The sequence below is a fragment of the Theropithecus gelada genome, chromosome X (genome assembly GCF_003255815.1).
Source record: "Theropithecus gelada isolate Dixy chromosome X, Tgel_1.0, whole genome shotgun sequence".
Classification (NCBI taxonomy): domain Eukaryota; kingdom Metazoa; phylum Chordata; class Mammalia; order Primates; family Cercopithecidae; genus Theropithecus; species Theropithecus gelada.
The window spans coordinates 89359803-89612468 of NC_037689.1; the positions used below are offsets into that span (position 1 = coordinate 89359803).

A 252666-nucleotide genomic window follows, 5' to 3' on the forward strand; every position below is an offset into this window, starting at 1 on the left:
TGGTTTAGTCTTGAGAGTAAGTACATGTCCAGAAATTTATCCATTTCTCCTAGATTTTCTTTGTAGCAATTTGCATAGTTTATTTGCATAGAGGTTTTTTATAGTATTCTCTGATGATAGTTTGTATTTCTGTGGGATTAGAGGTCATATCCTCTTTATCATTTTTTTATTGTGTCTATTTCATTCTTCTCCCTTTTCTTCTTCATTAGTCTAGCTGGTGGTCTACCTATTTTGTTAGTCTTTTCAAAAAACCAGCTCCTAAATTCATTCATTTTTCAAAGGGTTTTTTTGTGTCTCTGTCTCCTTCAGTTCAGCTCCGATCTTAGTTATTTCGTGTCTTCTGCTAGCTTTTGAATTTGTTTGCACTTGCTTCTCTAGCGCTTTTTTTTAGATTTTTAAAAATAACTTTAAGGTATGAGATACATGTGCAGAACATGCAGGTTTGTTACATAGGTATACACGTGCCATGGTGGTGTGCTACACCCATCAACCCATCATCTACATTACGTATCTCTCCTAATGCTATCCTTCCCCTTACGCCCAACACCCCAACAGGCCCCAATGGGTGATGTTCCCTTCTCTGTGTCCATGTGTTCTCATTGTTCAACTCCCACTTATGAGTGAGAATGTGTGGTGTTTGGTTTTCTGTTGCTGTTTTAGTCTGCTGAGAATGATGGTTTCCAGCTTCATCCATGTCCATTCAAAGGGCAGGAACTCATCTTGTTTACAGTTGCATAGTATTGCATGGTGTATATATGCCACATTTTCTTTATACTGTCTATCATTGATGGGTATTTGGGTTGGTTCCAAGTCTTTGCTATTGTAAATAGTGCTGCAATAAACATACATGTGCATGTGTCTTTATGGTAGAATACTTTACAATCCTTTGGGTATATACCCAGTAATGGGATTGTTGGTCAAATGGTATTTCTGGTTCTATATTTTTGAGGAATCGCACACTGTCTTTCACAATGGTTGAACCAATTTACACTCCCAACAACAGTGCAACAGTGTTCCAATTTCTCCAAATCCTCTCTAGCATCTGCTGTTTCCTGACTTTTTAATGATTGCCATTCTAACTGGCATGAGATGGTATCTCACTGCAGTTTTGATTTGCATTTCTCTAATGACCAGTGTTGATGAGCTTTTCTTCATATGTTTCTTGGCCACATAAATGTCTTGAGAATTGTCTGTTCACATCCTTCGCCTGCTTTTTTGATAAAGTCTGTTTTTTTCTTCTAAATTTGTTTAAGTTCCTTGTAGATTCTGGATATTAGCTCTTTGTCAGATGGATAGATTGCAAATATATTCTCTCATTCTGTAGGTGGCCTGTTCAATCTGATAATAGTTTATTTTGCTGTGCAGAAGCTCTTTAGTTTAATTAGATCCCATTTGTCAATTTTGGCTTTTGTTGTCATTGCTTTTGGTGTTTTAGTCATGAAGTCTTTGCCCACACGTATGTCCTGAATGGTATTGTCTAGGTTTTCCTCTAGAGTTTTTATGGTTTTACACCTTACATTTAGGTCTTTAATCCATCTTGAGTTAATCTTCGTATAAGGTGTAAGGAAGGCATACAGTTTCAGTTTGCTGCATATGGCAAGCCAGTTTTTCCAACACTGTTTATTAAATAGGGAATACTTTCCCCATTGCTTGTATTTGTCAAGTTTGTCAAAGATCAGATGGTTGTAGATGTATGGCATTATTTCTGAGGCCTCTGTTCTGTTTCCTTGGTCTATGTATCTGCTTTGGTACCAGTATCATGCTGTTTTGGTTACTGTAGCCTTGTAGTATAGTTTGAAGTCAGGTAGCATGATATCCCTAAGCTTTGTTGTTTTTCTTAGGATTGTCTTGGGTATACAGGCTATTTTTTGGTTCCATATGAAACTTAGTTTTTTCTGTGAAGAAAGTCAATGGTAGTTTGATGGCGATAGCATTGAATCTGTAGGGCAGTATGGCCATTTTCACAATATTGATTCGTCCTATCCATGAGCATGGAATGTTTTTCCATTTGTTTGTGTCCTCTCTCATTTCCTTGAGAAGTGGTTTGTAGTTCTCCTTGAAGAGGCCCTTTATATTCCTTTTAAGTTGTATTCCTAGGTATTTTATTCAGTTTGTCGCAGTTGTGATTGGCATTCACTCACGGTTTGGCTGTTTGTCTATTATTGGTGTATAGGAATGCTGGTGATGTTTGCACATTGATTTTGTATCCTGAGACTTTGCTGTAGTTGCTTATCAGCCTAAGGAGTTTTTGGGCTGAGATGATGGGGTTTTCTAAAAATACAATCATGTCATCTGCAAACAGAGACAATTTGACTTCTTCTCTTCCTATTTGAATACCTTTTCTTTCTTTCACTCGCCTGATTGCCCTGGCCAGAACTTCCAATACTGTGCTGAATAGGAGTTGTGAGAGAGGGCATACTTCTCTTTTGTCTATTTTCAAAGGGAATGCTTCCAGATTTTGCCCATTCAGTATGATATTGGCTGTGTGTTTGTCATAAATAGCTCTTATTATTTTGAGATATGTACCATCAATAACTAGTTTCTGGAGAGCTTTTAACATAAAGAGGTACTCAACTTTATCGAAGGCCTTTTCTGCATCTATTGAGATAATCATGAAGTTTTTCTCATTGGTTCTGTTTATGTGATGGATTATGTTTACTGATTTGTGTATGTTGAACCATCCTTGTGTCCCAGCAATAAAGCCGACTCGAATGTGGTGGATAAGCTTTTCAATGTGCTGCTGGATTTGGTTTGCCTGTATTTTATTGAGGATTTTTGCATCAATGTTGATCAGGGATATTGGCCTGAAATTTTCCTTTTTTGTTGTTTCTTTGCCAGATTTTGGTATCAGGATGATGCTGGCCTCATACAATGAGTTATGGAGGAGTCCCTCCTTTTCTATTGTTTGGAGTAGTTTCAGAAGAAATGGTACCATTTCCTCTTTGTGTCCCTGGTAGAATTTGACTGTCTCATCCTGGCCTTTTTTTGTTGGTAGGCTATTAGCTCCTGCCTCAATTTCAGAACTTGTTATTGGTCTATTTGGGGATTTGACATCTTCCTGCTTTAGTCTTGGGAGGGTGCATGTGTTCAGGAATTTATCCATTTCTTTTAGATTTTCTAGTTTGTGTGCATAAAGGTGTTTATAGTATTCTCTAATGTTAGTTGGTGTTTCTGTGGGATCAGTGGTGTTATCCCCTCCATCATTTTGTATTGTGTCAGGGACCCTCTTGAGAAAGCAGTCTGTCCCTTAGCAGAGCTTGAGTGCTGTGTTGGGAGATCCACTGCTCTCTTCAGAGCTGGCAGGCAGGAACGTTTAAGTTTGCAGAAGTTGCACCCCTAACTGCCCCTTCACCCAGGTGTTCTGTTCTAGGGAGTTATTAGTTTTATCTAAAAAAGTGGGCAAAGGATATGAACAGACATTTCTCAAAAGAGGACATTCATACAGCCAACAGACACATGAAAAAATGCTCATCATCACTTGACATCAGAGAAATGCAAATCAAAACCACAATGAGATACCATCTCACACCAATTAGAATGGCAATCATTAAAAAGTCAGGAAACGACAGGTGTTGGAGAGGATGTGGAGAAATAGGAACACTTTTACACTGTTGGTGGGACTGTATACTAGTTCAATCATTGTGGAAAACAGTGTGTCGATTCCTCAAGGGTCTGGAGCTAGAAATACCATTTGACCCAGCCATCCCATTACTGGGTATATACCCAAAGGATTACAAATCATGCTGCCATAAAGACACATGCACACGTATGTTTATTGTGGCACTATTCACAATAACAAAGACTTGGAATCAACCCAAATGTCCATCAGTGACAGACTGGATTAAGAAAATGTGGCACATATACACCATGGAATACTATGCAGCCATAAAAAAGGATGAGTTTGTGTCCTTTGTAGGGACATGGATGCCACTGGAAACCATCATTCTCAGCAAACTATCAGAAGAACAGAAAACCAAACACTGCATGTTCTCACTCATAGGTGGGAACTGAACAATGAGATCACTTGGACACAGGAAGGGGAACATCACACACTGGGGCCTCTTGTGGGGAGGGCGGAAGGGGGAGGGTTAGCATTAGGAGATATACCTAATATAAATGATTAGTTAATGGGTGCATCACACCAACATGGCACATGTATACATATGTAACAAACCTGCATGTTGTGCACATGTACCCTAGAACTTAAAGTGTATATATATCTATATGTTAAAAAAAAAAACCGAATGTTCTGTATATGTATCCCAGAACTTAAAATAGAATTTTAAGAAAAACTGAAATGTTCAGTCTTTTTTCAGCAAATGTGAAGGTCCAGAAGGAGTGGGTTCATTTGATGTAGGTGCTGAAAAAATATTTATTTCTAGCACTAAATGAGTAATGTTCATATCGCTTCATTATGAAATCTCCTTGAAGATTCCTGCCACCTTTAAGTTCAGTAGCCACAGTGCAAAAAAGAAGTAATAATAACATATAGTAGAACTGTAGCAATAGGAAAAGGGAAAGGAGATACGACAAAGTGAAAATTCAAAAGAGTTCTCAACTAATTAGAGGTAGTAGAGTAAAATAAAAATAAAACATGACACTGGGGTTTCAAATGAAGAAAGAATATGTTCATAGATATTTAAGTTGTTATGGTAATAGTTTTTAATAAAGTCAGATACTTAACGAACTCAATCAGTTTACTGGCTTTCTATTGATTTTTACTTGGACAATGTGTGGTAAATTGTTAAGTGATTTTATTAGTAAGACATAAACATTACTATAAGTAGCATTATATAAGGGTAGTTACTGGAGATTCCCATAATACTTTACTTTTTATTTATTATTATTATTATTATTATTATTATTATTATTATTATTATTTGAGACGGAATCTCACTCTGTGGCCCAGGCTGCAGTGCACTGGTGCGATCTTGGCTCACTGCAAGCTCCACCTCCTGGGTTCAGCCATTCTCCTGCCTCAGCCTCCCGAGTAGCTCTGACTACAGGTGCCCACCACCATGCATGGCTAATTTTTTTTTTTGTATTTTTAGTAGAGACGGGGTTTCACATGGCCAGGATGGTCTCGATCTGACCTCGTGATCCACCCGTCTTGGCCTCCCAAAGTATTGGGTTTACAGGCGTGAGCCACCACACCCGGCCCATAATACTTTACTTTTAAAAGTGCTTTTATCCTAAAGGAATGTTAAATAACTATCTGCTATGTAATTTTAACCTAATAACAACCTCAAGAGCTAGAAAACTGTTATTCACATTTTTATATAACTGACAAAGAAACCTGGGCACAGAAAAATCAAAAAACTCAACAGCACACATTCTTTAGAGGCAGAGACCAGGTGAGGATGCAGCCCAGCTGGTGCTCAGAAAAGCAGTTGCTTTCTCACAGGACTGGAGATTACATGGGCTTGGTAAAGCACAGGTAGATGTCTCATAGGTAACACTTGATGCATCTTTCCTCCAAGCTTAAGGCTCCTGAGGTTTTAGATACATTGGGGGCCTGAGACAGGGATGGATAGGGTGGGAAATGAGAGCAATGGGGCCAGATAGTCTCTCCTTCACAAGTCCTAACCAAAAAAACACAGAGAAACACACTTTAAACCCAAACAACTAAAACTTCTATTAACCAGTTAACACTAGCATGGATTTGTGGGAACATAAAAGGAGACAAAAAAAAAAAAAAGAGAGATAGAGGAGACATGAAGAAGAAGAAAAAGAGCACTGACACGTCCAGGTATCAGGAAGATGGTGGAATAAAATTTTCCAGTGCTTATCCCCACACAGTAACATCAATGTGAATAACTATCCACACACTAAAACATCTTCACAAGAACTAAAGAAACCAGATGAGACATTACAACATCTGGGTGTAGCACAGAAATAAGAAAAGATGCAATAAAAAGACAGTAAAGACAGTTATGCATTATCTATGTCACCCCTCCCCAAACCCCAAGCAGCATAGTGCACAGGGAGAGATACCCTCTGCTTGGGAGAAGAAGAGGGAAATGAGCACTAGACTTTGCCTTGGACCTCAGCACTGGGTCTGCCCTAACAAAGCCCAGTGCTGTGCAGGCTAGACTACTCAGACTCCAGACGGGTACCCATATACTGAGCTTCCAAGCCCAACCTGGTCTCCAGATGAATGCCAACACTAGGCTTGCCTCCAGAGACTTAGGGTCTAGGCATGCTCCAGGACCAGACTGGCCCCAGCAGCTGTGGGCTCTGGACCACCAGCAGTACTAAGCTGATCTCACAGCCGCCCCAGGCTTCAGGCCAGCCCCCATGAACCCAGCCTCCAGGCTGGCTCTGAAAATAGTCTCCAGGCCCACTGAGCATTATGCCATCCCTCACAGTCACAGGCTCCAGGCCTGTCCAAGATTTCAGATCAGCCCAGAGCCAGGTCAGCCCAGAGCCAGGTCAGCCCATATAGCCTCACACTTCAGGCCCACCTTAGCACCAGATTGGCACTCCTGGTCTCAGGAACTAGGCTGGCACCTGTGGATATAAGTCCCTGGACTGCCCAATGCCAGGCCAGTCCCTGTGGCCCTATCCTCCAGGCTGGCCCCTGTAGCCCCATGCTTCAGCAGACTTAGGGTCCAGGCTCGTCCCATTAGACCCCAGTGCTTGATCAGCCTCCAGAGACCCAGGTTCCAGGCCAACCTACATGGCTTCATTACCAAGGCCTTGAAAACCTAGTCTCCAGGTAAGTACCCAGCCTGCAAGCTCCCCCTCAGGAAACTCAGGCTCCAGGCCAGTCCCCATAGTCACATGCTCAAGGCCAGCCCATGAACCCAGGCTCCAGATCAGCCCCCGCAGACCCAGGCTCCATGCTTTCCCCAGCGCCAGGCAAGCTCCAGGCTCCAGGACAATCTCCATGGCCCCAGACTCCAGTAGACCTTGGGTTCAGGGATACTCCAGTAGATCCAGGGTCTAGGATTATCCCTGATGACTCAGGCTCTAGGCCGATTTCCATAGACACAAAACTCAGCACCGCCTCCATGGACTCAGGCTTTAGACCCACCCTAGAACTAGGCCAACAAACATGGACTCAAGCTCCAGGCCTGTCCCAGTGGACCCAGGTGCCAGGTCAATCCCAAGACCTACCTGATTTTTGTAGACTCTTGCTCAAGGACCACCAAAGAACCAGGTCAGCCCCTATAGACCCAGGCTTCAGGCTGGCTCCTAAGGACACAGGCTCCAGGCCCACCCTCATAGACCCAAGCTCTGAGCCCAACCTCTCACACCCAATCAACAGGTACATGCTAATGGATCCAGGCTCAAGATCCAATTCCACATACTCAGGCACTGGGCCCATCCAACTTCTGACCAAGGTACCAGATCAGCCTTCCTGAGGACTCCAGCAGCAAGCCTGCCAGCAGACTATGCCAGACAGCCTGCCTAGAATCTCTAGATGAGCTGACTGGTGAAGGGCTTTCCCAAAGTCAGTATGTAAAAACTGGAATAAAATGCCACTTCTTCAAATGTGCAGATCATATCAAGCATCTTTCCAACCACAATAGTATAAAACTCAAATTCCATAACAGGAGGAATTTTGGAAAGTTCACAAATACATAAAAAGTAAACAACATGTGAAAGGAGGAATCGTGGCAGATGGCAGACAGACTAGATTTCAGCTTCAACTTGGATGGACAGAGTGGCATGTGGAAGCTTGCATCATGTACTTTTGTTCCAGAACAATTGCAAGAATAAATCAGAAAACCTGAGAGGACCCACAGACCCCTGCTGAAAGAAGCAAATTGTTCCTGCAGGACCTAGGAGACATCCCAAATACTGTACTTGTATCTGTGGCTGGCAGACTCACAGATGGTTCACATCACAGGACTCTGTGAAGAAAATCCCCAGTACCAGTCTGGAGCCTGGTAGACTTGCTGGGTAGCTAGATCCAGGGGAGAGAATAATAATCCCTACAGCTTGGCTCCCAGGAAGCCACATCAATACAAAAAGGGGGAGAGTACTTCATAAAGGGAACACCCCATGAGACAAAAGAATCTGAACAACAGCCTTCGGCCCTAGACCTTCCCTCTGACAGAGACTACCTAAATGAGAAGAAACCAGAAAACCATCTCAGGTAATATGACAAAACGAGGTTCTTTAACACCCGCAAAAATCACACTAGCTCATCAGCAATGGCCCCAAACCAAGAAGAAATCCCAGATTTACCTGAAAAAGAATTCAGAAGGTTAGTTATTAAGTGAATTAGGGAGGCATCAGACAAAGGTGAAGCCCAATGTAAGAAATTCCAAGTGAAGGGAGAAATATTCAAGAAAACAGCATAAATAAAACAACAATCAAAACGTCAGGAAACAATGGACACACATAGAAATGCAAAATGTTCTGGAAAGTCTCAGCAATAGAATTATACATGTAAAATAAAGCACTTCAGAGCTTGAAGACAAGGTCTTTGAATTAACCAAATCCAACAAAGACAAAGAAAAAAGAATAAGAAAATATGAACAAAGACACCAAAAATCCTAGTATTATGTTAAACAACCAAACCTAAAAATAATTGATATTCCTGAAGAAGAAGAGAAACCTAAAAGTTTGGAAAACATATTTGGGGGAATAATCGAGGAAAACTTCCCTGGACTTGCTAGAGACCTAGACATCAAAATACAGGAAGCACAAAGAACACCTGGGAAATTCATCAGAGAAGATAATCACCTAGGCAGTGTCATCAGGTTATTGAAAGTTAAGACAAAGGAAAGAATCCTAAGAGCTATGAGACAAAAGCATGAGGTAACCTATAAAGGAAAAAATATCTGATTAACATCAGATTTCTCAGCAGAAACCTTACAAGCTAAGAGGCATTGGGACCCTCTCTTCAGCCTCCTCAAGTAAAACAATTATCAGCCAAGGATTTTGCATCCAGTGAAACTAAGCTTCATAAATGAAGGAAAGATACAGTCTTTTTCAGACAAACAAATGCTAAGAGAATTCAACACTACCAAACCAGCACTACAAGAACTGCCAAAAGGAGCTCTAAATATTGAAGTCAATCCTGGAAACACATGAAAACAGAACCTCTTTAAAGCATAAATCTCACAGGACCTATAAAACAGAAACACAAGTTAAAAAACAAAAACAAAAAACAAAAAAAAGAAGGTATAGAGGCAACAAATAGCATGATGAATAAAATGATACTTCACATCTCAATACTAACATGCAATGTAAATGGCCTCAATGCTCAAATTAAAAGATACAGAATTGCAGAATGGATAAGGAGTCACCAACCAATTATATGCTGCCTACAAGAGACTCATCTAACACATACCGACTCACATAAACTTAAGGTAAAGGGGTGGAAAAAGACATGATGCAAATGGACACCAAAAGTGAGCAGGAGTAGCTATTCTTATATCAGACACAACAAACTTTAAAGCAACAGCAGTTTAAAAAAAAAAAGAAGAGGGACATTATATAATGATAAAAGGCCTTGTCCAACAGGAAAATACCACAATCCTAATCCTAACTACATATGCACCTAACACTGGAGTTCCCACATTTATAAAATGATTAATAGTAGATGAAAGAAATTAGATAGACAGCAACATAATAATAGTGAGGGACATCAATACTCCACTGACAGCACTAGAGAGGTCATCAAGACAGAAAGTCAACAAAGAAATAATGGATTTAAACTATACCCTGGAACAAATGGATTTTACTGACAAATACAGAACATTCTATCCAACAACTGCAGAATATACATTCTATTTAATAGTGCATGGAACTTTTTCCAAGATAGACCAAATGATAGGCCACAAAACAAACCTCATAGCTTTAAGAAAATCAAAATTATATCAAGCACTCTGTCAGACCACAGTGGAATAAAACTGGAAGCCCCAAAAGGAACCTCCAAAACCATACAAATACATGGAAATTAAATAACCTGCTCTTGAATGATCATTGGGTCAAAAATGAAATCAAGATGGAAATTTTAAAAAATTATTCAACTGAATGACCGTAGTGACACAACCAATCAAAACCTCTGGGGCACAGCAAAGGCAGTGCTAAGAGAAAAGTTCATAGCCCAGAACACCTACATCCAAAAGTCTGAAAGAGCACAAACAGACAATCTAAGATCACACATCAAGGAACTAGAGAAACAAGAACACACCAAACCCAAAACCAGCAGAAGAAAGGAAATAACCAAGATCAGAGCAGAAGTAAATAAAATTGAAACCATAAAAACAATACAAAAGATAAATAAAACAAAAAGCTGGCTCTTTGAAAAGATAAATAACATTGGTAGATCATGAGCAAGATTAACCAAGAAAAGAAGACAGAAAATTGAAATAAGCTCAATAAGCAATGAAACAGGAGATATTACACGTGACACCACAGAAATACAAAAGATCATTCAAGGTTACTATGAACACCGTCATGTAGATAAACTAGAAAACCTAGAAGAGATGGATAAATTCTTTGAAAGATACAACTGTCCTAGCTTAAATCAGGAAGAATCAGATACCTTGAACAGACCAATAAAAAACAGTGAGATTGAAATTGCAATTAAAACATAACCAACAAAAAAATTCCAAGACCAGACTGATTCACAGCAGAATTCTACCAGACATTCAAAGAAACATTGGTACCAATCCTACTGACACTATTCCACAAAATAAAGAGGGAACCTTACCCAAATCATTCCATTAAGCCTGTATCACCCTAATATGAAAATCAGAAAAGGACATAATCCCAAAAAGAACTAAAGACCAATATGCCAAATGAACATAGATGCTAAAATCCTTAACAAAAATACTAGCTAACGAAATCCAAAAACATATAAAACAGATAAGTCAAGGCCAGGTGCAGTGGCTCACGCCTATAATCCCAGCACTTTGGGAGGCCAAGACACGCAGATTACTCATAGTCAGGAGTTCCAGACCAGTCTGGACAACATGGCAAAACCCAATCACTACTAAAAATTAAAAAAAAAAAAAAAAAAAAAAAAAAATTAGCTGGGCATGGTGGTGCTCGCCTCTAGTCCCAGCTATTCAGGAGGGTGAGGCAGAAGAATCACTGGAACCTGGGAGGTGGAAGTTGCAGTGAGCCGGGATCACACTGGTGCACTCCAACCTGGGTGACATATATATATAAAAAAAAAGATAATTCACCATGATCAAGTGGGTTTCATACCAGAGATGAAGGGACGGTTTAACATACACAAGTCAATAAATGTGATACACCACATAAACAATATTAAAAAAATCACTTGATCATCTCAATAGAGGCAGAAAAAGCATTTGACAAAATCCAGCATCCCTTTATGATTAAAACTCTCAATAATATCGGCAAGCAAGGAACATATCTCAATATAATAAAAGCCATCTATGACATATCCACAGTCAACATCATACTGAATGGGGAAAAATTGAAAGCATTCCCTTTGAGAACTGGAACAAAATAAGGATACCCACTGTCACCACTTATCTTCAACATAGTACTGGACGTTTTAGCCAGAGAAATCAGACAAGAGAAAGAAACAAAGAACATCCGAATTAGTAGAATTAGTAAAGAGGAAGTCAAACTGTAACTGTTGGCTGATGATATGATCATTTACCTAGAAAACCCTAAAGACTACTCCAGAAAGCTTCTAGAACTGATAAAATAATTCAGCAAAGTTTCTGCATACAAAATTCATGTACACAAATCAGTAGCTCTGTTGTATATCAACAGTGACCAAGTGGAGAATCAAATAAAAAACTCAACCCCCTTTACAACAGCTGCAAAAAACAAACAAACAAACAAACAAACAAACAAAACTTAGGAAGATACCTAACCAAGAACGTGAAAGAGCTCTATAAGGAAAACTACAAAACACTGTTGAAAGAAATTACAGATGACACAAACAAATAGAAACACATTCTATGCTCATGGATAGGTAGAATCAATATTGTGAAAATATCCATACTGCCAAAAGCAATCTACAAATTCAACACAATTCCCATCAAAATACCATCATTATTCTTCACATAATTAGAAAAAAAAAATTCTAAAATTCTTTTGGAACAAAAAAAGAGCCCATCTAGCCAAAGCAAGATTAAGTAAAAAAGAACAAATCTGGAGGCATCACATTACCTGATTTCAAACTATACTATAAGACCATAGTCACCAAAACAGCATGGTACTGGTATAAAAATAGGCACATAGACCAATGAAACAGAAGCATAGAACCCAGAAATAAAGCCAAATAGTTACAGCCAACAGATCTTTGACAAAGTGAACAAAAACCTAAAGTAGGGAAGAAACACCCTTTTCAAGAAATGTTGCTGGGATAATTGGCTAACCACATTTAAGAGAATAAAACTGGATCTTCATCTCTCACCTCATACATAAATCAACTCAAGATGGATTAAGGACTTAAATCTAAGACCTGAAACTAAAAATTCTGGAAGATAGCATTGGAAAAACCCTTCAAGACATTGGTTTAGGCAAGAATTTCATGACCAAGAACCCAAAAGCAAATGTAATAAAAACAAAGAAAAATTGCCAGGAATTAGTTAAAGAACTTTTGCACAGCAAAAGGAACAGTCAGCAGAGTAAACAGACAACCCATGGAGTGGGAAAAGGTTTTTAATAACCCATATATCTGACAAAGAAATGATATCCAGAATCTACCATGAACTCAAATTAACAAGAAAAACAAACAATCCCATCAAAAAGTGGGCTAAGGACATGAATATAAAATTCTCAGAAGAAGATATACAAATAGCCACCAAGCATATAAAAAATGCTCAACATCACTAATGATCATGGAAATTCAAATCAAAACCAGCATGTTATACCACCTTACTCCTGCAAGAATGGCTATAATAAAAAAATAGTAGATTTTGGCATGGATGTGGTGAACAGGGAATACTTCACTGCTGGTGGGAATATAAACTAGTACAATCACTATGGAAAATTGTGGAGATTCCTTTAAAAACTAAAAGTAGGACTACTACTTGATTCAGCAATCCCAGTTCTGGGTATCTGCCCAGAGGAAAAGAAATCATTATACAATAAAAGTTGGTTGCAAACGCATGTTTACAGCAGCACAATTCACAATTGCAAAAACAAGAATCCAACCCAAATGCCTATCAATCAAGTGGATAAAGAAACTGTGGTGTATATATACAGTGGACTACTACGTGACCATGAAAATGAATGAATTAATGGCATTCACAAAGACCTGGATGAGATTGGGGACTATTATTCTAAGTGAAGTAACTCAGGAATGGAAAACCAAACATCGTATGTTCTCATTCATATGTGGGAGTTAAGCTGTGAGGATGTAATGGCATAAGAATGACACAATGGATTTTGGGGACGTAGGGGAAAATGGTAGGAAGGGGGATAAGAGACTACAAATAGGGTGCAATGTATACTCTTCTGGTGATGGGTGCACCAAAATCTCACAAATCATCACTAAAGAACTTACTCATGAAACGAAACACCACTTGTTCCCCAATAACCTATGGAAATAAAAAATTAAAATAATAATAATAATAATAATAAAATAGAAAAAAAGCCAAAAAGGGCATATGTAGCTATTGAATGGAAATAAATAGAACCCTTATTATAATAACACTATTAATGAGGGTAAATTAAGGAGCCCGTGTATGTGTAGTATGTCTTCAAAAATGCTATTGTGATTTATATTAATAAATTATCAATTAAATAAAAAATAAAAAAGTAAACAACATGCTCCTGAACAAAAATGCATCAAAGAAGAAATGAAAACGGAAATCTTTTAAAATCTTGAGACAAATGAAAATTGACATGCAACATACCAACCTTACAAAATTCAGCAAAAACAGTTCTAAGAAAAAAGCTTTTAGTAATTAATGCCTACATTAAAAGGAAGAAAGATCTTAAATAAACAACATAACTTTACACCTCAAGGAGCTAGAAGATAATAAAGATTAGAAAAGAAATAAATGAAAAAGAGACTAGAAAACAGTAAAAGAAAAAAAATCAATGTATGTAAGAGTTGGGTTTTTGAAAACATAAAACAGAATCAACAACCTTTAGTTAAACTAACAGATAATCAAAGAGAATCCTCAAAATCAGAAATAGAAGAGAAGACATTACAAACAATATGATAAAACTGTAAAGGATCATAAGTGACCACTAAGAACAACTATGTATCAAAAAATTAGACAACCTAGAAACATAGCTAAATTCCTAGACACATACAACCTAACAGACTGAATAAGGAAGAAACATAAAATCTGAACAGATCAATAACAAGTAAGGAGATTAAATCACTAATAAAATTTATCCAATCAAAGGAAAGCCCAAGAACTGATGCCTTTACTGCTAAATTCTACCAGATGTTTAGAGAGAAACTAGTATTAATCCTTCTCAAACTCTTCCAAAAAATTGAAGACATAATACCACAGCCAGTGGACACTACAGTGGACACAACAGGAAAATAATAGAAAAGAAAATTAAGGTCAAAATCTCTGATGAACATAGATATAAAAAGTCCTCAACAGAATACTAGCAAGATGAATTCAGCAGCCCATTAGAAGGTTTATTAATCAAGATCAAGTGTGATTTATCACAGAACTGCAAGGATAGTTCAATACACACAAATTTATAAATGTGATATACCACACTGACAGGCAAAAAGACAAAAACCAGTTGATCATCTAAATAGATGCAGAAAAAGCATTCAACAAAATTCAACATCCCTTCGTAATAAAAACTTTCATCAATTTAGGTATAGAAGGGAGGTACCACAAAACAATAAAGGCCATATATGAAAAACCTACAGCTAATATCATACTCTACTCAACAGTAAAAAGATGAAAGCTTTTCTTCTAAGATCAAAAACAAGACAAGAATGCCTACTGTCAACACTTTTATTCAACATAGCACTGGAAGTTCTTGTCAGAGCAATTAAGCAAGAAAAATAAATAAAACACATCCAAATTGGAAAGAAAGAAGCTAAACTGTCCCTGTTTACAGACAACATGGTCTTATATAGAGAGAAACCTAAAAATTCCAACAAAAAATACTTTTAGAACTAATATTTCAGTATATTTACAGGATACAAAATCCATGTTCAAAAATTAATTGCATTCCTATATAGTAACAACAAACTATTGGGAAAAATAAATCTAGAAAACATTTCAATTTAAAATAGTTACACAAAAAGTAAAATGCTTAGGAATAAATGTAACCAAGAAGGTCAAATACCTCTACACTGATAACTATAAAACACTGATAACAAACTGAAAATGATACAAATGAATAAATGAAAAGCTATCCTGTGTTCATAGATTGAAATCATTAATATTGTTAAAATGTCCATACTACTCAAAGCAATCTATATATTCAATGTAATCCCTATCAAAATTCCAATGACATTTTTTCACAGAAATATTAAAAGGAATCCTAAAACCCATAATGGACCACAAAAGGTACCAAACACCCAAACGAATCTTAAGCAAAAATCACAAAGCTGGAGGCATCACACTACCTGACCTCAAAGTAAACCTCAAAGCTATAGCAACCAAAACAGCATGCTACTGGCATTAAAACAGACATATAGGCCAACACAGAAAAATAATCTAGAAATAAATCCAAACACTTATAGTCAAATAATTTCCCATAAAGTTACCAGGAATGCATAATGGAAAAAGGAAAGTCTCCTCCATAAATGGTGTGGGAAAAATTGCATATCCATATGCAGAAGGATAAAACTACACTCTTATTTCACACAATATGAAGAAATCAACTCAAATGGATTAAAGATTTAATGATAAGACAGAAGACTCTAAAAGTAATGGAAGATAACATAGAAGACTAGTTTCTTGACATTGGTGTTGGCAATGATTGCTTCAATATGATACCAAAAGCACAGTCAACAGAAACAAAGCAGACAAATGAAACTATGTCAAACTAAAAAGCTTCTGCACAGCCAAGTAAACAATCAACACAGTGAAAAGACAACCTATGAAACGGGATAAAACATTTGTAAACCATACCCCTGATGAGAGGATAATATCCACAATATATAAGAAACTCAAACTACTCAATGGTAAAAAAACAGACAAACAATCTAATTTAAAAATGGGCAAAGCATCTCAGTAGACATTTCTCAAAGGAAGACATTCAGATGGCCAACAGGTACATGAAGAGGTGCTCTACATCACTAATCGTCAGGGAAAGGCAAATTAAAACCATAATGAGATATCATCTCACACCTATTATCAAAAAGATTAAAGATATTAAGTGGTAGAAAGTATGTAGAAAAAAAGGAAACCTTTGTGCACTGTTGGAGGGAAATAAATTAATGCAGCCATCATGAAAAACTGTATGGAGGTTCCTCGAAAAATTAAAAATAAAATGACCACATAATTTAGCAATCCTACTGGGTATATGTGCAAAAAATAGAAATAAATAAAATCAGTATCTCAAAGAGGTTCTACACTCCCATGTTCATGCAGTACTATTCAACATAGTCAAAATATGAAATAAACATAAGTGTTCATCAATGGATGAATGGAATAAGAAAATGTGGTATATATACACAATAAAATTGTATTCAGCCTTTTAAAAGTAGAAAATCCTGTCATTTGTGGCAATATGAATGAACCTGGAGGACACAATGTTAAATAAAATAAGCCAGGCAAAAAAGACGAATTCCACACAATCTCACAGGTAGAATCTAAAAAAGTTGAAATCATAAAATCAGAGAGTAAAATGGTGGTTGGAAAGGGTTAGGGGTGGAGGAGAAAGGGAGTGAGGAGATGTAGTGAAAGGATATCAAATTCCAGTTAGATAGAAATATGTTCAAGAGATCTATTATACAATTTGGTGACTAGAGTTAGCAGCAATGTGTTGTATTATTAAAAACTGCTGAGAGTAGATTTTACATGTTCTCACAACAAAAAAATGATATGCGAGGTAAAGCATATGTCAATTACCTTGATTAAGCTATTCAAAAATGTATATACACTTCAAAACATTATGCTTTATAAAATAAATATGTACAATATTTGTTAAAATAAAATTTAAAACAAAAATGTTAAAAATTTAAAACATAGATGAAATAATAATAATCTTCTTTTTTTCAAAAAGAAAAAAAAGAACTCTGAAAAGAGGATGCCAAACACAAAATACATTTAAAATTAATCCAGTCCTGTGGACCAAAGAAGCTCTAAGTCACCTTCTCAGTAAATTCATTATCTTTCACAATCCTTTTTCAGCATGTTCTATTGAAGTAAAAAATATTTAGCATTTTCCCAAGAATGTGATCTAGGGATAATCCAAAGTATGCTTGGAACCAATATATAAAACTCCCCTAAGAATTATGTGACTATGGATCAGATACAGTGGCTCATGCCTGTAGTACCAGGACTTTGGGAGGCAGAGGCGGGAGGATCGCCTGAGGTCAGGAGTTCAAGACCAGCATGGCCAACATGGTGAAACCCCGTCTCTACTAAAAATACAAAAACTAGCTGGGCATGGTGGTGCATGCCTGTAATCCCAGCTACTCAGGGGGCTGAGGCAGAAGAATCACTTGAACCCACTAGGTGAAGGTTGCAGTGAGTCGAGATCATGCCACTGCTCTACAGCCTGGATGATAGAGCGAAACTCTGTCTCAAAAAGAAAAAAAAAAAAATGTGACTATGGTCAATAAATATTAAGTAGAAACAATAAATCTTACTGTTTTGAACTTTCAGATATTTAAAATTATTTCACATATTTTTTCTTAAATTAAAAACTAACTCCAAAATATTTAAATGTGAGAATCCACTTTTAATTTAAAAAATAAATATGACACTGAAAAATGACACAAATCTAGTTCAAACAAATTTTTACATTTGGAAATAAAAAGATAATTCAGATCTTGACCCACTGTTTTTATAATTTTTACTCATGTGATATAAAATTAAGTTATCTATAGTTTACTTATGAGTGGCTTAAATTGCATTAAACAGAGAGTTATATTTTATTCTAGATTACTTGTTTCTATATTCTCAGCCTCAAAAATAGAATTTCATCATAACAAACTATTCAAAACCATATCAAGGTCAGAGATAGCAAATATAAGCATCAGAAAGTGTTATCTCAAACAAGTAACACTGCAATTTTATTAATTTTTTTCTTTACTCATAATCCAAACTGTTTTCACAAAGCTTAAATATTGCTTTGACACACAAGTGAATATTGGCATCCCTAAATTTAAAATCAAAATAAATTATTTGTGTCTTTGTTAAACAGATATGCTAAGATTTTAAATTGAAAAATCTTATGTAAAAACTGATTAGCTTTTTTAACATTATAAAAGCTTCTAAAATACTTTCAATTTATATTAGTAGAAGGTATAATTAAATAAAAGTTTGCTAAATTTGAAATAGTCTTAGTGGAAATAATCTAAATGGTAAATAACATAAAGTTGTTTTATTAAATTATATTTCCTTAAAGTGAGTTTTTTAAGTAGTATTTTTTCCAGATGAATTTATAAAATATCAGCTGTGAGGCTATAAATACAATCACATGCACTTTAGATTGTTTAATACAGAACTTTAGAGAAATAATGAATCTTTAAATCACATGGTCCACTTTCTGCTTCCAGGAAGATGAAATAGACATTCTTTTTCCTATTTCTCCTGCTAAGTACAAACAAAACTCTTGAACACTATATATAAAACAAAAATAAGAAGACTGAAAGGTGAAGAAAAGAAGGCAGCCTAGCTAGGGACTTCACGAGTTGAGGGATAACACAGCAATGAGTTCCTCTGGGTTCTCATTTTGTCTCATATCTCAAACTTGAAAATGAAGAAGCCAGCATTCCAGAAATGCCACTGGGACAGACAATAAAAGTCTCAATAAAAGCCTGCTCTCTCTAGCCAAAGGACCATAAAAAGGGCAGTCTAGCAGAACAAAATCTTTTAGCAAAACACCAAAGAAAAAAATGTGAGATTACCCCAAACCATGCAAGCAAAAATTGAATGGGGAGCCTAGATAGCCACTCTTGCAAGGCTATAACAAGTAGCCTTAACAATCCCACCAACATAGTGTCTCAGAAGGCCAAGTAGGAAGCCAAGACTTTCATCTTATCAGCCAGTAATAAAACTCTCACACCAAACACACACAGTGTCAGTAAAGGCCATATGGGGATACAAAACTCTCATCCCTACCCAGGAGTCATGAATGGCCCTCCCCATTGGTCCTCTGTCAACAGAGGCTCAATGAGAAACCTGGACTATTACCTCCATCTACAAGTAATGAGGCATTTCTCCCATTAGCTGTTGTAGTATCAGTGAAAGCCAGTTTAAAAAACAGAACACTTAACCAAGGTCCAAAGTCTCATCACATAAAGCAAATATTCTGAGGTTTCAATTGAAAATCATTCGTCATATTAAGACCAGAAAGGTCTCAACCAGAATTTTAAAAGACAATTAATAGATGACAACACTCAGAAAATAGAGAAATTCCAATAATCTGACAAATGTTTGAAAGCTGATATAATAGAACAATAAAATATATATAATAGTAAACAACTATGAAAACACTTGAAACAAATGAAAATAGACAACTTCAGCAAAGAAACAGAAGATATAATGAAGAACCAAATGGAGATTTTAGAACTGAAAAATAGCTGAAATAAGAAGGCCAATGGATATGCTCAACAGAATGAAGAGGATGATGAAATAAAAAAAATCAGTAAACTGGAAGGGAGAAAAAAATACTCAAAAAAAAAAAAAAAGAAAAGAAAACAAACAAATACAGCGTCAGAGACATGTGTGGCTAAAAAAAAAATATATTTAACCAATATTGTATCGTTGAAGTCCCAAAAGGAGAGAAGAAAAAGGCTGGGACTGAAAAAGTAGTATAAGAAATAACTGGCTGTAAACATCCCAAATTTAGCCAGTGTTACAAAATTACAGATTCAAGAAGGTGAAGAAAACCCAGAAAAAAGATGTTCAAATATATCCATTATTATATATATTATAATTAAACATGTAAAACTTAAGACAAAAAATCCTGAAAGCAACCAAAGAAAAAGAACACCTTATTTAAGCTAAGTCCAAAAGAATGGATGAAGAAGTCCTCTAAACAGAAAAGAAATTAAAAAAAAATAAAATTTGGACTTTCAGGAAAAAAAATTTTTAAAAACCTAGTAACAAAAAATATGAGTAAATAGATTTCTCTATTGAGTTTTCCAGATTATGTTTGAGAGTTTAAGCAAAAATTACAACACTGTCTGATGTGCTTCTAAATTTACATAGAGGGAAGAAAACTATAAATGTGGGAAAGTTAATTAACATAAAAGTTGGTAGGCTTTATACACTTCACTAGGAAAAAATGATAACACTGGTAGACTGTTTTTACATATGTGTGTGTATATATACTTCAGTATATATATATATATTGTCAGGCCTCTGAGCCCAAGCTAAGCCATCATATACCTACCCTGTGACCTGCGCATATACATCCAGATGGCCTGAAGCAAGTGAAGAATCACAAAAGAAGTAAAAATGGCTGGTTCCTGCCTTAACTGATGACAATACCTTGTGAAATTTCTTCTCCTGGCTCAGAAGCTCCCCCACTGAGCACCTTGTGATCCCCGCTCCTGCTTGCCAGAGGACAACCTCTTGACTGTAATTTTCCATTACCTACCCAAATCCTATAAAACTGCCCCACCCCTAACTCCCTTTACTGACTCTTTTTTCGGACTCAGCCTGCCTGCACCCAGGTAAAATAAACAGTCTTGTTGCTCACACAAAGCCTGTTTGGTGGTCTCTTCACATGGACACCCGTGACATTTGGTGCCAAAGACTCGGGACAGGAGGACTCCTTCGGGAGACTGGTCCCCTGTCCTCACCCTCACTCCGTGAGGAGATCCACCTACGACCTCGGGTCCTCAAACCAACCAGCCCAAGGAACATCTCATGAATTTCAAATTGGGTAAGCAGTCTTTTCACTCTCTTCTCCAGCCTCTCTTGCTACCCTTCAATCTCCCTGTCCTTCCAATTCCAGTTCTTTTTCCTCTCTAGTAGAAACAAAGGAGACACATTCTATCTGTGGACCCAAAACTCCGGCACCGGTCATGGACTCGGGAAGACAGTCTTCTGTTGGTGTTTAATCACTGCAGGGACGCATGACTGATTATTCACCCAGACTCCATTGGTGTCTGATCACCACAGGGATGTCTGCCTTGGTCATTCACCCATGTTCCCGTGGTGGCAAGTCAATTGCATGGATGCCTGTTTTGGCTGCTAACCCACATTGCAGCTCAGGGCTGCTCACCACCCCCCTTCTCTGTGTCTCTACCCTCTTTTTTCTCGGGGCTTGCCTCCTTCACTATGGGCAACCTTCCACCCTCCATTCCCCCTTCTTTTCCCTTAGTCTGTGTTCTCAAAAACTTAAGACCTCTTCAACTCTCACCTGGCCTAAAACTTAAGCGTCTTATTTTCTTCTGCAACACCACTTGGCCCCAATATAAACTCGATAATGATTCTAAATAGCCAGAAAATGGCACTTTTGATTTCTCCATTTTACAAGACCTGGATGATTTCTGTTGGAAAAAAAAAAATGGGCAAATGGGTCTGAGGTGCCTGACGTACAAGCATTCTTTTACACACTGGTCCCTCCCTCGTCTCTGCTTCCAATGCGACTCATCCCAAATCTTTCTTCCTTCTCTCTAGTCTATTCCTTCAGTCTCCACCCCAAGATCTGAGTCCTTTGAATCCTCCTTTTCTACAGACTCATCTGACCTCTCCCCTCCTCCCCAGGCTACTCCTCACTAGGCCAAGCCAGGTCCCAATTCTTCCTCAGCCTCTGCTCCCCCACCCTATAATCCTTTTATCACCTCCCCTCCTCACACCCAATCCGGATTACAGTTTCTTTCCGCGACTAGCCCTCCCCGACCTGCCCAACAATTTCCTCTTAAAGACGTGGCTAGAGCTGAAGGCATAGCCAAGGTTAATATTCCTTTTTCTTTATCCCACCTCCCCCAAATCAGATAGCATTTAGGTTCTTCTTCATCAAATATAAAAACTCAACCCAGTTCATGGCCCGTTTGACAACAACCCTTAGACGCTTTACTGACCTAGACCCAGAAGGGCCAGAAGGCTGTCTTATTCTCAATATGCATTTTATTATCCAGTCGGCTCCCGACATTAGAAAAAGCTCCAAAAATTAAATCCTGGCCCTCAAGCCCCACAACAGGACTTAATTAGCCTCACCTTCAAGGTGTACAATAATAGAGTAGAGGCAGCCAAGTAGCAACGTATTTCTGAGTTGCAATTCCTTGCCTCCACTGTGAGACATACCCCAGCCACATCTCCAGCACACAAGAACTTCCAAATGCCTGAACCACAGTGGCCAGGAGTTCCTCCAGGACTGCCTCCCCCAGGATCTTACTTCAAGTGCCAGAAATCTGGCCACTGGACCAAGGAATGCCTGCAGCCTGGAATTCCTCTTAAGTGATGTCCCATCTGTGTGGGACCCCACTGGAAATTGGACTGTCCAATTCACCCAGCAGCCACTCCCAGAGCCCCTGGAACTCTGGCCCAAGTCTCTCTGACTGGCTCCTTCCCAGATCTTCTCAGCTTATCGGCTAAAGACTGACGCTGCCCAAATACCTCGGAAGCCTCCTAGACCATCACAGACAACTTTGGGTAACTCTTACAGTGGAGGGTAAGTCCGTTCCCTTCTTAATCCATACGGAGGCTATCCACTCTACATTACCTTCTTTTCAAGGGCCTGTTTCCCTTGTCTCCATAACTGTTGTGGGTATTGACAGCCAGGCTTCTAAACCTCCCCAACTTTGATGCCAACTTGGACAACATTCTTTTATGCACTCCTTTTTAGCTATCCCCACCTGTCCAGTTCTCTTATTAGGCTGAGACATTTTAGCTAAATTATCTGCTTCCCTAAGTATTCCTAGGCTACAGCCACACCTCATTGCTACCCTTTTCCCCAGTTCAAAGCCTCCTTTGCATCCTCCCCTTGTATCTCTCCACCTTAATCCACAAGTATGAGACACCTCTACTCCCTCCTTAGGGCTGATCATGTACCCCTTACCATCCCATTAAAACCTAATCACCTTTACTCCACTCAACGCCAGTATCCCATCCCACAACAGGCTTTAAGGGGATTAAAGCCTGTTATACTCACCTGCTGCAGCATGGGCTTCTAAAACCTATAAACTCTCCTTATAATTCTCCCATTTTACCTGTTCAAAAACCGGGTAAGTCTTATAGGTTAGTTCAGGATCTGCACCTTATCAACCAAATTGTTTTGCCTATCCCCCCTGTGGTGCCCAACCCGTACACTCTTTTGTCCTCAATACCTTCCTCCACAACTCACTATTCCATTCTTGATCTTAAAGATGCATTTTTCACTATTCCCTTACACCCCTCATCCCAGCCTCTCTTTGCTTTTACCTGGAGTGACCCTGACAACCATCAGTCCCAGCAGCTTACCTGGGCTGTACTGCCGCAAGACTTCAGGGACAGCCCTCATTACTTCAGCCAAGCTCTTTCTCATGATTTACTTTCTTTCCACCCCTCCGCTTCTCACCTTATTCAATATACTGATGACTCCTACTTTGTAGCCCCTCCTTTGAATCTTCTCAACAAGACATCCTCCTGCTCCTTCAACATTTATTCTCCAAGGAATATCAGCTATCCCCCTCCAAAGCTCAAATTTCTCCTCCATCCATTACCTACCTTGGTATAATTCTTCATGAAAACACATGTGCTCTCCCTGCTGATTGTGTCCGGCTAATCTCCCAAACCCCAACCCCTTCTACAAAACAACTCCTTTCCTTCCTAGGCATGGTTAGGTACTTCTGCCTTTGGATACCTTGTTTTACCATCCTGACTAAATCATTACATAAACTCACAAAAGCAAACCTAGCTGATCCCATAGATCCTAAATCCTTTTGCCACCCCTCTTTCCATTCCTTAAAAATGGCCCTAGAAGCTGCTCCCACATTAACTCTCTCTAACTCATCCCAACCCATTTCACTACACACAGCCAAAGTACGAGGCTGTGAAGTCAAAATTCTTACATAAGACCTGGGACTGCGCCCTGTAGCCTTTCTGTCCAAACAACGTAACCTTACTATTTTGGGCTGGCCCCCATCCCCATGACTGTATCTCTCTGATCTACCTGGCATTCACTCCATTTCCCCATATTTCCTTCTTTCCTGTTCCTCACCCTGATCACACTTGGTTTATTCATGGCAGTTCCACCACACCTAATTGCCCCTCACCAGCAAAGGCAGGCAATGCTATAGTGTCTTCCACATCTATCATTGAAGTACCGCTCTGCCCCATTCCACTACCTCTCAGCAAGCCGAACTCATTGCCTTAACTCGAGTCCACACTCTTACAAGAGGATTACACGTCAATATTTATACTGACTCTAAATATGCCTTCCATATCCTGCACCACCATGCTGTTATATGGGCTGAAAGAGGTTTCCTCACTATGCAAGGGTCCTCCATCATTAACGTCTCTTTAATAAAAACTCCTTAAGGCTGCTTTACTTCCAAAGGAAGCTGGAGTCATTCACTGCAAGGGCCATCAAAAGGCATCAGATCCCATCACTCAGGACAACAATTATGCTGATAAGGTAGCTAAAAAAGCAGCTAGAATTCCAACTTCTATCCCTTATGGCAGTTTTTCTCCTTCTAATCAGTCACTCCCACCTACTCCCCTGCTGAAACTTCCACTTAACAATCTCCTCCCACACAAGGCAAATGGTTTCTGGACCAAGGAAAATATCTCCTTCCAGCCTCACAGGCCCATTCTATTCTGTCGTCATTTCATAACCTCTTCCATGTAGGTTACAAGCCACTAGCCTGCCTCTTAGAATCTCTCATTTCCTTTCCATTGTGGAAATCTATCCTCAAGGAAATCACTTCTCTGTATTCCATCTGCTATTCTACTACTCCTCAGGGATTGTTCAGGCCCCCTCCCTTCCATACATATCAAGCTCGGGGATTTGTCCCTGCCCAGGACTGGCAAATTGACTTTACTCACATGTCCCGAGTCAGGACACTAAAATACCTCTTGGTCTAGGTAGACACTTTCACTGGATGGGTAGAGGCCTTTCCCACAGGGTCTGAAAAGGCCATCGCAGTCATTTCTTCCCTTCTGTCAGACATAATTCCTAGGTTTGGCCTTCCTACCTCTATATAGTTCAACAATTGACTGACCTTTAATAGTCAAATCAACCAAGCAGTTTTTCAGGCTCTTGGTATTCGGTAAAACCTTCATACCCCTTACTGTCTTCAATCTTCACGAAAGGTAAAACTGACTAATGGTCTTTTAAAAACACACCTCACCAAGCTCAGCCTCCAACTTAGTAAAAGAGGACTCTGTCAAGGATAGAGCCTAAAAACTCGCCAACCAAGCAAATAATCACACTAAACCCCCTTGGACACTCTCTAATTAAATGTCCTGGGTCCTCTTAATACCTTTAATACCTGGGTCCTTTAATACCTGTTTCTCTCATTATCTTATTCAGACGTTCTGTCTTCTGTTTAGTTTCTCAATTCATACAAAACCGTATCCAGGCCATCAGCAATAATTCTATATGACAAATGTTCCTTCTAATGACCTCACAATATCACCCCTTACCACAAAATCTTCCTTCAGCTTAATCTCTCCCACTCTAGGTTCCCACACCACCCATAATCCTGCTCGAAGTAGCTCTGAGAAACATTGCCCATTATCTCTCCATACCACCCCCCCAAATTTTCGTGGCCCCAACACTTCAACACTATTTTATGTTATTTTTCTTATTAATATAAGAAGACAGGAATGTCAGGCCTCTGAGCCCAAGCTAAGCCATCATATCCCCTGTGACCTGCACATATACATCCAGATGGCCTGAAGCAAGTGAAGAATCACAAAAGAAGTAAAAATGGCTGGTTCCTGCCTTAACCGATGACACTACTTTGCAAAATTTCTTCTGGCTCAGAAGCTCCCCCATTGAGCACCTTGTGACCCCCCGCCCCTGCCTGTCAGAGAACAATCCCTTTGACTGTAATTTTCCATTACCTACCCAAATGCTATAAAACTGCCCCACCCCTAACTCCCTTCACTGACTCTTTTTTTGGACTCAGCCCGCATGCACCCAGGTGAAATAAACAGTCTTGTTGCTCACACAAAGCATGTTTGGTGGTCTCTTCACACAGACCCACGTGACATATATATTCTAGTGTATATATATAAATACACACATAACAGAACCATCAAAATTGATATACAAAGGGATACACTCAAAAAACACTATAGATATATCAAAAGGAAACTCTAAAAAATGTTCAAGTACCCCACAAGAAGGCAAGAAAGGGTGAGCAAAAAAAAAGAAACAAAGAATACTCTGAAGCAAACAATAAAAGGGCAGGCTTATAAGCCCTAACATGTCAATAATTACATTAAATGGAAATAAAATAAATACACCAAGTAAAAGAGAGATTAATAGAGTAGATTAAAAAACATGACCTAACAATATGCCACCTGCAAGACAATCACTTCAAACATAATAAACAAGTTGAATGTGAAAGACAGAAAAAGATACAACATGAAAACCTTAACCAATGGAAATCAGGAGTGCCTATATTGATATTAGCTGAAGTAGATAACAGAGTAAAGAAAATACGAGAGGCAAAGAAGAAAATTATGTTATTATAAAAGGTCAATTCACTAATAAGACTCAGCAACCATAATTGTCAATGCACCAAATAATATAGCTTTAGAATGTGTGAAGTGAACACTGACAGAATTGAAAAGAAAAATAGACAAATCTTACAATTTTAGTTGGAGAATTCAACACCCCTCTCTTAACAAGTGATAGAACAATTATAAAATAAACAAGGATATAGGAGAATGCAAGAGCACTACAAACCAACAGGAATTAATCAATATTTATTTAGAGTAATCCACTCCAAAACAGAATACACATTCTTTCAATGTACCAACAAAATATATGTCAATATAGAACATATCTGCAACAAAAACTAACTTCAAAATATTTAAAAGAATTGAAATCATACCAAGTGTGTTTTCTAACCACAATGGAATCAATCTAGAAATTGATAACAGAAAGATAATACAAAAATCTACAAACACATTGACATTAAAAAACAGTCTTCATATTCCATAGGTCAAGAAGAAAATCTCAGAAGAAATAAAATACATTGAACTGAGTAAAAAAAAATATAACATCAAAATTCCTAAGATACTACCCCATTCTCTATGATGTGATTATTACACATTGCATGCCTGTATCAAAACATCTCTGGACTTGGATTAAGATGTCAGATAGATGGCAGAACTAGCTTGCAGCTCCTACTCAGATAGACAAAGCAGCATGTAGAGACTGACATTGTGAACTTTCATCCAAGAACTACCACAGAAGCATACCAGGAAAGCCAAGAAACCACAGACCCTTTGAAGGAACTAGGTAACTGCTACAGGCTCTCTAAAATGCCAGAAAAACTGTGAGTCTCCTTGCTTTTTCAACAAGGAGGCTCGTGGTCTGGGGCAAGTTCTCAGTCTTGGTAAACTGGCTACCTGGAAATAGACTGTGCCATTGGTGGGGAAAACAATGAAAGTGCGACTGGCCTTTGGGAATGCAGACTGTGTGGGAGCAGGGTGAGGCCTGTGACTGCCAGCCTTCCCCCACTTCCTGACAACTGTATGACTCAGCAGAGGCAGCCATAATCTCCCTGGGAATATAACTTCAGTGGACTGGGAACCATATCCCCATCCCCCACAGCAGCCACAGAAAGCCAACCCCAAGAAGAGGCTGAGCTGAGACATACCTATCCCTGCCACAACCTGGTGGTCTTTCTCTACCTACCCTGGTAGCCAAGGACAAAGATCATAATCTCTTAGGAGCTCTGTAGCCCTACCCACCACCTGAAAAACCTGAATACTTAAACCAGGTGTCCCTAGGGCAAGTTTGCATCCTCCCTATAAGACTGGCAACTCCTGGCTGGAGGCCAACCAACACAAAACCAATGCACTAAGCAAAAAACCAAGAACCATCACAGAGTCCTCTTTACTCTCCTGCTACCTCCACTAGAGAAGGTGCTGGTATCCACAGCTGCAAGACCTGAAGATGAATCATGTCACAGCATTCTTTGCAGACATTTCCCAGTACTAGCCTGGAGTTCGGCAGCTTTGCTGCATGACTAGACCCAGAAGAGCAAAAGCAATCACTAGAATTTGGTTTTAAGGAAGCCCCTGTCCTAGGGGAAGGGGGAGAACACCACACCAAGGGAGCACCCTGTGGGACAAAAGAATCTGAACAGCAGCCCTTAATTCCAAATCTTCCCTCTGACATAGTCTACCCAAATGAGAAGGGACCAAAAAATCCATTCTAATACGACATATCAAGGTTCTTTAACAGCCCCAAAAGATCATACCAGCTCACCAGCAATGGATCCAAAACAAGATTAAATCTCTGAATTGCCAGAAAAAGAATTCAGAAGGTCAAATATTAAGCTAATCAAGAAGGCACCATAAAAAGATGAAGTCCAACATAAACAAAAGCATTATACAAAATATAAAAGGAAAATTCTTCAGCGAAATAGATAGCATAAATAAAAAACAATCACAATCTTGATTTCTGGAAATCAAGGACACACTTTGATTAAATGAAAAATATGTTGGAAAGTCTCAGCAATAGAATTGAACAAGCAGAAGAAAGAGCTTCAGAGCTTGAAGACAAGGCTTTTGAACTAACCTAATCCATCAAACACAAAGAAAAAAAGAGTAAAAAAAAAAAATTCAACGAAATCTCCAGGAAGTTTTGGACTATGTTAAACGTTCAAATCTAAAAATAATTGGGGTTCCCAAGAAAGAAGAGAAATCAAAAAGTTTGGAAAAAAACTATTTGAGGGAATAATCAAGAAAAACTTCCACAGTCTTGCTAGAGATCTAGACATCCAAATACAAGAAGCTCAAAGAACATCTGGGAAATTCATCACAAAAAGATCATTGCCTAGGCACACAGGCGTCAGGTTATCTAAAGTTAAGATGAAGTAAGAATCTCAAGAGCTATGAGACAAAAGCGTCAGGTAATCTATTAAAGAGAACCTATCAGATTAGTAGCAGATTTCTCAGCAGAAATCATACAAACTAGAAGGGATTTGGGGCCTATCTTTAGCCTACTGGAACAAAACAATTATCAGCCAAGAATTTTGTATCCAGAAAAACTAAACCTCATAAATGAAGGAAAGATACAGTACTTTCCAGACACACAAATGCTGAGGCAACATGCCACTACGAAGCCTCCACTAAATAAAAACCACTAAAAGGAACTCTAGATCTTGAAATAAATCCTCAAAATATACCAAAACAGAACCTCCTTAAAAGTTCTGAATTTAAAAAAAAAGAAAAAAAAAAACAAAAAACAAAAAACAAGGTATTCAGGCAACAAATAGCACAATTAATAGAATAGTACGTCATATCTCAATACTAACTTTGAATGTAAACGGCCTGAATATTCCACTTAAAAGATACAGAATAGCGGAATAGATAAAAATTCACCAAGCAAGTTTCTGCTATTTTCAGAAAACTCCCCTAACACGTAAGAATTCACACAAACTTAAGATAAAGGGGTGAAAAAAGATATTCCATGCAAATGGACACCAAAAATGAGCAGGATTACCTATTCTTATATTAGACAAAATAAACTTTAAAGCAACAGCAGTTTACTAAGACAAAGAAGGAAATTATATAATGATAAAAAGGTCTCACCCAACAGGAAGATTCTAAATATATATGCACTTAACACTGGAGCTCCCAAATTCATAAAACAATTACTACTATAACTAAGAAATGAGACAGATGGCAACACAATAATAATGGGGGACTTTAATAATCCATTTACAGCACTAGACAGGTCATCAAGACAGAAAATCAACAAAAAATAATGGATTTAAACTATACCCTACAACAAATGGACTTCACAGGCAATTATACATTCTATTCATCAGCACTTGGAACATTCTCCAAGATATAACATATGATAGTCCATAAACAAGTCTCAGTACATTAAAAAAATCAAAATTGTATCAAGAACTCTCTCAGACGACAGTGGAATAAAATTGCAAATCAACTCCAAAAGGAACTTCCAAAACCATGCAAATACAGCAAATACATGGAAATGAAATAACCTGCTTCTGAACAATCATTGGGTTAACAATGAAATCAAGAAGAAAATTTTAAAATTCTTTGAACTGAATGATAATAGTGACACAACTTATGAAAACCTCTGGGTTACAGCAAAAGTGGTCCTACGAGGAAAGTTCATAGCGTTAAATGCCTACATCAAAAAACTCTGAAAGACCACAAATAAACAATCTAAGATCACACCTCAAAAAATTGGAGAGAAAAGAAAAATCCAAACCCAAAGCCAGCAGAAGAAAAGAAAGAATGAAGATGAGAGCAGAAATATATGAAATTAAAATGAAAAAATTACAAACGATAAATGAAACAAAAAGCTGGTTCTTTGATAAGAAAAATTGACAGACCATTAGTGAGATTAACCAAGAAAAGAAGAGAGAAGATCCAAATAAGGTCAATAAGAAATGAAATGGGAGATATTAAAACTGATACCACAGAAATATAAAACATTACTGAAGGCTACTATGAACACTTTTACACGCATATATTAGAAAATCTAGAGGATATGGATAAATTCCTGAAAATATACAACCATCCTAGATTAAACTAAGAAGATACAGAATCTCTAAACAGGCCAATAACAAGCAGCAAGATTGAAATGGTAATTTAAAAACTGCCAATAAAAAAAAAGTCCAGGACCAGAAAAATTCATAGCTGAATTCTATGAGATATTCAAAGAAGAACTGATAACAATCCTATTGACACTATTCCAAAACACAGAGAAAGAGGGAATCCTCCCTAAATCATTCTAGGAAGCCAGTATCACCCTAATGCCAAAACCAGGAAATAACATAGAAAAAGAAAATTACAGACCAATATCCCTGACAAACATAGATGCAGAATCCTCAACAAAATACCAGCAAACTGAATCCAACAGCAGATCAAAAAGATAATATAACATAATCAAGTGGGTTTTATACCAGGGATGCAGGGATGGTTTAACATATGTAAGTCAATAAATGTGATACACCCAATAAACAGAATCAAAAACAGAAATCACATAATCATCTCAATAGACAGAAAGAAAACATTAAAAAATTCCAGCAAACCTTTACAATGAAAACTTCCAGGAAAACTGGCATAGAATGGACATACCTTAATGTAATAAAAACCATCTATGACAAACCTACAGCCAACATTATAATGAACAGGAAAAGATGAAAGCATACCCACTGAGAACTGGAACAAGACATGATTCCTACTTTTACCATTTCTATCCTTCTATTCAACACACTATTGGAAGTCTAGCCAGAGAAATCAGACAAGAGAAAGAAATAAAGGGCATCCAAATCAGTAAAGAGGAAGTCAAACTGTCACTGCTTGCTGATGATATAATCATATACTTAGAAAACCCTAAAAACTCATCCAAAAAGCTCCTAGCACTAATGAATGAATTCAGTGAAGATTCAGTATAAAAAATTAATTTACACAAATGAGTAGCTCTGCTATACAACAACAGCGAACAAACTGAACATTAAATCTATAATTCAAGCCCTTTCACAAAAGTTGCAAAACAAACAAACAAACAAGCAAACAAAACTAGGAATATACCTAACTAAGAACATGAAAGACCTCCACGAGGAAACTATATTACACTGCTGAAAGAAATCATAGATGACAAAAACAAATGGAAATACATCCTATGCTCATGGATGGGTAGAATCAATAATGTGAAAATGACCATATTGCCAAAAGCATTCTACAAATTCAATGCAATTCGAATCAAAATACCACCATCATTCTTCACAGAACTAGAAAAAACCATCCTATTCCAATCAGTAGCAAAAGAAGGAATCCTACCTAACTCATTTTATGAGGCCAGCATCATCCTGATACCAAAGCCTGGCAGAGACACAACAAAAAAAGAGAATTTTAGACCAATATCCCTGATGAACATCAATGCAAAAATCATCAATAAAAGACTGGAAAACCAAATCCGGCAGCACATCAAAAAGCTTATCCACCATGATCAAGTGGGCTTCATCCCTGGGATGCAAGACTGGTTCAACACACGCAAATCAATAAATGTAATCCATCATATAAACAGAACCAAAGACAAAAACCACATGATTATCTCAATAGATGCAGAAAAAGCCTTTGACAAAATTCAACAGCCTTCATGCTAAAAACTCTCAATAAACTAGGTATTGATGGGACGCATCTCAAAATAATAAGAGCTATGTATGACAAACTCACAGCCAATATCATACTGAATGGGCAAAAACTGGAAGCATTCTCTCTGAAAACTGGCACAAGACAGGGATGTCTTCTCTCACCACTCCTATTCAACATAGTGTTGGAAGTTCTGGCCAGGGCAATCAGGCAGGAGAAAGAAATAAAGGGTATTCAATTAGGAAAAGAGGAAGTCAAATTGTCCCTGTTTTCAGATGACATGACTGTATATATAGAAAACCCCATCGCTTCAACCCAAAATCTCCTTAAGCTGATAAGCAACTTCAGCAAAGTCTCAGGGTACAAAATCAATGTGCAAAAATCACAACCATTCCTATACACCAATAACAGACAAACAGAGAGCCAAATCATGAGTGAACTCCCATTCACAATTGCTTCAAAGAGAATAAAATACCTAGAAATCCAACTTACAAGGGATGTGAGGGACTTCTTCAAGGAGAACTACAAACCACTGCTCAACAAAATAAAAGAGGACACAAACAAATAGAAGAACATTCCATGCTCATGGATAGGAAGAATCAAGGTAATTTATAGATTCAATGCCATTCCCATCAAGCTAACAATGACTTTCTTCACAGAATTGGAAAGAAATACTTTAAAGTTCATATGGAACTAAAAGAGAGCCCGCATTGCCAAGACAATCCTAAGCCAAAAGATCAAAGATGGAAGCAAATTTAAAAGAAAAAAATCAAACAACCCCATCAAAAAGTGGGCAAAGAATGTGAACAGACATTTCTCAATAGAGGACATTTATGCAGCCAACAGACATATGAAAAAATGCTCATCATCACTGGTCATCAAAGAAATGCAAATCAAAACCACAATGAGATACCATCTCACGCCAGTTAGAATGGTGATCATTAAAAAGTCAGGAAACAACAGATACTGTAGAGGACGTGGAAAAACAGGAACACTTTTACACTGTTGGGGGGACTGTAAACTAGTTCAACCATTGTGGAAGACAGTGTGGCAATTCATCTAGGATCTAGAACTAGAAATACCATTTGACCCAGCCATCCCATTACTGGGTATATACCCAAAGGATTATAAATCATGCTGGTATAAAGACACATGCACATGTATATTTATTGTGGCACTATTCACAATAGCAAAGACTTGGAACCAACCCACATGTCCATCAATGATAGACTGGATTAAGAAAATGTGGCACATATACACCATGGAATACTATGCAGCCATAAAAAAGGATGAGTTCATGTCCTTTGTAGGGACATGGATGAAGCTGGAAACCATCATTCTGAGCAAACTGTCACCAGAACAGAAATCCAAACACTGCATGTTCTCACTCATAGGTTGGAATTGAATAATGAGAACACCTGGACACAGGCAGGGGAACATCACACACCAGGGTCGTGGGGTGGGGGGAGGGGGAGGGAGAGCATTAGGAGATATACCTAATGTAAATGACAAGTTAATGGGTGCAGCACACCAACATGGCACATGCATACCTATGTAACAAACCTGCACAGTGTACACATGTACCCTAGAACTTGAAGTATAATTTAAAAGAAAGAAAAAAGCATTCTAAAATTCAAATGGAACCAAAAAAGAGACTGCATAGCCAAAGCAAGACTTAGCAAAAAGAACAAATCTGAAGGCAACACATTATCTGACTTCAAACTATACTATAAGGCCATAGTCACCAAAACAGCATGGTACTGGTATAAAAATAGGCACATAGACCAATAGAACAGAACAGAGAACCCATAAATAAACCCAAATACTTACATCCACCTGATCTTAGACAAAGAAAACAAAAACATAAAGAAAGGACACCCTATTCAACAAATGTTGCTGGGATAATTGGCACAGTATATGTTGAAGAATCAAACTGGATCTCATCTCTCACCTTATACAAAAATCAACTCAAGATGGCTCCAAGACTTAAATTTAAGACCTGTAACTGTAAAGATTCTAGAAGATAACATCAGAAAAACCCTTCTAGAAATTGGCTTAGGCAAACACTTCATGACCAAGAACCCAAAAGCAAATGCAACAAAAACAAAGATAAATAGATGGGACCTACTTAAACTAAAAAGCTTCTGCACAGTACAAGAAATAATCAGCAGTGTTAACAGACAACCCACGGAGTGGGAGAAAATCTTCACAATCAATACATCTGACATGGGCTAATATCAAGAATCTAAAAGGAACTCAAATGAACAAGAAAAAAAAAAAAAACAATCCCATCAAAAAAGTAGGGAAAGGACATGAAGAGACAATTCTCAAAAGAAGATATACAAATGGCCAAAAAGCATATAGAAAAATGCTCAACATCAATAACAATCAGGGAAATGCAAATCGAAATCACAATGTGATACCATATCACTCCTGCAGGAATGGCCATTATCAAAAAATAAAAAAAATAAAAAATACATGTTGGCATCAATGCATTGAAATGGGAATACTTTTATACCACAGGTGGGAATGTAAACTGGTACAACCACTATGGAAAACAGTGGGGGGAGATTCCTTAAAGAACTAAAAGTAGTTCTACTGTTTGATTCATTAATCCCACTACTAGGTATCTACCCAGAGGAAAACAAGGCATTATACAAAAAAATACTTGCACACGCATGTTTACAGCACATGCATGTTTTGCAATTGCAAAAATATGGAACCAGCCCAAATGCCCAACAATCAATGAATGGATAAAGAAAATGTGGTAAATATATACAATGGAATACTACTCAGCAATAAAAATGAATGAAATAATGGCATTCACAGCAACCTGCATGGAAGTGGAGACTATTATTTTAAGTGAAGTAACTCAGGAATGGAAAACCAAATATCATTATGTTTTCACTCATATGTAGGAGCTAAACTATGAGGATGCAAAGGCATAAGAATAATACATTGGATTTTGCGGACTCGGGGAAAAGGGTGGGGGATGGCAAGGGATAAAATACTACACATTGGGTACAATTTACCCGACTCAGATGATGGGTGCGCCAAAATCTCAGAAATCATTACTAAAGAACTTATTCATGTAATCATATACCACCTGTTCCAAAAAACCTATGGAAACAGAAAAATAATAAAAATTAAAAATCTCATGTACTCTCTAAATATATAAACCCACTATGTACCCCCCCAAAATTTAAAAACTTTGTAAGGTAAAAAATACATTGTAAACATTTGTGGAAAGTAAAATAAATCCTGAGACACAATTAATGCAGTGCTGAAAGAGAAATTAATAGCACTAATTGAATAAGCCATAAAAGAATAAAAGTCTCAAGTTCATAATCTGAGTTTCCACCTCTAGAACCTAGAAACAGAACATAACCCCAAAACAAGTGAAAGAAAGAAAATAGTAAATAAAATCAGATAAATCAATGAACTTGAAGAAATTATTTTAATATTAGAGAAAAATCAATTAAATATCTGGTTCTCTGAAAATATCAATAAAATTAGTAAATCTCAATCAAGATGGACAAAGAAAAAAATAAAACCACAATTTATTAGTATCAAGAATGAAACAGGGGATGTGACTATAAAACCTCCAGACATGAAAACAATAATATGGTAATACTATGATGAGCTCTTCACACAGACATCTGACAACTTAGGTAAAATAAACTGTTTATTTAAAAAATACAAACTCTCACAAGAAATTCAATATGAAATATATTATTAGAATAGCTCTAGAACCCTAGAGAAAATTACATTCATAATTTTAAAACTCCCAAAAAGAAATCTCCAATCACAGATTGTTTCACCAAATCAGTCTACCAAGTATTAAAAGAATTATAACCAATTCCTTATAATCTTTTCCAGAATGTAAAGAACTCTTTCCAATTCATTTTATGAAGCTACTATTTCACTGATATCAAATTTAGAAAAGAAAACAGTACAAGAAAACTGTAGACCAATATCCCTCATGAACAAAATACAAAAATATTTAGCACACTACTAGCAAATAAAATTCAGCAGAAAATTTTAACATGTATCATGACCAAGTGGGCTTCATTCCAGTGGTATAAGATTTGCTCAATATTCAAACATACAGAAATCAATGTAGTTCACCATATTAACAGGTTAAAGATGAAAAATATATATATACAAGCATATCTCAGATACTGCTGTTTCAGTTCCACACAACTGCCTAAAGCAAATATCACAATAAAGTGAGTCACAAAAATTTTTCGGTTTCGCAGTGCATATAAAAGTTATGTTTATACTACACTTCAGTCTCTTAAGTGTGCAACAGCATTATGTCTAGAAATGTACATACCTTAATTTAAAAATACTTCATTGTTAAAAATGCTATCTGAGCCTTCATTGAGTTGGAATGTTTTTGCTAGTGGAGGGTCTTTCCTCGATGTTGATGGCTGCTGACTGATCAGGGTGGTGGTTCCTGAAGGTTGGAGTGCTGTGGCGTTTTCTTAAAATAAGACAACAATGAAGTTTGCAACATCAATGGATTCTCATGCAAGATTTCTCTCTAGCATGCAATGCTGTTAGATAGCATTTTTTTAAAAAACAAGGTCTCATTCTCTCACCCAGGTTGGAGGACAGTGGTGTAATCATGGCTCACTGCAACCTCAAACTCCTGGCCTCAAGTGATCCTCCCACCTTGGCCTCCCAAATCACTGGGATTACAGGCATGAGCCAACACACCTGGCCTGACAGAATTTTACCCACAGAACTTCTCTCAAAACTAGAATCAATCCTCTCAAATCTTGCCACTGCTTAATCAACTAGGTTTACGTAATATTCTAAAATTTTTGTTGTCATTTCAACAATGTTCATAGCATCTTCACCAGGAGTAGAATCCTCTCAAGAAACCACTTTTTTTTTGCTCAGCCATAACAAACAACTCTTCATCCATTATAGTTGTATCATGAAATTCCAGCAATTCTGTCACATCTTCAGGCTCCACTTCTAATTCTACTTGTCTTGCTATCTTCATCACATCAACAGTGGCTTTCTCCACAGAAGCCTTTAACCCCCCAGTGTCATCCATAAGGGTTGGAATCACCATATGCCAAATTCCTGTTAATGTTGATATTTTGACTTCCTCCCCTGAAGTACAAATGTTCTTAATGGCATCTATAACCGTGAATCATTTCCAGAAGGTTTTCAATTTATTTTTCCAAGATCCATCAGAGGAATCATTATTTCTGGCAGCTAGAGCCTTATGAAATGTATTTCTTAAATAAGACGTGAAAGTCAAAATTACTTGTTGATCCACAGGCTGTAGAGGGGATATTCTGTTACCAAGAATGAAAACAACATTAATCTACTCGTACATCTCCATCAGAGCTCTTGGGTCACTAGATGCACTGTCAATAAGTAGTAATATTTTATGAGTCCTTCTGAGCAGTAGGTCTCAACAGTGGGCTTAAAATATTCAATAAACCATGCTCTAAACAGGTATGCTGTCATCCAGGCTTTATAGTTCCATCGATAGAGCTTAGACTGAGTAGATTTAGCATAATTTTAATGGTCCTAGGATTTTAGAATGGTAAATGAGCATTGGCTTCAACTTAAAGTCACCATCTGCATCAGCCCCTAACAAGAGTCAGCCTGTGCTTTGAAGCCAGACATTGACTTCTCCTAGATGGCAGCTCCTTCCAATAGAACGGTGTTTTATCAACATTCAAAATCTGCTGTCTATTGTAACCACCCTCCTCAACTATCTTAGTTAGTTCTTGTGGAGTACTTGCTGCAGCTTTTCCATCAGCACTTGCTGCTTCACCTTGTATTTTTATGTTATGAAGACAGTTTCTTTCCTTAAACCTCATGAACCAACTTTTGGTAGCTTCCAACTTTTATTCTGCAGCTTCTTCACCTCTCTCAGCCCTCATATAATTGAAGACAGTTAGGGTCTTGCTCCGAATTAGGCTATGGCTTAAGGGAATTTTGTGGCTTATTTGATCTAATATCCAGACCATTAGAAGTTTCTTCCTACCACCAATAAGACAGTTTTACTTTCGTGTCCTTTATGTGTTTACTGGAGTAGCATTTTTAATTTCTTTTAAGAACTTTTCCTTTTCACAACTTGGCTGTTTGGTGCAAGCAACCTGTTTTCAGACTATCTTGGCTTTCAAAATGCTCTCTTCACTAAGTGTAATCATTTCTGGCCTTTGATATAAAGTGAGAAATATGCTACTCTTCCTTTCACTTGAATATTTAGAGGCCATTGTGTCTCAGAAAATAGGGAGACAAGACGAGAAGGAAAGAGACAGGAAATGGGAGGGGAAGGGGGTTAATGGCCAGTCCATGGATTAATCAGAACACACACATTTATTGATTTAGTTTGCCATCTTACATGGGCATGGTTTGTGGTACCTCAAAACAATTAGAATATAGCATCAAAGATCACTGATCACAAATCACCATAATAGATATAATGACAACGAAAAAGGTTGAAATATTGTGAGAATTATCAAAATGTGACACATGCTGCTGGAAAAATGGCACCCATGGACTTGCTTGACACAGAGTTGCCAAAACCCTTCAATTTGTTTAAAAAATTGCAATACTTGCAAATTGCAATAAAGTGAAGCACAATAAGACAAAGTATATATGTGTGTGTGTGTGTGTGTATGTGTGTGTGTGTGTGTGTGTATGTGTATATATATATATATATATATATATATATATATATATATATATATCTCCTTCAGTGCAGAAAAAGCATTTGCTAAAATTCAACACATTTACATGATACAGACTCTCTGAAAACCAGGAATACATGAGAACTTCCTCAACTTGATAAAGAACATCTACAAAATGCCTACAGCTAGCATTATACTTGATGGTGAAAAGCTGAATGTTTTCTCCCTACAACTGGGAACAAGGCAAGGATGTATGCTCTTACTACTCCTAATTGACATAGTTCTAGTAATTCCAGACACTGCAATAAGGCAAGATAAGGATATAACAGTATATATAATTACATATAACAGTATATATTGTTATATATAACAGTATATATTGTTATATATAACAATATAAAATTGGAAAGGAAGAAATAATAGTATCCCTATTAGTAGATGATATACTTGTCTATGTAGAAAATCCCAAGGCACCCACAAAACACTCCCAGAACTAATAAGTGAATTCAGCAAGGTCTCAGGATACAAGATGAACATAAAATCAAGTGTATCTGTAAATATTAGCAATGACCATGTGAACAACAAAATTAAAAATACAATACCATTTATAATTTACATTTGGCCAAAGGCTGAAATACTTAGGTATAAATATAACAAAATACAGAGAGGATCTGTATGTTGAAAACTATACAATGCTGATGAAAAAGTATTAGGGAAGATCTAAATAGATGCAGAGGTATGAATGCATGGATTGGAATACTTAAAATAGAAATAAGTCAATTTTCCCTAAATAAATATACAGACTTAAGACAATTCCTACAAAAACCCTAGCAAGATATTTGGTAGATATAGACAAGATTATTCTAAAATATATATGGAAAGGTAAAGAAACTAAAACAGTTACAACAATTTTGAAAAGAAAGTGGAAAGAAACATTCTTCTTGATTTGAACAGTTATATAGTCACAGTAATCAAGATTGTGTGGAATTAATGCTGGAATAGACAGGCTAGTGGAAGAGAAACAGACCCACATAAATATGCCTAATACTTGACAGAGGTGCAAATTCAAGTTGCCTTTTCAAAAATGGAATGCTGGAGCAATTCTGCATCCATAGGTAATAAACCTCTATCTGATTCTCATGTCTTTTACCAAAGTTACTAAAAATGGATCAAAGACTTAAATATAATACAACAAACTATAAAACTTTTAGCAAAAAAAAAAGTAGAAGAAAATACATAGGATCTAGGGCTAGGCAGAATTTTTAGACTTGACACCAAAAGCACAATTCATAAAGGAAAAATCGATAGACTGAATTTTACCAACATAAAGTTTTTGTTCCGTGAAATACTCTGTTAAGAAGATGAAAGACAAACTACAGGTTAGAAGAAAATATTTAACTGCATATCCAATAAAGGACCAGTATCTAGAATGTGCTCTCAAAACTCAAGAGTAAAAATAAATCAAATTAGAAAGCAAGCAAAAGGCATGAAAATACATTTTAGCAAAGAGGATATACAGATGGCAAACAGGCACATAAAAAGATGATCAACATCACTAGCCACTAAGGAAATGCAAATTAAAAACACAAATGAGATATCACTGCACACCTGTCAGATGGGCTAAAATACAAAGTAGTCCAATAAGCACAGGAAAAGATGCTCAGCATCATTACTCATTAGAGAAATGCAAACCAAAACCATGAGATACACGTAATGCCCACTAGGATGACTATTAACAAAATGATAATAACAAGTGTTGATGAAGATGTGGAGAAATTAGAACCCTTATACATTTGCTGGAGGGAATATAAAATGGTACATCTGCTTTGCAAAACAATCTGACAGTTTCTCAGTAAATTAAATATAAAGTTAGCACATGACCCACCAATTCCACTCCCTGGGTGCATACTCAAGTGAACTGAAACCATATGTCAACAAAAAGACTTGTACAAAAATGTTCATAGCAGCATTATTCATAACAACCAAAAGACAGAAACAACCCAAATGTTCATTAACTAGTGAATCAATAAACTACATGTAGTATATCTATAAATGGAATATTGTTTGGGCATTAAAATGAATGAAGTACTGATACAGGCTACTACATGCATAGACCTGGAAAACATACAAAGTGGAAGAAACTAGTCACAAAATACCACAAATGTTATGATTACATTTAGATGAAATGCTCAGAATAGACAAATCTGTTAAAACAGAAAGTAGATTAGTGGTTGCCTTGGGCTGGAGGAAATGCGTTGATTAGGGGATGATGGCTAAGAGATGCAGGATTTCTTTTAGGGGTAATGAAAATGTTCTAACATGAATTGTCATAATGGAATCATAACTTTGAAAACATTAAAAGCCACCAAATTGTACACTTTAAGCAGGTGCATTGTATGATGTATAAATTATATCTCAGTAAAGCTGTCCCCAAAGTAAAATATAATGATGAAGGCAACAATAATCTGTTGGCTAAAAAGAATATTTTAGTCATTATGTACTCTAGGAATATACTGAAGGAGGTAGTTTGTGTTGAATTGTACTAGTACCTGAATTAACCCTGAAGTACTGGCACCATGGTGAAACTAGACGTTTCAGACAAAAGCTGGGGCAAACCCAGAAAACCTTGAAGATATGTACAGTCAGCATCACATAACGATGTTTTGGTCAACAACGGATCACATATATGTTGGTGGTCCCATAAGATTATAATAGAGCTGAAAAATTCCCATCACCTAGTGACTCTGCAACCATTATAACATTGTAGCACAAGGCATTACTCATATGTTTGTGGTGATGCTGGTGTAAACAAACATACTATGCTGCCAGTCACACAAACATAGAGCATATGCAATTATATACAGTAAATAATACTTGACAATGATAATAAACAACTATGTTACTGGTTTATGTATTTACTTCACCATACTTTTTATTTTATTTTAGAGTGTACACTTTCTACTTAGTTTTTTTTTTTTTTTAAGTTAACTGTAAAACAGCCTCAGGCAGGCCCTCCAGGAGGTATTCCAGAAGGCATTGTTATCATAGTAGGTGACAGCTTCATGCATGTTATAGCCCCTGGAGATCTTCTAGTGGCACAAGTTGTGGAAGTAGAAGAGAATGATATTGATGATCCTGGTCCTGTGTTGGCCTACACTAATGTGTGTGTGTCTTACTTTTGACAAAAAGTTTTAAAAGTTAAAAGAAATGAAATTAAATTAAAATTGAAAAGCTTATAGAATAAGGATATAAAGAATACATATTGTATAGCTATACAATGTGTTTGTGTTTTAAGCTAAGTGTTATTATAAATAAATTTAAAAGTTAAAACCTTTTCAAAATTCACGAAGTTAAAAGTTATAGTAAGTGAAGGTTTATTATTAAACAAAAATTTAAAAATAAATTTTCTGTAGCCTAAGCATACAGTGTTTATAAAGTCTACAGTATGTATAGCAATGTCCGAGGTTTTCACATTCAATCACCACTCACTCACTGATGTACCCAGAGCAACTTCCAGTTCTACAAGCTCCATTCACTGGAAGTGTCAAACACAGGTGTACCATTTTTAATCTTTTACACCATATTTTTACTCTCCATTTTCTATGTTTAGATACATAAACACTTGTCTTTGGGTTACAATTGCCTGCAGTATTTACTATAGTAACAGCTGGAGAAGTTTGTAGCCTAGGAACATGAGGCTATACCATATAGTCTGGTTGTATAATAGACTTGTATTAGTCCATTCTAATGCTGCTATAAAGAACTGCTCGAGACTAGGAAAGAGGTTTGACTCACAGTTTCGCAGGGCTGGGGAGGCCTCAGGAAACTTACAATCATGGTGGAAGGAAGCAAACGTGTCCTTCACATGGCAGCAAAAGGGAAAAGTGCCGAGCAGTAGGGGGAAAACCCCTTATAAAACCATCAGATCTCGTGGGAACTCACTCAATATCACGAGAATAGCATGAGGGTAACTGCTCCCATGATTAAATTACCTCTGAGCACCGGGTTCATCCCATGACACATGGGGATATGGGACTACAATTCAAGGTGAGATTTAGGTGGGGACACAGAGCTAAACCATATCAAGGTATACCATCTAGATTTGTGTAAGTATACTCTATGATATTCGCATAATGACAAAATTGCCTAACAATTCATTTCTCAGAAAGAATCCCTACAGTTAAGTGATACATGACTGTACTCAAATGCTGCCCACCAGATGACTAGAGACCCCTTTTTTCTGTAGCCTCTTTGTTAACACTGACCTAGGTCTTTATTGTCTCATAACTGATGACCAAAATCCACTAACTGGTCTTTTTCCTTTTATTCTCTGCCCCACAAAGCTTTTGCCTACATTTACAGCCATATTTGCACATCCCTGCCTCATCTCCTTTTGAGTTAAAAAGTTCTAGCAGCACTCCACTTTCAAGAGCTAAACATGCAAAGTTTGTCATTCAAGGTCCTTCCTAATCTGGCCACCTCCTAACTTTTTGCACTCTTTAATATACTTCCCAGGTGATCTCATTCACCTCTTCTTTTTTAAACTATCAACCAACTTACTAATGGCTTCCATATCTAGATCTCCCATCTCAACCTACATTCATTTGAGTATCCATCTCCACGTGAATGTCTTCCATAGGCACTTCACAGGCTCTGGAACCAGACTGAGTTTGAATCTCGGCTTCAACTTGTGCTGTGTGACCCTGGAAAAGTTACATAATCCTATATGAAAATTGGAATACTAATAATTGTACCTACCTTATAGGATTGTTATGAGTATCACATTAATTAATACATATATACTGCTTAAGACACTGACTGCAGTGTGGTAAGTGATCAGTTCATGTTAGCTTAAATTATAATTACTATTATTCACTAAACTGAATGTGTCATCTTCCTGTCTTACTTGGTCCTTCCCATGTGTTCTTTCCTCATTATCTCTCCAGTCTCTGCAGCCAAAAACTTGGGACTCTTAACTACCTCCTTCCTTTTCTTCTTATTAAAACAAGAACAAATACGAAATGGCTTTACCCATATTATTCTTAGTCTTTTTTCCCTCTCTATCACTATTACTTATACTCGATTTTAGGCATTTTAAGAACTATAATACCTCCTACACAATCTCCCTTCCTCTGATGTTGTCTTCTTCAAATTCATCCTCTAAACTACCCACAGAGCAATATACATAAAAGGTAAGTTAAAACAAATAAATGAAATGCTAGTCTGACCAAATCATGTCCATATTTACAATTCTGTAATGGCAATTCATACACTTGCTTAAGTCCAAGCACAATGCCCCCCACACTCCTCTCTACTTATCTAATTCGTTACTATATATACCAACTTATCTACTTATCTAATTTATACCTTTCAAAGCTATTAATGATTAGTGGATGCCCATGAGACCATAGCATTTGTGCAACCCTTGATCTATATTACCTTATATTTCATTTCTTTATGAAAATATTATCTTGGCATATTGGGTTTTAATGCTCCCCAAAGTCAAGAACCATTGCTTATATCTCTCTATATATTTTACTTATTTTCTAAACTACAGGCCATGACCAATTAAAGCAATTAAGTGTGTCACACTAGCATTGTTTTAAAAAATAAAACAGAATAAAAGATATCAGAGAGCACTGCACATAATAAGAATAAAATTCCAGTTATCAATTTACTGCCTTCAGTTCCAAAAGCCTTTCTCAGCAGACTCATCCAGTAAATGGTGAACAGCAATGTGCAGCATCACCCCATGGGAAGCTTCTCTCTGGCAATCCTTTAGGCAAAGAGTCCCATCAGTGTGGCTTCTTCCCATAAAATGCTTCCCTATCACCACCCAAGCAGTTTCCCAAAAAAATGCTGCTTGCATGACACCTCCACATGAATGGCTACCTCTACTACTTCCTCAGGCACCTCTGAAGTAGGTTCCAAGGCAGCGTACCTCTTCATGAATAATTCCCCATAGGATTTCAGAAAACAAATTTCCCCAGATTCTCTGTGAGTCATTTCAGTGTAGCATCTCAGCTAATTTCTCTACCAAACAGTGAGTCATGACCATGACCTTTCCAACAAGGTCTAGATCTCAGTCCTGGGCCAAGGGAAAGACGGTCTTCTAGGTTTATTCCTTCACTGGGCACTCTATCCCAGCATTAAGAGTAGTAACTGCTCCCTATGTCTGCTATTCCTGTATTCTTTTTTAAAATTTAACCTTGAGTTCTGGGATACATCTGCTGCATGTGCAGGTTGGTTACATAGATTTACATGCGCCATGGTGGTTTGCTGCACCTATCAAACAGTCATTTAGGTTTTAAGCCCCACAAGCACTAGGTATTTGTCCTAATTCCCTACCTCCTCTTGTCCCCCACCACCTGACAGGCCCCGGTGTGAGATGTTCCCCTCCCAGTGTCCATGTGTTCTCATTGTTCAACTCCCACCTATGACTAAAAATTTGTGGTGTTTGGTTTTCTGTTCCAGTGTTAGTTTGCTGAGGATGATGGTTTCCAGCTTCATCTGTGTCCCTGCAAAGGACATTAACTCATTCTTTTTTATGGCTGCATAGTATTCCATGGTGTATATGTGCCACATTTTCTTTATCCAGTCTATCATTGATGGGCATTTGGGTTGGCTCCAACTCTTTCCTATTGTACAAACTGCTGCAATAAATATATGTGTGCATGTGTCTTTATAGTAGAGTGATTTATAATCCTTTGGGTATATACCCAGTAATGGGATTGCTGGGTCAAATGGTATTTCTGGTTCTAGATCCCCAAGGACTCACCACACTGTTTTCCACAATGGTTGAACTAACTTACACTCCCACCAACAGTGTACATTTCCTATCTCTCTACATCCTCCCCAGCATCTGTTGTTTCCAGACTTTTAATGATCACCATTCTAAATGGCATGAGATGGTATCTCCTTTTAGTTTGATTTGCATTTCTCTAATGACCAGTAATAATGAGCTTTTTTCATATGTTTGTTGGCCACATAAATGTCTTCTTTTGACAAGTGTCTGTTCATATCCTTCACCCACTTTTTGATGGGTTTGATTTTTTTCTTGTAAATTTGTTTGAGTTCATTGTAGATTTTGGATATCAGACCTTTGCAGATGGTTAGATTGCAAAAATTTTCTCCCATTCTGTAGGTTGTCTGTTCACTCTGACGACAGTTTCTTTTGCTGAGCAGAAGCTCTTTAGTTTAATTAGATTCCATTTGTCAATTTTGGCTTTTGTTGTAGTTGCTTTTGGCATTTTAGTCATGAAGTCTTTGCCCAAGCCTGTGTCCTAAATGGTATTGCCTAGGTTTTCTCCTAGGGTTTTCATGGGCTTATGATTTAAGTCTATAATCCACCTTGCATTACTTTTTGCATAAGGTGTAAGGAAGGGGTCCAGTTTCTGTTTTCTGCATATGGCTAGTCAGTTTTCCCAGCACCATTTATTAAATAGAAAATCAGTTCCCCATTGCTTGTTTTTGTCAGGTTTGTCAAAAATCGGATGGTTGTAGATATATGGTGTTATTTCTGAGTCCTCTGTTCTGTTCCATTGGTCTATATATCTGTTTTGGTACCAGTATTATGCCATATTGGTTACTGTAGCCTTTAGTATAGTTTGAAGTCAGGTAGCATGATACCTTCAGCTTTGTTCTTTTTCCTTAGGATTATCTTGGCTATACAGGCTCTTTTTTGGTTCCATATGAAATTTAAAGTAGTTTTTTTCTAATTCTGTGAAGAAAGTAAATGGTAGCTTGATGGGAATAGCATTGAATCTACAAATACTTTAGGTAGTATGGCCATTTTCATGATACTGATTCTTCCTATCCATGAAAATGGAATGTTTTTCCATTTGTTTGTGTCCTCTCTTACTTCCTTGAGAAGTGGTTTTAGTTCTCCTTGAAGAGGTCTTTCACGTGCCTTGTAAGTTGTATTCCTAGGTATATTATTCTCTTTGTAGCAATTGTGAATGGGAGTTCACTCATGATTTAGTTTTCTGTTTGTCTATTATTAGTGTATAGAAATACTTGTAATTTTTGCACATTGATTTTTGTATCCTGAGACTTTGCTGAAGTTGCTTAACAGCTTAAGGAGTATTTGGGCTGAGATGATAGGCTTTTTAAAATATACAATCATGTCATCTTCAAACAGAGACAATTTGACTTCCTCTCCTCGTATTTGAATACCCTTTATTTCTTTCTCTTGCCTGACTGCTCTGGCCAGAACTTCCAATACTATGATGAATAGGAGTGGGGAGAGAGGGTATCCTTGTCTTGTGCCAGTTTTCAAAGGGAATGCTTCCAGCTTTTGTCTATTTGGTATGATATTGGCTATGGGTTTGTCATAAACAGCTCTTATTATTTTGAGATATGTACCATCAATACCTAGTTTATGGAGAGTTTTTAGCATAAAGGTGTGTTGAATGTTATCAAAGGCCTTTTTTTGCACCTATTATCATGTAGTTTTTCTCACTGGTTCTGTTTATGTGATGGATTACATTTATTGATTTGCATATGTTGAACCAGCTTTGCATCCCAGGGATGAAGCTAACTTGATCATGGTGAATAATCTTTTTGATGTGCTGCTGGGTTCAGTTTGCCAGTATTTTATTTAAGATATTTGCCTCAATGTTCATCAGGGATATTGGCCTAAAGCTTTCTTTTCTTGTTGTGTCTCTGCCAGGTTTTGGAATTAGGATGATGCTGGCCTCATAAAATGAGTTAGGGAGAAGTCCCTCTTTTTCTATTGTTTGGAATAGTATTAGAAGGAAGGGTACCAGTTCCTATTAGTACTTCTGGAAGAATTAGGCTGTACATCCATCTGGTCCTGGCTTTTTTGGTTGGTAGGGTGTTAATTACTGCCTCAATTCCAGAACTTGTTATTGGTCTATTCAGGGATTCGACTTCTTTTTGGTTTAGTCGTGGGAGGGTGTATGTGTCCAGGAATTTATCCATTTCTTCTAGATTTTCTAATGTATTTGCATAGAGGTGTTTATAGTATTCTCTGATGGTAGTTTGTATTTCTGTGTGATCAGTGGTGATGTCCCCTTTATCATTTTTTATTGTGTCTATTTGATTCTTCTCTCTTTTCTTCTTTACTAGTCTAGCTAGTGGTCTATCTATTTTGTTAGTCTTTTCAGAAAACCAGCTCCTGGATTCATTGATTTTTTTTTTTTGAATGAGTTTTCTTGTCTCTATCTCCTTCAGTTCTGCTCTGATCTTAGTTATTTATTGTCTTCTGCTAGCCTTTGAATTTGTTTGCTCTTGCTTCTCTACTTATTTTAATGCGATGTTAGGGTGTTGATTTTAGATTTTTCCCGCTTTCTGATGTGGGCATTTGGTGCTATAAATTTCCCTCTAAACACTGCTTTAGCTGTATCCCAGAAATTCTGGTACATTGTATCTTTGTTCTCATTGGTTTCAAATAACATCTTTATTTCTGCCTTAGTTTCATTATGTACCCAGTAGTCATTCAGGAGCAGGTCATTCAGTTTCCATGTAGATGTGCCATTTTGAGTGAGTTTCTTAATCCTGAGTCCTAATTTGATTGCTCTGTGGTCTGAGATACTGTTTGTTATAATTTCCATTCTTTTGCTGCTGAGGAGTGTTTTACTTCCAATTATGTGGTCGACTTTAGAGTAAGTACTATGAGGTTCTGAGAAGAATATATATTCTGTTGATTTGGGGTGGAGAGTTCTGTAGATGTCTATTAGGTCTGCTTGGTCCAGGGCTGAGTTCAATACCTGAATAGCCTTGTTAATTTTCTGTCTTGTTGATCTAATGTTGACAGTGGGGTGTTATAGTCTCCCATTATTATTGTGTGGGAGTCTAAGTCTCTTTGTAGGTCTCTATGAATTTGTTTTATGTTTTATGAATCTGGGTGCTCCTCTATTGGGTGCATATATATTTAGGATAGTTAGCTCTTCTTGTTGCATTGATCCCTTTACCATCATGTAATGTCCTTGTCTTTTTTTATCTTTGTTGGTTTAGTCTGTTTTATCAAAGACTAGGATTGCAAGCCCTGCTTTTTTTCTTTTTTTTGCTTTACCTTTACTTGGTAAATATTCCTCCATCCCTTTATTTTGAGCCTATGTGTGTTTTTGCATGTGAAATGGGTCTCCTGAATACAGCACACTGATGGGTCTTGACTCTTTATCCAACTTGCCACTCTGTGTCTTTTAATTGGGGCAATCAGCTCTTCTGGATGAGTATCTTAGTGGTGTTCCCTGTGTTTCCTGAATTTGAATGTTGGCCTGTCTTGCTAGGTTGTGGAAGTTCTCCTAAATAATATCCCAAAGTACATTTAATGACTTGGTTCCATTCTCCCCATCACTTTCAGTGACCCCAATCAATCGTAGGTTTGGTCTTTTCACATAGTCCCATATTTCTTGGAGGCTTTGTTCGTTCCTTTTCATTCTTTTTTCTCTAATCTTGTCTTCATGCATTATTTCATTAAGCTGATTTCAACCTCTGATATCCTTTCTTCCACTTGATCAATTCGGCTATTGACACTTGTGTATCCTTCACGAAGTTCTTGTACTGTGTTTTTCAGCTTCATCGGGTCATTTATGTTCTTCTCTAAACTGATTATTCTAGTTAACAGTTCCTGTAACCGTTTGTGGAGGTTCTTAGCTTCCTTGCATTGGGTTAGAACATCCACCTTTTGTTCAGAGGAGTTTGTTATTACTGACTTTCTGAAGCCTACTTCTGTCAATTTGTCAAACTCATTCTCTGTCCAGTTTGTGCCCTTGCTGGAGATGAGTTGCAATGATTTGGAGGAGATGAGGCTTTCTGGTTTTTGGAATTTTCAGCATTTTTGAGCTGGTTTTTCCTCATCTTCATGGAATTATCTACCTTTGATCTTTGAGGCTGAAGACCTTTGGATGGGGTTTCTGTGTGTGTGTGTATGTTGGGGGGGGGGGGTCCTTTTTGTTGATGATGAAATTATTGCTTTCTGTTGGTTAGTTTTTCTTCCAACAGTCAGGAACCTCTTCTGCAGGTCTGTTGCAGTATGCTGGAGGGCCACACCAGACCCTATTTGCCTGGATATCACCAGCAGAGGCTGCAGAACAGCAAAGATTGCTGCCTACTCCTTCCTCTGGAAGCTTTGTCCCAGAGTGGCACAGGCCTGGTACCAGCCAGAGCTCTCCTGTATGAGGTGTCTGTCAACCCACTGGGAGGTTTCTACCAGTTAGGAGGCACGGAGGTCAGGGACCCACTTGAGAAGGCAGTAGGTCCCTTAGCAGAGCTCGAGCACTGTGGTGGGAGAACTCCCCTTGTCAAGATCTGCTGCTCTCTTCAGAGCTGGCAGGAAGGAACATTTAAGTCCGCTGAAGCTACACCCACAGTCGCCCCTTCCCCCAGGTGCTCTGTACCAGGGAGATGGGAGTGTTATTTATAAGCCCCTGACTGGGGTTGCTGCCTTTCTTTCAGAGATGTCCTGCCCAGTCAATAGGAATCTAATGAGGCAGTCTGGCCACAGTTGCTTTGCCTGTGTTTAGTTCCGCCCAGTCCTTACCAGGGTCAGGGGAAAGCCACCTACTCAAGTCTCAGTAATGGTGGACACCCCTCCCCCACCATGCTCAATCATCCCAGGTGGACTTCAGACTGCTCTGCTGACAACGAGAATTTCAAGCCAGTGGTTCTTAGCTTGCTGGGCTCTGTGGGAATGGGACCTGCTGAGTGAGACCACTTAGCTCCCTGGCTTCAGCCCCCTTTTCAGGGGAGTGAACAATTCTGTCTTGCTGGGGTTCCAGGCACCACTGCGGTAGGAAAAAAAAAAACTGCAGCTAGCTCTATCGCTGCCCAAACAGCTGTCCCATTTTGTGCTTGAAACCCAGGGCCCTGGTGGTGTAGGCACATGAGGGAATCTCCTGGTCTGTGGATTGCAAAAACTGTGGTAGAAGTGTAGTATCTGGGCCAGATAGCACAGTCCCTCATGACTTCCCTTGGCTGGAGAAGGGAGGTCTCTGGCCCCTTGCACTTCCCAGCTGAGGTGACACCCTACCCTGCTTCTGCTCGCCCTCCATGGGCTGCACCCACTGCCTATTCAGTCCCAATGAGATGAACAGGGTACGTCAGTTGGAAATGCAGAAATTACCTGCCTCCTGCATTGGTTTCGCTGGGAGCTGCAGACTGGAGCAATTCATATTCCACCACCTTGCCAGATCCCCCTATTCCTGTATTCTTTGGAATTCTCTTTATCCCCTGTCAGTCAGTCTCCCACTACTCCAGTCTTTTGTTATAGTTGTTAATTCCTTATAATATCTTTCTGTGTTCAAATTACTTTCTGGTTTCTATTAATATCTCTTGATTGTTCTTTGACACAATAAAATTATTTTCTAAACTTCTGTTCCAGTTTGTGTGTGTGTGTGTGCGCGCGCGCATGCACGCGTGTGTACTAGGACATGACTGGAAAATACATTTATAACTATGGGTCACAGTTTAAAAGTTTGAACTTTGTCCCTGATTCATAACAGGTGCTTAATAAATGAGATGCACACACATTCTAAGAGCTGGTTTAAGAAAGGCATTTTTCAAAAGCAAAATTTTCCCAAAATAATTTTAAAGGATCCTGATAAAAAACAAAATGGTGTTTAAACAAGACATATGACACATCAAACAGCCCTTAAGCAGCTCTTTAATGAAGTCATATTTGAAAGAAAGATATATCAAAATGGAAGAAGGGACATTTGACAAAGGATGAGAACACAAAAGTCACAGGGCAATAACTCTAAGAATTGTATTAAGACTAAAGCCCAGAGTGGCATAAGGGTTACAAAGATGCTAATAACAACGCAAAATGGTTTATTAAAAGTAGAATCAGACCAAAAAGTCCCATAGAAGTAACGGGCTCACTCTTTTTAAAATACACTATCATGTTATCAGATGAAAAAACAGGACTATTCAACCTCTATTTGTTTCATTTTCTCTATGAAAATGATTATCAAACTAGAAAGTGAACAAATATGGTCATGAGAGAACTGAAGTACATTAGGATATATGAGGACAGAGTAAAGGAATATTCAGCTATTCTAAAATAATATCATTTCCAGGACCAGATACATTATAAACTTGTACACATAAAATGGCTGATAGGAGTTTGAAAGTAGAAGAGATACCTGAACACTGTATATAACATTTTCTGGCTTTTCTAAAATGGAGGAAAGGGAAAAAACAATAACTATATAAACTATAAAATACCAAAAGTAACATGAAAGCCCAAAAAAATTCTAGAGTAAATTACCATTATAGATGATTCATGAATAACCTAGAAAGGAAATTGGTAGTAGCCAGCATGAACCCAATAAAACTAGTAATGCCAAATTAACCTCTTTTGGTTGATTAGACTGAAAGAGCTAACACACACCAGAGATATGCTCTATCTTGTTCAGTTTAAGATTTGACATATTTTTCAAGATACCCCAAAGTTAGATGAATTTGTAACTAGTAGGTTACAAAGAAAGGATAAGATTAATGAATTAATGTCAACTTGGAGAAATGTATCTAGGAACAAATCAGTAAAGGCTCCACTTTTGTCCTTTTCTTCTAAAAAATTTTAACAATTTATGGACAAAGGAGGCATGATTGCCAAGTCTGGGTTGGATGGATAGTGGGATGAATAAGGTAACATGGTATAGTATAATATTTCTCAATCTTTTTGGTCTCAGGGTCCCTTTACACTCTTGAAAAGTTTACAAGACTCCAAAGAACTTTTGTTTATGTGAACTCTATCAATAGTAACCATATTATAATAGATCAATTTTTAATTAATATATTTTCAATAACAATAGGCCCTTTACATTAATATAAAAATGATTATTTTTTACAAAAAAAAGTGAGAAAAGTGGTACTGTTTTATACTTTTACAAATCTCTTCAATGTCTCACTTGTGCAGTTGTGGCAAAATTCTTAGATAGTCTACTCCATTTTAACTTGATCTTTCTTAGCCAAGAGGCCAAAAAATGATTCTCTGTTCCATTTTCTTCAGTCTTCCTTCTTTTTGCTTTTCAGTTTTGCAGTTTTCTACTGATATATCCTCAAGCTCAGAATGTCTTTTCTCAACCATACTCAGTCTATTAATAGGCCCATTAAAAGCATTCTTCATTTCTGTTACAATATTTTTTTCTATCCAGTATTTCTTTTTGATTCTTAGAATTTCCATGTCTCTGCTTACATTACTCATCTATTCTTATATGTTGTCTATTTTTCCATTAGAACCCTTAGTGTATTAATCATCGTTTTTTAATTTGTTTTTATTTTTAGTTCTGGGGTACATGTGCAGGATGTGCAGGTTTGTTACATAGGTAAACGTTTGCCATAGTGGTTAGCTGTATCTGTTAACCCATCACCTAAGTATTAAGCCCAGCATGCATTAGCTATTTTTCTAATGTTCTCCCTACCCCCAACCCAACTCCCGACAGGCCACAGTGTGTTTTGTTTCCCTCCCTGTGCCCAAGTAACATAAATCATTCTATTACAAAGATACACACATTTGTATGTTTATTGCAACACTATTCACAATCATAGTTATTTTTAATTGCTGATCTGATAATTATAATATTTCTGCCATATCTAACTATGGTGCTGATGCTTGCTTTGTCTCTTCAAACTGTATTTTTTTGTCTTTTAATATGCCTTGTAATCTTTTGTTGAAAGGTGGGCATAATGCACAGTTTAAAAGAAACTGCAGTAAATAAGCCTTTAGTGATGTGGTTGTAAGGTGTAGAGGAAGGGGAAGAGTTCTACAGTCCTTTTTATCTGTTGTCAGGATCGAATTACACCTTCCAAGTTCTTTACATGCCAGGCCATAAATCAGAAGTCTCTGTTTTATACTTTGAATGCATCTTTTAAACTCATGATTCTGTAACATCATGGTTTGGTCATCTGTATTGATCCACTGAACTATGTAGATTCTCCTAATACTGATCCATTTTGTAATCTAACAAAATAAAAACATTTGACTTAATATCACCAATGATTTCATCAGAACAGCTTTTAAGTATTTGAAGCTGTCAAGCTCACAGTGATAGACAGAAGTTTCCCAAAATTGTAATTTTCATTTGAAAGCTCAAATTTTATCACTGGTAATAAATATTCCCAGTTTGTCTTGACAAGACAAACTCATTTCATTTCATTCATTTTTGAGAAAAATGTCTGCAAAATGCCTAAGTCTGAATAACTATTTTTCTGTTAATTGTTCCTTTGGGTTCAATTCCATAAGTAAAATGGCTACATTGGCTTGCAACTCAAACACAAGTTTTTTCCTCAAGGCAACCACCATACTTCTTCATGATGAAACATGTTTTATGTGTACTTCCCATTTTGTCACAAAGAATATTAAATGACTATGTACTCCAGATCAAAATATAATACAATTACAACAATTTTAATTGTTTCATCAAGGACATTTTTAATGAAAATTGACTTTTTAATTTTACTGTGAGTGTGTGGTACTGAAGAATACAATAAATACTAGTACAGTTTAGTACCACTGCTGTAATTTGTGCTCAGATACAGTTGTTTTTTCCCCAAGAGTGAAACTATCAAAACATTTTTTAAAAATCCAAATCATAACTTCGTAGGCCCTATATTAAAAACAGTTTTGACCTCCTGGGTCCCCTGAAAGTCTCATGAACTCCGGGGGTCCTTGGACCACACTCTGAGAGCCCTTTGTACGCTGAAAAGAATAATGGGTTTTGTAATCATACAAACTTGGAGTTAACCACTGCTTCCTCTATAGGCTTTGCAGTTGTACAAACTTGTTTCATTTTTCATTATCTTCATCCCCAATGTATTAGTCAGTACTCGAATTGCTATAAAGAAATGCCTGAAACTTGGTAATTTATTTTAAAAAACAGAGGCTTAATTGGCTCATAATAGTTCCACAGTCCACACAGGAAGCATAATGCTGACATCTGCTGAGCTTCTTGGGAGGCCTCAGGAAAGTTGCAATCATGGTGGAAGGCAAAGCGGGAGTGGGAACCTCTGATGGCTGGAGCAGGAGAAAGAGTAAGATACCACATATTTTCAAACAACCAGATCTCATGAGAACTCTGGCATGAGAACAGCACCAAAGGAAAGGTGCTACGCCATTCACGAATAATCCACTCTCATGATCCAATCACCTCTCACTAGGCCCCACCTCCAACACTGGGGATTAAAATTCAACATGATATTTGGATCCAAATATCAAGTTATGGTCCAAACCATACCGTTCCACCCTGGCCCCTCCCAAATCACCTGTGCTCACATTGCAAAATACAATCATCCTTTATCAACAGTTGACAAAGTATTAACTCATTCAAGCATTAGCTCAAAAGTCCAAAATCCAAAGTCTCATCTGAGACAAAAGGCTAGTCCCTCCCACCTATGAGTCTGTAAAATCAAAAGCAAATTAGTTACTTAAAGATACAATGGGGGTATAAGCATTGGGTAAATATAATCCTATTCCAAAAGAAAGAAATCAGCCCAAAAAGTAGGGGCTACAGCCACATGCAAGTCCAAAACCCAGCAGGGCAGTCATTAAATTTTAAAGCTCCAAAATAATCTACTTTGACTCCATTTCTGACATCCAGGGCATGCTGATGTAAAGGGTGGGCTCTCAAGGCCTTGCACAGCCCTGCCACTGTGGCTTTGCAGGGTTCACTCCACACAGCTGCTCTCAGGGTTGGTGTTGAGTGTCTGCAGCTTTTCCAGGCACAAGGTGCAACCCGTTGGTGGATCTACCATTCTAGAGTCTGGAGGACAGTGGCCCTCTTCTCACAGCTTCACTAGGCAGTGACCCAGTGGGAACTCTGTATAGGTACTCCAACCCCACATTTCCCCTCTGCACTGCCCTAGCAGAGGTTCTCCATGAGGGCTTTGCTCCTGCATCAGGCTTCTGCCTAGACATCCAGGCTTTTCCATACATCTTCTGAAATCTAGATGGAGGCTTCAAGCCTCAACTCTTGGATTCTGTGCACCCACAGGCTTAACATCACATGAAAGCCACCCAAGAATTACAGCTTACACCCTCGTGAGCAGTGACCCAAGCTGCAGCTGGGCCCTTTTGAGACACAGCTGGAGCTAGAGCTTCTGGAATGCAGAGAGCAGTGTCCCAAGGCTGCGCAGGGCAGAAGGGCACTGGGCCTGGCTCATGAAACCATTCTTGCCTCCTAGGTTTCTGGGTCTATGATGGAAGGGGCTGCCACAAAGGTCTCTGAAGCCTTGGAGGCCTTTTTTGCATTGTCTTGGTTATCAGCACTTGCCTCATTTTTACTTATGTGAATTTCTGCAACTGCCATGAATTCCTCCCCAGAAAATGTGTTTTCCTTTTTTATCACATGGTCAGGCTGTACATTTTCCAAACTTTTACACTCTGCTTCCCTTTTAAATATAAGTTCCAGTTTTCTGTCATTTGTTTGCTCACACATATGAGCATAGGCTGTTAGAAGCAGTCTGTCAACATCTTAAATGTCTTGCCACTTAGAATTTCCTTCTGCCAGATACCCTAAATCATCATTCTCAAGCTCAAATTTCCAGATTCCTAGATCTGTGCATGATGCAGCCTTCCTCTTTGCTAATACATAACAAAAGTGACCTTTGCTTCAGTTTCCAATAAGTTCCTCATTTCCATGTGAGACCTCCTGAGCCTGGCCTTCATTGTCAGCATTGTGAATACAACCATTTAACCAATCTTTAGAGATTTCCAAATTTTCCCTCATCTTCCTGTCTTCTTCTGAGCCCTCCACACACTTCCAACCTTTGCCCATTACCAGGTTCCAAATTGCTTCCACATTTTCTGGTATCTCTATAACAATGCCCCACTTCTCTGTGTCAATTTTCTGTGTTAGTCCATTATCTCATTGGTATAAAGAAATGCACGACACTGGGTAATTTATAAAGAAAAGATATTTAATTAGCTTATGGTTCCACAGGCTGTACAGGAAGCATAATGCCGGCATCTGCTCACTTCTCAGGAAAACTCAAGAAACTTAAAATCATGATGCAAGGCAAAGGGGGGAGCTGGCACCTCACAAGGCCAGAGGAGGATGAAGAGACAGTGAGAAATGAGGTGCTACACACTTTTAAACAAGATCTCATGAAAGCTCTATCATGATAATGGCACCAAAGGGATGGTGCTGAACCAGTTACAAAGGATTCACCCCCATGATCTAATCACCTCCCACCAGGCCCCATTTCCAACACTGGGGATTACATTTGAGCATTAGATTTGGTTGAGGACACAGATCCAAACCATATCACCCTGTTTTATTTTAATTAATAAACTTTAATTTTTGAGCAATTTTAGGTTCATAGCAAAATTGAGCAGAAAATAGATAATTCTCATATAACCCTTGTCTTCACATATGCAAAACCTTCCTAACTACAAACTGGTATTTGAACACAGGTAAGATATTTTTTGTATGATCTTGGACAAACCACTTACTCTGAACCTCAGTTTTCTCATCTATAAAATGAGGTTAATAATATTCACATAAAGTATCATCAAGAGGAGTAGAGACACTCTAAGTAACATGTTACATCGCACCTCATCCATAGCTAGTACTCAACATCTAAAAATACAAAAGGTTTATTTAACAACCAAATAATCTTGACAGGCTAGAATAATAGGCTAAAAATAACAAAATGAAGCATAATAGGTATGTATTAGTTTTCTATGGCTGCTGAAACAAATCACCACAAACTTGGTGGTTTGAAACAACAAACACTTATTCTTCTACTGTTCTGGAAGTCAGAAACTGAAAATCAATTTCACTTGGCCAAAATCAATGTGTCAAAAGGGCCACACTCTTTCCAGAGACTCTTGACTTTCCTGACTGCTAGAGCTGCATTCCTTGCATTCCTTTGCCCCTTCCTCCATCTTCAAAACCATCAGTATCATATCTTGTTTTAGTCACCACATTGCCTTCATCTTTGATCACACATCTCCTTCTGTCTCCCTCTTATAAGGACATGTATAACACCATTAGAGCTGTATTAGTCCATTCTTGCATTGCTATAAAGAAACACCTGAGAGTGGATAATTTATAAAGAAAATAGGTTTCATTGGCTCACAGTTGTGCAGGTTGTACAGGAAGCAGAGAGGCATCTGATTCTCAGAAAGTCTCAGAAAGCTTATAATCATAGTGTGAAATGGGAGAAGCTACTTCACATGGCAAAATCAGGAGCAAGAGAGAGAGGCAGGGAGATGCTATACACTTTTTAAACAACCAGATCTCATGAAAACTCACTAACGCAAAGACAGCAACAAAGGGATAGTGCTAAAACATTCATAAAAAATCCGCTCCCATGATCCAATCACTTCCACCAGGCCCCACCTCCAATACTGGGAATTACAATTCAATATGAGATATAGGTAGGGCTACATATCCAAATTATAACAGGGCCCAGTCGGATTGTCTAAGGATAATCTCCCCATCTCAAGATCCTTTATTTAAAAGGGACACCTGCAGAGTCCTTTCTACTACATAAGGTAACATTCACAGGTTCCAGGGAGTAGGGCTGGATATCGTCCAGAGCCAACCACAAGGTATAAAAGTAAAGTCACCATCTAGGTTAAAAAATAAAACTGTTTCAAAAAAAAAAAAAAAAAAACTGTTTCAAGTTCAGAGTAGGGAAGACCCTAGATAAACAGCAGATTATTTAAAAACAAGATTAGTAGATGCAATCAATGTGATCATCAGTGTGACTTGATTACAAAAAAAAAAAAAATACTACATGTATTTATCAAAAGAAGTAGAGGGTGCAGGGACAAGAGGCCTAGCTACATCACACTTAGAATATTATACAAGAGGCCTAGCTATATCACACTTAGAATATTATACAGCTATGTACCACACAACAATGTTTCAGTCAATGATGGACCCCATACACAAAGGTGGTCCCATAAAATTATAAGGGAGCTTAAAAATTCCTATCCCCTGGTGCCATCATAGCCACTGCAACATTGTAGCACAAGGCATTACTCACATGTTTCTGGTGATGCTGGTGTAAACAAACCTACTGTACTGCCATGCATATAAAAGTATATAGCACATACAATTACATATAGTACATACTTGATAATGATAATAAATGACTGTTACTAGTTTATGTATTTATTATATTATACTTTTTGTCACTGATTTATAGTATACCCCATCTACTTATTTTTAAAAGTTAACTGTAAAACAGCCTCAGGGAGGTCTTTCAGAAGGCATTCCAGAAGAAGGCATTGTTATCATAGGAGACGACAGCTCCATGTGTATTGTTGTCCCTGAAAACCTTCCAGTGGGAAAAGATGTAGAGGGTGAAGACAGTGAAACTGATTATCTTGACCTTGAATAGGCCTAGGCTAATGTACGTGTTTGTGTCTTAGCTTTTACAAAAAAAGTTTAAAAAGTAAAATATAAATAATTTTTAAAAGCTTATATAATAAGAATATAAAAAGGAAATATTTTGTACAGCTGTATATGTGTTTTTATTTCAAGTTAAGTGTTATTACAAAACAGTCAAAAAGGTTAAGAAAATTAAAAGTTTATGAAGTAAAAATGTTATACTAAGCTAAAATTAATTCTTATTGAAGAAAAATATTTTTTTTTTTTTTTTTGAGACGGAGTCTCGCGCTGTGTCACCCAGGCTGGAGTGCAGTGGCGCGATCTCGGCTCACTGCAAGCTCCGCCTCCCGGGTTCACGCCATTCTCCTGCCTCAGCCTCCGAGTAGCTGGGACTACAGGCGCCCGCCACCACGCCCGGCTAGTTGTTTTTGTATTTTTAGTAGAGACGGGGTTTCACCATGTTGGCCAGGATGGTCTCGATCTCCTGACCTCGTGATCCACCCGCCTCGGCCTCCCAAAGTGCTGGGATTACAGGCTTGAGCCACCGCACCCGGCCGAAGAAAAATATTTTTAATACATTTAGTATAGCTTACGTGTACAGTGTTTTATAAAACTTACAGTAGTGTACAGTAATGTTTCAGACCTTCACATTCATTCACCACTAACTCATTGACTCACCTAGAGCCACTTCTAGTTCTGCAAGCTCCATTCATGGTAGGTATCCTATAGAGAAGTACCATTTTAAATGTTTTATACTACACTTTTATTGTCTCTTTTCTATGTTTAGATACACAAATACCATTGTATTACAATTGCCTATAGTATTCAGAACAGTAACATGCTGTACAGGTTTGTAGCCTAGGAGCAATAGGCTATACCATATAGCCTAGGTGTGTAGTAGGCTATACCATCTAGGTTTGTGTAAGTACGTTCTATGATGCTCACACAATGACAAAATTGCCTAATAATGCATTTCTTAGAATATATTCCCAACATTAAGTAACACAAGACAGAAGTTTGTTACCACAATTTAAAAAGAAACAATGAAAAACTGATGCATTTCTAGGGGGAAATAACTATGATCATGAAAGAACTAAAAAGTTAGATCCATAAAAATAACTAATATTTATGGTAAATATGCCAGGCACTGTTCTAAATATATTACTTATATTAGCTAATTTAATTATTTCAATAACTCTATGATGTAGATACTATGTGTTAATTGTCCCTATTTTCCAGAAGAACCAAGGCACAAATTAAGTAACTTGCTCAGAATCGCATACAATAGTAAACTTCAAGGCCAGGTTCAAACCCAGGTAATCCAGCTCTAGAGCCCACAACTTAGCTATATTGCTTTATTAACATAGCAGGAAATGGAAGAGCAATTTCAGAAGGTGAAAAAAAAATCCTTAAATAACTGAAGAATTATCAGGTAGAAGAGGAATTAGAATTAGTCTGTGTCATTATAGAAAGCAAGACCAAGACTAAGGGCTGAAAATTACCAATTTGAAGGAGTTCAATAGGTCATTCTGAATCTGCTTTGTCAGGTTATGTGTCTCCCATTAATAGAAATGATTAAGCAGAAGCTGAAAAAGAACACAAGGTAAGTATCCTATAGAGAAGTACCATTTTTAACCTTTTATGCAGTATTTTTACCATCCATGGAGCTTGCAGAACTAGAAGTTGCTCTGGGTGACTCAATGAGTGAGTGGTGAGTGAATGTAAGGGCATCCATCCACTGCTGAAAATGTTCTAGTATCTAGATAGAGTTGAGTACAAATCACTGCTGGCACTAAAGAAAACCCCACTATTGCAACCATGGTGGAAAGTAGGTCTGGGTAGTTTGCAGAAGTCCCCCCAGAGGAACTCTTACTACCACCCAGAAAGGCAGTCTTATCACCCTTTTGAGAGTCACTACCATAGATGATTTTTAAAGAGAGATTACAAGATTCAGTGGTAACTTGAAAGATTTTATGAATGTTAATTTTATCCAGCAGGCTGGGAATCTTACACAGGCTAATGTAAACATTATCACCGTCACCATCTCAACGATATATCTGGAGGCCACAGATTACATTAAGGCAATAGTCTCCAAATAGTTTTAAACATGACCCATAATAGCCAATACATTTTACATCATTACTAAGTGCAAAATTACTAAATAGTACTTCTCCTTACTATGTACCAATGCACTCTGATATTTTCTATTCCTATTTCAACTTTTAAAAATTACTGACCATAACACATGAAATTGATTTCATGACTCCAACCAATGGGTTTCAACTCACGGTATGAAATATTTTGAGCTAAGAGTAGTATTTACCTGTTGCCCCAAGTATTTCTGAAGTTTTCTACTGACACAAACAATAGTTTTCTGTACTCTCAGTTCCTTTATTGACTTTCAACTAATCTTCCTCCACCTTAGCTTAGCTACCCTGTCCTAGGTCAGATCCTAGACCTTTATCTGTAATGATATCACTTCCAAAGTCTCATTTTCATGCATACTACTTTCTATCACCCTTTTCTTTACAGGCTTTCTAGAATAGGAGCACTCCTAAAATTCTTTGATTGCACATCTATTCTGTTCATCTTGTCACCTTTGACTCTCGATCGCCCCTATGTCCTCTCATGTCTTTATTCAGTTTAGATTCTAAAATCCATCACCTTAATTATCCCTTGTAGATATCTTCAACTCCCTTGCCAGTCTCTGGCTTTGTCATACTGCCTTGGCAAACTGCCAACTTTAGTTAAATTCAGTTAATCCTTCTTTTTCAAACAATTCAGTACTAAAGCCATTAGGTAGAATAAAGCAAAAGCAAGAAAGATGTCCACAGTAGGGGGTGTACCTGTGTTAGCTTAGCATAGGGTGTCAGTGCCCTAACAGGATGAGGAGGGCATTCACCTAGAGGGCATCCTGGTATGCCAGAGCCCAAGGGAGGTGAGAAGGGCATTGATGATGAGGGGAACGCACCTATTGTGGATGTCGGAGCTAAATGTAATGATGAAGGCATCCATTAGATTCAGAGAGCAGACCTAAAAAGAAGACTCAGAGACTGGGTGTGTTAGAGAGGGTGCCCACTTACAGGGACAGCCAGTGCATCAGAACCCCAGCAGGATAAGGGAGGTATCCATGCTCAGGGTGCTCTAGCTTGGGATATTAGAGCCCATGCAGAGTAAGGTGGGTATCCATGTTGGAGGCCAGCCCAGCATTGGGTATCAGAGCTGAAACAAGCTTAGGACCCTATCCTTGTGGAGGCGAAGCCTGGCATGAGTTATCAGAGTCAAAGAATGAAGAATGTCTTAGTCTGTTTGGGCTGCTATAACAAAATACCATAAATTGGGTAGCTTATAAACAACATAAATTTATTTCTCACAGTTCTGGAGACAGGAAAGTTCAAGATCAAGGCACCCACAAATTCAGTGCCTGATGATGGCCACTTCCTGGCTCACAGACAACTTTCTTTTCTCGGTAACCTCATATAGCTGAAGGAGCAAAGAAGTTATCTTGGATCTTTTATAATGGCAATAACTAACAACATTCGTGAAAACTCTGTGCTTATAACCTAATAACCTCCTAAAGGCCCCAACTCCTAACAGCCTCACATCAGTAATTAGGTTTCAACATATGGATTTCGGTGGGGGGCACAAACATTCAGACCACAGCAGTGAAAATGGTAACTGTGTGGAAAGGGTGTGCTGGAATGAGAGGTCAATTCCTGAACAAGATAAGGAGATTATCTGCATCCTGGTGGAAATGAAAGATTGGTTACAAGGAAATTTCTCAAACAAGTAAATATATTAAGGAAAATAGAAGTCAGGTTTCTTATTGTTACAAAGAAAAAGAGAAAAACAAACCCTGTGATATAGGACTGGCTTTATAATTCATGGTTTTTAATATTTATAGATAAAAATAAATACAGATGTAAATACAGTGTGTGTAATCTTCAAAAGAGCCAAGGTCATAGAAGGCAAAGAAAGAGTAGGAAACTGTCCCAACTGAAGGATACTAAAAAGACATGACAGATAAATGTAACACATAATTTTGAAGTGATCTATGTTCCAAAAAAAAAAAAAAATTATTAACACAATTGGTAGAATGTGAATTAAATCTGAGGATTAGAATGTTATCTAATATCTAATATCTGATATCATTGTTACTTTGTTGCATGCTCTGTGATCATGTTGGAGAATGCCCTTGTTTGTGGGAAATATGTATTAAAATATTCAAGGGTGATAATGAATCAGGTCAGCAACTGACTCTCAAATGGTAGTTTTAAAAAGTTCTTTGTACTAGATGTCCAACGTTTCCCTAAATATGTGATTCTTTCAAAATCTTTTTTTTTTTTTCTTTTTTTGAGACAGGGTATAGCCCATACTGAAGTGCAATGGCACAATCATAGCTCACTATAACCTCGAACACCTGTGCTCAAGCGATCCTCCCATCTTATACTTCCGAGTAGCTGGGACTACAAGTGCTTCAAACCAGGCCTGGCTAATTTTTTATTTTTTGTATAGATGGGGTCTCACCATATTGCCCAGGGTGGTCTTCAACCCCTGGCCTCAAGTAATCCTTCAATCTCAGCCACACAAACTGGGGTGTGAGCCACTACACCCAGCCTCTGAATCTTAAGAATAAAAACAAAATACCACAAAACCATGTTGATTTGGTTTCACATTTTTGATTTTTTTTTATTTTTAATTTTTGTGAGTACATAGTAGGTGTATATGTTTATGGGGTAAATGAGATGTTTTGAAACAGGCATGCAATGTCAAGTAATTACATCAAAGAGAATAGGGCATCCATCTCCTCAAGTATTTATTCTTTGTGTTACAAACAGTACAATTATACTCTTTTAGTTATTTTTAAATTTACACTTAAGTTATTATTCACTACAATCACCCTGTTGTGCTAATAAATAGTAGGTCTTATTCATTCTTTCTAACTATTTTTTTGTATCCATCACTTATCTCTACCTTCCCACTCCCATCCTCTCACTACCTCTGTCAGCCTCTGGTAACCATCCTTCAACTATGTCCATGAGTTCAATTGTTTTAATTTTTAGATTCCACAAACAAGTGAGAACATGTGATGTTTGTCATTCTGTGATTGGCTTATTTCATGTAACATAATGATCTCTAGTTCCATCTACCTTGTTGCAAATAAGAGGATATCATTCTTTTTATGGCTGAATAATACTCTGTTGTGTATAAGTACCAGTTTTCTTTATCCCTTCATCTGTTGATGGATACTTAGGTTGCTTCCAACTCTTAGTTATTGTGAAAAGTGCTGCAAGAAACATGAGAGTGCAACTATCACTTAAATATACAGACTTCTATTCTTTGGGTATATACCCAGCAATGGGGCTGCTGGATCATATGGTAGCTCAATTTTCAGTTTTGTGAGGAACATCCAAACTATTCTGCATAGTGGTTGTAATAAGTTACATTGCCACCAACAGTGTACAAGGGTTCCCTTTTCTTCACATCCTCACGACCATTAGTTATTCTCTGTCATTTAAATATAAGCCATCTTAACTGGGGTGAGATGGCATCTCATTGCAGTTTTTATTTGTATTTCTCTGATGACCAATGATGTTGAGCACCTTCTCATATGCCTGTTTGCCATTTGTATGTCTTTTTTTAAGAAATGCCTATTAAAATATTTTGCCCATTTTTGATCAGATTATTTTTCCTATAGAGTTGTTTGAGCTCCTTATATATTCTGCTTATTAATCCCTTGTCAGATTCATAATTTGCAAATATTTTCTCTCATTCTGTGGATTGTCTCTTCACTTTATTGGTTGTACCCTTTGCAGTGCAGAAGCTTTTTAACTTGATGTGATCCCATATGTTCATTTTCGCTTTGGCTACCTGTGCTTGTGGGGTACTGCTCAAAAAATCTTTGCCCAGATCATTTTCCTGCAGATTTTCTCCAATGTTTTCTTGTAATAATTTCATATTTTGAGGTCTTAGATTTAAGTCTTTCATCCATTTCAATTTGATTTTTGTATACGGCAAGAGTAGGGGTCTAGTTTCATTCTTCTGCATATGGATATCCAGTTTTTCCAGCACCATTAATGGAAGAGACTGGCTTTTCCCCAGTGTATGTTCTTAGCATCTTTGTTGAAAATGAGTTCAGTGTAAGACTGTGGATTTAATTCTGGGTTCTCTATTCTGTTCCATTGGTCTGTGTATCTGTTTTTATTCCAGTACCACAGTGTTTTGGTTACTATGGTTCTGTAGTATAATATAATTTGAAGTCAAGTAATGTGATTCCTCTAGTTTTCTGCTTTTTGCTTAGAATAGCTTTGCATATTCTGGGTCTTTTTTCATGCCACATAAAGTTTAGGATTTTTTTTTTCTATTTATGTGAAGAATGTCGTTGGTATTTTGATAGGGATTGCATTGAATCTGTAGAGTACTGGGAGTGGTGTAGACATTTTAACAATATTGATTCTTCCAATCTATGAGCATGGAATATTTTTTCCATATTTTGGTGTCCTCTTCAATTTCTTTCATCAGTGTTTTATAGTTTTCATTATAGCAATCTTTCACTTCTTTGGTTAATTTGAGGTGTTTAATTTTATGTGTGGCTATTGTAAATGGGATTACTCTTTCAATTTCTTTTTCAGATTGTTCATCGCTGGCATATAGAAATGCTACTGAATGTTGTTATGTTGATTTTGTATCCTGAAACTTTACTGAATTTTTCACCATTTCTAGTAGATTTCTTGTGGAATTTTAAGGTTTTTCTAAATATAAGATCATATCATCTGCAAACAAGGATAATTTGATTTCTTCCAATCCAATGTAGATGCCCTTTATATCCTTCTCTTGTCTCATTGCTCCAGTTAGGAATTCCAGTAATATGTTGAATAACAGTGGTGACAGTGGGTATCCTTGTTGTGTTCCAGAATCTAGAGGAAAAGCTTTCAGTTTTTCCCCACTTAGTATGAAACCAGCTGAGGGTCTGTCATATATGGCTTTCATTATCTTGAGATAAGTTCCTTCTATCCCCTGTTCTTTTGCAGGTTTCCATCATGAAGTGATGTTGAATTTTATCACATGATTTTTCTGCATCAATCGAAATGACCATATGTTTTTTATCCTTCATTCTGTTGATACGATGTACGTCACTGATTGATATGTGTATTTTGAAATATTCTCACATCCCAGAGATAAACCCAATTTGGTCATGATGAATGATCTTTTTAATATATTGTTGAATTCAGTTTGTTAGAGTTTGTTGAGGATTTTTGCACCAACACTCATCAACAATATTGACCTCCAGTTTTCTTTTTGTTTTTTTTTTGATACGTCTTTACCGGGTTTTGTTAGGGTAATACTGACCTCATAGAATGATTGTGGAAGTCCCCCCACTTCCTCCAATTTTTGGAATAGTTTGAGTAGGATTGCTTTTCATTCTTTAAAGGTTGGGTAGAATTCATCAGTGAAGTCATCAGGCCCCAGGCTTTTCTTTATCAGTAGACTTGTTATTACAGCTTTGATCTCATTACTTGTTATTGATCTGTTCAGGTTTTGGATATCTTTCTTGTTCAAGCTGGATAAGTTGTATGTGCCTAGGAAACTGTCCATTTCTCCTAAATTTTCCATTTTACTGACATATATAGCTCATCATAGCCACTAATGATCCTCTGAATTTCTGCAGTATCAGTTGTAATGTATCCTTTTTCACTTCTAACTTTATTAGTATCTTCTCTCCTTTTCTTAGTTTGGCTAAACGTTGGTAAATTTTGCTTAACTTTTCAAAAAAGTAACTTTTTGTTTCCTAGGTCTTTTGTATTGTTTTCTTCATTTCAATTCGATTTATTTCTACTCTGATCTTTATTATCAATTTTATTTTACTAATTTTGGGTTTGGTTTGTACTTGCTTTTCTAGTCCTTTAAGATGAATCACTAGATTATTTATTGCAAAGTTTTCCTCCTTTTTGATGCAGACACTTATAGAAATATACTCCCCATTAGGACAGCTTTTGCTGTATCACACAGGTTTTGGTATGTTGTGTTTCCACTTTCATTTGTTTTCAGACATTTTTCAATTTCTTTCTTAATTTCTTCATTGACCACTGGTCATTCAGGAGCACACTGTTTAATTTCTGTGTAATTTGTATAGTTTCCAAAATTCCTCTTCTTATTGATTACTAGTTTTATTCCATTGTGGTTAGAGAAGATGTTTGATAATATTTCAATTTTTTGAGACTTGTTTTGTGACCTTACTTATGGTCTATCCTTGAGAATGATCCATGTGCTGAGAAAGAGAATGTGTATTCTGCAGCCATTGGATGACATGTTCTATAAATATCTATTAGATCCATTTGGCCTACAGTTTAGATTAAGTCTGATTATTTTTGTTGGTTTTCTGTCTGGAAAATCTGTCCAATGCTGGAATTGGGGTGTTGAAGTCTATAGCTATTATTGTATTGAGGTCCATCCCTCTCTTTAGCACCAATAACATTTTCTTTATATACCCGAATGCTCCAGTGTTGGGTGCATATACACTTTAAATTGTTACATCATCTTGTAGAATTGACCTCTTTATCATTTTATAGTGATCTGTGTTTCTTCTTATAGTTTTTGTCTTCAAATCTATTTTGTCTGATGTAAGTATAGCTATTCCAACTCTTTTTTTTTGTTTCCATTGCCATTGAATATCTTTTTCCATCCCTTCATTTTCGGACTATGTGTGTCTTTATAGGTAATGTGTGTTTCATGTAGGCAACCGATCAATGGATCTTCTTTATTCATCCAATCAGTCTCTCTACATCTATTGATTCAGGAGTTTAATCCATTTACATTTGATGTTATTATGGATAAATAAGAAATTACTCATGTCAGTTTGAAATTTGTTTTCTGTTTGTTCTCTGATCTTCCTTTTCTTCTTTCTTTTCTTGCTGTCTTTCTTTTTCTTTTTTTTAAATTATTTTTATTATACTTTAAGTTCTAGGGTACATGTGCATAACGGGCAGGTTTGTTACATATGTATGCTTGTGCCATGTTGGTGTGCTGCACCCATCAACTCGTCAGCACCCATCAACTCGTCATTTACATCAGGTATAACTCCCAATGCAATCCCTCCCCCCGCCCCCGTGATAGGCCCCAGTGTGTGATGCTCCCCTTCCCGAGTCCAAGTGATCTCATTGTTGTTCAGTTCCGACCTATGAATGAGAACATGCGGCATTTGGTTTTCTGTTCTTGTGATAGTTTGTTAAGAATGATGGTTTCCAGCTGCATCCATGTCCCTACAAAGGACACAAACTCATCCTTTTTTATGGCTGCATAGTATTCCATGGTGTATATGTGCCACATTTTCTTAATCCAGTCTGTCACTGATGGACATTTGGGTTGATTCCAAGTCTTTGCTATTGTGAATAGTGCCGCAATAAACATACGTGTGCATGTGTCTTTATAGCAGCATGATTTATAATCCTTTGGGTATATACCCAGTAATGGGATGGCTGGGTCATACGGTACTTCTAGTTCTAGATCCTTGAGGAATCGCCATACTGTTTTCCATAATGGTTGAACTAGTTTACAATCCCACTAACAGTGTAAAAGTGTTCCTATTTCTCCACATCCTCTCTAGCACCTGTTGTTTCCTGACTTTTTAATGATTGCCATTCTAACTGGTGTGAGATGGTATCTCATTGTGGTTTTGATTTGCATTTCTCTGATGGCCAGTGATGATGAGCATTTTTTCATGTGTCTGTTGGCTGTATGAATGTCTTCTTTTGAAAAATGTCTGTTCATATCCTTTGCCCACTTTTTGATGGGGTTGTTTGTTTTTTTTTCTTGTAAATTTGATTGAATACTTTGTAGCTTCTGTATATTAGCCCTTTGTCAGATGAGTTGATTGCAAAAATTTTCTCCCATTCTGTAGGTCGCCTGTCCACTCTGATGGTAGTTTCTTTTGCTGTGCAGAAGCTCTTCAGTTTAATTAGATCCCATTTGTCAATTATGGCTTTTGCTGCCGTTGCTTTTGGTGTTTTAGACATGAAGTCCTTGCCCATGCCTATGTCCTGAATGGTACTACCTAGGTTTTCTTCTAGGGTTTTTATGGTATTAGGTCTAACATTTAAGTCTCTAATCCATCTTGAATTAATTTTCGTATAAGGAGTAAGGAAAGGATCCAGTTTCAGCTTTCTACTTATGGCTAGCCAATTTTCCCAGCACCATTTATTAAATAGGGAATCCTTTCCCCATTTCTTGTTTCTCTCAGGTTTGTCAAAGATCAGATGGCTGTAGATGTGTGGTATTATTTCTGAGGACTCTGTTCTGTTCCATTGGTCTATATCTCTGTTTTGGTACCAGTACCATGCTGTTTTGGTTACTGGAGCCTTGTAGTAGAGTTTGAAGTCAGGTAGCGTGATGCCTCCAGCTTTGTTCTTTTGACTTAAGATTGTCTTGGAGATGCGGGCTCTTTTTTGGTTCCATATGAACTTTAAAGCAGTTTTTTCCAATTCTGTGAAGAAACTCATTGGTAGGTTGATGGGGATGGCAATGAATCTATAACTAACCTTGGGCAGTATGGCCATTTTCACGATATTGATTCTTCCTATCCATGAGCATGGTATGTTCTTCCATTTGTTTGTGTTCTCTTTTATTTCACTGAGCAGTGGTTTGTAGTTCTCCTTGAAGAGGTCCTTTACATCCCTTGTAAGTTGGATTCCTAGGTATTTTATTCTCTTTGAAGCAATTGTGAATGGAAGTTCATTCATGATTTGGTTCTCTGTTTGTCTCTTACTGGTGTATACGAATGCTTGTGATTTTTGCACATTAATTTTGTATCCTGAGACTTTGTTGAAGTTGCTTATCAGCTTAAGGAGATTTTGGGCTGAGACAATGGGGTTTTCTAAATATAAAATCATGTCATCTGCAAAGAGGGACAATTTGACTTCTTCTTTTCCTAACTGAATACCCTTGATTTCTTTCTCTTGCCTGATTGCCCTAGCCAGAACTTCCAACACTATGTTGAATAGGAGTGGTGAGAGAGGGCATCCCTGTCTTGTGCCAGTTCTCAAAGGGAATTTTTCCAGTTTTTGCCCATTCAGTATGATATTGGCTGTCGGTTTGTCATAAATAGCTCTTATTATTTTGAGGTACGTTCCATCAATACCGAATTTATTGAGTTTTTTAGCATGAAGGGCTGTTGACTTTTGTCAAAAGCCTTTTCTGCATCTATTGAGATAATCATGTGTTTCTTGTCTTTGGTTCTGTTTATATGCTGGATTATGTTTATTGATTTGCGAATGTTGTACCAGCCTTGCACCCCAGGGATGAAGCCCACTTGATCATGGTGGATAAGCTTTTTGATGTGCTGCTGAATCCGGTTTGCCAGTATTTTATTGAGGATTTTTGCATCGATGTTCATCAAGGATATTGGTCTAAAATTCTCTTCTTTTGTTGTGTCTCTGCCAGGCTTTGGTATCCAGATGATGTTGGCCTCATAAAATGAGTTAGGGAGGATTCTCTCTTTTTCTATTCATTGGAATAGTTTCAGAACGAATGGTACCAGCTCCTCCTTGTACCTCTGGTAGAATTCAGCTGTGAATCCATCTGGTCCTGGACTTTTTTTGGATGGTAGGCTATTAATTATTGCCTCAATTTCAGAGCCTGCTATTGGTCTATTCAGGGATTCAACTTTTTCCTGGTTTAGTCTCGGAAGAGTGTACGTGTCGAGGAAATTATCCATTTCTTCTAGATTTTCTAGTTTATTTGGGTAGAGGTGTTTATAGTATTCTCTGATGGTAGTTTGTATTTCTGTGGGGTCGGTGGTGATATCCCCTTTATCATTTTTTATTGCGTCTATTTGATTCTTCTCTCTTTTCTTCCTTATTAATCTTGCTAGTGGTCTGTCAATTTTGTTGATCTTTTCAAAAAACCAACTCCTGGATTCATTGATCTTTTGGAGAGTATTTTGTGTCTCTATCTCCTTCAGTTCTGCTCTGATCTTAGTTATTTCTTGCCTTCTGCTAGCTTTTGAATGTGTTTGCTCTTGCTTCTCTAGTTCTTTTAATTGTGATGTTAGAGTGTCAATTTCAGATCTTTCCAGCTTTCTCTTGTGGGCATTTAGTGCTATAAATTTCCCTCTACACTCTGCTTTAAATGTGTCCCAGACATTCTGGTATGTTGTATCTTTGTTGTCATTGGTTTCAAAGAACATCTTTATTTCTGCCTTCATTTCGTTATGTACCCAGTAGTCATTCAGGAGCAGGTTGTTCAGTTTCCATGTAGTTGAGCGGTTTGGATTGAGTTTCTTAGTCCTGAGTTCCAGTTTGATTGCACTGTGGTTTGAGAGACAGTTTGTTATAATTTCTGTTCTTATACATTTGCTGAGGAGTGCTTTACTTCCAATTATGTGGTCAATTTTGGAATAAGTGCGATGTGGTGCTGAGAAGAATGTATATTCTGTTGATTTGGGGTGGAGAGTTCTATAGATGTCTATTAGGTCTGCTTGCTGCAGAGAGGAGTTCAATTCCTGGATATCCTTGTTAACTTTCTGTCTCGTTGATCTGTCTAATGTTGACAGTGGAGTGTTGAAGTCTCCCATTATTATTGTATGGGAGTCTAAGTCTCTTTGTAAGTCTCTAAGGACTTGCTTTATGAATCTGGGTGCTCCTGTATTGGGTGCATATATATTTAGGATAGTTAGCTCTTCCTGTTGAATTGATCCCGTTACCATTATGTAATGGCCTTCTTTGTCTCTTTTGATCTTTGATGGTTTAAAGTCTGTTTTATCAGAGACTAGGATTGTAAGTCCTGCTTTTTTTGTTCTCCATTTGCTTGGTAGACCTTCCTCCATCTCTTTATTTTGAGCCTATGTATGTCTCTGCATGTGAGATGGGTCTCCTGAATACAGCAGACTGATGGGTCTTGACTCTTTATCCAGTTTGCCAGTCCGTGTCTTTTAATTGGAGCATTTAGCCCATTTACATTTAAGGTTAATATTGTTATGTGTGAACTTGATCCTGCCATTATGATATTAACTGGTTATTTTGCTCGTTAGTTGATGTAGTTTCTTCCTAGCCTCGATGGTCTTTACATTTTGGCATGTTTTTGCAATGGCTGGTACCGGTTGTTACTTTCCATGTTTAGTGCTTCCTTCAAGGTCTCTTGTAAGGCAGGCCTTGTGGTGACAAAATCTCTAAGCATTTGCTTATCTGTAAAGGATTTTATTTCTCCTTCACTTATGAAACTTAGTTTGGCTGGATATGAAATTCTGGGTTGAAAATTCTTTTCTTATTTATTTATTTTAAGAATGTTGAATATTGGCCCCCACTCTCTTCTGGCTTGGAGAGTTTCTGCTGAGAGATCTGCTGTAAGTCTGATGGGCTTCCCTTTGTGGGTAACCTGACCTTTCTCTCTGGCTGCCCATAAGATTTTTTCCTTCATTTCAACTGTAGTGAATCTGGCAATTATGTGTCTTGGAGTTGCTCTTCTCGAGGAGTATCTTTGTGGCGTTCTCTGTATTTCCTGAATTTGAATGTTGGCCTGCCCTACTAGGTTAGGGAAGTTCTCCTGGATGATATCCTGAAGAGTGTTTTCCAACTTGGTTCCATTTTCCCCCTCACTTTCAGACATCCCAATCAGACGTAGATTTGGTCTTTTTACATAATCCCATACTTCTTGCAGGCTTTGTTCATTTCTTTTTCTTCTTTTTTCTTTTGGTTTCTCTTCTCGCTTCATTTCATTCATTTGATCCTCAATCGCTGATACTCTTTCTTCCAGTTGATCGAGTCGGTTACTGCAGCTTGTGCATTTGTCACGTATTTCTTGTGTCATGGTTTTCATCTCTGTCATTTCATTTATGACCTTCTCTGCATTAATTACTCTAGCTATCAATTCTTCCACTCTTTTTTCAAGATTTTTAGTTTCTTTGCGCTGGGTACGTAATTCCTCCTTTAGCTCTGAGAAGTTTGATGGACTGAAGCCTTCTTCTCTCATCTCGTCAAAGTCATTCTCCGTCCAGCTTTGATCCGTTGCTGGCGATGAGCTGCATTCCTTTGCAGGGGGAGATGTGCTCTTATTTTTTGAATTTCCAGCTTTTCTGCCCTGCTTTTTCCCCATCTTTGTGGTTTTATCTGCCTCTGGTCTTTGATGATGGTTACGTACTGATGGGGTTTTGGTGTAGGTGTCCTTCCTGTTTGATAGTTTTCCTTCTAACAGTCGGGATCCTCGGCTGTAGGTCTGTTGGAGATTGCCTGAGGTCCACTCCAGACCCTGTTTGCCTGGGTATCAGCAGCAGAGGCTGCAGAAGATAGAATACTGCTGAACAGCGAGTGTACCTGTCTGATTCTTTCTTTGGAAGCTTCCTCTCAGGGGTGTACTCCACCCTGTGAGGTGTGGGGTGTCAGACTGCCCCTAGTGGCGGATGTCCTCCAGTTAGGCTACTCAGGGATCAGGGACCCACTTGAGCAGGCAGTCTGTCCCTTCTCAGATCTCAACCTCCGTGTTGGGAGATCCACTGCTCTCTTCAAAGCTGTCAGGCAGAGTCCTTTGCGTCTGCATAGGTTTCTGCTGCTGTTTGTTGTTGTTGTTGTTGTTTAGCTGTGCCCTGTCCCCAGAGGTGGAGTCTACAGAAACAGGCAGGTTTCTTTGAGCTGCTGTGAGCTCCACCCAGTTGGAGCTTCCCAGCAGCTTTGTTTACCTACTTAAGCCTCAGCAATGGCGGGTGCCCCTCCCCCAGCCTCCCTGCTGCCTTGCCGGGAGATCGCAGACTGCTGTGCTAGAAATGAGGGAGGCTCCGTGGGCGTGGGACCCTCCCAGCCAGGTGTGGGGTATAATCTCCTGGTGTGCTCATTTGCTTTAAGCGCAGTATTGGGGTGGGAGTTACCCGATTTTCCAGGTGTTGTGTGTCTTAGTTCCCCTGGCTAGGAAAAGGGAATCCCTTCCCCCTTGCGCTTCCCAGGTGAGGCGATGCCTCGCCCTGCTTCAGCTCTCGCTGGTCGGGCTGCAGCAGCTGACCAGCACCGATTGTCCGGCACTTCCTAGTGAGATGACCCCAGTACCTCAGTTGAAAATGCAGAAATCACCGGTCTTCTGTGTAGCTTGCGCTGGGAGTTGGAGACTGGAGCTGTTCCTATTTGGCCATCTTGCCCCCCCCCTCCCCCCCCCGTCTTTCTTTACTGAAGGTGACTTTCTCTGGTGATATAATTTAGTTTATTTAATTTTTATTTTTTTGTATCCATGTTTTATAGTTCAAGGTTTACCTTTAGGATTGCAAAACTATCTTATATTCCATTATTCTAACCTGATAACTACTTAATGGTCTTTGCATTAAAAAAAAGTAAAAAGAAAATTAATAGAAACTCTATTACTTAACTTTGTCCCCTGCTTTTTAACTTTTTACTGTTTTATTGATATTATACTGTCTACATCTTAAAAAGTTTTTAGTTATTATTTATGATTGACTCATCATTTAGTCTCTCTACTTAAGATATGAGCAGTTTACACACCACAGTGACATGTTATAATATTCTGTGTTTTTCTGTGTACTTACTATTACCAGTGAGTTTTGTACCTTCAGGTGATTACTTATTGCTTATTAACATCTTTTTCTTTCTAGTTGAATTACTCCCTTTAGCATTTCTTCTAGGATAGGTCTGTTATTGATTAAATCCCTTAGCTTTTATTTGTCTGGCAAAGCCTTTGTTTCTCCAGGTTTGAAGGATATTTTCACCAGATATACTATTCTAGGGTGAGAGTTTTTTCCCTTCTGCACTTTTAATACATCATGCCCTCTCTCCTGGCCTGTAAGGTTTCCACTGAAATGTCTGCTGCCACATATTTTTACATTCCATTGTATGTTAATTGTTTCTTTTCTCTTGCTGCTTTTAGGATTTTTTCTTTATCCTTGACCTTTGGGAGCTTGATTATTAAATACCTCAAGTTAGTCTTCTTTCAGTTAAATCTTCTTGGTGTTCTATAAACTTCTTGTACTTGGATATTAATATCTTTTTCTAGGTTTGAGACTTGTCTGTTATTATCTCTTTGAATAAACTTTCTACCCCTATCTCTTTCTTTCTCTACCTCTTCGTTAAGGTCACTAGATTTGGCCCTTAGAGGATATTTTTTAGATCCCATAGGTGTGATTCATTTTTTTTCTTTTGTCTCCTCTAAATATGTACTTTCAAATAGCCTGTCTTCAAGCTCATTACTTTTCCTTCTGCTTGGTCAGTTGTGCTGTTGTGAGACTCTGATGCATTCTTTAGTATGTCAACTGAATTTTTGAGCTCCAGAGTTTCTGCTTAATTTTTAAAAATTATTTTAATTGCTTTAATAAATATATCTGAGAGAAATCCGCATTCCAACTCTGTGTTATCTTCAATTTCTTTGAGTTTCCTCAACACAGCTATTTTGAATTCTCTGTCTGAAAGAGCATGTATCTCTGTTTATTGGGATTAGCCGCTGGTGGCTTATTTAGTTCACCTAGTGAGGTCATGCTTTCCTGGATAGTGTTGATGCTAGTATACGTTCTTTGGTGTCTGGGTATTGAAGAGTTAAGGATTTATTGTAGTCTTCATTGTCTGAGTTTGTTTGTTCTTTTCCTTCTTGGGAAGGATTTCCAGATATTTGAAAGTACTTATGTGTTGTGTTCTAATCTGTATCTGCTTTTGTGGGCAACCCAAGCCCAGTAACACAGTGGTTCTTGCAGACTTACAGAGGTACTGCCTTGATGGTCTTGGACAAGACCCAGAAAAATTCTTTGGATTACCAGGCAGATGCTTGTTCTTTTCCCTTTCTTTCCTCTACACAGAGTCTCTTTCTGTGCTCTGAGCCACTTATAGGTGGGAGTAGAGTGACACAAGCACCCCTGTGGCCACCACCACTATGACTGTGCTGGGTCAGACCTGAGTCCAGTACAGCACTAGGTCTCACCCAAGGCCTGATGTAACCACTCCTTGGTTACTGCCTATGTTCACTTCAAGCCCTGCAGCTCTTTAATCAGAAGGTGGCAAAGCAATCCAGGCCAGGCCTGCATCCTTCCCTTCAGGGCAGTGAGGTCCCTCAGGTCCCAGGTGAGTCCAGAGGTGCCATCCCGGTGTCAGGGACTGAAGTAAAAAACCTTAGATGTCCATCTAGTGTTCTCTTGTACTGCCACTGAGTTGGCATTCAAATCACATGACACAGTCATTATGTAAAGTGAAATAAGCCAGGAAGAAAAAGAGAAACATCACACGTTTTCACTTATTTGTGGGATCTAAAATTCAAAACAATTGAACTTGTAGAGATATAGAGTAGAAGGATGGTTATCAGAGGCTAAGAAGGGTAGTAGGGGTTTTTGGGGAAAGTGAGGATGATTCATCGATACAAAAATTAGAAAGAAAGAATGAATGAGCCCTAATATTTGATAGCAAAAAATCGTGACTATAATGAATAATAATTTAATTGTACATTTTAAATTAACTAAAAAAGTATAATTGGATTGTTTTAACACAAAGGATAAATGCTTGAGGGTATGGATGACCCATTTTCCATGATGTGACTATTATGTCTTACATGTCTATATCAAAATATCTCATGTACCTCATTACTATATATACCTACTATGTACCCACAAAAATTAAAAATTAAAACAAAAGAAAATTCCTCCAAAGAGTTGTCTGTTCTCTGTGTCTCCATACCATGTATTGTCACTCTCTTGTCACACTTCAATCAATCTTTGATTTCAAGCCTCCAACTGAAATCTCTCTCACTAAGGTCACTGATAATCTCCATATTGTCAAATCCTATAGTCAATCCTCAAATCACATTTAGTTTGATCGCTCAGCAACATTTGTGACAATTGATTTTGCCCTCATTCTGGAAATACTTCCCTTGGATTTCATGACAATAATTTCTTCTTATGTTCCTCCTACCTTACTAGCTACTCATTCTCATCTCTTTCACTCGATTCTTTTCCTTCCTGAACTTGAAATGTTGGAATGTGCCAGAGCCGGTCCTTGGACTCATTCTCTATCTATACTTATTCACTAAGTCATTGTACTGAGTCTCACAGCTATATTTACAACTTATAATCTGATGATTTCCAAATTTATATCTCCATCCTTGAAATACATATTTGTAAGTCCAACTTTGTAATAGACATTATCACTCACATATCTCAAACTTAACAAACTCTTAATTCCCAGCCCTAGTCCTACCAAACCTGGTCTTCCTCCATTGTCTCCCTTCTTGGTAGATGCTGCCACCACTAACTTTGTTGCTTAGGATAAAACCCTTGGAACGACCCTTGAGTCTCTTTCACTCACATCCAAAATGCAATCTATCACCAAATCTTGTTAGTTTCACCATTAATATATATCCAGAAACTCTGGAACAAGATATTGTAAACTTACTTTTCCATGCTACCATCCTCTAAATTCAAGTAAATACTCTGGAAATTACTGAACAGAAAAAATAAAAGGACTCTGAAATATGGTAAGAAACTATATGAGTTAGCAACCTAAAGATTTGAGGAATAAGAATGCTATGATTTCCCTGAGTTTTCTTTTTACCTCCTAAATATCTCAGACTAGGCACTGGGGACACCTGAAATCCAGTACTGCCAACAGGCATAAACAACAAAAACAAAAACAAAAACAAACTTAACCTTGCTTTCTCTGATCTATGTTCTGATAAAAAGCCCAACAGAGACCTAGCGGACAGCCCCAACTCCTGTTCTACAACCAAAGTACCTGAGAATAACCTGATTTGCACAGAGAGGCAGCTGCAAAGCTCCTGGAAAATCCAGCTTCCACCCACAACGAGGTCATCAGCAGGTGAACTGATCTGCCCACATAAGTAGTTTCAGAACCCTGATGGGCCATCTTAACTCCTGATACACAACTAGGACACTGACAGCTCACAGGAGTACCAGTGAAGCTCCAGCAGTCCAACCCAACACCTATAGTGCTCAACACCTGTAATGCTTGCAGGCTAAACACCTGCAGTGTTTGCAGGCTGGTCTACCTGCAGTGGAAGCAGAGAAGGGCTGGTCCACCCAATTTCCATTCCAAACCCAGGGCACCATCATCTCTTAGTCCTCTATTAATTGGCACAAGAAGACTCAGTCCCCGTAGCTTCTGACTCAACCCCTACAGGATAACATGGCTCAATGACACCAGGTGGCCCAGCAGAGTGCTTTGTGCCATGGCAGATGGCACTAATAGGGAATAAATGGAAACTGAAGCACCATCAGAAAGACAAAATACATCAGAATGGTTCTGAAAACTAAATTGTCATTAGACCTAAAACCCACAAAAATAGGTCAGAACCTATATTCTAAACCTAAACAGGATCACTGCTTGCTAAAATAGATTTAAGAATCAAGAAATTCCTAAAATAGTAACCAAAATATCCGTGATAAAATGGAAAATCATTCCTTATGCAAAGAACAAGGAAAACTAGAATTTGACTGAGAAAACATAGTTAACTGATATTAATACCAATATTATTCTGAAGTCGGAGTCAACTGATAAGAAAATTAAAACCGCTCTCATAAAAATGCTTCCACAAGTAATTAAAAATATCTTTAAACAAATGCAAACAGAATATCTCAACAAAGATAAAGGAGTTATTTATTTTTTAAAAAGAACCAAATGTAAATTATAAAATTAAAAAATACAAATAGCCAAAATAAAATTTAAAACTCATCAGATGGACTCAATATTAGATTAGAGGTGAGGAACAGAATCAGTGAAGTTAAGGACATAGCAACAAAACTTATTCAATCCAAACAAAGAGAAAGTATCATGAAAAAGAAACAAAAAGAAGAGAGCCTCAGGGATCTGTGGAACAATAACAAAAGACAGGACCACTGTCTGTTGTTATCAGAATCCCAGTAGGAGATGAGAAAGAATGTGGGGCTGAAATAGTAGTTAAATAATAACAAGAAACAGGGGTAACAAGCCAGGCATGGTGGCTCATTCCTGTAATCCCAGTCCTTTGGAAGATTGAGTTGGAAGAATTGCTTGAGGCCAGGAGTTTGAGACCAGCCTGGGCAACATGTTGAGACCTGATACCTACAAAAATGAAACAAAAATCAGCCAGGCATGGTGGCACATGCCTGTAGTCTTAGCTACAGGGCCACATGAAGCCAGGAGTTCAAGGCTGCAGTGAGCTCTGATCACGCCACTGCACTCCAGCAGCCTAGGTGACAGAGCAAGACCCTGAAAAAAGAGAGAGAAGAAAGAAAGAAAAGAAAGAAAGAAAGAGAAAGAAAGAGAAAGAAAGAAAGAAAGAAAGAAAGAAAGAAAGAAAGAAAGAGAAAGAAAGAAAGAAAGAAAGAAAGAAAGAAAGAAAGAAAAGAAAAGAAAAGAAAAGAAAAGAAAAGAAAAAAGAAAAAAGAAAAGAAAAGAAGGAAGGAAGGAAAGAAGGAAGGAAGGAAAGAAGGAAGGAAGGAAGGAAAGAAGGAAGGGAAGGAAGGAGGAGAGGAGGAAAGGAGGAAAGGAAGAAAGGAGGAAGGAAGGAAGGAAGGAAGGAAGGAAGGAAGGAAGGAAGGAAGGAAGGAAGGAAGGAAGGAAGGGAAAAAAGAGAAGAAGAAACAAAAGTAACAAAAAGAAAACAAATAATAAAATAGAGACTGGTGATGTCAGGAATATGGCAAAATAGAAAGTCAGAAAACTTCCCCCAAAGGAGACACCAATTCAACAAGCAAAAATACACAGATCAATTCCCTTCAAGAGAAATCCAGAAACTAGTTAAAAGGCTCCTGCATCACAGACAAGCTAAAACCAGCCACACTGAAGCTGGTAGGAAAATTAATGGTACTCACTCGCCATGGTCTCTCTGCCCAGCTCAGTATAGCATGATCAGAAGAAAACTCCCAATTCTTGGCTTCTTCCTAGAGAGAAAAAGAAGAAGGCTGAAACATATGTCCAATATGAAGACTTTTTCAGGGGAAGGTTGAGGAAATAATTTCTGTCTTCCCTGTATCTGGAGACTCGTGAAAAAGTGTGCTAGGTTGAAGGCTACTGAGAACAAGGGCAAAAGTTTAGACAAAAAGCACTCACTCACCATACTCCCTCCTCCCAGCTCAGCATAGAACGAGAGGGTGAAACTCCCAACTCTCAGCTTCTCTCTAGGAAGGGAAAAAGTTGTGGCATGCGTCCCACATTCTGTCTTTTTGGGGGGACTGCTCGAGAAATGGGTTTCTGTCTCATCGCTCTGAGAAGGTGGACAGGGCTGGCATACTCTAGATGTCTGGGGGATGCTGAAAACAAGAGAGATGTAAGTGATTTGCTGCTATTCCACAGGACATGCAGTAGAGAAGACAGATGTTAACACAGCTCAAAGGCTTCTCCTTCAGGGAGGGGAGACAGAAGAGTAAAGTGTGTGTTCAACATTCTAGCTTTTGGGGGTCTGACCAAGAAACTTGTTTTACTTTAAAACAGACTTTAATTTATTTTACTAGATAAAAAGCACTGATATGGTTCAGTACACTCTAGAAGCCTGGGGGAAACTAAGAACTAAAGGGAGATGTGAACTAATAAATCTCTTTAATTAAAAATTTGCATATACAAGTCCAGAGAAGAAATATACACATAAAATGTCTGAAAGGACCCTCTAATTAGGCTGATTTGTGAAGGTCTTTCCTTGCACAAAGCCAGCCTATAAAGATTTGGAGAGGTGGTCATTTTCTTAAATGCATGGATCCAACATAAAGGTACAAAGCAAACAAGGAAACAAGAAAACATGGCACAAAGCCAAAACAACAAAATAAGTCTCCAGGAACTGACCCTAAAGTAAAGGAGATATATGAATTATTTGACAAACAATTCAAATATCCATCATAAAGATGCTCAACAAGCTCAGAATATGATACATAAATAAAATGAAAATAACAAATCAACTGAAAACATAAAAGGAGCCCAACAGAAAATTACGAGCTAAAGAATACAATAAGCGAACTGAAAAATTCACTAGACAGTTTGAACATCACACTTGATCAACCAGAAGAAGGAAGCCACAAACTTGAATACAGGTAATTTGAAATTATTAGTGAGAGAAACAAAAATAATAAAAAAGAAGTGCAGAAAGTCTAAAAGGACTTATGGGACACAATCAAGTGGATCAAAATATGCATTATGATATTAAAAGAAAAAGAAGAGACATAAAGGGACAAACATTTATTTAAAGAAACAATGGCCTAAATATCCAAAATCTGGGAAACAATATGGACATCTAGACTCAAGAAGCCCAACAGAACCCAACTAATAGGAAACCAAAGGACTTCAAACTGACAACATTATGGCTAAATTGTCAAATGTCAAAGACAAAGAGAAAATTTTTAAAGAAGAAGTGACTCATGACATATAAGAGAGTCCCATAAAACTATCAGTAGATTTATCAGCAGAAACCTTGCAGGTTAGAAAAGAATGATGTGATAGTTTTGAAGTAATAAAAAAAACCTATTAACTAACAATATTATATCCAGAAAAACTGTCTTTCTAAATAGAAAGAGAAATGATTTCCCATATAAACAAAAGCAGAGAGAGCTCATCACCACTAGATGTGCCTTATGAAAAAATGCTAAAGTGAGTCCTTTGAAGCTGATATGAAAGGATAATAGAAAACAGCACAAAGACAAATGAAAGTATAACCTCCACTGCTAAAAGTAAACATATGGACAAAACAAAATATTATAATACTGTAGAAGCTAGGCAAGATGGCTGACTAGATGCATCCAGGTGAACCAGCTGCCACTGAGGGACTGGGACAACTGGTGCACTTCTAACAGATCTTCAGAGGTATGGCACTAAGAGTGGATGGAGGAAAGACCAGAAGCTTGGCTGAAGGAGGAGGAAGCTGGAAACCCTGCACAGGGCGACAGTGCAGCAGAACTTGTTCTTGGCCTCTGCCAACTCTGGGAGAATAGGTGAGTTGAACTGGCAAGAAGCAACATGCTCTAAAATGGGCTTCTGGAATTCTGGCAGGAGGAGACTCCCTCCCACCATGGACACTTGAGTTGACAGGGAAAGCCATTAGAGAAGTGGTAGGGGCAGCACTCCAGCTGGTGTAGAGCCCAGAGGGTTTGATGTGGGAATGTCTATAGTGAAGTGCAGCCAGGGATGGCCATCTTCCTAGGCTCAACTTGCTTCCATAGGAAACTTTAGTCCTAGGGGAACTGTCCATACCTGAACTCTATAGAATTTTCTTGCCCATTACACAAAACTGGTCCAATCTGAACACCCCTTGGTCTGCTGGCCTCTCCCAGGGCCTCAGCCTGGCTGGACTTGCTTGCAGTGTGACTTCAGGTGCCCTGGGGGCCTACATTGTAGCTCTTGCACTGGTGAACCATGCCTGACCAGAAAAGAGTTCCAGCAGAGTGACCCCCACCAACACGTAACAGCCTGTCCCCTCCCACACTCCACTGCAGCTTCCCGCGAGAGCATGGACACCTCCGCCCCCGCCATTGCTTTGCCACTATGCATGTGCATGGACAGACTTTGCCTTCTCTGTCCCACCATTCTGTGTGTGTGTGTGTGTGTGTGTGTGCATGTGTGTGTATGTGTGTGTTTGTGTACGTATACCTGCACTGCCACTGCTGCCAGTGTGATTGCATTATTCCTCCCATCCCCCAACCATATGGCCATTGCAGTCAGAGTCTTTGCAGGCACAGAGCCTGTTAGCACCACTCGTATCAGCATCTTGCCTCTGGGCTAACACCGCCACTGGAGTAAAACTAGGCTTAGAAAACAAATGACACTCTGCCACCCTGAGAGGCCACCTCTACCTGTGTGAATGTGCACAGGGGGCACACACAGTATTGCTTCTGCCAACACCCCACCTCTGTGCTGACAACAACACTGGCATGACGAGGTGCACTATAACAAGTAGGGGTCCCCCCAGTGCCCAAGCCATGCTACCTCCTCTGCCTCTGCAAACACCCATATGGAGGCCTGCACCCTGGCACCTGCTAATGCCCTGTGGTAGCCAACAAGCATGTTGCTGCTGCCACTGCTGCTAGGACATGTGAACAAGAACAGATCTCACTGCCACAACCCCATGAAATTCTTTGGCTGCCGCCACCCATCAGAGTGAGCCCTGCCCCCTAATATCTTCAGAAACAAAGCAAGTTGACTGTACCCACCAAATACCACAAACTATCAAGGTCATCAAATAGGATAAGAGAAAAACAATTCATCCACAGGACAGCAACCTCAAAGAATAAAGGAACATCAGCCCATAAAGATGAGAAAGAACCAGCACAAGAAACCTGACAGCTTAAAAAGCCAGAGTGCTTTCTTTCCTACAAATTATCACAGTAGCCTTCTAGCAAGGTTTCTGAACCAGGCCGGGATGGCTGAAATTACAGAAACAACATTAGAAATGTGGACATGTGGAGGGGGGAGGGGGGAGGGATTGCATTGGGAGTTATACCTGATGTAAATGACGAGTTGTTGGGTGCTGACGAGTTGTTGGGTGCTGACGAGTTGATGGGTGCAGCACAGCAACATGGCACAAGCATACATATGTAACAAACCTGCACATGTACCTAGGGTACAAACCATGCATATGTACCCTAGAACTTAAAGTATAATAATAATAATAATAATAATAAAAGAAAAAAAAAGAAAGAAATGTGGACTGGAATGTTACAGAAACTGACAGGCAAAATAGCCAGCATAAAAAACAATATAACTAATCTGATAGAGCTGAAAACACACGCTACAAGAATTTCATAATGCAATCACAAGAATTAATAGCAGAATGGACCAAGAGGAAGAAAGAATCAGAGCTTGAAGACTGCCTTTCTGAAATAAGATAGTCAGAAAAGAATAAAGAAAAAAGAATGAAAATGAATGAACAAAACTTATGAGAAATATGAGATTATGTAAAGAGACCAAATCCATAACCCATCGGTGTCCTTGAGATGAAGAGAATGGAAGCAACTGGGAAATTATATATCAAGATATCATCCATGAGAACTTTCCCAACTTAGCTAGGGAGGCCAATATTCAAATTCAGGAAATGCAGAGATCCCACACAAGATAATTCACAAGAAGATCATCATCAAGACACATACCCATGAGATTCTCCAAGGTCAAGATGAAGGAAAAAATGTTAAAGGCAGCTAGAGAGAAAGGTCAGGTCACATACAAAGAGAAGCCCATCAGACTAACAGTGGACCTCTCAGCAGGAACCCTACAAGCCAGAAGAAAATTGGGAGCCAATATTCAACATTCTTAAAGAAAAGAAATGTCAGTCAAAATTTTCATATCCAGCAAAACTAAGCTTTATATGCAAACAAGAAAAAGATCCTTTCCAGAAAAGCAAAGGCTTAGGAAATTTGTTACCACCAGACCTGCCTTACAAGAGCTCCTGAAGGAAACACTACAAATCAAAAGGAAAGATCATTACAAGCCACTTCAAGAACACATTTAAGTACATAGACCAGTGACAACAAAAAGCAACCACAAAAACAAGTCTATATAATAACTAGCTAACATAATGACAGGAGAAAATCCACACATAACAACATCAACCTTGAATGGAAATGGGCTAAATTCCTCAACTAAAAGGCACAGGCAGGCTGGATAAAGAAGAAAGGCCCAATGGTATGCTGTTTTCAAGAGATGCATCTTCCATACAATGACACCCATAGGCTCAAAATAAAGGATGGAGAAAAATCTACCAAGAAAATGAAAAACAGAAAAAAAAAAGCAGAGGTTGCAATTCTAATTTCAGAGAAAACAGATTTCGAATCAACAAAGATCAAAAAGGACAAAGAAAGGCATTATACAATGGTAAAGGGTCCAATTTAACAAGAAGATCTAACTATCCTAAATCTACATGCACTCAACACAGGTGCATTCACACTCATAAAGCAAGTTCCTTGAGACCTATGAAGAGACTTTGTTTCACACCCAATAATAGTGGGAGACTTCAACACCCCCCTGCCAATATGAAAAAAAAATCATTGAGGTTAAAAAAATCACAAAAAAATTCAGGACTTGAACTCAACACTTGACCAAATGGACCTAAAACACATTTACAGAACTCTCTACCAAAAGACAACAGAGTATACATTCTTTTCATTGCCACATGATACATACTTTAAAATCAACCATGCAATTGGACATAAGACAACCCTCAGCAAACTCAAAAAAAAAAAAAAAAAAAAAAACAGCAATCAAACCAACCACACTCTTGGACCACAATGCAATAAAAATAGAAATCAAGGCAAAGGAAATTGCTCAAAATCATACGATTATATAGAACTTAGACAAGTGACTCCTGAACCACTCTTGGGTAAATAATCAAATTAAAGAAGACATCAAGAAATTCTTTGAAACTGATGAGAACAAAGACACAACAAGCCAGAATCTCTGGGACACAGCTAAGGCAGTGTTAAGAAGGAAATTTATAGCACTAAACACCACATCAAAAAGTTAAAAAGATCTCAAATTAACAACCTAACATCACAATTACAAGAATTACAGATGCAAGAGAAAACCAATTGCAAAGCTAGCAGAAGACAAGAAATAAACAAAATCAGGGATGAAATAAAGGAGATTGAGGCACAAAAAAAACATACAAAACATCGATGATCCCAAAGGTTGAAGAAACTAGACCAACCAGTAGCTACATTAATAAAGAAAAAAAGAAAAGATCCAAACAAATACAATCAGAAATGGCAAAGGGAACTTTACCACTGACCTCACAGAAATAAAAATATCCATCAGGGGCTACTATGAACAACTCTATGCACATAAACTAGACACTCTAGAAGAAAACGATAAATTACTGAACACATACAAACTCACAAGACTGAAAATAAAAAAGACATTGAATCCCTGAAAGACCAATGAGCTCTGAAATTTAATTAGTAATAAATAGCCTACAAACAAACAAACAAACAGAAAGCCCTAATTCACAGTCGAGTTCTATGAGATGTACAAAAAAAAAAAAAAAAAAAAAAAACTGCACCATTCCCACAAAAGCTGTTCCAAAAATTAAGAACGTGAGACTCATCCCCAACTCATTATATGAGGCCAGCATCATCCTGATGCCAAAACCTGGCAGAGACACAAAAAATAAAACTTCAGGCCAATATCCTTCATGAACATAGATGCAAAAATCTTCAACACAATACAGGCAAACTGTATTCTGAATCCAGCAGCACATCAAAAAGTGAATCCATCATGATCAAGTAGGCTTCATCCCTGGGATACAAGGTTGGTTCAACACATGTAAATCAATTCATGCAATTCATCACATAAAAAGAACTAAGGACAAACATCATATGCTTATCTGAATAGATGAAGAAAAGGCTTTCAATAAAATTCAATATCGCTTTATGTTAAAAACTCTCATTAAAGCAGGAGGACACAGGCCTGGCTTGCTTTGCCACCTGTTGACTTCAGAACCCCAGGGCCTTCAGGAAACTCAAAGAAAATCAAGATAACACAGAGAAGGAATTCAGAATTCTATCAGATATATTTAACAGAGATTGAAATAATTAAGGTTAATCAAATGGAAATTCTGGAGCTGTAAAATGCAATTGGCATGCTGAAGAAAGCATCAAAGTTCTTCAGTAGCAGAACTGAAGGATTAGTGATTAGAAGAAAGAATTAGTAAGCTTGGACACAGGTTATTTTAAAATACACATTGAGAGGACACAAAAGAAAAAAGAATAAAAAATGATGAAACACGCCTACAAGATCTAGAAAATATCCTCAAAGGAGTAAATCTAAGAGTTATTGGCCTTAAAGAGGAGGTAGAAAAAAAGACAGGGGAAGAAAGTTGATTCATAGGGATAATAACAGAGAACCTCCCAAACCTAAAAAAAAGATATTGTCATCCAAATACAAGAAGTTTATGCAACACCACACAGATTTAACCCAAAGAAGACTATCTCAAGGCATTTAATAATCAAACTCCCAAAGGTAAAAGATAAAGAAAAATTCCTAAAAGCACAAGAGAAAAGAAACAAATAATATACAATGGCGCTCCAATACATCTGACAGCAGACTTCTCAGGGGAAACCTTACAGGTCAGGAGAGAGTAGCAAGATATATTTAAAATACTTAAGGAAAAAAAAAGTTTATCTTAGAATAGTATATCTGGCCAAAATATCCTTCAAGCATAAAGAAGAAAAGAATACTTTCCCAGAAAAACAAAAGATGAGAGGTTTCATCAACACAAGACATTCTCCAAGAAATGTTAAAGGGAATACTTCAACTAGAAAGACAAAGATGCTAATTAGCAATAAATAATCACCTGAAGGTACAAAATTCGCTGGTAATATTAAGTATACAGAAAAACACAGACACTGTCACTGTGGTGTACAAACTACTCTTATACTAAGTAGAAAGAATGAACGATGAACCAATTGAAAGTAATAACTTCAACAACTTTTAAGACAGACAGTACAATAAGATATCAATAGAAGCAGCATAAAGTTAAAAAGCAAGGGGACAAAGTTAAGACATAGAGTTTTTGTTAGTTTCCTTTTTGCTTGTTTGTTTTTTTTTATGCAGAGTGTTAAGAGGTATAAAGTTAAAATAATTAATTATACAATAATATTTCCAAGCCTCATGGTAACCTCAAACCAAAAATCATACAATGGATACACAAAAAATAAAAAGCAACAAAGTAAGTCATATCACCAGAGAAAAGAACCTTCCCTAAAGGAAGACAGGAAGCAAAGAAGCAAGAGAAGACCAGAAAACAACCAGAAAACAACAAAATGGCAGGAGTTCTTACTTATCAGTAATAACATTGAACGTAAAGGGACAAAACTCTCCAATTAAAAGAAATAACCTAGCTGAATGAGTAAAAAAAAAAAAACAAGACACACTGATCTGTTCACAAAACAAGTCTTAAAAGACACACACACACACACACACACACACACATACACAAAGTAATATCAAGCATCTTCTCTGATCACAGTGGAAAACTAGAAATCAATAACAAGAGAAATTTTGGAAATTACACAAATAAATGGAAATTAAACAAGGCCACTGAATGACCAGTGGTCAATGAAGAAATTAAGAAAAAAATGAAAAATGTCTTGAAACAAATGATAATGGAACATAACATACCAAAACTTAAGGGATACAGCAAAAGTAATACCAAGAGGGAAGTAAATAGTACAAATGCTTACATCAAAAAAGAGAATAAACTTCAAATGAACATTCCAATGATGCATCATAAAGAACTACAAAAGCAAGTGCAAACCAAATGCCAATTAGTAGAAGAAAGGAAACAATGAAGATCAGAGTAGAAATGAATGCAATTGAAATAAAAAAAAGATCAATGAAACAAAAAGTTGATTTTTTGAAAAATTAAACAAAATTGAAAAACCTTTAGCCAGACTAAGAAAAAAAGAGTGAAAATGCAAATAAATAAAATCAGAAATGGGATCTGGCAAGACGGCAGAATAGGAACAGCTGCGGTCTGCAGCTCCCAGCGAGACCAACGCAGAAGGAGGGTGATTTCTTCATTCCAACTGAGGTACATGGTTCATCTCATTGGGACTGGTTAGACAGTGGGTGCAGCCCACAGAGGGTGAGCAGAAGTAGGGTAGGGCCTCACCTCACCTAGGAAGCTCAAGTGCTGGTGAACTCCCTCCCTAGGAAACGGAAGCTGTGAGAGACTGGGCTGTGAAGAATGGTGCTATGCAGCCCAGATACTACACTTTTCCCATGGTTTTCACAACCTGCAGACCAGGAGATTGCCTCGGGTGCCTACACCACCAGAAACCTGGGTTTCAAGCACAAAATGGGGCGGCTGTTTGGGCAGACACTGAGTTAGCTGCAGAAGTTTCTTTTTTAACACAGTGGCCCCTGGAACCCCAGCGAGACAGAACAATTCACTCTGGAAAGGGGGCTGAAGCCAGGGAGCCAAGTGGTCTTGCTCAGTGGGTTGCACCCCCACAGAGCCAAGCAAGCTATGATCCACTAGCTTGAAATTCTTGCTGCCAGCAGAGCAGTCTGAAGTCGACCTGGAACAATGGAGTTCGGTTGGGGGAGGGGCATCTGCCATTACTGAGGATGGAGTAGGTGGTTTTCCCCTCACAGTGTAAACAGAGCCACCAGGAAGTTCGGACTGGGTGGAGCCCACCGCAGGGCAGCAAAGCGGCTGTAGCCAGACTGCCTCTCTAGATTCCTGCACACTGTGCAGGTCATCTCTGAAAGAAAGGCAGCAGCCCCAGTTAGGGGCTTATAGATAAAACTCCCATCACCCTGGGACAGAGCACATGAGGGAAGGGGCGACTGGGTGCAGCTTCAGCAGACTTAAATGTTCCTGCCTGCCAGCTCTAAAGAGAGCAGTGCATCTCCCAGCACAGCACTCGAGCTCTGCTAAGGGACAGACTGCCACCTCAAGTGGGTTACTGACCCCCATGCCTCCTGACTAGGAGATACCTCCCAGCAGGGGTCGACAAACGCCTCATACAGAAGAGCTCAGATTGGCATCTGGTGGGTGCACCTCTGGGACGAAGCTTCCAGAGGAAAGAATAGGCAGCAATCTTTGCTGTTCTACAGCCTCGATGGTGATACCCAGGGAAACAGGGTCTGGAGTGGACTTCCAGCAAACTTCAGCAGACCTGGAGAAGAGGAGCCTGATTGTTAGAAGGAAAACTAACAAATAGAGAGCAATAACATCAACATCAATAAAAAGAACACCCACAAAAAACCCATCCAAAGGTCATCAGCATCAAAGATCAAAGGTAGATAAATCCACTAAGATGAGGAAAAAACAGTGCAAAAATGCTAAAAATTCCAAAAACCAGAATGCCTATTCTCCTCCAAAGGATCACAACTCCTTACCAGCAAGAGAACAAAACTGGACGGAGAATTTGTTTGATGAATTGACAGAAGTAGGATTGAGAAGGTGGGTAATAACAAACTCCTCCAAGGTGAGGAGCATGTTCCAACTCAATGCAAGGAAGCTAAGAACCTTGAAAAAGGTTACAGGAGCTGCTAACTTGAATAACCAGTTTAGAGAACATAAAAGACCTGATGGAGCTGAAAAAACACACCAGAAGGACTGTGTGAAGCATACACAGGTATCAATAGCCAAACTGATCAAGCAGAAGAAGGGATATCAGAGATTGAAGATGAATTTAATGAAATAAAGAAGGAAGACAAGATTAGAGAAAAAATAATAAAAAAGAACAAACAAAGCCTCCAGGAAATATGGAACTATGTAAAAAGATCAAACCTATGATTGATTGGTGTACCTAAAGCTGACAAAGAGAATAGAACCAAGTTGAAAAATACACTTCAAGATATTATCCAGGAGAACTGCCCTAACCTGGCAAGACAGGCGAACATTCAATTCAGGAAATACAAAGAACACCACTAAGACACTCGTCGAGAAGAGCAAACTCAAGACACATAATCGTCCGATTCACCAAGGCTGAAACAAAAGAACAATTGTTAAGGGCAGAGAGAGAGATAGGTCAGGTTACCTACAAAGGGAAGCCCATCAGACTAATAGTGGATCTCTCTGCAGAAACCCTACAAGCCAGAAGAGAGTGGGGGCCAATATTCAACATTCTAGAAGAAAAGAATTTTCAACCCAGAATTTCATATTCAGCCAAACTAAGCTTTATGAGCAGTAGAGAAATAAAATCCTTTCCAGACAAGCAAATGCTGAGAGATTTTGTCACGACCAGGCCTGCCTTACAAGAGATCCTGAAGGAAGCACTAAATATGGAAAGGAAAAACTGGTACCATTCACTGCAAAAACATACTAAATTGTAAAGACTATCGACACTATGAAGAAATAGCATCAATTAACGGGTAAAATAACTAGCTAGCATCATAATGACAGGATCAAATTCAAACATAACAACATTGACCTTAAATGTAAAGGGGCTAAATGCTCCAATTAAAAGATACAGACTGGCAAATTGGATAAAGAGTCAAAAGTCATCAGTGTGCAGTATTCAGGAGACCCATCTCATGTGCAAAGACACACATAGGCTGAAAATAAAGGGATGGAGAAATATTTATCAAGCAGATGGAAAGAAAAACAAAAAAGTAGGAGTTGCAATCCTAGTCTTTGTAAAACAGACTTTAAACTAACAAAGATGAAAAAAGACAAAGAAGGGCAATACATAATGGTAAAGGGATCAATACAAGAAGAGCTATCCTAAATATATATGCACCCAATAGAGGAGCACCCAGATTCATAAAGGAAGTTCTAAGAGAATGAAAAAGAGACAAACAATAATAGTGGGAGACTTTAACAGCACACTGTCAATATCACACAGATCAACGAGACAGAAAATTAACAAGGAGATTTCGAACTTGAACTGAGGTCTGGACCAAGTGGACCTAATAGACATCTACAGACTCTCCACCCCAATTCAACAGAATATACATTCTTCTCAGTACCTCATAGCACTTATTCAAAAATTGACCACACAATTGGAAGTAAAACACTCCTCAGCAAATGTAAAGGAATGGAAAACATAACAAAAAGTTTCTCAGACCATAGTGCAATCAAATTAGAACTCAAAACGCACTCAAGACCACACAACTACATGGAAACTGAACAATCTGCTTCTGAATGACTACTGGGTAAATAACGAAATTAAGGCAGAAATAAATAAGTACTTTGAAAACAATGAGAAAAAAGACACAACATACCAGAATCTGTGGGACTCAGCTAAAGAAGTGTTTAGAGGGAAACTTATAGCACTAAATACTCACATCAGAAACTGGGAAAGATCTAAAATCAACACCCTAACATCACAATTAAAAGAACTAGAGAAGCAAAAGCAAACAAATTCAAAAGCTAGCAGAAGACAAGAAATAACTAAGATCGGAGCAGAACTGAAGGATATAGAGACATGAAAAACCCTTCAAAAACTCAGTCAATCCAGAAGCTGGTTTTTTGAAAAGATTAACAAAATAGATAGACTGCTAGCCAGAATAATAAAGAAGAAAAGAAAGAAGAATCAAATAGACATAATAAAAAATGATAAAAGGGATATCACCAAAGATCCCACAGACATACAAACTACCATCAGAGAACACTATAAACACCTCTATGCAAATAAACTAGAAAATCTAGAATAAATGGATAAATTCCTAGACACATACATCCTACCAAGACTAAACCAGGAAGAAGTCGAATCCCTGAGTAGACCAAAAACAAGTTCTGAAATTGAGGCAGCAATTAATAGCCTACCAACCAAAAAAAGCCCAGGTCCAGAGGGATTCACAGTCAATTTCTACCAGAGGTACAAAGAAGAGATGGTGCCATTCCTTCTGAAACTTCTCAAAACAATAGAAAAACAGGGACTCCTCCATAACTCATTGTGTGAGGCCAACATCATCCTGATACCAAAAGCTGGTAAAAAAACACAAAAAGAAAATTTCAGGCCAATATCCTTGATGAACATCGATGTGAAAATCCTCACTAAAATACTGGCAAACTGAACCCAGCAGCACATCAAAAAGCTTACCTAACACGACCAAGTTGGCTTCATCCCCAGGATGCAAGGCTGGTTCAACATATGCAAATCAGTAAACATAATCCATCACATAAACAGAAAAAATGACAAAAACCTCATGATTATCTCAATAGACGCACAAACGGCCTTCAATAAAATTCAACAGGCCTTCATGCTAAAAACACTCAATAACCTAGGTACTGATGGAACATATCTCAAAATAGTAAGAGCTACTTATGACAAACCCACAGCCAATATCATACTGAATGGGCAAAAGCTAGAAACATTCCCTTTGAAAACTGGCACAAGACAAGGATGCCCTCTCTCACCACTCCTATTCAACATATTGTTGGAAGTTCTGACCAGGGCAATCAGGCAAGAGAAAGAAATAAAAGATATTCAAATAGAGAGAAAAAAGTCAAATTGTCTCTGTTTGAAGATGATATGATTGTATATTTAGAAAACCCCTTGGTCTCAGTCCAAAAACACCGTAAGCTGATAAGCAACTTCAACAAAGCCTCAGGATACAAAATCAGTGTGCAAAAATCACAAGCATTTCTATATACAAATAAAAGACAAACAGAGAGCCGAATCATAAGTGAATTCCCATTCACAATTGCTACAAAGAGAATAAAATGCCTAGGAATACAACCTACAAGGGACGTGAAGGACTTCTTTAAGGAGAACTACAAATCACTGCTCAAGGAAATAAGAGAGGACACTAACAAAAGGAAAAACATTCCATGCTCATGAATAGGAAGAATCAGTATCGTGAAAATGGCCACACTGCCCAAAGTAATTTATAGAGTCAATGTTATTCCCATCAAGGCACAATTGACTTTCTTCACAGAATTACAAAAAATACTTTAAATTTCATATGGATGCAAAAAAGAGCTCGTATAGCCAAGACAATCCTATGCAAAAAGAACAAAGCTGGAGGTATCACACTACTTGACATCAAACTATACTACAAGGCTACAGTAACCAAACAGCATGGTACTGGTACTAAAACAGATATATAGACCAATAGTACAGAACAGGGGCCTCAGAAATAACACCACACATCTACAACCATCTGATCTTTGACAAACCTGACAAAAACAAGCAATGGGGAAAAGATTCCCTATTTAATAAATGGTTCCGGAGAAAACTGGCTAGCCATATGCAGAAAATTGAAACTGGAACCTTTCCTTACACCTTAAATAAAAATTACCTCAAGATGGATTAAAGACTTAAACATAAAACCTAAAACCATAAAAACCCTAGAAGAAAACCTAGGCAGTACCATTCAGGTCACAGGCATGGGCAAAGGCTTCATGGACAAAACACCAAAGGCAATGGCAACAAAAGCCAAAATTGACAAATGGGATCTAATTAAACTAAAGAGTTTCTGCTCAGCAAAGAAACTATCATCAGAGTGAACAGGCAACCTGCAGAGTGGGAGAAAATTTTTGCAATCTATTCATCTGACAAAACTCTCATATCCAGAATCTACAAGGAACTTAAACAAATTTACAAGAAAAAAACACCCCATCAAAAAGTGGACAAAGGATATGAACAGATACTTCTCAAAAGAAGACATTTATGCAGCCAACAAACATATGAAGAAAAGCTCATCATCACTGGTCATTAGAGAAATGCAAATCAAAACTACAATGAGATACCATCTCATGCCAGTTAGAATGGCGATCATTAAAGAGTTAGGAAACAATAGATTCTGGACATCATGTGGAGAAATAAGAATGCTTTTACACTGTTGGTGAGAGTGTAAATTACTTCAACCATTGTGAAAGACAGTGTGGCGATTCCTCAGGGATCTAGAAACAGAAATATCACTTGACCCAGCAATCCCATTACTGGGTATATACTCAAAGGATTATAAATCATTCTACTATAAAGACACAGGCACATGTATGTTTATTGCAGCACTATTTACAACAGCATAGACTTGGAATCAACCCAAATGCCCATCAGTGATAGACTGGATAAAGAGAAAATGTGTCACATATACACCATGGAATACTATGCAGCCATAAAAAAGAATGAGTTCATGTCCTTTGCAGAAACATGGATGAAACTGGAAACCATCATTCTCAGCAAACTGACACAGGAACAGAAAACAATACACTGCATGTTCTCACTCATAAGTGGGAGTTGAACAACGAGAACACATGGACACAGGGAGGGTAACATCATACACCAGGGCCTGTTGGGGAATGTCGGACAAAAGGAGGGATAGCATTAGGAGAAATATCTAATGCATGTGGTGCTTAAAACCTAGATGACGAGTTGATGGGTGCAGGAAACCACCATGGCACATGTATACCTATGTAACAAACCTGCATGTTCTGCACATGTATCCCAGAACTAATACAAAAATAAAAATAAGAATAAAAATAAAAAAAATCAGAAAAGAAAAAAGATACATTACAACTGATATTGCAAAAATTCAAAGGATCATTAGTGGCTACAAAGAGCAACTATATGTCAAATAATTGGAAAATCTATAGTAAATGGACAAATCCCTAGATATATACAACCTACCAAGATTGACACAGGAAGAAATCCAAAACCTGAACAAACCAATAACAAGTAATGAAAATGAAGCTATAGTAACAAGTCTACCAGTAAAGAAATGCCTGGGACCTGATGGCTTCACTGTTGATTTCTACCAAACATTGAAAGAAGAACAAATAACCAGTCCTACACAAACTATTCCAAAAAACAGAGGAGAAACGAAGGCTTCCAAACTCATTTGATGAGGCCAGTATTGCCCTGATGCCAAAGCCAGACAAAGATAGATCAAAAAAAAGAGAAAACTACAGGTGAATATATCTGATGAATACTGATGCAATAATCCTCAACAAAATACTAGCAAACTGAAATCAACAATACATTAGAAAGATCATTCATCATGAGCAAGTGGGAGTTATCCCTGTGATGCAAGGATGGTTCAACATATGCAAATCAATCAATGCAATACATCATATCAACAGAATGAAACATAAAAATCATATGATCATTTCAATTGATGTGGAAAAAAAGCATGTGATAAATTTCAACATCCCTTCATGTTGAAAACCCTAAAACAACTGGCGATAGAAGGAATATAAAACTTCAACATAATTAAAGGCAAAAACAGCAGACCTACAGCTAGTTTCACACTGAAAGCCTTTCCTCTAAGATCTGGAACACAACAGGGATGCCCACTGCCATCACTATTATTCAACACAATACTGGAATTCCCAGCTGGAACAATGAGACAGGAGAAATATATAAAGTGCATCCAAACTAGAATGAAAGAAGTTAAATCATCCTTGTTTGCAGATGATATCATCTTATATTTTAAAAATCCTTAAAATTCTACAAGAAAACTACTAGAAATGATAAATTCAGTAAAGTTGCAGGATACAAAATCAACATAACAACACTAAGTAGCATTTCTATATGTCAACAGTGAACAATCTGAAAAAGAAATTTAAAAAGTAATCCCATTTACAATCACCATGCATAAAATTAAATGACGAGAATTAACCAAAGAAGTGAAAGATGGCTGTAATGAAGACTATAAAACACTGATGAAAGAAATTGAAGAGGACACCAAAAAATGGAAAAATATTCCATGCTTATAGATTGGAAGAATCAATATTGTTAAAATGCCCATACTAACAGTAGTCTACATATTCAATGCAATCCCTATGAAACTACCAATGGCATTCTTCACATAAATAGAAAAATCAATCCTAAAATTTATATGGCATGATAAAAGACTCAGAATACGCAAAGCTATTCTATGTAAAAATCAGAAAACTAGAGGAATCACATTATGTGACTTCAAATTATGTAATACTACAGAGCCATAGTAACCAAAACCCCATGGTACTGGCATAAAAACAGACACACAGACCAATGGAACAGAACAGAGAACCCAGAATCAAATCCCCAATCCTACACTAAACTCATTTTCAACAAAGGTGCTAAGAACATACACTGGGTAAGACAGTCTCTTCCAAAAAAGGTGCTGGGAAAACTGGATATACATATGCAGAAAAATGAAAGTAGACCTCTGCTCTTGCCACATACAAAAATCAAATTGAAATTGATGAAAGACTTAAATCTAAGACGTCAAAATATAAAACTACTACAAGAAAACGTTGACGAAAATCTCCAGGATATTGGTCTGGGCAAAGATTTTTTGATCAATACCACAAAAGAAGAGGCAGCCAAAGCAAAAATGAACAAATGGGATCACATCAAGTTAAAAAGCTTCTGAGCAGCAGAAGATACAACCAACAAAGAGAAGAGACAATCCACAGGATGGGAGAAAATACATGCAAAGCACACATCTGATAAGGGATTAATAAGCATAATATATAAGGCGCTCAAACAACTCTATAGAAAATAATTTAATAATCCGATCAAAATTGGGCAAAATATTTAAATAGACACTTCTCAAAAGAAGACACACAAATGGCAAACAGGCATGTGAACAACAGAGCAGGAGGGAATATTTCTAAATTGTTAAAAGGGGCTCAATGTCATTGATCATCAGAGAAATGCAAATCAAATCTATAAGGAAGTATTATCTTACTCCAGTTAAAATGGCTTATATTCAAAAGACAGGCAATAACAAATGTTGGTGAGGATGTAGAGAAAAGTGAACCCTTACATACTGCTGGTAGGAAAGGAAATTAACAACCACTATGGAGAACAATTTGGAGATTCCTCAAAAACCTAAAAATTGAGATAGCAAATATAACAGCAATTCTATTGTTGAGTATATATACAAAATAAATGAAATTGGTATGTCAAAGAGATATCTGCACTTTTATGGTGGTTGCAGTACTGTTAACAATGGCTAAGATTTGGGAGCAACCTATTTGTCCATTAACAGATTAATGGATAAAGAAAATGTGGCATATATACACAACGGAGTACTATTCAACCATAAAAAAGAATGAAATCCAGTCATCTGCAATGACATAGATGGAACTGGAGATCATTATATTAAGAGAAATAAACCAGGCACAGAAAGACAAACATCACATTTTCTCACCTATTTGTGGGATCTGAAAATCAAAACAATTGAGGCTGGGAAGTAGGGTGCTAGGGGGAGGTGGGTATGGTTAATGGGTACAAAAAAAAATAAAAAGAACAAAGAAGACCTACTATTTGATAGCACAATAGGGTGACTATAATCAATAACTTAATTGTACATTTTAAAATAGCTTAAAGAGTGGAATTGTATTGCTTATAACTCAAAGAATAAATTCTTGAGTGGATATATACCCTATTCTCCATGATGTGCTTTTTCACATTGGATGTCTGTATCAAAACATATCATGTACCCCAAATATATAAATATCTACTATGTATCCACAAACATTTTTAAAAATAATAATAATTAGAAAAAGAATTATGGTGGGGCCTTGAATTTTGTTAAACGGTAGACATAGTTAAACAATTACCTGCCATTGCTTTATGTGTTTTTCTATAATTTGCTTACAGCTGCCGAGTCATATAACTGGGGTCACAAGTTTTACACTTCTCCAACTACTCCTATAGATAACATCACTATTATGAAACTTAAAAAACTGGTCTTTGACATATTTTTCAGATTCAGCAGCAGACCAAGAGCCGACCAAGAGATGCCACCTGGTCCTAAGACACCCCCCTCCCAGGAACTGACTCAGCTAAGCCAAGACAGTTTCAGGCACCCCTGTGATTTCATCCCCAATCAATCATTTTTTAAAAAGTTTCCTATCCCCTGCCTGCCAAAGTGTCCTCAAAAACTCTAGCCTCCAAATTCTCAGAGAGATGGGTTTGAGAAACTTTTTCCCTTTCTCCCTACTTGGCTGGCCCTGCAATTATTAAACTACTTCTTTGCTGGAAAAAAAAAAAAAGTCTTAGGCTGAATCAATTATTTTTAATTTGTTCCTATTGTTAGGTAATCTATTCTTCCTTATTTGGATGTTTGAAGGATAGTTTCTTTGCTCATACGCTTTTTAAAAATTGCAAAATTTAATCTAGGTGAAATGTCCCCTTTCATTGATTTTTTCTGGTTCATGATGAATCCTTTCAAACAGAATACAGCATATCCATATTTCTTCCACCTAAAAAAGAAAGAAAGATCTCAATTAACAACTTAACTTTACATCTGAAGGCACTAGAAAAAGAAGAGCAAACTAAGACTAAAGTGAGCAGAAGGAAAGGAATGATGAAAACCAGAGCAGAGATAGAGAAAAAAATATAGAAAAGATCAATAAAATTAAAAGCTGCTTTTTTTAAAGATAAAAAATATTGACAAATCTTTAGCTAGACTAAGAAAAAAGAGAAGACTCAAAACAATCAGAAATGAAAGAGGAAACATAAAAACTGATGCCACAGAAATTAACAAGATTAAAATAAACCATATGACCAATTTGTCCACAAATTGAATAACCTGGAAAAAAGGCATAAATTCCTAGAAATCTATAACCTACCAACGCTGAATCATGAAGAAAAAGAAAATCTGAACATACTTATAACTAGTAAAGAAGATTAAATCAGTTAATAACCCCACCTCCCACAGACAATCCTTCTTAAAGTCTTCCAAAAAAATTGAAGGGGAAGGCATACTTCTAAACTCTTTGATGAAGACAGCATTACCCTATTAACAAATCCAGACAAAGACACAACAAGAAAATAAATCAGTAAGCCAATATATTTGATAAGCATAGATACAAAAATCTTCAACAAAATACTAGCAAGTCAAATCCAACAGCATATTTAAAAGATTATTAAATCATGGCCAAGTGAGATTTATCCTTGTGAATCCAAGATGGCTAATCATATAAAAAATCGCTTAAAATGATACATTACATTAAGAAACTGAAGAATACAAATTCCATGGTCATCTCAATAGACACAGAAATATTGTTTGACAAAATTCAACACTCTTTTATGACAAACTCTAAACAAACTAAGAACAAAAGAAAATTGCCTCAACAATTTTCGACAAAACCATATATGGTCAACAAAATCATATATGAAAAGTCTGCCCCTAATATCATACTTCATGATAAAAAACTGAAAGCTTTCCCTTTAAGATCAGGAACAAGGCAAGGATGCCTGTTGTCACCACTTCTATTCAACAGAGCATTGGAAATCCTCTCCAGAGCAATTAGCTAAGAAAAATACATGAAAACATCCAATAGGAAAGAAAGTAGAAAAATTATCTCTTTTAGCAGATGAAGTGATCTCATATATAAAAAAATCCTAAAGACTCCACAAAAATACCTGTTAGAATTCATAAACAAATTCAATAAAGTTGAAGAATTACAAAATCGACAAATAAAAAGCAGTTGCACTTCCATTGACTAGCAATGAGCAATCCAAAAAAATTAGGAAAACAATTGTATTTTCCATGGCATCAAAAGAATAAAATACTTAGAAATAAACTTAACCAAGGTGACAAAGATTTTATAACAGCTTAAAGAAAGTTGGAAAATTCAAAATATGTACATTAAGAAACACATTTTTGAATAACCAATAGATCAAACAGGAAATCTTAATAAAAATTTCAAAATATCTTCAAACAAACAAAAATGAAAACACAGCATACCAAAACTTATGAGATGCAGCAAAAGCAGTACTAACAGAATTTAATAGAGATAAAAATCTACATTAAAAAGAAAGAAAGAAAGAAAGATCTCAATTAACAACCGAAGTTTACACCTACAAAACTACAAAACATTGTTGGAAGAAACTAAAGAAGACACAAATAAGTTGGAATACATCTGTATTAATGGATTGGGAGACTTTAATAATGTTAAAATGTCCATACTACCCAAAGCAATCTACAGATTCAATGCGATCCCCATCAAAATCCCAATGGCATTTTTTACAAAAATAGAAAACAATCCTAAAATTCACATAGATCCACAAAAGACTCCCAATAGCCAAAACAATATTGAGAAAGACCAACAAAGCTGGAGACATCACACTCCAAGATTTTAAAACATATTACAAAGCTACAGGGTGCAGTACACCAACATGGCACAAGTATACATATGTAACAAACCTGCACGTTATGCACATGTATCCTAGAACTTAAAGTATAATAGTAATAATAAAAATAAAATAAAATAAAATAAAGAAATATTAAATGATATCACTGGGCAAACATAATATGTGACTAATGATTTTTTTCATTAACGCCTACTTTAAAACTTGTACTTGGTTGTCTACAACTAAGCAGTGTTTAGTTCATAGTGTTTTTATATTGTGTCATATTCTATAGTGACTTTTGCTATAATTCCAGAAATATTTTTCCAATAGGATATATCTCAACATTTATTAAAAATCTTAATGTTTCCTCCAATTGTTTGATGTTATCAGTGCTTTGTCTAATTACATTTTAATTCTCCACCTTAAACTCTGTACGAAATCAGTAAACCATCATGCACTTTAAGTTTTTATTTGCTGTATAATAAGTAAATTTCTGTTGAAAAATTAAAAAAAAAAACCAGTATGAAACTGACATAAAGGCACACATATAGACCAATTTCGAATAGTGAGCCCGAAAACAAACGCACACACATGCAGTCAAATGATATTCAACAATGGTGCCAAGACTACATAATAGGAAAATGATAGTCTCTTTAACAGATGGTGCCGGAAAAACTGGATATCTACATGCAAAAGAATGAAACTGAACCCTTATCTTATACAATATACAAAAATCAACTCAATACGGATTAAAGACTTAACTGTAATACCTGAAACTATAAAACTCCTAGAAGAAAACATAAGGAAATTGCTTCATAACATCAGTCTTGGGAATGATTTTTTGGATAAGACACCAAAAGCACAGGCAACAAGAGGAAAAATAGACAAGTGAGACCAAATCAAACTAAAAACCCTCTGCACAGCAAAGGAACACATCAATAGAGTTAAAGGAAACCCACAGAATGGGAGAAAATATTTGAAAACCTACACAACTGATAAGGAGTTAATATCCAAACTGTAAAGGGAACTCGTACAACTCAATAGAAAAAAAGAACTGATTATAATATGAGCAAAGGACTTGATATTTCTCCAAAGAAGACATACAAATGGCTAACAAGTATATGAAAAGATGCTCAACATCACTAATCATCAGGGAAATGCAAATCAAAACCAAAATGAGTAATCACCTCATGCCTAATAAATGGCCATGATTAAAACAAAGCAAAACAAAAACCAGAAAATAACTAGTGTCGTACATTAGGTCTTACAAAGATGACATCTATAGCTAACGGTAGTGCACTATATTCATGATTTTTGCCAAATGAACAGATTATAGCTGCTCTTGCCACAGGAGGGAAAACAGGTAACTATATGAGATGACCCAATATGTTGATTCATTTCACTATAGCAATATTTTTACTATATATGTGTATCTCATAACATCATTATATATATATATACACACACACACACACACCCCTCACTTATGTATAATAACATTTACTTTAAAAACAAAATAACAAGTGTTATTGGAAAATGGAACTTTTGTGCACTATTGTTGGGACTATATAATGGTGTAGCCACTTTGGAAAATAGTATGGAGGTTCCTCGAAAAATTAAAAATATAACTACCATATGATCCTGCAACCCCACCACTGCGTATTTATCCAAAAGAATTGAAAACAGTATCTAGAAGAGATATTTGCACACCTATCTTCATTGTAGCATTATTTACAATAGCCAGGACGTGTAAACAACCTAAATGTCCATCGGTGGATGAATAGATATAGAAAATGTGGCATATGTGCATAATAGAATATTATTCAGCTTTTAAAAAGAAGAAGATCCTGTCACATCCAGTCGTACAATCCAGGTATACAACATGAAAGAACACTGAGGACTTTATGCTAAGTGAAATAAACTAGTCACAGAAGGACAAATACTACATTATTTCAGTTGCAGGAGGTATACAAAAGTAATCAAACTGATAGAACCCAGGGAAAAGGGGAAAAGTAGAGATGCTGTTCAATGAGTATAGAGTTTTAATAATGCAAGATACAAAGTTTTAGATATCTTCTGGACATTAATGTACATATAATTTATAATACTGTGCTGTACACTCAAAATTTTCTTAAGAGGGTAGATATCATGTTATTTTTTACCAGAATTTTAAAAATTAAAGACTTAGCCCTAACATATGAGTAATTATTTTAATATAAACTAGTCTAAATATACCAATTAAAAGATAGAGACTGGCAGAGTAGTCGTTTTTTAAAAAAAGCTTAGCCCAGCTATATGCAGTCTACAAGAAATTCACTTCAAATATAACAAAATGGGTAGGTTGAAAGTAAATGGATGGAAAAAGATATATCATTGAAACATGAATTTTTTAAAACACCAGTACATATACTAGTGTAAGATAAAGAAGACTTCAGAGCAAAGAAAATTACTAGGGAGAAAGAGGGACATTATATAATATTCATGAAATAGCAGAATTACAGAGAGAGACAGAACAAATTAGAGATCAGATGTATGAGAAGGAGGAAAAGGAGATGAGTGTGTCTTTATAAAGTGTTATCCTGAAAGAGCCTTTGGAGTGGTGATGATTGTTAGAAACTACACATGTGAGAAGATGAGTAGAGCTATACACACACACACACACACACACATACAGAGTGCTTACAAAAGTAAGGAAAACTGAATAAGATAAACATTAGTTTCCTGGTTTCTGTATCATACTGTAGTTATGCAACATGACATTGAAGTGGTTTAGGTGAGCTATGAACAGGATCTCCTATACATTTATTGCAACTTTCTATGAATCTTCATTTCAAAAATAATATGCAGGGGTACCTCATTCTATTACAATTTGCAGATACTGTGTTTTTTGCTTTTTGTTTTCAAACTGAAGTTTTGTGGCAACCCTGCATTGAGCAAATCTATTGGCACAATTTTTACAGAAGCATGTGCACACTTCATGTCTCTCTTACATTTTGTTAACTCTCACAATATTTCAAACTTTTCCATTATAATTTTATCTGTTATGGTGATCTGTGATCAGTGATCTCTGATGTTACTATTTTAATTGTTTGGGGGCACCACAAACAGTGCCCATATAAGATGGCAAACATAATCAATAAATGTGTACATGTTCTGACTGCTAAACTGATTGGCCATTCCCCCATCTCTCTCCCTCCCCTCGGGCATCCCTATTCTGTGAGACATAACAATATTGACATTACAATAATTAATAACCCTACAATGACCTTTTAAGTGTTCAGGTGAAAGGAAGAATAGCACATCCCTCACTTTAAATCAAAGGCCAGAAATGATTACGCTTAGTGAAGAAGGCATATCAAAAGCCAAGATAGGCCAAAAACTAGGTCTCTTGTGCCAAACAGCTAGCCAAACTGTGAATGTAAAGGAAAAGTTATTAAAGGAAATTAAAAGTGCTACTCCACTGAACACATGAATAATAAAAAAGCAAAACAACCTATGGCTGTTAAGAAGACAGTTTTAGTGGTCTGGATGAAAAACCAAACCATCCGCATTTCCTTGAACCAAAGCTTAACACAGAGGAAGGCCCTAACTCTCTTTAATTCTATGAAGCCTGAGGGAGGCGAAGAAGCTGTAGAAAAAAAGTTGGAAGCTAGCAGAAGTTGATTCATGAGGTTTGAGGCAAGAAGCTGTATCCATAACATAAAAGTGCAAGGTGAGGCATCAAGTGGTGCTGAAGAAGCTGCAGCAAGTTATCCAGAAGATCTAATTAAGATAATGGATGAAAGTAGCTACATTAAACAATAGACTTACAACGTAGATAAAACAGCCTTCTATCGGAAGAAGATGCCATCTAGGACTTTCACAGTTAGAGAGAAGTCAATGTCTGGCTTCAAAGCTTCAAAGGACAGACTTTATCTCCTGTTACAGCCTAACGTAGATGTTGATTTTAAATTGAAGCTAATGCTCATTTGTCATTCCAAAAATCCTAGGGCCCATAATAATTATGTTAAATCTACTCTGCCTGTGCTTTATAAATGGAACAATAAAGCCTGGATGACAGCACATCTGTTTATAGCATGGTTTACTGAATATTTTAAGCCCACTGTTGAGACCTACTGTTCCAAAGAAAATATTTCTCTCAACATATTGCTGCTCACTGAAAATATACCTAGTCACCCAAGAGCTCTGATCGATGTGTACAAAGAGATAAATGTTGTTTTCATGCTTGATAACATAACATCCCTTCTGCAGTCCATGAATCAAGGAGTAATTTGGATTTTCAAGTTTTACTATTTAAGAAATACATTTCATAAATCTACAGCTGCCAGAGATAATGATTCCTCTGCTGGGTCTTGAAAACCTGGAAACAATCCATCATTCTAGATGCCATTAAGAACATTTTGCTTCATGGAAGGAGTTCAAAATATCAACATTAACAGGAATTTGAAAGAAGTGGATTCCAATCCCCATGGATTATTTTGACAGGTGCAAGACTATACCAGAATAAGTAACTAGATTTGGTAGAAATAGCAAAAGAACTAGAATTAGAAGGGGAGACAAAAGGTGTAATTGAATTGCTTCAATCTCATGATAAAACGATAATGGATGAGGAGTTGCTTCTTATGAATGAGCAAAAAAAGTGGTTCCTTGAGATGGAATCTACTGCTGGAGAAAATGCTAGGAACACTATGGAAGCAACTACAAAGAATTAAGAATATTACATCAACTTGGTTGATAAAGTAGCAGTAGGATTTGATAGGACTGACTCTAATTTTGAAAGAAGTTCTACAGTGGGTAAAATGTTGTCAAGCAGCATCACATGCTACAGATAAACCTCTTGTGAAACAAAGTCTATTGATGCAACAAACTTCCTTTTTTGTCTTATTTTAAGAAAATGATGTAGTCACTCCCACCTTCAGGAACCACCACCCTGATCAGTCAGCAGCTACCTACAACAAGGAAAAATCCTCCACCAGCAAAAGGATTACAACTCACCGACAGCTCAAGTGATTCTTGGCATTTTATTTAGTAAGAAAGTATTTCTTAATTAAAATAATTAAGACTTTTTAGACATAGTGCTATTGCACACTTAAGAGACTGTTGTATAGTATAAACATAACTTTTAAGTAGGGATGAGGTCTTGCTATGATGCCCACCCTGGTATCAAACTCCTGAGCTCAAGCAATCCTCCCACCTCAGCCTCCCAAAGTGCTGGAATTACAGGTGTGAGCTACCACTCCTGGCCATAAATATAACTTTTATATGTACTAGGAAACCGAAAATGTGCATGACTCGCTTTACTGTGATATTCACTTTATTGTGGTCGTCTGAAACTGAACCTGCAATATCTGTGAGCTGTGACTGTACATATGTATGTGTGTGTGTGTGTGTGTGTATCTTCATAATCTGACTAATTTTCACTTCCCCACTACTACTACCCTAATCCAACCATTTTCTCTCACCTGGGTTACTGTAACATCCTCTTTAATTGGTCTCCCTGCTTATTCTCTTGCTCTTTCCATGTGGAAGCCAGAATATTTTCTTTACATGTAAATCGAATCAAGTTAATATTCTCTCTTTACATATAAATCAAATCAAATCACCCTCTCTCGATTTTTCAATGCCTTCCCATCACATGGAATAAAATCCCAAATTCCTATTTTATCCTACAAAAGTCTATATGTTTTGGCCTCTGAATACATCTCTGGCCTTATTTTATCCCACTGTCTCACTCACTCTCTACATTCTGGATACATTAGCCTCCTTGCTATTCATTGAACATACCAAGCAGGCTCCCACCTCAGGGCTTTTGCATATTCTATTCTTTCTGCCTGAAATGTTCTTCTTCCAGATATTCACATGTCCTACGCCCTTGCTTCATTCAGGTCTTTGCTTAATGTCACCTCATCAGATACCCTTTCTTGACCACTGTATCTAGAATAGCATCATCTATTGCTCCTTATTTCCTTATCTTGTTTTATCAGCCTTATAGCTCTTATCATTACCTGCTGTTATATATTAGGTATTATTTGTTTATTCACTGTATGTATCATCCTCTAGATTGCAAACCTCATGAATGTAGGGACTTTGTTCTGTTTACCACTGTTTCCCTAGTGCCTAAAACAGGGCTGTGCATGTAGCAACACTCAATAAATGTTGAATGAATATATAGATCAAAAGGGAAAAACTGATTTGATTACAATCTAGGTTTCCCAGTAGCCAAGATATCATATATATATCATTGCTTCTTTAAGTGTAGCAAATTCATATTATATAATCAAATTAATTATTTGTTATTCAAATCTTTTGTTTTTATATATCTTTTAAGATTTTAATTTTGAAAAATCAGATATTATGTATGGGCTTCTGATATTATTTCGGTTTCACCATATTGATATGGGGAAATGGTTTTGCTTCACCTCTTTATTTACTTTGCTTAGACAAAAATATCTATCAAACATTGCTGCATATTTTATGAGACTTCTTTAAAGTGTGCTAACATTTTAGCAGATACTCTGGTTAATGGGATGCCAGTATCTAGGAAAAACTAGAAACCACAAGGTTCAGATTATACTCACAGTTTTCTATTAATATTTTGTGTTAATGTATATAATTATATATATATAAATTTATATATAAAAGCTTAGATAAGTTTTTATATTTTTATTAATTATCTCTAGGCCTCAATTTGATTCTCCTTAAAATGAGGAGGGTACATAATATGATCTCTAATGTTCATTATTGTTCTATGAATGAAGAAAAACATATGGCAAATGTGCTCTATTTTGCTTTTTTTTAAGAAACATACATGTGTCTTCATATAGTTTATTCCATGCACCACAGTTTACACTTCGTGGTAGACACTACCTGAGATTCTGTTTAGCCCACAATCTTCCCTTCTCTGGGAATTGTATGTCCCTTCACTTAGAGTTGGGGCCTAATAACCATATTTATAACCATATTTATATGACATGATCTTGCCCCTCTAGCCATGGATAATCAGATCCTGGCTGGACATATAGCCCAACCTGTGTCAATCAGAATTGGGAATTGGAATTCGGAGATACTGAGTCTCTTCTGATTGCCTGAATTCAGAATATGTAAACTTGGGATCTCTTGAATAAACCAGGTTTGGCTGTGTGCTGAGGAAGTGAGAATAATGAAGTACATACACTGAAAGAAACAGAGATAAACAGATGACCCTACAGCCCCAGGGGTGGTGAAGCAGAAGAGAAAGAGGGAGGAAAATTCCTTTAGCTATGGACAGCTCCTCAACTTAGTTGGAGTCTCTCATGTACCTAGACTACACTTTCTGCTGTTTCTTTTTCCTCTTATACTTAACATAAATGCTTCTTTACTTTAAGCTAGTTTGAGGTACACATTTATTATGTACACAGACTGGCAAATCGGATAAGGAGTCAAGACCCATCAGTTTGCTGTATTCAGGAGACCCATCTCAGATGCAGAGACACACATAGGCTCAAAATAAAGGGATGGAGGAAGATCTACCAAGCAAATGGAAAATAAATAAAAAGCAGGGGTTGCAATCCTAGTCTCTGATAAAACAGACATTAAACCATCAAAGATCAAAAGAGACAAAGAAGCCCATTACATAATGGTAAAGGGATCAATTCAACAGAAAGAGCTAACTATTCTAAATATATATGTACCCAATACAGGAGCACCCAGATTCATAAAGCAAGTCCTTAGAGACCTACAAAGAGACTTAGACTCCCATACAATAATAATGGGAGACTTCAACACCCGACTGTCAACATTGGACAGATCAACGAGACAGAAAGTTAACAAGGATATCCAGGAATTGAACAAAACTCTGCAGCAAGCAGACCTAATAGACATCTACAGAACTCTCCACCCCAAATCAACAGAATATACATTCTTCTCAGCACCAAATCGCACTCATTACAAAATTGATGACATAGTTGGAAGTAAAGCACTCCTCAGCAAATGTACAAGAACAGAAATTATAATAAACTGTCTCTCAGACCACAGTGCAATCAAACTAGAACTCAGGACTAAGAAAATCAATCAAAACCGCTCAACTACATGGAAACTGAAAAAACTACTCCTGAATGACTACTGGGTACATAACGAAATGAAGGTAGAAATAAAGATGCTCTTTGAAACCAATGAGAACAAAGATACAACGTTCCAGAATCTCTGAGACACATTTAAAGCAGTGTGTAGAGGGAAATTTATAGCACTAAATGCCCACAAAAGAAAGCAGGAAAGATCTAAAATTGACATCCTAACATCACAATTAAAAGAACTAGAGAAGCAAGAACAAACACATTCAAAAGCTAGCAGAAGGCAAGAAATAACTAAGATCAGAGCAGAACTGAAGGAGATAGAGACACAAAAAACCCTCAAAAAATCAATGAATCCAGGAGTTGGTTTTTTGAAATGATCAACAAAATTGATAGACTGCTAGCAAGACTAATAGATGTACCATATGACCCAGCCATCCCATTACTGGGTATATACCCAAAGGATTATAAATCATGCTGCTATAAAGACACATGCACACGTACGTTTATTGTGGCACTATTCACAATAGCAAAGACTTGGAATCAACCCAAATGTCCATCAGTGACAGACTGGATTAAGAAAATGTGGCACATATACACCATGGAATACTATGCAGCCATCAAAAAGGATGAGTTTGTGTCCTTTGTAGGGACATGGATGCAGCTGGAAACCATCATTCTTAGCAAACTATCACAAGAACAGAAAACCAAACACTGCATGTTCTCACTCATAGGTGGGAACTGAACAATGAGATCACTTGGACTCGGGAAGGGGAACATCACACACCAGGGCCTATCATGGGGAGGGGGGAGGGGGGAGGGGGGAGGGATTGCATTGGGAGTTATACCTGATGTAAATGACGAGTTGATGGGTGCTGACGAGTTGAGGGGTGCAGCACACCAACATGGCACAAGTATACATATGTAACAAACCTGCATGTTATGTACATGTACCCTAGAACTTAAAGCATAATAATAATAATAAATAAATAAATAAATAAAAAGAAGAGAAAATAAATAAATAAATAAAATTTAAAAAAAGAAGAAAAGAGAGACGAATCAAATAGATGCAATAAAAAATGCTAAAGGGGATATCACCACCGACCCCACAGAAATACAAACTACCATCAGAGAATACTATAAACACCTCTACGCAAAAAAACTAGAAAACCTAGAAGAAATGGATAATTTCCTGGACACTTACACTCTCCCAAGACTAAACCAGGAAGAAGTTGAATCCCCGAATAGACCAATAGCAGGCTCTGAAATTGAGGCAATAATTAATAGCCTACCAACAAAAAAAAGTCTAGGACCAGACGGATTCACAGCCAAATTCTACTGGAGGTACAAGGAGGAGCTGGTACCATTCCTTCTGAAACTATTCCAATCAATAGAAAAAGAGGGAATCCTCCCTAACTCATTTTATGAGGCCAACATCATCCTGATACCAAAGCCTGGCAGACACACAAGAAAAGAGAATTTTAGATCAATATCCCTGATGAACATCCATGTAAAAATGCTCAATAAAATACTGGCAAACTGAATCCAGCAGCACATCAAAAAGCTTATCCACCATGATCAAGTGGGCTTCATCCCTGGGATGCAAGGCTGGTTCAACATATGCAAATCAATAAACGTAATCCAGCATATAAACAGAACCAAAGACAAAAACCACATGATTATCTCAATAGATGCAGAAAATGCCTTTGACAAATTCAACAGCCCTTCATGCTAAAAACTCTCACCACTCCTAATCAACATAGTGTTGGAAGCACTGGCCAGGGCAATCAGACAAGAGAAAGAAATAAAGTATATTCATTTAGGAAAAGAAGAAGTCAAATTGTCTCTGTTTGCAGATGACATGATTGTATAATTTAGAAAACCCCATCGTCTCAGCCCAAAATCTCCTGACGCTGATAAGCAACTTCAGCAAAGTCTCAGGATACAAAATGGATGTGCAAAAATCACAAGCATTCTTATACACCGGTAACAGACAAACAGAGAGCCAAATCATGAATGAACTTCCATTCACAATTGCTTCAAAGAGAATAAAATACCTGGGAATCCAACTTACAAGGGATCTAAAGGACCTCTTCAAGGAGAACTACAAACCACTGCTCAACGGAATAAAAGAGGACACAAACAAATGGAAGAACATTCTATGCTCATGGATAGGAAGAATCAATATCATGAAAATGGCCATACTGCCCAAGGTGATTTATAGATTCAATGCCATTCCCATCAAGCTACCAATGACTTTCTTCACAGAATTGGAAAAAACTGCTTTAAAGTTCATATGGAACTAAAAAAGAGCACGCATTGCCAAGACAATCCTAAGCCAAAAGAATAAAGCTGAAGGCATCACGCTACCTGACTTCAAACTATACTACAAGGCTCCAGTAACCAAAACAGCATGGTACTGGTACCAAAACAGAGATATAGACCAATGGAACAGAACAGAGTCCTCAGAAATAATACCACACATCTACAGTCATCTGATCTTTGACAAACCTGAGAAAAACAAAAAATGGGGAAAGGATTCCCCATTTAATAAATGGTGCTGGGAAAATTGGCTAGCCATAAGTAGAAAGCTGAAACTGGATCCTTTCCTTACTCCTTATACGAAAATTAATTCAAGATGGATTGGAGACTTAAATGTTAGACCTAAAACCATAAAAACCCTAGAAGAAAACCTAGGTAATACCATTCAGGACATAGGCATGGGCAAGGACTTTATGTCTAAAACATCAAAAGCAATGGCAACAAAAGCCAAAATTGACAAATGGGATCTAATTAAACTAAAGAGCTTCTGCACAGCAAAAGAAACTACCATCACAGTGAACAGGCAACCTACAGAATGGGAGAAAAGTTTTGCAATCTACTCATCTGACAAAGGGCTAATATCCAGAACCTACAAAGAACTCAAACAAATTTACGAGAAAAAAACAAACAACCCCATCAAAAAGTGGGCAAAGGATATGAATAGACACTTCTCAAAAGAAGACATGCATACAGCCAACAGGCACATGAAAAAATGCTCATCATCACTGGCCATCAGAGAAATGCAAATCAAAACCACAATGAGATACCATCTCACACCAGTTAGAATGGCAATCATTAAAAAGTCAGGAAACAACTGGTGCTGGAGAGGATGTGGAGAAATAGGAACACTTTTACATTGTTGGTGGGACTGTAAACTGGTTCAACCATTGTGGAAAATAGTATGGCAATTCCTCAAGGATCTAGAACTAGAAATACCATATGACCCAGCCATCCCATTACTGGGGATATACCCAAAGGATTATAAATCATGCTGCTATAAAGACACATGCACACGTATGTTTATTGCGGCACTATTCACAATAGCAAAGACTTGGAATCAACCCAAATGTCCATCAGTGACAGACTGGATTAAGAAAATGTGGCACATATACACCATGGAATACTATGTAGGCATAAAAGGATGAGTTCGTGTCCTTTGTAGGGACATGGATGCAGCTGGAAACCATCATTCTCAGCAAACTATCGCAAGAACAGAAAACCAAACACTGCATGTTCTCACTCATAGGTGGGAATTGAACAATGAGATTACTTGGACTTGGGAAGGGGAACATCACACACCGGGGCCTATTATGGGGAAGGAGGATGGGGAAGGGATGGCATTGGGAGTTATACCTGATGTAAATGACGAGTTGATGGGTGTTGATGAGTTGAGGGGTGCAGCACACCAACATGGCACAAGTATACATATGTAACAAACCTGCACATTGTGCACATGTACCCTAGAACTTAAAGTATAATAAAAAAGAAAAAAAAAGGTTTATCGATGAAAAAAAAAAAAAGCATAAGTAGTAAATAACATGCCTCTAGCAACTCTAGTATTAGGTGTAGTTGTGCTCTATGGACTGCTTCACCCTAGTTCAAGTCTTTAACAAGTTAACCTTGTAACTTTAACAAGTTAGCCAGACCAGAAGTTCCAGTTTATTGTCAGAAGAATTTCATCTCAGAACATCAGAAATGCTGGATTTTAGTGCTTCTTGCATCATAACATAAATAGAACAAACCAGTACCAATATGCATGCACTCATTATATGATTATTATTTCAGAAATGGGGAAGAAGAAGATCCTGAAGTTTTACTACTTTAAGAGTTGCAGCAACACCATCAACAAAGACTACTAAGTGTAACTTTTAATGCACACTTTACTTTCTTACTCTGATGAATTGATAGGAAGAGTTTGTAAGTGCACAGAATTTACATGCAGATAATATTGGTACTACAGTTTTTAAAACATCTGAAAGCAGTTTACCACAGCCTGCCTCAATTTTGCTTACACTAAGTGATGTTCAAATCCCTTTTCTTGTAAACAGCCCAATACAATTAATGGCTCTGATTAGCAATACAGCACTTAGAAGATTTTTTAAATACACAAAACTTAGATGTTCCTCCATTCTTGTAACTTATTTTAATTCAGTATCATATGCAGATACCCAGTAAAGAAGCTCCAATACTGCCTAACCTCTTGTAGGACTCTGGCTGCTTCTCCTGTAGAGTGTAATTCATTTTTAGCATGACTACTATATATATATCTAGCCTATAACAAGTTTTTGGTTAGTGGGGCCTGAAATAATGAAATTTTGTTGTACTGTAATCTGGACCCCACTGATTCAGAATTTGTAATAATTCAGAAAGGAGCTGAAATTAAAGTGACTTTAGGGTTACTTTTGCATAAAGAATTTACTAAACAAATTTAAAAACAAGATAGTAGAAAGGATATTAAAACTACTTAAAAGAACAAATGTGGCCAGGCACGATGGCTCACGTCTGTAATCCCAGCACTTTTGGAGGCCGAGGTGGGTGGATCACTTGAGCTCAGGAGTTCAAAATCGGTCTAGGCAACATAGTGAAACCCGGTCTCTACTGAAAATAGAAAAACTAGCCGGGCGTGGTGGCGCACACCTGTAATTCCAGCTGCTCAGGAGGCTGAGGTGGGAGGATCTCTTGAGCCAGGGAGGCGGAAGTTGCCATGAGCCGAGATCATGGCACTGCACTCCAGCCTGGGGAACAGAGTGACACCCTGTCTCAACTTCCCCCTCCCAAAACAAAACAAAAAAAACTAAACAATGCTTCCAAGCACCTTTAAGTACTTTAGAAATATCTCTTTACATGTAATCCATTGATACACTAACGATACACTAACTATAAATCGCTCTCATATATTTATTAAATCAAGATCCCTAAGGGATCTTGATCTAATCCTGGTTAATATATGTACAAGAAAACCATAAAAACTACAGTTCATAAAAAAATTCTAAAATTCAAAACTTCACCCATTTTAGACTTGTTCTCCCTAAATTATTGCAAATTAAGAAAAATTTGAAACATATAAAATCTAAGACTCATTTTTCTCATACCCCTATCTTTTTTCCTTGTTTCTACAGACTCACAGGTATCTGAACCAATTTGGCAGCAACAACTACATAATTCAAGATTAAATCTATTGATAATAAGCAAAAAAAAAAAAAAAGTTAATAATGATAGTCCTAAAAGTATGCAGGAAGAGAAATAGAATATAAGGATCTATGTGCACGTTTAAAGATTAAACTCAGCAAGAACCATTACATATATTAGTATATAATACACACCCAGCCCTGAAAAGGACAAGGAGCAACTTAAAAGTAATGAGACTGGCTTATATACGACCTGTGGAATCAAACTTATTACTTAGGTCACACCCCAATATGTCAACTAGTATTCGATTTGAAAGAAAAATAAAATTAATCCCAAAAAGATGGTAAGAAATGTCACATAATAAAAAATAACTATTTGAATTCATCTGATAAAAGATGCTACATAAATACAAAGCAGTAGTAATAAGACAGCCTGGAAGAATAGAGAAGATATTCCTCTTTATTCTAAAATGAAAAAGTTCCTAAGTATAACTACGTAAAGTTTAGATGGTAAAAACGCAATGAGGAAATCTGAAACAATCCAAATAAAAGGATCCCTACTTTTATTCCAGAAGGACCCAATCTCTTCTGACTTTTTACTTCCTAGGGTAAAGAAAATAAGTTATTTTTGAAATAAAAACCTAGTGATTCAAAAATTGCCTGATTTAGTCACAGTATTTTAAACGAACCTGGGCAATTCTTCCTCTCAATACCACTTCCAGTCAAATCACCCAGTTTTAAATGCAGTTTATCCAGTCTGGGTTTGGCTTTTTAGACAATCACAGAAAATCTTTCCTAAATAACTTTATAAAAAGATAGATATCTTTTGTGAAACTAATTTAAGGGCCAAAGAAGCAGGTGAAGAGTGACAGTGAGAACAAACCAATATCCACAGTACTTAGGAAAAGTAGAAGTGAGATACAGAAAAGTGAGCATAATGAGGAGTTATGTAATTTGAGGCAGTGAAAGGTTATAGTGATATTAAAACTTACTGTACAATGGCTTTAAGTGAATATTATTTTAGAAATATATCCATTTTCACATTATTAATCGTGTCAAAATTCAATTTCAGGTTTCAGTTAATATTTATTGCATTTTAAAAATCGTTACAAAAAACTTATTACAGTAGAATACTATCAGTAACAGAGTTAATCTTTCTGTCAAATCCCAGTGGTGCACCTGTCAATAGGAAAATAAGAATGAGTCAGACTACAGGGGAACTTTTAGATACCAAGAGTCTAAAGGGGATTAACAATTCATAAGATATGATATTGAGAGAATGATAACTGTGTATGAGACAGTTCCTGCGGATATTAGTTTACAACTTATATATGAAGGTTTTTGTTGTATTTTCTTTGTGGATAGCACACTTTAAGAAGGAATTCTAGTCTCCACTTTTTTTTCCTACATTGAAGTGGCTATAGGTATCTTTCACTTAGTAAAAAATGTTATGTTACAGGAAAACTTGCTCTTAAAAAGAATCGCTGGGAAAAAGTCATTTATCTCACAAACTTCCATCATACAATTGAGAGATGTGTGCTCAGCTGGGAAAATTTTTAGTCCAATGATATAATAAAGATCATACTTCAGAATATAATTCTTTTAAAACCACATACTTAAGGAAAATTATAACTTCTAGATGCATCAGTGGTACTTAATGTAATACTGTGCTACCTCCAGACTCAGTCATTAGGTAAAAATATTGAGAATGAGCCTATTTTACTTAACAGAAACTGACAGTTCTTTACCCTATTTTACATGCTGCCACCACTGAGCCCTAGCAATTTAACTAAAGTATGTACCTGCCTTAAATCACCACAGTACTTACAATTTGACATACAAGGTAATTTTAATTTCTTGGCAGTTTCCCTCCTCTTTACAAAGATCATCCCTTTGATACTGTCATAAGACCAGAAATGTACAATACTAACTTAGCAAAAATGATTTACTCCAATGCCTTCTGAATACATTTTGTTATCTGTTAACTGGTTAATTTCCAACAATAATCATAGCTGTTTGCTGACTGTGTCCAGATAGGCCATTCTGTTCTCTAATAACTTGTTTATTTAATAGCTGATATTCTAAGTAGAGGATATTCAAAATAACAATTATATTTGTTGAGCCTAGAAACTATTTGCTACTGTGAATTAAAGTTAACTTTAATCAGAGAAGACTATTGCTGGCAGCAAAAGATACCAAATAAAAGGTACAGAAGGTGTATAAATCCTCAAAAATTTCAAGTTTGAGTATATTGCTCCTGAGAGTAAATCTGTGAATTCTTTATATTTGGAATTCTAATATGTGAATTTATGTTAGGAGACATACCTCTCTATGGATGGAATAACTCCATATCTTGTTATTTTTCTCTGTGTAAATGCCAACTTACAATGGCTGACTAAAACCTAGGAGACAATTAGTCATCTGACTAATTTTCAATATAGCAGAAGGATATTAGAAATGTACCAAAATAAGCTTTGCAGAGGTTTGTAATTTCAGTTTAAACATTGATGTTAGTTGTCAATTATTAATACATACATTATTAATAACATGATATTAGAACTTTGACAGACATCAATTTGTGGGATTCTGATGTACCCCTCCCTTTGTTTTCAGAAAATGAAAGCAATAGCAGTACTAAATATAGTACTAAAAACTAAGTTACCATATACTAATGGATCAAAATGAATGTTGCATATAAAATTTCCCTAATTTAATTTATCAAGAAATAGTCTTTGGAGCATATTAATAATTTAAGGCTGTACTAATCAGACCAGTGTTGTATGAAATACTCAGAATATAACCGTCTCTTAGTGGACAGTAAAAAAATATATAGGTTACAAAAACATGTGAACTTAACACTCTACCTACATCTGCTTAGAAAACATTCTCAATTGCCTCAGGTAATAGGATGATTATTTTAAAGCCTGATTTCTATAGCATGTATATCTGTGAAATTATATTTAATTTGTTAATTTAGTATATAGTTTATCATAGAAAATTATGCCCACTACAAAGAAGTTAATTGCCACTGACAGTCCTCTTCTCCTTTAGGTTTATCTAGGAGAAAATATGCACAAGGATTAGAAAATCAAGTGCCTTAGCTCATGCTATGCTGAACTCTTCCCCCTTCTAAGAAAGCGTATACTTCTATTAAGAGCCAAATCAAGTATGACTTTCTCTACAAAGCTTTCTCAGACAAATCCAGCCTACAGTAATCTCCCTTTACTCGTAACTCTTTTAGTCCTTATTCAACATGACTCTATGTTCCAATTGTTGACCATGATGTCTCATATATGTATTTTCCTTTTTCTAATGGGTAAGCAATTTACCCAACTGGTAAACTGCTATTTCTCTTCTATTCTCCACAATACCTGGTATAGTAGTAGGCATTCATTAGAAGCTAGAAAATAAAAACTTGTTAAAAGTCACTTTAAAAAAAAAAAAAAAAAACTTCATTCCAGAGTTCACTGATCAAGTGCTTTGATAGCATTTGCAAAATAAGCCATCAATTTTATTTTATAATGTGTTTATGACACCCTAGGTAAATGCTCTTAGAGTATGTGGCACCTTCATAGCCATACTCATTTCAATGGAATACTAGATTGGATTCAAATTACTGCCAGGTTCTCTAAGTATGTGAAGGTGAAGAGCAAGTATTCATATGATACACTATTATTCCAAATAATTCAGACTTAAATTTATCAAAAGCTTTTCCAAAACAAAACAAAAAAAAAGTGTCTTTGGACTCTAGCAACTAGAAGCATGTCAGCTTGCTAACGCACAAAACAAACAATACTCTCCGAGGTCCAAGATTATTTTGCAGTGGTACTAGAATTATATTGTGCTTTAATTCAAACTATACCCCCAAAGAACCTCAAACAACATGAAAGCTCCCAAAGCAAAGCATTTTACCCCAAACTAACAAAGTTTGCAGTCTTGACAGATTCATCCAATACATTTAATCATAAATGGCATCTATATATCCTTTTAAAAAATCTTTAGCTCAAAAGCGTTTACAAAGAAAGGAAAATTTAGCTTTTCCATTATTACGCTTCTTTCTCGCCACGTCTTATCAGATAAAAGAAACCTGAAATGGCTTAAAAACCAATAGGGAGGGAAAAGAACCCATCTTTTATTGTCTGCTCACAGAATTATCTTCAACTGCAGGCTACCTCAGGAAGAACAGATATATCACAACCCATCCTCGCTTTTATTTGGGATATTTTAGGTTTCATCATCATATTTATAATAAAAAAGAAGTATGCCATTCTCGATGAAAAGTAGTTTGTAAAACCAGTTTCCCTTATTATCAATCAGCCATTCTGCCTACTTCTCAAGTTTGATGGCATTTTAGAAGTCTAGTGGAGTGTGTGTTTATTGTTTTTATTATTTAATATAAGTACTATCTTCCCAACGTACATGTCAGGAGTCAGAAGCCAGGCACAAGGCTTTCGGGAGCTCTCAGCACACGAGTAGCAACAACACTGAAAAGTAAGGGGCCACTCCAGCTATCTGTTCAAGCCTTGAGGCATGGAGTGGCAGCAGCCCGGGGAATGGGCTCCTGAGAAGCCCGCGGTCAGGCTGAGCCTCCTGAGAGCGAGAGCCAAAGCAAGGGGAAAGGGGTGAGCACAGCACTGGGAGAGTCTGTCCACGAATCAGGAACCAGGCTGCGTGACTGTACGTAGAATTATCAGCATCTATGGCATCTAAGAAGCAAAGCCAGGCCTTAAGCACCCACCCCGCATTCCTGGACGCCAGGGTTGAGACCAAAAAGTGGTGGCTATGAGAAGGAAAACTACCTCGAAGGGAATAGAGAGCCGCGAGCAGATGTGGGAGAGGCGTCAGAAGCTTCTGCAGGCGAAAGCAGCGATTCGCTCGCCTCCCGGGGCCCCGGAGGCCGGAAAGGCGCCCTAGAACCGAGCGAGTGCGGTGCCACTACTCACCCCTACTCTCCTATGGTCCCGGTCGTCGCCCTGCTCGACGCAGCCCCTGCAGGGGGGAGCCCCTCCCCCGCCCGCCGCCGGGGGTGGGCTCGGCGGGCGAGAGAAGGCGGCGGCGCAGGTGTCCAAGAGCCGGGGCCAGAGAGAAGCTGGGTGCAAGGGAGACAGCTTGGTGCCTTGCGCTCCGTGGCGCCGCCAACTTCACCACCATCGACGTGGAGGGACAAAGGGAGGCGATGGGGGGCAGGCGCTCGCCCAGCGGCCCGGACCCTCCTGGGGTACTAGGCCTGAGCCTCTGGAGTGACCGCCGTTCCCAGTCCCCTCAGCAACGCGACCCCCAGGCCTGATTCCCGTCCCTGGGCCCCCCTGGCCACAGAGCAGCGGCGGCTCCCTCTTGGGGCCGCGGTCGCATCTGCATCCTCCTGCTCCTCCTCCTCTGGCGCCGCTGCCTACACACACAGCCCCGGCGCGGTTACCGCCGCGGCGCCCGACCGCCGTTGCCTAGCAACTGTGCGCATGCGCCCCACCCCTGTCGGCTACTGCTGCCACCGCTGGCGCCGCTGTCGGAGCTCAGACCAGCAGGCCTGCGACCTAGAAAGTGCTCAAAACCCCACTTCCTAAGGCCTAGAAGGAGCGACGTGAAGGTAAGGGTGGGTGAGGAGAGGTCCAGGATGCTCTGCAATTCGAGAGGCCCGAGGACTTGGGATACGACAGTCTCTCAGCCCCTCGACAGGCATCTCTGCGGTTAATTAAGAGTGACAGTACCAACAACCTCACTACTTGTCTCGCTGCCTTTTATTTGTCTTTTATTTGCCTTTTATTTTATTTGCCTACTTATTTGTCTTGGCTCCTCCAATTCATCCTTCACAAGGGCTGCCAGGGTAATTTTCTAAATAACTTCTCTGATATGTCACTGGTCTGCATAACTCAGGTGGTTAAGGGTCACCTCCCTTAATAGGGCCTAACAGTTATTTACTACTGCAACAGCATACTCTGGTTTCTTTGCCTTTAGATCTGTCTTTCTGCAATTTGTTCTCATACTTGTACCAGTGATCAAATGAAAAGCTAATCTCACTTCCTTCTGGCTTAGAGAATGGGCTTTGAAATTACAGCCAAATTTGAATTTCTGCTCCACCACCAAGTAGCTCTGTTTCCTTGAGCTAGGATTTTATTTATTTATTTATTTATTTTTAATTTTTATTTTTATTTATTTATTTATTTATTTTTTTGAGACAGAGTCTCACCCTGTCGCCCAGGCTGGTGTGCAGTGGCGCCATCTCGGCTAACTGCAACCTCCTCCTCCTGGGTTCAAGTGATTCTCCTGCCTCAGCCTCCCAAGTAGCTGGGACTACGGGTGCAAGCCACCACACCTGGCTAATTTTTGTATTTTTAGTAGAGACAGGGTTTCACCATGTTGGCCAGGCTGGTCTCAAACTCCTGACCTCAAGTGATCCGCCCGCCTCCACCTCCCAAAGAGCTGAGATTACAGGCCCTCCACTAATGTTTCACTGGCACTTATCGTAGGACTTCTTAGAGTTTTTACACATGGCGTAGCTATTTTTACACTTTCTAAAATGTTTAAATATTTTACCAAATAAACATCCAGCAGGGCACATTTTGTAAATATGTTTACACATTGTATTAAGTTTAATACAGAAACTCTAAACCTAATCTCAAAAACATCAAGTAAATAAGTCCGTAGAATATCACACAAGTTTGTACATAGCCATTGCCTACATGTCAATTCTCAGTGTCAATATTTTAAAATTAAAAAGTGTAGTTTTGGAAGAATCACTGGATATTTACATGTTCATTAACTGGAGGGTTTATGCAGATTTCTTACCTAGGTGAACCTTTGGGAAAGATGTCTAATCACTTTATAGATCTAGATGTGTCTCAGAAAAGGTAAAAACTGATCTGTAGCTGGGTGCCTAAGGAGGCGTGGAAGGAGCTAGGGCTAGAAAAATAGAGGCAAGATCTTAGAGGACTTTGAATGTTAAGCTAGGAAATCTGTACTTTCTCCTTTATTATAGATAATGAATCTATTGAAAAATAACTCCAATTTTTGCTAAGTGCTTACTCTGAGCCACAGTAAGTTATGTATGTTAAGGGCTTTACATGCACTTTTCCATTTAATCCTCATAACTACTCTATAGGTATTATAATTATCCCCATTTTACTGATAAGGAAACAGATTCAGACAGGTTAAGAATCTTAGCTCAGGCTGGGCGCGGTGGCTCACGCCTGTAATCCCAACACTTTGGGAGGCCGAGGTGGGCAGATCACCTGAGGTCAGGAGTTCAAGACTAGCCTGGCCAACATGGCGAAACCCCTCCTCTACTAAAAATAAAAAAATTAGCCAGGCGTGGTGGCACTTGCCTGTAATCCCAGCTACTTGGGAAGCGGAGACAGTAGAATCACTTGAACCTGGGAGGTGGATGTTGCAGTAAGCCGAGATGGCACCATTGCACTCCATCCTGGGTGACACAATGAGACTCCGTCCCAAAAAGAAAGAGAGAGAGAGAGAGAGAAAAGAAACACTAGAGGAGAGCTCAAATGGACTGTCACACTAAAATGAAACTTTATACAGATCAGCCAAAAAGTACTGAAGAAAGAGAAGAACAATTGGAAAGGGGAAAAGAGTGAATCACTCTAGAACTAATTAAATAGAAGTATCAGATTGGAGATCATCAACAAGCTGTAACCAATGTGGAGGACCATAACATAGGGAATATATATTACAAGTATAAATGTAGCAATGAGCTTGGATAGAGTTCTCACACAGCTCATACCTTTCCTTCCATATGGAACAGACATGCCTTTCAGGTTCAAAGGAAAACAATTCCGTAGTGTTCAGCCTTTTCTAATGACCATCAGTAACTCACGGGGAAAGACTTTTTACAAAATTTGCTTATATCTTCTAAAGCCTGTATTTTGCCACATAAAACCTACATTCTCTGTTCACTTATTGAACTAATCACATTCTATCACACATTTTTTAACAGTGAATAGAGGAATACATATATAAAATCCTGCTGATCATCTTTAATTCTTCTGTGTTCCTTTCTAGATAGAGAACTGTGTCACTGCTGTACTTAAACTCCTTCAGTATCTTTCCTGGGGTTTCAAGATAAAATCTCATCTCCTTTGCCCACATCAGTGCATCTGCCTTACTACGATAGAAAGGTAAAAACTCATACAACAAACAGAACTCTCTATGTCAACATGGAAAAAAAAAAGAAAGCTGATTTATTATTGAGTAAGCAAAACAGAGTACACACATATAAGTAGCCTTCAAGAGACTGTAAATTCAAAATGAAATTCTACACAACTTATATATTACAACAGATACCAAGTCCACTTGAGAATTGAGGCAGCTATTTGTTTAGTTAATTGAATTCTTCCAACAGAATAATAAAACTTTTCTTACCTCCCCAAAGATACCTCTCATCTTCCTGAAAGACAAATGGTTACACCTTGAGATGGGCTCCTACATTAACTTTGAAGACATGTCTTTACATTTCAAAGAGAAATGTGACCTTGACCTTGGACATATGTGTGCGTAGTCTCTCTGTGGTCTCTGGAGAGATTTATCTACATTCCAAAAGTTAGAGAAAGGATAAAGGTTCACTCTGCCTCCCAAGGCGATACATTAAGAGCTAAGGGGGAGAAAATAATCTCTTTCTCCTTATTCACCTGCTTTTCATTTCTTTTTTTTTTTTTTTCCTTATTCACCTTCATTTACCTTTACAATTACAAATCAGTGAGTTCTTCAAAAACAGAACTCTGTGCTGGCACAGTAGATGCACTTAGTAAATCAAGAGTAGATCTTCCTTGAATAAATAAAGTCATAGAAGAAGGTGTCAATAGATGAGTGGGAATTTGCCAAAAGGGGATAAAAATATCCCATGCAAAGTAAAAAGTATATTCAAAAGCCCAGAAAATTTGAAAGTGCATGACGTATTCAGCAAAAGTAGAAAAGTGTGACTTATGCTTATTTTATCTGTGTTTATGGGCTGGGAAGTGTAAAGTTGTAATGGAGTTGAATACAGAGAAGTAGACTGAGCAAAGATTGTGAAATGCCTTGTATGCTACGCCAAAGTTTGGAAAAGGTCTATATCTGATGGCTAAATATGGTGTTAAAGAAAATTTTTTCATGATACTTGTTAAAGATGGTAAGAAAGACTTAATTCAAGGAGGATTATTGTTATGGAGTTTTACAGTAGAGGAGAGAGATGAGGCTTAACTCTGAGTCCAACAAGGGGGGAGTAACATTTATAAGTGGGAATTTATAAACAAGGAGCAGAGTGGAGGCATCAGTTAATGGAAAATTACTAAGAGGAAACATTAATTCTAGGGGTATTCTTGCTAAACCAACTTGATGGAAATCTTGCTAAACGCAGACCAGGGTAATAAGATATCAGGGGTGGGAGATGAGATATCTAATCAGATATCCAGAATGATCAGATACCAAGGGTAGGGAATTTCCACTAAACTGACTCAGCAGGATTCTTGCTAAAACTGAACTAAGCAAGCCAAGGACAGAGCCCAAGGTCAGAGCTTAGTTGAGAAGAAGGCTCACAAGAGCCTAACTCAAATTTGGTCAAGGAGAGAGTCTTTGTCAGAGGCAAGGTACTATTACTTGTTTAGGAGTCTAGCCGAAATATGAAACAGTGCTTCAGCCCCAAAGAGCTTATAATCTAATGATGCAGGAAGACAAGTTAATAAATAATTTACATAAATGAAATCAAATTGACAGATGTATTTGTGGGGGAGGGTATGAGATTGGAAATAGACTTTGAGTGAAGTTTCTGAGAAAGCTCCTTGGATGATTTCATCTTGACATGTAACATAAAAGGTCAGCTAGACACAGTGGCTCACTCCTGTAATCCCAGCACTTTGGGAGGTCAAGGCAGGTGGATTGCTTGAGCTCGAGACCAGCCTGGGCAATGCAGAGAAACCCAGTCTCTACAAAAAAAAAATACAAAAATTAGCTGGGTGTGGTGACATGTGCCTGTAGTCCCAGCTACTCAGCAGGCTGAGGTGGGAGGATGACTTAAGCCCAGGAGACAGAGGTTGCAGTGAACTGCAGTTGCTCCAGTGCACTCCATCCTGGGCAAGACAGCCAGACCCTGACTCAAAAAATAAAAAAAAAAAGAGTCTCCAGAATTGAAGTAATTCCCAGAATTTCAGACCCTTGAACCCTTTGTGTCTGTATGCTATAGATCTTCATCTTTTGTTCACTGTTTCTATTCAAGCTCCTCTGAAGAAAATCACTATGACCTTTTAATGCAAATTGATGTTGCCACAGATTTAGTTTCTCATCTCCGAACTACTTTGCAATCCTTTTTCATGGTCAGTCCTTCTCCAGTTCCCCTCAGCTATTTCTCTAAACTTTAACCATTCTCTACTATGACAGAGGACCTCATCCTTCACTCAGCAAATCTGCCACCCAACTGGTGACTTTATTACCTATGTTCCTTAAAAAAATTGCAGGTAACAGGAATTTTTCTCACCTACAATCTGCATCTACTCCCATGTTATACCTTTATTCCTCCAGTCTCACATAGACTAAATCTCCTATTTGAGCTCCTGATCTTTGTCTCGTCTAGCACCGTACAGGTCTTACCCACTTTTTCTTTCTATCTCACGTACCTTACAACTCTCCCTCCCAACTACATTATTCTCCTCAGCCTGTAAACATACTCAAGACTCTTCCGTTCTTAAAAGACATACTCTCCTGTGATCCTGGAGCCTCCTTCAGTTTCCTAGAAGTGTCTCCTGTTACCCTATCATGTTTCCTTCTCACCCAGAGAAGGGTTATCTTACATTCACTGCCTCTGTTTCTTCACTTCCCATTCACTTTCCAACCACTGTAATAGGGATTTAACCTCTACCTCTCCACTAAAAGCTATTTTGTTAAGAACACCAGTTACTGACAAATTTCCTTATGCAATGGACACTTTTCAGTGTTTGTTATTGGACCTCACTGCTACATATGATAGTATTTATCATTTGGGTCTGCTTGAAAGTTTCGACTCTACCTGATTCCAGACATATACTCTCTGTTCTTTTCCTTCCTCTTTATCTTTTTAATTTATGTAACTTTCATGGACTCTTCTCCTTCAACCTACCCATTAAATGTTAGTTTTCCCCCTCCCATAGTTCCACTTTTGGCCTATTTCTTTTGTTCTACTCTCCATGCTCTATTACCTGCACATGGATGACTTTAAAATATATATTACTAGCTCAGACCGCCGTCCTGAGATCTAGATAAACTAGTCCAACTGTCCACTCAACATCCTGACTTGGACGCCACCCAAGCAGTTCAAATTCAACCTGTCCATGCTTGAATATATTTTCCCATGCTAATGGGTTATTTGTCTTTTGGGGGGTAGATTCCCCAAAAAATTTCCCCAAAGAGAGGCCTGGCACAGTGACTCATGCCTGTAATCTCAGCACTTTGGGAGGCTGAAGCAGGTGGATCAGGAGTTCAAGACCAGCCTGGCCAACATGGTGAAACCCTGTCTCTACTAAAAATACAAAAATTAGCCAGGCATAGTGGCTCACATCTGTGGTCCCAGCTATTTGGGAGGCTGAGGCATGAGAATCACTTGAACCCAGGAGGCAGAGATTGCAGTGAGCCGGGATGGCACTACTGCACTCTGTCTCAACAAAACAAAACAAAAAAAATCCCCAAAGGGAGACCCTGGTATTGTCACATAATGATTTCACCTTCTCACAGAAACAGATGAAATGACTGGATTATGATCATTTTATGTGAGTCAAGCCAAGACTTCTGTACCTTTTCCTGAAAAATAAGCTGCATATATGCACCAAGGAAGAATAAGTTGAATCACTAGAATTGAAACTTCATGAAGACAGGGATTCTTGCCTACTTTGTTCACTGCTGTATCTCTAATGCTTAGAATAGTACCTGCCACATAGTAGGCTCTCAATAAATCTTTGTCAAATAAATGAATGGATGAATTTCTATATCCTCTTCTTAAAGGCCCTTTGGGAATTCCACTAGATTGTAGCAGCTAACTAGCTAGCTAGATAGCTGGCTAGACAGATATAGATCTATATCAATGTATATACATAGATTAAGGAGGTATATATCTTTTTGTGTCTGAAATAGGACAAAAGGAAATTATAACTGCACTTCACCCAGATTTCTGCCTATTGAAAGGAAAGAAAAAGGAGGGAGGGAGGGATAAAAACACTTTATCTGCCTCTTGGAATAGCCATTTGGTAGTTCTTCAGCTCTTCCAGATGCTCAGATCTCTGCTTTAGGAAAATCTCCTTTGTAGTATGCCTTCACTTCCTGCATAAGGAATGTCATCTTATGGAATCAAGACAATTCAGGCAACTGAAGATGCCCGCTTCAAACAGAAGGTTGATTGGTACCTCGTTTGGCATTATATTCAATAGTGAATAAAGGACACGTGAAACCCTTTGCCTGAGCTCGCTCTCTCTTGGTATGCTGAAATTTCTGTCTCACTGATACCAAACAAAGCAAAGTATGATCTAATCCCAAGAGTGGATGCACTTCCAAGTTTGGCAGGCCCCCAGCAGTCCTATTGTCCCTCTCTGGGTACGTGTATTTTACCTTGTCTCCTAAACAAAAACCATAAAGGTCACCTCAGAGTCTCTTTTCTAACCTCCTACATCTAATTAAGTTAATAAGCCTTGCTGATTCTATCTCCTAAATAGCTCTCATATTCATTCATCATTCCTTTACACCTGCACCATCACCAATTTTGCCCTAATTTATTTATTTCCTTCTAATTTTTTTCAGGAGTATTTCAGCAACTTCCTAATCAGGCTCCTTACCTTCGTTCTTACCTCTCTTCCAAACCATCTTCTGCACTGCTTCTTGAATAAGTTATCTAAAAATGCAAACCTTATCACATTCTCTCCCTGCTTAAAAACGTTTCAGATCTATTCCCCATTCCTTATTGATTACACTTCAAACTCCATATTACTTTTCATAATCTGTCTCTTTTCCAGTCATATCCCCTACCATTCTCTACATTCTACTTCATGCTCAGGAATCTAATACTCCTTGCAGTTCTTTGCTGAGCATCCCCCTTCTTGGAGCTTCTCTTTCCACCACTTCCATCCTAATGTTACTGTAGAAGTTTTTAATGTTATGTGACCCATTGGCCACAGTTAACCAACCAGTCTGGAACTACTATAGTCCTTCCTTGGGGATCTGGAATCTAGATTAAGATATTTCATCCTGGTCTGGTTGCTTTCTTACGCTGAGCAGTATAAACTTCATAGCTGTTGGCAGCAGCCATTTTTCTACCATATGGTCTGGGGAAAAAGAAAATGCTGGTCTGCTATAAAAGATGAAGCAGAAACATAGAGAGATGCAGCAATGAGAGAGGTAGAGAGTCCAGATAGCAGTTGAGTTCCTAGCTGCAGCTTATTCCTTGAAGCCCACCTGCCTTCTTGTTTTTCGGTTCCATAAGACACTCCTCTGTCCTTGTGCTAAATTCCTTTTGTTGCTCAAGCTAGTTTGAATTGAGTAACTGTACAAACATTCTGCTCTCCCATATTAAGCTCCTTAGCTCTTCTGTATCTTTGCTTATTCTTTTCCCTTTGCCTGCAAAACAGTAGTTATTTCCACAACCATTTTGCCTGAATAATTTATATTTATAATGGCCCTTTACCTGTATCCGGAAGGTACCTATATTTCTACTCTGCCCTTACTTCATTCCTTCCTCCCCAAAGGGAAATATTTATATTATAGGTCAGATGGCATGACACTGATTAGATCAGAATTAATAAAGGGTAGGGTCGATATTTGCAAATAGGTCTCATACCCATTCGTGGTCCTTCCATTCCTATTCCTCCTCTTTCCCTGTGGGTGGATACTGTAAGAGGGCCAGGGCCTATCTTGAGGCAGTTTCAGCAATATTCTCTTTCTGTATCTAAGAAGACTGGCATCAATTCAGATTTATGTGTTATGTGGCTGGGTCAGAGAACACTAACATTTGGATTTGAGCTTGGGGACAGGAATGCCATTAGGGAACCTCATTAAGGCTTCAAGTGAGCCACTTTTTAATCACATTTTCCCATAGCTCTATACAGAAAATATTTTGTGCAGCATCCTATGTTTAGTAATCAGAGTTGCAGCTGGTATTTGGAGGGAAAGAGATTCTCTCCTGAAATTGGAGATCCTTGGGGAATGTAGACTGAAGAGGAGAGCTCCACTTAAACCAGATTAGAAGGCAGAGTTCCACATGGAGAAAGCAAAATTCTCCTTATGGCCTCTATGGATAAAAAATGATTTTGGTTTGCATATTTTGGGGCATTGGTTGGAGGGATGGCATCTTGCTTTCCCCAATCCCACTCTCTCACCCAGAGCTGAGGAGTGGTATATTTCTCCAGAGAGATCACATCTTTTTGTGGCAGGAATCTAAATGGTAGGAGAAATGTTTATATTACCATTTAGATAACCAAAGTCCGGAGAATTCAAAATCTGAAGGAAAGCAATGCGATTATGGATGTTTGATAAGTGCCAATAGTAGCAGCACAGAACTAGTAAAGATTTGGAGCCTGGGCACTATATTGAGACCTCGTCTCTACCAAATATTTTTAAAAACTAGCCAGACGTGGTGATCACCTGTGGTCCCAGCTATTTGGGAGGCTGCGGTGGGAGGATGGTTTGCACCTAGGAGGTGGAGGCTGCCGTGAGCTGTAATTGTGCCACTGCACTACAGCTTGGGTGACAGAGAAAGACCGTGACCAAAAAAAAAAAAAAAAAAAAAAAGCAAAAAACAGACCAATGAAAAAAACATGGATTTGGAATTTCATGAAGTTTTTAGAAAATAAATATGGCAGCTCAACCGCCCTCTCCACAGGCAATTTCTCTCAGTTGAATTTTATTTTATTTTATTTTCAGCTTTTATTTTAGATACAGGGAGTACATGTGTAGGGTTGTTATATGGATATATTATACCAAAGTAATGAGCATAATACTCAATAGGTAGTTCTTCAACCCAAGCCCCACTCATTTTCTCCCCTCTCTAGCAGGTCACAGTGTATATTATTCTCATGATTACATTCATGTCTACTCAATGTTTAGCGGCAACTTACAAGTGAGAATATGTGGTTTTCTGTTTCTGCATTAATTCGCTTAGGTTGTGGCCTCCAGCTCCATCCATGTTGCCGCAAAGGACATGGTGTCAATTTTTTATGGCTGTGTGGTATTCCATGGTGTATATATACCACATTCAATTGATCTCATCTACCAGTGATGAGCACCTGGGTTGATTCCATGTCTTTGGTATTGTGAATAGTGTGGCGATTAACATACAAGTGCATGTGGTTTGGGTTTTGTTTTTGTTTTTGTTTTTGTTTTTTTGTATAATGATCTATATTCTTTTAGGTATATACCCAGGAATGTGATTGCTGGGTCAAATGGTAGCTCCACTTTAAGTTCTTTGAGACATCTTCAAGCTGCTTTCCACAGGGGCTGAACTGTTAATAATTTACATTCCAACCAACAGTGTATAAGTGTTCCCTTTTCTCTACAGCCTCAACAGCATCTGTTGTTTTTTGACTTTTTAATAGTAGCCATTCCGACTGGTGTGAGATGGTATCTCATGGTGGTTTTGACTTGCATCTCTCTGATGACCAGTGATGGTAAACATTTTTTTAAATTATATTTTAAGTTCTGGGGTACATGTGCAGAGCGTGCAGGTTTGTTACATAGGTACACAGGTGCCATGGTGGTTTGCTGCACCCATCAACCCATCATCTACATTAGGTATTTCTCCTAATGCTATCCCTCCCCTATCCCCCACCCCCCAACCCCCGACAGGCCCCGGTGTGTTCTGTTTCCCATGCTGTGTCCGTGTGTTCTCATTGTTTAACCCCCACTTATGTATAAGAACAGGTGGTGGTTGGTTTCCTGTTCTTGTGTTAGTTTGCTGAGAATGATTGTTTACAAATTCATCTGTGTGCCTTCAAAGGACATGAAATCATCGTTTTTTATGGCTGCATAGTATTCCATGGTGTATATGTGCCACATTTTCTTTATCCAGTCTATCTATCATTGATGGGCATTTGGGTTGGTTCCAAGTCTTTGCTGTTGTGAACAGTGCCACAATAAACATACGTGTGCAAGTGTCTTTATAGTAGAATGATTTATAATCCTTTTGGTATATACCCAGTAATGGGATTACTGGGTCAAGTGGTATTTCTAGTTGTAGATCCTTGAGGAATCGCCATACAGTCTTCCACAATAGTTGAATTAATTTACACTCCCACCAACAGTGTAAAAGTGTTCCTATTTCTGCACATCCTCACCAGAATCTCTTGTTTCCTGACTTTTTAATCATTGCCACTCTAACTGGCATGAGATGGTATCTCATTGTGGTTTTGATTTGCATTTCTCTGATGACCAGTGATGAGCTTTTATTCATATGTTTGTTGACTGCGTATACGTCTTCTTTTGAGAAAAACTGAAAGCATTCCCTTTGAAAACCAGCACAACACAAGGATGCCCTCGCTCATCACTCCTATTTAACACAGTATTGGAAGTTCTGGCCAGGACAATCAGGCAATAGAAAGAAATAAAGGGTATTCAATTAGGAAAAAAGGAAGTCAAATTGTCTCTTTGCTGATGTCATGATTGTATATTTAGAAAACCCCATCATCTCAGCCCAAAATCTCCTTAAGGTGATAAGCAGCTTCAGCAAAATCTCAGGACTACCATTGACTTTCTTCACAGAATTGGAAGAAAACTACTTTAAATTTCATATGGAACCAAAAAAAGAGCCCTCATAGCCAAGACAATCCTAAGCAAAAAGAACAAAGCTGGAGGCATCATGCTACCTGACTTCAAACTATACTACAAGGCTACAGTAACCAAAACAGGATGGTACTGGTACCAAAACAGATATATAGATCAATAGAACAGAACAGAGGCCTCAGAAATAGCACCACACATCTACAACCATCTGATCTTTGACAAACCTGATAAAAAGAAGCAATGAAGAAAGTCATTGGTAGCTTGATGGGGATGGCATTGAATCTATAAATTACCTTGGGCATTTTGTCCATTTTGTTTCTTCCTATCCATGAGCGTAGAATGTTTTTCCATTTCTTTGTGTCCTTTCTTATTTCCTTGAGCAGTGGTTTGTAATTCTCCTTGAAGACGTCCCTCACATCCCTTTTAAGTTGTATTACTAGGTATTTTACTGTCTTTGTAGCAATTGTGAATGGGAGTTCACTCATGATTTGGCTTTCTGTTTGTCTGTTATTGGTGTATAGGAAGGCTTGTGATTTTTGCACAATGATTTTGTATCCTGAGACTTTGCTTTCAGTTTTCACCCTTTCAGTATGATATTGGCTGTGGGTTTGTCATAAAGAATTCTTATTATTTTGAGATGCGTTCCATCAATACCTACTTTATTGAGAGTTTTTAGCATGAAGGGTGTTGAATTTTGTCAAAGGCCTTTTCTGCATCTATTGAGATAATCATGTGGTTTTTGTCATTGGTTCTGTTTATATGATGGGTTACGTTTATTGATTTGCGTATGTTGAACCAGTCTTGCATCCCAGGGATGAAGCCAACTTGATCGTGGTGGATAAGCTTTTTGATGAGCTCCTTGATCGTGGTGGATAAGCTTTTTGATGGATTTGGTTTGCCAATATTTTATTGAGGATTTTCGCATTGATGTTCATCACGGATATTGGCCTGAAAGTTTCTTTTTCTGTTGTGTCTCTGCCAGGTTTTGGTATCAGGATGATGCTGGCCTCACAAAATGAATTAGGGAGGATTCCCTCTTTTTCTATTGTTTGGAATAGTTTCAGAAGGAATGGTACAAGCTTCTCTTTGTACCTCTGGTAGAATTTAGCTGTGAATCCCTCTTGTCCTGGACTTTTTTGCTTGGTAGGCTATTAATTACTGCCTCAATTTCAGATCTTGTTTTTGGTATATTCAGGGATTTGACTTCTTGTTGGTTTAGAGTTGGGAGGGTGTATGTGTCCAGAAATTTATCCATTTCTTCTAGATTTTCTAGTTTATTTGCGTAGAGGTGTTTATAATATTCTCTGATGGTAGTTTGTATTTCTATGGAATTGGTGGTGATATCCCCTTTAACATTTTATATTGCAGCTATTTGATTCTTCTCTCTTTTCTTCTTTATTATTCTGGCTGGTGGTCTATTTTGTTAATCTTTTCAAAAACCCAGCTCCTGGATTCATTGATTTTTTTGAAGGGTTTTTCGTGTCTCTGTCTCCTTCAGTTCTGCTCTGATCTTAGTTATTTCTTGTCTTCTGCTAGATTTTGAATTTGTTTGCACTTGCTTCTCAAGTTCTTTTCATTGTGATGTTAGGGTGTTGATTTTAGATCTTTCCTACTTTCCCTTGTGGGTATTTAGTGCTATAAATTTCCCACGACATACTGCTTTAATTGTGTCCCAGAGATTCTGGTATGTTGTGTCTTTGTTCTCATTATTTTCAAATAACATCTTCATTTCTGCCTTAATTTTGTTATTTACCCAGTAGTCATTCAGGAGCAGGTTGTTCAGTTTCCATATGGTTGTGCAGTTTTGAGTGAGTTTCTTAATCCTGAGTTCTAATTTGATTGTACTATGGATTGGGAAACTGTTATTATTTCCATTCTTTTGCATTTGCTGAGGAATGTTTTACTTCCAATTAAGTGGTCAATTTTAGAATAAGTGTGATATGGTGCTAAGAAGAATGTTTATTCTGTCGATTTTGGGTGGAGCGTTCTGTAGATGTCTATTAGGTCCACTTGGTCCAGAGCTGAGTTCAAGTTCTGGATATTCTTGTTAATTTTCTGTCTCATTGATCTGTCTAATATTGACAGCGGGGTGTTAAAATCTCCCAATATTATTGTGTGGGAATCTAAGTCTCTTTGTAGGTCTCTAAGAACTTGCTTTATGAATCTAGGTGCTCCTGTATGGGGTGCATATATATTTAGGATAGTTAGCTCTTCTTGTTGCATTGATCCCTTACCATTCTGTTATGCTCTTCTTTTCTCTTTTGAGCTTTGTTGGTTTAAAGTCTCTTAGAGACTAGGATTGCAACCCCTGCTTTATTTTTGCTTTCCATTTGCTTGGTAAATATTCCTCCATCCCTTTATTTTGAGCCTATGTATGTCTTTGCAGGTAAGATAGGGCTCCTGAGTACAGCACACAGATGGGACTCGACTCTTTATCCAGTTTGCCAGTCTGTGTCTTAATTGGGTCATTTATCTTGTTTACTTTTAAGGTTAATATTGTTATCTGTGAATTCGATCCTGTCATTATGATAGTAGCTGGTTATTTTACCCATTAGTTGATGCAGTTTCTTCAGAGTGTCAATGGTCTTTACTATTTGGTATGTTTTTGCAGTGGCTGGTTTTGGTCGTTCCTTTCCATGTTTATTGCTTTCTTCAAGAGCCCTTGTAAGGCAGGCCTGGTGGTGACAAAATCTCTCAGCATTTGCTTGTCTGTAAAGGATTTTATTTCTCCTTTCCTTATGAAGCTTAGTTTGACTGGATATGAAATTCTGGGTTTAAAATTCTTTTCTTTAATAATGTTGAATATTGGCCCCCACTCTCTTCTGGCTTCTAGGGTTTCTGCCGAGAAATCTGCTGTAGTCTGATGGGCTTCCCTTTGTGGGTGACCCGACCTTTCTCTATTGCTGCCCTTAACATCTTTTCTTTCATTTTAACCTTAGTGAATCTGATGATTATGTGTCTTGGGGTTGCTCTTCTCAAGGAGTATCTTTGTTGTGTTCTCTGTATTTCCCAAATTTGAATGTTGGCCTGCCTTGCTAGGTTGTGGAAGTTCCCCTGGATAATATCCTGAAGAGTGTTTTCCAACTTTGTTCCATTCTCCCCGTCACTTTCAGGGGTACAACAATCAAATGTAGATTTGGTCTTTTCACATAGTCCCATATTTCTTGGAGATTTTGTTCTTTTCTTTTCACTCTTTTTTCTCTAATCTTGTCTTCATGCTTTATTTCACTGAGTTGGTCTTCAGTCTCTGATATCCCTTCTTCCGCTTAATCGATTCAGCTATTGGTACTTGTGTATGTTTCACGAAGTTCTTGTGCTGTGTTTTTCATCTCCATCAGGTCATTTATGTTCTTTTCTAAACTGATTATTCTAGTTAGCCATTCATCTAACCTTTTCTCAAAGTTCTTAGCTTCCTTGCATTGTGTTAGAACATGCTCCTTTAGCTCAGAGGAGATTGTTATTTACCCACCTTCTGAAGCCTACTTCTGTCAATTTGTCAAACTCATTCTCTGTCCAATTTTGTTCCCTTGCTGGCGAGGAGTTGTGATCCTTTGGAGGAGAAGAGGCATTCTGGTTTTTGGAATTTTTAGCTTTTTTACACTAGTCTCCCCATCTTCATGGATTTATCTGCCTTTGGTCTTTGATGTTGGTGACCTTTGGATTGGGTCTCTGAGTGGACATCCTTTTTGTTGATGTTGATACTATTCCTTTTGGTTTGTTAGTTTTCCTTCTAACAGTCAGGCCCCTCTGCTGCAGGTCTGCTGGAGCCTGCTGGAGGTCCACTCCAGACCCTGTTTTCCTAGGTATCACCAGCAGAGGCTACAGAACAGCAAAGATCGCTGCTTGTTCCTTCCTCTCGAAGCTTTGTCCCAGAGGGGCACCTGACAGATGCCAGCCAGGGCTCTCCTGTATGAGGTGTCTGTTGGCCCCTGCTGAGAGGTATCTGCCAGTCAGGATACATGGGGGTCAGGGACCCACTTGAGGAGGCAGTCTGTTCCTTATCAGAACTTGAACGCTGTCCTGAGTGATCTGCTTCTCTCTTCATAGCTGTCAGGCAGGGACATTTAAGTCTGCTGAAGCTGCACCCACGGCCGCCCCTCACCTGGGTCCTCTGTCCCAGTTAGATGGGATTTTATCTATAAGCCCCTGACTGGTGCTACCTTTTTTTTCAGAGATGCCCTGCCCAGAGAGGAGGAATCTAGAGAGGCCTTCTGGCCACAGTGGCCTTGCTGAGCTAACGTGGGCTCCATCCAGTTCAAACTTCCTGGTGGCTTTGGTTATACTCTGAGGCTGAAAACTGCCTACTCAAGCCTCAGCAATGGCAGATGCCCCTCCCCCAACTAAGCTTGAGTGTCCCAGGTCGACCTTAGACTGCTGTGCTGGCAGTGAGAATTTCAAGCCAGTGGATCTTACCTTGCTCAGCTTTGTGGGGATGGGACCCCCCGAACCAGACTACTTCACTCCCTGGCTTCAGCACCTTTTCCAGGGGAGTGAACGGTTCTGTCTTGCTGGCATTCCAGGTGCCACTGGAGTATGGAAAAAAAAAAAAAAAAAAAAAAAAGCCCCTGCAGCTAGCCCCGTGTCTGCTCAAATGGCTGCCCAGTTTCATGCTTGAAACCCAGGATCTTGGTGACGTAGGGACTGGAGGGAATTTCTTGGTCTGCTGGTTGTGAAGACTGTGGGAAAAGCACAGTATCTGGGCCAGAGTGCACCATTCCTCAAAGTTCAGTCTCTCACGGCTTCTCTTGTCTAGGGGAAGGAAATCCCCCAACCCTTCGCGCTTCCCAGGTGAAGCGACGCCCCACTCTGCTTTGTCTCGCCCTCCATGGGCTGCACCCACGGTCCAACCAGTCACAATGAGATGAACAGGGTGCCTCAGTTGGAAATGCAGAAATCGCCCACCTTCTGCATCAATCTTGCTGGGAGCTGCAGACCAGAGCTGTTCCTATTCGGCCATCTTGCCAGCAACCGATGAACATTTTTTCATGTTTGTTGGCAGCTTGTATGTCGTCTTTTGAGAAGTGTCTGTTCATGTCTTTTGCCTACTTTTTAATGGAGTTATTTAGTTTTTGCTTGTTGATTTAAGTTCCTTATAGATTCTGAATATTAGACCCTTGTCAGATGCATAGTTTTTGAATATTTTATCCCATTCTGTGAGTTGTCTATCGATGTTTTCTTTTGCTATGCAGAAGCTCTTTAGATACTGGCATTGGTGGTTCAGTGGTAGAATTCTCAGTTGAATTTTATTTAATGGGTTATAGACACTGCACAATTAGCACAAATTGACAGGCATACAGATGAAGTTAAATCCCCGATTTTTTTCTGTTTCACCCTCTATCCTTGTTATCTGAACAACAGGCTTGGTAACAGCAATATGATAATGTTATTTTTGCTTAAGATTGTCATAAGCACTTGATCCTACATTTCATGAGTGTGGAACTGGAACTTAAGAAAAGTGGTATCCAAGGGAGACTTGAATTTGTATCATTGCAACTTCAGAGGAGTTACAACCCTAGTGAAATACAGCCAAGCATGCAACTGCTGAAGGAAAATAGACTCCACCTAGGAATCTGGGTGAAATCTCCTCTGGCTGAGATATAGCAAAATAATAAATTGGGGAGAAAGTTATTTTTGGCTTTAATTTCTTTGGAAATTCAATTTCTACATAGTACATAGATTTCAGCATGAAACTTTAACTTTCCTGAAACTTAATACTTAGAGTGGTTTCATATTGTTCAAATGTAGATATTCTGATATTGCTGTGCTGATGTTGCATTATTTGGACTATACTACCATGCAGTACTCATTGAACCAGGTTTGAGAACTGTAGATATGCATAATTTGATATGTGAAATAAAATAGCAGGTAAATGTTTGAACTGCTGTGCAGCTTTGGTCCTGGGAGAATAAACAAAATAATTGATGAGTGTCAGGGAGATGGTGCTAGAAAAGGAGGGGTAGAACTTCTTTTCTGATAGTCCATGGGTCTTCCCTCACAAGGGGGATGGTTATGGCTGACCATCATCTTGACTATTAAGCCCAAAGAGGTGAGAGAAAAAATGCAGAATAATCTAAGGGGAGAGGTGTCCTGATGCCTCTTTTCACATCAGAAATAACTCTAGCAGATGGTTTCCACATATTTTCCTATTTTCTTCCCTCTTTCTAAACGGAAGGGAACATCAAACCAATAGATCATAATGCGAGACATGCCTGGATCACATTTACTTGTAGGCCAAAGAATGGGAACACTGGACTACAGACCAGGCAGGTGGGCAAATCCTTGGTCCCAGCTGCTCCTTCCATTTTGCTGGGATCATCAAAGTTCTTTCTTTTTAGCTATATGCAGTTGATAGAAAGGTAATATTTTTATTCATCCTGAGTTAGGGAAATACTAGACTCTCTTAGAACTCTAGCCATGTACTTCAAATCAGGTTTCCCAGAACTCTGTATTAGACATATTGGGCCCTGGTCCAACTAATAATAACATGATGCTCTGTTCCCAATTTTTTAATTGTTCTGTTCTCAGGGAACAATTGAGAATGAAGAGTAAGGCAGAATCTGAGCATTCTTGGTTATTCTAGCCAAAACCAACAAAATCTCTTCACATTCCCAGTACTATTCATCTTCTAACTTTATGCTAGCAGGTACTTACGGGATTATCTACTCCAAAACTCTCTCTTAAAAGTCTGCTGTCATCTTTTTTGTCCATCCTACAACCTACATGGTTGCAACAAGAGTTGTTATATTATTACAACATGATCATACACCCTAAACATAGTTGATTGGACCAGGGGATAAGTACATTATTTCAGGCAGGCCAGTCAGTACTTTCCCTAGGGTAAAGAAGCAGCATCAGCTGCATCTGTCTCTTTTATCAGAAAAGCAAGAGCTTTTCCATAAGCTTCCTCAGCTGATTCCCACTTAAGATCATTGGTCAAAACGGGGTGCATGGCTACCCTGACTTGAAGGAAGCTAGACAAGTTAGTATCTCACCTGAAGCTGGCCACACTGATGCCCAGAACAAATTTAAGTCTCTTTTGTCAAGGAATAAAAGGGGAATGGGTATTAGGAAGGCAATTGCAAGGAGAGTAATTCATTTTAAAAATGAGCTTTTTTGGCTATATATCTTTATGTATTGAGGTAAGCAAGCTAGTAGGAAGGAATTGGGGAGGATAAAAGTGTTCTGCATAATAGAGGGGAATATGCTTGGAACTATGGGAGCAATCTTGGAGGGAGAGGACTAAGAGAAGAGATGGGAAGAGGAGAAAGAAGATGATGGAAGGACACATGGCTCCTCCTCTGAGCTTTCTCTTTACCTCCAAATCTTTAACAAAGTCTAGAACTCATGAAAGTATTATTGTGAATAGATTTCTTGTGTAAACTAGTGAAGGGTTGAGGTCCATATGTATATTGTATTAGAGTGAAATATGTATAGCATGTGTAGATGCAGGAGGCAGAGAAAAGAACCTGAGAAAAGAGTGTATAAGCCCCACGGATTATCATAGAATCTTGAGGAAAGTCAGGAGTTCACATATCATGGAATGAGAGAGGCCTAAACCAATTATTCCAAGATCTCTGAGGAGTAAGGCTAACCCACCCAACATTTGGATTATATGTGTTTCTTGTCCTTACCAAGTGGTGATCCCCTTGAGGAGCGAGGTACCATCATACCCATCATTGCATGGAACATAGATAATCTATAAATACTTGTTGAGTTCAATTGAATAGACCTGACCTATATTGAAATTCTCAATATACCTATTTTAACTCCTTTAGTAATAGACTGTCCATTAAGAGTGTGTCTGATTCAGTGTTTTATTAAACGAGATGCCTAAAACATACTAGGTGCTTAACGGGCCAATTTTCAAAGCTCTGCTTTTATGGAGAGAAATAATGTGCCAGGTAATCTGAGTCCTATTTCTAGCATGCTCTGGAACACTGGCTCTGATTTCTTGGCATTTTGTTTCCCTTAGATATGGAAATGAATTTTTATTCTCAAGCAAATATTAATTGATGGCAGGGGAAGGCCGTACAGATACACACCGTGTGACAGAGGGAAACCAGTTTGGGATTTTAATTTGCCACCAATGATTAGCCAAATGGCTAATCAAGAATTGGCAGTGTACAGCCATTACTCACAATTAGAAGTTGTTTAGGCAGTTCATTTATTCTAAGTATAACTGGGTACAGAGACAAGACTGGAATAATAGACACATAATGCTGAGAATTATATGAAATTGTAGGTGATTTTTGCTTTCTGTATCATTTTGTGCAATTTTCAAGCTACTGAATATGTTCATAAGTGCTCTTTAAAATAAATTCAGTTCAGTTTTTTTGATGGGACTAGAACTAACATTTACTGAATAACTATTATGTGTTGAGCACTACACTACACACTTTATAAATATAGCATTTAATCTTTGGAGATAGTTTATTCAGCCAATTTTATGGATTATATAACTGGGTTCCAGAGAGGCAAAGTGACTTTCCCACAGATTACAGACAAAAAGTGCAAATATGAAGACTTAAACCCAGTTTTTTCTGTAGAACTTGGTGAAATATGAATTGCTGGGCTCCCACAGTTCCTCCCATGAATTGCTCCCATAGTTTCTGACTTAGTAGGTTTAGGGAAAGGCTGAGAGTTTGCATTCTAAAAGTGCCCAGGTTATGCTGACCATGCTGTTCTTGGAATGACACCATGGGAACCATAGCTCCAGAGAATCTAAGTATACAAAAGCCTGAAATCATCTCATCTTGGGTTTCCAAATCAGTGGACCAAGGTACACTGGTGTGAATTATAAGTGTGCAGAGGAATCCCTTTTGCCCTCAAAATGGTTGTGTAGGACCTACGGAAACTAGTCACTCAAGCCACAGGCAGCCTTGTTGTTTTACCTCCAGTGTGCTATACATACAAGTATTATTTTCTATCATGTAAAAAGAATTAGAAAGCATCCTTCTAGTCCATCCACTCATATGAGGCCTGAATCCTTTCCACAAAAATCTCTAACAGATAGTCAGATTCTGCTTGAATACCTTCAAAGATGGGGAACTCATTCACCTATGAAAGATTTACTTCCAATTTTGGACTGCTCTAACCTGATTATTATAAAACTTTTTTTTCTACACAAGCAGACAGCTGTGAGAAGAGAGAGCAGAAGAGAAATTATCTGAATCATGAGTTGTTGGCCCATGGCAGAATGTTTAAATGGATGTTCTGGATATGGCCATCATTTCTTTCCTGTAATTGTTTTGCTGCATAACAAATTACCCCTAAAATCTAGCAGCTTAAAACAACTGACATTTATTATCTCACTGTTTCTGTGGGTCAAGAATCCAAGCACAGCTTGATTGAGTCCTCTGCTTCAGGATCTTTCACAGGTTGGGCTGGGCTCTAGTAAGGTGTTGGCTGGGCTCTAGTCATCTCAAGACTCAATTTTGGTGTAATCTACTTTCAAGTTCACATGGTCGTTGGCAGGATTCAGTTATTTGTGGATTGTTGGACTGAGGGGCCTCAGTTCCTTGCTACCTATTGAAGAGAGACTGCCATTAGTTCCTTGTCACAAGAGCCTCTTCAACATGGCAGCATGTTTTATCAAGGCCTGCAAGCTAAAAAATCAATGAAGAGAGTCTGCTAGCAAGAGGGAAGTTGCAAACTTTTGTAACCTAATCTAGGAAAGGACATCCCATGAGTTTTGCTATATTCTGTTCATCAGAAGCAAGTCATTAAGTCTAGGCCACCCCTAATAGGAGGGGGTTACACAGAGAAATGGATACTAGAAGGCAGGATCACTGGAGGCCACTTTAGAAGTTTACCTATTACATGAATACTTCTACACTCCCTAGAATAGCTATCCCTGGCAAAGCCCTAACAAGGTAACCCTTCTCACTGTTTCCTGATTGCCCTGGGTTGGAGGTTAGACACTGACTTGGATTAGATCACACAGAGACTATGTCACTTGCTGCAGTGATTTGACCTGGCAGGTCCTTGTATCGGAGACTTGTAACTGCCAACACAGTATCCATTTTCATATTCTTCATTGCTAGCACACCTGAGATTTTTTTTCAGGTCCACCATGTGCCTAGTTCACTTCCCCTGCTCCCTTTGCATGCACCTTGCAGTGGCCATAAGGCTATTTCTAGCCAATGAAATGTAAGGGAAAATTTGATGGGCATTTCTGAAAATGCTTTTCTTTCCCAATAAAAAGGGACAGAAACAGATAGAATTTCTTTCTATCTCTTCCTTTATTTTTCCTGCCACGAATGCGGATATCATGGCCAGGAGTGAAGTAACCACCTTGCAAGTACATGGAGAAGGTCACTGAAATGTTGGTCCTGCTATCATTGAGCTAATCTATCAACATCCATAACCCCCTGCATTTATACTTATTGAATGAGAAAAACCCTTGTTTAAGCCACTGTAGTTGGAATTGTTTATTGCTGCTGAAACCATGCCTACCTGATATAGTCATGTAGAGAACTGGGACTTACATTTTTGGACAGCTATGATTAGCTAAGCATACTCAGATAGTGAGCAGAGGATAAATTTAAAAATATGATTGTTGAGCAGATGTTTTGAAAGAAGAAGTAAGATTATGTAGTACAAGAGAGAGTGAATGAGAGCAAGAGATGGAAAGATTTTCCAGTTCTCTGAGACATAACTGCATTCTTCTAAGTGTGTTACACAAGATTCTCTACTGTATCATTACAATAACCCTCAATTACTTGAGCTAATTTCTGTAACTGGCAACCAAACTTGCCTTGCATGAATACTTGAGTTATTTTTTTTTAAGCATGTGACTTAAAGATTGCAATGTACTAGACTTCTTTCTTTTTTTCTTTTCTCTTTTCTTTCTTTCTTTCTTTTTTTTTTTTTTTTTTTTTTTTTTTGAGATGGAATCTTCCTCTGTCACCCAGGCTTGAGTACAGTGGTGCAATCTTGTCTCACTGCAACCTCTGCCTCCTGGGTTCAAGCGATTCTCCTGCCTCAGCCTCCAAAGTAGTTAGGATTACAGGCTAATGTACTAAATTTCTTTATGGCTTTCATAGCTGTAGAGCTACCTAGACTGAAGTCTACCAAACAGCTACATTAATGTAGGTCACTCAAAGATGGCATACCTTCATGCCTGTAATCCCAGCACTTTGGGAGGCTGAGGCGGGCGGATCACAAGGTCAAGAGATCGAGACCATCCTGGCCAACGTGGTGAAACCCTGTCTCTACTAAAAATACAAAAATTAGCTGGGTGTGGTGGCACGTGCTTGTAGTCCCAGCTACTCGGGAGGCTGAGGCAAGAGAATCGCTTGTACCCAGGAGGCGGAGGTTGCAGTGAGCCGAGATCACACCACTACACTCCAGCCTGGCGACAGAGTGCGACTCCATCTAATAACAGCAACAACAACAAAAAAGATGACATACTTTATCTCCTGCATCTGGCCATTATTGGCCCCAGTCACTGCAGATAGACTCAACAGGGAACTCGTTCACTTCCACAAAATATTTGTTGATGTTCATCTCAATTTGTGTCCAAGATCTATGGGGTTGTAATTTTCTTGGTTTACCACCATAATCTGATTGTCAAAAAAGACTGTAAATTGAATCCTGGCAGAAGAACTTCACTGCCACCATACCTTATACAAATATTGAAATTGGGTTCCAGACTCTCCCTCACCCAGGGCCTCTCTAAATCCAGCTAATTCTCTCACAGACCAGAATCAGATAAGAATTGAGCCAAGAAAATGTATTGAGCAAGGGGGGAACATGGTGTAACACAGTGGAAAGAATATGGGCTTTGGAGTCAGACAGACTCAAATCTAGCCTTAGCCACTTAGCTAAGTGACCCTGAAACAAGTCACTCACCTTTTTGAGTCTCAGCTTCCTCAACAGTAATATAAGGATAATAATACCTATCACAGAATTATAGTGAGGAACAAAAGTATCAACATTTGTAGAAAAGTTCTTTGCCTTACGCTTGGCATGATGAAGTGTTTTGTTTTTGTTTTTGTTTTTCTTGTGTGTGTGTGAAAAATTTATCTAAAGCTTAGAAGAAAAAGACTGTTTATTCTGTTTCTCGGCTACCAACTCTCAAGATCCAACTAAAATCTCATTTATTCTGAAAGCCTCAGCATTTAAGCTGAAAAAACTAATTCACCAAAGAGGTTATCTAAATTTTTTAATTTCTCTGCGTTTATGCAGGTATAATCAAATACTACTTTCAATAATTGAAGTAACAGTTTGAAAATAGTAACTATGAAAATAAATTATGTATTTATTTTAAATAATCTCTCCTTGTCCTATCAACAATAAGTTCATCACATTGGCTTTAAATTATGTTTTACTGAATATGTTTAAATAAATGCATATTCTAAAATATGTCAATAAAGGAACATGTGGTCTTTTCCCTAATTAAAGTATTTTATGTGGCTTAAGAAATATTTTGGAAAAAATCTTATTGACATACTCAGTCTAAAAGGTAAAGCTCCTCTAAGCTCCAGTAAGTGGAGAGATTTGGGGAGGAATACAAAGTAATTTGTGGCTCTTTTACAAAGTACTCCATCCCCTAATCCCACCTTTCCCCTACTATGGGATAGCTTCAATAGGAGTGGAATCCCAAGAAAGATTGGAAATATTCCTTATGGGAATTTAAGTCAATCCCAAAGAAAAAAAAAGATTTGAAAGTCCTGAATTATTTGAGTATAACTGAGAAAATGTGACTCAGTATATCTGGACTTTACTAGGTTAAGTTTTCTGTCACTGGACAGGAAGGGGACTTGATGTAGTACTAAGTTTGATTGTAAGTAAAGTTACAATTTTTGCACATCTCAGTGTGCAGATTGAAAATAAGATGTCCATTACACATATGAGCAGAAACACAAACAATAAAGACCTTCAAATGGAATCAACTCAAATGTCCATCAGTGACAGACTGGATTAAGAAAATGTGGCACATATACACCATGGAATACTATGCAGCCATAAAAAAGGATGAGTTTGTGTCCTTTGTAGGGACATGGATGCAGCTGGAAACCATCATTCTCAGCAAACTATCGCAAGAACAGAAAACCAAATACCACATGTTCTCACTCATAGATAGGAATTGAACAATGAGATCACTTGGACACAGGAAGGGGGACATCCTATTGTGGGGAGGGGGTAAGGGGGAGGGATAGCATTAGGAGATATACCTAATGTAAATGACGAGTTAATGGGTGCAGCACACCAACATGGCTCATGTATACATATGTAACAAACCTGCACGTTGTGCACATGTACCCTAGAACTTAAAGTATAATAAAAAAATTCAAATCTCCAAGAATACTTGACAATAAGGCTCAAATACACTAAAAATTAATAAAAAGATATTCATAAAAAAGAAGACAGACAATTCAATTGTGGAGACCAACAGAACCAGAGTGAAGAGAAATTTTAAAAAGACCAAAAGAGAAACTAAAGGTTTATCCTAATTTGTGACTGATGGGCACATGGAAGTTGATGCATCCTTTTTATGGTTGTTTTATACATTAGTTTAGGCTAATAGATAGTAAAACGTCATATTGTCTTTATTCAAGAAGGTGAGTTCAATAATTCTCAATATGTTCCTTTGTCTTCACAAATTCTGGCATTAAATGTGACTGCTCCAGGCATTCCTACCTAGGTTATGTAGTGTCAGGAACTCTGAAGAGTATGAGATTTTACCCTATGTGCAAGATAAAAAGTTAGGCTGACATAGTTTCATTAGTGCTGACTGAAGACATGACACTCCTGGGTCAAAGACAAAGGATTTTATTACTTACAGCACAGCAAGTACCATAAACATCACATTTATGTTGGTTACCCTTGCCACCCAAATCTCACAGGAGTAATTTAAAAAGGCCCAGGTGTACAGATGCACATGTAGTGGATTTGTGCCATGCTGAGGAACACTGAACTTAGGGAACCTGAATCTTTCATAATACACAGTAAACAAACCTGCCTGACTTTTGCTTTGCAGGGAAACATTACCTTTATTATACTGAAGAATAAGCAAACCTTCTATCCTCTGAATGAAGACACTTATCTCTATTTTCCAAGATTGTTTGCTATACAAACATCCTTGAAAAGATAGTTGGCACAGAATAGAGGATTCTGGGACGATGGTGGAGTGGAAACCATCACGAATCTGTCTGCCCACCTAGACAGCAGTTACACTGGCAGAGTCTGCCTGATAGTAACTATTTTCAAACTCTGGAGTCTATTGAAGGCTTGCAACTTCTGAAGGAAGGCTTGGACAGTAAGGTGCAGTTAATTTGGGTCAATTTCAGGTCTTAGCACAGTAGCAGCTACCCATTCTCCCTGCACTCATCTGTGTGGCAGGCAGCTGTGCCCTGTGTTCCTGAAGTAGCTTGCAAACAGCTTGTGGGAGTCTGCAGGGCACAAAAAGGACCTTGTCTTCCAAATATTGGAGAACTTTGCTTGTATTGCCAATAATTTTTTTAAAAAAATAATGAAATATTGTAACTTATTGTGGATACATAATAGTTGTACATATTTATGGAGTACATATAATGTTTTAATACTATCGTAAAATGTGTAATGGTCAAATCAGGGCAATTGCGGTGTCCATCACCTCAAACATTTATCATCTCTCTGTTTTAGGAACATTCTAATTCTACTCTTTTGGCTATATTGAGATATACAATAAATTATTTTTAACAATAGTGACCCTATTGTGCTACCAAACACTAGATCTTATTGCTTCTGTTTAACTGTATTTTTGTACTCATTAACAATCCCATCTTTATCCCAACCTCCCCACTACCCTTCCAAGCCTCTGGTAACCATCATTCTACTCTATCTCCATGAGTTCAATATTTTTACCTCCCACATATTAGTGAGAAAATGTGATATTTATCATTTTATGCCTGACTTACTTCACTTAACATAATGGCCCCAGTTCCATCCAGATTGTTGGAAATAACATGATTTCATTCTTTTTTATGGTTGAATAATATTTCATTGTGTGTCTTTACTGCATTTTCTTTATCCATTCATCTGTTGATACACACTTAGATTGATTCCATAGCTTGGCTATTGTGAATAGTGCTCCAGTAAACATGGGAGGGCAGCTATCTCTTTGATATATGGATTTGCTTTGTATTGGATGTACTCAGCATTGGGATTGCCCGATCATATAGTAGTTCTATCTTTAATTGTTTGAAGGACTTGCATATTGTTCTCCATAGTGGCTGTACTAATTTAAATTTCTACCAACTGTGTGCAGGGGTTCTACTTTCTTCATATCCTCACCAACATCCATTATTGCCTGTCTTTCAGATAAAAGGCATTTTAACTGGGATGAGACAAAATCTCATTGTAGTTTTGATTTCCATTTCTCTGATAAATAGTGATGTTGAGCTTTTTTTTGTATCTGTTGGCTGTTCGTGTCTTCTGAAAATTCTTTTCACTTATTTTGCCTATCTTTTAATCAGATTATTTGTTGTTGTTTTCCTGTTAAGTTTTTTGAACTCCTTATATATTCTGGTTATTAATCCCTTATCAGATGGTACTTTGCAAATATTTTATCCTATTCTATGTGCTGTCTCTTCACTTTGTTGATTGTTTCCATTGCTGTGCAGAAGCTTTTTAGCTTGATGTGATCCTGTTTGTCCATTTTTGTTTTGGTCACCTGAGCTTTTGGGGCCTTACTCAAGAAAAGTTTGCCCTAACCAATGTTCTGGAGTGTTTCTCCAAGGTTTTCTTCTAGTATTTTCATAGTTTCAGGTCTTATATTTAAATATTTAATCCCATTAAATTTGATTTTGATTCTTGTATATGGTGAGAGATAGGGGTCTAGTTTCATTCTTCTGCATATGAATATCCCATTTTCCCAGCACCATTTATTGAAGAGTGATTGATTCTTCTGATCACAGAGATACAAAAAAGCCAGAAGCCATTATTGTTGCACCTCCCCAATTATTACAAGTCCCTTCTCCTCTGGCTGCAGTGACTTCCAAGAAGTTTGAAGGGCTGGCACCCTTTTTTCCCCCTTTTACTTTTCTCTTTTTCCCCTCTTCAGAGCCAGATATTAAAGACTGAGACATTCAAAAACAACTGTATATATGGGGAAAATTAGAAAATGACTGTGCCTGCCCAGGGAAAGGCTCAGAAATTACCCAAGAAGACTTTAGATTTACACTTCAGGCTGATACTTGGCATAGAGACAGTCTACAGCAATAAAAACTTCAAAGCAATAAATAAAAACAGTAACAAAAGCTAGAAAACCCTAGGTAAGGGAGGCAGTCTTCTTTTCAGAGTTACCAACATTACTAGATTCTACTGTCCAGTTTTCAATGATAAATCACAAGGCATACAAAGAAAGAGAAAATTATGGCCCTTTTAAAGGAAATGAATAAATAAACAGAAACTGTCCCTCAGAAAGATCTGGTGGCAGGTATATCAGACAAAGACTTTAAAACAGTTGTCTTAAAGATACTCAAAGAACTAAAGGAAGATGTGGAGAAAAACAGTAAACAATGTTTGAACAAAATAGAAATATCCATGAGAAGAGAAAATCTGAAACAAAATCAAAAAGAAATTCTGAAGTTGTAAAGTACAACTGAAATGAAAAATTCACTAGAGGAATTCAAGGGCAGGTTTGAAGAGGCAGAGGAAAGAATTGACAAACATGAATAAGGCAATAGAAATTGTTAAGTCTGATTAACAGAGAGAAAACAGATTGAAAAAAAATGAATAGAGCCTAAGGGACCTATAGAACATCAGCCATCAACCTGGCCATTATATGCATTGTGGGAATACAAGAAGGAGAAAAGCAAGAAAAATGGGCAGAGAGAATATTGAAAGAAATAGTGGTGGAAATCCCCAAATTTGATGAAAAACATGAATATAAACATCCAAGAAGGTCAGTGAACTCCAAGTAAGATGAACTGAGAGAGACCCACAGCAATACATATTATAATAACAAAAAAATTTGAAAGCAGCAAGAGAGAAGCAACTGATCACATACGTGGACTCCTCAATAACATTACAGCAGATTTCTCATCAGAAACACTGGTGCTGAGAAGAATGTATATTCTGTTGAATTGGGGTGGAGAGTTCTTTAGATGTCTATTAGTTCCACTTGGTCTAGAGCTGAGTTCAAGTCCTGAATATTCTTGTTAATTATCTGGCTCTTTGCTCTGTCTAATATTGACAGTGGGGTGTTAAAGTCTCCCACTATTATTGTGTGGGAGTCCAAGTCTCTTTTTAGGTTTCTAAGAACTTGCTTTATGAAACTGGGTGGTCCTGTATTGGGTGCATATATGTTTAGGATAGTTATGCATATATATTTAGGACAGTTAGGCCAGAAGATAGTGAACTGATATATTTACAGGACTAAAAGAATAAAAAACTAAGAATCCTATATCTAGCAAAATTTTTCATGAAAAAGTGAGAAAGAAATTGAGACATTTGCAGACAAACAAAAGCTGAGGGAGTTCGTTACCACTAGACCTGCCCTTCAACAAATGTTCAAGGGAATCCTGCACAACGAAATGAAAGGACCATAGACAGTAACTTGAAGCCATATGAAAAAATAAAATCTCAAGAAATATAAATACATGGACAATTTTAAAAGCTAATATTACTGTAGCATTTTGTAACTGCTTTTTGTTTTCTAATGTTTTAATGGATAAAAGAGAAAAACAATTATCAATCTAAAAGCTAGCATTTTGTTATTTTCCTTTGAAACTCAACATTTTGGTTTCTATATAATTTAAAAAGAGTAATGCATGTAATACAATTATTAGTTTATGTTTTGCAGCACACGATGTATAATGATAGAATTTCATGATATCAACAGCCCAAATGGGTGTAAACAGAACTGAAAAGGAGCTGAGTTTTTGTATGTTATTGAAGTTAAGCTTCTGTAAACCAAATTAGAGTGTTATAACTTTAGGATGTTAAATGTAATCTTCATGGAAACCACAAAGAAAATAGCAACAGACTATACATTAAAGAGAATGAAAAACAAATCAAAACATTTCACTCCCAAATTAACTAAAAAAGAAAACAGTAATGCAGGAAATGAGGGATAAAAAAGCAGTATAAAAAAATCACAAAGCAAAATGGTAAAGTACATCCATTCTTATCAGTAATTACTTTTTTAACTTTTTTATTATTATTATACTTTAAGTTATGGGATACATGTGCAGAACGTGCACGTTTGTTACATAGGTATACAGGTGCAATGGTGGTTTGCTGCACCCATCAACCTGTCATCTACATTAGGAATTTCTCCTAATGCTGTCCCTCCCCTTGCCCTTCATCGCCCAACAGGCCTCTCTGCATGATGTTCCCCTCCCTGTGTCCATGTGTTCTTGTTGTTCAACTCCCACTTATGAGTGTTCCTGTGTTAGTTTGCTGAGAATGATGGTTTCCAGCTTCATCAGTGTCCCTGCAAAGGACATAAACTCATTCTTTCTAATGGCTGCATAGTATTCCATGTTGTATATGTGCCACATTTTCTTTATTCAGTCTTTCATTGATGGGCATTTGGGTTGGTTCCAAGTCTATGCTATTGTAAATAGTGCTGCAATAAACATACATGTGCATGTGTCTTTATAATATGATTATTTTTAATGCTTTGGGTATATACCCAGTAATGGAATTGCTGGGTGAAATGGTATTTCTACTTCTAGATCCTTGAGGAATCACCACACTGTCTTCCACAATAGTTGAACTAATTGACACTCGCATCGACACTGTAAAAGCATTCCTATTTCTCCACATCCTCTACAGCATCTGTTGTTTCCTGACTTTTTAATGATTGCCATTCTAACTGGTGTGAGATGGTATCTCATTGTGGTTTTGATTTGCATTTCTCTGAAGACTAGTGAGGATGAGCTTTCTTTCCATATGTTTTTTGGCTGCATAAATGTCTTCCTTTGAGAAGTTTCTGTTCATATCCTTCACCCACTTTTTAATAGGGTTGCTTGGTGGGTTTTTTTTTTTTTTTTTTTTTTTTTCTCTTTTTTCTTCTGAATGTGTTTACATTCCTTGTAGATTCTGGATATTAGCCCTTTGCCAGATGGACAGATTGCAAAAATATTCTCCCATTCTGTAGGTTGCCTATTCACTCTGATGATAGTTTCCTTTGCTGTGCAGAAGCTCTTTAGTGTAATTAGATACCATTTGTCAATTTTGGCTTTTGTTGCCATTGCTTTTGGTGTTTTAGTCATGTAGTCTTTGCCCGTGCCTATGTCCTGAATGGTATTGCCTAGGTTTTCTTTTACGGTTTTTATGGTTTTAGGTCTTATGCTTGAGTCTTTAATCCATCTTGAGTAATAGTTTTTGTATAAGGTATAAGGAAGGGGTCCGGTTTCAGTTTTCTGCATATAGCTAGCCAGATTTCCCAAGACCGTTTATTAAATAGGGAATCATTTTCCCATTGCTTGTTTGTGTCAGGTTTGTCAAAGATCAGATGGTTATAGATGTGTGGCATTATTTCTGAGTCCCCTGTTCTGTTCCATTGGTCTATATATCTGTTTTGGTACCAGTACCATGCTGTTTTGGTTACTGTAGACTTGTAGTATAGTTTGAAGTCAGATAGTGTGATGCCTCCAGCTTTGTTCTTTTTGCTCATGATTGTCTTGGGTCTGAGGGCTCTTTTTTGGTTCCATATGAAATTTAAAGTAGTTTTTTCCAATTATTTGAAGAAAGTCAGTGGTACCTTGATGGGGGTAGCATTGGATCTATCAGTAACTTTGGGCAGTATGGCCATTTTTACAATATTGATTCTTCCTATCCATGAGCCTGGAATGTTTTTCCATTTGTTTGTATCCTCTCTTATTTCCCTGATAAGTGGTTTGTAGTTCTCTTTGAAGAGGCCCTTCACATCCCTTTGAAGTTGTATTCCTAGGTATTTTAATCTCTTTGTAGCAATTGTGAATGGGAGTTCACTCATGATTTGGCTCTCTGTGTGTCTGTTATTGTTGTATAGGAATACTTGTGATTTTTGCACATTAATTTTGTATTCAGAGTCTTTGCTGAAGTTGCTTATCAGCTTAAGGAGATTTGGGGCTGAGATGATGGGGTTTTCTAAATATACAATCATGTCATCTGCAAACAGAGACAATTTTACTTCCTCTCTTCCTATTTGAACACCCTTTGTTTCTTTCTCTTGCCTGATTGCCCTGGCCAGAACTTCCAATACTATGTTGACTAGGAGTGGTGAGAGAGGATATTCGTGTATTGTGCCAGGTTTCAAAGGGAATACTTCCAGCTTTTGCCCATTTAGTACAATATTGGCTGTGGATTTGTTGTAAATAGATCTTATTATTCTGAGATGTGTTCCATCAATACCTACACTATTGGGAGTTTTTAGCGTGAAGCCGTGTTGAATTTTATCAAAGGCCTTTTGTGCATCTATTGAGTTAATTATGTCGTTGTTGTCATTGGTTCTGTTTATGTGATGGATTAAGTTTATTGATTTGCGTGTGTTGAACTGTCCTTGCATCCCAGGGATGAAGCTGATTTGATTGTGGTGGATAAGCTTTTTGATGTGCTTCCAGATTCGGTTTGTCAGTATTTTATTGAGGTTTTTCGCATCAATGTTCATCAGGGATATTGGCCTGACATTTTCTTTTATTCTTGTGTCTCTGCCAGGTTGTGGTATCAGGATGATGCTGGCCTCATATATGAGTTATAGAGGAGTCCCTCTATTTCTGTTGTTTGGAATAGATTCAGAAAGAATGGTACCAGCTCCTCTTTGTACTTCTGGTAGAATTAGGCTATGAATCCATCCTGGGCCTTTTTTTTTTTTTTTTTTTGGTTGGTAAACTACTAATTACTGCCTCAATTTCAGAACTTGTTATTGGTCTATTCAGGGATTCAACTTCTTCCTGATTTAGTCTTGGAAGTGTGTATGTGTCCAGGAATTTATTCATTTCTTCTAGATTTTCTAGTTTATTTACATAGAGGTGTTTATAGTATTCTCTGATGTTAGTTTGTATTTCTGTGGAATTGGTGGTGATATCCCTTTATAATTTTTTTTTCTTTTTTTTTTTTTTTTTTTTTTTGAGATGGAGTCTTGCTCTGTCACCCAGGCCAGAGTGCAGTGGCACGATCTTGGCTCACTGCAATCTCCACCTCCCAGGTTCACAGCATTCTCCTGCCTCAGCCTTCCAAGTAGCTGGGACTACAGCCACCCACCACCTTGCCTGGCTAATTTTTTGTATTTTTAGTAAAGACGAGGTTTCACCATGTTAGCCAGGATGGTCTCGATCTCCTGACCTCGGGATTTGCCCATCTCGGCCTCCCAAAGTGCTGAGATTACAGGCATGAGCCACTGCGCCCGGCCCCCCTTTAACATTTTTATCATGTCTATTTCATTCTTCTCTCTTTTTTCTTCTTTATTACTCTGGTTAGCAGTCTATCTATTCTGTTAGTCTTTTCTTCATTCATTGATTTTTTGAAGGGTTTTTCGTGTCTCTATCTCTTTCACTTATGCTCTGATCTTAGTTATTTCTTGTCTTATGCTAGCATTTGAATTTGTTTGCTCTTGCTTTTCTAGTTGTTTTAATTGTGATGTTAGTGTTTGATTTTAGATCTTTCCCACTGTCTGATGTGGGCATTTAGTGCTATAAATTTCCCTCTAAACATTGCTTTAGTTTTGTCCTAGAGAATCTGGTATGTTGTCTTTGTCCTCATTCGTTTCAAATAACTTATTTATTTCTGCCTTAATTTTGTTATTTACCCAGTAGTAATTCAGGAGCAGGTTGTTCACTTTCCATGTAGTTGTGCAGTTTTGAGTGAGTTTTTTAATCCTGAGTTCTAATTTGATTGCACTGCAGTCTGAGGGACTGTTTGTTATGATTTCCTTTCTTTTGCATTTGCTCAGGAGTGTTTTACTTCCAGTTATGTAGTCAATTTTAGAATACGTGTGGTGTGGTGCTGAGAAGAATGTATATTCTGTTGAATTGGGGCAGAGAGTTCTTTAGATGTCTATTAGTTCCACTTGGTCTAGAGCTAAGTTCAAGTCCTGAATATTCTTGTTAATTATCTGGCTCTTTGCTCTGTCTAATATTGACAGTGGGGTGTTAAAGTCTCCCACTATTATTGTGTGGGAGTCTAAGTCTCTTTTTAGGTTTCTAAGAACTTGCTTTATGAAACTGGGTGGTCCTGTATTGGGTGCATATATATTTAGGATAGTTAGCTCTTCTTGTTTTATTGATCACTTTACCATTATGTAACGCCCTTCTTTGTCTTTTTTGATATTTGTTGTTTTAAAATTTGTTGTATCAGAGACTAGGATTGCAACCCCAGCTTTTTTTTTTTCTTTCAATTTGCTTGGTAAATATTCCTCCATCCCTTTATTTTGAGTCTATACATGTCTTTGCACATAAGATGGGTCTCCTGAATACAGCACATCAATAAGCTTAACTTTTTATCCAATTTGCCATTCTGTTTCTTTTAATTGGGGCATTTAGCCCATTTACATTTAAGGTTAATATTGTTATGTGTGAATTTGGTTCTGTCATTATGGTGCTAGCTGGTTATTTTGCCCATTAGTTGATGCAGTTTCTTCATAGTGTTGATGGTCTTTACAATTTGGAATGTTTTTGCAGTGATTGGTAGTTTTTCCCTTTCCATGTTTAGTGCTTCCTTCAGGATCTCTTGTAAGGCAGGCCCAGTGGTGACAAAATCTCTCAGCATTGCTTGTCTGTAAAGGATTTTACTTCCCTTTTGCTTATGATGCTTAGTTTGGCTGGATATGAAATTCTGGGTTGAAAATTATTTTCTTTAAGAATGTTGGATATTGACCCCCCCCCAACACACAATAACCCTATAATCTTCTAGCTTCTAGGATTTCTGCAGAAAAAATCTGCTGTTAGTATGATGGGCTTCCCTTTGTGGGTAACCTGACCTTTCTCTGTGGCTGCCCTTAACATTTTTTCCTTTGTTTCAACCTTGGTTAATCTGATAATTATGTGTCTTGTGGTTGCTCTTCTTAAGGAGTATCTTAGTGGTGTTCTCTTTTTTTTCTGGAAGTTGAATGTTGGCCTGTCTTGCTAGGTTGGGGAAGGTCTCCTAGATAATATCCTGAAGAGTGTTTTCCAGCTTGGTTCCATTTTCCCTGTCACTTTCAGGTACACCAATCAAATGTATTTTGGTCTTTTCACATAGTCCCATATTTCTTGGAGGTTTTGTCCGTTCCTTTTCATTATTTTTTTCTCTAATCTTGTCTTCGTGCTTTATTTCATTGAGTTGATCTTCAGTCTCTGATATACTTTCTTCTGTTGATCAATTTGGCTATTGATACTTGTGTATGTTTCACAAAGTTCTTGTGCTGTGTTTTTCATCTCCATTAGGTCATTTATGTTCTTCTCTAAACTGGTTTTTCTAGTTAGCAATTCGTCTAACCTTTTTTCCCAAGGTTTTCAGCTCTCTTGTATTAGGTTAGAGCATGCTCCTTTAGCTCGGAGGAGTTTGTTATTACCCACCTTCTGAAGCCTACTTCTCTCAATTTATCAGACTCATTCTTGTTCAGTTTGGTTTCCTTGCTGGAGAGGAGTTGTGATTCTTTGGAGGAGAAGAGGCATCCTGGGTTTTGGGATTTTCAGCCTTTTTGCGCTGGTGTTTCCTCATCTTCGTGGATTTATCTACCTTTGGTCTTTGATGTTGGTGACCTTCTGATGGGGTTTCTGTCTAGACATTCTTTTTTTGTTGATGTTGATGCTCTTCCTTTCTTTTTGTTAGTTTTCCTTCTAACAGTCAGGCCCCTCTGCTGGAGTTTGCTGGAGATCCACTCCAGACCCTGTTTGTCTGGGTGTCACCAGCGGAGGCTGCAGAACAGCAAAGACTGCTATGTGTTCCTTCCTCTGGAAGCTTCTTCCTAGAGGGGCACCTGCCAGATGCCCGAGCTCTCCTGTATGAAGTGAGCTGGGAGGTTTCTCCCAATCAGGAGGCATGTGGGTTAGAGACCCACTTTAGGAAGCAGTCTGTCCCTTAAGCAGAGCTCATGTGCTGTGCTTGGAGATGCACTACTGTCTTCAGAGCTGGCAGGCAGGAACATTTAAGTCTGCTGAAGCTGTGCCCACAACTGCCCCTTCCACCAGGTGCTCTGTCCCAGGGAGATGGGGATTTTATCTATAAGCCCCTGACTGGGGCTGCTGCCTTTCTTTCTGAAATGCCTTGCCCAGACAGGAGGAATCTAGAGGGGCAGTCTTGCTACTGAGGCTTTGTCAAGCTGCAGTGGACTCCACCCAGTTCAAACATGCTGGCGAATCTCTTTACACTGTGAGGGGATAACTGCCTACTCAAGCCTCAGTAATGGTGGACGCCTCTCCCCTACTAAGCTCGAGTGTCCCAGGTCGACTTCAGACTGCTGTGCTGGTAGTGAGAATTTCAAGCCAGTGGATCTTAACTTGCTGGACTCCATGGGGGTGGGATCTGCTGAGCTAGACCACTTGGCTTCCTGGCTTCAGCCCCCTTTCCAGGGGAGTGAATGGTTTTGTCTCACTGGCATTCCAAGAGCCACTGGGGTATGAAAAGAAAGCTCCTGCAGCTAGCTCAGTGTCTGCCCAAATGGCCGCCAAGCTTTATGCTTAAAACCCAGGGCCCTGGTGGCATAGGCACCCAAGGGAATCTCCTGGTCTACAGGTTGTGAAGATCATGGGCAAAGCATAGTATCTGTACCAGAATGCACCATTCTTCAAGGCACAGTCCCTCAGGGCTTCCCTTGGCTAGGAGAGGGAGTTCCCCAACCCTTTGTGCTTCCCGGGTGAGGTGACACCCCATCCTGCTTCAGCTCGCCCTCTGTAGTGGGCTGCACACAGTGTCTAATCTGTCCCAGTGAGATGAGCTGTGTACCTCAGTTCGAAATGCAGAAATGACCCACCTTCTACATTGATCTCCCTGGGAGCTGCAGACTGGAGATGTTCCTGTTCGGCCATCTTGCCAGCCACCCCAGTAATTACTTTGAATGCAAACAGATTCAACTCTTTAATCAAAGGACAACGATTGGCAGAATAGATTTAAAAAAAAAAAAAACCACATAATCCAACTGTATGCTGTCTACAAGAGACTCACTTTCAATCCAAAGACACAAATCAAAAATGAAAGGATGGAATATTTTCATATTAAATGCAAATAGTAACTCAGAGGGATCAGGATTGGTTATGCTAATATCAGACAAATTGATTTAAAAGTGATTATAACAGACAAAGAAAAATGTTATATATTAATAAAGCATTTGATATAGCTAATATAAAATTATACAATTTATACACTTGATGGATCATCAAAATATATGAAGTAAAAACTGATAAAATTGAAGGAAGAAAATAGTGATTCTATAATAATAGTTAGAGACTTTAATATCCCACTCTCAATAATTCGTAGAACAATCAGACAGAAGATAAGTAAGGATGTAGAGAACTTTTACAATAAACTAGATCTAACATATGCAGAACAGTACACAACAACAATAGCATACACATTTTTCTCAAGTGCATATCTTTTTGAGGATAGATGATATGTTAGGCCACCAATTTAGCCAGTCTGTTGGTGTTTGCTTCATATGTTTTGAGGTTCTATTTGATATATTTATAATGGGAATATATTTCTGACCTTTTTCTCAATGTATAATGTCCTAGTTTGTCTCTTATAATAGAAGTATTTTTGTCTATTTTGTCTGACATTAGTATAGCCACACCAGCTCTCTTCTGGATATTATTTGGATGGAATATATTTTCCATCTTTTCATTTTCAGTGTGGTTGCATCTTTGGATCTAAAGGAATTCTCTTGTAGACAGCATATAATTGAATCATGTTTGTAAATACATTCTGTCCATCTCTGCCTTTTCATTGAGAGTTTATTTATATTTTGTGTTTACTTCTGCCATTTTGCTATTTGCTTTCTGTATGTCTTATATCTTTTTTTGTCCCTCATTTCCTCCGTTACTGTCTTTTCTGTGTATTTAGTTGACTTTTTTTGCATGCACTGTTTCTATTGCCTTCTCATTCCCTCTTGTTTATACTTTTAGATATTTTATGGTTACCATGTAGATTACATTTATCACCCTAAATTTATAACAATTTAGTTTGAATTGATACTGATTTAACTTTAATAGCCTACAAAAATTGCTACTTGGCTAGGCACAGTTGCTCACACCTGTAATCGCAGCATTTTGGAAGGCTGAGGCGGGCAGATTGCTTGAACCCTGGAGTTTGAGACCAGCCTGAGCAATATGGTGAAACCCCTATGTCTACAACAAATATATATATATATTCTTTGTTGGTGGTGTAGTCCTGCCATGCCTGTAGTCCCAGCTACTCAGAAGGCTGAGGTGGGAAGAACACCTGCACCTAGGTGGTCGAGGCTGCAATGAGCTGTGATTGTACCACTGCACTCCAACCTGGGCAACAGGTCAAGACCTTGTCTCAAAAAAAGATGCCACTATATATCTTTGCCCCACACTTTATATTTTGTCACAAATTACTTCTATGTATATTGTGTGACCAGTAAGACATTTATAATTGTTTTTATGATTTTATCTCTTAAATCATGTAGAAAATAAAAATCAGTGTTAGAAACCAAAAATACGATATTACTGGCTGTTAGATTTGCCCGTTTGGTTACCTTTACGAGAAATCTTTATTTATTCATATGGTTTTGAGTTACTATCTAGTTTTCTTTTATTTCAACCTGAAGGACTTCCTGTATGTTTTCTCATAGGGGCGGTCCAGTGTTAATGAATTCCCTTACCTTTTGTTCGTCTGAGTATGTCTTGATGGCACCATCATCCTTAAAGGATAGTTTTGTCAAATATAAAATTCTTGATTAACAATTTTTTCTTTTAGCACTTTAAATATGTTTTCCCACTGCCTTTTGACCTCCATGGTTTCTGATGAGAATCAGCTGTTGATTTTATTGAGGATCCCATATACAGAATGAGTTGCTTTTCTCTTGTTGCTTTCAAAATTATCTCTTTGTCTTTGGCTTTCAACACTTTGATTACAGTATGTTGAGCTTATGGGATGTATACAATCATGCCTTTCATCAAATTTTGGAAGTATTCAGTCATTATTTCTTGAAATATTATTTCTACCATTTCTCTCTCTCTCTTTTCTCATTCTGGGATTCCCAAATTTGTATGTTGGTTCACTTAATGGTATACCACAGGTCCCTTAGGCTCTATTCACTTTTCTCTATTATTTTCTCTTTGTGGTTCTTAGGACTGGGTACTTCCAGTTGTCCTATATTCAGGTTTGCTGATTCTGACTTCTGCCTGCTCAGATTTGCTAGTGAACCCCTGTAGTGAATTGTTTTTATTTCAGTTATTGTACTTTTCAGCTTAAAAATCTGTTTGGTTCCTTTCTAAAATTAATATTCCTATATGAATATTTTCATTTTGTTCATACATTGTTTACTGATTTCCTTTAGTTCGTTGCTCATAGTTTCCTTTAGCTCTTTTAGCATATTTATGACAGTTGTGTTAAAGTCTTTGTTGGTAAGCTCAACATCTGTGCTTGCTCAACATCTGTGCTTCCTCAGGAATGGTTTCTGTCTGTTTATTTTCTTTTTGAATAAGCCTTCTTTTTCTGTTTATTTTTATGCCTTGTGCTTTTTTGTTGAAAACTGGACATTTGAATATTATAATGTGGTAACTCTGGAAATCTGATTATTTCTCTTTCTCAGAGTTAGCTGTTTTTTTTGTTGTTGTTGTTTTTGTTTTTAACACTGTAATAGCCTGTTTCATTACTTTTCCTATTTTTGCAGATACTGTATTTCTTGTCTGTGGTTACTGAAGTTTATGTTTCATAGCTTGTGTTCACCTATGGTTTTCACATATTTCCTTGAATTCCAGGAGCTAAAATAAACAAACAAAAAATTCACCTATTTCTGTCTTTACAAATTTTCTCTATCCTGGGCCACTCCATCATCACTTAGCCTGATCTTAGCCTTTAAACACTGAGCCTAGGGATCAGCCCAAGGTGGAAATCTGTGCTCTTATCAGGTCTTTTCTGAGTATGCATCTTGTCCTGGGCGTAACTGTGGCTTTCTAAATTATTTCATGTACACAGATACTTTGAATGCCCTGATTTCCCAAGCAAACTCCCCCAGATTTTTCTTCCAAACCTATTGCATATTTCATGAGTAATCTATTGCCCAAAGCATCTTCATGTTGTTTATTTGCCTTGCTTTACAATATTTTTAAGCAATGCTCACTAGTTTTCTGGTCTGAGTGGATTCCAAGGTAGGTAAAACAGAAAAGAGTACCTTGCATCATTCCTTCAGGCAGCCCCCAGACAGTTAGAAAATACTTGGCATGTGAGGTCTGCTATGCTTCTTCCAGAACCAGGGACCAGGATTCCACTCTGAGAGTGTAGCTACCATCTTCAAGATGTAGCTAAGTGTACCTAAGGCCTGATGTAGTGGCTCACGCCTGTAATCCCAGCACTTTGGGAGGCCAAGGCAGGTGGATGGCTTGAGCTCAGGAGTTTGATACCAGCCTGGGCAATATGGTGAAACCCCGTCTCTACCGAAAATACAAAAATTAGCCAGGCGTGGTTGCACATGCCTGTGGTCCCAGCTACTGGGGAGGCTGAGGTGGGAGGATCACTTTAGCCCAGGAGGCATAAAATGTGGTGAGACATGGACTGCACTCCAGCCTGGATGACAGAGTGAGACCCCATCTCAACAAAACAAAACAAAACAAAAGACCACTGCTAAGCTTGAGAGGCAGTGGGGCAAAGGCAAGTAAAAACATCACAAGATATCCTACCATTTTAAAGTTGCCTTTTTCTTGATTTGGCATGTTCTCAGCTACTATAAACCACTCTTTTTGAGAGGCTGATAAAGTTGATTCTGATAGTTTCTGCTTCTTTTTAAATATTCCTGTAGAGGAATGGGAATGGAGGCGTTTACTCTGCCATTTTCCTGATATTACCTAGAAAGTCCATTCTGTTTTTTAATGACAAGGGGATTGTGTGAAACTGATTTACTTTTTTCCCCATGAATCCTAGAAAAGCATGACTGATTTTGTAATTTCCTTACGACTTTGGCTGTTAAGAAGCTCTGAGATAGATTTGTGGCTACCACTAGCAGTTATGTAAGATTTTGTTTTCTAGTTCTACTTCTGTATGTATCTTACTTTATGCTTTCATTTCCCATTTGTCCCTCTTTACTCTTTCATTTTCTTTGTTTTTTGTTTGTTTTGCAATGTTTGTATCTCTGTAAACTGCATGAAATTCTTTTTGTGGAAGAAGGTGAGAGACAAATAAGGGAATAGGATTAAGATTCTAATATTTTCACCTACTACTGGGTCACCTTTAAACTGTTAAAGAATCTACCATAAGTATTTGTTGAAATTCTGTTGCTTTAACACCACAATATTGCTTCAGTAAATAAAAAAGCCAAGCAGAGCACAAAAAGTATATCACAGATAATAATTCATGATTGTGAAATGAATTCCTGAACCTGCCTTTCAACCATGAAGTTCATAGGCTGGAAATGATAAAGTTAACAGGAACAAATTGGAAGTAAAAAAAGAGTGCAGGGTTTCTGAAACTTGAATAATATAAAGCAAAACTTTTCATGGATCCCTAAGAATATACTAATTTGAACAACATAGATATAATAACGTTTTATTTGACTTGTTTATATGAAGTATTGCATAGTGGTCAACACATGAGCTCTGTAGTCAGATTGCCTGGCTTTGACCCTTGCTGTGTCACTTATGAACTTGGTGACCTTGACTAGTTACATTACCTCTCTGTGAGTCTGTTTCTGCCGCTTTAAAAATGGAAATAATAATAGAGCCTAATTCATAACATTGTTGTGAGAATCATAGTAATTAATACCTGTAAAGGGTTAACAGTGCCTAGGCTATATTAATCACTCAATGAAGGTTACTTATTATTTAATGATGAATCATCATGCAAAAGTGAAGTTATATTTCCATAACTGGCAAAATAAAATACTTGAGGCATTTTTTTAAGTGGAGACACAAACATTTTAAAATTCTGATATAGACCTTTTAAGTGGGAAATAATTATCTTAGACACATGAAAATACACATCAGTAGGATCTTGACTCTGCCATTTAGTAAGTGGTTTTGAGCAAATTTACTTCATCTATTTGTATCTGAGTTTTCTCATCTGTAAAACGAGAGTTGAACTAATAACTGCCTTGAAGATGAAATGAAAGACTGCAGGTAAAGCACCAAGCAGAGTGTTTGCACATAAGTGCTCAAACATTTCTTATTATTATTCTGAAAAAAAGAGTCGGCAGGTTTAAAATGAAGAGGAGGGGAGGCTCTGGGGGAGTAGGGTAGAGGAAGACCCTTAGCAATAAGTAGGGTCTTATTCCATTTGCACTGTTATAACAAAATACCATAAGCTGGGTGCCTCATTAACAATAGAAATTTGTTTTTTGCAGTTCTGGATGCTGAGAAATCCAAGATCGAGGGACTAACATATTCCATGTCTAGTGAGGGACTGCTTCCTCATAGATGGCTCTCTTCTCACTGTAACTTTACATGGCAGAGGGGGAAGGAGCCTGAGCCTCTCTCTGTCCTCTTTTGTAAGAACACTGACCTAATCACCTCAGAAAGGACCTACCTACTAATACCATCGCCTTGGGTGTTAGGATTTTAACATAATTTTTTTTTAGGGGAACACAAAGATTCAGGTAATAGCAACTAGGAAACCTGGAATTAAGAATCATGTGTTGTCAATAAATCAGACAACATATGAATGGCAGGGTGATAACACCAAGACAGGGTGATAACACCAAGACAGAGCTTGAAGGGAAGAGGTGGCTAAGCTGATGCCATCTCCACTGGAGGAATGTTGTCAAATAAAATACAAGATGCCTGTTAAATTTGAACTTTATATACAAAAAAACCTAATATGTCTGAAATGTTGCATGGCACATACTTGTACGAAAAACGTATTTGTTGTTTATCTGAAATTCGAATTTAACTGGGCATCTTGTATCTTTATTTGATAAATCTTGCAACTCTATGTGGAGGATGCAACAGCCTTGCTTGCAGAAGTTGGCTAATGAGAGTGCAGTTAAGTGGCCCAGGACCAGGGTCCAATACCTGATGTGACATCACTAAGTTAAGCTTTCTAGTAGGTGTGTCAGGCAGCCAAGGATCCAGATTCCTGTGAAATACTCAGGAATCACCAAGGAGGTAGCACCTGGGATTTTGGAAGATTCTGCTCCAGGACATGGTCTGAATCCAGGAGGTGCGAGGATCAGATCTGTCTTAAATAAGGGTTTTGGCAGACACTGAAAGCAGGGTGGGGAATGATGAGCCTTGATAGTGCTTGGTATGTGTGGGAGGAAAAGAGGGAATGGAACTTGGCGGTATCGACCACAGTAAACCATCAGCACAAAAGATGGAAAAAAGCAGAAATGTAGCCCTGAAGACTGGGCACACCATGAGACAGAGCAGGCAAGTTAGAGTTAGGGAATGACGTACCAACATGACCAGGTCTGATCCCTGGGATCACTGAACTCTGGGTATGCTTGGGATAAAGGAAGCTTGAGGAATTCAGCTATTGTGAGGGATCACCCAAACCCAAGTTTGAGAATGTGAATAAATTCTGAACCCCACAAGACAGTGGGCAGAGGTTATTATAAGTCTTGCTGATGAGCTTATAAACTGGAGCATATCTGAGCCTCGATGTGGGCATTAGTGGATACAGCTACAATCTTAGCAGACATGTAGATGACATAGATTGAGGGATGTTCAATCTGAGCCTATCAGAGATTGGAGTCAGGAGGGGAAGGGGAACAGGAACACTCATTTGCTCTGAATGTCTCATTTATGAAAGGTCTTAAGTTGAGACTGAAGAGTTTATATTGTCAATGAAATAAGGCATGGTTTGACATTTTTATCAAGATATAACTCACCATAAGTTTCACCAATAAAAATATACAGTTATGTTTTAAGTGTATAATTTAGTACATTTTCAATGTTTTGGAACCATCATGACTATCTAATTCTTGAACATTTTCATACCCCATAACCATTAAGAAGTCACTCCCCCATTTTTTCCTCCCGGCAGCCCCTGGCAACCATTAATTTACTCTCTGTCTCTATGTACTTGCCTATACTGTATATTTCACATGAATGGAATCATACAACATATAGTCCTTTGTGTCTGACTTTTATTTAACATCATATTTTCAAGGTTCATTTGCTTTAGCATGTGATCAATACTTCATTTGTTTTATGGATGAATAATGTTTCATTTTAAAGACAGACCAAACCTTATTTATCCACTCATCAATCGATGGGTATTTGGGTTCATTTCTACTTTTTGGGCTCTTAGGGTTAATGCTGCTATAAACATTCACATACAAGTTTTTGTGTGGATATATGTTTTTATTTCTCTTGGGTATATAACTAGGAGTAGAATTAATGAGTCATGTGGGTAATTCTATGTTTAACTTTTTGAGGAACTGCCAATGTTTCTACTTTTTTTCTTTTACTCCTGGCAAGCTGTGGGAATAGTTTTGTTTGTTTTATTTTGAGACAGGGTCATGCTATGTTTCTCAGCCTGGTCTTGAACTTCTAGGCTCAAGCACGCCTCCTGCCTCAGCTTCCCGAGTAGCTGGATTTACAGGCCCACACCACTGCACCCCTCCACTTTGTAATATGTCAGGATTCTTAAAAAATAGGAAGAAATTTGAGCCATTCAATAACTGTTAAGTCCTATGCTTAACCTGTATTGACCACTGGGATGATCTTGAAGGTCCAGTGGAGATAATAGTGACAATGTAGCACCACAACCCCTAAGTAAGCTCTTATACAATCACCATTACATCTTCCCATACCTTCCCTCTTTTATCTTCATTTCACAGAGATAGGGAGATGTAAAGTGAATATTCAAATCTTTCAGCTACTCTGAATTTTCCAGGTAATGATACTTTCTTCGCAGGAAGGCATTATTATTTTCCCATTTTTGCAGAGGAGAAACTGAGGCTCCAAGAAGTAAAGTGCCTTGTCCAAGGTCCCACATCCAATCAGTTGTTAAGCCTACATTGAATACTAGGATTTTCAACACCTGGTCTAGGATCCTTTCAGTGTAGTCTTTGCCCCTATGTGCCTCTGAAAAAGGTAGAAGATTGCTGATATATTTGGGCTCGCAAACTGAAATCAGACAGCCTCAAAAATGTTGAAAGTTGATCATTAACACCAGAGGGGAAAGAAAGAAATTGGGGAGGAGGAGAGAAGGCATATTGTCTCTCTCTGTGAGCATAGTATGACTAGGAATAATTCATCTGAGGGGAAGTCATTCATTCCCCATCTGTACAGCATTAATTCACTGAGGGCTGGGTCTATACTAGGCCCTGGAGACACAGAAAGAGAAGGAAGAGGGCTGAAACTAGAGTGAGGTGAGTGGAGGTAGTTGCCTTGAGCATAATTTTAAGGGAATGCTGAAAATCTCAGTAATCAAGATAAACAATATTTTTTCTTAATTAACTTTTTGTTTTTATTATAGATTCACATGCAGTTGCAGAAAAATGATACGGATAGATCTCATGTAAATTTTACTGTGTTTTTCCCAAAGTAACCCCTTGCAGAACTATAGTACAATACCACAGAGAAGATATTGACATTAATATAATCAAGATACAGAACGTTTCCACCACCACAATGAACCCTCATATTGCCCTTTTATAGCCACACCTACTTCCCTCCCACTACCATTCCCTCTGTAACCTCTGGTAACCACAAAACTGTTTCCCATTTCTATGATTTTGTCATTCCCAGAATGTTACATGAATAGAATCATATCGTGTGTAACCTTTGGGGATTGACTTTTTTTACTCAGCATAATTCTCTGGAGATTTATCCACAGATGTATCAATAGTTTTCTTTATTGTTGAGGAGTATTCCATGGTATGGATATACCAATTTGTTTAAACATTCCCCTGTTGAAAAACATATGGGTTGTTTCCATTTTGGGGCTATTATAAATAAACTACTATAAATATGTATAGGTTTGTTATAAACATAAATTTTCACTTTTTTCTGGGGTAAATGTTCAGGATTGCAATTACTAGGTCATGTGGTAGTTGTGTGTTTCTTTTTAAAAAATACAAAATTGACAAACCATTGTCCATAATGGTGGTACCATTGTGCATGCTCACCTGCAATGTATGAGTGACTCTGTTTCTCTGTATCTTTGCCAGCATTTGGTACTGTCACCATTTTTTATTTTGGCCTTTCTGATAGGTTATAGCGATATTGTGTTATGGTCTTAATTCGCATTTCCCAAATGGCTAATGACATTGAAGAAATTTTCATGTATTTACCATCTGTATAACCTCTTCAGTGAAATGTTTCTTCATATCTTTGACAATTATTTAAATTGTGTTAAGTTTTTACTGTTGAACTTTGAGGGTTCTTAATATATTTTAGATACTAGTCTTTTGTTGAATATGTAGTTTTCAAATATTTTTTCCTAGTGTATAGCTTGTCTCTTCATCTTCTTTCACATAGAAAAAATTTTCAATTTTGATAAAGTCCATTTTATCAGCTTTTCCTTTTATGGATTATGCTTTTGGTGTCAAATTAAGAATCCTTTGCTTAGTCCAAGATCCAAAAGGTTTTCTCCTTTTTTTTTTTCTAAAAGTTTTATAGGTTTACATTTTACATTTAAATCCATCATCCATTTTGAGTTAATTGTTGCATAAGATGTGAGGTCTTTCGAGTAAAAATTTTTTTTCCTAACAGATATTCACTTTCTCCACCATCATTTGTTGAAAAGATCTTCCTTTCACCTTTGTGGAAAAAAAAAGAAAAAGAAAAAAATAGTAAACCAGTTTGGCATATATGTGTGAGTCTATGTCTGGGTCCTGTATTCTGTTCCATTGATCCATATGTCTATTCCACCACCAATACTACACAGCCTTGATTACTGTAGCTGTCTAATAAATGTTGACATCAGGTAGAATGATTTATTCCACTTTATTCTCTTTCAAAATTGTTTTTAGCTATTTCAGTTCCCTTGCCTTTCTATATAAATTTTAGAACTATCTTGTCTGTGTCTACCAAAAATATTTCTGGATTTTGATATCAGTTGCCATTAAACCTGTATGTCAATTTGGAGATAATTGACATTTTGTCCCAGTGTTTATCATTAGGCTCCTGCCTTGTTCTTTATGCCCCAATTTGCTGTCCAGGTCACCAGGTCCTCTAAAATGAAGACCTGCTTTTCTCTCACTGGACAATCTGTCTACCTTCCTCCATTACTTCCATCTTAGAGACTACCTGAAGTCTGGTAGCTGAAACCCCTGTTTCTATGGACACACCATCTTGGAACCAACTGCCCACTGGGACTTTCAAAACATGGACTGCCTTGGAGCCTTCCTTGTTCTGCATCTTCTACCTGTTGGGATGCCCCTACTAATTTACGTCATACTCCACTGACTCCCTGAACTGTGGCTTGCCACTTAATATACCGTAGTCCAGCTTTATACCCGGAGCCTGAGTCTTCTCTCCTCACTCACTAACTCCAATGTCATTATGTAGCAGCAGGGAGATGGGAGGAATGCCTGGCCTTAGATTCTGGCCCCTTTTAGCTTGACCTGGCTTGCCACTGCTAATAAAGCTATACCAGGCCACATCTTGAAACATGGAAGGCAGAGCATCTAGCTTGGGACTGGAGGACTAATAGACCAAAAAGCTGTCTTTGACAAGTAAAGGATAAGCATGTTTGTCTTGATAGCACTTGTTTTTTGTTGCATTTCTTTGATCTCTGGCCAAGCCTTGCTTACTTTGATCCTGTTTTTCTATCTTTAAAATAAGGACAGATTGGAATAAATCACTGTTTTTCAAATACTTTTTAAGCAACAGATCACTGTATTGAAAAATATCTTCCACAAAATCCCCAAATATGAAAATAATACCAATTAAGTTCTAGTTTAAAAAGGAGTAGGGGTGGCTTCCCTTCACTCTAATATCTTAGGGTTCTGCCAAACCCAGTTTGAAAACCATGGATATAGCTGTCTTCTGAGAGGCCTTTCCAGCTTTGATGCCCACTAACATTTATAGGGCTAAATAAGCTGAGGAAGTAACAGGGTCAAGAGGAGAAATGTTCAGTTAGCCTCTACTCAAAATGTGATGGCTTAGAGGAGTGTGCTCTAGCAACCAGCATGCCTCTGCTTGCCATAGGAAAATTGATTCAAGGTTTCTAATGGTGCCTGCCACAGATCTAGTTCTGAAAACACCTGTCTGGGAAACCCTCTCAGATTATCCCTGGTAGAGTTTCTTAATCCCTCTTACATTATCCCAGAGTTTACTATTCACTCCTCCATTATAACACAGCTCACATTGTATTGTCATTACTTATTTACTGGCCCATCTCCAAATAAGCTATGAGCATCCTCAAAGCAGGAACTGTTCTTATTTCTCTGGATCTCCAGCCCCTAGGACAGCAGGCAAAGGGCATGTCTTCTCAAAAGAAGACATACAAACAGCAAACAAGCATATGAAGAAATTTTCAACATCAGAAATAATTGGAGAAATGCAAATTAAAACTACTCTGAGATACTATCTTACATCAGTCAAGATGACTTTTAATAAAAAGTCAAAAAACAACAGATGTTAGAAAAAAGGGAATGGTTGTACACTGTTGATGAGAATGTAAATTAGTTCAACCTGTATGGAAAACAGTATGGATATATCTCGAAGAACTAAAAACAGAACTACCATTCAACCAAGCAGTCCCACTATTGGGTATCTATCCAAAGGAAAAGAAGTCATTATAACAAAAAAGATCCCTGTACTCGTATGTTTATTGCAGCACTATTTACAACAGCAAAGTCATGGAACCAACCTAAGTGTCTACCAACAGCTGATTGGATAAAGAAAATGTGGTTTATATGCACCATGGAATACTATGTAGCCATAAAAAGAACAAAATCATGTTCTTTGCAGCAACATGGATGGAGTTGGAGGCCATTATTGAAACCAGCTTTGTGAACATTGTGACAGTGAGGAAAATCTGACATATGAAAACTCTAACAGTGAAAGAAATCTGACCTAACTGCCAACTCCATCTTGCTTCTAACCTCCAAGTTGCCCTTGCCCATGCCTGGGCATATGCCAAGCTAACTGTGGGAGGAATTTAGTTTGTAGTTTAGCAAACAAAGATGGGAACAGCCCCTTCCCAAAACAAATCCCCTTCTTGCTTGGGGATCAGGCCTCTTTTGTAAAACTAACAAAGTAGCCACAAGATAAGAAATAATGGCTCAGGATTCATGCAGCCAGTGGTCACAAGATTGCTAGCCTCCCCAGTTGCTCCTATAGATAACATCACTATTGTAAAACCTCGGATTGGTGTCTGAGGTATTTTTCAGACCCTGCATTCTGATGGACCAGCTGGGCCACCCAGACAAGTAAACTGGCTCATCTGGTCGTGTGCCCCTACTCCCAGGAACTGACTCAGTGCAAGAAAACAAGCTTTGACTCCCTGTGAGTTCATCCTTAATCCAGCCAAACAGCATTCCCCATTCCCTAGCCCTCTGCCCACCAAACTGTTCTTAAAAATCCCTAACCTCTAAATTTTTACAGAGGCTGATTTGAGTAATAATAAACTCCTGTCCTCTTGTTTAGCTGGCTTTGCATTTATTGAACTCTTTTTCTATTGCTAAAACCTTCTGTTCTTAATGCATTGCCTTTTCTGGGCAGTGATCAAGATGAAACCATTGGGTGATTACATTATCCTAAGTGACAGGAGTAGAAAATAGAATATCACATGTTCTCACTTGAGTGGAAGCTAAACAAAGGGTATACATGGACATAAAGGTGGAGAAAATAGACTCTGGAGACTCAAAAACCATGGAGGATGGGAGGGAGGTGCAGGTTGAAAAATTACCTACTGGGTACAATGTCCAATATTTTGGTGATGGGTATTCTAGAAGCTCAACTTCCACCATTATGCATACAATATCCATGTAACAAACAAGCACATATACCCCCTGAATCTAAAATTTCAACAAAGAAAACAAGGAGGGTACTAATAAACATGTTGAAGTGAAATGTTGGGTCAGGAAGAAATTCCTTAAATTCCTTTGTTTCTTCAATTACTCTTTTTCCCTCAAGAAACCCAAAATCATTCAAATTATTCCCCAAAAAGCTTATCTAAATTTTTAGAAGACAAAACTTTTTTAACTTAAATGTTTGAATAGTATTCAGTAGAGCCGCATGTTGTTTTTTGATCCAGTTTATGATGTAAGTTGAGATATATTTTTATGTACTAACATATACTATATATGATTTATCTTATTAATTGGAAGAGTAGATTATGTAATCAGTGTATATAGTAAATTTATGATCATTCTATAGGACTGGGAACATGATTTTCCTATTTTTAAATAATGTCAGATGTTTAAATTTGTTATATCCTCAATTTTATGACAGATTGGCCATATCTATGATGCATTTATTTGGTATTTTCATTTCCAAGTAGATAAGCACAATCCTTTTCAAGTCTTGTGATTTAGAGGATAATGGGAACCTGTCTGGTAGGGTAGCTAGGCTGCCAATGATGGAAAACAAGGAGGTAACAAGAAAGTTTATTGAAGAATATCCATCTTAATAATAGCAGACACTTTTATAGTATTTATTATGCTGTTTTAGCCAGTTACATATATTAATTTAATTACAACCCTAAGAGTTAGTCACAATTACTATCATTTCCATTTTCCATATGACAAGACCAAAACCCATAGAGGGGAAGTTATTTGCCCTTGAGTCAGTTAGCTAAAAACAGTAGAGACCAGAGGTGAACTCAGGCAGCCTGACTGAAGAGTCTGGGTACCTCACCACTATGCCTACTGCCACCTGTGCTAGGAAAGGAAGCACTATCTGGGAAGTCAAGCTGGGAAATTATATGTGATATATGCAAGGGGATTTTGAAGGCCCAGGAGAGAACATCTGCCTTCCCACTCCTCTCCCAATCCATTTACTTGCAGATGCCAGATGTTTCATTCATAGGCATAAGGTTTGTTCTATTGTTTACAATGCAACCAACCCGTGGGTGGGGTAATACTAAGATTTATGAGTTATTTTTACTTTCCCAGTCTGTTTCATTTTTATTTTTATGAGTGTCACTTTTCATTGTACATTTTTATACAGTTGAATCTGTCCATCTTTTCCTTGGGGTTGCATATCTGTCATTGTGGCTTTACAAGTTATCATCCCTCTAAAGCCTCTACTATAATTGAAACCATTTTTGCCCCAGACTCAGGGGAAATAATGGCTACAACCTTCACATCAAATGCTGCCCTGTCCATTTTGAGATCTTTAAATGAAGCCTGTATCATTATCTTCTCAAGCTTAAATCAAGACAACTTATTTGTAGTTTTTCATGGTCCTCTCCTGTTTCTATTCACTGAATTATCTCCAAATTTGGGTTCTCAAAATGACTCTGAGAATTAGGGGAAGTGATGAGAAGGATGAGGGATATTGACCTGTACTGAATGCCCATTATATTTCAGTCAACGTGCTAGGTGCTTTCTCATACCTTATCTATTTTCATTTAATCATTAAACAGCTCTATGAGGGGGACAAGGGCCCTGTGAATAGTTCTAAAGTACCCCAGCCTGGGAAAGATGTGCAGGGAACCTGGTAAGACTCAGTCCTTTGGGAAACTCAATCCCATACTTAGTTCTGGTGATATAAAGGAGGCTGTTAGAAATGGAAGGTCATTGGAGCTAGACAGTCAGTTTTGGTCACTCTCAAAGAGGTGGGAATTGAAGAAGGGGGAGGGTGTGGATGAAAGTTTACTAAGAAAATGCAGTAGATGTACACTAGACTGCTTTTATAATAGGATTTTTTACACTAGGGTTTTTCAGACTTGGAAAGGGAAAAAGTGGGACTCCCCTACTCCCACTGCCAGATCTTTGTTCCCTGAAATTTGCATTTGGGGGATCTAGGTCAGTGACATTGGGTAGGTGAGAAAGAATACAGGAGTGAAAGTTCAATGACATAAAGCCATCAAAAACAGCAAGAATCTCAGCTGAAACATTGCCTGAGAACACCTAGCACAGTCTATGTAGGCAGATACAAATTCTAGCTAATCATCCACAAGTCCCATCTCCTAGGGGAATCTTCAAAGTTAAGGCTTCAAACACACCCCTCAACACCCTAGCTGAAGGGCTGAAGTGATGGAGAACATGAAAATTTTCTGAGAGAGTGTGAAGAATGAGATTACCTATCTCAGCTCCTAATTCCCTAACCTAGGGAGGTCAATTACCATTTCTGTTCTTCAGTTTTTCCATATACCACATGAGTGCCTTCCAGCCCTAACATCGTATGGTTCTCTTCCAGTCTTTCCTGTCTCCGTGAATGGCACTGACCTTATTACTGAAGCCAAAAATCCAGGAGTCATTTTAGATGCCTTATCTCTCCCTCCATACCTCTTCATCCCATCCATGAGCTAATCATATCACTTCTGTGCCCAATAATATGTTTACAATCAGTCCATTTTTCTTCGTATCTATTATTACTACTGTAATTCAAGCCACCATCATTTCTTTCCTGGACAACTGTAATAGTTTTCCCACTGGTTTTCCTACTTCCACTTTTGCCCCAATAAAATCTGTTCTCACAGCAGTCAGTGATGTTTAAAAACTAGATCATGTTGCTCCCCTGCTTAAAACCCTCAATATCTGCCTATTGTAATTAGAATAAAATCCAAACTCATCACCATAGTTTACAATACCCTGTTTTTAGAATAAAAGTTCCATGACATAAACTGTCTCCTCAGTCTACTTCTGTTCCCCTTAATCAGCCAGAGCCCTACCTACTTTTTTTTCATAGGCTAAGCATTTTCTGACTCAGGACCGTTGCACTGGCTATTCCTTCTGCCTGGAGTACTCTTCCTCCAGATCATTGTATGGCGAACTCCTTACGTTTCCACTACAATGTCATCTCTGAACAGCAGGCTTCCCTGAACATCCTAACTAAAACATTCCCCCTCCTGCCACTATTCTCTCCTATTATCCTCAATTAGTGTTTCATGGGCTTATCTCCCCCTAATATTATTATGTTTATTTCTTTTTCTTTTCTGTCATTATTGTCTGGCTCCTCGTACTAGAATGTAAACTTCCTGAGAACTGGGATCCTGGGTAACTAATAGAACACAGTAAGTGAGAGCATGGCTTCTGGAGGCAGACTCTCTAAATTTGAATCTCAATTCTGCCACTTACTAGCTGTGTTACTCTGGGCAAGTTACTTTACTTCTCTGTGCCTCAACTTCCTCTTCTGTAAAATAAGGATGATAATAATATATATTTCCTGTGAAATTTTTGCAAGGATTAAACTAACTTAATACCTGCAAAGCACTATATATCCCTGGAACCTAGGAGAGTGCCTGGCATGTAGTAAGTGTTCAGTAAATATTTGTTAGCTGTTTGCATGAATTAATCCTCGATGCCTCCTGCTATTTCCCTCCCTTCCTCTCCCTCCCTGCCTAATTTTGTTCAGGAAGCTTTTCCCTGACTCCTTGCTCACTTCTCAGGACTAAGTTGGTTCTCCCCTTATGTGTGTGCTCACAGAACCTAGACTTATTTCAAGCCCTGATTGCTAGGTATAGCTATATATGTATGCATGATCTTTGTAATAGCTGGTCTCTCACTAAATGGTAAGCTTGGTAAGGGCAAGGCCCATGTCTGTCATATCTGCTATGAAATCTTCACTGAAACCTTGATGGTTCTTGACACATCATAAGTATACAATAAACATTTTTGGGCTGAAAACTTTTGGCTCATTTTTTTTCTCTTAGAAATGCTGATTAAGAAATATAATGAGAAATTTAATAAGTAATTTGCACTACTTTTTGAAAGGCAATTTGGGACCAAGGATGTTGTTGCATCTCTGCCTCCTCTTAGTTCAGTTCACTGTTGAAGTACAAAGAAAGATCTGTGAATTCAATATTCTGGCCTCCATTTTTAAAGTCTTGATCTATTCCCTGAAAGTATGATCATGTTAACAAGAGACTGACTGACTTCCTTTTTGCTAATTTCTTGCATTTTAATGGTATTAACCCCAACATACCCTGCCTGACTTACTTGTTTCTTAGCAATAAGAATAATGTTGGCCCTGATAAAACTAAGAATTTTTTTTTATTTCTACCCCCTCAAATCAATCAGTTCTTCTAATAAAATCATGCATTAGAACTCACTGCTAGCCCATATCTTAAATATTGTTTCAGACATTGCAAACTTCTGATCAATTGAGAGCTACTGAATACTTACTATGGAAAAGCCACCACCTTGGCTTGCAGATACTGTTTTAAGTGCTGCTTCAGAAGAAGGGGCAGAAGGCTATGGTTTCCTTCTCTTCCCCATACTTTCTCTACAACATTTTCCTTCCTTTCATTGCTAGCCTGGATTCTTAAAGCTCAGCAAGGAACAGGTGAAACATCTGTTCTCAAAGAGGTCAAGGAGCCAAAAGCAAACCAACAGAAGCTAAGAGGCATATTACTCTTTCTGTATTTGGACATTTTAATTGTTACAAATAGCACAAGCCTTCTTCCAAGCTCCAGGTTTTCCCACAGCCTCTTCTGTTAGATTAACTGTTATCTTCCTTTAATGTCCATAGATTGGAAGCATGGGACATGCTTGGCCCTCTGCAGACACCCTATATTGGAGTGTACCTTCTGGCTGAAAAGTAACAGAGGCATTCAGGCCCCATGGTAGCAGTAGCAGCTTCATACAGGCCGCGTGGGGCCATAGGAAGAGCACAGGCCCTTGAGTCAGGAGTCTTGGTTCTGTTTCAGCCAAGTTGGGTGACGTCGGACAAGTCCTTTGCCTCTCTTGGTCTCAGTTTCCTCATCTACAAACTAGGATTTCTGTGAGGCTTGAAAGACAAGATAGTTCCCAAATTATTACCAAATCAGACTCTAAACCCATTAACATATTTAATTGAAACAGATACATAGCCACATCCAGACTTTTACCAGACATGTGAACATAGTCAGTGGTAAGGATTCTTTGGTTGAAGGGGATAGTGGAAAAAGAAAGAGACATTAGATTTAAAATCTCAAAGACGGTACATAAATTGCTTCCCACACATCCCTTACAAACCCTCCACTTCTCCCCAAGCCAGCATTAACGCATTATAAACCACTTTATATTTGACATAGATACGTACACTCAGGACCCCATTTTAGTTTTGGTTGCTGTATTTTTTTTTTCCAGACATGCTATCTTCATTAATCTGCAAGTAACTTGGTCCAAAGTGGGCACAGGCTCTAGCTTCATAACTTATTGTGTGGCCTTGGCAAAACAACTTTCCCTATCTGAGTCAGTTTTCTTCCTTCTAAAAGGGGATGAATCTACTTGCCCCCTTCATATTGGTTGTGAGGATAAAATGATAGGTTGTACATATCAGACTCAGCACAGTAGCCAGTATATGCTAGGCACTTACACAGGCTTGTCATTTACCTCCTCCCCTTGTGAGACAGAGCTGGGGCCAGTTCTTGGCTCTGGATCCACAGGGTTTGTGACTAACCAACTCAGTGTTCTTTAAATACCAACTAGTGGCTCTACAAGGTAGCAACCTTCAAGATGATAGGAAAATGTAGACACTAGGGAGAATTTTATGGTTAAGAAAGTTATTACATCTTTGATCCAAAGAAGAGAAGGGCTTTAATTTCTTCCCTGGAGAATGCTTAAAATAACTGTGGACATCGAGAATGACATGAGATTCATGTTCCACAAACTTCTCAAGCTCCTACAATATACCAAGCCCTGTATTCAGCATGATCATGGGAATGATCTCATAGAGGCCTCACAACAAGCCTCTGAGGTGGGCTCACTAGGTACATTTTTCAGATGAGGAAACTGAAGCTCAGTAAAAGAAAGGACAAACTCAGGGAGAGTTCTGACTCACCTTTAGTTGGGAGTGAGTCACCATCTTCCTTTTGTCCGAAGTCCAGCTCTCTAGGCCTATTTGTGCACTCTGAGTAACTGCCTCTTACCTGGTCTCATGTCCTCTAATCATTCTCTACTTTGCTTCCAGAGTCTCTCCCTAAAATATTCCTCCAACCTTATCACTACCGTGCGTTGAAACATACAATAATTAAACATTATTTGGTGCAGAGTAAGCACTTAAAAAATGCTTATTAGGGTCAGGCGTGGTGGTTCATGCCTGTAATCCCAGCACTTTGGGAGGCTGAGGCGGGTGGATCACTTGAGCTCAGGAGTTCAAGACCTGTCTGGCCAACATGATGAAATTCCATCTCTACTAAGAAACACAAAAATTGTCTGGGCATGGTGGATGGGCACCTGTAATCCCAGCTATTTGGGAGACTGAGGCCAGAGAATTGCTTGAACCCAGGAGAAGGAGGTTGTAGGGGGCTGAGATCTGTGCCACTACACTCCAGCTTGGGCGACAGAGTGAGACTGTCAAATAAATAAATAAATAAATAAATTTAAAAGTTTATTAGATAAATGTCTGCCTATAGGATTAAGTCCAAACCCTTTAGTCTGACATTTAACATATTTCATAGTCTGGCTCCTACCTGCTTTTTCTAAATACTACATCTCCCATTTCTTTTTTCCACCTCTACACCTCATATAAGAACCCTATATTTCAGGCTCAGAAACCACTCATCCTTTCCTTTCTCTCTCTATTGTATCCTCACCTGGAAAGCCTATTCTCCTCTATGGTCTGACAAATCGTTAGTCACTCTTGAGACCTATTTACATCTTCTCTGCACAGGTTACACCTTATCTATTCCTGTATTTTGTTTGACACCACACTGTACTGTAATTAATAGGTAAATTTTCAGCCTCTTCTGTTCCTCAAAGGCAAGGATTTGCTTTTATTTATCTGCCTCGCCCAGTGACTCCTACAGTACTTCTTCCATTGACTGACAAAGTCCGAGCTTAAGTAATTGTTGAACGGGTAGCTGGAAGTAACAAGGTTCTCCTCCCCACTCTCCTTTCCCCCAGCTTTTGCAGCATCTTCCTCCTCCCATCCTCCTCTTCCCCACCCCCGCCCCACCCTAATTTGAATGCCAAAGTTACTGGTCCCCAGGCAGCAGCTAGCACTTTCAACATCTCCGAAGCTACTTTCCCTGCAGGCTTTGTTTCCATCCCCAGGGCATAATTAGCAACTACTGCTAATCTTTTGCGGGTGAGTGGGTGCAAGGACCCCCGAAGGGGAACGAATGGGTACGTCTCTCATCTCTCCAACGGCCTTCAGGAGTTTTTTTTTTCCCCATTTTCCCACACACGGGCCAGATGAATATCCCCATTCCTTTGCACTCTTCACAACCTTTGACATAATTATCTATAACAAATTGATTTAAAGTGCGGCTGCAGGAAGGGAAACAGGCATGTCTCGCTTGGCCTTCTGGGAGTTGTAGTCTTACAGGCCCCCGGGCTGCCTGGCTGGCCCTGAAGCTGTGGACTACAGCTCCCAGGCCTCTCCAAGCCCCTACCGCACAGGCTCAGAGCCCCAAGCCCGGAGGAGGTGGCTACATTGTGTCTATTGTATCCTTTGGCTGGTGTATTTGTACATCTCTCGGGACGTGAAATTGACAGTGAAAAGTATGGCAGATGAGCAAGAAATCATGTGCAAATTGGAAAGCATTAAAGAGATCAGGTAAGTGGCACGTTGTCCCCCTCAACCCCCCGCCCCCCTCCAACCAACCCTTCCTTGCAGGAGAGGGCTAATTATCTATTGTTGGGCTGCTTGTCTGGGGAGCTGGAAAGGGGCCCATTCACCACAGACTTGCAGGAGAGGTGAGGATGGGAGGGGCGCTGAGGAGAGTTGAGAGAGAGAGAGAGAGACCTCTTGCCAGATGTGGCTGAGAAAGCAAAGAGGAAGAAACACAGGGCTGGTCCCAAGACAGTTTTATTTTTCGAGGTGGGGGTCAGGACTCTGCATTCATGGTCACGTTTTTAAAAAGTACTTGTGTGCCCCAAGGTGTCTTTGGCTCCTTGCTCTTTAGGAGTCGAGATTTTTTTCCAGTCTCTTGTTCAACTTGAGAACCTGGAGTTTGGGAAAGGCTTTTGAGAGCCAAGTTTAGCGCATCAGGGCTGGTGGCTGCTGCCAGGGGCTGCCAAGTGGGGGTTGCAGAAGAATCTCAGCGGGCGGAGCTGGGAGAATGGCGCGCGCTCGTTTTCCTTTCACTCACTCGCCACTTTCTTCCTTCCTATCCCGCGCTTGGGAGGGGGATGGGAGCAATGGGGATTGGGGACGCGGTCGCTGCGCTGATGGTGGAATCGCGACAGCTGCTCTGAGGAGCTGGAGGTGACAGGCAGGCTGGCAAAATGGGAGTTGCCGAAGTGGAGTCCGCCACCCGGTTGCTTCTGGAGCAGCTTTTGGCAAAGCGATGATATTGTCCTTGCTCAGAACACAATAGCGCCGGGCTGTGTGGGCTGGCACAAGGTCTGTCTTCACCTCCCCTTCTCAGCGTGAGCCCCTGCTTTGGCTTTTGCTCTCACTCTGAGAGTGGCCTGGATCAAGCTGTCTCCCTGGAGTGTTTTCTGAGAACCCAAGGTGGAAGATGTCAAGTGTGTCTCTTTAAGAAATAAGACTTTGGGCATGAGATTTAACCCTTAGAGTGCTGGATGAGACCTACACGTGGTGATTAGTGGTGGTAGGTAAAACACCTTGGTTTCTTCTTCCTCTTGGGGGGTTGCATCTCTCTTTCTACAGGAGAGGTAAAGGAAGGGAACTATCATTTATTGAGCCCCATCCCGCCCCTGTGTGCCAGGCCCTTTGACCTAATTTTGCTCATTCAGCAAGAGTCCTGTGAGCTTCCTACTCCTCCTTTACAGCTGGGGAAATAGAGGACCAGAGAATTTGAGTGATTTTCCCACAGCCACCCAGCTTGAAAGTGCCACATTTTGTTGGTCTGCCTGCAAAGGTATTCCTTTTCCCACTATGTCCTAGGCAAAGTCTGGAAAGGAGAAAGGAATATGTTGCAATTTTTTTTTTTTTTTTTGCAAAAGCATCAGAAGTTAGCTAGAAAATGTGACACCTTGGTACAGTAGAAAGCCAGCTGTCATAATAACAATGCAGCTAGTCAGAAGCTTAGGCTTGCAAATGGAGAGCCTAGACTTCCACTCTCACCAAGCTTCAAAGGAACCACCACCCCATGCCCAGAAAAGGACCAGTTGTGAGCAAGGACTTTAATCCCCAGTGAAAATAGACCTTTCCCAGTGAAGACCACATGGAGAACCATAACTTCTACCCTTACCAGTGGTAACTAGGAGTTTCTACCTCAACCAGCTAGGATGGAATCAGCACAGGCCCAGAGAAAAGGCCAAACTTGCACCTCTAACCAGCAGTAACAAACAGCCCCTCCCCAATCTGGATGTCAAGAGACAGTGGAGAAACTGGACTTCTGCCGTCCCTCTTCCATCCAGGAGAGTGTTAGAGAACTGCTAAAACAAAAGATTTAAATAAGATCCAGAGTATCCAACTTTTAATCAAAAAATCACTTTCCATACTAAGATATCCACTTGAATGAGAAAAGAAAATAAACAGATGCCAGTACTGAGATGACACCCATGTTAGAATTATCTGATAAGGATCTTAAAGCACCTGTCATAAAAACATTTCAGTGAGCAGTTACAATACACTTGAAACAAGTGATAATGTAGAAAATCTCAGAAAATAAATAGAAAGTCTCAACAAAGAAATATAAAACATAAAGAAGAACAAAATGACATTTTTAGAACTGAAAAATACAGTAACATAAAAACCCCAAAAAAACCCAATGGATAGGTTCAACAGTAAGGTGGAGAAGACAGAGGGAAAAAAATAGCTTACAAATATAAAACAGTAGAAATCACTGTGGAACTATAACAAAAGCTTTCACATTTATGCCAACAGATTCCCCGGAGAAAGAGGGCAGGATTGGAAAACTATCAGGAAAAATAATGACTAAAAACTTGCCAAATTTGCAAAAGACATAAACATTTAGATTCAAGAAGAGGAGCAAACACCAACATAATCAACACAAAGAAATACACTCCAGGACACATTGTAATCAACCTCTGAAAAATGAAAGAAAAAGGAAACTTCTTCAAAGCAGCTGAAGAGAAACAATTCTACAAAGGAAAAAAAACTTTAGAATGACAGATTTATCATCAGAAACTGATGATGCCCTAGCATTTTTTAAATGCTGAAGGAAAAGAAGTGACAACCCAGAAATCTATGTCCAATAATAATATCCTTCAGTACTGAATGGATAATCAAGACATTCTCCAATGAAGAGATACTAAGGAAATTTAGATATACCCTAAAAAAAGATGATAGTAAGCTCTGAAAACAGAAAAGAAACAATAAACAGTAAGCAAAAACATGGTTAATACAGCAGACTTTCTCTTTCCTCTTGAAATTTCTTATGTTTGATAATTGAAGCTAAATTTATAATGTTATCTAATGTGGTCTCAGCATATGTAGAGGAAATATTTAACACATTTATATTGTAAACTGGGGAATGTAAAGAGATGTAAAGGGGAGGACATGCTTCTACACTTCATTCAAGCATGTAAAGTGGTGAAGTCAGAAGATTATTAAATAAGTTATGTATATATAATATATTACTGAGAGAAAACACTGAAAATGCTATACAAAGAAATGTACTCAAAACATTATAAATAAATCAATATGAATTTTTTAAAAATGCTCGTCACCCACAGGAAGGCAGGGCAAAGAAAATGGAGAAACTAAAATTACAGAGAACAGAAAACAAAAAATAAAAAGGCAGACATAGCCTTAATGTATCAATAATTATGTTCACAACAAATGGTCTAAATACCATGCAAACATTAATCAAAATAAAGCAGGAATGGCCATTTTAATATCAAATAATACAGACTTAAGAGCAAAGAAAATTCCTAGGGACAGAGATGGATATTACTTAATGAAAAATAAATGTGTGTGTTCCAAAAGGGACTTAAATTAACCTGCTTTTGACAATTTTACAGTAATATACAAAGGTTAAGCCACTTGGTTTAAGAATTTAAAGTGGAGAAAGTACTATAAACATATACTTCACGTTCACATATGGACAGGTAAACATGTATGGGAGGTAGAAAGAAGGAAGGAGCAAAGAGTCAAACTGAAGAAAGGAACTAACATTTGTCAAGCACCTTTTAATTTCAAAGCTCCTGGCTCATTTACTCTTTAGTCTTCCCAAAGAAAATCTGGGATAGGAATTATTACCCCCATTTTATGGATAAGGACATTGAGGATCAGATAGGTTAGGCAACCTTCCCATGGTTACACAGCTAGGAAAGAAAAAATAATATATCCTCCTATTCACATGGCATATGCATTTCAATGTTATTAACTGCCCTTACAAATGCTAATTATCTGATTAACCATTATTCATATTCACTGTGAATATGACCTATATGACCTATATGAAATGCCTCATCTTCTCCAAAACCTTCTCAAGTTCCCCAGTTAAAATGAATTGCAATACCCCTACCACAGTCTCCACAGGGAGATTTATTATAGCACTCAAGTTATCCCATCTAATGATGCAATTTTGAATTGATACGTATCTTCCTTTCTTCCTTCCTTCCTAACTGCTCTAATCCTAAATCTCCTGAAGTATAAGCATGGCAGCATATTTCTGTTAAAAAAAAAATAATGTTTGCTGGACAGAAGCAGGAATGATGACGGCAGCATCATCTAATGACCTATTGAAGTCAAGCTAAGAGCCTTACACACATTCAGACACGAGCCCAGAAATGTACACATTAATACTCAGCACTCACACCAATGGCAGAATTTGCAGTGGGAAAAACATCAGAAGTGGATTCTCCCACCACAGACCATTTTCTGCTTCTAACTCTGAACACATGCCCACCCCTGTCTTTCAGCCCAATCCCAATCACACTCCCACATTATGTTCCCAACCTCAGCCCCCAAAACCCAAACTAATCTATTTTGCCCATGTTTTCCTTGGACTTTTAAATGGTGATGAAGGAGCATGTAGATAAGTGGAAGAAGAGAGACAAGAATGGAACAAAAGAAGGATGATAGAAAAGAGGGAAAGGGGGGATAACAGTAATAAAACAGAGACAGTGAGTACAGGCACCATTAAATGGACCAGAGCCCTACACCAGCTCCCCAAGTACATAACAATATTTCCTTAAAATGCACATGCCATCCATTCATGTGTATTGCATACACTCACACCCTGATGTACACATATCCATACACAAAGAGCTTTCCTCACTTGAAAAAAAGAAAAACCATTTTGGAAGGAGATGTTGTGTTAAGTAGATACTCTTAAATGAATGTTTCTCGACTGGGTCCTTCTTTTCTTTTTTTCTTTCTACACACTCTTTTGAGTAAATTCCTGTACTTCCATGGCTTCAAATATTATCTTCCAAATCTCCAACCTGTATACCCCACCTACATTCATGCTTTAGCCCACACATATGACAGCCTAGTGGGCTTGTCCGCCTGGAAGTTTCACAGATAACTCTCAGATTTATATCTACATCTCTTCCTACAGCAATCAAGCTCCTCCCCCTAAACCTTTGGTTTAATGCCACCATTTCCTGCACAGTTACCTCAGATGGCAATCTGAAAGTCAATGTTGACTCCTATTTCTCTTTAATGACTCACCTGCAATCACTTAGCAAATTCTACTATTTCTATCCTGAATATCTTACTCAATACCTGCCCCACTCTCCACCTCCCAGTTTACTGCTCCATTTCAAGCCTTCATTATAACTGGCATGGATATTTGTAATGCAGTATCCATTTCCATCTGAAGAATTACTTCCCTGTGTACAGTCTCTGCTGTATCTGCAATGTCATCCACATAGGAAGCTATGAGAACTACCTTCCTAAAGCATGGGTGTTATTTTATTTCTCAAACATCTTCACTAACTTTTCATTATGTATGACAATCTTTTTGAAAAATACAGGCTGCGTCCCATTATTACCTCATAAAAATAATTTGGTTGGTCCCTAGTAGCACTTTTAAAAAAACCTTTTTTAAACTAAAAAGGAAATTATCAACTTACATTGCATATGAAGAAGTAGGTATACTTTGGGGAAGGTTTTGTTTAGTTTTAAATATGTGTATGTGTGTATTGTGTCATGAGGTGAAATTCATTTCTCACTTACGTCATTTCTTACTGTGTCTCTGTTGAACACACATTTGCCTATCAGTGTTTCCATGGCATTCATGCTGCCTCCCCAGAAATCTGTCCCATACCCACCATTCTGACCTTATCTGCTACTACTGCTTTTTATTCACCCTATCCTTTAGCCATATAGAAGTTCTAACTGTTTTATATATTTTCATTCCGCCAGACCTTTGCATCTGCAGATTCCTCATTCTAGAATGCCACTCTCCCATTCCAAGCATCTAAGTCCTACTCATTTTTCAAGGAAGACCTATATGAAATGCCTCATCTTCTCCAAAACCTTCTCAAGTTCCCCAGTTAAAATGAATTACAATACCCCCACCACAGTCTCCACAGGGAGATTTATTATAGCACTCAAGTTATCCCATCTAATGATGCAATTTTGAATTCATATGTTCCTTCCTTCCTTCCTTCCTTCCTTACTTCTTTCCTTCCTTCCTTCCTTCTTTCCTTCCTTCCTCTCACCCTCCCTCCCTTCCTCCCTTCCTCCCTTCCTCTCTTCCTCCCTTCTTCCCTTCTTCCCTTCCTTCCACCATTGCTGTGGCAGCCTCAGTAGGCTCCTCTGTTACCTGGCTTGGGGATTAACTCAGAACCAGTGCTTACTCAAGAGCAAGACACAGGATAACTGGAACCTCTGGGACTTGTGGATGGGCAAGTTAAGCCAAACAATGCTGGCCGGAGGAGAGAGAGTGAAAAGTTATTGGCATTTGGTATTGAGATGTGAGAAAGTTTTCAGAATGAACTGTTATAAGAAACCTACTTTGCTGACAGTAGCTTTGTTTCCAGTTGAGCAAATAAATATTGCATGGAAGAATGCTTAGTGCTTAGGCAATATTCTCACCAGACTGGAGTAAGTAGGAAAAGCTAGCTCCTTTGTGTTCATTCAGTGGCATTTACTGAGCACCTGATCTGGGCCATAATCAGGGTTGGGCTATCCTGTGGTGGCCCATCACTTACGATAAATTAGACCCGTTGGAAGGATCTTCTAATCAAAGTCAATAGCTCTGATCTCTCCCTTGAGTTCCAGACTCACATATCTAACTGCCCATTTAACTTACACCCTTGCATGTATCACTAGCATCTCGAACAGGCCTTTAACTCCAGCCCCACCCCTAAACATTTTTCTTTCCCAGTCTTCCCCATCTCAGTAAATGCCTCACTATGCTGAAATCTGGAAGCCATTCTTTATTCCTCTTTTTATGTGACCCTCTCCATCCATACCATTAGCATAGTGGTTATTAAACTTGACCATGCAGGAGGCTCCACCTAAAGGGCTGTTAAATCATTGATTGCTGAGCCCCATTTCCAGGGTCTGTGATTCAGTAGATCTGGAGTGGGGCCTGAGAATTTACATTTCTAACAAGTTCCCAGGCAATGCTGCTGGTGGTGGTGCAGGGACTACATGTGGAGAACAACTGCATTAGTAAGACCTGGCCAGTTATACCTATACAATATAATCTGGAATTGTCCACTTCTTATCATCCCCTCAACTTATTAACAAATACTAGCACTTTTCCATCAATCTCCAGTAAACAGTATCTTTTCACTTAATTTTCCCATCTTCGAGGCCTATAGGTCCCAGCTGTTCTACCTTGCTTTTTGAGTAAGCACTGGGGCTGAGTAACCTCTGAAGCTGGATGACAGATGAGCCTGCCAAGTTTGTCCTGGCAATGGATGATCCATGGCCCTAGAACTTCTCCGTCTTTGCACCTGTCCTCTTCCATATTTGCCAGAAAGAAATCATTGAAAAGAAGGTATCCAGCTGAATGTTTTAGTCTTGGCTCAGGAGTCTCTCTGGAGAACCTGTGGCCTAGCAATCTGCTATGATTTGAATGTACCCCAAATGTCATATGTTGAAACATAATCCTACCATTTTGATGATATTAAGAGGAGAGACCTTTCGGGAAGTAATTAAGTCATGAAGCCTCTGCCATTAAGAATGGATTAGTGCCTTAGAAAATGACTTGGAGTGAGTTTAGACCCTTTTTTGTACTTCTGTGATTCCACCATATGAAGACAAAACATTCATTCCCTCCTGAAAATGCAGCAACAAGGTGCCATCTTGAAAGGAGAGACCAAGCCCCTCACCAGACACCAAATCTGTTGGCACATTGATCTTAAACTTCCTAGCCTTCAGACCTGTGAGAAATAAATTTCTGTTCTTTACAAATTACCCAGTCCATGGTATAGTGTTACAGAAGAACAGACAGACTAGGACAGGAGCTCAGGAATACTGGTCCAAAAGTTACCTAAGACTGTCATCCTGGTGACTGTGGAAACCCTAAAGTACCCTAAAAACCCTGTGGTTTTCCTGTGGTTCACTAGGCATACTAGCTGTGCTTTAACCTCTTGGAAGAATCTCATTAGGACATTTTTATATATAAAATTGCATCTTTAATGATCTGGATGCCTTCCTCACGTGTAGGGCCAAACATTCCACAGATTTCATCTCATTGAATCATCCAACAATTCCATGCAAGGCTACACTGAGTCTTACTTTCCAGGTAGAATTTCCAAGGTGCCAAAAGATTCCATGAAGTGCACTATTTCACCCTGAAAATTGATGACTGAGCCAGGACAAGAATTCACCCTACTGGCCTGGTTTTTATGACTTTAAATCCATCATATGATGAAAATTCCTTGGTGTGATGGAAAGGTGATCAGATTTACAACACTGGATTTTCCACTTCCTGAATTTGTGTTCTTGGGCAAGTCACTTTACTTCTCTCAGCCTCAAATTCTTCATGTGTAAAAATGAAGCAAAACATACCTGCTGGTATGGTTCTTGTGAAGATTAAATTTTGATAGCATAAAAAGTGCCTAATACAGTTGCTGAAACATAGTAGGCACCACAAATATAATAGCTATTGTTATTAAATAAAGCTATTATTAAATAAAGCCTTTCTTAACAGACGGCTGCTTTCAGTTCCTGGCACTTATAGATTCTTAATAAATGTGAACCAAATGAATGAAATCCTTGCCACCCATGGTAATGCTTTTTCTTCTCTGAGGCTACTGATGCTATAATCACTCCCCTGGATTTACCACCTGTTTGCATTCAGTATGTTTTCATTCCAAATGTAATGATTGAGCCCCGCTTATGGCCAAAGCAGAATGATAGGTGATGTGGAGGTTAAAGAGAGAAATACGGTATAGTGCCACTGTCTAGAAAGCTCTCATGTATATACTCTGATTTCAAGTTGCTTCATGCATAAATCTGTACTTTTTAGAGGACTCAGAGAACCATGACTATGTGCCTTGTGCTAGTCCCTTTCCCATCCTGGACCTTTATTTATTCACCTCTGAAATAAAGAGGATAGATTTCATGGGTGACTTTGAAATAGCCCAGAGAATTCTAGGGAGGGTAATAAAGGGCCACTGTGATAGAGTCAGGTGATGGTTGAATTCGAGGACAGATTAATGACTCTGGGGGTCCCACTTCCACTTTAACCATAACAGTTATGATTTGTTCCATTTTCTATATTGGATCTCAATCAGTTATTTTATTTGAAGGAAAGGATCTTATCATTCATCCACAAGAACCAGCACACTTCTGGATAAATGGTGCTTGCTTAATATAATCTTTAAGTCTGCTTGATTGATGGAAGTGTGTAAAGAGTGAATTTGGTATTGTGAGTACATCTAAGCAGTGACTGGCATGACACTCAGTGCACATTAGAGAGAGGAAGGGCCTTTTATTTAGATTTAAGCTTAGCTCAAACTTCTCAATTGCTGGACAGAGAATGGAAGGCTGGGAATTAGATGCAAATCCTGAAGAGCATAGTAAAGACAATCTACCTCAAATGCAACAAATTATTTATTTATTTATTTATTTATTTATTTATTTATTATTAAGCCATTAAGCTCCTTATAGGAAACATCCATTTCAAGTGTACAATTCAGCATGTTTTAATGAATTTAAAGAGTTGTGCAATCATCACCATAATATTTTAGAAAATTTCCGTCATTCCAAAATGGGCTCTTTGTTCAGTTTCAATTGATCTTTGTTCTTATTCACAGCCCCAGGAAACCTGTAATATATTTTCTGTCTATATCGAGTGGCTTTTTCTTGATGCTGCATATAAATAGTTATACAAATGTGGCCTTTTGGGTCTGCCTTCAGTCACTTAGTTTATTGTTTTTGAGATTCATTCACATTGCAACATGTAACAGTATTTCATTCCTTCTTGTTGACAAATAGTATCCCATTGCATGGATATCCCACATTTTGGGTGTTCAATCACATGTTAAGGAGCATTTCAGTTATTTCTACCATTTTGGCTCTTATGAATAATGCTGCTCTGCACATTTGTATACAAGTCTTTGTGTGGAAAAATGTTTTCATTTTTACTGCTTAGATTCTCAGGAGTGAGATTTCTGTTTCATATTGTAAGTATATGTATAACTTTTTAAGATACAAGTGTTTTTGAAAGTGGATGTCCTAGTTTCCATCCCAAGAGGGAGTGTATGAGGGTCCCAGTTTCTCTACAAACTTTTTGTTCATTTTTCAGTTGGGCTGTTTGGTTACTGATTGTAAGTTTTGAGTATTCTTTAAATTTTCTGTAAACACATTTTGACCAGGAACTTGATTTGCAAACATGTTCTCCCAGTCTGGGACTTATCTTTTCATTGTCTTAACAGTGTCTTTTGAATTACAGACTTGTATATATATATATGTGTGTGTGTGTGTGTGTGTGTATGTGTGTGTGTGTGTGTGTGTGTGTGTATACCCAGGCTAGAGTTGAGCAGTGCCATCACGGCTCACTGAAGCCTTGACTTCCTGGGCTCCAGAAGTTCTCCCACTTCAGCTTCCCCAGTAACTGGACTACAGGCTTGTGCCACCATGCCTGGCTAATTTTTCTTAAATATTTTGTAGAGACAGGGTCTCACTATGTTGCCCAGGCTGGTCATGAACTCCTGGGCTCAAGTGATCCTCCTGCCATGGCTTCCTAAAGTGTTGTGATTATAGGTGTGAGACACCGCACTCGGCCAGAAAATTTTGATGTTGATGAAGAAATCCAATTTATCAGTATGTTTTATGGATTGTGAGTTCTTGTGCCATTTAGGAGAAATCTTTGCCTAAGTCATGTTCACAAAGATTTTCTCCTATATTTTCTTCCAGAACTTTTATTTTTAGGTTTCATGTTTAGGTCTGTGATCCATTTTCACTTAAATGTTTTGTGTGGTGCAAGGTATGGGTTAAGGATTTTCTTTTGCATTTGGATGTTCAGTTGTTTCACTATCATTTGTTTGAAAGACTTGTCCTTATATCTGCGGGTTTATTTCTGACCTATCTGCGTCATTTCTTTATTTGTGTATCTTTATGCCAATAGTTTGCTGATTTGATTACAAAGTCTTTTTAATAATTATGGAAATCAGGTCATGTAAGTTCTCTAACTTCATTATTCTTCCTCAGAAATAATTTTGGCTATTCTAGGCACTTTGAATTTCTATGAGTTTTAGATTCCCCTTGTCAATTTCTATCAAAAACCATACTGAGATTTTAGTAGGATTTTGTTGGATCTATAGATTAGTTTGTTAGATTTCACCAGTGTGAAATGAAATAATGTCCTATTTCTGTTCTAGGATGTAATACAAGATACAAGATTGCATTTTTATGATTCCATTTAACTTATTTTATGACTTGTTAGCTATAATGCTGTTTTATTATTTCAGTGACTGCTTTAGAGTTTATAATATACATCCTTAACTTATCACAACCTACCTTCAATTGAGCTCATAATACTGCACATATAATGTAAGAAGCATACAACACTATATTTCTCCCTTTCTGGCCTCTGTGGCTATTGCATTTTTGTACTTTTTGGTTTAAACTGTTGATTATATTTTTAAGTAACTTAATTAAGGAAGAAAATAATCATGATATTTTTCTATGTAGTTACCATTTTCAGTGCTCTGTATTCCTTTGTTTTGATACATTTCCCTCTGCTATCATTTTCCTTTTGCTTGAAGGACTCCCTTTAACATTTATGGTAGTGCAGGTTTGTTGATGATATAGCATTTTATCTTTCCTTGTGTGAAAAGTTCTCATTTTACTTTTGTTTTCAAAGTTGTTTTCCCTGGGAAAATAATTCTTTATTGGCATGGATTTTGTCAGTACTTTAAAAGTGATGCACCACTGTCATCTTGCTTCCATCATTCTTTGATACTCTTTGTGTAATGTGTCCTTTTTTTCTGACTGCTTTACTGGTTTTGAGCAATTTGATTATGATATAGCTTGGTGTCACGTTCTTTATGGATTTTATGCTTGGAGTTTGATGAATCTATTGGATCAGTGAGTGTATAGCTTTAATCAAATTTGAAAGAGTTTTGGCCATTTATTCTTCAAATATTTTTATCTTCCTCTTTCTTCTTGGTCTTCAGTTATCTGTATTTTTAATTTAATTTAATTTAATGTAATTTAATTTTACTGTGGTAAGAACACAGAACTTGAGATCTACCCTCAACAAATTTTTATATTTATAATACAGTATTGTTAAATAGAAGCATAATGTTGTACTGCAGATCTCTTGCAGTTATCATCTTGCACAACTGAAACTTTATACATATTGAATAGCAGCTCTACGTTTCCCCCTCCTTCAATTCCTGGCAACTGCCATTCTACTCTCTGCTTCTATGAATTTAACTACTTTAAATACCTCATATAAGTGGAATCATGCAGTATTTCTCCTTCTGTGATTAGCTTATTTCACTTAGGATTATGTCCATGTTATCTCATTTTGTAGGACTTCCTTCTTTTTAATGCTTAATAATATTCCATTGCATAAATATACTACATTGTTAATTCATTTATTTAGGTTGTTTTCATATCTTGGCTATTGTAAATAATGCTGTGATAAACATGGAAGTGTAGATATCTCTTTGAGATCCTGATTTCAATTCTTTTGGACAAATACCTAGAATTAGGAGTGTTGGATCATATGGTAGTTGTATTTTATTTTTTCGAGTAACATTCATACTATTTTCCATAGTGGCTGTACTATTTTGCATTCCCACCAACAATGAACATCGGCTTCAATTTCTTGTCATTTTTGGCAATATACTTTTTAAAAAAATAATACCTATACTAGCCAGTGCAAGGTGGTATTTAATTTATATTTCCCTGATGATAAGCAACATTGAACATCTCTTTTTATACCTGTTGGCCATTTTTATGTTCTTTGGAATAATGTTTATGGAACTCCTTTGCCCAATGTTCAATCGGGTTAATAGTTTTTGTGCTATTGATTTGTAGGATTTTCTTATATTTTATACAAATTTATCCATTATCAGATATATGATTTGCAAATATTTCATCCTTTATGCAGGTTGCCATTTTACTCTGTTTGTTGTTTTCTTTGCTGTGCAGAAACATTTTAATTTGATGTGATCCTACTTGGTCATTGTTGCTTTTGTTGCCTGTGCTTTTGGTGTCATATCCATTAAATCACTGCCACAAGGAAAGTCTTGAAGCTTTTCTCTTATGGCTTCTTGTAGGAGTTTTGTAGTTTCAGAAGTTATATTCAGTGTTTAATACATTTGTAGTTAATTTCTGTGTATGGTATAAGGTAAGGGTCCAATTTTGTATGTTTGCATGTGGACATAGTTTTTCCCATAGCATTTATTGAAAGGACTTTCATTTCTTGCATTGTGTATTCTTGTAAACTTTGTCAAAGGTCAAGTGACCGTATGTGAGTGGATTCATTTCTGGGCTATGTTTTCCCATGGCCTCTATGTCTGTTTTTATGGCAGTACCATACTGGTTTAATTACTGCAGCTTTGTAATATATTATAAAATCAGGGAATAAGATTATTCTGGCTATTTGGAATTTACATGAATGTTTTAAAAAATGCCATTGGTATTTTTATAAGGATTGTATTGAATCTGTAGATTGCCTTGAGTGGTATGGTTAAGTCTTCCAATCCATGAACATGGATGTCTTCCCATATGTTTGTGTCTACCTTAATTTCTTTCATCAATATGTTATAGTTTCATTTATTGCTAAGTATTTTGTTCTTTTTAGTGCTATCATAAGTGGGATTGTGTCTGAATTTCCTTTTCAGATAGTTTGTTGATAATGTGCAGAAACACAACTGATTTTGTATGTTGATTTTGCATCTTGTAACTTTACTAAATTCATTTATTAGTTCTAACAGTCTTTTTGGAATTTTTTGGGTTTTCTACAAATAAGATTATGTCAACTGAAAACAGCAATAATCTTATCATTTCCATCTCAATTTTGGTGACTTTTATTTCATTTTCTTGTCTAATTGCTCTGGTTAGGTCTCTAGGATCTATGTTGAATAGAAATGGCAAGAGTGGACATCCTTGTCTTTTTGCTGATCTTTTAGTGTTTTACCATTAAGTATGACTTAGCTGTGGGCTTTTCATATATGGCTTTTATTATGTTGAGGTAATTTCCTTCTATTTTTAATTGTTGAGAGTTTCTATCAGGACAGAATGTTGAATTTTGTCAAAGGCTTTTTCTGCATTTCTTGAGATGATCATGTGACTGTTATCTTTCATTCTGTTGATGTGATATAGTACATTAATTGATTTTTGCCTGCTGATCTATCCTCACGTGATAGGGACAAATTCCACTCGCCGTGTCGTATGATACTTTTAATGTGCTGTTAAATCAGTTTGCTAGTCTTTTGTTGAGGATTTTTACATGCATATTCATCAGAGATAGTGTCCTCTAGTTTTCTTTTCTTGCAGTATCTTCATCTAGCTTTATTATTAGGGTAGTGCTAGGCTCATAAAATGAGTTTGGAAGTGTCGCCTCTTCACTTTTTTGGAAAAGCTTGAAAAGGATTGGCATTAACTCTTCTTTAAGTGTCTGTCAGAAGTCACCATTGAAGCCAGCTGGTCCTGGCCTTTTCTTTGTTGGGAAGTTTTTAATTACTGTTTCAATCTCCTTACTAACTACAGGTCTACTCAGATTTTCTATTTATTCAGGACTCAGTCTTGCCAGATTGTATGTTTCTAGGAATTTAGCCATTTTTTATGTTATCCAATTTGTTGATATGTGATTCTTCATAGTAGTCTCTTATGATCCTTTCTACTTCCTTGGCATCAGTTGTAGTGTGTCATCTTTCATCTCTGATTTCAATTAGTTGATTCTTTTCTATTTTCTCTTAGTCTAGCTAAAGATTTGTCAATTTTTTTAATTTAAAAAACCCCTCTTAGTTGAATTTTTAAAAATTGATTCTTTATTTCGCTTATTTCTGCTCTCTCTTCATTATTTCCTTCAAAACTGACCAATAAATCACATGGTTAATAGAATTATTAGCTAATGACTTTAAAAGTTATTATGAGTACATTTAATATGTTCAAAAAGCTTGAGGAAAAACTGACCAAGTAGAGACATGGTAAAGATAAAAAAGATTCAAATAAAAAGTCTATAGATGAAAACTATTATGTCTAAGATTTAAAAATTTCTTAGTTTAGAAAAAGAGGGAGAAAAGATTAGTGAACTTCCAGAAATAGTAATAGACATTATCCCAAACAAAATACATAGAGTTAAAGATTTTTAAAAATAAACTGTAAGAGCAAATTATGGGACAACTTCATTTGGCTAAAAATACAGGTAACTGTCATTAAAAAACAAAGAAGATCATTATATAATGATAAAACATCAATTCACCAGAAATATATAGCAATTATAAATATATATACACCCAATATCAGAACACTGAAATATATAAGGAAACATTGACAAACTGATGGTAGAAATAGACAGAAAAACAATAATAGTAAGAGACTTCAATACCTCACTTTTAATAATGAATGGAACAGTCAGACAGAAAATCAATAAAAAACAGCAGGCTTGAGTAACACTACAGACCAAATGGACCTTACAGACATATAAAACATTAAACCCAAGAGCAACAGAATAGATGCTCTTCCTGACTGTGCACAGAACATTCTCCAGGATAGAACACATTAGGACAATGAGCACATCTTAACAAATGTAAGAAGATCAAAATCCTACCAAGTATCTTTTCTGACTACAGTGAAATTCAACAGTAGAAGGAAAACTGGAAAATTCACAAATATCCATCTTAAGGGTTATATTTTTCCGCCTATTTCTACATCTGGTAATAGTAAAGTGTGAATGGATGCCAGAAATAGTGAATTTTATCTTGTTGGTTGCTGCATGTATTTGTATTCCTATACTTAGTATCAGTTTTATCCCTGTAAGTCTTACTGTTAAGCATAGTTAAGTGGAACCAAAGTAGTGTTTTGTCTAGAAGTCATTTCCCCAGTGCTATTACAATACCCTTCTTTGTACTTTAATGCTTTATGAATTGTGAAGTTCTTCTACCTTGGCTTTTGGAAATAGTGACTCTTCCCAGGTCCATGTAGGCTCTGATCACTGTCCCCTTTGGGTGGTTATTTTCCTGGCCTTATGTAGTTTTCTCATACACATGTGCTGATCAGTGTTTAACTGAATAACTGGTGGGTGTGGATCTTCTGAAAATTGAGATAATCCTTTTTTTCATTAAAAAAAAATAAAAACAGTGCTATTGCAATAGAGTTCTCTTTCTACATAGGTCTACACTCTCCAAAACCCTTTTCTGAAAATTTTTGATACCTTGGCTTCCCTAGAGTCATGGCTCCATTTTTTTCAATTGAAGGAAACTAGCAGGCTCTGACTGAGTTTCCCTTCCCTGCAGCCTAGAATATTTATCTAGGCATGAAGATATGGCCATCTTAGGGCTCATCTAAGCCTTTCCATCTTTTAGAGATCGCTGACCTTACTTGCCTGAAGTCCAGTGACTTAAGTGCTATTTTTTCCTATATTTTGTCAGTTTTTTCTGTTTTTAGTTATGCCTGGGAGGGTAAATCTGATCCCTGTTACTCTGTCTTGACTAGAAGTGAAAGTCAAGGTTATTTCTCAAATATGGTTTCAAAAGATCAGATTTTGTCATTTAAGACACATATTTTACATTAAAAAATCTAAAGTCAGGGTGTGTCTTAAAATCCATTGGTGTTTTAATCATGCTTAAACATGTGACTGCTGTTGGCCAGGATGCAGCTGTGGGGTTGTTGTCAATATCTGAGCACATGTGAACTTTGCCATGACTATTCATATTGTCTTCTCTTAAACTGAGTTATGTCCATGGTTGCCAACATGTACTGTCCATAGTTGCCACCATGTATTTAGGTTAATTGTCATTTAAAATGTCCTCAACAAGATTTCACCATGATTCTCCATGAAAATAGAAAACTATTTTGTATGAAGAAGAACTCAGACCAGAAAACTCTGATAAAAATAATCTCTTGAATAAGTCTACATTAGGTCTTTCAATTTGTATAAAATGTAAATTTTGAATTATAAGAAAACAATTTGTTATAATGTAATTGGTAGCATTTTTTCTTAGTAGCATACAAAATAATGTGTACCTTACATTCAAAGGCATCCTAGATTCAATTAAATAAAATAACTGATTAGCCAGGATGTTAATAATGCTAATCCAAGAAAGTCCTAAAATAACAGTGTTTAAAACAAGACAGTTTTAATTATCTCTCACATTATTGATCTGGGAACAAGGTATTTGTGGTTTGTGGTGGTGTTTGATGTTGGGGACCTAGGCTATTTTTATATTGTTGCTTCACTGTATACAGGGTATTGCCCTCATCTATATGATTCAAGATTGCCCACTGTTGTGTACAGATTTTATCCAATAGGAAAATAGCAATGGGAATGGCTCTTCCATTTATAGTCACAATCCAGAAGTTGTAGAAATCATTTCTGCTTCCATAAAATTAGCCAGAAAGCTGTCATATGGTCACAAATAGTTGCAAAAGGTATGGGGTAATATGGTCCTTATTCCAGAAATCTACATGCCCAACTGAAAATCAGAGGGTCTATTACTATAGAAAGAGGGGAGAATGAATTTGGGGAGACAGGAAGTATTGTGTTGTTTAAGAGAGAAATGAGATCAGCTCAGGGTATATTCTCCTACAGATCTCCAATTGGGTGCCACCCCCAGCACCTTCTTAATTCTCCAGCTTTCTGAATGCAAACACAGATACAAGAGCCCTTATGAACTGCTGGTAAGACTGTGAACTGTTATAGCCATCCTGCTGAGCAAATTGGCACTACTTAGTCAAAATAAAAATGCACATTACCTGGGCCCCTGAAATCCCACTCCTGGGATAAATCACCACCCCCCACCACCACCAAAAAAAAGAAATTACTGAGATGGGTACAAGGCTATTCATTTAAATGTTGTTTTGGAGGTGGGGAGATGGAAGCAAAGTGGGAATCTGTCCCTGGAAGAGTCACCAGATAAAATGTGGTTGATAGCCATATATAGAAGCAAGGAATTCTGGATATTAACTTGAGATTGCTGTGTGAAAACCATATTTTGGAAATTGGCCAATATAACAATTTATATATACGCATATATGTACATAAATATATGCACACACATAGATATACACACACATACACATATACAGGCATGTGCTGTATAATGATGTTTCAGTGAACAATGGACCACATATACCATAGTGTGGTCCCTGAAGATTACAATGGAGCTGAAAAGCTCCTATCACCTAGTGACGTACCCACTGTAACATCATAGTGCAATGTATTACGTTTGTGATGATACTGCACTGCCAGTCATATAAAAGTCTAGCATATAAAATTATCTACAGTGCATGATACTTGAAAATGATAACAAATGACTATGTTACTTGCTTATGCATTTACTATACTATATTTTTTATCATTATTTTAGAGTATACTCCTCTTACTTATTAAAAAAAATAATAACNCTTAATTTCTTTCATCAATATGTTATAGTTTCATTTATTGCTAAGTATTTTGTTCTTTTTAGTGCTATCATAAGTGGGATTGTGTCTGAATTTCCTTTTCAGATAGTTTGTTGATAATGTGCAGAAACACAACTGATTTTGTATGTTGATTTTGCATCTTGTAACTTTACTAAATTCATTTATTAGTTCTAACAGTCTTTTTGGAATTTTTTGGGTTTTCTACAAATAAGATTATGTCAACTGAAAACAGCAATAATCTTATCATTTCCATCTCAATTTTGGTGACTTTTATTTCATTTTCTTGTCTAATTGCTCTGGTTAGGTCTCTAGGATCTATGTTGAATAGAAATGGCAAGAGTGGACATCCTTGTCTTTTTGCTGATCTTTTAGTGTTTTACCATTAAGTATGACTTAGCTGTGGGCTTTTCATATATGGCTTTTATTATGTTGAGGTAATTTCCTTCTATTTTTAATTGTTGAGAGTTTCTATCAGGACAGAATGTTGAATTTTGTCAAAGGCTTTTTCTGCATTTCTTGAGATGATCATGTGACTGTTATCTTTCATTCTGTTGATGTGATATAGTACATTAATTGATTTTTGCCTGCTGATCTATCCTCACGTGATAGGGACAAATTCCACTCGCCGTGTCGTATGATACTTTTAATGTGCTGTTAAATCAGTTTGCTAGTCTTTTGTTGAGGATTTTTACATGCATATTCATCAGAGATAGTGTCCTCTAGTTTTCTTTTCTTGCAGTATCTTCATCTAGCTTTATTATTAGGGTAGTGCTAGGCTCATAAAATGAGTTTGGAAGTGTCGCCTCTTCACTTTTTTGGAAAAGCTTGAAAAGGATTGGCATTAACTCTTCTTTAAGTGTCTGTCAGAAGTCACCATTGAAGCCAGCTGGTCCTGGCCTTTTCTTTGTTGGGAAGTTTTTAATTACTGTTTCAATCTCCTTACTAACTACAGGTCTACTCAGATTTTCTATTTATTCAGGACTCAGTCTTGCCAGATTGTATGTTTCTAGGAATTTAGCCATTTTTTATGTTATCCAATTTGTTGATATGTGATTCTTCATAGTAGTCTCTTATGATCCTTTCTACTTCCTTGGCATCAGTTGTAGTGTGTCATCTTTCATCTCTGATTTCAATTAGTTGATTCTTTTCTATTTTCTCTTAGTCTAGCTAAAGATTTGTCAATTTTTTTAATTTAAAAAACCCCTCTTAGTTGAATTTTTAAAAATTGATTCTTTATTTCGCTTATTTCTGCTCTCTCTTCATTATTTCCTTCAAAACTGACCAATAAATCACATGGTTAATAGAATTATTAGCTAATGACTTTAAAAGTTATTATGAGTACATTTAATATGTTCAAAAAGCTTGAGGAAAAACTGACCAAGTAGAGACATGGTAAAGATAAAAAAGATTCAAATAAAAAGTCTATAGATGAAAACTATTATGTCTAAGATTTAAAAATTTCTTAGTTTAGAAAAAGAGGGAGAAAAGATTAGTGAACTTCCAGAAATAGTAATAGACATTATCCCAAACAAAATACATAGAGTTAAAGATTTTTAAAAATAAACTGTAAGAGCAAATTATGGGACAACTTCATTTGGCTAAAAATACAGGTAACTGTCATTAAAAAACAAAGAAGATCATTATATAATGATAAAACATCAATTCACCAGAAATATATAGCAATTATAAATATATATACACCCAATATCAGAACACTGAAATATATAAGGAAACATTGACAAACTGATGGTAGAAATAGACAGAAAAACAATAATAGTAAGAGACTTCAATACCTCACTTTTAATAATGAATGGAACAGTCAGACAGAAAATCAATAAAAAACAGCAGGCTTGAGTAACACTACAGACCAAATGGACCTTACAGACATATAAAACATTAAACCCAAGAGCAACAGAATAGATGCTCTTCCTGACTGTGCACAGAACATTCTCCAGGATAGAACACATTAGGACAATGAGCACATCTTAACAAATGTAAGAAGATCAAAATCCTACCAAGTATCTTTTCTGACTACAGTGAAATTCAACAGTAGAAGGAAAACTGGAAAATTCACAAATATCCATCTTAAGGGTTATATTTTTCCGCCTATTTCTACATCTGGTAATAGTAAAGTGTGAATGGATGCCAGAAATAGTGAATTTTATCTTGTTGGTTGCTGCATGTATTTGTATTCCTATACTTAGTATCAGTTTTATCCCTGTAAGTCTTACTGTTAAGCATAGTTAAGTGGAACCAAAGTAGTGTTTTGTCTAGAAGTCATTTCCCCAGTGCTATTACAATACCCTTCTTTGTACTTTAATGCTTTATGAATTGTGAAGTTCTTCTACCTTGGCTTTTGGAAATAGTGACTCTTCCCAGGTCCATGTAGGCTCTGATCACTGTCCCCTTTGGGTGGTTATTTTCCTGGCCTTATGTAGTTTTCTCATACACATGTGCTGATCAGTGTTTAACTGAATAACTGGTGGGTGTGGATCTTCTGAAAATTGAGATAATCCTTTTTTTCATTAAAAAAAAATAAAAACAGTGCTATTGCAATAGAGTTCTCTTTCTACATAGGTCTACACTCTCCAAAACCCTTTTCTGAAAATTTTTGATACCTTGGCTTCCCTAGAGTCATGGCTCCATTTTTTTCAATTGAAGGAAACTAGCAGGCTCTGACTGAGTTTCCCTTCCCTGCAGCCTAGAATATTTATCTAGGCATGAAGATATGGCCATCTTAGGGCTCATCTAAGCCTTTCCATCTTTTAGAGATCGCTGACCTTACTTGCCTGAAGTCCAGTGACTTAAGTGCTATTTTTTCCTATATTTTGTCAGTTTTTTCTGTTTTTAGTTATGCCTGGGAGGGTAAATCTGATCCCTGTTACTCTGTCTTGACTAGAAGTGAAAGTCAAGGTTATTTCTCAAATATGGTTTCAAAAGATCAGATTTTGTCATTTAAGACACATATTTTACATTAAAAAATCTAAAGTCAGGGTGTGTCTTAAAATCCATTGGTGTTTTAATCATGCTTAAACATGTGACTGCTGTTGGCCAGGATGCAGCTGTGGGGTTGTTGTCAATATCTGAGCACATGTGAACTTTGCCATGACTATTCATATTGTCTTCTCTTAAACTGAGTTATGTCCATGGTTGCCAACATGTACTGTCCATAGTTGCCACCATGTATTTAGGTTAATTGTCATTTAAAATGTCCTCAACAAGATTTCACCATGATTCTCCATGAAAATAGAAAACTATTTTGTATGAAGAAGAACTCAGACCAGAAAACTCTGATAAAAATAATCTCTTGAATAAGTCTACATTAGGTCTTTCAATTTGTATAAAATGTAAATTTTGAATTATAAGAAAACAATTTGTTATAATGTAATTGGTAGCATTTTTTCTTAGTAGCATACAAAATAATGTGTACCTTACATTCAAAGGCATCCTAGATTCAATTAAATAAAATAACTGATTAGCCAGGATGTTAATAATGCTAATCCAAGAAAGTCCTAAAATAACAGTGTTTAAAACAAGACAGTTTTAATTATCTCTCACATTATTGATCTGGGAACAAGGTATTTGTGGTTTGTGGTGGTGTTTGATGTTGGGGACCTAGGCTATTTTTATATTGTTGCTTCACTGTATACAGGGTATTGCCCTCATCTATATGATTCAAGATTGCCCACTGTTGTGTACAGATTTTATCCAATAGGAAAATAGCAATGGGAATGGCTCTTCCATTTATAGTCACAATCCAGAAGTTGTAGAAATCATTTCTGCTTCCATAAAATTAGCCAGAAAGCTGTCATATGGTCACAAATAGTTGCAAAAGGTATGGGGTAATATGGTCCTTATTCCAGAAATCTACATGCCCAACTGAAAATCAGAGGGTCTATTACTATAGAAAGAGGGGAGAATGAATTTGGGGAGACAGGAAGTATTGTGTTGTTTAAGAGAGAAATGAGATCAGCTCAGGGTATATTCTCCTACAGATCTCCAATTGGGTGCCACCCCCAGCACCTTCTTAATTCTCCAGCTTTCTGAATGCAAACACAGATACAAGAGCCCTTATGAACTGCTGGTAAGACTGTGAACTGTTATAGCCATCCTGCTGAGCAAATTGGCACTACTTAGTCAAAATAAAAATGCACATTACCTGGGCCCCTGAAATCCCACTCCTGGGATAAATCACCACCCCCCACCACCACCAAAAAAAAGAAATTACTGAGATGGGTACAAGGCTATTCATTTAAATGTTGTTTTGGAGGTGGGGAGATGGAAGCAAAGTGGGAATCTGTCCCTGGAAGAGTCACCAGATAAAATGTGGTTGATAGCCATATATAGAAGCAAGGAATTCTGGATATTAACTTGAGATTGCTGTGTGAAAACCATATTTTGGAAATTGGCCAATATAACAATTTATATATACGCATATATGTACATAAATATATGCACACACATAGATATACACACACATACACATATACAGGCATGTGCTGTATAATGATGTTTCAGTGAACAATGGACCACATATACCATAGTGTGGTCCCTGAAGATTACAATGGAGCTGAAAAGCTCCTATCACCTAGTGACGTACCCACTGTAACATCATAGTGCAATGTATTACGTTTGTGATGATACTGCACTGCCAGTCATATAAAAGTCTAGCATATAAAATTATCTACAGTGCATGATACTTGAAAATGATAACAAATGACTATGTTACTTGCTTATGCATTTACTATACTATATTTTTTATCATTATTTTAGAGTATACTCCTCTTACTTATTAAAAAAAATAATAACTGTAAAACAGGTTCAGGCAGGACTTTTAGGAGATATCCCAGAAGAAGGCATTGTTTTCATAGTGGATGATAGCTCCATGCCTGTTACTGCCCTTGAAGACTTTCCAGTGGGACAAGATGTAGAGTTGGGAGACAGTGATATTGACAATTCTAACCCTGTGTAGGCCTAGGCTAATATGTGTGTTTCTGTCTTTATTTTTATTATTTTTTTTTATTTTTGAAACTTGGTGTCACTCTCTCACCCGAGCTGGAGTGCAGGGGCACAATCATGGCTCATTGCAGTCTCGACATCCCAGGCTCAAATGACCCTTCCACCTCAGCCTCCCAAGTAGCTAGGACCACAGGCATGCACTACCACACCTGGCTAATTTATATATATATATTTTTTTATAGAGACGGGATCTTCCTATGTTGCCTAGGCTGGTCTCGAACTCCTGGCCTCAAGCGATCCTCCTGCCTTGGCCTGCCAAAATGCTGGGGTTACACACTTGAGCCGCTGTGCCCAGCCTGTATCTTTATGTTTAACCAAAATGTCCAAAAAGTAAAAGTAAATAAATAAATACAAACATAGAAAAAACGCTTATGAAATAAGGATATAAAGAAATAAAATATTTTTGTACACCTATACAGTATGTTTTTGTGTCAAGCTAAATGTTATTGCAAAGAGTTGTTAAAAGAAAAACTTCAGCCAAATTAAATTTAAAGGAATTTAGTTGAGCAATGAATGATTCATGAATTGGGCAGCCCTTAGAATTACTGCAGCTGCAGAGAGACTCCAGTACAGCCATGTGGTGGAAGAAGACTTATAGACAAAAAAAGGGAAGTGACATACAGAAATCGGAAGTGAGGTACGGAAACAACTGGATTGGTTACAACTCAGCGCTTGCACTATTTGAACACAGTTGGAACCCTCAGCAGTGTATGAGTGGTTGAACTATGGCTGCTAGGACTGGCCAAGACTCAGCTATTGTTATAGGCACATACTCCTAAGTTATGTTTTCAATCTTGTCTACCTATTAAGTTAGGTTATGCTTTGTCCTCAAGGACTCAAATGTAGAAGTAGAGATCTTCTCAGGCCATATTTAGTTTGCTTTAACAATTCCTCCCTTTTGGTTACTTTCTCAATTTTGAGATGTTGACCAAAACTTTAGTCATTGATGTCACTATCACCATTGTAAATGTACTTATTTGGTCTTGAAACCCACTGGAAAACAGTAGAACAGTGGGTTTTACAAGGTGGGAACAAGGACGGAGTAGACGGTACCTCCTTATGCTGGAACATCCTGTTTGCAGGAGAAAAATAAAATCTGGTCTGTTCTAGGATCTATGTGTTTCCTTAAAATCTTAATTTGATTATGTCACATTTAGCATGAGCGACTCCATGTTTGTTTGGTTTGATCTGTTAGGGCCTAATGCAAGAGCTCAGTCCAAAACAATGGCCTCCCGTAATTTTGTTTAAAAATTCCCCTTTTGGGGTCAGGTTCTCACTTAGGTGAGAGTGTGACCAAAACCTAGGGCCTTAGTGCCACTCTCACTTAACATCATTTTGGGTTTCTGGTCTCAGCATGTAATTCATAAGTTACCATATCTTCATGGTCGCATATATTTTTCAGCTCTTGTTCATCCCAGTTGAAAAGAGACCATTTGATATTCTATAGATGGCTGCATGCAAACATTTAAAACTTTTGAGAGAATGCAGCACACAAGGGAGACTACTATATGACTATTGGGAGGATAACACCAACAGTTTGTAGTATGCTCCTTACACAGGGTTCCCGTAAATCAAACTACCTAAAATTAAATAGATTAAAGAATGGGCTAGATAGAATCTACTCACTTAGCTAAGTAGTCTTTCCATTATTCCCCTACAACTGAATTTTTATCATCTACATTTGATGTATTTATCCATAGGCGACAAGTGCCAGCAGCTGCACAGATACTTTTCCATTGAGCCAATTCTATTATTTAGCATAACTTTCATAAGAGAATTTAGTCTGTTGTGTAACCATAGCCTTTACAGTAAAATCTGCTATAGAGCCTATCAGGAGGGATACATTTTTAATCATTGCTTCTTTTACTCCAAACCATGGAAAAAAAGATCTAACAAATGATGCCCTCTAGAAGAGTGAAGGCCTCCTCATAATGTTCGCTTTAACCCATGATGTGGGTTAAGAGGAGTGAACCAATGTTCTCTTTCTGATTGATTATGAGGCAACATGTGTACCGTTAAAGCTTCTTATCTACATTGAGCCTTCATCTTTTATCTATCAAAGTATAAGGTTGTCCATGTATAAGGCTGGCTGCAAAATCCTTCACAAGTAAAAGTATAACCCATAAGTGCACACAATAGACCCTCTTTTCACTTCTATTGTTCATAGAGGCATAAGCAAGGAAAAAAAATAGTTAGACAAGAATCTCTTGATACTAGAGAAGTCTTGACCTGTGATCTTGGGAAAAGCTATTCACATCAGAGATGCCATCTTCTTCTGGAGAGAAACTTCCCTGGTTAGCTTTACTTTAAGGGCTCCACTGGGTGTACAGTTCCAAGAGTGTGGAGAGACCCTTCTCAGTTGTGAGATTATGAATCTAAAATTCAAGGTCCTGAAGTTTTGTTCTGGTGTGGATGGCAAATACAGCCTTTCTGTGATGTTCTCAGAGATCCAACTTTTGGGTTCTAGATTGTGAAGGGATTGATTGTCCTCAGTCAGTGATCCATAAAAACTTTCTTTACCTGGTGAAAATACTCTGTAGCATAATAATCTACTGTTATAACAGCAACGCTCTTGCACGGGAAAACTTTTTTACAACCAGAAAACATGCATTGAAAATGATAGTTGAATGAAATTCCTATATAAAATGTTTAAATGGCCCATCAGCTAACCAAATGCACGTGAAGCTTTGATTGTTTTCCCAGGAATATGGGTGTGACAAACCAAATATTGGTCATAAAGTATTTTAGGAATTTAGGAGACACCACATTAATACATAATTAATTTGGATCATTTTATCTTTTCCATGATGAGTCATGGAATACAGAACCTTTAATAACAAAAGCTTTAAGGACTCAGGGAGGACAAAGTGGCTGTCCTGCTTCTCCATGAGTCCATGCTTAATTAACATTAGACTTATGTTTTCTTGAATACCAGTTGTTTCTCCAAATTAGGTACATAGCACTGATAATTGGTGGGTTATCATAGGTAATTTGACTTAGACCATGGAGTTTATTCAAATTGTATACCTAAACAATTTCAGTATTGGCTGATTTAGCATTCAAATCTGGCAGAGTATTTTCTTGTTATTCAATCAATTTTTGTTCTACTTGGGTTAGCAGTTTTATAAACCAGTCAGTCTTTTCATTAAAGTTTCAGGAATTCTTATCCAGTCCAAATGATATGATTTTAAAGTTATTAGAAACCTGTATTCAAGAGTGATTTTCAGGGTCCTTCCCATCTTTTCATGAACCTACTAAAACACACCATATTCTAGGATTTTGCATGCTTGTGAAGTTTTTCAGAAAGAGCATCAGTATTAAGCAATTAACTGTAGAAATGACTTCAAATGGTTATAGTTAAAAACACAATTGAAAGAAAAATTTGATTATTTCTGTGGTCTACAATAACTTAACATAATAACCATAATAATGATGAATAGCATACACTCAGATATACTAAAAATTTTGAAATCCCATACAATTTTGGAACATATATTAATATCGTTCACTAAAATATAACCTGAAGAAAGTTAATTTTTTTGACAGTGCTTCCCATGTAACTTTATATGTCAAATAATTCTGTTTACCTTTCCTTTGGGTGCTTAAGGGGCCCTCTGGAGCCTTCCAAAGCTAGAGGTCATGAAATATAATTTTGAAGCTGAAATTTGATTTTGGGAAGCCTATCAAATATGGTAAAGATTTAAAACAGTTTGATATGATGAAATAGAATTCTAGGTACTGTAAGTCATTCATTTAGCCAAAATGATGACTCAAAAAATTTAAAAAGGTGAAAACCATTACTCATTAATAGGCAAAAAACTTAGCTTTCCAAACAGTCTGTCTCTTGTCTTTCCCTTCTTTTTTGGTAGTTTATTCAGAAGGCAAACAAAAATCTTTTATTATCATTTACTATTATATGAAAGTCTTGTTCAAGAGAGAAAGCAAAATTTCACCCTGGCATTAGGGTACCATGAATGTTAACCCTAATTCTTAAGAAATCTTACAGACAAATTGATTCAATCTTAATCATTAGTATCATAAGGTGAGATTCCCACAAACCTTTTATTACCCTTTACAAATTTTTGTTGAAGAGCAGATTAGTGCTCTAAGAAGACCCTGTTGTGCTTTTATTTCAATGTTCAATTTTATGAAAAAAAACAAATAATAATACCTCTTTAAATTTAGTCAATATGTTTACATACAAAATTTGTTTTACAATATTAATTTTTACAAACCTTTTACAGCTTGGTCAAACGTTTACCTTTATCTTATCTAATTTAAAACAATCCTTTAGCCCTCTAATCTAGGCAAACATTTACATTCCCATGCCTTATTATAATCTTTTACCAAAAATACTTTACTGTCTTCATATACCTTGCAAATAAAACTGTTTTTTCAGTAGTCTCAAATACATGTTATAATGGTAACTCTCCAGAATTTTTATTTTTGGTAAAAAAACCTGGCAAGTAAGTAATTTTAATTATGTAGTAGGTTTGGATACTAGGAAATCAGACAGAAGTACAGATAAGGTGTGACTCTTTCATCATTTCTGTTAGACTTCGCTGCTTCCCGGGTTAACATTTATGCATGTGTAAGCCAGCGGAACTCAGTTCTTCAGAAATTAAGAATTCAATTTGTACCTAAAATATTGACTTTGCTCTCAGGTTCCCTTGATGAACTTAGCCAGTGACTTTTCCTACCTAGGTGTGCACAAAAAAAAGTGAAACAAAGGGGTAGAACACAAAAATCCTCATGAATATGTAAAAGCCAATTTTTTCAGTTTCTACAATATTGCCATTTACTGCCAGTTTTTTTCTGACCCAGTCAGGTGTAAAAGTCCTCTAACTGGATCCAAACCAGTTAATCACCGGAACAAATCCAGTCCTGGACCAAGTCCAGTTTCTGTAGTGACTTACAAACCAAGTTTGGATGAGAAATTCACCCAAAGGGATGAGAAATTCACCCAAAGAAACTCAAAGAGCTCAAAACACAAATTCATGAAGCTCTGAAACCCAAGAGAGAACATAACCAAGATCTCCAGCTCCTCTGAGAGATCAAATGACACAAATAGGTCCTTGCATGTACCTTGCTTGTTCACTCAGTGATCCTGGGAGTCGTTAGAAGTTCTACTTCAGATCCCACTTCTGACACCATCTGTTAAAAGAAAAAATTCAGCCAAAGTAAATTTAAAGGAGTTTAACTGAACAATGAATCAGATAGCAATCAGAATCATAGAAGATTCAGGGAGGCCAGCACAGCCACTTCGTGGAAGAAGATTTATAAACAAAAAAAAGGGAAGTGACACACAAAAACTGGAAGTGAGGTACAGAAACAACTGGATTGGTCACAGCTTGGTGTTTGCATTATTCACAGTTTGAACACTCAGCAGTGTATGAGTGGTTGAAGTATGGTTTCTGGGATTAGCCAAGGCTCAGCTATTGTTACAGACACATACTCCTAAATTAGGTTTTCAATCTTTTTAATCTTCAAACTAGGTTATGGTTCATCCACAAGGTATCAAATGTAGAAGTACTGAGTCTTTCTCAGCCATATTTAGTTTGCTTTAACAGAGTAAAATTGTTTTTTTAAAATTTAAAGTTTATAAAGTAAAAACATTGCAATAACCTAAGTTTAATTTATTATGGAAGAAAGACATTTTTAAAGATAAATTTAGTTTAGCCTAAGTATACAGTCTAAGTATAGCTGGAGTCTTCAACACACCTCTATCAACATTTGATAAAACAAGCCAGAAATCATCAAGGATATAGAACCATCACCATCAACCAGCAGAATCTCACTGACATTTATAGAACACTTCACCCAGCAGCAGGATACACATTCTTTGCAAGTGCTCATGGAACACATACCAAAATAGACCATTTCCTGGGATATGAAATAATCCCCAACAAATTTAAAAGAACAGAAATACAGAAATGTGTTGTCTGACATTAATAAAATCAAACTAAAAACCAGTAAGCCAGAAAAAAAAAAAAATCTACACACACTTGTACACTAAACAACATATATCTGAATGATGTGTATTTCATAGAGTCTCAAGAAAAATATAAATACACTAAACTGAGTGAGCTGAAAAATATCAAAAATTGTGAGATGCAGTAAAAGCAGTAATGAAAAAAAATTAACAGTGCTAAAAGCTTACGTTATAACAGAAGAGATGCCTTAAAACAATAATCTAAGCTCCCACTTCAAGAAACTCTAGGAAAAAGAGAAAAATAAGATGAAGGCAAGCAAAAAAACAGAAGCTAATAAAGGTAAGCAGAGAAATCAATGAAATTGAGACTAGAAAAGCAACAAAGAAATGAATGAAACATTTATATATTTAAAACAACATATACACATTTCATGCACATTACCTGTGCTGTGAAATCCCAATCCTGGGATAAATCCCTGGTTGTTTTAAGTATCTATCTCTCTATTTATCTATCTAAATATATATATTTAATATATATAGAACAACTAGGGATTGATCCCGAGTGAAATTTATATTTAAATATACGTGTGTGTGTGTGTGTGTGTGTATTTAAAACAACCAAGGAGCCGGGCGCGGTGGCTCACGCCTGTAATCCCAGCACTTTGGGAGGCCGAGATGGGTGGATCACGAGGTCAGCCAGGAGCTCAAGACCATCCTGGCTAACGCTGTGAAACCTCATCTCTACTAAACATACAAAAAATTAGCCGGGCGTGGTGGTGGGCGCCTGTAGTCCCAGCTACTTGGGAGGCTGAGGCAGAAGAATGGCGTGAATCCGGGAGGCGGAGCTTGCAGTGAGCCGAGATCGCACCACCGCACTCCAGCCTGGGTGACAGAGCGAGACTCCGTCTCAAAAAAAATAAAAAATAAAATAAAATAATAAAAAAATTAAAAAACCAAGGGGTTTTTCCAAGATGGCTGAATAGGAACAGCTCTGATCTGCATTTCCCACCAAGACCAAAGCAGGAGGTGGGTGACTTCTTCATTTCCAACTGAGGTACCCGGTTCATCTCATTGGGACTGGTTAGACAGTGGGTGCAGCCTACAGAGGGCGAGCAGAATCAGGGTGGGGCATCGCCTTACCCAGGAAGTGCAAAGGACCAGGGACCTCCCTGTTCTAGCCAAGAGAAGCGGTGAGGCTGCACTATCTGCCCCAGATACTATGCTTTTCCAACAGTTTTTGCAACCTGCAGACTAGGAGATTCCCTCATGGGCCTATACCACCAGGGCCCTGGGATTCAAGCACAAAACTGGGCAGCTATTTGGGCAGACACTGAGATAACTGCAGGAGTTTGCTTTTTGCACCCCAGTGGCACCTGGAACCCAAGCAAGACAGAACCGTTCACTCCTCTGGAAAGGAGGTGGAAGCCAGAAAGCCAAGTAGTCTCACTTAGCAGGTCCCACCCCCACAGAGCCCAGCAAGCTAAGATCCACCAGCTTGAAATTCTCACTGCCAGCACAGTAGTCTGAAGTTGACCTGGGATGCTCGAACTTGGTGGGGGGAGGGGCTTGCACCCTTACTGAGACTTGAGTAGGTGGTTTTCCCCACAGGGTGTAAACAAAGCCATCAGGAAGTTCGGACTTAGCAGAAACCATCATAGCGCGGCAAAGCGACTGTGGCCAGACTGCCTCTCTAGATTCCTCCTCCCTGGGCAGGGAATCTCTGAAAGAAAGGCAGCAGCCCCAGTCAGGGGCTTATAAATAAAACTCCCATCCCTGGGACTGAGCACCTGGGGGAAGTGGTGGCTCTTAGGTCAGCTTCAGCAGACTTAAATGTTCCTGCCTACCCACTCTGAAGAGAGCAGAGGACCTCCCAGCACAGTGCTAGAGCTATGCTAAGGGATGGACTGCCTTGTCAAGTGGGTCCCTGACCCCCATGCCTCCTGACTGAGAGACAACTCCCAACAGGAGTCAACAGACACCTCATACAGGAAAGGTCAGGGTGGCATCTGGCGGGTGCCCCTCTGGGATGAAATTTCCAGAGGCAGGAGCAGGTGGCAGTCTTTGCTGTTCTGCAGCCTCTACCAGTGATACCCAGGCTAACAGGATCTGGAGTGGACCACCAGCAAACTCCAGCAGACTGCAGAAAAGGGACCTCACTGTTAGAAGGAAAACTAGCAAAAACAAAGCAATAACATCAACATCAACATAAAAGATGCCCACACAAAAACCCCATTTAAAGGTCATTAAAGTCAAAGATCAAAGTTAAATAAATCCATGAAGATGGGGGAAAACCAGTGCAAAAAAAGATGAAAATTCCAAAAACTACAATGCCACCTCTCCTACAAAGTATCACAACTCCTCGCCAGCAAGGGCACGAAACTGGATGGAGAAAGATTTTGACGAATTGACAGACGTAGGCTTCAGAAGGTGGGTATTAACAAACTTCTCTGAGCTAGAGGAACATGTTATAACCTAATGCAAGGAAGCTAAGAAATTTTATAAAAGGTGACAAGAACTGCTAACTGGAATAACAAGTTTAGAGAAAAATGTAAATTACCTGATGGAACTGAAAAACACAGCACGAGAACTTCATGAAGCATGCACAAGAATCAATAGCTGAATCAATCAAGCAGAAGAAAAGATATTAGAGATTGAAGACCAACTTAAAGAAATAAAACATGATGACAAGATTAAAGGGAAAAAAATGAAAAGGAACAAACAAAGCCTCCAAGAAATATAGGACTATGTGAAAAGACAAAACCTATGATTGACTGGTGTACCTAAAAGTGATGAGGAGAATGGAACCAAGTTGGAAAACACTCTTCAGGATGTTATCCGGTAGAACTTCCCCAACCTAGCAAGACAGGCCAACATTCAAATTCAGGAAGTACAGAGAACACCACTAAGATACTCCTTGAGAAGACTGACCCTAAGACACATAAGCGTCAGATTCACCAAGGTTGAAACAAAGGAAAAAATGTTAAGGGCAGACAGAGAAAAAGGTCAGGTTACCAACAAAAGAAGCCCATCAGACTAACAGCAGATCTCTCTGCAGAGACCCTAGAAGCAAGAAGAGAGTGGTGGTCAATATTCAACATTCTTAAAAAAAAAAATTTTCGAGATCGAGACCATCCTGGCTAACATGGTGGAACCCCATCTCTACTAAAAAAAAAAAAAAAAAAAAACAAATTAGCCAGACATAGTGGCAGGCACCTGTAGTCCCAGCTACTTGGGAGGCTGAGGCAGGAGAATGGCATGAACCCAGGAGGCAGAACTTGCAGTGAGCCGAGATCATGCCACTGCACTCCAGTCTGGATGACAGAGTGAGACTCCTTATTAAAAAAAAAAGAAAAGAAAAAAGAAAAAATTTTCAACCCGGAATTTCATATCCAGCTAAAATAAGCTTCACAAGCAAAGGAGAAATAAAATCCTTTACAGACAAGAAAATACTGAGAGATTTTTGTCACCACCAGGCCTACCATTCAAGAGCTCCTGAAGGAAGCACTAAATATGGAAATGAAAATCTGGTACCAGCCACTGCAAAAACATACCAAAATATAAAAACCAATGACATTAGGAAGAAACTGCATCAACTATTGTGCAGAATAACCAGCTAGCATCATGATTACAGGACCAGATTCACTCATAACAACATTAACCTTAAATGTAAATGGGCTAAATTCCCCAATTAAAAGACACAGACTGGTAAATTGGATTAAAAGACTCAAGATCCATCACTCTGCTGTATTAAGGAGACCCATCTCATGTGCAGAAAAAGACACACATGTGCTCAAAATAAAGGGATTGATGAATATTCACTAAGCAAATGGAGAGCAAAAAAAGCATGGGGTGCAATCCAAGTTTCTGATAAAACAGACCTTAAACAACAAAGGTCAAGAAAGACAAAGAAGAGCATTACATGATGGAAAAGGGATCACTGCAACAAGAAGAGCTACCTATCCTAAATATATATGCACCCAATACAGGAGCACCAAAATTCATAAAGCAAGTTCTTAGAGAGATACAAAGAGACTAAGACTCCCACACAATAATAATGGGAAATTTTAACACCCCACTCTCAATATTAGACAGATCAATGAGATGGAAAAAAATACAAGGATATTCAGGACTTGAACTCAGCTCTAGACCAAGTGGACCTAATAGACATCTACAGAACTCTTCACTCCAAATCAACAGAATATATATTCTTCTCAGCACCACATAGCACTTTTTCTAAAATCAACCACATAATTGGAAGTAAAACACTCAGCAAATACAAAAGAACAGAAATACTAACAAACAGTCTCTCTGACCACAGTGCAATCAAATTAGAACTCAGGATTAAGAAACTCATTCAAAACCACAAAACTTCAAAAGAAGACATTTATGCAGCCAACAAACATGAAGAAAAGCTCATCATCACAGGTCATTAGAGAAATGCAAATCAAAACCACAATGAGATACCATCTCACACCAGTTAAAATGGTGATCATTAAAAAGTCGGGAAACAAAAGATGCAGTAGAGGATGTGGAGAAATAGGAATGCTTTTACACTGTTGGTGGGAGTGTAAATTAGTTCAACCCTTCTGAAAGACAGTGTGGCGATTCTTCAAGGATCTAGAAATAGAAATACCATCTGACCCAGCAATCCCGTTACTGGGTATATACCCAAAGGATTATAAATCATTGTACTATAAAGACACATGCACATGTATGCTTATTGCAGCAGTATTCACAATAGTAAAAACTTGGTACCAATGCAAATGCCCATCAATGATAGACTGGATAAAGAAAATGTGGCATTATACACCATGGAATACTATGCAACCAGAAAAAAGAAGGAGTTCATGTTCCTTGCATGGACATTGATGAAGTTGAAAACCATCATTCTCAGCAAACTAACACAGGAACAGAAAACCAAACACTGCATATTCTCACTCATAAGTGGGAGTTGAACAATGAGAATGTTGCACAAGGAGGGAAACATCACACACTGGGGCCTGTTGGGGAGTGGGGGGCAAGGGGAGGGATACCATTAGGAGAAATATGTAATGTAGATGACAGGTTGATGGGTGCAGCAAACCACCTTGGCACAAACCTGCACATTCTGCACATGTATCCCAGAAATTAAAGTATAATAAAAAAAAAAAAATCAATGACTCCAGGAGCTGGTTTTTGAAAAGATTAACAAAATAGACGGCTGACCAGACTAATACACAAGAAAAGAGAGGAATCAAAAAGACACAATAAATAGTGATAAAGGGGATATCGACACTGACTCCACAGAAATAAAAACTACCATCAGAGCTAAAAACACCTCTATGCAAATAAACTAGAAAAATCTAAAAGAAATGGATAAATTTCTGGACACAAACACACTCCCAAGACTAAACCAGAAAAAAGTCGAATCCCTGATTACACCAATAATAAGTTCTGAAATTGAGGCAGTAATTCATGGCCTACCAACCAAAAAAAGTTCAGGACCAGGCGGATTCACAGCCAAATTCTATCAGAGGTAAAAAGAGAAGATGGTACAATTTCTTCTGAAACTATTCCAAACAGTAGTAAAACAGGGACTCCTGCCTAACTCATTTTGTGAGGCCAGCATTATTCTGTGATACCAAATCCTGGGAGAGACACAACAACAACAACAAAGAAAATTTCAGGCCAATATTGCTGATTAACATCAAAGAGAAATACTGGCAAACTGAATCCAGCAGCACATCAAAAAGCTTATTCACCACGATCAGGTCAACTTCATCCCTGGGATGCAAGCCTAGTTCAACATATGCAAATCAATAAACGTAATCCATCACATAACTAGAAACAATGACAAAAACCTCATGATTATTTCAATAGATGCAGAAAAGACCTTTGATAAAATTCAACATCTCTTCATGCTAAAAACATTCCATAAACTAGGTATTGATGGAACACATCTCAAAATAATAAGAGCTATTTATGACAAACCGATAGCCAATATCATACTGCATGGGCAAAAGCTGGAAGCATTCCCTTTGAAATTCAGTGAAAGACAAGAATGACCTCTTTTACCACTCCTAGTCAACATAGTATTGGAACTTCTGGCCAGGGCAACCAGGCAAGAGAAGGAAATAATGGTATTCAAATAGGGAGAGAGGAAGTCAAATTGTCTGTGTTTGCAAATGACATGATGGTATATTCAGGAAACCCCATTGTCTCAGCCCAAAGCTCCTTAAGCTCATAAGCAACTTCAGCAAAGTCTCAGGATACAAAATCAATATGCAAAAATCACAAGCATTCCTATAAACCAAGAATAGACACACGGAGAGCCAAATTATGAGTGAACGCTGATTCACAATTGCTATTAAAAGAATAAAATACCTAGGAATACAACTTACAAGGGATGTGAAGGACTGCTTCAAGGACAACTACAAACCACTGCTCAAGGAAGTAAGAGAGGACACAAACAAATGGAAAAACATTCCATGCTCATGGATAGGAAGAATCAATATCATGAAAATGGCCATACTGCCCAAAGTAATTCATAGATTCAATGCTATTCCCATCAAGCTACCACTGAACTTATTCACAGAATTAGGAAAAACTACTTTAAATTTCATGTGGAATGAAAAAAGAGCCTGTATAGCCAAGACCGTCCTAGGTAAAAAGAACAAAGCTGCGGACATCACACTACCTGACTTCAAATTATACTGCAAGGCTACGGTAACAAAAACACCATGGTACTGGTACCAAAACAAATATATAGACTAATGGAATGGAACAGAGGCCTCAGAAATAACACCACACGTCTACAACCATCTGGTCTTTCACTAATCTGACAAAAACAAGCAATGGGGAAAGGATTCTCCATTTAATATATGGTGTCGGGAAAACAGGCTAGCCATATGCAGAAAACTAAAACTGGACCTCTTCCTTACACTTTATACAAAAATTAACTCAGGATGGATTAAAGACTTAAATGTAAGACCTAAAATCATCATTTAAAAAAAAAAAAAAACTAAAAGAAAACCCAGGCAATACCATTTAGGACATAGGCATGGGCAAAGACTTCATGACTAGAACACTAAAAGCAATTGCAACGAAAGCAAAATTGACAGATGGGATCTCATTAAACTAAAGAGCTTCTGCACAACAAAGAAACTATCATCAGAGTGAACAAGCAACCTACAGAATGGGAGAAAATTTTTGCAGTCTATCCATCTGACAAAGATCTAATATCCAGATTCTACACGGATCTTAAACAAGTTTACTAGAAAAAAAAAAAAAAAAAAAACCCCATTAAATTGGGCAACGGATATGAACAGACACTTCTCGAAAGAAGACATTTATTTGGCCAACAAACATATGAAAAAAAGCTCATCATCATTGGTCATTAGAGAAATGCAAGTCCAAACCAAAATGAGATAGTATCTCATGGCAGTTACAATGTTGATCATTAAAATCTCAGAGAACAACAGAAGCTGGAGAGGATGTGGAGAAATAGGAAAGCTTTTATAATAATTGCAAAGATTTTCTCCCATTCTTTAGGTTGCCTTTTCCCTCTGACAATAGTTTCTTTTGCGGTGCAGAAGCTCTTTAGTTTAATTAGATCCCATTTGTCAATTTTGGCTTTTGGTGCCATTATTTTTGGTGTTTTGGACATGAAGTCTGTGCCCATTACTATGTCGTGAATGGTATTGCCTAGGTTTTCTTCTAGGATTTTTATGATTTTACGTGTTATATTTAAGTCTTTCATCCATCTTGAGTAAATTTTTGTATAAGGTGTAAGTAAGGGGTCCAGTTTCAGTTTTCTGCATCTGGCTAGCCAGTTTTGCCAACACCATTTATTAAATAGGGAATCCTTTTCCTATTGCTTGTCTGTGTCAGGTTTGTCAAAGATCAGATGGTTGTAGATGTGTGGTGTTATTTCTGAGGCCTCTGTTCTGTTCCATTGGTCTATGTATCCATTTTGGTACCAGTACCATGCTGTTTTGGTTCCTCTTGCCTTATAGTATAGTTTGAAGTCAGGTAGCGTAATGCCTCCAGCTTTGTTCTTTTTGCTTAGGAGTGTTTTGGCTATGCGGCTCTTTTTTGGTTCCATATGAAGTTAAAAGTAGTTTTTTTTTCCAATTCTATGAATAAAGTCAATGGTAGCTTGATGGGGATAGCATTGAATCTATAAATTACTTTGGGCAGGATGGCAATTTGTATGATACTGAGTCTTCCTATCCATAAGCATGGAATGTTTTTCCATTTGTTTGTGTCCTCTCTTACTTCTTTGAGCAGTGGTTTGTAGTTCTCCCTGAAGACATCCTTCACATCCCTTGAAAGTTGTATTCCTAGGTATTTTATTCTCTTAGTAGCAATGGTGAATGGGAGTTTACTCATAATTTGGCTCTCTGTGTGTCTATTATTGGTGTATAGGAATGCTTGTGATTTTTGCACATTGATTTTGTATCCTGAGACTTTGCTGAAGTTGCTTATGAGCTTAAGGAGATTTTGAGCTGAGACAATGGGGTTTTGTAAATACACGATCATGTCATCTGCAAACAGAGACAATTTGACTTCCTCTCTTCCTATTTGAATACACTTTATTTCTTTCACTTGCCTGATTGCCCTAGCCAGAAGTTCCAATACTATGTTGAATAGAAATGGTGAGAGAGCATCCATGTCTTGTGGTAGTTTTCAAAGTGAATGCTTCCATCTGTTGCCCATTAAGTATGATATTTGCTGTGGGTTTGTCATAAATAGCTCTTATTATTTTGAGATACATTTCATTGATACCTAGTTTATTGAGAGTTTTTAGCATAAAGGGGTGTTGAATTAAGTCAAAGGCCTTTTCTGCATCTAGTGAGATAATCATGTGATTTTTGTCATTGGTTCTATTTATGTGATGGATTGCAACTATTGATTTGAATATGTTGAACTAACCTTGCATCCCAGGTATGAAGCCGACTTGATCGTAGTGGATAATCTTTTTAATGTGCTGCTGGGTTCAGTTTGCTAGTATTTTATTGAGGATTTTCACATTGATGTTCATCAGGAATATTGGCCTGAAATTTCCCTTTTTTTTTGTTGTGTCTCTGCCAGGTTTTGGTACCTGGATGGTGCTGACCTCATAAAATGAGTTACAGTATTCCCTCTTTTTCTATTGTTTGGAATAGTTTCAGAAGGAATGGTATCAGCTGCTCTTTGTACCTCTGGTAGAATTCGGCTGTGAATCCTTCTGGTCCTGGACATTTTTTGGTTGGTAGTCTATTGATTACTGCCTCAATTTCAGAACTTGTTATTGGTCTATTCAGGGATTCGACTTCTTCCTAGTTTAGACTTGGGGGGGGGGGTGTTATGTGTCCAGGAATTTATCCATTTCTTCTAGATTTTCTAGTTTATTTGCATAGAGGTGTTCATAGTATTCTATGATGGTAGTTTGTATTTCTGTGGGATCAGTAGTGATATGCCCTATGTCATTTTTTAATTGTGTCTATTTAATTCTTCTGTTTTTTCTTCTTCATTAGTCTAGCTAGCAGTCTATCTATTTTGATGATTTTTTTCAAAAATCAGCTCCTGAATTCATTGAGTTTTTGAAGAGCTTTTCATGTCTCTAGCTCCTTCAGTTCTGCTCTGATCTTAGTTAATTCTTGTCTTCTGCTAGCTTTTGAATTTGTTTGCTCTTGCTTCTCTAGTTCCTTTCATTGTGATGTTAGGGTGTCGATTTTAGATCTTTTCTGCTTTCTCTTGTGGGCATTTAGTGCTATAAATGCCCCTCTACACACTGCTTTAATTGTGTCCCAGAGATTCTGATACATTGTGTCTTTGTTCTCATTGGTTTCAAAGAACATCTTTATTTCTGCCTTCATTTCATTATTTACCTAGTAGTCATTCAGGAGCAGATTGTTCAGTTTCCATGTAGTTGTGTGGTTTTGAGTGAATTTCTTAACCCTAAGTTCTAATTTAATTGCACTGTGTTCTGAGAGAGTGTTTGTTATGATTTTCATTGTTTTGCATTTGCTGAGGAGTGTTTTACTTCTAATTATGTGGTAAATTTTAGAATAAGTTCAATGAGATGCTGAAAAGAATATATATTCTTTTGATTTGAAGTGGAGAGTTCTGTAGATATCTATTAGGTCTGCTTGGTCTAGAGCTGAGTTCGAGTCCTGAATATCCTTATTAATTCTCTGTTTAATTGATCTGTCTAATATTGACAGTGGGGTGTTAAAGTCTCCCACTATTATTGTGTGGGAGAGTCTGTGTTTCTTTACAGGTCTCTAAGAACTTGCTTTATGAATCTGGGTGTTCCTGTATTGGGTGCATATATATTTAGAATAGTTAGCTCGTTTTGTTGCATTGGTCCCTTTACCATTATGTAATGCCCTTCTTTGTCTCTTTTGACCAACAAACACAACCAACAAATATTGGTTTCAAGTCTGCTTTATCAGAGATTAGGATTGCAACCCCTGCTTTTTTTTTTCTTTCCATTTTCTTGGTAAATATTCCTCTGTCCCTTTATTTTGAGCCTATGTGTGTCTTTGCATGTGAGATGGGTCCCCTGAATACAGCACACTGATGGATCTTGACTCTATCCATTTTGCCAGTCTGTGTCTTTCAACTGGGGCATTTACCTCGTTTACATTTAAGGTTAATATTGTTATGTGTGAATATGATTCTGTCAATTTGATGCTAACTGGTTATTTTTCCCATTTCTTGCAGTTTCTTCATTGTGTCGATGGTCTTTACAATTTGCTGTTTTTGCAGTGGCTGGTACCTGTTGTTTCTTTCCACGTTTAGTGCTTCCTTCAGGAGCTCTTGTAAGGCAGGCCTGGTGGTAACAGAATCTCTCAGCATTTGCTTGTCTGTAAAGGATTTTTTTTTTTTCTCCTTCACTTAAGAAGCTTAGTTTAGCTGGATATGAAATTCTGGGTTTTAAATTATTTTCTTTAAAAATGTTGAATATTGGCCCCCACTCTCTTCTGGCTTCTAGGGTTTCTGCAGAGAGATCTGCTGTTAGTCTGATGGGCTTCCCTTTTAGTTAACCCGGCCTTTCTCTCTGGCTGCCCTTAACATTTTTTTCCTTTGTTTCAACCTTGGTGAATCTGATGATTATGTGTCTTGGGGTTACTCTTCTCAAGGAGTATCTTTGAGGTGTTCTCTGTATTTCCTGAATTTGAATGTTGGCCTGTCTTGCTAGGTTGGTGAAGTTCTCCTGGATAATATCCTGAAGAGTGTTTTCCCTCTTGGTTCCATTCTACCCATCACTTTCAGGTACACCAATGAAATGTAGGTTTGGTATTTTCACATAGTCCCATATTTCTTGGAGGGTTTGTTCGTTCCTCTTTATTCTTTTTTTCTCTAATCTTGTCTTCATGCCTTATTTCATTAATTTGATCTTCAATCTCTGATGTCCTGTCTTCTGCTTGGTCGATTCAGCTATTGATTCTTGTGTATACTTCACAAAGTTCTTGTGCTATGGTTTTCATCTCCATCAGGTCATTTGTGTTCTTCTTTAAACTGATTATTCTAGTTAGCAATTCCTCTAACCTTTTTCAATGTCCTTAGCTTCCTTGCAGTGTGTTACAACATGCTTCTTTAGCTCAGAGGAGTTTGTTATTACCCACCTTCTGTGGCCTAATTCTGTCTGTTCATCAAACTCATTCTCCATCTGGTTTTGTTCCCTCACTGGTGAGGAGTTGTGATCCTTCAGAGAAGCAGCATTCTGGTTTTCAGCCTTTTTGTGCTGGTTCTTCCCCATCTTTGTAGATTTATTTACCTTTGGTCTTTATGTTAGTGACCTTAGAATGGGGTCTCTGAGTGGATGTGCTCTTCCTTTATGTTTGTTAGTTTTCCTTCTAACAGTCAGGCCCCTCTGCTGCAGGTCTGCTGGAATTTGCTGGAGGTCCACTCCAGACCCTGTTTGCCTGGGTATCACCAGCGGAAGCTGCAGAACAGCAAAGATTGCTGCCTGTTCTTTCCTCTGGAAGTTTTCTCCTGGAGGGGCACCTGCCAGATGCCAGCCAGAGCTCTCCTGTATGAGGTGTCTGTTGGTCCCTACTGAGAGGTATCTCCCACTCAGGAAACACGGGGGTCAGGGACTCACTTGAGGAGGCCATCTGTCCCTTAGCAGGGCTCGAACACTGTGCTAGGAGGTCCACTGCTCTCTTCAGAGCTGTCACATAGGGACTTTTAAGTCTACTGAAGCTGTGCCCACCGCCGTCCCTTCCCACTGGTGCTCTGTCCCAGGGAGATGGGGTTTTATCTATAAGTCCCTGACTGGGGCTTCCGCCTTTTTTTCAGAGATGCGCTGCCCAGAGAGGAGAAATCTGGCAGTCTAGTCACAGCAAACTTGCTGAGCTGCCATGGGCTCTGCCTTGTTCGAACTTCCCTGAGGCTTTTTTATACTTTGAGGGGAAAACCGCCTACTCAAGCCTCAGCAGTGGCGGATGCCCCTCCCCCTACCAAGGTGGAGTGTCCCAAGTCGGTATCAGACTGCTGCTGTGCTGGCAGAGAGAATTTCAAGCCAGTGGATCTTAGTTTGCTGGGCTCCATGGGGTTGGGACCCACTGAGCAAGACTACTTGGCTCCCTGGCTTCAGCCTCTCTCCAGGGGAGTGAATGTCTTTTTCTTGCTGGTGTTTAGGGTATGGGGGGAAAAAAAAAAAAACAAAAACAAAACCCTGCAGCTAGTTCGGTGTCTGCCCAAATGGCCACCAAGTTTTGTGCTGGAAACCCACGGCCCTGGTGGTGTAGGCACGGAAGGGGATCTCCCGATCTGCGGATTGTGAAGACTGTAGGAAAAGCACATTATTTGAGCTATAGTGCACAATGCAGTCCCTAATGGCTTCCCTTGACTGGGAGTTCCCCGACCCCTTACACTTCCCGGTTGAGGCAATGCCCCACCTTGCTTTGACTCGCCCTTCTTGGTCTGCACCCACTCTCCAACCAGTCCCAATGAGACGAACTGTGTACCTCAGTTGGAAATGCAGAAATCACCCACCTTCTGTTTTGATCTCACTGCGAGCTACAGACGGAGCTGTTCCTATTTGGCCATTTTGCCAGCAATCAAGACACAAATTTTCTGATATCAGGAATGAAATAGAGGATATTGCTACAGACCCCACAGGCTTCAAAAGAATAACAACTATGAGCAACTGTGTACGTGTAAATTGGACAAAGTACATGAAATAGACCAGTTCATCCAAACACTACCACAGTCCACCCACAATATATTAGAGAATTAGAATAACCCTATGTCACTATTTAGGAAATTGAATGTGTAATTTAACAATTTCCAAAAATCGAATCTTCAGGCCCAGATGTTACAATGGAGTAAAAATGTTTAAAAATTTTGGAGAATATTCCAAATGTTTAAGGAGAATCTTCCAATCACTGCAATCTGTTTCTCAGGAAGCCACAGTCCTAGGGGAAGGGAGAGAGCACCACAACAAAAGAGTCCTAGGGGAAGGGAGAGAGCACCACAACAAAAGAGTCCTAGGGGAAGGGAGAGAGCACCACAACAAAATTCTTTTGTTCTGTAGAACAAAAGAATCTGAACAGCAGGCCTTCTCTCCCAGGTCTTTCTGCTGATAGGAACAGAGGTGTCCATCTGATCTGAATAGCCGAAACACTGGGACAAGGGTGAGGCTGTGAGGTGGATAGCTTTCCTGCTCACCTGGCAGGGGAGTTGAGGTAGCTCCCACTCTTCACCCTGACAAAACTCCAGTACATCTAATTGAGAGCTCCTCCAGCACCCTCATCAAGTCTGGGAACTTAGCCTACCATTATGTATGACGTCTACCTACCTGCCTTAGCTACAACTGATACCTATATAGGGATACCTATCCTCTTGACCTGAAGCCTGAATCATCAACTCAGCAAATATAAAAATGGGGGAAAATTAAATAAACAAAGTGTACACCATGAGAGAAGGAAATAAGCTTTAAGAGATCCCTGCCATTCCGACCCCATAAGAAACGGTGAACTTGCCCACACACCAAGAACTTAACTGCTAAAACCATCATCTGGGGAAGCCAGTTGGAAAAGATTCTCTATAAATAGGAAACTCATAAAGAGTTTTCATCCTAAAATCACCAAGAATCAAACTAGGTTAAAATAAACATTAAAGTATGATCCTTAAGAAAGAAAAAAAAAGAAGTTAAAAAGAAACACAGTCCAATAAAAAATAAATTCAAGAACAATCTGATGAACTAGTCTACCCAAATGAGAAGGAACCAGAAAAGTAATTCTGGTAACATGACAAGACAGGGTTCTAAATCATCCTGAAAAGATCCTACTAGCTCCCCAGCATTGGATCCAAACCAAGAAGAAATCTCTGAAGTGCCAGATAAAGAATTCATAAGGTTGATTTTTAAGCTACTCAAGAAGACACCAGAGAAAGGTGAAAACCAACTTAAATTTTAAAAAATCAGGATATAATTAAAATTTTTTCAGAGGAATAGATATTATAAAGGAAAAAACAATGAGAGCTACTGGAAATGAAAGGCACACTTAGGGAAATACAAAATACAGTGGAAAATTTTAACAATAAACTAGAACAAGTAGAAGAAAGAACTTCAGAGCTTGAAGACAAGACTTTCAAAATAACCCAAACAGACAAATACAAATAAAAAAGAATAAAATAAACAAACAAAGTCTCCAAGAAATATGGGATCATGTAAAATGACCAAACCTAAGAATAATTGGTGATTCTAAGAAAGAACAGAAGTTGCCGGGCGTGGTGGCTCAAGCCTGTAATCCCAGCACTTTGGGAGGCCGAGACGGGCGGATCACGAGGTCAGGAGATCGAGACCATCCTGGCTAACACGGTGAAACCCCGTCTCTACTGAAAAAAATACAAAAAACTAGCCGGGCGAGGTGGCGGGCACCTGTAGTCCCAGCTACTCGGGAGGCTGAGGCAGAAGAATGGCGTAAACCCAGGAGGCGGAGCTTGCAGTGAGCTGAGATCCGGCCACTGCACTCCAGCCTGGGCCACAGAGCGAGACTCCGTCTCAAAAAAAAAAAAAAACAAAAAACAAAGAAAGAACAGAAGTCTAAAAGTTTGGAAAACTTATTTGAGGGAATAATTGAGGAAAACTTCCCTGGCCTTGCTAGAGGTCTAGACATCCAAATAGAAGAAGTCAAAAGAACTCCTGGGAAATTCATTCCAAAACAATTGTCATTAAGGCACAGGGTCTTCAGGTTATCTAAAGTCAAGATGAAAAACACATAATTTTAAGAGCTGTGAGATAAAAGATAACCTATAAAGCAAAACCTATCAGATTAACATCAGATTTCTCAGCAGAAACTTTACAAGCCAGAAGGGATTGGACTCTTACCTTTCGCCCCCTGAAACAAAGTAATGGTCACCCTAAAATTTTCTATCTAGCAAAACTAAACTTCATAAATGAACGGAAGATAAAGTCTTCTTCAAAAACACATCCTGAGAGAATTTGCCACCACCAAACAAGCACTACAATAAATGCTAAAAGGAGTTCTAAATGTTGAAACAAAACCTTGATATACACCAAAATATAACCTCCTTAAAGCATAAATCTCACAGGGCCTATAAAACAATAACACAATGAAAAAAATCCAAAGCATTTAGGCAACAGCTACGTGATGAGTAAAACAGTACCTCACATTTCAATACTAACATAGAATGTAAATGGGCCTCAATGCTACACTTAAAAATATGTAATGGCAGAATGAATTAAATAAACCACCAACCAAGTATCTATTGTTTTCAAGAGACTCACCTAATGCATAAGGACTCATGTAAGCTAAGGTAAAGGGGTGGTAAAAAATATTCCACACAAATGGAAACCAAAAGGAAGCAGGAGTAGCTATTCTTACATCAGACAAAACAGACTTTAAAGCAACAACAGTTTAAAAAAAAAAAAAAAAAAGACAAGCAAGGACATTATATAATAATAACTGGATTTGCAAAACAAGAAAATATCACCATCCTAAATTATATGCACCTAACACTGGAGCACCTAAATTTATAAAACAATTGGTACTAGACATAAGAAATGAGATAAACAGCAATACAATAATATTGGAGGACTTCAGTACTATACTTACAGCACTACACAGATCATCAAGACAGAAAGTCAACAAAGAAACAATGGACTTAAACTATGCCCTAGAACAAATAGACTTAACAAATATTTACAGAACATTCTTTCCAACAACTACAGAATATGCATTTTTTTTTCAGTATATGGAACATTCTCCAAGATAGACCATATCATAGGCCACAAAACAAGTTTCTATAAATTTAAGAAAATTAAAATTATATCAAGCATTTTCTCAGACCACAGGGGAATAAAACTGGAAATCAACTTCAAAAAGAGCCCTCAAAACTATAGAAATACATGGAAAGTAAGTAATCTGCTCTTGAATGAGCTTTGGGTTAACAATGAAATCAAGATAGAAATTTAAAAATTATTTGAAATGAATGATAATAGTTACACAGCCTACCAAAACCTCTGGGATATAGCAAAAGTGGTGCTAAGACAAAAATTCATAGTGTGAAATGCCTAAATCAAATAGTCTGAAAGAGCACAAATGGACAACCCAATGTCACACCTCAAGGAACAAGGAAAACAAGAACAAACGAAACTCAAACCCAGCAGAAGGAAAGAAATAACAAAGATCAGAGCAAAACTCAATGAAACTGGAACAAACAAAAACAATACAAAAGATAAATGAAACAAAAAGCTGATTCTCTGAAAAGATAAACAAAATTGATAGACTGTTAGCGAGATTAACCAAGAAAAGATCCAAATGAACTCAATCAGAAATGAGACGGGAGGTATTACAACTGATACCATGGAAATACGAAAGATTATCCAAGTATACTATGAACACCTTTTCACACACAAACTATAACGTGTCGAGGAGATGGACAAGTTCCTGGAAATATACAAGCTTCCTAGATTAAATCAGGAAGAAAGAGAAACCCTGAACAGACCAATAACAAAAAGTGAGATTGAAACTGTAATTTTAAAATTGCCAACAAAAAAAGTTCAGAACCAGATGGATTCAAAGCTGAATTCTATCAGACATTCAAATAAGAATTGGTACCAATCCTACTGAAACCATTCCAAAAGACAGAAAAAGAGGAAGTCCTCATTAAATCATTCTATGAAGCCAGTGTCACCCCAATACCAAAACCAGGAAAGAACACCACCAAAAACACTACAGACCAATACCCCGATGAACATAGATTCAAAAATCCTCAGCAAAATACTAGCTACCCAAATCCAACAGCATATCAAAAAGATAATACACCATGATCAAGTCAGTTTTATCCTAGGGATGCAGGTATAATTTAACATACACAAGTCAATAAATGTGATACATCACATAAACAGAATCAAAATAAAAAATCATATGATTATCTCAGTAGATGCAGAAAAAGCATCTGATAAAATTGAACATCGCTTTTTTATAAAAATACTCAAAAAAACTGGCATAGAAGAGACATACCTCAAGATAATAAAAGCCATCTATGACATACCCACAGGCAACATTATACTGAATGGGGAAAAGTTGAAAACATTCCCCCTGAGAACTGGAACAAGACAAGGATGCCCATTTTCACCACTTCTATTCAACATAGTACTGGAAGTCATAGCCAGTGTAATCCAACAAGAGAAAGAAGTAAAGAGCATCCAAATTTGGAAAAGTGGAGGTCAAAATGTCACTGTTTGCCAATGATATAATCATATGCCTAGAATACCCTAAAGAATAATCCAAAACCTCCTTGACCTGATAAACGAATTCAGTAAAGTCTCAGGATACAACATCAATGTACACAAATCAGTAGCACTGCTATACACTAACAGTGACTAAGCTGAGAATCAAATCAAGAAGTCAACCTTTTTTACAACAGCTGCAAAAATAATAATAGTAAAATATTTAGAAATATACTTAACCAAGGAGGTGAAAGATCTCTACAAGGAAAACTACAAAACACTCCTAAAACAGATCATAGATGACACAAACAAATGGCAACGTATTCCATGCTTATGGAGGGGGTAGAATCAATAATATGAAAATGACCATACTGCCCAAAATAATCCACAGATTCAATGCAATTCTAATCAAAATACCATCATCATTCTTCACAGAACTAGAAAAAAGCAATCTAAAATTCATTGGAACCAAAAGAGAGCCCACATGGCTAAAGCAAGACTAACCAAAAGGAACAAATCTGGAGGCATCACATTTCTCAACATCAAATTATACTACAAAGCTATAAGCTACCAAAACAGCATGGTAATTGTATAAAAATAGGCATGAAGACCAATGAAAAAGAATAGAAAACCCAGAAATAAGGCCAAATACTTACAGCCTTCTGTAAGTATTGACAAAGCATACAAAAACATAAAGTGGGGAAAGGACACCCTATTCAATAAATGGTGCTGGGAAAACTGGCAAGCCACATGTAGAAGAATGAAACTAGCTCCTCACCTCTCATGTTATACAAAAATTAACTCAAAGTGGATCAAAGACTTAAATCTAAGAACTGAAACCATAAAAATACTAGAAGATAGCATTGGAAAACTTTTCTGGACATTGGCTTAGGAAAAGAATTCATGACTAAGACTCCAAAAGCAAATGCAACTAAAACAAAAATAAATAAGTGGGACCTAATTAAACTAAAAATCTTCTGTACAGTGAAATTATCAGCAGAGTAAACAGACAGCCTATAGAGTGGGAGAAAATATTTGCAAACTATACATCTGACAAAGGACTAATACCCAGAATCTATGAGGAACTCAAACAAATAAGAAAAAAGAAAATCCCATCAAAAAGTGGGCAAAGGGGCAGGTGCAGTCACTCACGCCTGTAATCCCACAACTTTGGGAGTACAAGGAAGGTGGATCACTTGAGCAGGAGTTTGAGGAGTTTGAGACCAGCCTGGCCAATATGGCAAAACCCTGTCTCTACTAAAAAGAAAACACAAAAATTAGCTGGGTGCAGTGGCTCATGCCTGTGGTCCCAGGTATTTGGGAGGCTGAGGCATGAGAAGTGCTTGAGCCTGAAAGGTGGAGGTTGCAGTGAGCCAAGATCATGCCACTGCACTTCAGCCTGGGTGACAGAGTGAGACTCTGCCTCAAAGAAAAAAAAAAAGAAGAAGAAGAAAAGGAGGAAGAGGAGGAGGAGGAAGAAGAAGAAGAAGAAGAGAAGAAGAAGAAGGAAGAAGAAGAAGAAGAAGAAGAAGAAGAAGAAGAAGAAGAAGAAGAAGAAGAAGAAGAAGAAGAAGAAGAAGAAGAAGAAGAAGAAGAAGAAAGAAGGAAGAAGAAGGCAAGCAAAGGACATGAATAGTAAGTTCTCAAAAGAAGATATACAAATGGCTAGTAATCATATGAAAAACCTGCTTAACATCACTATGCTTACTACAAGGCTACAGTAACCAAAACAGCATGGTACTAGTACCAAAACAGATATATAGACCAATGCAACAGAACAGAGGCCTCGGATATAATGCCACACATCTACAGCCATCTGATCTTTGACAAACCTGACAAAACCAAGTGATGTGGAAAGGATTCCCTATTTAATAAATGGTGTTGGGAAAACTGGCTAGCCATCTGCAGAAAAATGAAATGGGACACCTTCCTTACACATTATACAAAAATTAACTCAAGATGGATTACAGATTTAAATGTAAGACCTAAAACCATAAAAATCATAGAAGACAACCTAGGCAATACCATTCAGGACATAGGCATGGGCAAAGACTTCATGACTAAAACACCAAAAGAAATGGCAAAAAAAAAAGCCAAAATTGACAAATGGGATGTAATTAGACCAAAGAGCTTCTGCACAGCAAAAGAAACTATCATCAGGGTGAACAGGCAAACTACAGAATGGGAGAAAAGTTTTGCAATCTATCCATCTTACAAAAGTCTAATATCCAGAATCTACAAGGAACTTAAATTTACAAGAATAAAACAAAGAACCCCATCAAAAAGTGGGTGAAGGATATGAACAGACACTTCTCTAAAGAAGACGCTTAAGCGGCCACCAAACATATGAAAAAACCTCACCATCACTGGTCATTAGAGAAATGCAAATGGAAACCAAATGAGATACCATCTCACACCAGTTAGAATGGTGATCATTAAAAAGTCTGTAAACAACAGATGCTGATTATGTGGAGAAACAGGAATGCGTTTACACTGTTGGTGGAAGTGTAAATTAGTTCAACCATTGTGGAAGACAGTGTGGTGATTCCTCAAGGATCTAGACCAAAATACCATTTGACCCAGCAATTCCATTACTGGATATATACCCAAATGATTATACATTATTCTACTATAAAGACACATGCACACAGATGTTTATTGCAATACGGTTCACAATAGCAAGACTTGGAACCAACCCAAATGCCCATCAATGATAGACTGGATAAAGAAAAAATGTGGCACTTATACACCATGGAATACTATGCAGTCATAAAAATGGATGAGTTTATCCTTTGCAGGGACATGGATGAAGCTGGAAACCAACATTCTCAACAAACTAACACAGGAACAGAAGACTAAACAAAGGGGGCAGAGCAAGATGGCCAAATAGGAACAGCTCCAGTCTCCAACTCCCAGCACGAGCAACACAGAAGACTGGTGATTTCTGCATTTTCAACTGAGGTACTGGGTTCATCTCACAAGGGAGTGCCGGACAATCGGTGCTGGTCCGGTGCTGGTCAGCTGCTGCAGCCCGACCAGCGAGAGCTGAAGCAGGGCGAGGCATCGCCTCACCTGGGAAGCGCAAGGGGAAAGGGAAGCCCTTTTCCTAGCCAGGGGAACTGAGACACACAACACCTGGAAAATCGGGTAACTCCCACCCCAATACTGCGCTTTAAGCAAACAGGCACACCAGGAGATTATATCCCACACCTGGCCGGGAGGGTCCCACGCCCACGGAGCCTACCTCATTGCTAGCACAGCAGTCTGTGATCTAACCACAAGGCAGCAGTGAGGCTGGGGGAGGGGCGCCGCCATTGCTGAGGCTTAAGTAAGTAAACAAAGCCACTGGGAAGCTCGAACTGGGTGGAGCTCACAGCAGCTCAAGGAAAACTCGCTGTCTCTGTAGACTCCCCCTCTGGGGGCAGGGAACAGCTAAACAACAACAAAAGCAGCAGAAACCTCTGCAGACGCAAACGACTCTGTCTGACAGCTTTGAAGAGAGCAGTGGATCTCCCAACACGGAGGTTGAGATCTGAAAAGGGACAGACTGCCTGCTCAAGTGGGTCCCTGACCCCTGAGTAGCCTAACTGGGAGACATCCCCCACTAGGGGCACTCTGATACCCCACACCTCACAGGGTGGAGTACACCCCTGAGAGGAAGCCTCCAAAGCAAGAATCAGACAGGTACACTAATTGTTCAGCAATATTCTATCTTCTGCAGCCTCTGCTGCTGACACCCAGGCAAACAGGGTCTGGAGTGGACCTCAAGCAATCTCCAACAGACCTACAGCTGAGGGTCCTGACTCTTAGAAGGAAAACTATCAAACAGGAAGGACACTTACACCAAAAACCCATTAGTACGTCACCATCATCATCAAAGACCAGAGGCAGATAAAACCACAAAGATGGGGAAAAAGCAGGGCAGAAAAGCTGGAAAATCAAAAAATAAGAGCGCATCTCCCCCAGCAAAGGAGCGCAGTTCATTGCCAGCAACGGATCAAAGCTTGCTGGAGAATGACTTTGACGAGATGAGAGAAGAAGGCTTCAGTCCATCAAACTTCTCAGAGCTAAAGGAGGAATTACGTACCCAGCACAAAGAAACTAAAAATCTTGAAAAAAAGTGGAAGAATTGATGGCTAGAGTAATTAATGCAGAGAAGGTCATAAACGAAATGAAAGAGATGAAAACCATGACATGAGAAATACGTGACAAATGCACGAGCTTCAGTAACCGACTCGATCAACTTGAAGAAAGAGTATCAGCGATTGAGGATCAAATGAACGAAATGAAGAGAGAAGAGAAATCAAAAGAAAAAAGAAGAAAAAGAAATGAAAAAGCCTGCAAGAAGTATGGGATTATGTAAAAAGACCAAATCTACATCTGATTGGGGTGCCTGAAAGTGAGGGAGAAAATGGAACCAAGTTGGAAAACACTCTCCAGGATATCATCCAGGAGAACTTCCCCAACCTAGTAGGGCAGGCCAACATTCAAATCCAGAAAATACAGAGAACGCCACAAAGATACTTCTCGAGAAGAGCAACTCCAAGACACATAATTGCCAGATTCACCAAAGTTGAAATGAAGGAAAAAATCTTAAGGGCAGCCAGAAAGAAAGGTCGGGTTACCCACAAAGGGAAGCCAATCAGACTAACAGCACACCTCTCGGCAGAAACTCTACAAGCCAGAAGAGAGTAGGGGCCAATATTCAACATTCTTAAAGAAAAGAATTTTCAACCCAGAATTTCATATCCAGCCAAACTAAGTTTCATAAGTGAAGGAGAAATAAAATCCTTTACAGATAAGCAAATTCTTAGAGTCACCACTAGGCCTGCCTTACAAGAGACCCTGAAGGAAGCACTCAACATGGAAAGGAACAACCGGTAGCAGCCATTGCAAAAACATGCCAAAATGTAAACACCATTTAGGCTAGGAAGAAACTGCATCAACTAACGAGCAAAATAACCAGTTAATATCATAATGGCAGGATCAAGTTCACACATAACAATATTAACCTTAAATGTAAATGGACTAAATGCTCCAATTAAAAGACACAGACTGGCAAACTGGATAAAGAGTCAAGACCCATCAGTCTGCTGTATTCAGCAGACCCATCTCACACACAGAGACATACATAGGCTCAAAATAAAGGGATGGAGGAAGATTTACCAAGCAAATGGAGAACAAAAAAAAGCATGGGTTGCAATACTAGTCTCTGATAAAACAGACTTTAAACCATCAAAGATCAAAAGAGACAAAGAAGGCCATTACATAATGGTAAAAGGATCAATTCAACAGGAAGAGCTAAATATCCTAAATATATATGCACCCAATACAGGAGCACCCAGATTCATAAAGCAAGTCCTTAGAGACTTACAAAGAGACTTAGACTCCCATACAATAATAATGGGAGACTTCAACACTCCACTGTCAACATTAGACAGATCAACGAGACAGAAAGTGAACAAGGATATCCAGGAATTGAACTCATCTCTGCACCAAGCAGACCTAATAGACATCTATAGAACTCTCCACCCCAAATCAACAGAATATACATTCTTCTCAGCACCACATCACACTTATTCCAAAATTGACCACATAATTGGAAGTAAAGCACTCCTCAGCAAATGTACAAGAACAGAAATTATAACAAACTGTCTCTCAGACCACAGTGCAATCAAACTAGAACTCAGGACTAAGAAACTCAATCAAAACCGCTCAACTACATGGAAACTGAATAACCTGCTCCTGAATGACTACTGGGTACATAACGAAATGAAGGCAGAAACAAAGATGTTCTTTGAAACCAAAGAGAACAAAGATACAACATACCAGAATCTCTGGGACACATTTAAAGCAGTGTGTAGAGGGAAATTTATAGCACTAAATGCCCACAAGAGAAAGCAGGAAAGATCTAAAATGGACACTCTAACATCACAATTAAAAGAACTGGAGAAGCAAGAGCAAACACATTCAAAAGCTAGCAGAAGACAAGAAATAACTAAGATCAGAGCAGAACTGAAGGAGATAGAGACACAAAACACCCTCCAAAAAATCAATGAATCCAGGAGTTGGTTTTTTGAAAAGATCAACAAAATTGAGAGACCACTAGCAAGACTAATAAAGAAGAAAAGAGAGAAGAATCAAATAGACGCAATAAAAAATGATAAAGGGGATATCACCACCGACCCCACAGAAATAGAAACTAACATCAGAGAATACTATAAACACCTCTACACAAATAAACTAGAAAATCTAGAAGAAATGGATAATTTCCTGGACACTTACACTCTTCCTAGACTAAACCAGGAAGAAGTTGAATCCCTGAATAGACCAATAGTAGGCTCTGAAATTGAGGCAATAATTAATAGCCTACCAAAGAAAAAAAGTCCAGGACCAGATGGATTCACAGCTGAATTCTACCAGAGGTCCTAGGAGGAGCTGGTACCATTCCTTCTGAAACTATTCCAAACAATAGAAAAAGAGGGAATCCTCCCTAACTCATTTTATGAGGCCAACATCATCCTGATACCAAAGCCTGGCAGAGACACAACAAAAAAAGAGAATTTTAGACCAATATCCCTGATGAACATCGATGCAAAAATCCTCAATAAAATACTGGCAAACCGGATTCAGCAGCACATCAAAAAGCTTATCCACCATGATCAAGTGGGCTTCATCCCTGAGATGCAAGGCTGGTTCAACATTCGCAAATCAATAAACATAATCCAGCATATAAACAGAACCAAAGACAAGAACCACATGATTATCTCAATAGATGCAGAAAAGGCTTTTGACAAAATTCAACAGCCCTTCATGCTAAAAACGCTCAATAAATTCGGTATTGATGGAATGTACCTCAAAATAATAAGAGCTATTTATGACAAACCCACAGCCAATATCATACTGAATGGGCAAAAACTGGAAAAATTCCCTTTGAAAACTGGCACAAGACAGGGATGCCCTCTCTCACCACTCCTATTCAACATAGTGTTGGAAGTTCTGGCTTGAGCAATCAGGCAAGAGAAAGAAATCAAGGGTATTCAGTTAGAAAAAGAAGAAGTCAAATTGTCCCTCTTTGCAGATGACATGATTGTATATTTAGAAAACCCCATTGTCTCAGCCCAAAATCTCCTTAAGCTGATAAGCAACTTCAGCAAAGTCTCAGGATACAAAATTAATGTGCAAAAATCACAAGCATTCGTATACACCAGTAACAGACAAACAGAGAGCCAAATCAGGAATGAACTTCCATTCACAATTGCTTCAAAGAGAATCAAATACCTAGGAATCCAACTTACAAGGGATGTAAAGGACCTCTTCAAGGAGAACTACAAACCACTGCTCAGTGAAATAAAAGAGGACACAAAGAAATGGAAGAACATACCATGCTCATGGATAGGAAGAATCAATATCGTGAAAATGGCCATACTGCCCAAGGTTATTTATAGATTCATTGCCATCCCCATCAAGCTACCAATGAGTTTCTTTACAGAATTGGAAAAAACTGCTTTAAAGTTCATATGGAACCAAAAAAGAGCCCGCATCTCCAAGACAATCCTAAGTCAAAAGAACAAAGCTGGAGGCATCACGCTACCTGACTTCAAACTCTACGACAAGGCTACAGTAACCAAAACAGCATGGTACTGGTACCAAAACAGAGATATAGACCAATGAAGCAGAACAGAGTCCTCAGAAATAATACCACACATCTACAGCCATCTGATCTTTGACAAACCTGTGAGAAACAAGAAATGGGGAAAGGATTCCCTATTTAATAAATGGTGCTGGGAAAATTGGCTAGCCATAAGTAGAAAGCTGAAACTGGATCCTTTCCTTACTCCTTATACGAAAATTAATTCAAGATGGATTAGAGACTTAAATGTTAGACCTAATACCATAAAAACCCTAAAGGAAAACCTAGGTAGTACCATTCAGGATCAGGACATAGGCATGGGCAAAGACTTCATGTCTAAAACACCAAAAGCAACAGCAGCAAAAGCCAAAATTGACAAATGGGATCTCATTAAACTAAAGAGCTTCTGCAGAGCAAAAGAAACTACCATCAGAGTGAACAGGCAACCTACAGAATGGGAGAATATTTTTGCATTCTACTCATCCGACAAAGGGCTAATATCCAGAACCTACAAAGAACTCAAACAAATTTACAAGAAAAAAACAAACAACCCCATCAAAAAGTGGGCAAAGGATATGAACAGACATTTCTCAAAAGAAGACATTCATACAGCCAACAGACACATGAAGAAATGCTCATCATCACTGGCCATCAGAGAAATGCAAATCAAAACCACAATAAGATACCATCTCACACCAGTTAGAATGGCGATCATTAAAAAGTCAGGAAACAAGAGGTGCTGGAGAGGATGTGGAGAAATAGGAACACTTTTACACTGTTGGTGGGACTGTAAACTAGTTCAACCATTATGGAAAACAGTATGGCGATTCCTCAAGGATCTAGAACTAGAAGTACCATATGACCCAGCCATCCCATTACTGGGTATATACCCAAAGGATTATAAATCATGCTGCTATAAAGACACATGCACACGTATGTTTATTGCGGCACTCTTCACAATAGCAGAGACTTGGAATCAACCCAAATGTCCATCAGTGACAGACTGGATTAAGAAAATGTGGCACATATACACCATGGAATACTGTGCAGCCATAAAAAAGGATGAGTTTGTGTCCTTTGTAGGGACATGGATGCAGCTGGAAACCATCATTCTTAGCAAACTATCCCAAGAACAGAAAACCAAACACCGCATGTTCTCACTCATAGGTGGGAACTGAGCAATGAGATCACTTGGACTCAGGAAGGGGAACATCACACATCGAGGCCTATCATGGGGAGGGGGGAGGGGGGAGGGATTACATTGGGAGTTAGACCTGATGTAAATGACGAGTTGATGGGTGCTGACGAGTTGATAGGTGCGGCACAGCAACATGGCACAAGTATACATATGTAACAAACCTGCACGTTATGCACATGTACCCTAGAACTTAAAGTATAATAATAATAAATAAATAAATAAATAAATAAAAGAAGACTAAACACTACATGTTCTCACCCATAAGTGGGAATTGAACAAGGAGAACACATGGACACAGGGAGGGGAACATCACACACCAGGGCCTGTCGGGGGGTGGGCGGCTACAGTAGGGATAGCATTAGGAGAAATACCTAATGTAGATGACGGGTTGATGGTTGCAGCAAACCACCATGGCGTGTGTATACCTATGTAACAAACCTGCACATTCTGCACATGTATCCCAGGACTTAAAGTATAATAATAAAAAAAAAAAGAAAAATTTGGTAAATTGGACTTTATAAAAAATTTTTAAATACTCTTCCAAAGACCCTTTCAAGGTGACAAAAAGGCAGGCTACTGAGTGGGAGAAAATATTTTTAAGCCACATGTCTGCCGAAGTACTCAAATCTAGAATATATAAAGTAGTATTACAACTCAACAGTGAGAAAACAAATACAGTTGTCCCTCAGTGTATATAGGGGATTGGTCCTAGGCCTCTACCTGTACCAAAATTCTCACATATCCATACTCAATCTTATAGTCAGCCCTGAGTATACAAAAAGCCAGCCCTCCATATATGCAGGTATTGCATCCTGCAAATACTGTATTTTTGATCCATATTTTGCTGAAAAAAATCCATGTACAAGTGCATCTGTGCAGTACAAACACATGTTGTTCAAGGGTCCGTGGTGATCCAGTTAGAAAATGAGCCAAAGACATGAGCAGACATTTCATAGAAAAGGATATACGGATAGCAAATAAGTATGTGGAAAGGTGTTCAACATCAATAGGCATTAGGGAAATGCAAATTAAGATCACTTTGAAATATCACTACATATTTATTATGATAGTTAAAATAAAATAGTTGGCCAGGTGGAGGGACTGGATCACTCATATTTTGCTGGTGGGCATGTGAAATGATACACTCTGGAACAGTTGGACAGTTTATTGAAAAGCTAAATGTGCAATTATCATATAACCCAACAATTGTACTCTTGGATGAAAACTTATGGTTACCCTAAAACTTGCACATGGATATTCATAGTGGCTTTATTCATAATTACCAAAAATTAGAGTCAGTCTAGATGTCCTTTCATAAATGTTGTCTGAGATTGCCATTGCATGGTGATAATAAAGAGTAGACCAACTTTAGTTGGTTTCATTTTTGTATTTTAATTGTCTACACACAGCACACCCCCTTATTGTCTTCACCCCAGGGTAGAGTGTTGTTACTGCCTTGTACTTGATGCACCACTACTGAAAGATATTAGTGGCACCATCAAAGCCTGCAGTGACATTGCTGTCCCTCCGCTAAAGCATGGGCCAGGCTTCCCTCAGAGAAACTGACTTTACAAATAGTAAATGAAGGCTCTTTCTGAAACCTGTCTTTGTAAACGCATTTCCCTCCCCTAACAAGGAGTTTTGGCCTTTCTGCCCTTTAGTCAGGGTCTTGGTCCTTGGTATTTCTTGCCACGGTGGGCAATAGACAAAGGCTCCCAACCACCTTGGATGGAGGCAGATATTGTAGCTATGTACCTTGTACCCAAAGGATTTAGCTACCATCTTGCTGGTGGCAGCCCTCCACCCCAAAGAGAGGAAATGCCACTGTTGCTTTGAGGAAAGGTTTGTGCCTTTGATTTTCCATGCCAAGTCAGCACTTAACTGTGACCCTGGACATATGAGGTGAAAAATCTTTGGTTTACTTTGGCATTCATGTCTCTTGCCCAACAACATGGGTTTCTGTAAACAGAAGTAGGCATGGAGGGAGGAAGGAGGATTAGATAAAAGGGACTCATCCAAGCAGGGCTAGCTGCACTATGCTGATTTCTATTAAATGACAAGGGGAGAGACCTTCTTACCCCTGGTTTCAGTTAGTGGTAGTTACTTTCATCTTAATCGAATTAATTACAAATTGGGAAGGCTTGGGTCAGCTTCATAAAATGCTGTTATTTATGTTGACATTATTATGTGACTTTAGCTAATATTTGTTTAAATTTTAGATTCAGGGGCTACATGTATACATTTGTTATATGAATATATTGCATAATATTGAGGTTTGGGCTTCTAGTGTACGCATCACCCAAATAGTGAACATTGTACCCAATAGGTAATTTTTCAACCCTTGTTCCCTTCCCATTCCCCCACTAATTATTATTATTTTAATCTCAGTAACCAGCAATATACCTGGCCACTCATGCATGTGCACACACACAAACCCTATTTGCTGTGGTGGAAACCACTATGGTGAAGGAGATATCCATGGTGGAAGAGTTGGACAGACTGGAGAAAGAAGGACCCTATCCTTTGTTGACTGCCCACCATGTGCCACATACTCTGCTTGGTGACTTTACTTGTCTTAGCTCATTTAATCCTCACCACATAATGTGTAAAGTAGGTGCCATTATTATTCCTGTGTTGCTGATGAGGAAGCCAAGGCTGAGGGAAGTGAAGTGAGATGATCAGATGTCACTCTCCTGATACTTAAAATTCTAAAATCCCCCCTTCCTCTGAGGATAAAACTCCCAACTCGTCCCAGTCTCCAAGCTGTGTTTTAGGCCCCGTCAACCTCCCTAGTTTTATCTAGGCCCTCTTGCAGTAGGTGCTTCAGCCACACTGCTCTTTACTCAGTTCCTTTAATGTGCCATATTCTTCTTCTGTGGGGCCATTACTCATGCTATTTTTTTTGTCTGGACTGTTCTCCTGTGTGCCCACCTGCACTCACCAGCTGACTCCTATTCATTCTTCAGGTCTCAGCTTAGATTTCCCATCCTCAGTTCTCAGGGTAGCCTCCCTTGATTGTCCCCTTTACTCTATAGTGTCCCTCAGACTATGTTAGGTCCCTTTGTTGTGTCCTTCTATCACATTCTGCATCTCCTCCCTACCACTAATATGAGTTTACATGCAACCCTGTGTTCAGAATCAATTTTCTTCATTAGATGAAACTTGCTGTCTATAAACTGTCCTGTTCTCTGCTCTATCCCTAGTACCCTAGTACCTAGTACAATGCCTGCACATGATAAGTATTCGATAAATATTGAGTGATTATATATTGAAACCCTCTATAATTAATACATAATAAGTGCTCAATAAATATGGTTAAAATACAGTTGTTATTATTGTCCAAAAGCAAATAGTTAATCAGAGGCAGAACCAGGATTTATAATCGAAGTCTGAGTCTAAAGTGCATGCTTTTATGATATGACTCCGTCTGCAGAAATAGGTTCTTGGCCCAGCACTGCCCTAACTGGTTGTGTGATACTTAGGGTGAGACACTATACTACTCTGAATCTTAGTTTTCCCATCTGTAAAATGATTATGGGGGTAGGCAAAGCTCAGATTTATCTTCATGTAACCTAGAAAAGGAGGAGAATAGAAGTCTAGATAGATGGGGATATAAGTAAATAAGGAGTTAACCAATACAAATCAGTATCATCCCTCTGCAAGACAGTTGATGAGCTATAAGAAGAACCTTTGATGTTTTTATGCCCTTCAGCCTGGTAACCCTGTTCAAAGGCAATATAGAGTAGTGGATGGTACGTAGCCTTCGGTGTTAAAGAGCCCTGGGTTCAAATCCCAACATCCAATTTACTAGCTCTGTGGTACTAGGCAAGTTACCACCCTGAACCTCACTCAATTCCCTTCTCTACAAATGGGGTAACACCCACCTTTTAACCCATTTCTAAGGTTAAAAAAAATACAATAACATGAAAAGATGTTGTCTTAGTATAGAAAGAGAAACTTCTCCCACCATCCTACCCACCTAACAGTTCTTTCTGTAGTTCTGTGCCATTGAAGACTACTTCGTGAGGCAAGAGGCACAGGCAATGCTGAAAAAAGAGAGACTGAAGACAAGCAGGCTGATGTCAGAAGCCAGAGTCCAGTGTGTGGAGTTGGATCACCCGTAGGATAGACTGGGGCAGAGGGGAAGATCAGCTACTGAGGGAGAAGAAAGGATACTTGAAATCTAAGTAAGGGGATAATGGCTAGGCAGATCCTGAGAAGCATGGTAGGGAGCCAGTGGGAAGACAACATGCCTTAGAGCGGACCCCTTTCAAAACTTTGTAGCCCTTTCCCAGAGGCAGGCTTCAAATGCTCTTATTAAAGGCCCTTGAGACTGTGTTTCTTTCAGACCTTCTTCTTATTTAGTCACATGCATGTAAATTTTGAAATTGTAATTTTAGTGTGTACACTTTTTTAGTGAGTATCTTATCTCCAACATTGTCTATGTCACAAGTCTTCAGTGGCTGTCAAATATCCTAATTTTGCTGAAAGCCCAGAAAGTACATCTCTGTGTATTAACTTTTTGCTTCCTTGAATTACCTCCTTAAAATATATTCCCAAGTATAGGATTCCTGACCCAGAGGGTATACAATTAGGATTTAATGACCAAAACCAGGTTTTTGTTTTTCTAAGAAAGAAATTACCCACAGTATCCTGTCCCCTTCTTTTTCTGGAACTGATAAACACACCCTCTAGAGTTGTGCTGTTTAATATGACAGCCATTAGCCACATGTGGCTGTTTAAATTTTAAGTTTGAGTAAATAAAATTAAATAAAATTCAAAATTCAGTTCCTCAGTAGCACTGGCCACATTACAAGTGCTCAGTAGCCACATGTGCCTAGTGGCTATTATACTGGACAGCACAGATACAAAACATTTCCATCACTGTAGTAAGTTTACTAGACAGTGCTTCCTTAGAGTTTCTCAAGAGGTCATTTTTGGTTTCTTGGGTGGGAGTTCTTTGCGTTTAGAACTTTCCTGTGCATTGAGAGGCTATTTAGTATCTCTGGCCCATGTCCACTAAATGCCAGTGACACATTTCCTTGAGTCAATCTAACAGCCAAAACACCCTCCATATTTGCAAATGCCCCATAAGGGAACAAAATTAACACCATTCGAGACCCACTGAGCTTTTATCTTAGAGGAAAACATCTAACTTTTTCTTGAGACAAGGTCTTGCTCTGTCACCTAGGCTGGAGTGGAGTAGTGCAATCATAGCTTAAGCAATCCTCCTGCCTTATCCTCCTGAGTAGCTGAGACTACTGGCATGTGCCACCATGCATGGCTAATTCTTTCTTTCTTGCTTTTTGTAGATATAAGGTCTCACTATGTTGCCCACGCTGATTTCAAACTCCTGGGCTCAAGTGATCCTCCTGCCTCTGTCTCCCAAATTGCTGAGATTGCTGGCATGAGCCACTACACCTGGCCTTCTTTTTTGAGATGGCCTCAGGTTGGCTCTGCCTGGAGAGGGGGAAGCTTGGAAAGCTGGCTTAGAAAGAAAATGCTGGCTCCATTTCTGTTTTCTCCCTTCTTTTCCTGACCTGTTTCCTGCTTTTCGCAAATTGCAGGAACAAGACCCTGCAGATGGAGAAGATCAAGGCTCGTTTGAAGGCTGAGTTTGAGGCACTTGAGTCAGAGGAAAGGCACCTGAAGGAATACAAGCAGGAGATGGACCTTCTGCTACAGGAGAAGATGGCCCATGTGGAGGAGCTCCGACTGATCCATGCTGACATTAATGTGGTACGTGGCTGCCTGGAGCCTATCTCTAAAGCCCTTGAGAAAGTGGTAGTGGTGAATGATAGGACCTCTCCTTGAGATGTGACTTTGGCCAAGCTCGGGGAGCAGGTATCAGTGCAGGCTGTGGTGGAGTGGAAGAATTCAGCAGTTCTAAGGTCCAGCCCTGGCTCTGTCACTAACTGAGTGTATATCACTGGACAAGTCCCTTTTCTCTGGGCCTCATTTTCCCTCTCCGCACTATAAGAGGGACTCAGTACCCTCTAAATGTACTGATTTGATGTGCTCTCATTCTGAGATTCTGGGAGTTGAGAGCTGGTCTTGGGGAAAAGCAGAGCAGGCAGCTGCCTCTGGAATGTAGTTTAAAGCACTCCAAGCTTTCAATCAGACCAAACAAATCATTTCTACTTGCTACCAAAGTGGGGCTTCCTCATTGGTATCTCCTTTGGAAACTGTTGGAACATGGAATATGAACTGTCTGCTAAGGTGGTAAGCTCCCCTCTTTTGGAGTTATTCAAGCAGCATCTTAATGGACACTTGTATGAGCTGCTGTACTGATGATTCCTTCACAAGGAAGGAGGTTGGCAGTGCTGACCAGTAAGGTCTTTTCAAACCCTTATCGCCTATAACAATGAGGAATATATTTTTTAAATTTACTTTCGAAGGAACTAAGTTTATATTTCTTGGAAACTCATTTCTGTGGCAATATTCATTTTTTATATTGTCAGATCTAGGATCATAAAGGAATTATGAATGAGGTTTGGACAGTAAGCAATTGGGATTTTCTGTGTTAGAGATCACAGAATTCTAGATCTCGTAAAGTATTGACAGTTTGGCTGCCAGCTAACCAATGATGCAGGGCCAGTTAAATGAGGAAGATATTTGCCAGAAGGGCTAAGTATATAGGCCAGTGGATCTCAAACTTAAGCATGCACCAAAGTCACTTTGAGAGCCTAAGACACATATTGTTAGACTCCACCCCCGATTTTCTAACTTTGTATGTCTTAGGTGGAGCCTAAGAATATGCATTTCTGAGTCCCCAGGTGATGCTGATGCTTCTGATCCCTTGGCCACATTTTGAGAATCACGGATCTAGGAGAAAGACTGCTGGCCTGGGAGGTGGAAGCCCTAAGTCTTTATGCAGCATTTGCCACTAAGAAGTATTTCCCCAGGAAAGTCCGTTTTTTCTCTTTGAGCCTCAGTTTTCTATAAAATGGGAGTAAGGTGGACTAAATGAGCTCTGAAGGACATTCCAACTCTAAAATACTGTATTTGAAGAATACCATTTATTTAGTAGTAAATACTAAATGTAGCCCCTTTACTGAGTGCTTTATATGAATTCTATCATTAAATCTTCACCAAGATTGCATGAGTTAAGCACTAGATTATCACCATTATACAGATGAAGAAACTGAGGCTTGACTAGAGTTACATAGAGAGGACATGGGAGATCAAGGACTTGAATATAGACTGAACAAACTCTGGAGCTTATTCTATTATTCACTGAGCTATAGAGCCTCTCTGAGAACCTTAGGATCTTTTCTCTTTGCCTGTCCCACTCTATGTTCCAGATGGAAAACACTATCAAACAATCTGAGAATGACCTAAACAAGCTGCTAGAGTCTACAAGGAGGCTGCATGATGAGTATAAGCCACTGAAAGAACATGTGGATGCCCTGCGCATGACTCTGGGCCTGCAGAGGCTCCCTGATTTGTGTGAAGAAGAGGAGAAGCTTTCCTTGGAGTAAGCTACCTGCCCCCAGTCTCTACAACATACCCTCCCTCCGACACATATACATACCTATGTACCTACACATACATGGGCATGTATACATATACAAAGCCTAGCCTGAAAGTCAGAGTGCCTAGTTTTAGTTCCAGGCCTTTCAGTGACTGACTCATCGTGTGATCTTGGGCAAGTCTCTGTGCCAGCTTGTTGAAACAGGAGGAGGATTATTAAATTGGATGAATTACTAGATGAATTAGAACAACTGCTAAGTGGCTTTTTAAATTCTTTGTGTGATATTAACAATACAAGACTATGTCTATAACTCTTAAGAGATCATTTCCCAAGTCAGGGTCTAGAAGGGGATATCTAGAAACCTCTAAAAACACAAAAGACTGAGCTTTCCTGGTCTTCAGGGACTAGCCTGGGACTTCATCTCCAGGCTCAGAGTTAAGAACTAGGCTTGCCTTGCAGAGAGACAGAATTTGGCCTGGTAGAGGAAACCATTTCCTAAAGGTAGAGCAAGGTGTCTGTGGAGTTTGTGAGCTTCCTTTTCCTAGAGATATGTCACCAGAGGCCTTAGGACACTTAATAGGAATACTCAAAACAGCATGAGATAGCAGATAGGACTGAATACCCTTAAAGGACCTTGCTAGCTCAAGATTTCTTGGTCTTCTTGGTCTATCAGAGCTAAGGACCAAGAGGATTATCCTTCTCATCAGAGATTGGGCCTTGTACCCAGGGACAATAGCCTTGTGCTTGGGAAGGTTTGGGGACCTTCTAGAATGAGCCACAGCTCAACCCTTGGTTATATGGCATGGAGTCTTTAAGAGGAGCAAGGTTCTCGTTGCTTTCAGAATGATCTAGCCAGTGTCTCTCATCTTCAAAGTTACTTTGAGAAGCAGAAAGCAGAATGGCAGACGGAACCTCAGGAGCCCCCCATCCCTGAGTCCCTGGCCGCTGCAGCCGCTGCCGCCCAACAGCTCCAAGTGGCTAGGAAGCAGGACACTCGGCAGACGGCCACCTTCAGGCAGCAGCCCCCTCCTATGAAGGTAAGTGAGCTGGGTAAGGGTTGTGGAGGAAGCAAAGTATCCTCCCATGGAAGGGCCGTGGAAGGCTAGTTCTGGGTCTTTGGCCTTGTTTATGCTGGGCCTTCTTTTAATAGCCTTTGCTTGCGAAACAGAGGAAGGGGTGACATGGGTGTGCTGTGTTGGACCCACAGGTTTTGTTGCCCCATGTTCCCAGAAGTGTTAGAATGCAGGGATATTTTCAGGCCCTGCTGAAGTGCAATTCTAAAAGTTAGAAACAACTCTTACACAAATATGTAATGAGCATGTATCGTAAATGAAGGAACCAGCAGGATTATAAAGCTGGTTCCAGCAGCATTTGAGGCACAGATATCTATATCATCGAGAAAGGAGAGGAAAGCTGAAACAAATTTGCAAAGTTAGATACAAAACTGGTTTACATCCTACAGGGCAATACAACTGTAACCTTTATAGTTGCTGTTTCTTCTAAACAGAAGTAATTTGCATCTCTACTGGGCAAAAGCCATTTGCAGCTTATTAGTGTAACATCACAGAGTCTGGGTCCTAATCAATTGGTAAATAGTCAAACAAAGAGACATTCTTCTAGAGCAGGGGTCATCAAACTACAGCCTACAGGTCAAATCTAATCTGTTCTCTGTTTTTGTTAAAGTTTTATTGGCCCACATGCATGTCTGTGTTTGCAAGCTATTGCAAACAGCATGCATGCAAGCTATTGTCTATCACTTATTTCATGTAAAACAGAATTGAGTAGCTGCAGCAAACATCATATGATGTAAAAAATCTAAAGTATTTGCTATCTTGGCCTTTACAGAAAATGTTTGTTGACCCCTTTCTAGAAAATTAAATAGTCCTTAAGTGGGACTGTTAGACAATGTTTCAGTATAATGATGAATAGATGTGTAGTTCTCATTTTGCCTTACTTTCTAGTTTTGTATACTTTTTCTCAACACCTTTCTCTGAACTGGGTTATATCGTCCTTCCCATCTTCTATGGTATCCAAGAATATTTGAGTCTACTCACTGATTATTGCTCCCTTCTGATGGGAAATCACTTTGCTTTCTGGACCCCTGGGGAATCAGAAGTCTAAGCTGTTGCCTGGAAGAATCTGACCACTAACTTTCTTTTTCCTGTGTCCCTCACCAGGCCTGCTTGTCATGTCACCAGCAAATTCACCGGAATGCACCTATATGCCCTCTATGCAAGGCCAAGAGTCGGTCCCGGAACCCCAAAAAGCCGAAACGGAAGCAGGATGAATAAAGAAAGGGAGAGCACATGAAGCTTTGCTAATTATAACCCCTCACCTTGACCAGAGTCATTGATGTCCTGATGTGAAACAACCCTTGCCCAACCCCACGAAGTCTCCTATTTAATGTGATGGAAGCACAACCCCTCTCTCACTTTGCTCCTATTTCTTTCTGCTCTTGGGATTTCCGGTTTAGGAAGAGATGTGGTTCAGGTGCTAAACAGTATGTCTGATGATCCCTTCTCTCTCACTCACATTTCAACCCCTGCCCTTGTTTGGAGCTAAGGGAAGGGCAAAAGGCTCAGATATGATTCTCTATCTCTTGTGCCTGAGGCCTGGAGCCTAAGGAGCTGTAGGGTCTGAGGGGCAGAGGAGGCCCATATCTTATTTCAGGTAAAGGACCCAGTATTTCCCCTCCTTGTACTTTTGCCTTAGGTTCTGAAGGGACAATAGTCTTCATGTTGGATTCTCCAACAGGCTGGGTGCATGTATCCCCCTACTCCTACCTTCATCTCATCCTTAAGGCCCAAAGGTAGCCTGGACAAGCCTTCCTTTTCATAATCATTTGGGAGGCCTTGTTGTAATTCTTTAGCTTGCTCCACTTCTGTCTCCCAGATATACTAAAATTCTTAGGTACTAGGCTGTGTGTCTTGGGATCTTAAGATCAGTGACCCTTTCCCCAATATCTAGTCTTTGCAAATTCTAGTAGAAGATTCCACAGTGAAATCAGTGAGCCAGACCAACTCTACATCTCCTGCGTAACCTACTGCCTAAGTCATTAGGGCTGAGGGCTGGGCTGTAGGGGCTTCCTTAGGCTGAGAGGGTCCCCAGGCTGACATCTGTGTTGGCTTTTGTTCAGAACCATTACTCTGGCACATGCTCAATGGTATATTGCAGGGAGGAGAGGAGTAGATTTAGATTAGAGTAAATGCCAATCACTTTACATATGAAGGTGGGTGAGACTTTCCTTCCATTCATCCCTTACTCTCTTGGATCTGACTTCTTCTGTAGCCTCAGCTCAGGACAGCTGCTGGCCACTCCTGTCCTGTGGATTGTGCAGGTGGCCTTTCCTCCCAAAAGAAAAGGCATCAGGCTCCCCAAGCCCCACAGCTCTCCTTTCCACCAAAGCCAGGTTTCCTGGTAAGGTTACTGGAAGACAAGGGATGGGAATGGGGGCTGACTGACAAAAAATTTTAGCCCTAGGTCTCAGTCCCTGGCTGGGGAGGGGGATATTTTTCCTTCCTTAAGTAGTTTTACATTGCCACAGTGTGTATGTGTTCATAATATAAAATGTTCCTCTGCTCTTTGAAAGTAAGAGTGTTGTGTCTGTACAAATCCTTTTAACATGCATTCATTGGAGTAAATTCTGAGTATCTACTGTGTACTGGATAATACAAAAGATGTAATGTCATTTACCTTTCTGGGTAGCTCTTGTTTGCTCTTATTCATTCTACCTTACAAATGAGAAAGCCAGGCACCAAGGCCAATAATTTACCTAATTATCACAATAATTTCCATTTATTTAGCACCTACTCTGTGCCAGGTCCCTATGCAAGTTGCTCTCTATAAATGATTGTATTTGATTTCCAAAACACCTTACAAGCTAAGTATTCTTATCACCATTTTTAAAAAAAAAAAAAAAAAAAAAAAAGGATACTGAACCTCCAAAAACTTAAAAGCTTTTTCAGAGTTAAACAGCTAGTAAGAGGAAATTGCAGGATTTGGAGCCACCTTTGTCCGACTCCAGAGCTCATTTTTTTTCTACTTCTTCTCCATGATCATTTTTAAGAAAACCTTTCTCCCTTTTGGAATGGCTTGATGATGAGAGTGGTTGAAATAACTTTGGAACTGAAATCAAGAACTGGGTATCAAATGACTGATTTAGGGATATAAAGGCCTTGTTGCCTGTAGGGATACAATAGGGAACAACTTTGAACGGATATCCCAGCTTCAGAGCTCCCTTAGAGTAAGCTGAGTTTGCCATTAAGACTGCATCACAGATAAGCATCTCCCTCTGTCTAATCCTACTTCTTTACCGCCCCTTCCCTTCCACAGGTGTTCATCCCAAGGGCTCCCTAAGTAATATCCTGTACACTAATCTCTCTCTCTGCTTGTTGGGGAATTCAGCAGCTAAATAAAACCTCTCTGTGCCTCAGTGTCCTCTTGTGGAAAATGGGGAAAATATTAGCACTTATTTCATGGGAAAGTAAACAAAGTGAGGCACATAGTAAGCACTTGTAAGTATTAACATCCTTTTATCCACTGTGCCTCTGGGTTTAGGTAGATTGGAACACTAGTCAAAAATTATACTACTCATCTTCCCTAACATTACCTTATCACCCCAGGTTTTGTATAGCTACAGGCCTTCTTTTGAAGTGGCTCAGGCTCACTCTGGGCAAAGAAAGGACACTCATCTGTACAACTTGGAGTACACTTTAACCTGTATAGGCCTTAGTGAGTCCCTGTAAAGCACAGGAGGCATGGCCATAGCTCTGCATCCTTGGCACAAAGGAGGCCAGGTCTGTCAATTATGTTGTAGTAATGGTAAGAGGTTTTGAACTCCTAGCACCAACAGCCAGGCAAGCCATTTCCTAGGGATGCTTTTGAAGGGGAAGAGAATAATCATGTGTTGAGCACCTACACCTGCCAGCCACTTGGTAGGGCACTACTGTCTTGTAGTCTTTCTGGTTCATTTATCTATTGCCCTGAAACAAACCACACAAACACTTAATGGCTTAAAACAACCATCATTTATTTGCTCATGACTCTGCAGTTTGAGCAGAACTTGCTGGGAACGGCTAATTTCTGTTCTATGTGGTCTTGCCTCAGACAGCTTGGCTAAGGCTGTAAGATCCAAGACGGCTGCACTCTCATCTGGCACCTCACCTGGGATGGCTGGAACAGGAGTGGGCTGGATGTCTTAATACCCATTCCAACCTTTGTAGTCTTTTATCCTCCAGGGCCTCTCTCCATTTGGCATTGCACTTCAATATTCAGACTTTTTTACCCTGGCAGCTGGCATCCAAGAGGGTGAAAACCAAAGCAGACTGACTTACCCTTCGCTTCCTTCTTCTCTGTCTCTCCTAACCCCCTTGTATTATTTTTTTCATTATATTTTTGTTCCTTCTCTTATTTGTTTATTCTCCCTTAAGCAAGTCTTGGGTTCACCTGCTCCGCTGCACTTAGGCAAAAGAAACACTGACTTTTGAGGTAGACAGACTTGAGTCTGACCTGGCTTTGCCGCTTCCTACTTGTTGGGCAATTACTTTACCCTTTTTGAGCCTCAGTTTTATCATCTGTAAAAATGGACACATAACACATATAAACAGCAAGGCCTTTTGTGGCATAAAACCAGAAGTCATATAGCAATACTGCCTCTGCATTCTATTGGTCAAAGTGAGTCACAGGGCCAGCTCAGGTTTAAGGGGTAATACTCCATCTTTTGATGGGAGGAGCTGTTGCCAGCCATATTTACAGACAATCTACCACATTCTCTGACAACAGTATTTTAAGGAAGGTGTCATTAGATTGATGCAAAAGTTGTTGTGGTTTTTGCCACTACTTTCAATGGTAGACACCACATTTACTTTGGTACCAATGTAATATGCGTCCCTTTTTATAGATGATAAAACTGACTCAAAAAGGGTAAAGTTGTTGCTTAACAAACAAGTAGGAAGGGGCAAAGCCAGGTCAGACTCAAGTCTGTCAACCTGGAAAATCTGTGTTTCTTTTGCCTAAGTGCAGTGCTGCAGGTGAACCCAAGACCTGGTTAACAGAGAATAAAGAAAGGAAGAAAAGGAACAAAAAATATAGTGAAAAAGAAGACAAGGGGGTTGGGAGAGAGAGACAAGAAGGAAAAGGAGGATGAATAAGAAGAGTAACAGAAGTAAGACAAGGTATCCTTTATATTTGCTTTACATCGAAAGCACTTTCTTCAACATTTCCATTTCATGCTCACCTTGTTCTGTTGGTAAAGAATGTATTATTAACACACACGTTTTACAGATGAGGCCCAGATAAGGAAACCAACTTGCCCAACAAAGATTACGTAGCAAATTATGAGCAAAGCCATAACCAGAACCTAAGCCTTCCAAACTGGGAATCACTTAGACTGTAGCATTCTGTATATGCCTTACACAGCAGAGGTTAATTGTATGCATGTTTTGTGCTAGAGGTGGCTGCCTTTATATATATATGTATATATATATATACTTTAAGTTCTGGGGCACATGTGCAGAACATGCAGGTTTGTTACATAGGAATACACATGCCATGGTGGCTTGCTGGACCCATGTACCCATCATCTACATTAGGTATTTCTCCTAATGCTATAGCTCCCCTAGCCCTCCACCCCATGACAGGCCCTGGTTTGTGATGTTTTCCTCTCTGTGTCCATGTGTTCTCATTGTTCAACTCCCACTTATAAATGATAACATGCGGCATTTGGCTTTCTGTTCTTCTGTTAGTTTACTGAGAATGATGGCTTCCAGCTTCATCTGTGTCCCTGCAAAGGACAAGAACTCATCCTTTTTTATGGCTGCACAGTATTTCATGGTGCATATATGCCACATTTTCTTTATCCAGTCTATCATTGATGGGCATTTGGGTTGGTTCCAAGTCTTGCTATTGTGAACAGTATTGCAATAAACATCTGTGTGCATGTGTCTTTATAGTAGAATAATGTATAATCATTTGGGTATATACCCAGTCATGGGATTGCTGGGTCAAATGGTATTTCTGGTTGTATATCCTTGAGGAATTGCTACACTATCTTCCACAGTGGTTGAACTAATTTACACTCCCACCAACAGTGTAAAAGTGTTCCTATTTCTCCACATCCTCTCCAGCATCTGTTGTTTCCTGATTTTATTAATGATCACCATTCTAATTGGCATGAAATGGCATCTCGTTGTGGTTTTGATTTGCATTTCTCTAATGACCAGGGATGATGAGCTTTTCTTCATATGTTTGTTGGCTACATAAATGTCTTCTTTTGAGAAGTGTCTGTTCATATCCTTTGCCCACTTTTTGATGGTTGTTTTTTTCTTGTAAATTTGTTTAACTTCTTTTTAGATTCTGGATTTTAGCCCTTTGTGAATGGATAGATTGCAAAAATATTATCCCATTCTGTAGGTTGACTGTTTACTCTGATGATAGTTAATTTTGCTGTGCAGAAGCTCTTTAGTTTAATCAGGTCCCATTTGTCAATTTCGGGTTTATTTGCCAATGCTTTTGGTCTTTTAGTCATGAAGTATTTGCCCATGCTTATGTCCTGAGTGGTATTGCCTAGACTTTTTTCCTATGGTTTTTATGGTTTTAGGTCTTCCATTTAAGTCTTGAATCCATCCTGAGTTAATTTTTGTATAAGGTGTAAGGAAGGGATCCAGTTTCAGCTTTCTACATATAGCTAGCCAGTTTTCCCAAAACATTTATTAAATAGGAAATCTTTTTCCCATTGCTTCTGTTTATCAGGTTTGTCAAAGATCAGATGGTTGTAGCTGTGTGGTGCTATTTCTGAGGCCTCTGTTCTGTTGCTTTGGTCTATATATCTGTTTTGGTAACACTACCATGCTGTTTTGGTTACTGTAGCCTTGTAGTATAGTTTGAAGTCAGGTAGTGTGATGCCTACAACTGTGTTCTTTTTCCTTGGGATTGTCTTGGTTATGCAGGCTCTCTTTTGGTTCCATACAAAATTTAAAGTAGTTTTTTCTAATTTTGTGAAAAAAGTTAATGTTAGCTTGATGGGGATAGCATTGAATCTATGAATTACTTTGGGCAGTATGGCTATTTTCATGATATTGATTCTTCCTATCCATGAGCATGGAATATTTTTCCATTTGTTTGTGTCCTCTCTTATTTCCTTTAGCAGTGGTTTGTAGTACTCCTTGAAGAGGTTCTTCACATCCCTTATAAGTTGTATTGCTAGGTACTTTATTCTCTTTGTAGCAATTGTGAATGGGTGTTCATTCATTATTTGGGTCTCTCTGTGTCTATTATGGATGCATAGGAATACTTGTGATTTTTGCACATTGGTTTTGTATCCTGAGACTTTGCTGAAGTTTCGTATCAGCTTAAGGAGATTTTGCGCTGAGACAATGGGGTTTTCTAAATATACAATCATGTCATCTTCAAACAGAGACAATTTGAATTCCTCTCTTCCTATTTAAATATGCTTAATTTCTTTCTCTTGCCTGATTGCCCTGGGTAGAACTTCTCATATTGTGTTGAATAGCATTGGTGAGACAGGGCATTCTTGTCTTGTGCCGGTTTTCAAAGGGAATGCTTTCAGTCTTTACCCATTCAGTATGATGTTGGCTGTGGGTTTGTCATAAATTGCTCTTACTATTTTGAGATACGTTCCATCAATACCTAGTTTACTGAGAGTTTTTAGCATGAAGGAGTGCTGAATTTTATCAAATGCCTTTTCTGCATCTATTGAGATAATCATGTGGTTTTTGTCATTGGTTCTGTTTATGTGATTGATTACGTTTATTGATTTTCATATGTTAAACCAGTCTTGGATCCCAGTGATGAAGCTGACTGGATGGTGTTGGATAAGCTTCTTGATGTGCTGCTGGATTCGGTTTGCCAGTATTTTATTGAGGATTTTGGCATCAATGTTCATCAGGGATATTGGCCTGAAATTTTCTTTTTTGTGTGTCTCTGCCAGGTTTTGGTATCAAGGTGATTCTGGCCTCATAAAATGAGTTAAGGAGGAGTCCCTCTTTTTCTATTGTGTGGAATAGTTTCAGAAGGAATGGTACCAGCTTCTCTTTGTAGCTTTGGTAGAATTCAGCTGTGAATTCCTCTGGTCCTGGACTTTTTTTGCTTGGTAGGCTATTAATTACTGCCTCAATTTCAGATCATGTTTTTGGTATATTCAGGGATTCGACTTCTTGTTGGTTTAGAGTTGGGAGGGTGTATGTGTCCAGGAATTTATTCATTTCTTCTAGATTTTCTAGTTTATTTGCTTAGAGGTGTTTGTAGTATTCTCTGATGGTACTTTGTATTTCTATGGTATCAGTGGTGATATCCCCTTTATCATTTTCTATTGCGTCTATTTGATTCTTCTCTCTTTTCTTCTTTATTCGTATGGCTAACCATCTATATATTTTGTTGATGTTTTCAAAAAACCAACTCTTGGCTTCTTTGATTTTTTTGAAGGGTTTTTCATGTCTCTATCTTCTTCATGTCTGCTCTGATCTTAGTTAACTCTTGTCTTCTGCTAGCTTTTGAATTTGTTTCCTCTTGCTTCTCTAGTTCTTTTACTTGTGATGTTAGGGTATCAATTTTAGATCTTTCCTCATTTGTCTTGTGGGCACTTAGTGCTATAAATTTCCCTCTAAACAGTGCTTTAGCTGTGTCCCAGAGATTCTAGTATGTTGTGTCTTTGTTCTCATTGGTTTCAAAGAACTTATTTATTTCTGCCTTAATTTAGTTATTTACCCAGTAGTCATTCAGGAGCAGGTTGTTCAATTTCCATGTTGTTGTGCAGTTTTGAGTGAGTTTCTTAATACTGAGTTCTAATCTGATTGCACTGTGGTCTGAGATACTGTTTCTTATTATTTCCATTCTTTTGCATTTGCTGAGGAGTGTTTTACTTCAAACTATGTGGTCAATTTTAGAATAAGTGTGATGAGGTGCTGAGAAGGATGTATATTCTCTTGATTTGGGGTGGAAAGTTCTGTAGATGTCTATTAGGTTGGCTTCATCCAGAGATAAGTACAAGTCTTGAATATCCTTGTTGATTCTGTTTTGTTGATCTGTCTCATATTGATAGTGCAGTGCTAAAGTCTCCCACTATTATTGTGTGAGAGCCTGTTTTTTTACAGGTCTCTAAGAACTTGCTTTATGAATCTGCGTGCTCTTGTATTGGGTACATATATATTTAGAATAGTTAGCTCTTCTTGTTGAATTGATCCCTTTACCATTATATAATGCCCTAATTTGTCTCTTTTGATCTTTGTTGGTTTCAAGTCTATTTTAACCGAGACTAGGATTTCAACCCCTGCTTTCTTTTTTTTCTCTCTCTCTCTCTCTCCCTTTGCTTGGTAAATTTTCATGCATCCCTTTATTTGGGTCTATGTGTGTCTTTGCACGTGAGATGGGTCTGGTGAATACAGCACACCAATGGGTCTTGTCTCTTTATCCAATTTGCCAGTCTGTGTCTTTTAATTGGGGAATTTAGCTCATTTACATTTAAGTTTCATATTGTTATGTGTGAATTTGATTCTGTCATTATGTTGCTAGCTGGTTATTTTGCCCATTAGTGATGCTCTTTCTTCATAGTGTCAATGGTCTTTACAATTTGGTATCCTTTTGCAGCGGCTGCTACTAGTTGTTCCTTTCCCGGTTTAGTGCTTCCTTCAGGATCTCCTTTAAGGCAGGCCTGGTAGTGACAAAATCTCTCAGCATTTGCTTGTCTGTAAAGGATTTTATTTTTCCTTTGCTTATGAAGCTTAGTTTCATTGGATATGAAATTCTGGGTTGAAAATATTTTCTTTAAGGATGTTGAATATTAGCCCCCACTCTCTTCTGGCTTGTAGGGTTTCTGCAGAGAGAGCCACTGTTAGTCTGATGGGCTTCCCTTTGTGGTTAACCCAACCTTTCTCTCTAGCTGCCCTTAACATTTTTTTCTTCATTTCAATCTTGGTGAATCTATTATATGTCTTGGGGTTGCTCTTCTTGAGGAGTATCTTTGAATTGTTCTCTGTATTTCCTGAATTTGAATGTTGGCCTGTCTTGCTAGCATGAGGAAGTTCTCCTGGATAATATCCTGAAGAGTGTTTTCCAACCTGGTTCCATTCTCCCATCACTTTCAGGTACACCAATCACGTGTAGGTTTGGTCGTTTTCCATAGTCCCATATTTCTTGGAGGTTTTGTTTATTCCTCTTCATTATTTTTTTTGCTACTCTTGTCTTCATGCTTTATTTAATTAAGTTGATCTTCACTTTTGATATCATTTCTTCTACTTGATCAATTCATCTATTGATACCTGTGTATGCTTCACGAAGTTCTTGTGCTGTGTTTTTCAGCTCCATCAGGTCATTTATGTTCTTCTCTAAAGTGGTTGTTCTAGTTAGCAATTCCTCTAATTTTTTCAAGGTTCTTAGCTTCCTTGCATTGGTTAGAACATGCTCTTTTATCTCAGAGGACTTTGTTATTACCCACCTTCTGAAGCCTGTTTCTGCCAATTCATCAACTCATTCTTTATCCAGTTTTGTTCCCTTGCTTGCAAAGAGCTGTGATCCTTTGGAATTGAAGAGGCATTCTAGTTTTTGAAATTTTCAGCCTTTTGCACTGGGTTTTCCCCATCTTCGTGGATTTAACTACCTTTGGACTTTGTTGTCGGTGACCTTCGCATGTGATTTCTGCGTGGACCTCCTTTTTGTTGATGTTGATGCTCTTTTTTGTTATTGTTTGTTTGTTAGTTATTCTTCAAAGAGTCAGGCCCTTCTGCTGCAGGTCCATTGGAGTTTTCTGGAAGTCCACTCCAGACCCCGTTTACCTGGGTATCACCAGCATAGACTGCAGAACAGGAAAAATTGCTGTCTGTTCCTTTTTCTGGAAGCCTTGTCCCAGAGGTGCACCCGCCACATGCCATCCGGAGCTCTCCTGTATGAGGTATCTGTCAACCCCTGCTGGGAGGTGTCTCCCTGTCAAGAGGCACAGGAGTCAGGGACCCACTTGAGGAGGGAGTCTGTCCCTTAGCAAAGCTCAAGCGCTGTGCTGGGAGAACCACTGCTCTCTTCAGAGCCAACAAACAGGAACGTTTAAATCTGCTGAAGGCTGCACCCACAGCTGCCCCTTCCCCCAGGTGCTCTGTCCCAGAGAGATGGGGGTTTTATCTTTAAGCCTCTGACTGAGGCTGCTGCTTTTTTTCCAGAGATGCCCTGACCAGAGAGGAGGAATCTAGAGAGGCAGTCTGGCTACAGTCGCTTTGCTGGATGACTCTTACACTAAAGGTAGGACCTCACTCCACAGGGAGAGGTCAGGTGATTTTAACAGTCCTGCTCGTAAAGTCCAGTTTCCTGTTACCATTATGCTCTCAGCTTTCCCATAGCAACTATCAGCATATTTACAATGATCAACATCTTCCAAGCTGAACGTGGGGAAGGCTATTAACTCAAGTCCATGTACTGTTAGGTTAGTTACTTAACCTCTCCGGGCCTCAAATAGTGCTTTTATTTTTTTATTTTTTATTTCTTTAATTTTTTATTTTTATTTTTTTATTTTTTATTTTTTTAAATTATACTTTAAGTTCTAGGGTACATGTGGATAACGTGCAGGTTTGTTACATATGTATACCTGTGCCATGTTGGCGTGCTGCACCCATCAACTCATCAGCACCCATCAACTCGTCCTTTACATCAGGTATAACTCCCAATGCAATCCCTCCCCACTCCCACTCCCCATAATAGGCCCTGGTGTGTGATGTTCCCCTTCCCGAGTCCAAGTGAGCTCATTGTTCAGTTCCCACCTATGAGTGAGAACATGCGGTGTTTGGTTTTCTGTTCTTGTGATAGTTTGCTGAGAATGATGGTTTCCAGCAGCATCCATGTCCCCACAAAGGACACAAACTCATCCTTTTTTATGGCTGCATA

General features: G+C 38.2%; 1 protein-coding gene across 4 annotated transcripts; it reads left to right on the top strand.

The window, feature by feature from the left end:
* The first annotated feature begins 119649 nt into the window (after window positions 1-119649).
* Window positions 119650-243476, top strand: ZC4H2 (zinc finger C4H2-type containing). 4 transcript variants are annotated; one of them, XM_025373060.1, is made up of 5 exons: window positions 119650-119775; window positions 237623-238049; window positions 239615-239787; window positions 240659-240821; window positions 241962-243472. In XM_025373060.1, the coding sequence occupies exons 2-5, from the start codon at window positions 237894-237896 to the stop codon at window positions 242073-242075; spliced, it is 606 nt and encodes a 201-aa protein (XP_025228845.1). In that variant the 5' UTR covers window positions 119650-119775; window positions 237623-237893; the 3' UTR covers window positions 242076-243472. The 4 variants fall into 4 exon arrangements, with proteins under 4 accessions (XP_025228845.1, XP_025228844.1, XP_025228843.1 ...); XM_025373059.1 differs by having other exon boundaries at window positions 119660-119775; window positions 237878-238049; XM_025373058.1 differs by lacking the exon at window positions 119650-119775 and adding an exon at window positions 176345-176518 and having other exon boundaries at window positions 237878-238049; window positions 241962-243476.
* Window positions 243477-252666: the final 9190 nt, after the last annotated feature.

Excerpts from the sequence above, each read along its gene's own strand:
- ZC4H2 (XM_025373058.1), top strand. The coding sequence starts at position 176,466 with ATGGCAGATGAGCAAGAAATCATGTGCAAATTGGAAAGCATTAAAGAG. Across the intron at positions 239,788-240,658 it reads GAGGAGAAGCTTTCCTTGGA|TTACTTTGAGAAGCAGAAAG; the intron begins GTAAGCTACCTG and ends TCATCTTCAAAG. Across the intron at positions 240,822-241,961 it reads AGCAGCCCCCTCCTATGAAG|GCCTGCTTGTCATGTCACCA; the intron begins GTAAGTGAGCTG and ends GTCCCTCACCAG.